Source organism: Bufo bufo, chromosome 4, assembly GCF_905171765.1.
Source record: "Bufo bufo chromosome 4, aBufBuf1.1, whole genome shotgun sequence".
In the NCBI taxonomy this organism is placed as follows: Eukaryota; Metazoa; Chordata; class Amphibia; order Anura; family Bufonidae; genus Bufo; species Bufo bufo.
In genome coordinates, this window is record NC_053392.1 from 44883070 (window position 1) to 45126862 (window position 243793).

General features: G+C 44.1%; 2 protein-coding genes across 2 annotated transcripts; both read right to left on the reverse strand.

Moving 5' to 3' along the window:
* Positions 1-35353: 35353 nt before the first annotated feature.
* Positions 35354-39245, reverse strand: SOX7 (SRY-box transcription factor 7). Its single transcript, XM_040427166.1, has 2 exons — positions 38920-39245; positions 35354-36803 (listed from the first exon to the last, which is right to left on the reverse strand). The coding sequence occupies exons 1-2, from the start codon at positions 39146-39148 to the stop codon at positions 35929-35931; spliced, it is 1104 nt and encodes a 367-aa protein (XP_040283100.1). The 5' UTR covers positions 39149-39245; the 3' UTR covers positions 35354-35928.
* A 65903-nt stretch (positions 39246-105148) lies between these two features.
* PINX1 (PIN2 (TERF1) interacting telomerase inhibitor 1) lies at positions 105149-240784 on the reverse strand. The gene is given in 8 exon segments (XM_040427170.1): positions 105149-105926; positions 187195-187274; positions 223488-223559; positions 223562-223582; positions 226556-226634; positions 236036-236128; positions 238498-238607; positions 240657-240784. Coding segments are annotated over 8 exon segments (1068 nt in total). The 5' UTR covers positions 240676-240784; the 3' UTR covers positions 105149-105332.
* Positions 240785-243793: the final 3009 nt, after the last annotated feature.

A 243793-nucleotide genomic window follows, 5' to 3' on the forward strand; every position in this document is an offset into this window, starting at 1 on the left:
CCACTCTTATTGGGGCTTTGTTTGCTCCACATTCATAGGTCTGTCATAGATTGGAACTTTAAACAGATTTTGCATTGGGGTTCTGTTTGTCACATCTGCTGCCTGGCCTCTGTACAACCTGCCTGGGCTCCACAGGCTCCTCAGAATCTACTGGGTCTGCCTCCCTCCTAAGCGCACTACACAGATGTCTTCAATAAGAAGAATGCTGTTAGGCCTCTTTTCACACGGCGTCACGGGCGCGATTTTTCCACGCGAGTGCAAAACATTGTAATGCGTTTTTCACGCGCGTGAGAAAAATCGGCATGTTTGGTACCCGAACTTCTTCACAGAAGTTCGGGTTTGGGTTAGATGCTGTGTAGATTGTATTATTTTCCCTTATAACATGGTTATAAGGGAAAATAATAGCATTCTTAATATAGAATGCTAAGTAAATTAGCGATGGAGGGGTTAAAAAAATAATAATAATAATTAAACTCACCTTAATCCACTTGTTCGCGCAGCCCGGCTTCTCTTCTGTCTTCTTCTTTAAGGAATAGGACCTTTCTTTGATCACGTCACTGCGCTCATCACATGGTCCATCACATGATCCATCACCATGGTGATGGATCATGTGACGGACCATGTGAGGAGCGTAGTGATGTCACCACTGGTCCTTTTCCTGTGCACAGCAAAGATGAAGACAGAAGAGAAGCCGGGCTGCGCAAACAAGTAGATTAGGGTGCGTTAAATAATTTTTTCTTCTTTTTTTTTAACCCTTCCAGCCCTATTGTACTATGCATTCTGTATCAAGAATGCTATTATTTTTCCTTATAACCATGTTATAAGGGAAAATAATAAAGATCGTCTCCTAGCAACCGTGCGCGAAAATCACACCGCATCCGCACTTGCTTGCTGATGCTTGCGATTTTCATGCAGCCCCATTCACTTCTATGGGGCTGCGTTGCATGAAAAACACACAATATAGAACATGCTGCAATTATCACGCAACGCACAAGTGATGCATGAAAATCACCGCTCATGTGCACAGCCCCATAGAAATGAATGGGTCCGGATTCAGTGCGGTTGCAATGCGTTCACCTTACGCATTGCACCCGCGCGGAAATCTCGCCCGTGTGAAAGGGGCCTTACTCTGCCATCACATTGTCCCTATGACTGCCCCATAGACTTGGTTCCAGGAACAACTCCTCCACGTGGCTGTGTCTACCCACTCACTCTGCCTAAGACTCAGGCCATGTCGGACAATTTCAAAGAGTTTCCTTTGGCCATGCATCGATTACTACTGTCAAGAATAAATATCCCCTGCCATTTATCCCTGAGCTGACCACAGAGTTGAAATTGGTGGCATATAACTTGATCCGTATAAGAGAGGGCCACAATTGGAAAAGAGCTTTTAATACCTGTCATGACCATTAAGAATGCATTATTATGCCTTTTGGACTATGTGATAACTCCGACTGTCTTCTAGGAATTTGTTAATTACATCTTCCATGACCTGCTCAATATCTGTGTCATGGTATACATGGCTGACATCTTGGTCTTCTCTGCTGACCTGCTCACACATCGTAGACATGTTTGGACCATCCATCAGTGGCTTCATGAGAACCGCCTACATGCCATGTTCAAGAGGTGCCTTTTCGAAAAAGCCTCCCTTCCTTTCCTGGGCTACATTATCCCCAATTATGGTATTCAGATGGACCCTTAGAAGCTGTCTGCAGTTCTGGACTGGCCTCTTCCCACCGGCCTGAGAGCCATCAATGGCTCCTGGGTTTTGAAAATTGCTACAGACAAATTATTCCCCACTTCTCCACTCTTACCTCCTTGATCTTAGCTTACTTACTCGCAAAGGAGTAAATACCACTTTCTCAATTTTTCATTGTCCAGATGTCTCGAAGCAGGTCTTTGTAGAGTCCTTCATGGGAGCCAGAGCTGTCCTTCCTTACCCAGAAGGGGTTTTTCCGTTAAGGTTTTTTTTTTCCTCAAAGTCCTTTTCCCCTGCAGACCCCCCACAACTATTCCAATGGGAACAGAAAACTACTTGCCATCAAGTTGACTCTTGAATAATGAAGATTTCTCCTAGAGGGCAACGGTTCTCCAGTGACTGTGCCTATTCGCAGGGTAACCAGGGTTAGATGGCCGCTCTACACGGGAGGCAGCCATCTTTACTAAGGGTCTCCAGCGGTATTTCAACCCCCCCTGCAGCCCTGATCGCTGCGATTGGCAGGTCAGTGTAGACCGGCCCATCGCAGCACCGACAATGCTTTTAACCATTTATGGTCATGCAGAGAGGGTCAGATGGGGGTGACTGATGCTGAATGAGTCAGCACCAGCCTCCTCCGAGGTTAGGCAGGGGGCAGTGTTTAGGGTCCCCTGCGCTGCGATTGGCTGGGAAACAGAAGAATTCCACTGAAGGCAGCCATTATTCTATCTGGTGACTGCTTGCAGAGAGGCTTTGTGCTTCTCTGTGCAGCTGCTTTGCCTGCTGGGACTTGTGGTGCACCACCACAGCAATCAGTGCTTCTCCAGTGAAGAAAAGAAGAACATCTGGGCCTGCTGCAGTGATTTTTTTTTTTTATTTGTAGCAGTTCCAGATCCGTGTCCCTTCCCATCATCCCCGCCCTCTCTCCTGTCCGTTTTTGTCGGACAGCAATTTTTCCTTCAGCTTTGCACCACTTTTTCTGCGCACGAGCTGTGACCGTCAAGCACTGAGCAGTGCATAAGTGCTTGATCAGCACCTGGGGATTTTTTGGTATTTTTTTTTCTTCAAAAAGAAGAAATTGTAGTTGGGGGTTTATGTACATATATATAGATCTCTATATTTCTATATATACAGTATCTTGCAAAAGTGAGTACACCCCTCACATTTTTGTAAATATTTTATTCTATATTTTCATGGGACAACACTGAAGATATGACACTTTGATACAATGTAATGTAGTTAGAGTACAGCTTGTATAACAGTGTAAATTTGGTGTGCCCCAAAATAACCCGACACACAGCCATTAATGTCTAAACAGCTGGCAACAAAAATGAGTACACCCCTAATGAAAATCGCCAAATTGTGCCCAAACTGTCAATATTTTGTGTGGCCACCATTATTTTTTAGCACAGTCTTGACTCTCTTGGGCATGGAGTTCACTAGAGCTTCACAGGTTGACACTGGAATCCTCTTCCACTCCTCTATGACAACATGACAGAGATGGTGGATATTAGAAACCTTGCGCTCTTCCACCTTCCGTTTGAGGATGCCCCACAGATGCTCTAGGGTTTAGGTCTGAAGACATGCTTGGCCAGTCCAGCACCTTTACCCTCAGTTTCTTTAGCAAGGCAGTGGTCGTCTTGGAGGTGTGTTTGGGGTCGTTATCATGTTTCTGAAGGGAGGGGATCATGCTCTGCTTCAGTATGTCACAGTACATGTTGGCATTCAAGGTTCCCTCAATGAACTGTAGCTCCCCACAGCCGGCAGCACTCATGCAGCCCCAAACCAGGACACCCCCACCACCATGCTTGACTGTAGGCAGGACACACTAGTCTTTGTACTGCTCACCTGGTTGCCGCCACACACGCTTGACACCATCTGAACTAAATAAGTTTCTCTTGGTCTCATCAGACCACAGGACATGGTTCTAGTAATCCATGTCCTAAGTCTGCTTGCCTTCAGCAAACTGTTTGCGAGCTTTCTTGTGTATCATCTTTAGAAGAATTTTATCCTTTATGTACCCTGTAGTTTTACCACCTTATATCTTGGATTTAGTCTGCATAGCTCACATATCTACTTTTCACCAACCACTACATATACATTTCTGGTAAAACACATGTTTTGTCAAAGGTGCCCTTTACATTCCTTAAAATGTTCGTACAGGGGTGCAATTTCCAAAATGGGTCACTTCTTGTTTTTTTTTTTACTATTTGAGGACTTTTTACATGTGACCTGAAATCCATATCTGCAAATTATGCCCAGCAAAATACATATTTTGAAGTCTGTCTCCAGAGCCCTGCTGTGCACCCATAAAGCAGCCTACAAGCAAATATGGGGAGTTGCCATATTCAGCGGAAAAATTTGGGTATAAGGCAACATTTTCTAGTAAAAAAATAAAGTTTTCATAGCCAAGTTTTTCAGAATTCTGTGAAATACCTTTTGGGTCAAAGTGCTTATTACACCCCTTGAAGAGTTTCTTGGGGGTGTAGTTTCCAAAATGGGGTCACTTTTTGGGTGTATCCACTGTAGGTTGTCTTCAAATGCATAGTAGCACTCAAAAACCTTTCCAGCAATATCTGCCCTCCAAAAGCCATATGACACACTTTCCCTTCTGCTTGTGCCCATACATCAGTTTTTGACCACATATGGGGTGTTGCGGTATTCAGGGGAAAATGGGTAACAAAATGAGGTGTGCCTTTTACCCTTTTATCCTTTGTAAAAAGTGAAAAATGTTGGCCTAAAGCAACATTTTCTAATAAAAAAGTGTAATTTTTCATTTTCACAGCCAAGTTATTCTGAATTCTGTAAAACACCTTTTGGGTCAAAGTGCCACTACACCCCTTGAAGAGTTGTTTGGGGTGTAGTTTTCAAAATGGGGTCATCTTTTGGGTGTATCCACTTTAGGGGTACCTCAGGTTGTCTAAAAATGCAACATAGAACCTAAAAACCATTCCAGTAAAATCTGCCCTCCAAAAGCCATATGTTGCACCTTCCCTTCTGAACCGTGCCAGTACAGTTTACAACCACATATGGGGTGGGGGTGGTGGATTCTGTAAACTATGGAATCAAGGTGACAAGGTGTTTTGCTTTTAACCCTTGCTATGTTACAGGGAAAAATGGATTGAAATGGAAAATCTGGAAAAAAAAATTGAAATTTCGAAATTTCAACTCCATTTTTCCTTTAATTCTTGTGGAACACCTTAAGAGTTAACACAATAAACACAATTTGTAAAATCTGTTTTTAATAGTTTCAGAAGTGTAGGTTGTAAAATGGGGTCATTTATGAGTGGTTTCAATTATGTAAGACCCTCAAAGTGACTGAATAACTGAATTGGTCCTTAAAAAAGTGGGTTCTTAAAAATTGCTTCTAAAATTCAGTCTTCTAACGTCCAAAAAAATTACATTTACAAAAGGATGCCAACATAAAGTAGACATGTGGGGAATGTTGGTTGATAACTATTGTATGAGCTATTACTATGTGTTTTAAAAGTATAGAAATTTTAAAAAAATTTAAAATTTTCAATAAATGCAAAAAAAAATTATAAATAAAAGAAAATAATATTGCCTCAAATTTATCTCTAACATGAAGTACATTGTGTCTCGAGAAAAAGATATCAGAATCAATTATACAAGTGAAAGCATTCCAAAGTTATTACCATGCAAAATGCAAAAATGGACCTGAGACTCAAGGTGAAGGGGGTTAGGAACATATCACCTGGCAAGATGTATGTTCCCAAGGTCAAAAGGAAGCCGGTCATGGTCTGGGGGCATCACTCCAAATTTGATGGCAATCCAGGTCTCCACAAAACAGCCTCTGTTCTCTTGATCCTATTGGTGGCCATGAGTCCAGGGACATTAAAGACTACGTAGCTTCCTTTTTCCACCTGTGCCCAGAATAAGACCCATTAAAAACTTCAGGTCTCTTACTTCCTCTGAGTACCTGATGTACCATGGCAACACATTGCTGTGGACTTTCCTCATTGCACGGGACGCACAGTAATCTGGGAGGTGGCCGATCGTTTTGCTAAAATGGCTAATTTCATATATCTGTCTGGATTCCCTTCTGCTAGTCTTCTAAAACATAAAACATTTCATAAAACATTTTCCAGCTACACTGGTTGCCTTTACACATAGTATCTTACCAAAGAGGGCAATTCACTTCTAAGTGCTGGATGTCGCATTGGACGTTTCCTCAGCTTACCAGCCACAATCCAGAGAACAAGAGGAACAGATTGACTAGACTTTGTTTAAAGGGGCTATCCTATGACTAATGTAAAAAAATGAAATCAGACATCATACAGTACATGGCAATCTCTTTCTAACAAAGCTAGAACCAGCCCTGTACCTCACATGGATCCAAAGATCTCCCCATTCATTGCTCTGCTAGATTTATATCAAGCTGGCAGCTCAAGGGGAGTGTCTTTTCTGCTGCAGCTCAGGGGGCGTGTCTCAGCTCTCCCTATCACAGCTCAGGAGGCGTGTCTATGATCTCCCTATCACAGCTCAGGAGACAGTTGAAGGATGAAACTGAGCATGTGCGGCCATCTCAGTGAGCAGGACAAAGAAATAAGAAAAACAAAAAGCAGCTGGGGCTATATAAATACATTTTATTGAATAAGTGGCCATGCTAATTTTTGAATTACATGCAATTAAAAAAAGTATTCATAAGGGTATCTGGATGGGGTTGGGAGACGTACCAGTAGGAGACCTCTTGAGAGGAAGAAAGACCCCTACTCTTTCTGAATTACAAAAAGCAAATTTGGAAAAGACTTGGACATCTCTACACTACTCGCACTTCAGCAGGCTGAGTGGGCTATTTCTGCAGAGAATACAGGGAGATCAAACTCCAACATGGCTCGACACAATGGCTATGGCTGATTTACCCCGCAAAATGGCGCACATATACAAGAAAATATAAAAAAAGAAAGCTCCATTGAAACCTATATACTGTATATCTCAAAAAGGGAAAAAGACCTTAATAGGACTTTTTCAGAGTCTGAGGTTTCCCAAATATTAAATCGCTCACATGGTCCCTCTAGGTGTATTCGTATACAGGAAAATTCCTATAAACTTGTTACCAGATGGTACAGAACCCCTGAAGTCCTGCATAAATTGCACCCCACTCGACCTGCGGAATGCTGGAGATGTCACGCAGCACTAGGATCTGCAATACACATGTGGTGGCAATGTCCACTGAAACTTCCTTATTGGAAAGAAATCAATGAGGCCATTAACCAGATTTGCAATTCTGCTATCACCCTCACCCCCACACTGGTTCTTCTTCACCTGCCGGACAATTCCTGTCCTGTTGCTCAGCACGACCTACCTATACTTCTTATTATGGCATCCAAACTACTCATACCACTGCACTGGCTTAGCACGGATATTCCCTCTCTGGGAGAATGGATAAAGAAAGTTCGGGAGATATATAGGATGGAGGAACTTTCCAGTTGGGAATCACATGTGCATGATACATTTCATGAACTGTGGTCCCCCTGGATCTTGTGGCTAGAAAACAGGAACAACCTCTTAGATGTGTATCAGTCTAAATAGTAAGCCTGATACTCTTGTTTCACACCCATCATCCATCCTTTGTTTAAAGAGAACAGAGGAGAGCATACACTAGTTCTTTCATATTGTTTGTTTATATACTCATTGATTTATTTCCTTATAGCAGCCCTTTCGTAGGCATGACAATTTGTACATCTTCGACATGTATTTTGTAACTTGCTGCTCCTAAATGATATATCATTTGCAATTTACACATGTATAGCATTATAATACAACTGTGATCCAGTTGACATTGTAGCCACTTTTCTTTTGTATGTTAAAGGGCTTCTGTCACCCCACTAAACTGTTTTTTTGTTTTTTTTTGTGTACTTATAATCCCTATACTGCGATTTATCCATACATAATGTGATTAATCCCCCCTCCGCATGTTGATTGACAGGGCCAGCGAACGGGATCTTTCTCTGCTGGCCCTGTTTGCATTCAAAATCTGGCGCCTGCGCCGTACCTGTCTTCAGTCGGCGCAGGCGCACTGAGAGGAGGGCGCTCGCTCAGCCGCTCCATCCTCAATGCGCCTGCGCTGGGTGTAGATGTGACGTCATTGGCGCAGGCGCATTGAGGATGGAGCGGCCGAGCGAGCGTCCGCCTCTCAGTGTGCCTGCGCCGATTAAATAACGTTACGGTGCAGGCGCAAGATCTTGATAGCAGCCAGAGAAAGATCCCGTTCGCTGGCCCTGTCAATCAACATGCGGAGGGGGCATCATTATGATAGGAGGATGCGGCTGCTACCAGCAAGTAGCTGCCCTACTTTCTGGTAGACAGGTAATTTACATATTATAAAAGTACGTTTTTAGCAGAATCTACTGAACCAAAATGATTAATCACATTATGTATGGATAAATCGCAGTATAGGGATTATAAGTACACAAAAAAAAAAAACTGTTTAGTGGGGTGACAGAACCCCTTTAAAAACCTTTCTGATTTATGTAAAATTGGAAACTTAAATAAAGATTTTCAAAAAAAATTAAAAATTATTCATATCCAGGTGCTGGTTTGAAAACTGTAAATATTTTTCGTTGGACAACTCTTTTATTTATGACAGTTCATTTCTGCATGCCTAGATGACTTGGTTTTATTGCTTCCTGCTTCCTTGAATGTAGTTCTCTTAGAGTAACCATCCTTGTGAGTCAACTGGAAAAAATCTCCTTCCTTCGTTATGTATGATTGACATGTGTGGTGTCCTCTACCAATACCCGTCTCCTCTGGAGTTCCAGCAGCTAATTCTGCTGTCAGTAGTTACTTGTGGCAAGATACTAAGGGTCCTTCTACATGGACTGATGATCTGCAGATTATCAGTAATGAAGCAGACCTTCCCAATAACTGCCTGATCTTCAGCAGAGGTGTGAGAGCTGCATTTACATTTGGCAATCACCTCCGCTATATGAGAAGTGATCGACACAGTCATCACTTGTCCTGATAGATGTTCCTGTGCAGCATATCATTGTTTAAACAGTACAATTTGCTGTGTAGGAAAAACTACTTTTGGTGCTAGCAGAACGACACAATTACTTGATGAACAAGCGTTTGCTCCTTCATTAGATGATTGTTGGCACCTTTGACACAGGCAAATTATCAAGGGCGAGCGTTTATACAAACACTCATTCCCAATGATCTGCCAGATCATTGGTCTGTTTTACAGGCTTCTGGTGATCACAAGCGCAGGATTGCCATTTTTTTTTTTCAGAAGACAGGGTATTGCTCTTCTCCAAAAACATCAAAGTTGGCACCTCATTTCATTGGTCCTTTTTGATTATTTTTCTTTTATATTCTTAATTTTTCATGCTTTAATTAAAGAGATGAATAATATCCATGCAATACTTTATACTGTAACATTGTACAATCCACATATATAAAATAATTGCTCTAATCCATCAGGAACAAACCAGTGGAACAAATCAATCCAACCAGAAACAGATTAGGGAAAGAGAGGGAGAGAAAAGGGGGGTAGTACCAAGCACAGACTGTATCAAATAATCTCGGAGCTAAGGAAATCTCTAGAACGATGTACCAAGAGACAGTTGACGGAAGATCGAAGAACCTGCTCACTTTATAAGGCCCAGTATGTTGGGGACCTAAACAGGTCTACTTACAGTAAACTAGCAATGGATCTCCAGGGCGTCTAAATGTGGACAAATTTGTTGTGTCCTGTTGATCTAACTAGACATCTCTTCAAACTTACAGATCTGGTTAAGCTTCCTGAAATGAAGGGGATTGGGGGTCGTTTCAAAGTTTTGAGACCATTGAAACCAGTCAGCTACAAGTAAAATCTGCCTTCATCTCTTCGTGATCATCATTCTCTTCTCAAGCTGGTTGTGTTCAATTATTACTTCAGATGTTCAGTTCCTGCTCCTACTCCTGTAAGGTTAAAAGTCTGTGATCAAAGTTGTCGCTGGTCAGAAGAGACTCTGCTGATAAAACTTTACTTTATACTTTATTTATTTTTGAGTAAGAGGACCTCTTCTAGGATTTGCCCGTGTTATAGGAGCTACAATTTAGAAACTTCATATGACAATGTGACAATTTTTTTTATGGTTACTTTGACAAAAAAAAAACATGTATTTACCTTTTGGAGGGAGCTAAAATATACTTTTTCTTAAAAATGTAATATCTCTTTAATGTTGAACCAATTTCTAGGTTTTCCCACATTATCTTATAAATGTTTTATTTAATGGCAAAGCCCCTTTATCTTATCGGTTCCTGTGCGAGTCGAGGCATATAGTTGTCTTTGAACATGCTGGGGGAAAAAAGTTTCCATAACTTTTCTGAAAATTTTATTTCCCCTGTCATACCTAGGTAGTTCAAATCCATCATTCATAAAACGTCAACTCATATTTCATTATCGGCAGAAGATTAACCCATTTCTCCTGACTCCTGTGCGGTATAATTTAGATTTTTTTTTTTCAGTTTTCAAGGTTTCTTAAACCCATTGACCCAATTAAAATGGTACATAACGAAGATGGACAAGTGCAGATTCCCATCACTGGAGCTCTTACAGTTCTTTTACGCACATCATCTTCCAATAATATAGTCAAGTATTTCATCAGTAAACTATAGAGGCAATGTAAGAAACCAAAATTGTTTTTTTTTTTTAGGTACTGGGCAACAAAACAAACCATGCTGGATCTACCGTCTCTCATTTTTTTTACTGGTCAGAATATCCCAACAGAGACTACCCTATTTTACCCATCAAGGGCATTGGGAATGGAACATCAATGCGAACGGAGCCTTAGTCCCCATGTACATCGCTTTACTAATGATCACTTGTTTAAAGATCTGTAGTGTATAGCATGCTACAGGCCTAAAGCTTAATTCACATGTCAGTGTTCCACAGACATATGCTGTACGTGTTCTCCTCAGACAGCACGTGTACCCATTTATTTTAATCTGTGTATTCACACATCAGGTTTTTTTTTACCACGGTCTGTGTTTTTAGCACAGATGCATGCTTTATTTTGTCCATGTTCACGGATCCATCATGCCCATTATAGTCTATGGGTCTGTAAAAACCACAGATGCCATCCGTGTTTCATCCATGTTTCACGGATCATTAGGAGGAGATGCTTTGAATATTATTTTTCAGCTGTGCAGTGTTCATGAAACACAGATGACACACGGACAGATGGACCCAACAAGGATTCATCACAGACATCTTCACCGAGGCATCACTGATCACCTTTTCACGGATTTGAGCACGGATGTGGGAATGAGGCTTAAGGCTCTTATCACATCAGGTTTTATGTTTATGTCCGAAAACCGTCTGGAATATTTCGCCAATTGTCCTCTCATCTCTCCTCCTGCTCCCTCTTTGACCGGCTACAATTTGGCTTCCGACCCCACCACTCAACTGAGACTGCCTTCACCAAAGTCACCAATGACCTACTAACAGCCAAAACCAAAAAACATTACTCTGTACTCTTCTCCTTGACCTGTCCTCTGCCTTTGACACTGTCGACCACATCCTTCTGTTACAAACTCTCTCATCTCTTGGCATCACTGACCTGTCCCTCTCCTGGATCACATCATACCTCACAGAGCAGACATTTAGCGTCTCCCACCAACTCCTCGTCTCATTCCCTCTCTGTTGGTGTCCTACAAGGCTCTATCCTAGGACCTCTGCTCTTCTCTATCTACACTTTCAGCCTGGGGCAGCTCATAGAGTCCCATGCCTTTCAGTATAACTTTTATGCTGACGACACACAAATCTACCTCTCTGGTCCAGACATCACCACCTTACTATCCAGAATCACACAATGCCTATCTTTTATATCCTCCTCCTTCTCCTCTCGCTTTCTAAAACTTAACATGGATAAAACAGAATTCATCATCTTTCCCCCATCCTGCTCAACCCCCTCAACAGACGTATTTATCACGATCCATGGCTGCACACTCTCCCCGGTCAACCAAGTCCGCTGCCTTGGAGTGATCTTGGATTCTACCCTCACCTTCCAACCGCACATCCAAGCCCTTTCCACCCCCTGCCGCCTCCAACTCAAAAACATCTCCCACATCCGCGCTTTCCTGAATTTTGAGTCTGCGAAAATGCTTGTACACGCCCTCATCATCTCCCGCCCCGACTACTGCAACATCCTCCTCTGTGGCCTTCCATCTTGCACTCTCGCACCCCTCCAATCTATCCTCAACTCTGCTTCCCGACTAATCCACCTTTCACCCTGTTACTCCTCTGCCTCTCCCTTCTGCCAATACCTTCACTGGCTCCCCATTGCCCAACCAATTCACTTCAAAGTACTAACAAATACATACAAGGCCGTCCATAACCTGTCACCTCCCTACATCTCTGAGCTACTTTCCCAATACATCCCCACACGTAATCTTATATCCTTACAAGACCTCCTTCTCTCCTCTTATCACCTCTTCCCACAATTGCCTCCAAGATTTCTCCCGTGCATCCCCCACACTCTGGAACTCTCTACCCCAACATATCAGACTCTCACGTACAGTGGAATCCTTCAAAAGAAACCTGAAAACCCACCTCTTCAGACAAGCCTACAACCAGTGACCCTGCTGCCTCTATACCGCCATGACCAACTTTACCCTCTCCTACTATGTCCTTCTCCCATACCATGTAGATTGTAAGCCCTCACGGGCAGGGCCCTCTCTCCTTCTCTACCAGTCTGTAACTCGTCTTGTTCATGCTTAGTGCAATTGTCTGCATTATGTATGTGCACCGCTTATCATATGTACAGCGCTACGGAATGAATGGCGCTTTAATAATAAATAATAATTGTAGCCATGGGCAACCATACACACTAGATTGTGTGTGTCGGCATACGTTTTTTTTTTAACTCTAGTGGAAAACATGGCGGACTGTGTTTTTGCTATACAGTGGCTCACCGCAATAAAAATGTATACATATTGGTACCTCTGGGGCCAATATATGATGTACGTTACTGTGTGCTCCATCCCACGCCCTATTAGGAGAGTTATTCTCCCCAAGTGGGCTGAGATAACAGGTCTGTGTTCACAGTATGAGAATGAGTTTTTATTGTTAAAAGTGTAACTATCATTTTATAAAACTTGTGACGTCAGAAGTTTTGATGACCGATTCCCACCCATTGCTAAAAGTAAGGGGCAGATGATTCCATACACCACATGATGAGATCTCTGAGCTCAGACAATCACTTCTGAAGGGGGACAGCGCTCAGCTAAGCAATATTGACCTTTCTTATTGGCATCCATGGGGTTTCAGTACCCGGACCCAGGGCCGGTACAAGGCAGGGGCCGAAGGAGCGGGTGCCCTGGGCGCTACCATTTGCGGACAGGAGGGGGGCGCAGGTGAAGTGCCAGCAGCAGTGGCGTCGCCAGGGGGGGGGCCAGAGGGGGCCACGGCCCCCCCTACATCATGCTGTGCCCCCCCAACTAAAATGACCCCCCCCCCCCCCCCCCCAAGTGAGCAGCCGCCGCCGGGCACAGGGAGATGAGCGCTTCCATTGCGCTCATCTCCATTGTAAACTGTCTGTGCCAGCGGAGGTGCAGGGGAGGGAGAGGCGTGTCCCTTTCCTCTGATAGGCTGCAGGCAGGCACCGAAGTGGAGGAGAGGCCCCGCCCCCTAATTACTCCTGTTTACCTTTCTAAAGCTAAAGGACCTTTGATGATGTCATCACAGGTCCTGTAAGGGAACTGCACAGTGTAAAGTGTAGTTCCCAGGTTAGAACAGTGCATCTGCCAGGACCTGTGATGACATCATCTTCAACATCACAGGTCCTGCAGAATCTAGCAAAGGAACTGCACCAAAAATGGTGTAGTTCCTAGGTTTCAAAGGTACATCTGCCAGGACCTGTGATGACATCATCACAGGTCCTTCAACCCCTAACAGCAAGTATTAAAAGTTCACAAGCAGCTCTGTATTGATCCATACAGACTGGAATGGAGAGGTAAGAGGAGGTCCTCCACTTTTCATCATTTACCCCCCCCCCCCCCTCCATGCCCTGTTTTTACTCATTGCTCACTCATGTATACTACTTCAGACAGTTACCACTACCTTATGTACCTCACAGTGACTATAATGCATAACTGACCACATATTTCTATAAACACTGCATCTACAGTATTATACCTTCTATGTGTCACATCAATACACTGCTCTGTATATATATATATATATATATATATATATATATATACACACACATACATGCACACACACTGCATATATTACACAGTATTATACATGCAATATGTACAGATATATAGTATATACCGCAGTGCACTGATATGTGAGGTATAATAGATGCTGTGTGTACAGATATCAGTACACTTCTGTATATACTATATATGTGAGGTACGAGGTATAATAGATGCAGTGTGTACAGATATATAGTATATACAGCAGTGTACTGATATGTGAGGTACGAGGTGTCAATACACTGCTGTATTTACTATATACCTGTACACACTGCATCTATTATACCTCGTACCTCACATATTACACTACTGTATATACTGTATACACTGCATATATTATACCCCGTACCTCACATATCAGTACACTGCTGTATATACTATATACCTGTACACACTGCATCTATTATACCCTGTACCTCACATATCAGAACACTAGGGAATATACTATATACCTGTACACACTGCATCTATTATACCGCGTACCTCACATAACTGTACACTGCTGTATATAATATACATCTGCATCTATTATACCTCTTTTGTGTGCCAGGGCTGTTTTGTAATCCCATTCCGGCCCTGATGGCATAAATTATAAAACGCAGCAGCAAGAATAGTTCATGGAACAAAGGGAGGGGCTATAAAAGGGGAATGGGGGCCCAATTTAGATTCCTGCTATGGGGCCCAGTGATTTTTATGTACGCCCCTGGCTGCAGGCACTAGGCCGGCAGCCTATCAGAGGCCGGCGCAATGACGTCATCGTGCCGCCTGAGCCTCTGACATTACAGCGTGGGACACAGGAAGAGGCTGCATCGCATCGCTGACACTTAGGTAAGTATAAGTGGTTTTTTTTGTTTTTTTTTACAATAGTGTTACTGGCACATTGGGGGGGCTTATTACAAAACTGGCACATGATGATGGGGGGGACTTTATACTGGCACATGATGATGGGGGGGAACTTTATAGTGTCTGTGACTTTCAAAGTCCCACAGTCCTTTGTTCTATTGCTTTAAGTATATTCTTGTTTTGAAACAACATTGATTCTTTCTTAAAAACGGGGGGGGGGGGGGGGGGGGGGGCGCAGTTTGCCATCTTCGCCCTGGGCACCAAATGGCCTTGTCCCAGCCCTGCCCGGACCCCACCGATCAAAACTTCTGATATGTCAGAAATTCTATAAAATGATAGTCGCCCTTTAAATTAAACTCATTGCTTCCTATTATACTTAATTTGTAGATGTAGAAGGATAAGCTGATGAGTCAATAGCTTCTCGGTAATGAAAGTCAGTCATCCAATTACCATGAAGATAAATTCACAGAAATCATACACATATAAAGTAATTGTTACATTTAATTATGATTACTAAGAAATAATAAACAAGAGTATCTAAACTATAGAGAAACATTACATAGTAACATATGGAAGGACCGGGTAGATCTTCCAGTATTTCCATTTACTTATTTACCTGTGTGTCTTGTATAGCGTGTCTGTGTCAGGAATGCCACGTTAATCCTGCATGCAATTAGTGCTGGTTTAAAAAAATATTTGTTTTATATGTCATAGATGCAAATGAGAAAAAGATCACGCCTGTGTTATCTCTGACCAACAGTGATTTCCGGAGTGAATGTGCTCCATAGAGAGCAGCGTTGGTCCTACTCTGAGCTTTCTGTAGGCAAGTGTGACAAACCTGCCAGTAATGTCAATGATCCTTTACTTACGTAAAAAGGTATGTCAGATTTCATGAGCAGAAATAAGCAGTGCCAAAGGGGTTTAAACTGTGTGAAGAGAAAACATGGTGATAATGGGTCATAAGTCAGCAGAATTGGCATTTCACCCTGCTGAGAGCTGCAGCCCTTTCTGGCTATATGAATCACTGCCGTGACATTTAGATTTATTATTAGAAGCTGTGTGCAGTAATTCTGGGAGTGTATACTTTTTGAATTCACTATGCATCCATCATACATTATATGACATGTAAAAGACCTCCATTAGTGTTGAGCTTAGCATGCTTTGCCGAATATAGCGTGTGCTCGAGTCAGCGTATTTAAATCTAATTTAGTCTCTATTTCTGAAAAGTTTTGGCAGGATTTAAACTCACAACCTTCTACATTACAGCCAAGAACCTTAACCACTACACTATAGAGCTGCATGGCCAGTTACTTAAAAAAATAAAATAAAATGAGACTTCTGCTGTATAGGAATACTTACTAGTAGTGATTACCTGCCTGTGTGTCCATACCTACGAGGATGAATAAAGTAACACTTGGACTTTTATGGTGAGTGCCGTCTCTTTTCTCTGTACTCAATGCTTACTAGTAGTAAGTATTCCTATACAGCAGAAGTCTCGTATTTTTATCACGTAGTGATGCAACATAGATTAGGTATGTCACCCGGGCATGCGCACTGCTATATTGGACACGCTAAAGCAGGTGCTTGACAACCCAACGCCGCCATTCATCTGGTCAGTGGACTTTGCCATTTCCTGTATCTTTCCTCTCTCCTCCCTCTGGGTGATACATCATTCAACATGCACACGTCACTTTATGATATGAAATCGGTTGCACATGTCACTCCATCATTGCTCACATGGTATTTTATGCATTCTAATTGGCAATTATGTTATATATGATCTACAAATGAAAACTGATGTAAGATTTTTGATATTAAATATTAATTGACATGCCCTGTAATAATCTTTGCACTAGTTCTTTGTAAAACTGTTTTATACATTATATGTCATTTTATATCCTTAATTGGCTTTATTGATTATACTCTGGTTGTAATTTTCTCATTGATTGTGTTTGCTATATGTACTGAGCACTTTGTCCTGACACTTTGCTTGAGGAAGGCTCTATTGCTGAGCCGAAATGTCGCATTTTCCACATGGGTGATTAAAAGTTTTTTTCATTTATTTTTTTGGAGTGCTGTCCGTTTTTCTGGATTGCCCATAATTATTCATACCCCAGGCAAATTTTGACTTAAAGTTACTTTTATTCAACCAGCAAGTAATTTTTTGACGGGAAATGACATAGGTGTCTCCCAAAAGATAATAAGACGATGTACAAGAGGCATTATTGTGGGAAAAAAGCATTTCTCAGCTTTTATTTACATTTGAGCAAAAAGTGTCCTGTCCAAAATTATTCATACCCTTCTCAATAATCAATAGAAAAGCCTTTATTGGCTATTACAGCAATCAAACACTTCCTATAATTGCAGACCAGCTTTTTGCATGTCTCCACAGGTATTTTTGCCCATTCATCTTTAGCAATGAGCTCCAAATCTTTCAGGTTGGAGGGTCTTCTGGCCATCACCCTGATCTTTAGCTCCCTCCACAGATTCTCAATTGGATTCAAGTCTGGACTCTGGCTGAGCCGCTCCAAAACATTAATGTTGTTGTCTGCTAACCATTTCTTCACCACTTTTGCTGTGTGTTTTGGGTCATTGTCGTGCTGAAATGTGCACTGGTGCCCAAGGCCAAGATTCTTTTTCACCTCTCTAACTATCCTCCTGGCCAGCACAAGTGTCACTTTTGGCTTCCGACCACGTCCTCTGAGATTTTTCACAGTGCGGAACATCTTGTATTTTTTGCTCAAATGTAAATAAAAGCTGAGAATTTCTTTTCACACAATAATGCCTCTTGTACATCATCTTATTATCTTTTGGGAGACACCTATGTCATTTCCCGTCAAAAAATTACTTGTTGGTTGAATAAAAGTAACTTTAAGTCAAAATTTGCCAGGGGTATGAATAATTATGGACAGCACTATATATATAATTACATGATTTTCCTAACTTGTGACGTAAAGTCATGATTTTATTAAGGACACGGAGGCGAGTATTGCATTCTCTTTCTTTACTGAAATCTATAGCAGCACAGAGAAAAAACCTTTACCACACAGGGTAACCATGGCAACAAGCCCTCCCCTAACCCAGTATAAGAGTCCTGGAATCCAACAGCTCCTCCTCTTTCTTTGATGAAGACACATCCTCAAATAGTCGTGAACCAAACAGGATCAACTCCAACCGCGAGGAACTCAATCCGAACACATCCAACGGGGATGACTGTAGAGACAAGGCAATGGAACAAAACTTGACATCGAGCTCCAAGAATATCCGGGTGTTTATCCTAAGAAAAAAGAGTAGATAAAGAGAAACATAACTAATGTAAATCCAATGTACTGTAGATCCAAATGAGCGGTTCAATGTAGAATGTAAACAGGACAATATAGTAATAAGGCAAATATGGTTAATATTAATAAATATTAATAAATATGGAGCATAATAACAGTATCTATAGAAACAGTACATCAAATAAATATATATAAATACCATAGCAGAAAAACAAGGGAAGGGAAGAACAATAGGGGAGGGGCAATACTCGCCTCCGTGTCCTTAATAAAATCATGACTTTAAGTCACAAGTTAGGAAAATCATGTAATTTTATAACATGACACGGAGGCTCCTATTGCAAGTTTAAAGCTGTTGGATAACCGATGAAAATGCATGAGTGGATGGTCGGAAATAAAACTCCCGAAATGTGGAAATTCGAGACCAGTTTGCCAACCGAAGAATATCCTCTAAGCGGGCACCAGCTACCGCCATAGACGTAGAAGCAGCGCCTCTTGTGGAGTGAGCCATGAAAACAGAAGTATCCACTCCAGCCAAGGACATAACCCACTTAACCCATCTGGCCAAAGTGACACAAGTAACTGGAGCAAAGGGCCAACGATAGGAAAGAAATAATTCCGGAGACGCCGAAGAACGATGAGAAGATGTGCGGGCCTCATACACCTGGAGGCACGCGACCGGACAAAGGGCAGGAACCTCAGGGAAACTAGGGTAAGAAACCGACCTTATGTTGGTTTTGGTACGCCGAGAAATGTTAAAAACGACACCCTCGGGTGTGAAAGATCTAGCATCATAATCTAAGGCCCTGACATTGGACACTCGTTTGCACGAAATCAAACAAAATAAAGTAACCAATTTGGCAGACAACTGTCGCAAGGACAGCTGGTCATTGGAGGGCCAGGAGGAAAAAAGGGAGAGAACCAATGAGACATCCCAAGTACAAGAAAAACAAGGACGAAGGGGATGAGAAAGACGGGAACCTCTGAGAAGACGACAAACTAACGGATGTTGACCAGCTGGATGACCGTCAAAACCCGAATGAAAGGCAGATATGGAAGAACGGAATAAGTTAATCGTACGGTAGGCTTTACCTGACTCAAAAAGAGACGTGAGAAACTGCAAGATCTCCGTTACAGGGGCTGAAACAGGATCCAAGTCCCTTGTCAGGCACCAGTCAGTCCAAGATCGCCAGGCAGCACGGTAAGATCTTCTGGTCCCAGTGGCCCATGCGTTTTCCAGAAGACGTCTAGTTGCTTCCGGAACACCTGAGACGTCCCGGCAACCCCTGAAACTCTGCACGCGAGCAGGCGTATAGAACCGTCCAGTACGAGCGGATATTGGCGAGTCGAGCAGAAGGTCTGGGAACGACGGCAGAACAAAGGGAGGTTGGATCAGACACTCCAGCAGCTGAGGGAACCACGATTGGGCCGTCCAGAAAGGAACTAGTAGAATCATCTCGGCTCTCTGAAGACGTAGTTGAGCTAGGACTCGTGGGATCATCATGAATTGTGGGAACGCATATGACAGAAGATTGGTCCAATCTTGGAGAAACGCGTCCACCGCCTCCACGTCCGGATCTGGCCTCCAGCTGTAGAATCTCGGAATCTGGGTATTCAGGCGAGAAGCGAACAGGTCGATGCACATAGGACCCCATCGAGAAGAAATGGAGGAAAGCATCATCCCGTCTAATCTCCAATCGCTGGTATCCACCAGAAAACAAGAGGACCAATCCGCGTGAGTATTGTGCAAACCCGGAAGATACTCTGCCACAACACTGATGTCCTTCCCTAGGCAAAACTCCCAGAAGTCCCTCTATAGATGGGAGAGGGCCGAAGAACGTGTTCCTCCCATGGCGTTGACATAATGTACAGCCGAGATGTTGTCCATCTGCAGTCTGACACATGCGCTGGCCATACCATTCGTGAAGCTGCGAATAGCAAAAGATCCGGCCAGTAGTTCCATGGAGTTGATGTGTAGGCTCGCTTCTGCAGGGGACCAACGGCCGCCGGTAGTAACGCCGTTGCAGTAGGCACCCCAGCCCGAGAGGCTGGCGTCCGACTCTATCTTGAAGTCGGGTTGTGGGCCAAGAGATAACGTCCGGCAAAGTTCCTTGCGAATAGAGCGAACCTTGGTCTTTTTTGGCCACAGGGAAGATGCTGCTGATGAATCCGGTGGAATGGGAAGGAGCCCGCTCTATCGCGCCCTTCCGAAAAAGAGAGAGCAGTTCTATGTGTAGAAGACGTTGCTTCTGCAGCGGCAGGCAAACAGGGTGGGGGGTGGGGATCTCTACAGATGGAACAATCAACTCTATATGGAACCCCTGAACTGTGGATAAGACCCAAGGGTCCGCGGTAACAGTCGACCAGACATGGGAAAAACTATGGAGTCTGCCTCCTATCCAAACTGTTGAAGAAAACAGAGGTTGACTTACCGAGGGGACGACGGTAGGAAGAACCTCTGGGGCTTCTGGATCTCCATGCAGGACCGCGGGACGGGAAGAATGACGGAGGTTGTCTTGCGTCCTGGGAAGCACGGAATGAGTAGGAGCCTCGACCCGCAGAGCCGCGGGTCTGAAATGAAGCACGGCCGGACAGGCGGCCCCTGGATCTGCCGGCCCTAGAAGAGACACGCCCCTGAAAGACGCGTCTCATAGACGACTGGGCCTTATGAAGGCCCCTACAAAACGACCAAGGTCTTTGATGAAGGAGTCTCTGAATAGGAGACCTTGTGCATCCTTGCCGGCCTCCGTGAGGGCTAAATTAGAGAGCTTTGGCTCTATTTTAAAAAGTATAGCCTTACTCCTCTCGATGGAAAGAGAGGTATTGACATTACCGGTGATGCACACCGCTCTCTGGACCCATCCACTAAGCTGGTCGGGGTCAATGAGTATATTCTGGGCCCTGGCAGACTCTGCCATTTCGAATATCTTGGTCAGGGGACCTAAAATGTCAAGCAATTTGTCTTGACAGGCCTTCAAGGCCGACTCCAAACCCCTACGCGGATTCCATCCGGACTTCGGGTCATCTTCGGGTCTACCGAAGGGTCTCGCCCACCTTGCTAGGAATTATGGACCTAGGGCACTCTGCCCTTAGTTTATTTCTTGCCTCCTTGGATAGAGGTTGGCGAACCTGAGACTCTAAATATCTTGCCACATGGTCGGATGGCAACCATTCGGAGGATCGAGGGTGGTGTAAAGCGTCTGGGTCGAAAAGAGACTCTCCTGACGGGTCAAGGATCGCAGAAGTAGGAGTTGGAGGTGGGTCAGAAGGGGCGACCACAGGTTCCACCAAAGTGGCAGAGGGGCCCGGGAGGATCTCCTCCGTGTAATCAAGTTCCTCTTCCCCAGAGGATATATTTTGTAAATTTGCCTCCTCATCCGTTATTACTTCCGATTCAGAATCGGGTTCAGGCTGCGCTCTGACGCACTTCCCAGGCCTCGCCTTTTCTGCCCGGCAGGCATGGGCTCTTTTGCGCGACGTATGCGCGCTCTCAGTGGTGGAATCTTGCACACCGGTCATAGGGTTTCTGGAGGCATTGGGCTCAGGCACAGGGTGACTGTGCTGACGGGAAGGGCGGTGATGGCGTTTGGTGGATGCATGACCCTTAAGAGCTTCAGAAATGGAGCTAGTAATGGCGCTGGATACAGAGCCCATGGCGGCTTGAATAGCAGCTGCTACTGAGCGCTGAAAATCAGAGGCATGTAATGCCTCAGGGCTGGAGGGTGAAATATGGGTCAGAGCAGGATTCTCAAACTCCTCAGGTAAGGTAGGGTTAATAAGGTTATTGCCGTCTGCCATGATTAAAACTAACTAGGTAGTAGACAGCAAAACGGGAAAGTGGGACACAAGAGCGTACAGGAACTGAATATACTTGCGATCCGGTGTGGCCGCAACAAGGGAAGCGCGAACTGCAGGGTAAGATGGCGGCCGAAGTCTCGCGAGAATTCGCGAGACTTCCGGTCAGCCGCCGGAAGACTGAGAGTCTTCCCGCCACGGCGAATACAGAGGCGGGAGAGCGCCCAAGGAAAGAAGAAGATGGGCGGATACAAGATGGCGAGGGGGAGTGGCCAAGCGGACTAGCGCTCGGAAACAAGTAGGTGAAGAACAGAAAGTGGGGACACGGGAAGGAGTGAGAAGAACTAACCGAGGGGAAAAAAAACCCAGGCCAAATAAGGGAATATTAACCCGAGAATGAAGCAAATAAAGTAAAAACAAAGTAAATCACACAGAATAAATAAGAGGTCCAGAGGACCAAGGGTGAAGCTGAGGGGAAAAAACCCCAGCGATATCTGTATAAATCTAACAGTATCACAGTGACATTGTAAAAACAGCTACACAACCTAGAATAGTACTTATCTTGATGTGGAGCAGCAAAGAAAGAGGAGGAGCTGTTGGATTCCAGGACTCTTATACTGGGTTAGGGGAGGGCTTGTTGCCATGGTTACCCTGTGTGGTAAAGGTTTTTTCTCTGTGCTGCTAAAGATTTCAGTAAAGAAAGAGAATGCAATAGGAGCCTCCGTGTGATGTTATAAAATCATACTTCTGATATACTGTATATGAATGCATAATATGTGGGAAACTACTACTGATGTTTTAGCCATAATATATTTTTATATATTATAATATATTATATATTCTAAATATATAACAATATATGTAAATATATTATGGCTAAAAACTACTAGTAAGTATTTCTATACAGCAGAAGTCTCATATTTATTTATTTTTTATAACTGGCCATGCAGCTCTATAGTGTAGTGGTTAAGGTTCACAAATCCAGAGATGCGGAACGGAAGCACGGAACGGAAACCCATGTCCTATCTTTTTGCGGAACGGAGGGATGCAGACCCATTCAAGTAGAATGGGTCTGGATACGTCCCGGAGGCTTCACGAACATTCTCCGTGCATTGCGGACCACAAATTGCGGCCCAAATGCACGGAATGGAACCCATATGTTTGTATGAACAAGCCCTTATCAGTAAGATAAGGGTTGAGCTATGTGTTTTTAAGGTCAGAGATAAGGAGTCTGTCTGCTCCCCAGATGACAGAAAAGACAAAAAATCCACAGGCTGCTACTACAGCATCTCAGCTCTATACACAAAAAGATTCCATATTTTTAATAAAGACAAATTTTTAGCTCAAAATAAGTACAATGCAATAATAAAAAAATGCCCTCAAAGGTGTCCATAGCCTTTAAAGGCTATTATACGTGGGCCAATGATTTTCCATACGAAAGCTTTTTCCAGATTCATTGCCCTTTGTAAACATGTCTGCTGATCAACCAGCAAATAAGCACATAGAAATCATCGTTAGTGGGCAACACTTTGCCCCATGTACACAGGCAATTGGCTGCCTAATAATACAAAGGGTCAGGGGGCGAACAAGCATTTGTACGAACATACAGATGAAGATTTCACCGTGTAAAGGGGAATCTACACAGGGCAAAGAGAAGCTGATTGTCGGAAAGGAAGCGTTCCTTCCTGACAGTCGGCAGCTCGTTAAGTGGAGGGGAAGACCTGTATTTTCATGCAGCGATCACCTCCACAGTATGAGAACGAGGGATCGCTGCTGCTATCACCATTAGTGATGAGCGGCAAGGGTCATATTCGAATTCACGATATTTCGCGAAGATTTTGGAGAATATTCGTCGAATATTCGCAAATTTGAATATTCGTTATATTCTATGATTTTTTTACTCGAAAAATCGGCAAGGTAATGATCGTGTAATATGCAAATTTTTCAACTTACAACTATTAGACAAAGAACATTATAGCACTATATTAGCTAAATTGCTCTATATTCGTTTTTTTTCTTTCGAATATTCGCTATATTGCTATAACTTTGTTTATTTGAATATTCGTAATATTCTAAAACAAGAATATATAGCAATATAGCGAATATTCGAAAAAAAAACTAATATAGAGCAATTTAGCTAATATAGTGCTATAATCTTTTTTGTCTAATAGTTGTAAGTTGAAAAATTCACATTACGAAAATTCGCAAACAACACTACTCCTAAAGTCAAATATACTGCAGCCTTCTCATTGGCCCACAAGCTAGAAGCAGGGAGGGATCATGTGTACTGATTAAAAAAAAAATCGAATATTCAAAATTACGAATATATATCACTATATTTGAAATATTAGCGAATTTTCAAAGTACCTATATTCGCGATAAAAATTTGAAATTCGAATTTTCGTGATCAACACTAATCACCATACACAATCACTGCTCCTGAGAAGCAGAGCGCTGTTTAGAGTACACGATCTGCCTGGGAACTATGACTGAGGTGTCCAGCATTTCACTCTTTCATTGGGTGATCTGCAGCACCTTTAGACGGGCAGATTATTGGGAACAAATATTCATAGGAACATTCATTCCTGATAATCGCCTCGAACATTGGGCCGCGTAAATCTACCTTAAACAGAAGTAAACAAGCACCAATCAACTTGCTAGATCATTGATCACGATTGTTACAGGCAGAATATCTGCCCATATAACTTGGTCCTTAATAGTACTTAAAGGGGTTATCCAAGTTATATTTATTGATGACCTATCCTCAGGATAGGTCATCAATATCAGATCGGCGGGGGTCCGACACCCGGCACCCCCTCCGATCAGCTGTTTGAAGAGAAGGCATGTGCGGTGTCAGCGCTGCCTCCTCTTCACTGTTTACCTTCTAGCCGTTGCATCTGCAGTGGTGAGCAGGTGTAATTACACCCAAGCCGTCCCATTCATTTCAATAGGAAGGCTTGGGTGTAATTACACCTGCTCACCACTGCAGATGCAACGGCTAGAAGGTAAACAGTGAAGAGGAGGCAGCGCTGACACCGCACATGCCTTCTCTTCAAACAGCTGATCGGAGGGGGTGCCGGGTGTCGGACCCCCGCCGATCTGATATTGATGACCTATCCTGAGGATAGGTCATCAATAAATATAACTTGGATAACCCCTTTAATGGTACTCATTAGGGATGAACAAATTGACTATTACGGTAAAAAACCTTGGTACTGGACTTGGGTTCGGTTCCGAGTGGTACCTTAGAACCGAAGCTGAGTTCGGTTCCAAGGTTTTTTACAGTGAGAATTAATTCCCAGAATTTATTACATGAAGTCTCGCGAGACTTTGCGAAGTAATAACTTTGGCTCATCGTAGCCAATACATTCTAATACTGTACGCAGTGGGAACTCCCTACAGTATTACAACTAAGTTTTTGGCGAATCGACTTCAGATGTACCATCCGAAGTCGATTCGCTCATCTCTAGTACTCATCTAACATCAATGTAACAGTGTATAGAATATGTATGTTGTACCGTAATTCTAGGTGTCCTCGCTATAAATATGATGCCCTGAGCAAGGTGGGCCCCTAGTCTCCCATCCCCTGGACAAGTGGCACATAACACAGTAGACTTCATTGTACAGCTCCTCAACCAGCCTATGTTCAGATAAAAACTTATAGATTATTAAAGAAACTCCCCAGATTATTATTCTAGACACGATCAGATAGCTGAGATGACTTCTAGGTATAGAGGAAAGCTAGCCAGTGTCTTCTTCTCCCTAGGACCTACCTTCTCAAAGTTGCTGCAGGGACCTCCATATTCAATCATCTGGTAGCATTTTGCTGCTGACTGCCGCTGTGTGAGCAAGTAATATTTGAATATATCTATACATTGGGCCCCTACATTAAATTTTACTGGTGGGCCCTAGGCACTACAGTCCGACACTGCCCAGGAGACTGACCGAACTCTGCTGCCACGATGACAAAGTGTCTACAAGTCCATTTAAATGGGGAGCAAAAGTTAATGATATATATATGGCAGATGTACCACTGTAACATATACCTGAAGCAAGAGGTACACTTCAGGGGATAAGTGACTTGCATTTAGCTCAGGGGAGTGTTCAGACACGTTCATTAATGCAGTTAATGATTTGATGTCATACAATGTAGTTTCAGACACTAAATGAAGATTTTCCTTAGAGCATCAGTGACTTTCTACTTACGATAACTCTCCTCCATTGCTGCAGGCATCATATAAATTGATGAAGCACAAACCCTAATCACAAAGCCTGTGAGGACAGGTCCATTCGCTCATGTTATTTTTTTAGTGTCACACTGAGAAAGAAATCTACTTTCCATTGTATGTTAAATGGTATATTCACCTTTAAGCACAATTTTAGTTCAGTTTAAAAATAGAATTACAATGCATTAAACATGAGTCACTTTGTAACTACATTGCATTACTTATCCTGTACTGATCCCTAGCTACATCCTGTATTATACTCCAGAGCTGCACTCACTATTCTGCTGGTGGAGTCACTGTGTACATACATTACTTATCCTGTACTGATCCTGAGTTACATCCTGTATTATACTCCAGAGCTGCACTCACTATTCTGCTGGTGCAGTCACTGTGTACATATATTACATTACTTATCCTGTACTGATCCTGAGATACATCCTGTATTATACTCCAGAGCTGCACTCACTATTCTGCTGGGGTAGTCACTGTGTACATACATTACATTACTTATCCTGTACTGATCCTGCATTATACTCCAGAGCTGCACTCACTATTCTGCTAGTGCAGTCACTGTGTACATACATTACATGACTTATTCTGTACTGATCCTGAGTTACATCCTGTGTTATACTCCAGAGCTGCACTCACTATTCTGCTAGTGCAGTCACTGTGTACATACATTACATTACTTATCCTGTACTGATCCCTAGCTACATCCTGTATTATACTCCAGAGCTGCACTCACTATTCTGCTGGTGCAGTCACTGTGTACATACATTACTTATTCTGTACTGATCCTGAGTTACATCCTGTATTATACTCCAGAGCTGTACACACTATTCTGCTGGTGCAGTCACTGTGTACATACATTACATTACTTATCCTGTACTGATCCTGAGTTACATCCTGTAATATACTCCAGAGCTGCACTCACTATTCTGCTGGTGCAGTCACTGTGTACATACATCACTTATCCTGTACTGATCCTGAGTTACATCCTGTATTATACTCCAGAGCTGCACTCACTATTCTGCTGGTGGAGTCACTGTGTACATACATTACATTACTTATCCTGTACTGATCCTGAGTTACATCCTGTATTATACTCCAGAGCTGCACTCACTATTCTGCTGGTGCAGTCACTGTGTACATACATTACATTACTTATCCTGTACTGATCCTGAGTTACATCCTGTATTATACTCCAGAGCTGCACTCACTATTCTGCTGGTGCAGTCACTGTGTACATACATCACTTATCCTGTACTGATCCTGAGTTACATCCTGTATTATACTCCAGAGCTGCACTCACTATTCTGCTGGTGGAGTCACTGTGTACATACATTACATTACTTATCCTGTACTGATCCTGAGTTACATCCTGTATTATACTCCAGAGCTGCACTCACTATTCTGCTGGTGCAGTCACTGTGTACATACATTACATTACTTATCCCGTACTGATCCTGAGTTACATCCTGTATTACACTCCAGAGCCGCACTCACTATTCTGCTGGTGCAGTCACTGTGTACATACATTACTTATTCTGTACTGATCCTGAGTTACATCCTGTATTATACTCCAGAGCCGCACTCACTATTCTGCTGGTGGAGTCAGATTGGTTTACACATTATGAGTTTATAATCATCCTTGTGATGAATTGGGAGAAACTGTTAATTCTAAAATTTACCCATTCAGTATGAAGGTCCTATCCCACCCCCTGATGGACAGTTTCAGCCATACTATCTACCTGTGTAATGTAAGTATGGACAAACTGGGAGAAATTTATTAGGCTACTTTCACGCTGGCGTTTTGGTTTCCGTTTGTGAGATCCGTTCAGGGCTCTCACAAGCGCTCCAAAACGGATCAGTTTTGCCCTAATGCATTCTGAATGGAAAAGGATCCGCTCAGAATGCATCAGTTTCCCTCCGATCAGTCTCCATTCCGCTCAGGCTTGCAGCATTTTGGTGTCCGCCTGACGATGCGGAGGCAAACAGATCCGTCCTGGCACACAATGTAAGTCAATGAGGACGGATCCGTTTTCACTGACACAATCTGGCACAATAGAAAACGGATACGTCCCCCGTCGACTTTCAGTGGTGTTCAAGACGGATCCGTTTTGGCTATGTTACAGATAATACAAACGGATCCGTTCCAAACGGATGCATGCGGTTGTATTATCTGAACGGAAGCGTTTGTGCAGATCCATGACGGATCCGCACCAAACGCGAGTGTGAAAGTCGCCTTAAGCAAAATGCAGCAGAATTCTGCCTCACACTGTGCCACCAAACTGAAGTGCATGCCATGTGCCATATTTATTATGTATTTTGTGGGTTTTAGACAGTTTTTAAATTTCTTCCGACATGGGGGCATCGCTTTGATAAAAAGGGGGAAGGGCTTAGCGGGCAGGGGTTGTAGCAGAAACTACAACAATATACACCAAAAAATTTCTGCAAAGTAAGCCATCCAATAGGTGGTGTAAAGTTAGTCACAAGTATCTAACGTGTTAGGATGCACCAAATTTATAATCCAGAGTGAGCCCCGGTAATAAATGTGCCACATCTTTACACTGCCTGCTCTACATTTTCACTTCACTTTCTCATTTCTGTCTGCCACCGTTATCGTACTCTCTGTTCAGCCAATGACTTACGACTAACATCCACCATAATCCGAACCTCTAACTTCCATCTTCAAGACTTCTCCTGAGCTGCACCAGTTCTCTGGGATGCCCTACCCCAAGCAATTAGGTTCACAACATACGCAGTTTTTGGCGCTCCATAGGAACACATCTTTTTAGGATGGCTTATCACATCCCCTAATCTAACTCTTCACCTCCCCCCCCAAATCATCGTTCTTCTGAGCCTAATCCATCAGCTATCCTCCACTCCCCATGCACTCAGCACCACTACAGATATCGGCGGCTGGTGGCGGCTCATGCAGCTTTATATCGGCTCCCCTTTTGTGTTAAGATGGCCGGACTGTTGTACATAACAAGCACTTTTACCTTCTGTGTCACCCCTATCTCCTCATAGATTGTAAGCTTGTTCTAATTGTGTAATATGTGATTCTGCTTGTACATGAACCCCCTGATCGTAAAAGCGCTGCGGAATATGTTGCCGCAATATTAATAAAGATTATCATTGGACAGGATTAGTATATACCATCATGTGAGCAGAATATATTTTCATCCCATGGAAATGACGAAGGTTCCCATTGGATGACTGCTAGCAGAGATTTTGAAAGCTGTGAGGAATTGATACAAAGTATATTGCAATATTGTAACACTAGAATAAATAACCTTTGTTTGCTGAAATCCAATGCTCCCATTGCTTTGGCAAAAACCTCATCTGCAAAGAAAGCTTTTCCTGCCATCTTTGATTTATATCTTGAAGAATTAGGTTCTTACAAAGGGGGAGATTTATCAAAACTGGTGTAAAGGCTTTAGTTGCCCATAGCAACCAATCAGATTTCACCAAAATGAAAAGTGGAATCTGATTGGTTGCTATGAGAAACCGAGCACGTTTTCCTTTACACCAGTGTGTTCTTACTTGGTTAAAAGAAAACTTCCATAATAAAGGCCAAAAAAAAATTTCTGCAGTGTGTCTTACCGCTACGGAGTTTTTTTTTTTATTGCATTATTTCCCAGTATAGGGTGCTTTCCCACATGATAGCATTTTTTATATTGCAATCTTTTTCTTTTGCAATCTTTTTTTTTATTTGCTCCTTGCATATTGGTTCATTAGGTGATTTTTTTTTTTTTTTGTCTTTCTGTCTTCTTTCCAAAAACATAGTATTCTGGAAATCAGTTTACACTGTGGTTTAGAAAAAAAGAAAGACTGTACAAAAAAAAACAACTAAAAACTCCAGCCAGAAAACAGAGGATATATATATATATATATATATATGAAGCTGTGAAAGGGCCCCTAGAGAGGGACATGTCAAAATATCCAAAAAAAAGGGCAAGAGATCCAGAAGCCAAAAAGACAAAAACACCACCAAATAAAAAAAAAAAATAATAAAACTTATTAAAAAAAGATACTAGTGTGTCCTGCATTTCCTAGAAACCTGGCTTTTTCTGCAACAAAATAAAATAAAAAATCTACAAAAGAAAAACCGTGAAAGTGCAAATAAACACCAACACCTCTATGTGAAATGGTTCAGCCTTTTCTTGGAGGGTGCTGGAACTTCTACCCTTCCTTGCTATATGTTGGCCTCCCTGTAGCAGTGACTTCAAAGCCTGTCCCTCGGGGAGCTCTTTCCTGAGTCCAGGGAGCCCGGCTGTTTGGGTTCTGGAAGATGGTCACTTGTGGAGTGAGCTTTCTTAGCACAAACAATAGCTTTCTGCTGCTGCCATTTATCTGCTGCTCAGGCCCAGCCTGTGGCATCCTGCTGCTTATCAGGCAGGAAACACTCACTGGGGACACTTCCCCTGCTCTCCAGAAGTGCAGCTCCTGCAGGAAAATGGACAAAAACAGCTCCGCACACTGCCCGGGAGGGCTAGCAAGGGTTAACCTCTGCAGCCTGACCACCTGTCCTGACCACCTGCAGGTCACCACACACACAGAAACTACTACTACTCCTCATCCTCATCATCCGTCATTAGCATTAAACTATAGCCCTCCTACCTGTACAAGAAGGGCGATGGTTATTACATGGCATAGATGAGATGTAGGGACAGAGGGCTGACAGTAAAGGACAAGGATCTGACGTCATCAGGGAATGGATTAATACTACTGTCAGAAGAAGAGGCTTCACAGTGACATCACCGGATAATAGTCTCTATATTCAGGAAAGGTTCCTGGAAATAAAGTCATTGGGGGAAGAAAATCTGATATCTACTTATTTATGTATATTTTATTTCCTATCCATCTCATATCTATCTATCTCTATCATATATGGATGTCGCAACAATTCATATCTACTTCATGTCTATATATCTGTATTCTGCCTATCTATCGATGCCATATCAATTCATAACTATGTCTTGTCTATGTATATCTATATTCTATTTATCTCTATCATATATCGATTTCATATCATTCCATATCTATATTCTGTCTATATCTATCTATCTATCTATCTCATATCTATATTTTTCATATCTATCTATCTTCTTTCTATCTATCATGTATCGATGTCATATCAGTTCATATTTATGTCATGCCTATATATAAGGGGTACCAGCCACTGCCCTTTATGTAGATAAAATAAAAAACATGTCAGCATTCCCAGTTATATAAAGTGAAGCCGGGGGAGGACGGCTGCCATTTTATCTATAGATCTGTCTGTCCAAATGCTGAAATTTATGGAGAGAGGCAAAAATATATATTTGTAATCTATCTATCTATTTATTATCTATTTACTGTATCTATCTATAATCTATCTATCTATTATCTATCTATCTATCTATCTATTATCTATCTATTATCTATCTATCTATTATCTATCTATCTATTATCTATATATTATCTATTATCTATCTATTATCTATTATCTATCTATCTATCTATTATCTATTATCTATCTATCTATTATCTATCTATTATCTATCTATTATCTATCTATCTATTATCTATTATCTATCTATTATCTATCTATTATCTATCTATCTATTATCTATCTATTATCTATCTATTATCTATCTATCTATTATCTATTATCTATCTATTATCTATCTATTATCTATCTATCTATCTATCTATTATCTATCTATCTATTATCTATCTATTATCTATCTATCTATCTATTATCTATCTATCTATTATCTATCTATCTATTATCTATCTATTATCTATCTATTATCTATCTATTATCTATCTATCTATCTATTATCTATCTATTATCTATCTATCTATTATCTATCTCATTTTTGTCTATCTATCTCATATCTATCTATTTACTGTATCTCTCTCATATTTATCTATCTTTCTATATATCTCATTTCTATTTATCTATCTATCTATCTCATATTTATCTAGTTTATCTATTTTATCTATCTATAATTTCACGCCTATATTTATATCATTTCCATCTATTTCTCCCCATTTATCACACTATCTATACTGGTTACCATTCACACTTGTTATTGTTATTACGGAGATTATCCATTAATAGATATTATTTTTATGGATGTGATATGTAATAACGGGTATTAGAGAACATTTCCTCCCCCTTCTTTTGGATAATCCCTATTTACTTTGGCAGATCTGTGTTTCCAAACCAATTAAAGCAGAAGATGAGACTGATTCTATGACAAGGATTGCCGCATGATGCCACCAGCCTAATGAAAACCTTTCAATTCATTTCAACAGATTAAACATTCTTAATTTTATTGACAGTTACAAATGACCTATAAAACGAAATAATTTCATTAGGTTCGGGATGATGGATATACTGAGTCAGCCAGTAAAAAACGCAGGGTAACTATTCCTATGTCATCTTCTCCATGCCTGCCATAAACCGCAGAGCAAATACTAGATCTAGAACATGGCACACACTGTATACTGTGCAGGGCTGATCCTCCATGTTCTCCTATTCCTCACCTTCCAGTCATCACATTTCCAGATTGATCATGTAGGTAATAAAAATACCAGCGACGAAGAAAGGGTCTGCTGTGTCTGAACAGTCCCCAGATCTATACACCGGGGGCTGCCCCGTCTGTGTATTTACTCTGCGATACCTTTCATCTTCTCTCTGAAATACCAAAGAGACTTTGGCTTAATGGCCCTATTTTGATCTATTCCGGTTTAATTAGAAAATATTTTTTTTTTATAAATATTAAATAAGTATTTAGAATTCTGGAAGGCATTTTTTAAGACTATTTAAATAGGAATTATACTATTGAGGAAATGAAAATGGATGAAAAAAAGAATATACATATATATATATATATATATATGTGTGTGTGTAGTGATACATAAATAGAAATATAGGTGGGTATGAGATAAGAAATAGAGAGAAACAAATAAATACATAAAAAAGAAGATTTCACGGCATTTCCTAAAAATAGGTGTTTATTTCTCCAGATGCAACACATTTCGGTTCTCCCTTTGGAACCTTTCTCAAGCAGTGGCCAAAGGATCCAAAGGGAGAACATAACGTTGCATCTGGTGAAATAAACACCTATCTGTTTTTAGGAAATGCCGTGAAATCTTCTTTTTTATTTATGGTTTGACTGGAGGATCACAGCCTTTTCTTCTGCTTTGTTCTACTATTGTTTGCAGTGATGTCCAACCGCTTTGACAAATAAATACATAGATATGAGACGGATAGATAGAATTAGATAGATAATAGATAGATAGATAATAGATAGATAGATAATAGATAGATAGATAATAGATAGATAGATAGATAATAGATAGATAGATAGATAATAGATAGACAGATAGATAGATATAGATAGAATTAGATAGATAATAGATAGATAATAGATGATAGATAGATAATAGATAGATAGATAATAGATAGATAATAGATAGATAGATAGATAATAGATAGATAATAGATAGATAGATAGATAGATAATAAATAGATGGATAGATAAATGCATAGATATTGGGTGGATGGATAGATAGATAGATAGATAGATAGATATTAGATAGGTACAGTAGATAAATATGAGAAAAATAATTAGATAGATAGCAGATAGATAAAAACTAGATATTAGATAGATCGGTAATAGATGCATAGGTACTGATTACTATTTGTATATATATAGTACTAGTATGCCTGTATATTTCTTTTGGCCTTCATCTATTATTTCCTGCTCCCATCTATTGCTTTTAGGGAAAACCTAGAAGATGAAGGCTGCAGTGACCCTCCGGTCTGGCAGTGTCGCTGATCTGTGGGGCTCTGACCGTGGGGCACTGGCTCTAGTTGGCACTCACTTCCTGCAGGGTGGACGTGGACTGGATCTTCTTCTAGAATCCTCAGTTGTTACAATGTATCCGGGGTCACACAGGTCACGGGCTCTGCGCTGACCTAAATACATCAGATCCATAAAATCCAGTCAGGGTACATCAGATGTGGCCGGGCCCATAGTAACCTGTCATTGTGAGGAGGAGCAGCTGACAATTAGGTGAATCAGGCCGGTAATTACCACATTGACTGATTCCCGGCATATTTCCCCCAGACATTTCATGACACATCTGATGCAACCTGCCCCATATACCAGGATTATAGATGGCAGAGCTGTACCCTGATAAACCCCTGCTCCGGGTACAGCACACACAGCAGGGACATGATAATAATAGTAATATGTCTGGATATTAGCGTAAATTAATAAAAAATGTATAAGGTAAAATATACATATTGGATATTGAAAGAACTATAAGATATGACCGTACTATATACTGATTAAATATCGGAGAAGCTGTTGTCTCATCCAAACTATTAGGGCTCACCAACCTTGAAAATAAATATCTTGTATCAGATTTTACCAAAGTAGAAATAATAATGAGATACCAGATAAATATATATATATAAACATTAAAAAAATAAACGTAAAGAAAACCTATAGGTAAAAATTAAAAGTATAAATTATACAAAATACTATAGTTATATATAACTATGGCATTTTGTATATTTTTACCTATTTTCTTTTTACTTTTATGTGTGTGTGTGTGTATATATATATATATATATATATATATATATACATACATAAAAAAAATAGGTAAAAATGAAAAATATGTAATATACAAAATACTTTTTATATATATATAACTATAGTATTTTTTTATAATTGTTACCTATGTTTTTACTTTTATGTGTGTGTGTGTGTATATATATATACAATTAAACAAATAGGTAAAAATATAAAATGTAAAAAACACTAGATGTAAATCAAATCAATAGGTAAAATATATATCATACTATAGATATATACAAATAAAAGTAAAAATCTTTAGGTAAAAATGAAAAATATACACAATACTATATAGAGAGATGGCTAGAAATGATATATGTACATACAAAAAAATAAAACATATCTAGACAATTATAAAAGTAAACATATGACTATATGAATCATTATATAAACAAGCAATACAAATATAATTAAAAAGAACAAAAAACGATCTATTTTTGTTTCTTTAATATTTTTTTAGTAAGTTATGTGTGTGTGTGTAGATAGAGATCTATAAATACATATATGAGATAGATAGATAGATAGATAGATAATAGATAATAGATAGATAATAGATAATAGATAGATAGATAGGACAGACATATAGGATCCATAGATATTGCATTAGTTAAGTTAATCCTGACCTCAGGAATAATAAAAGAAATACACTCAGCCATCTTGAACGTCCTTTATGTAGTTTATTGTACAAAAAAAAAGCCATTCTGAATTAAATTAAATATTTCTGTAAACGCCTATGTACATCATTCAAAATACAAGACAATGTAAAATATATATAGGTTTAGATGCATTCCCAGGATTGCAAACCATCTCCACTACCTCTAGTTACCCAATGGTGGACAGCGACTACAGGGTTAATTACAAGAAAACAATCAGATCTTTATTGGAGCAAAACAAAAGTAACAAAAAGAGATTACATTGTATCAGGTCATTCTGCTCATGGGCACCTCATCCTCTCCTTCTACACCCATGACATACTGTAAGTGCCCGCACCTTGTAGGATCATACATGACCAGGGACATGTGTGCTACATGTTATCACTCCGTCCTTTATGTACAGGATTTCTGCCCAAACCTGGAAGCCCTGTCTACACTTGAACAGGAGGACAGTCACTTCTGAGACAGTATGGTGTATGGTCCCATCTGTCACAGCCCTGAGGATAGACAGTGAGTGTCCTTAGCTTCCTGATGCCAATAATACTGCATGGTCTTTTCAGGTCCTGGTCACATTAGAACCTAGGAAACGCTGTAGCTATTATAATATGTGGCAGTGGCATCTGCTAGGACAGAGATGAGGCTGGTGGTCTCTTGGGGTTGCAGGTCTACAGACTGTGACACCTGGATATGTCCATTTATCGCCATTTCACAGGACTCCAGTATGGAGGTATTTAGGTACTGGTCGAACTCATTCCTGTCCATGTCTGCAAGGAGTTCTGCTTGACTGATGTGCTCTATGCTGTCATAATGTGGCTGGTCAGGAGGAGGTGACAGTTGACCAAGATGGGCATGATGAGGGTAATTATGGGGCACTGAGTGGTGATAACTAGAGTTGAAGTAGGTTGGTGGACAATTTGGTATCATGGGTGCTCCAGGTTGTGGCATGGGCATTTGGCCTAAATGGTTACAGAGAATATGGTTTCTGGTGTATTCAGGTTGGTAAGTAGGCCCATTGATGTGAGGGTTGTGGTCTTCAGTGCATGAAGATGGATAGAAACTCTGCTCTTGGTCAATGGCATCCAGTGGTGACATCTCAGGTGGGGTTGGGAGCCCATATGGGTAAGACTGGTCATGCTTGCTGCCACCACCACCACTCTGAGACTCCCTGTAGCCTCTCATGTCCTGCAGACTTGCCCCAGAAGGATAACCCTGGTTGTCCTCTTTATCTCCAGCTGACCTGCAGGCCCTGTTATCTGGCCCAGAGTTCTGGTCCCTGGAGAGGCCATTGATCATAAATCCAGTTTCCACCCGTTTACAGATCCGTTTGACCTGCTTCTTCCTCCTGGGTCTGTACTTGTAATTGGGATAATCCTGCATGTGCTGGACCCTCAGCCTCTCGGCCTCTTCCACATAAGGTCTCTTCTGGGAGGGAGACAGAGCTTTCCAGGATTTTCCTACATCAAACAGGACACACAAAACAAAACACAACCATTAAGATACAGGATGTGGCAGGAGGATGTGCCCATCAACAGGCCAGGTGTCAGCTCATAGGAAACCTGCTGCTTCTATCAAGATGGAGGCAATGCAAGCAGTGCTGAGATGTCCTGACCCTGGGTCATAGGCACAGGACATCCCCTGGAGAACATCTCACCATTGGTACCTGATTATTGATACATATCACAGCATTTATACCTTTTGTTTGCAGACGACTAATGGTTTGTGCAGACTGAACATTGAGACATTTCCGGAGAAGTGGAAAACCTCAGAGTCCGGCAGAGGCAGATAAGGAGTCATGAGGCCCTGGTGGCTGCAATCAGAGGCTTCCTCTCAAATCCCTGCTGGCTTCAATGACTCCTAGAAACAAGAATCCCCGGGCAGGAGCAAACCTGACTGCAGCTAATCCTTCCTGGGGAAAGTTCCCAGACTGCCATAGATTATTATCTTTCTAGATTACCAGCACTCAGTATTATTGGTATTTACTCAGAAATCATGAGGAATGGGAGCAATCTCTTCACTGTCTCCATTAATATGAGGGTCGGGCTCGTGGTTTCTGGACAACCTGCCGTTTCCTATCTGCACACTCTACAGAAGGAGCTTCAATGGGTCTTATACAGAATACATAGGGTTAAACTGGAGCATGAAGCGGAAACGCAGTTCGGCAATTCTAGGTTTAATTTGATATTTGTTTGTTATTAGATGAAATCATATTTGCCTTATTTATCAGTCCCTGAGTCACACACCGCAGTGTTTCATGCCGGTTTTGAACCAACTACAAAAGTGGATCCACAAATATCGGCAAAGTAAAGGGAGATAGAGATTTATCCTTTCCAAAAACTGCACTAAAACTGCAGGTGTGATTTCAGCCGTAAAGGATTTTACCCAACTCTGTTTTCTCCTGGGATTGGCACAGCACATCCATTGTAGCTGCTACCTCACTGTATGTTATCACAATAGTAATATATGATCTATAATATACTGTACCTTTATATACTTTAATATACTGTACTATAGCATACTATACTAAAATATACTATAATATACTGAACGTTATATACTTTAATATACTGTACTATAGTATACTATAATATACTGTACTATAGTATACTATACTAAAATATACTATTATATACTGAACGTTATATACTTTAATATACTGTACTATAGTATACTATAATATACTGTACTATAGTATACTATACTAAAATATACTGTACTATAGTATACTATACTAAAATATACTATAATATACTGAACATTATATACTTTAATATACTGTACTATAGTATACTATACTATAATATACTGTACTATAGTATACTATACTAAAATATACTATAATATACTGTACTATAGTATACTATACTAAAATATACTATAATATACTGTACATTATATACTTTAATATACTGTACTATAGTATACTATACTAAAATATACTATAATATACTGAACGTTATATACTTTAATATACTGTACTATAGCATACTATACTAAAATATACTATAATATACTGTACTATAGCATACTATACTAAAATATACTATAATATACTGTACTATAGTATACTATACTAAAATATACTATAATATACCGTACCTTAATATACTTTAATATACTGTACTATAGTATACTATGCTAACATATACTATAATATACTGTACCATAGCAAACAATACTAAAATATACTATAATATACTGTACCCAAATATACTTTAATATACTGTAGATAATATACTATAATATACTGTACTATAGTATACTATACTATACTGTACCATAGCATATTATAATAAAATATACTATAATATACTGTACCCTAATATACTGTACTATAGTATACTATGCTGAAATATACTATAATATACTGTACATTATATACTTTAATATACTGTACTATAGTATGCAATACTAAAATATACTGTAACATACTATATACTATCGTATACTATACTAAAATGTACTTTAATATAATGTACTATAGTATACTATACCAAAATATAATATAGTATACTATACTACACTACACAATACTACAATAGACCATGGTATAATATGTAGCCCAGGTCTCACCTAGCATCTTGCTGAGCTCCGCATTGTGGAGGTCTGGGTTCTGCACTGCCAGTCTCTTCCTCTCGTCCTTTGCCCAGACCATGAAGGCATTCATGGGTCTCCTGATGCGGGTCTCTGAGCCTTTCTCCCGAGGAGACCTGTGAGGGGACAGTCCATCTGAGAGGTCTCCATCCATGGTGGAGCAGTCCAAACTCTCAGACCAGGCGTAAGATCCCATCAGTGCAGTCATGGCACCTCTCTGTTGAGTTTAGGGCACTGGGAGTCAAGTGATTTGCTTGCTTCCTTATACTCCAGATTCTTCACCTCGCCCTCTCTCGCCAGGAGACACTCCTTAAAGAGTGTGCAGACAGTTCCTGGCAGCCCGGTGTATTTATCAGCTCTTAAGAACAACTTCCTCCAATGGCTTAGCTCCACCCAAGAACCGTGCAAATGTGACACAGGCTCACCTCTCCAGCCCCAGGCTGTAACTGCTCTCACACCAAGACAACACACTCAGCCTCTAAGAGACACCACGTACCTCACACCTCCCCCTTTAAACACACATAGGCATACACAGCACCCACTCCACAATAGTAAGTGCTTTCCTTTCTTTCTACAGAGTGGCATCTTAAAAAAAGGCCATATGCATCCCCAACTTTCTCTGCTAGTAGCTTGTGTCACCCATATCGATAAAGGGCACACACCAAAACATCTAGCATCTCCAGACACCCCACACACCAAAACATCTGGCATCTCCAGACACCCCACACACCAAGACACCAGGCATCTCCAGACACCCCACACACCAAGACACCAGGCATCTCCAGACACCCCACACACCAAGACACCAAGCATCTCCAGACACCCCACACACCAGGACACCAGGCATCTCCAGACACCCTACACACCAAGACACCAGGCATCTCCAGACACCCCACATACCAAGACACCAAGCATCTCCAGACACCCCACACACCAAGACACCAAGCATCTCCAGACACCCCACACACCAAGACACCAAACATCTCCAGACACCCCGCACACCAAGACACCAAGAATCTCCAGACACCCCACACACCAGGACACTAAACATCTCCAGACACCAGACACACAAAGACACCAGGCATCTCCAGACACCCCACATAACAAGACACCAAGCATCTCCAGACACCCCACACACCAAGACACCAAACATCTCCAGACACCCCGCACACCAAGACACCAGGGATCTCCAGACACCCCCCACACAAAGACACCAGGCATCTCCAGACACCCCACAAACCAAGACACCAAACATCTCCAAACACCCCACACACCAGGACACCAAACATCTCCAGACACCCCACACACCAAGACACCAGGCATCTCCAGACACCAAGACACCAGGCATCTCCAGACACCCCACACACCAAGACACCAAACATCTCCAGACACCCCACACACCAAGACACCAAACATCTCCAGACACCCCACACACCAAGACACCAGGCATCGCCAGATATCACACACCAGGATTATGAGCATCCAAAATCCCCAGACACAAAGATAACTAAAAACTTCATCGAACATACAATACATTAACAACATGCGTCCTCCGGTATACAGCCAGACAACAAGCTTAGCCTAGTTCCTGCAGATACAACCAGTCAATCATCACCCAGTAGAGGCTCTCACCCGCATCTCAGTCCACTTGTCCATGTCACGTCCACATGTATCACCCAATATTTGCAAACATCAAGTCATAGGCTTCCCGCACACAGGATGGAAATGCCTAGGCTACCAAGAACACATACAGTAGGCCACCATCCTGCACACCTGGATGCCCATTTCTGGGTACACATCAAGATAGCATACCTTACCCGACAGGGTGTACTGAAAGTCATCATATAACTCATCACACACAGGATACACACAGCAAAGCCAAATCATCAACCATCAGTGAAGCCATGCACACCTCAACACAACATGTGGAACTACAAATATCCCAGGTCACATACACACCAGACAAATACAATCAGCTACAGGCATACCCTAGCACGTAGTCCCAGGGGCGCCCTTTTACCTAGAAGTCCTGACCTGGGTGTCATTGAACAGTTACCTTCAGCAGGTAGCAAGTTTGTGGTCAATATGGCTGACAGCAATTTTCCCGACTATTCCCGACGACAGATATTGCGACTCACTTAGTGTTTTTCTTATTTTGTTTTTATTTTATCTAGTAAATATTATTCATAAATAAATAAACAATTTCTCTAGCATTATTTTTTACTTTATTTAGTTTTTTTTGTCTTGTCTTGTTCACATTAATGATGCGGATAACTGCAGAAATTCCTGAAGTATGAGCCCCACACTGGGCTAGGAAACACAGTATCACACATGGTCAGCAATGTACCACCAAAGACAAAGAGCCAGGAGCTGATCCATGGCAGGGGCACATGTGGATGGGGGTGCAGTGATGTAGACCTGTTCTCTTGTGGTCAGGTTAAAGTGATCTGTCAGTCTCTGCAGTATTATGTCCACCCCTGGCAGTATTATACTGTATATAGACGCCCCTAGACAAAGACAATAGGACTGAGAGGCTTCACTTCAGACTCACCTCATCCTGCTCAAGCTGCACATGGAAAGAAGGAACCTAGAGAGTCTGGAGAAGCTGAGGGAACCCAGTGGTATGGGTCTATGACCTGATGGGGGTTATAGTCATGGTGCTGAAGTGGTAACTATGCTCTGTATGTGGTGGAGATATGGCGCAGAGCAGGAAGGGTGTCACACCCGGCGGGTCACCGTCCTCTGCAGTCCTGACCCCTGGCACTATGGAGGCGGAATCCCCTAGATGGATGTGAATGGTTTGTGAATGTTTCCTATTGTTCCTGCCAGGAATCACTGGGATCATGAGCAGAACAACAAGTGTGTAAGACCTGAGCCTGCTCCCTACATGTCACCAGCTGTGCCTAATGTCTGTCTGTCTATCATTTATCTATCTATTATCTATCTATCTATCTATCTATCTATCATTTATCTATCTATCTATCTATCTATCTATCATTTATCTATCTATTATCTATCTATCATTTATCTATCTATTATCTATCTATTATCTATCTATCTATTATCTATCTATCTATCTATCTATCATCTATCTAATTATCTATTATCTATCTATCTATCTCCTATCTATTATCTATCTATTATCTATCTATCAATCAATCATTTATCTATTATCTATCTACTATCTATCTATCATTTATCTATTATCTATCTTTCTATCTATTTATCTATCTATCTATCTCTCTCTCTTTTTTTTCTTTCTTTCTTTCTATCTATCTCATATCAATCTAATATCTATTTAATATTTATATATCAGTTAATCTATCTCATATCACTATCTATCTATCTATCTATCTATCTATCTATCATTTATCTATTATCTATCTATCTATCTATCTATCAATCATTTTATGTTATGAATATCATTGCATGTATTTATATATATATATATATATATATATATATATATATTAATCTGTCGCTATATCTATGAAAATGTGTATATTCTTATCAAGCTATTCTTAACAGAAAAATGACATTTTCAAGCTTTGGGAACCCAGAAGCCCCTTCCTCAGGCCGGTTTAGAAATCCTAAGGCTTGCAGATATGATTTGTCTGGTTCCCCAGTACTGGAATACACTCTTATAAAGCTCCTGTGATAATACTGTGCACAGAAGTATCTGCACTCACATAGATGTCCGCTGTATCACACTGTATTTGCGGTATATATCTGTATCCACCTGCATACAGCCCCACATTGCTGTACATGACATATGAATTGTCGGCATGTATGTATGGACACAAGATACATCGGTGAGGTCCAGGACTACCTTCATATACAAGTTATTTTCATTTTTATACATGTCTGACATTATTTGTGTAACATATTCTAAGTATAATTGAATACCATATATAATATGGTACTGTAAGGTGTGACATATAATGTGTACTATAATGCTACATCATACTGTAATGCGGTATATAATGTGTTCTGTGCTGTATCATAAACCGTGTAATGGGATATTTCATATGTCACAATGTCATATAATCTGTAATGTGTAGCATACCGTGTGCTATACCGTACTATAATAATAATGTATGTAATCCTTAAAATGTAATATATGTGATTGTGTACTATACTGTAGTATATTAATACTGTGCTGTATAATGGGTACTATACTGTAGTATATTAATACTGTGCTGTATAATGGGTACTATACTGTAGTATATTAATACTGTGATGTATAATGTGTACTATACTGTAGTATATTAATGCTGTGGTGTATAATGTGTACTATACTGTAGTATATTAATACTGTGCTATATAATGTGTACTATAATGTAGTATATTAATACTGTGCTGTATAATGTGTACTATACTGTAGTTTATTAATACTGTGCTATATAATGTGTACTATAATGTAGTATATTAATACTGTGCTATATAATGTGTACTATAATATAGTATATTAATACTGTGCTGTAAAATGTGTACTATACTGTAGTATACTAATACTGTGGTGTATAATGTGTACTATACTGTAGTATATTAATACTGTGCTGTATAATGGGTACTATACTGTAGTATATTAATACTGTGCTCTATAATGTGTACTATACTGTAGTATATTAATACTGTGCTATATAATGTGTACTATAATGTAGTATATTAATACTGTGCTCTATAATGTGTACTATACTGTAGTATATTAATACTGTGGTGTATAATGTGTACTATACTGTAGTATATTAATCCTATGATGTATAATGTGTACTATACTGTAGTATATTAATACTGTGCTATATGTGTACTAAACTGTAGTATATTAATACTGTGGTGTATAATGTGTACTATACTGTAGTATGTTAATACTGTGCTATATAATGTGTACTATACTGTAGTATATTAATACTGTGGTGTATAATGTGTACTATACTGTAGTATATTATATACAGAACTGCAGTTTACCTCCATAGGTATGACTGGGGATCTTCTCACCCTGGTTAATACTATGTAAAGCACCAGATATAAAGTCCAGCTGATGCATTGGCTCTTCAGACAGTCAGCAGCGATATCTGCTCCTACACTGTCCAATCAGATTGTGCAGATCTACATGACACATCACAGGGACAACACAGGAAGAACTACAAGTCACTGCAACTCTTCCTCCTGAGCCCCCCCTGTGCAGCCTGTGGGGTCTATGCTGCTTATTTCACAGATATAAAACCAATATAAAATCATGATGTGAATAAAAAGCAATGAAGCAGATGTGTGCAATGTATGTGCAATGTATGTGCGATGTATACTCCCATGATGGGTCACATACAGATCTGGAGCCTTGTGTAACTGCACTGAGGGGTACTCATGTCTTCTGACCCCAGTGCAGAGCTCCCATGGCTCCAGGTAGAGAACTGCAGGATTTCTGGATATTTCCATAAGAAATGTGTGAATGATGAGATTGTATTCCCTGTGCCAGTGTGAACTGGTCTGTAGAGAGGAGGATGAGGAGGGCTGTGGGAGGTTGGGGTCCTGAGGGGCTGCTGTTACTTCACAGGGTGGACACTGTATGGACTGCAACCGTGTAATAAGCAGGATATATACATATAATACAGAGAATAGAGTACAATACAATGTGCTCATACAGAGGTGTATAGGAAGACTCATAACAAGTAATGAGCAGGGTATATACTCACAGTAGGTCTGCAGAGGTATACAGTCATACAGGGTATATACTCACAGTAATACAGGTCTGCAGAGGTAACCAGTCATACAGGGTATATACTCACAGTAATACAGGTCTGCAGAGGTAACCAGTCATACAGGGTATATACTCACAGTAATACAGGTCTGCAGAGGTATACAGTCATACAGGGTATATACTCACAGTAATACAGGTCTGCAGAGGTATACAGTCATACAGGGTATATACTCACAGTAATACAGGTCTGCAGAGGTATACAGTCATACAGGGTATATACCCACAGTAATACAGGTCTGCAGAGGTAACCAGTCATACAGGGTATATACTCACAGTAATACAGGTCTGCAGAGGTATACAGTCATACAAAGTATATACTCACAGTAATACAGGTCTGCAGAGGTATACAGTCATACAGGGTATATACTCACAGTAATACAGGTCTGCAGAGGTATACAGTCATACAGGGTATATACCCACAGTAATACAGGTCTGCAGAGGTATACAGTCATACAGGGTATATACTCACAGTAATACAGGTCTGCAGAGGTATACAGTCATACAAAGTATATACTCACAGTAATACAGGTCTGCAGAGGTATACAGTCATACAGGGTATATACTCACAGTAATACAGGTCTGCAGAGGTATACAGTCATACAGGGTATATACTCACAGCAATACAGGTCTGCAGAGGTATACAGGGTATATCACTCTCTCATCATCTGATTACAATATGTAGAAGGACTCCAGGCATTTACTAAAAAGTTATAATACATTTAGATTGCGGTACAGATGTGGTCGGAATGGGATATACTGGGGTTTATACTGCACTGTAGATATACAGCAAGGACTCCAGTCATACAATAAGCGGGTATATAATACACTGAGATTGTAATACAGATGTGGAGTATGAATAGAGTATATAATAGTGTAATACAGACATGGAGCATGAAGAGTATATAATAGTGTAATACTGACGTGTAGTATGAATAGAGTATATAACAGTGTAATACAGATGTGGAGTATGAATAGAGTATATAATAGTGTAATACAGACATGGAGCATGAAGAGTATATAATAGTGTAATACTGAAGTGTAGTATGAATAGAGTATATAATAGTGTAATACAGATATAGAGAAGGAATAGAGTATATAGTGTAATACTGAAGTGTAGTATGAATAGAGTATATAATAGTGTAATACAGATGTGGAATATGAATAGAGTATATAACAGTATAATACTGACGTGTAGTATGAATAGAGTATATAACAGTGGTATACAGATTTGTAGTAGGAGTGCAGGCACTTAATTAGCGGGGTATGTAATGTGCTCACAGGTTTGTAGAAGAAATGGAGTCGCACCTTGTGTACCCAGTATTTTACCAACAGGAGTGAGGGTATCATAGTATATGATAGTATAGAGATTGTATGTGAGGGTATGATAGTATATGATAGTATAGAGATTGTATGTGAGGGTATGATAGTATATGTGCCTATGGTAAGAGAAGGGCAGAGGTCAGCAGGGATCCAGGGACCATCCAGTGATCAGGGGGCAGTGCCCATATTTATATGTAATTATTCCTGAAATACGTTTGTATAAAAATAAGCTGTAAGATCCATCCATAGATCTGAGATAGATACGATCTTTACGTAGGAGATAGATAGATAGATAGATAAATAGATATGAAATAGATTGATAGATATAACATTGATATAATTGATAGATATGAGATAGAGATAATAGATAAATAATAGATAGATACTTCTGATGAGTCAACAAGACCTATCTATCTATTATCTATCTATCTATCTATCTATTATCTATCTATCTATCTATCTATCTATCTATCTATCTATCTATCTATCTATCTATTATCTATCTATCTATCTATTATCTATCTATTATCTATTATCTATCTATCTATCTATCTATCTATTATCTATCTATCTATTATCTATCTATCTATCTATCTATTATCTATCTATTATCTATTATCTATTATCTATCTATCTATTATCTATCTATTTATTATCTATCTATCAATTATCTATCTATTATCTATCTATTATCTATCTATCTATTATCTATTATCTATCTATCTATTATCTATCTATCTATCTATTATCTATCTATCTATCTATCTATCTATCTATCTATCTATCTATCTATCTATCTATCTATTATCTATATATTATCTATCTATTATCTATCTATCTATCTATCTATCTATCTATCTATCTATCTATCTATCTATCTATCTATCTATCTATCTATCTATCTATCTATCTATCGCAGATCGGTTGTTGCTCCTGTTCACATTCTCCGGCGCTTTCTTCCGGCCATTTACCCCGTGGAGAAGGTGCTTTCTGAGTCTTTTTAATCTTGAAAAGGATTTAATCTTTTACACAAGAAATCCTGCGATGAGAGTAATTATTATTTTGTCTTTTCCTTCATCTGTATTATTAGAAGACAAGCCCCACGGTGGCCACTTACCGCCGACCTCAGCACTCCGACTGCTTTCATTTGCAGGACCCAATATTTTTCTCAATCCTTGGACCTTGCTCATCATTGTCCCATAATGACAACTTAATCTGAACGATAACGTCTGCCTGTCCCCCTGTGAGGTGTCAGAGAGGACCCCCAATACTATATCCCCTGAGATCAACGCATCAAACCAAATATCATCACAATCTATTCACCACCGATTGTCTTTTTAGAACTATAGTTGTAACAATTACATGTTATGATCGATATCAGATAGAAGATAAATATTTACAGTAGAGAGATAGATATGATATAGATAGATATAGATAGATAGATATGAGATAGATAGATAGATATGAGATATATATATAGATAGATAGATATGAGATAGATAGATATGAGATAGATATGAGATAGATAGATAATAGATATATAGATGATAGATATATAGATAGATAGATATATAGATGATAGATATATAGATAGATAATAGATATATAGATGATAGATATATAGATATGAGATAAATAGATCTAAGGAAGATAAGTAGGAGATAAATATAAGATAGAAGGAAATATAGATAACTATGAGATAGATACATGACATATTACATATGTGAGATATATACAAAGCAACAGATATGTGACTATTACAAATGGATATTTTGCCTCTCTGGGGTTTGCTTTTTTTTGTATATTCACTTGGGGCAGTAAGTCTTTTTCCAAACTATTTTTGGCTTGTAAAAAAAATTACAATGAAATCCATGCGTTTTCCCTATAGAGAATTCTGTGAAGAAAGATTCAGCACACCTGGACCATGCTGTGATTAAAAAAATAAAATAAAATAAGTCAGGACATAAAAGGGCCCTACAAAAACAAACAAAAAAACAGCTCTGCTTGTAGAGTGTTTTATATTTTACTACTGCCCAACAACACATTTGGAGGAGCATTTTTCACTGCAACTAAAAACAGCACAAAAATAATTCTTTTTTAGTAATATAAAAGGCAGTGTGACCCCACCCTAAGGGCTCATGCACACAAACATGCAGTTTTTTTGCGGTCGGCAAATTGCAGATCCGCAAAAAACGGATGCTGCCCGTGTGCCTTCCGCAATTTGCGGAACGGAACAGGAGGCCCATTATAAAAATGCCTATTCTTGTCCACAAAACGGACAAGAATAGGACATGCCTCGTAATTTTTACGGGGCTACGGAACCTAGCAACAGATGCGGACAGCACACAGAGTGCTGCCCGCATCTTTTGCGGACCCATTGAAGTGAATGGTTCTGTATACGGAATCAAAATACGGCCCGTATACGGAACGCAAAAAACGTTTGTGTGCATGAGCCCTAATACTTTTGCACCATTACCACTTGGCCTGTCTGTATGATTGTGCCTTCATCTTCATGGTGCACTATACCATGGCCGTCTCTTCTCAGACCTGTGAACATTACGCTTCTCTTCTTATCCTCATGCACACCTGCAGCCTGACACTTCATTGTTGACCATTTTTCGTATTTGTAATTATTTACTTCCTTTACTACTTCATTTCCCTCTGCAAACTATACTCTGTAATGACAGTTGTCACCATAGCACCCAGGGACATTAGAATATTTATTGCAGGAAATAATCCTATCTGCATTCTACATCTCTGACAAAGCTGTGTTCTGTTCTTTCACCTAAAACACCCCAACAATAAATATTACCGCGCTGTATCCTGACAGACCCTCCATTGTCATCATTTCTTATACAGGTGAATAGATCAGACTTGGTTATATAAGTTCTTCGGAGTAAATAGCATCTCCTGTACCTTCCAGGGGCCTGTAGTTCCCTATTCCCCGCACACAGACTCTCTGTCACAGGTCACACATTTCATCAGTCCCCTAAAAAATTCATCAAGCATAGTATAGTGAATAGAAGAGGGAGGAGAGAGATGTAGCTGCAGTATTCTGCTGTGTCTATGAGAGTGCATGCTGTGAGAGGGGAGAGGGAGCAGCAGAGGAGAGACATCTCATTGGCTATTACAGTATCTCACAAAAGTGAGTACACCCCTCACATTTTGTAAATATTTTATTATATCTTTTCATGGGACAACACTGAAGATCTGACACTTTGATACAATGTACAGTAGTCAGTGTACGGCTTGTACAACAGTGTAAATTTGGTGTGCCCTCAAAATAACTCAACACACAGCCATTAATGTCTAAACTGCTGGCAACAAAAGTGAGTACATGTACGGCGCTGGAAAGTGGGTCAGAAATCCCAGGGCCGTACCTAGGGCAGCGGCAGGGGTCCGGCAGTCACCCCTGCTGTATGCGCCGGCATCAGTGAAAACACTGATGCCGGCGCATTAAGACTTACACTGCTAAAGGTCAGCACTGACCGCGGCTTGTGCGGTATCCTGCTGGGTGCGGGGTGACCATCGGGTCCCCGCGCTGCTGTGACGAGGACGCGATGGCAGAGAAGGCAGCCTGATGTGTGAGCCTGTGAGATCCAGGGCCCGGGGGCTGGATCTCACAGGCAGGAAGGCTGTAAGTGTATTACAGTGAGTAATACACTTACAGCCAATGCATCACAATACAGAAGTATTGTCATGGATTGTAAAGGGGATCAGACCCCCAAAAGTTGAAGTCCCAGAGTAGGAGAAAAAAAAATGAAAAAATAAGTTAAAAAAATTAAGTTTTACAAATAAATTAAGTTTCAAGTAAAAAAAATAAAAAAGACTCCTTTTCCTAAAATAAAGTTAAAAAAAATTTGTAAAAAAATTGTTACAAAAAAGAAAAATATACATATTAGGTATCGCCGCGACCGTATCGACCGGCTCTATAAAAATATCATATGACCTAACCCCTCAGGTGAACAGCATAAAAAAAATAAAATAAAAACTGTGCTAAAGAAAAAAAAAATTTTGTCACCTTACATCACTAAAAGTGTAACACCAAACGATAAAAAGGGCGTATGCCCCCCAAAATAATACCAATCTAACCGTCACCTCATCCTGCAAAAAATGATACCCTACTTAACCACCTCAGCCCCTATGGCTTAAACACCCTGAAAGACCAGGCCACTTTTTACACTTCTGACCTACCCTACTTTCACCGTTTATTGCTCGGTCATGCAACTTACCACCCAAATGAATTTTACCTCCTTTTCTTCTCACTAATAGAGCTTTCATTTGGTGGTATTTCATTGCTGCTGACATTTTTACTTTTTTTGTTATTAATCGAAATTTAACGATTTTTTTGCAAAGAAATGACATTTTTCACTTTCAGTTGTAAAATTTTGCAAAAAAAACGACATCCATATATATATTTTGCTCTAAATTTATTGTTCTACATGTCTTTGATAAAAAAAAAAATGTTTGGGTAAAAAAAAATGGTTTGGGTAAAAGTTATAGCGTTTACAAACTATGGTACAAAAATGTCAATTTCCGCTTTTTGAAGCAGCTCTGACTTTCTGAGCACCTGTCATGTTTCCTGAGGTTCTACAATGGCCAGACAGTACAAACACCCCACAAATGACCCCATTTCGGAAAGTAGACACCCTAAGGTATTCGCTGATGGGCATAGTGAGTTCATAGAACTTTTTATTTTTTGTCACAAGTTAGTGGAAAATGATGATTATTTTTTTTTGATTTTTTTTTCTTACAAAGTCTCATATTCCACTAACTTGTGACAAAAAATAAAAACTTCTATGAACTCACTATGCCCATCAGCGAATACCTTGGGGTGTCTTCTTTCCAAAATGGGGTCACTTGTGGGGTAGTTATACTGCCCTGGCATTCTAGGGGCCCAAATGTGTGGTAAGTTGTTTGAAATCAAAATCTGTAAAAATTGACCGGTGAAATCCGAAAGGTGCTCTTTGGAATATGGGCCCCTTTGCCCACCTAGGCTGCAAAAAAGTGCCACACATGTGGTATCGCCGTACTCAGGAGAAGTTGGGGAATGTGTTTTGTGGTGTCATTTTACATATACCCATGCTGGGTGAGATAAATATCTTGGTCAAATGCCAACTTTGTATAAAAAAATGGGAAAAGTTGTCTTTTGCCAAGATATTTCTCTCACCCAGCATGGGTATATGTAAAATGACACCCCAAAACACATTCCCCAACTTCTCTTGAGTACGGAGATACCACATGTGTGACACTTTTTTGCAGCCTAGGTGGGCAAAGGGGCCCATATTCCAAAGAGCACCTTTCGGATTTCACCGGTCATTTTTTACACATTTTGATTTCAAACTTCTTACCACACATTTGGGCCCCTAGAATGCAGGGCAGTATAACTACCCCACAAGTGACCCCATTTTAGAAAGAAGACACCCCCAGGTATTTCGTGATGGGCATAGTGAGTTCATGGAAGTTTTTATTTTTTGTCACAAGTTAGTGAAATATGAGACTTTGTAAGGGAAAAATAAAAATAAAAAATCATCATTTTCCGCTAACTTGTGACAAAAAATATAAAATTCTAGGAACTCGCCATGCCCCTCAAGGAATACCTTGGGGTGTCTTCTTTCCAAAATGGGGTCACTTGTGGGGTAGTTATACTGCCCTGGCATTTTCCAGGGGCCCTAATGTGTGGTAAGTAGGTAAATGACCTGTGAAATCCGAAAGGTGCTCTTTGGAATGTGGGCCCCTTTGCCCACCTAGGCTGCAAAAAAGTGCCACACATGTGGTATCGCCGTATTCAGGAGAAGTTGGGGAATGTGTTTTGGGGTGTCATTTTACATATACCCATGCTGGGTAAGATAAATATCTTGGTCAAATGCCAACTTTGCATAAAAAAATGGGAAAAGTTGTCTTTTGCCAAGATATTTCTCTCACCCAGCATGGGTATATGTAAAATGACACCCCAAAACACATTCTCCAACTTCTCCTGAGTACGGAGATACCACATGTGTGACACTTTTTTGCAGCCTAGGTGGGCAAAGGGGCCCATATTCCAAAGAGCACCTTTCGGATTTCACCGGTCATTTTTTACACATTTTGATTTCAAACTTCTTACCACACATTTGGGCCCCTAGAATGCCAGGGCAGTATAACTACCCCACAAGTGACCCCATTTTGGAAAGAAGACACCCCCAGGTATTTCGTGATGGGCATAGTGAGTTCATGGAAGTTTTTATTTTTTGTCACAAGTTAGTGGAATATGAGACATTGTAAGGGAAAAAAAATAAACAAAAAAAATCATAATTTTCCGCTAACTTGTGACAAAAAATATAAAATTCTAGGAACTCGCCATGCCCCTCACGGAATACCTTGGGGTGTCTTCTTTCCAAAATGGGGTCACTTGTGGGGTAGTTATACTGCCCTGGCATTTTCCAGGGGCCCTAATGTGTGGTAAGTAGGTAAATGACCTGTGAAATCCTTAAGGTGCTCTTTGGAATGTGGGCCCCTTTGCCCACCTAGGCTGCAAAAAAGTGTCACACATGTGGTATCGCCGTATTCAGGAGAAGTTGGGCAATGTGTTTTGGGGTGTCTTTTTACATACACTCATGCTGGGTGAGAGAAATATCTCGGCAAAAGACAACTTTTCCCGTTTTTTTATACAAAGTTGGCATTTGACCAAGATATTTATCTCACCCAGCATGGGTATATGTAAAATGACACCCCAAAACACATTGCCCAACTTCTCCTGAGTACGGCAATACCAGATGTGTGACACTTTTTTGCAGCCTAGATGCGCAAAGGGGCCCACATTCCTTTTATGAGGGCATTTTTAGACATTTGGATCCCAGACTTCTTCTCACGCTTTAGGGCCCCTAAAATGCCATGGCAGTATAAATACCCCACATGTGACCCCATTTTGGAAAGAAGACACCCCAAGGTATTCAATGAGGGGCATGGCGAGTTCATAGAAATTTATTTTTTTGGGCACAAGTTAGCGGAAATTGATTTTATTTATTTTTTTCTCACAAAGTCTCCCTTTCCGCTAACTTGTGACAAAAATTTCAATCTTTCATGGACTCAATATGCCCCTCACGGAATACCTGGGGGTGTCTTCTTTCCGAAATGGGGTCACATGTGGGGTATTTATACTGCCCTGGCATTCTAGGGGCCCTAAAGCGTGAGAAGAAGTCTGGAATATAAATGTCTAAAAATTTTTACGCATTTGGATTCCGTGAGGGGTATGGTGAGCTCATGTGAGATTTTATTTTTTGACACAAGTTAGTGGAATATGAGACTTTGTAAGAAAAAAATAATAATTTCCGCTAACTTGGGCCAAAAAAATGTCTGAATGGAGCCTTACAGAGGGGTGATCAATGACAGGGGGGTGATCAATGACAGGGGGGTGATCAGGGAGTCTATATGGGGTGATCACCCCCCTGTCATTGATCACCCCCCTATAAGGCTCCATTCAGATGTCCGTATGTGTTTTGCGGATCCGATCCATGTATCCGTGGATCCGTAAAAATCATATGCAGCCTGACAGGGGGGGTGATCAATGACAGGGGGGGTGATCAATGAAAGGGGGGTGATCAGGGAGTCTATATGGGGTGATCACCCCCCCAGAAGGCTCCAGGGAGACGCCTGTATGTGTTTTGCGGATCCGATCCATCTATCAGTGGATCCGTAAAAATCATGCGGACATCTGAATGGAGCTTTACAGGGGGGTGATCAATGACAGGGGGGTAATCAATGACAGGGGGGTGATCAGGAAGTCTATATGGGGTGATCACCACAGTCATTGATCACGCCCCTGTAAGGCTCCATTCAGACGTCCGTATGCGTTTTGCGGATCCGATCCATCTATCAGTGGATCCGTAAAAATCATGCGGACATCTGAATGGAGCTTTACAGGGGGGTGATCAATGACAGGGGGGTAATCAATGACAGGGGGGTGATCAGGGAGTCTATATGGGGTGATCACCACAGTCATTGATGACGCCCCTGTAAGGCTCCATTCAGACGTCCGTATGCGTTTTGCGGATCCGATCCATCTATCAGTGGATCCGTAAAAATCATGCGGACATCTGAATGGAGCTTTACAGGGGGGTGATCAATGACAGGGGGGTAATCAATGACATGGGGGTGATCAGGGAGTCTATATGGGGTGATCACCACAGTCATTGATCACGCCCCTGTAAGGCTCCATTCAGACGTCCGTATGCGTTTTGCGGACACGATCCATCTATCAGTGGATCCGTAAAAATCATGCGGACATCTGAATGGAGCTTTACAGGGGGGTAATCAATGACAGGGGGGTGATCAGGGAGTCTATATGGGGTGATCACCACAGTCATTGATCACGCCCCTGTAAGGCTCCATTCAGACGTCCGTATGCGTTTTGCGGATCCGATCCATCTATCAGTGGATCCGTAAAAATCATGCGGACGTCTGAATGGAGCTTTACAGGGGGGTGATCAATGACAGGGGGGTAATCAATGACAGGGGGGTGATCAGGGAGTCTATATGGGGTGATCACCACAGTCATTGATCACGCCCCTGTAAGGCTCCATTCAGACGTCCGTATGCGATCAGGGAGTCTATATGGGGTGATCAGGGGTGATCAAGGGTGAATAAGGGGTTAATAAGTGACAGGGGGGGGTGTAGTGTAGTGGTGCTTGGTGCAACATATTACTGAGCTACCTGTGTCCTCTGGTGGTCGATCCAAACAAAGGGGACCACCAGAGGACCAGGTAGCAGGTATATTAGACGCTCACGAGATGACGCATTTAAGCGTGACTCTGCGCAGGGCTGCCACCTCCTGCGTTAGGCGGTCCGGAGGTGGTTAAGACAATCGCCAAAAAACTGAAAAAAATCTGCCTCTCAGACTATGGGGACACTAAAACATGATTTTTTTTTTGTTTAAAAAATGCTGTTATTGTGTAAAACTTAAATAAATAAAAAAAGTATACATATTAGGTATCACCGCGTCTGTAAGAACCTGCTGTATAAAAATATCACATGACATAACCCCTCAGGTGAACATCGTAAAAAATAAAATAAAAAAAGTGTGTAAAAAAAGCCATTTTTTTGTCACCTTACATCACAAAAAGTGTAATACCAAGCGATCAAAAAGTCATATGCACCCTAAAATAGTACCAATCAAACCATCATCTCATACCAAAAAAAAGAGCCCCTACATAAGACAGTCGCCGAAAAAAATAAAAAATATGGTTTTCAGAATATGGAGACACTAACAAATCATTTAAAAAAAAAATGCTTTATTATGTAAAACTGAAACAAAAAAGTAGTATATTTGGTATTGTCGCGTCCATAACAACCTGCTCTATAAAAATTCCACATGATCTAACCTGTCATGAACATTGTAAATAACAAAAAATAAAAACAGTGCCATAACAGATATTTTTTGTTACCTTGTCTCACAAAAAGTGTAATATAGAGCAACCAAACCATAGAGCAGGGGTGGCCAACCTGTGGCTCTCGAGCCACATGCGGCTCTTTGCTTCTTGAAGTGCGGCTCTAGCTGTGGAGCCGAGAAGCAGTCAGGTGGCTCACTCTCCTCCCCATGCTCAGATCTCTTTTCCTGATCGGGCACTGTTGCTACTTTGCAGCTCCAGCTCGCTCTCCACTACGTCCTGATGCACACAGTGTGAGAACGTAGTATGTGGAGACACGCACTATGACCTGAAGTTGTGCTCATCGGGTCACAGTGGGGAGTGTGTCAGGTGCCCGAGCAGGAGCCCAGTTCCTGATAAGGAGAGGGAAGAGATTTTTTTAAATTATAGAACTGATGGGGCTCTGATCTAAGCATGGGAGGTTCTGATTTGAGCATGGGGGGGGGGGGGGTCCTGATCTGGGCAATGGGGGTCTGAGATTTGAGCATGGGGGGTCTTGTTTGAGCATTGGTTGGTCAGGTCTGAGCATGGGGGGTCAGATCTGAGAAGGGGAGATCTGAGCATGGGGGGGAGATCTGAGCAAGAGGGGGGTAGAGATCTGAGCACTGAGGGTCAGACACTGGGAGTCTGATTTATGTTGTCTTATCTGAGCATTGGGGTCTTATTTTGGGGGTTTGATTTGGAGGTCTGATGAGGTTTGGGGATCTTATTTTAGGTCAGATGAGAATTGGGTATCTGATTTAGGAGTCTGATCTGAGGTCTGATGAAAAATATATTTTTTCTTTTTTTTCTCTGCTAATGAAAAATAAGAGAAAAATATTTTTAGCAGACCTCAGATCAGATGAAAAATCTTTTTTTTATCTTATTTTTCTTTGATAAAAACTAGGTGCGAAAAATACAGTGACTCGTGTGTAAATGTATAGCTTGTGGCTCCTGGTAGTCATAGAAGGTTGGCCACCCCTGCCGTAGAGCAACGATAGAGCAACCAAAAATCATATGTACCATAAAATAGTACCAACAAAACTGCCACCTTATGCCTTAGTTTTCAAAATGGGGTAATTTTTTTTAGAGTTTCTACTCTAGGGGTGCATCAGGGGGTCTTCAAATGTGACATGGCAACTTAAAATTATCCCAGTGAAATCTGCCCTCCAAAAACCATATGGTGTTCCTTTCCTTCTGTGCCCTGACGTGTGCCCGTACAGCAGTTTACGACCACATATGGGGTGTTTCTGTAAACTACAGAATCAGGGTAATAAATAGTGAGTTTTGTTTGGCTGTTAACCCTTGCTTTGTTACTTGAAAAAATGGATTAAAATGGAAAATCTGCCAAAAAAGTGAAATTCTGAAATTTCATCTCCATTTTCCTTTAATTCTTGTGGAACACCTAAAGGGTTAACAAAGTTTGTAAAATCAGTTTCGATTACCTTGAGGGGTGTGGATTCTAAAATGAGGTCATTTATGGGGGGTTTCTATTAAGTAAGCCTCAGAAAGTGACTTCAGACCTGAACTGGTCCTTAAAAAGTGGGTTTTGGACGATTTGCTTCTAACCTTCTAAGCCTTCTAACGTCCCCAAAAAATAAAATGGCATTCACAAAATGATCCAAAAATGAAGTAGACATATGGGGAATGTAAAGTAATAACTATTATATGAGGTATCACTATCTGTTTTAAAAGCAGAGAAATTTAAATTTGAAAAGTTGCAAATTTTTCGAATTGTTTTGTAAATTTTGTATTTTGTTTTTAATAAAAATGAAAAATATTGACTGAAATTTACCACTATCACGAAGTACAATGTGTCACGAGAAAACAGTCTCAGAATGGCTTGGATAAGTAAAAGCGTTCCAAAGTTATTATCACATAAAGTGACATGTCAGATTTGCAAAAATCGGCCTGGGATTTAAGGTGAAAAGTGGCTCAGTACTGAAGGCGTTAACTATCTTTAGAATGGAATCCCCCCATTCCCGTCCAGCCCAGTTAGGTGGACAGGGAGGACTTCCATTCTGAATAGAGGTGGTGCGCTTCCTCAACCATTCTCACAACTTCCATAGATGTGTACATACGTGGCCACCTTTCCATTCATTCTCTGCCTGGTCAGTGGCCACTTTGGAGATTGTTGAACTCCCATTCTGGTGATTAGGGCAGCTCCCAAAAGTGGGACCCACATCTATCAGACATCTAAGACATATCCTTTGGAGGTAGGCAGTAGTCAGTGACCACCTTACCAGGCAGGATGGGGTAAGGTGGAGGTATCCTTTGGAGGTAGGCAGTGATCAGTGACCACCTTACCAGGCAGGACAGGGTAAGGTGGAGGTATCCTTTGGAGGTAGGCAGTTCTCAGTAGCCACCTTGCCAGGGAGTGGTCTGTGACCACCTTTCCAGGCAGAAGGCAGTATGGTGGAGATATCCTTTTGAGGTAGGCAGTGATCAGTGACCAACTATCCAGGTAGGACAGGGTAAGGTGGAGGTACCCTTTGGAGGTAGGCAGCTGTCAGTGACCACCTTACCAGGCAGAAGGCGGTATGGTGGAGTTATCTTGGAGGTAGGCAGTGGCCACCTTACCAGGCAAGGTGGAAGTTGTTGGACTCCTATTCTGGAGATTGGTGCAGCTCCAAAGAGTAGGACTCACATCTATGAGACATTTATGACGTATCCTTTATGACGTATCCTTGGGAGGTAGGAATACCCCTTTAATACCTTTCAGTGGAGCAATGTATACTAGTCCTTAAAACTACAGTGCTGTTTTTATGTAGAGTCCAAACAAAAAAAAAGCAGATTGCACTGATTTCCTCAACCCACAGACACTGATTTCACTGCTCCTAGGGCAAAACCTGATATGGAAACTCACGCTGCATGTGACACAAAAACCATAAAAAATTATACAGAACGGTAAATTTATATTACAATGAGTCTTGCTCCATTGTGATGTAACATACAATATAGTGTCAGAAGGCGTACGATTCTGGTAAATAATTGAGAGCGAGGTCACCTCCAATGTTTTCATGAGGAAAGAGGTGTGAAAGGGGGATCTGATAACCCCGGGCAAATATTTTCAATGGCAATATTTTTAAGGACACGAAGGCACATGGGGCATCGGGTCACACGCGGAAACCAGAGGAAACATGGTGCTGGTGGATGAGTTCATCTTCAGTAGGATGTTGACTGAGGGAAATGTCCCGGAGTATTTTAGTCAGGAGATGTTTGTTCACCAATATATAATAATATATTGAGCCCCTATTTATCCGTATGTTTTTAAAGGAAATTGTATGATCTGCTGGACCAGTCCCAGGAGGCAGGAAGTGCTGGGAAAACCATTAGGACTAATAAGGGAAATACTTCCGACTCTGCTGTCCATGTACAGTACTAAGGAGGGACTGACAGCAGATGCAAAAATACCACCGGGAGTCTGAGAACAACTGCAAATGAAAGATGTTATGCTCTATTATTGTACTTTTTGTATTAGTTTTGAGTTATTTTATGTTGTTTTCTGCATTCATACTATAGCTGTTTCCAAAATGTTAACAGTTGCTCATCAGGTATGTTCACACATGGAAGTTTGTTGCAAACATTTTCCAAATAGCTTTCTGCAAGCCCCATTTATGATTAATGGACTTTTGTGGCAATTTCTGCAAGAAGTCTGCTGCGTGTGACTATTCCCTTAGAATCAGCCAGCCAGATAGTATAGCCCATTAAACTGTTCAGGGGAGACAGTTCCCACTTCCCACTGTTCACACAGGCAGTTTTATTTGGAGCCAAAGGCGGAAGTGGTTCCAAAAGGAATGGGAAATGTCAAGGAAGGACTTAAAGGGGTATTCTGGTCATTTCAAGCTATCCCTTGTCCACAGGGTAGGGGATAACTATTAGATCGTTGGGGATCGCTAGGACCTCCCGAAGTAGCTGAGCCCAGTCCCATTCCCATGGAGGTGAATGAAACAGCAGGGCCCCTGTTCAGGTGATTGTTGGTGGACCTCCACTGGCTTAATAGTAATGACCATGCGACTGCTATGGGGCCCAGAGCAAGAGGGGTCCCAGTTGGGATCATCTCCTCTTCTACTGGGGGTGAAAACTTGGTCAGGACTCTACCCTCTAAAGCAGTGGTCCCCAAGCTTTTTTACACCAAGGACCAGTTTCATGCAAGACAACATTTTCCCAGGGACCGGGTGGAGTAGGGGGTTCTGGGGCAGGGCGGGGCTTAGGGGGTTGCTGGTTGGCGCTGACTGATTCACGCGCATAACAAACCACAAGGTGCATATTAAAATATATAACGACTATATAAACTGACTAGGGTCTCTGCTGCACTGTACCGTATTTTTCGCCCTATAAGATGCACCGGCCCATAAGACACACCTAGGTTTTAGAGGAGAACAATAAGAAAAAAATATTTTCCATTACACCTCAGGTCAGACCAGCAATCAGACCTCCAATGTTAATCAGACCTCAGATCAGACCCCCAATGCCTCAGATCAACCCCTCAACCTTCAGCCATCTATCAGCCCCCATGTCAGCCATCAGCCCCCATGTCAGCCAGCCATCAGCCCCCATGTCAGCCAGCCATCAGCCCCCCATGTCAGCCAGCCATCAGCCCCCCATGTCAGCCAGCCATCAGCCCCCCATGTCAGCCAGCCATCAGCCCCCCATGTCAGCCAGCCATCAGCCCCCCATGTCAGCCAGCCATCAGCCCCCATGTCAGCCAGCCATCAGCCCCCATGACAGCCAGTCATCAGCCCCCCATGTCAGCCAGCCATCAGACCTCCATGTCAGCCAGCCATCAGCCCCCCATGTCAGCCAGCCATCAGCCCCCCCATGTCAGCCAGCCATCAGCCCCCATGTCAGCCAGCCATCAGCCCTCATGTCAGCCAGCTATAAGCCCCCCATGTCAGTCATCAGCCCCCATGTCAGCCAGCCATCAGACCCCATGTCAGCCAGCCATAAGCCCCCCATGTCAGTCATCAGCCCCCATGTCAGCCAGCCATCAGACCCCATGTCAGCCAGCCATCAGCCCCCATGTCAGCCAGCCATCAGCCCCCCCCATGTCAGTCATCAGACCCCCATGTCAGCCAGCCATCAGACCCCATGTCAGCCAGTCATCAGACCCCCATGTCAGCCAGCCATCAGACCCCATGTCAGCCAGCCATCAGACCCACATGTCAGCCAGCCATCAGCGCAAATAAAAGTTAAAAAAACCACTTACCTCTCCTGCTCCTGGACGCCACCGCTCCTCACCATCGCGATCCTCTTCATCCTGCTGTCGGCTGTGTATCGCGGGCGCATCACACAGTGTGAGGTCACAGATCGCCCTCACGCTGTGCGCAGCCCTGCACAGCCGACAGCCGAGCAGAGGACCAGGAGAAGCGGTGAGTACAGATCCTTCACCGCTTCCTGGTTTTCCGGTACTAGTAAAGCTCTTCCATAATGGAAGCGCTTCATTAGTACCGTGTTAAAGACAGCCCTGATTGCCACGGCCCGGCAAACAATCTTTCAGGGCCCAGTCCTGGGCCGCGGCCCGGCGGTTGGGGACTGCTGCTCTAAAGGAACAACTTTTAACAAATGAGGCAGTGGAAAAAATGTCCCAAGGGCCCAATGGCAGGACCCAACCTGTCCTGTGTGGGGTCCTGGTTTGATCCTTGCTTTGGGGCCCTTACTTCTCGATGTACGTCATTGCCTGTGGATAGGCGAAAACTTGAAATTTTACAAGGGCCATTGACCAGGGACAAATGTTTGTAGGAGCATACTGTACATTTGCCGGATCATCTTCCAAACACCCCCCCACCCGATTTATGAAGAAACACAAATTTTTCGGCTGATCAGATCTTTTAAGCAGCCATAAAGTCATCAGCACATGCCTCTGTGAAAACGAGGGATGTGCTGAGGACAATACGCAATCTGTATGGGTGCGAAAGATCGTAATAACGATCATTCATCCCCCATACATCAGACGGCGTAAATGCCCATTAAATAAGAGCTGATTGACTTGTTCTATCATTGATTGGTGCTTGTTATGATCCTTCTTCAGACTTGGTGAAGGGAGAATTATTCCTTTCGATTCCGCTGGACCCACCGTAGGCTATGGTTCAAAAAACTGCATGTGTGATTCCAGCCAAAGAGTGTTTTCAAAAACGTGATGTGAACAGTCACAATTTCTTTGCCTTTTTTTTTACTCCATTCCTGTTTTTTTTTTATAATCACAGCACTTTTTTTCTGATATGATATCCCATAAATTTCTCTATATAAAAAATAAATTGTTTGAAAAGAAAATGCAAGAAAAATGTGTGACTCAGTTCCCCTGCGGCAAGGTGCAGATAACGCACAAAGGGAACAGAAACTAGAACTGATCCCATAGTTTTCTATTCATCCGGCTGGATCTGTGCACTGGACACAACTGATATATGTGAAGAAGGCCTAGGCTTTCCTTCACACAGGTGCTTTTGCTGCTTTTTAATGCATGTGAATAACGCCATGAATTTAATGCTTTTTGTCTTTTTTTTACATTCAATTTTTAACTTTTCTTTTTATAATAATAATAATAATAATAATAATAATAATAATCATTATGTATATAGTGCCAACATATTCCCCAGTGCTTTACTTTTACAAAATTTTTAGGAGTTGTTCATATCCTAGAGAGAAGCGTATGGGTAAACTGTATTTTGCAAAAAGAATGCTGCAAAAACACCACCATTTTTCTTAAAATACATTTTATATTTCACTATTTGATTTCAGCAAACATCTCAACATGGCGTTTTTTTTTTTTTGAATGTAGGAAATATTCCCCTTCACATATGTCCAACCTCCGACATGATTCCCTCTGGCATAGTACAGGGAGGAAAACGGTCCGGTTTTACCATGGTCTGCCACAGTGGAAAAACAACGCAGCCAAATACCGTGCTGCAAAACCTCCGCAAATCACGGTAAAACCGCATGCATTATCTCAGATGCTGTTTTTAACTGTCGCTCAGCTGCAAAGTCTGAATACATGACGAAGCTGCGTGCACAAAGCGATAGGAGATCCATCATAAAGACTTCATCTTCTACATTACAGCAATAAAAATTTTAGGAATGATGATCTTCCAGCGAGGCTGCCCGAAGTAGTCATGTGTGAACTCATCGCAACGATTCACCCTCATATGCCTCACTTTACTGCAGCCAAGACCAGGCTTGGAGTCTTCCTTGTCCCCAGCCCCCATACATGTGTGATCTCAGGGGCTGGACCAGTATGGCTAGGACCATAACATAACACTGGACCAGTATGGCTAGGACCATAACATAACACTGGACCAGTATGACTAGGGCCATAACACAACACTGGACCAGTATGACTAGGGCTATAACATAGCACTGGACCAGTATGACTAGGGACATAACATTATACTGGACAAGCAGTGTCGGACTGGGGTGCCTAGGGCCCACCTGTAAAATTTATTTTGGGGGCCTACCGTATGGATACATTCAAATATTACCTGCTCACACAGCAGAAAATGCTACCAGATGATTGAATATGGGGGTCCCTGACTTTGAGAAGGTAGGTCCTGGGGAGAAGAGGACACTGGTAGCTTTTCTCTGTACCTAGAAGACATCTCAGCTCTGATTGTGTCTATAGTAATAAACTGGGGAGTTTCTTTAACCCCTTCACTACTGAGCCCCTTTTCACCTTAAATCCCAGGCCGATTTTTGCAAATCTGACCAGTGTCACGCTATGTGGTAATAACTTTAAAACACTTTTACTTATCCAGGCCATTCTGAGACTGTTTTTACGTCACATATTGTACTTCATGACACTGGTAAAATTGAATCAAAAAATTTCATTTTTATTTATAAAAAAATACAAAATTTACCAAAAATATGGAAAAAATTGCAAATGTAAATTTCTCTACTTTTATAATAGATAGTAATAACTCCAAAAATAGTTACTACTTTACATTCCCCATATGTCTAATTCATGTTTGGATAATTTTCTAAATCCCATTCTTAATATTTTTCAGAAAATTTCCAAAACCCACTTTTTAAGGACCAGTTCAGGTCTGAAGTCCCTTTGTGAGGCTTACATAATAGAAACCACCCAAACATGACCCCATTTTAGAAACTACACCCCCTTAAGGTATTCCAAACGGATTTTACAAACTTTGTTAACCGTTTAGGTGTTCCACAAGAATTTATGGAAAATGCAGATGAAATCTCAGAATTTCACTTTTTTGGCAGCTTTACCATTTTAATCCATTTTTTCCAGTAATAAAGCAAGGGTTAACAGCCAAACAAAACTCAATATTCATTTTCATTACCCTGATTCTGTAGTTTACATAAACACCCCATATGTGGTCATAAACTGCTGTACGGGCACACGGCATTGCACAGAAGGAAAGGATCGCCATATGGTTTTTGGAAAGCAGATTTCACCCGGATAATTTTAAGTTGCCATGTCAAATTTGAAGACCCCCTGATGCACCCCTAGAGTAGAAACTCCAAAAAAGTTACCCCATTTTAGTAAATACACCCCTCAAGGTATTCAAAACTGATTTTAAAAACTTTGTTAACCCTTTAGGTGTTCCACAAGAATTAATGGAAAATGTAGATAACATTTCAAAATTTCACTTTTTTGGCAGATTTTCATTTTTAATACATTTTTTCCCAGTAACAAAGCAAGAGTTAACAACCAAACAAAACCTAATATTTATTGCAATGATTCTGTAGTTTACAGAAACACTCCCATATGTGGTCGTAAACTGCTGTACGGGCAGGCGGCATTGCGCAGAAGGAAAGGAATGCCATATGGTTTTTGAAAAGCAGATTTCACTGGGATAATTTTAAGCTGCCATGTCACATTTGAAGACCCCCTGATGCACCCCTAGAGTAGAAACTCCCCAAAAATGACCCCATTTTGGAAAGTACGGGATAAGGTGGCAGTTTTGTTGGTACTATTTTAGGGTAGATATTATTTTTGGTTGCTCTATATTACACTGAGGCAAGGTAACAAAAAATAGTTTTGGCACCGTTTTTTATTTTTTGTTATTTACAGTGTTCATCTGACAGGTTAGATCATCTGCTATTTTTATAGAGCAGGTTATTACGGACACGACAATACCAAATATGACAACTTTTTTTGGTTTGGTTTGTTTCAGTTTTACATAATAAAGCATTTTTGAAAAAAATTATTTTTTAGGGTCTCTATATTCTGAAAGCCATATATATATATTTTTTTTGGGCGACTGTCTTATTTAGGGGCTCATTTTTTGCGGGATGAGATGACGGTTTGATTGGTACTATTTTAGGGTGCATATGACTTTTTGATCGCTTGGTATTACACTTTTTGTGATGTAAGGTGACAAAAAATGGCTTTTTTGACACCATTTTTATTTAGGGTGTTCATCTGAGGGGTCAGGTCATGTGATATTTTTATAGAGCAGGTCGTTACGGACGTGGCGATACCTAATATGTCAACTTTTTTTTTTTACATATAACACAATAAAAGTAGTAAGAGCCATAGTTTTTTTTTTTTTTTTGGCCGATTGTCGTAGGTAGGGGCTCATTTTTTGCGGGATGAGGTGACGGTTAGATTGGTACTATTTTGGGGGGCATACGCCTTTTTGATCGCTTGGTGTTGCACTTTTAGTGATGTAAGGTAACAAAAATTATTTTTTTTGGGCTTAGTTTTTATTTTATTTTTTTGATGGTGTTCAACTGAGGGGTTAGGTGATGTGATATTTTTATACAGCCAGTTGATATGGACGCAGCGATACCTAATATGTCTACTTTTCTTTTTTTCCCTATTCTTTACAATTTTTGTTAACTTTATTTTGGGAAAAGGACACTTTTTCTTTTACTTGAAACTTTATATTTTATTTTTTTTTACTTTTTTTTTTCACTTATGTTTTTGTCCTACTCTGGGACTTCAACTTTTGGGGGTCTGATCCCCTTTACAATGCATTACAATACTTCTGTATTGTAATGCATTGGCTGTAAGTGTATTACAGGGGGCTGGATCTCACAGGCTCTCCCGAAAGGCAGCCACGATGCCTAAGGAAGGCATCGGGCTGCCTTCCCTGCAATTGGGTCCCAGTCACAGCAGTGCGGGGATCCCATCGATACCGGCACCCGTGAGGATACCGCACGTGCCGCGGTCAGCGCTGACCGCGGCTGTGCCAGTGTTAATGCGCCGGCATCGGTGTTTTCACTGATGCCGGAGCATACAGCAGGGGTCCGGCTATCAGTGACAGCCGGACCCCTGCCTCTGATCGAGCGGGAGGAGCTCCTGCACCCGCCCGATCAGCGCGCCGTACCTGTACTGCGCTGGGATATCTGTCCCGCATTTCTGCACCGTACATGTACGGCGCTGGTATACTAAGAGTTAATAATCTAGTTTTTTATATTAATATAGGCTGGTGGGGGGCTGTACATTGAATATATGTACATAGTACAGTAAGTCTACTGTGTCATGTGCCACTTGCTCAGGTGCCCACCAGGGGATTCACCTGTACCCTTGTGGGCCAGTCCGAGCCTGTGGACCAGTATGACTAGGGATAAGACGTCATAATAAGTGGATAGCCACGTGTAGTGTCCACGGCCAAAATCTGCAAGAGCGTACGACTTACTGTGAAGTTGCCTGGTCTTGCGTTGCACGTCAGCTCAGTGATTAGCATTGTTGTCTTGGAGCTCTGGAGCCCTGTGTTTGGATCCGACAATATTGGAGCACTTTTTTATATAACACTATGCTGTGCCGTTTATTATTTCAGCTAGAATTTATGAATGAATTGCCAGCAGACTGCAATGAAGATCCAGATGCGTCTTAACAGTTGGGGGTGTGTCCCTGCACAGTCCGGCAGCACTGATAAGATAGCGTCAGACTGTACAGGGACACCGCCCCTAACTGGTAACACCCATCTGGACCTTCATTGCAAACTGCTAGCAATTCATAACCTCTACTAGGAGTAACAGAGGAAAATCACAACATATAGTCATAAGAATAGATGCTCCGAAATTACATGGGAGATGCAAGTAGTTACTAAAACAGACCTGTCAGGAGAGGTGCGTCCACCTCAGCGGGGTGAACAGAGAAATAAGAAGCAAAACACACAGCAGGTGGCGCTATATAGATAGATTTTATTGAATAACTCAGTGGCGTTGATGGAATCTGAAGCAGATTTATCAAACGCTGCAAGTTGTTTAAGAAATTTGACAAAAAAAAATTCTAAACATGTTACTCAATTTTTTATGCCCGCCTCACTGGAATCAGATTGCGCCTTTCTTGCGATTTTTGAAAAAGTGATTTTTGATAAATCTGCTGATTAACATAGGTAACCACGCACATTTTTCTAAACACTGTAAAATCACATAGAATTGCAAATTTTTATAAAGCAAGTGATGAATTCTCCCACAGCGAATGGACTTGCAATATATTTTTTTTAGTCGTAAAAATTTTTTTGCAAATGCCTTTTTTTACTGGCCGTGCGACAATGCTTAGTAGTGCATGCCACGTTTGACAGTTGGGCAGGACGAGTCGTAGCAGGGGGCGTGTCGGGAGCTATGCCGAGGCCGGGGCTCAAGCCCTGGCAAATTTACTAACATTTACGCCTGAAAAAGGACTCCAGACAGGGCCAAGGACTGACGTAGATGCGCCAAATTTATGGCGAGACACACGACTCATGATAAGTTAGTCAACGCAGGGGGGAAATCGAAGACTGATGTAAAAACCTGGGGGCCTTAGTAAATGTAATTTCCAGAAAACTTCTGACAAGTCGTAGTGTCGTGACATATTGATCAGTGGGGGTCCAAATGCCGAGACCCTCACGACCTCTGAGATGAAGGGGCAGAAGTGCTCTGCTTTCCTGTGATCAGAGCAGTCCAGTACCAGTGAATTATAAACCCTCTGCACACCGTAGAGTACAAAAACCTGCAAAATGTGAATGCAATTCTGTGAACATGCCCTAAAACAGGAATCCCCCAACCTGCAGCTTCCGAGCTGTTGGAAAGCAAAATGCTCCGATAGCTTGCAGCCTTCTTGCTGGACAACCAGAGGTTGGAGATCTCTGTCCTAAAATGTCCTCAAATCTGTCGGTCTAAATAACGTACTTTCACCTCAATAAACTGAGTAGCCGTCCTCAGAGTCGAGGAGGGACCTGTTCCAGATACCTGTGCGCCTTCAAATGATTAGTGTCTTTCTCATCACCCTGACGCCACGAAGGACGAGTCGGACCAGTTCACGGAGACATTCCTGAAGACAGGTGATTGAGAAGAAGCTGGGTATTAGCTGAGCAGCTGCGATTAGCTGCCATTTGATATAATTAGCAGGTGATTGGTCACGCTGGCTTAACGCCTTCACTTTAACCCCACACATTTTGTTGGTATCACACAAGTAAAAAAAAAAGGTCTGGGTGTATCCGAGGATTTTCACACGGGGTTTAAGATGCTTCAAAATAAGGATTTCACACTAAACCCCTGTCATAATTATCAGTGCCTGACACTAAGGACTACTTACCAGGTCTACCCACAGGGAAGCCATGCAAACAATATAGCCTTGTTCACACAGGGATGTTTTTGAGGCATCCTGCATACGGCCATATTATGGAGCTGAGGTATGGGATCATACCCTAGCACAGTTGGGTTACATTTGGAACCTGCAGGACTGAATTATGGTCCCGTAAGGTATGTGTGGAGAAAAAAGGGCACAGAATTTCACAAAAAGAACACCTCTCTGTCCATTAAGCATTGCGGGGTGGCTTAGTCGTCCTTTGGAGTTGTGTTGCAGCCAGTGGCACGGGGAACATTTCACAGGTAGAGGGAACAATGGATTCAATGAAATTCTGGAAGCAAACATAACGTTGACTGTAGAAAAAGCTGAAGTTGAAAAGAGGATGTCTTCTACAAATAGATACTGATCCTAAACACACCTCAAAATCCACAATAGATGACCTCAAAAGGCACAAGTTGAAGGTTTTACCATGACCCTCACAGTCCCCTGATCTGCTGAAGGTTTTACCATGGCCCTCACAGTCCCCTGATCTGTTGAAGGTTTTACCATGACCCTCACAGTCCCCTGATCTGCTGAAGGTTTTACCATGACCCTCACAGTCCCCTGATCTGCTAAAGGTTTTACCATGGCCCTCACAGTCCCCTGATCTGCTGAAGGTTATACCATGACCCTCACAGTCCCCTGATCTGCTAAAGGTTTTACCATGGCCCTCACAGTCCCCTGATCTGCTGAAGGCTTTACCATGGCTCTCACAGTCCTCTGTTCTGCTGAAGGTTTTACCATGGCCCTCACAGTCTTCCCTGATCTGCTGAAGGTTTTACCATGGCCCTCACAGTCCCCTGATCTGCTGAAGGTTATACCATGACTCTCACAGTCCCCTGATCTGCTGAAGGCTTTACCATGGCTCTCACAGTCCTCTGTTCTGCTGAAGGTTTTACCATGGCCCTCACAGTCTTCCCTGATCTGCTGAAGGTTTTACCATGGACCTCACAGTCCCCTGATGTGCTGAAGGTTTCACCATGGCCCTCACAGTCCCCTGATCTGCTGAAGGCTTTACCATGACCCTCACAGTCTTCCCTGATCTGCTGAAGGTTTTACCATGGACCTCACAGTCCCCTGATCTGCTGAAGGTTTCACCATGGCCCTCACAGTCCCCTGAAGGTTTCACCATGACCCTCACAGTCCCCTGATCTGCTGAAGGTTTTCCCCTGATCTGAACATTATTGAAAGTCTGTGGATAGACAAAAAAGCAGTGCATGCAAGACGGCCCAGGAATCTCACAGAACTGGAAGACGTCTGTAAGGAAGAATGGATGAAAACCCCTCAAACAAGAACTGAAAGTTTCTTGGCTGCTACAAAAAGTGTTTACAAGCTGTGATACTTGCCAAAGGGGGTGCTGCTAGGTACAAACCAGGCAGAGTGCCCAAAGTCTTGCTTCAGGCCCTTTTCTTTTTTTGTTATTTTAAAAATGTAAAAGATGAAAATAAACAAATAGTTTTTGCTTAAAATACAAAGGGAATGTGTCATCTTTAACTTTACGGCTTTTGGGGATCATTTCATTTTCAACTTGCTTAACTGTTCACAGTGACAGTCATTGTGACCAGGGGTGCCCAAATTTTTGCATGCCAATGTACATAGTGGAGATTAATCAAATCTGGTGTAAAGGAAAACAGGCTTAGTTGCCCATAGCAACCAATCAGAAGGATCCTTTCATTTTCGAAAGGAGCTCTGAAAAAGCTGGAATCTGACAGGTTGCTATGGACAACTGTGTCAGTTCTCCTTTGCACCAGTTTTGATAAATCACCGCACAGTCTGTGTTTTCTCATTTTTTACTATAAACATGTTTTGAAAAATTGTACGCCCAAAGCTTTGGATCCGACCCCACTGCCGGCTCCAAAAATACTGATCAGCCGTAACATTAAAGCCATTCGCATTACTTTGCTGATAGTGGGCACTGCCATTAGGAGGCACCGCTGCCATGAAGGGGAGTAATTCATGGCAGCTGGAGAACTTGTATCCTGGTATCATTTTTAGACAATTGTGCAAATACTTTCCATATAATATACTTAGGGTACTTTCACACTTGCGTTTAAGTTTTCCGGTATTGAGTTCCGTCATAGGGGCTGAATACAGGAATAGGGACAAAACTAAACTGAACGATCCAAAATGCATTCCGTTCCGTTTAGTTGCGTTCCCAGACCGGAGAGCAAACCGCAACTTGTTGTATTTTGCTTTCTGTCCTGGGAAACTGATCAAGACAAAACGCTACAGTGAAAGTACCCTTACCCAAATGTTTATACATAAATACTGCCATGCAGTGCTTCCATATAGTGTCTATTAGGGATCGACCGATATTGATTTTTTAGAGCCGATGCCGATAATCTGTGAACTTTCAGGCCGATAGCCGATAATTTATACCGATATTCTGTGCATTTTCATTTTTGAAAAAATAAAAAATTCCTACACAAATCTGCTGAAAATGAACATGTTTATTGTTAACGTGTGGCTTTTTTTTTTTGTAAATCTTTCTTTTTCATTTATACTTAATATTTTGGTGTTTGTGTTTTTTTTTTACTAACTTTTAGCCCCCTTAGCGGCTAGATACCCTTGTCCAATTCACCCTGATAGAGCTCTATCAGGGTGAATAGGACCTTACACTCTCCCTGCTGCCCTGTGCATAGTACACACAGCAGCAGGGAGCTGACTATGGCAGCCAGGGCTTTAGTAGCGTCCTGGCTGCCATGGTAACCAATCACAGCCCCAGGCTTACACTGCTGGGGCTCCGATTAGAAGCTGCCACTGCCACCAATGAGGAGGGGAGAGGGGACCCTGTGGCCACTGCCACCAATGATTAATACTGAGGGGCTTGGTTAGGGGGGTGCACTGCGCCACTAATGAAGATAACTCAGGAGGCGGGTGTTGGCTGCAGAATCATATAGCCGCACCCGACCTCTATGAGCGGTAGCTGCGATCCGCGGCAGTTAACCCTTCAGGGGTGGCAGGGGTTAACTGCAGCGGATCGCAGCTACTTGTCATAGAGGTCGGGTGCGGCTATATGATTCTGCAGCCAGCTCCTGCCTCCTGTTGAATTTGAATGAATGAGTGAGTTAACATCATTGGTGACGCAGTGGCCACAGCCCCTCCTCTTCTCCTCTCTCCTTTCATTGGTGGCAGTGGCACGGGGGGAGGGAGACACTGCTTCCTTCTCCCCTGTGCTGCTGAGGAAACACGAATCCTTGTTCCCGATTTGTTATCGGCATATCGGCAAAATAGATGCCGATACCGATAACTTTGAAAATCCTGAATATCGGTGAAACCGATAATCGGTCGATCCCTAGTGTCTATATAATACTGCCATACAGTGCTTCCATACAGTGCCTATATAATACGGTCCTACATTTTTTAAGGACAATCCAGAATATTGCACCAAATTCGAACAGATCCTCAATAAATGTTCGATAGATATCATGACGCTGACCCTGATGTATATCCATTCAGCTATGACAGAACTAAAAATCAAGATCCGAGCCATAGAATCTCAACTGCTTGATATCCTATCTAAAGATGAATACAGTACTCTACAAGAAAAGATATCCACTATCCTCCTAGAAAGACGGAAAGAAATTGAGTTCTCTAAGAAAAATAAATTTCTGAGAGACACAGAAGACTATAAGAGCAACAGAATCTACCATTGGCCAGACTCCACCGGATTTCGTCCGAGGAAAAGTGGAAGAGCATCCTCCATGGACTCTCAGAGATCAGCTTCGAGCCAGGATTCCCGCCATCCTGATGAACAACGCAGACCTAGGAATACTCGAAGACCACCCAGAACCGGGACATCGCAACAACAAATGTCATCCATCACTACTAGATCCCAGGTACCGTATAGTTCAATTAATACACATTCTACACATTTGCCACCGTCATCTGAGTCACTGGTGATTAATATCTCCTCGACTCCCCTCAGTCCATCTGAACTGACTTTATTACAAAAAGGACTTTCTTTTTGTCCCTCATACTGTTTAAACAGTTTTGAGTTGGAACTTGACTTACTGCGCTTTTTCAGAAATATTCGCCTTCGAGCACATTTCGAAGACGAAAATAGGGAAATACATCCTACTCCTGATAAGGAAGGTTCACTTATATCATCCCGGGACATAGGCTTGCGTACCAAAAGTACATACATGCCCCCACGTAACCAACCAGCCGTGGAAACTTTTATCAAATTGGTACAGAGAGACACTGACACCTTTATCAAAGGAGTCAGAGAGGGCCAATACAAATACACGAATAACCTGACCAATACAGAAAGAGTATCCCTAGAGGCACTGAAACGGGCAAAAAAGTTGATTTTGAAACCTGCAGATAAGGGGGGAGCACTTGTCGTGATGGACAAAATTCAATATGTGGCAGAAATACACCGCCAACTTAATGATACAGCAGTCTATAGAAAATTAGACCACAACCCCACGGCATCTGTAGCCACCCTAATCAATAATACCCTAAGACATCATCATACTAAGGGCACCATAGATACTCCAACTGTCAACTTTCTAACCAAAGCCTACCCCATTACACCGGTTTTCTATGTACTACCCAAAATCCATAAAGATCTCCATCATCCTCCTGGCCGACCAATAGTTGCATCCACTGAATCCATATTATCTCCTCTGTCTATTTTTCTTGAAAAGGTTCTTACCCCCCATGTTAAACGTACCACATCTTTCCTTCTGGACACTACCTCATTTCTCAAATTAATCAGACAATTGGATCCATTACCATCTAACACACTTCTGGTCACCTGGGACGTTACTAGTTTATATACCTCTATCAAACACGAAAAGGGCATTGATGCAGTAATGACTATGTTGACCAATACCGATTTACACAAAGACATCATCTCCCTATGCCTTGACCTCCTCAAACTAGTACTTCATCACAATTTCTTTATGTTCCAGGACACATTTTACTTACAGGTACAGGGTACCGCTATGGGGTCAAACGTGGCCCCTCCTTATGCAAATTGTTTTATGGCACAGTTTGAGACCACCTACATATACCCATCAGATCTCTTCACAACACACTGCAAACTATGGAAAAGGTACATAGACGACATTTTTTGCATCTGGACTGGAACAGAAGAATCTCTCCTCACATTTCATAATCATTTAAACTCCATTTGGCCCGAGCTCCAGTTCACCATCCACCATAGCAACTCATCAATAGCCTATCTGGACACAGTTGTCACCATAAATTCTCAGGGCAAACTCAAAACTGACCTATACCGTAAACCGACTGACCGTAACAGCTTACTTCATTTCTCCAGTTTCCATCCACCCATGACAAAAAAATCTTTACCATGTTCACAACTTAAAAGAATACAAACCATAGTAGATGATCCCCTCATACTAACAAAAAGGGAGGATGAGATGAAACAGAGGTTTAGGACCAGGGGTTACCCAGAACATACCCTCAAGACTAACATCAGAAATAGGAGTCCAAGAAATAATAACAAAAGAATCCCATTTGTCCATACCTTTCATCCTAGCACCAATAAAGTTTTACATATTATCCGCAATCACTGGCCAATTCTCAAGAAGGCATATCCTAAAATAGAGGAATTTCACAACCCAGTACTTTCATGCAATCGCCGTCCCCGTAATCTACGAGACAACCTGGTAAGGGCAGACCTGGGCTCCGAGGCACGTTTACCTAGACAGATTTTTTTGCAGACGCAGAGGAAAGGCACATTCCCATGCCTTACATGTTCCCAGTGCTCTAACGTACAGAAAGGTTCCCAATTTACACACCCCCAAACCGGCAAAACGTTTACTATAAACGGCTTCTTCACCTGCGACACAGACTTTGTCATCTACCTCATAAAATGCCCTTGCGGAATGGCTTATGTAGGAGAAACTACGCAAAAAGCACGAGACAGGATTTGCCAACACAAATCAACAATTCGGAGGAAAAATCTACTGCTACCAGTGCCGGCGCACTTTGATAAACATAAACACTCTATATCCCAATTAAAATACCAGATAATAGAGCAGGTACCCCCACCCCGCAGAGGGGGTAATAGGATCAAAAATCTCAAATTCAGAGAGGCTTACTGGATCCACACATTGCAGACGCTCCATCCAAAAGGAATGAACAAAGAATATGAGATCCAATGTTTATTATAATGCAGTTATGTATGAATGTCTTATTATCATATTAACTCTTATTTCTCCTTTTTCTGACAGGCCTCCTGATCCCCACCTCTTGGACCACGTGCCGTCTACTGTATCCTTTATCTATATATTCTATTAGTCTACACCAACACAATATCACGTAGATACATATTACATATCAGTGCCGTTCACATATATCATTCATACTATCTTATCTTAACATAACACTGTAATCACATCACTTCAGTTCTGAATATACACTGTACCATATTACCAGTATATACTAACACATTTGGCTATATACACTTATATTATCCTTTTATATTGTCCTTTCACATATAACCACATAAAGTCATGTCCATATCTTCTTTTTCCTTCTATAATACCATTCCATACAATCCCTTATCCTTTGATTTCTTTTTCAAGTCCCCAGTGACGTTTCAGATGACTACATCCAATAGACCGACTCACTTCCGGTCTTTGGAACGCAGTCACGTGACCCGATGCGTTCCATTTGCCGATTCACTTCTGGCCAATGGAACGCACGGCGTCACACGTGCTCCATCTCCCAGGTCCGCCCCCCTCACATGGCGCGCTCTCTGGCACTCATTTAAAGCAGTACATCGCACTGCTATGGGCACACACCTCAAACCACTGGTGCTGACAGCACCTGATCTATATCTGTGTGTCCTCCACATTTCCTTCCATCTCCAGCGGCAATGGTAGGTCCTCCTGAGTGGGGATTAGGCTACTTATTCATCTGACTGATATGTTATTTTATTATCATACTTGGGGTTATTCCTTTGTCCGATATGTTGTTCTCATCATTATACCTGTAGTCTGTTACTTTCTAGGGGGTTATTCATCTGTCTGATATGTCATCCTCAACATCATACCTGTGGCTATTAATTCTAGTCTGTAACCAATTAGAATGGACATCATACTTCAATTAGAGAACTCTGTTTAGATTTGGCTTTTCCTTAATCCGATCCTCCAGGAACCATCGCATCGCCATGCAAATCCTATGTTATATACCAGTATAGTATTATGTAGCTACTGAATTATAACTCTACATCAGGATGATTTCTCATCGATTATCTGCTTGCCATTTTTCCTTTATGTTGCTTGTTTGTTCTTTTTTTTCTTCTTTTTCACCTTTTATGTTTCTTTTTGATTTACTGTCGCCCATGGTGTACCACATAAGTATATGTATATACCTTGTATATGTATGTGTATATATATGACACTATTATGCTCTGTTCCATAGTGTCTGATGAAGGCTAATACAGCCGAAAACGCGTTCACATGAATGTCGCATGTCACTTGCACCAAATAAATCGCAATCAAAGAATACCTCTCAATGCTGTGATTTTATTATATTATATAATACTGCCATACAGTGCCTATATAATACTGCTATACAGTGCTTCCATATAGTACCAATATAATACTGCCATACAGTGCTTCCATACAGTGCCTATATAATACTGCCAGACAATACTTCCATACAGTGCCTATAAAATAATGCCATACAGTGCTTCCATATAGTGCCTATATAATACTGTCATACTGTGCTTCCATATAGTGCCTAAATAATACTGCCATACAGTGCTTCCATATAGTGCCTATATAATACTGCCATACTGTGTTTAAATAATATTTCCATACAGTAGCCAAATAATACTACCATATAGTACCCACATAACACTAGGAGTCAATGACTAAATAAAATTGCCATTCAGTGTCCAAATAATACCACCATACAACCCATAAATACAGAAGGGGTTAATGGTATACTCCCTGCTGTTCTGATGAAGTAAAGGGGTTAACAGTGATTAAAGTGCACCTATTTTCAGCTAATGTCTGTTTTAACCCCTTAGTGACTAGCCTGTTTTAGGCCGTTAGTGACCAAGAATTTTTTAATTTTAATTTTTCCATTTTTTGGAAACTCACGGAGGTGACCTCCGTGAGTTTCCAAAAAATGGAAAAATTAAAATTAAAATTTATGAATGAAGCAGGCGGAGCAGGCACGTGACCTCAGTGAGTTACGGCCGCCCGGCCTGCCTGCTAGTGCTTACTACAGGAGCGTGACATGTGTACCGGTAAGTACGGTACACATGGGGAGCAGGGGGAGCGCAGTTTAGATATGATTATTAACACTACGTATAATACAGTACATACTGAGCGGCGGGGCCAGAGTAGCGGCCCCGCCGCTCTCCCCGCCTACTACAGCCCTTCCTTAGGGATCTGTGGATGGGATAATGATGGGGGGGGGGGGAATCTGTGGATGACACATATAGCAGTGTCATCCACAGATCCACTACCCCATAACAGTGCCATCCACAGATCCCCCCCATCATTATGCCATCCACAGATCCCCCCCACCATCATAATGCTATCCACAGATCCCCCCACCATCATAATGCCATCCACAGATCCCCCCACCATCATAATGCCATCCACAGACCCCCTCATCATAATGCCATCCACAGCTTCCCCCCATAACAGTGCCATCCACAGATCCCCCCATAACAGTGCCATCCACAAATCCCCCACATAACAGTGCATCATCCACAGATCCCCCATAATAGTGTCATGCACAGACCGCCATTAAAGCACACCTTTTGGTTAAAAATATTTTTTTTCTTATTTTCCTCCTCAAAAACCTAGGTGTGTCTTATAGGGCGAAAAATACAGTACCTCCTGAGCTGTGATAGGGAGAGCTGAGACACGCCCTCCTGAGCTGTGATAGGGAGAGCTGAGACACGCCCCCTTAGCTGCAGCAGAGAAGACACGCCCCCTGAGCTGTCAGCTTGATATAAATCTAGCAGAGCAATGAATGTGGAGATCTCTGGATCCATGTGAGGTCCAGGGCTGGTTCTAGCTTGGTTAGAAAGAGATTGTCATGTACTGTATGATGTCTGATTTACATTTTTTTACATGAATCATGGAATAAGCCCTTTAATATCCTTTTTATCTGATGTCAGTGGGACCCAACTGGTACTGCAATATCAAATAGTCTGGATTATTATATGGACAGATGATTTTGGTCACTTCTGTGCCATTAAATAAGTTCTGGTCTATGAAACAATACAGAACAGAGGGCAGATTTATGATTACTGTCTGGGTTGTCCAAAGCAACCAATCACGGCGCAGCTTTCATTTCAAATACTGCTCCTGAAATTTGTAAGCTGCGCTGTGATTGGTTGCTATGGGCAACATAGACAGTCCTTCTTTATGACACTTTTTTTGCCCCAAACTTTTCTCCATCACAAACCAAGACCAAATACCCATGAGAGAGATTTATCAAAACTGGTGTAAAGGAAAATCGGCATAGTTGCCCGAAGCAACCAATCGGATTCTGCCTTTCATATTTCAGAGCTCCTTTGGAAAATGAAAGGTCGAATCTGATTGGTTGCTATGGGCAACTAAGTCAATTCTACTTTACACCTGTTTTGATAAATCTCCCCCCCCCCCTTCCCCATGTGTTTGATGGCCTGCTCAAGGTCTAGAAAAACCTATCAAGTTGGGTAGAACAATTCTGCCTTGACTGACAAGGAAGCCCTGAAACAGGGCGCACGGTCGACAGGCGTCACGGCTCGTCAAAGCTGAACCTACTCGCTTTAATCTGGGCAAGCTGTTTCTTGCCTTGGGGAGAACTGAAGCCTCACCACTAAACGTAGCATAAATCCCGAGGAGAAGCGGAAATACGGCTATTCAGTCAAGTGGCCTCTGAAGGAAAGTAGTTCCTCTTTGATCATTCTGGTGTCACTTTTGACTGTGGCAATCAAAAGGTTAAATAGCAAGGTTCCTCGGATCAGGAAGTCAAGGAGCGCTTATTATTCTACGGCACCGTAAAGCAGAGTCAGTAGAACAAGGCTCCTTAATAACCGCCATAGTAAGGCGTATTTGGCGGTCATTAACCCCTTCCCCATATTTGATGCTGTACACGGTTGTTATGGTGATCACACAGTGACTGAAGGCCAGACACCTGCTGTACCAGTTGGGATGGGAGATAACTCAAATCCTGGCCATTTAACCCCTTAGATGGCACGGTGAATGCTGACCATGGCATCTAAGGCCCAGTTCACACTTCAGTTATTTCCATCAGTTATTGTGGGCCAAAATGGGGACGGGTCAAAAACACAGAACGGGTGCAGATCTTTCCATTATACCTTATTTCTGAGTAGGCTTCACTACTGGTTTTGACTCGAAATAACTGACCAAATAACTGGTGTGAACATGGCCTAAGTGGTTTATAGAGGGAGGGGGCTTCCTTTATCACCCCATCCTTCCCCCATACAACAACATAATTGCAGAGTGCCAAATCTTGCTATGGCGACCTGGGGGCTTGATATTGGCCACCATGTCTGCCATCTTAGTATTCCTATTAGGCTTTGGCCTCTTGTGTGCTGCAGACAGCAAATTGCGGTCCGCAATGTACGGGGCACCGACCGTGGGCCAGCCGCATGCGGATCGCGACCCCATTCACTTGAACGGGGTCCGCGATCCGTCTGTTCCACAAAAAGATAGGGCCAGTTCTATTTTTTTGCAGAACGGAAGCACGGAACCCCCACAAAAGCACTCCGTAGTGCTTCCGTTCCGTGGTTCAGTTTGGCACAGCATCTCTGGATTTGCGGACCCATTCAAGTGAATGGGTCCGCCTCCGTGATGGGGAATGCACACGGCCGGTGTCCCGTGTAATACGGCCACGGGCAACACACGGTCGTACGCAAGAGGCCTTTGACAGAGGTGGGGAGTAATAGGCTGCATCAGCATTTTGCTGTGTCTTATACAAGAGCTCAGGCATTTGCTAAAGAAATATGTTTAAAAAAGTAATAAAATATTAATAGAAATAAAATGTTAAATATATTTAAAAAATGTGAAAAAAAACACCTTTTCTACCTTATAATAAACAAATGCTTGGCTGAAACGACCCTGTTTATGTTGTTTCACTCGCACGATGAACGCTGCAAAAAAGCTAAACGATAACGTCAGAGTTGCTGTTTTTGCTTAATCCCTCACAATAAAAACAGAACATAATCAAAATGTCATATATACCCCAAAATGATACCGGTGAAAACATAAAAATGACATCAATTTGGTATCGTCGGAATTGTATTAACCCTTAGAAGAAAGGTAGTATGTTAATGTAAAAAAGAAGGAAAAGAAAATAATAGAATTTCTGAGTTTTTTTCATTACGTTTCGCTGTAAAGTTGTAGGGGTTTTCCATTCACTTGAAATGAAGCTGGCTGTGGTAGCAAGGGGTTAAAGATGTTTTCTCATCTCACTAAGATCTGCAATCACTTCCTGATCGGTGGGATTCTGAATCCCACAATCCTTAGAATGAAAGGTCCTTCGAAAAGGTCCTGAAAAAGAAGATTCATACTTACCTGCTCCTCACCTCTCCAGTCCTCAGCGCCGTCTCCATCTTATGGTCCCTGCACTGTTTTCTTCTGGCGGTGCATGGGCATGGTTACATGTACCACTGCAGCCAGTGAATGGCTACAGCAGTGAAATGGCCACAAGGAGAAGGCCGCTGCTGAAGCCAGTCATTGGCTGCAGCAGTACATTTAACCGTGCCCATAGCCAGCTGGATGTAAGCAGTGCTGGGACCAGAAGATGTAGAGAGCGGAGACAGCGCGGTGGACCGGAGCGAGAATAGCTAAAATTTTTGCGATTTGCGTGTCGTGGTCGCACCAAACGATGCCTGTCGTGCTGCGACACTATTCATTCCTATGGCAGTCCTCCTACACTGCAAGACTTGGACACGACATGGGCTAGCGACATGTGTCACACCCAAAATCACCGTGCAGCCATACCTTTATGCATTAATGGGCAGTGAATGGAAATTGAGGACTAGACAATAGTTACTCACTGAACATGTGAAATCTTGAAGAGGGCGTAATTTGGTATAATTCTATATCATGTCGTCAAGAGCAATGAACTTTGTAAACTGGTCACCCATTGAAAAAGATTCTTAGGTCAGACACGGACAACTAGGACTAGCCCTACAGGCACATTCACACACAGTCAGAAGGCTAAGGAGAGGCAAGAAAAGTTCATGCTTGATCAGATAAACCAACCATGTTGTGTTGAAGCCACCAGCATCACTGGGGATAGGACCCTCCGTGATAGTCTCTTGACCTCCTCACAAAAACTAAGGCCTGAGGGAAAGTTTGGAGGCAGAAACTATGGTAAAAGCTGGATAAACGGATTCCCTGAGGTTTAGAAAGGAAAAGCAGGTGAGAAGTCGACAAGACAGGTTGGGGCAGTGGCATTACTCAAGAGGATAGATGAGGTCGAGACGTTCATGAAGGATGGTTGAAGGATTCCAGCTGATAGCTGTAGAGTGAAGATGATTTGTGACTTCTGATGGCAAAGGTTGAAGGAAGCAACTTGTGGAAGTGATTAAGTGCAAGAGGTCAACCAGGGAAAGAAGTGAGAAAAGTAGCTTAGGGTGTCTCGTCATTCATATCAATCTGTCAGACCTGTTAAAGGGGTTGTGCAGTGCTAGTATATAGAGGAGCTGTCCTCAGGATACGTCATCAATATCAGACGTCAGTGTCCAACTCTCGCCACAGCTCTCATGTCAGCGCGGTGTTATATTCACCGTTTAACTGCATGCCGTCTAGATCGGAACGGCGGTGCAGTGTAACTATAACTCCTCGGCCCTTCCAGTGAACAAGCTAGACGGCAAACAGTTAAACAAGGATCGTCGGGGGTGCTGGCAATCCGACCCCTACTGTTCTGATATTGATGACATATCTCGAGGGTAGGTCATTAATATACTGGCACTGCACAACCCCTTTAACACTCAGAACTATTTGTGTTGTCCTATTTCTACAGTGTCCTTTCTCAGGAGTGGTGTCCTTTCTGCTGCAGCTCTCTAGCTGTCACAACTCAGGGGGTATGTCTGTTCTAAGGAGGCGTGCCACTTCTGCTGCAGCTCTCTCCCTATCACACCTCAGGGGGTATGTCCTTTCTCAGGTGGTGTGTCCTTTCTGCTGCAGCTCTCTCCCTGTCACACCTCAGGGGGTATGTCCTTTCTCAGGTGGTATGTCCATTCTGCTGAAGCTCTCTCCCTGTTACACCTCAGGGGGTATGTCCTTTCTGCTGAAGCTCTCTCCCTGTCACACCTCAGGGGGTATGTCCTTTCTTAGGTGGTGTGTCCTTTCTGCTGAAGCTCTCTCCCTGTCACACCTCAGGGGGTATGTCCTTTCTGCTGAAGCTCTCTCCCTGTCACACCTCAGGGGGTATGTCCATTCTGCTGAAGCTCTCTCCCTGTCACACCTCAGGGGGTATGTCCTTTCTCAGGTGGTGTGTCCTTTCTGCTGAAGCTCTCTCCCTGTCACACCTCAGGGGGTATGTCCTTTCTCAGGTGGTGTGTCCTTTCTGCTGAAGCTCTCTCCCTGTCTCAGCTCGGAGAGGTGTCCTTTATTAGGAGGCATGTAGTTTCTGCTGCAGCTCTCTCCCTGTCACACCTCAGGGGGTATGTCCTTTCTGCTGAAGCTCTCTCCCTGTCACACCTCAGGGGGTATGTCCATTCTGCTGAAGCTCTCTTCCTGTTACACCTCAGGGGGTATGTCCTTTCTTCCTTTCTTAGGTGGTGTGTCCTTTCTGCTGAAGCTCTCTCCCTGTCACACCTCAGGGGGTATGTCCTTTCTGCTGAAGCTCTCTCCCTGTCACACCTCAGGGGGTATGTCCATTCTGCTGAAGCTCTCTCCCTGTTACACCTCAGGGGGTATGTCCTTTCTTCCTTTCTTAGGTGGTGTGTCACTTCTGCTGCAGCTCTCTCCCTGTCACACCTCAGGGGGTATGTCCTTTCTTAGGTGGTGTGTCCTTTCTGCTGAAGCTCTCTCCCTGTCACTGCTCAGGGGACATACCCTTTTTCAGGAGGCATGTTGTTTCTGCTGCAGCTCTCTCCCTGCAACTGTCACACCTTCTAACAGTAGATACAGCTGTTGGCATTTGAAGGATGGAACTGAGCATGTGCGACCACCTCAGCAATCTTACTGAGGTGGATAGCGAAATAAGGAAAAGAACAAACAGCAGGCGGCGCTATACAGATATATTACATTTGAATAGCTCAGTGGCTATGCAAAATTTTTAATTACGTGCAATTACAAAAATATTTAAATCCAGGTGCTGGTTTGGAAAAGATTGAATATTTTTGAGGGGACAACCTCTTTAAGTGTTCAATCCATACCTTCGTTCTCGTGGTTATGTACAGTTCACCTAACTGCCCCATGATGTCTGGCTGACTCAAACCAGTGAATTCCTGATGAGACCTGCCCGAAGATCTTCCCAGGATAAATTCCTTCAGATGGTGCTATAAAGGCCAATAACCTGCTGGTCCGTTTTACCCATCCGGCAGGTTTTTCTTAGTAACAGGTGTTGGTAAGCTGTTCTTTTCCCCGATAAATGTGAACAAGCCCCTAGTTCTAGAAGACCGTTTCCGGTTTTAGTTGATATCCCCATGTCAAGGCTCTTTAATGGGTTGGACATTGACTTTTAGGGTGGCTACTTGTAGGTGGCACAAGTGAGACAGTTTCCTTCTTTCTTGTGGAGAGGTCATTTGCATACCTTTGCAGAGAGAAAGCAGAGCCTCTAGGTGTAATGGTAACGCCCCCGTTGCTCCTAGAGGCTCATTTGCATATATTAAAACATCAGTTTTCTCAGCAATGCGGGCACATATGAACATGGGACCAACACAGATGCCTTCAGCTGCCAAGTGCACATGTAACAGGTCAGACAGCGTCATAGGGACAAAACTGCTGACAGATGCCCTTTAACTCACTCCTCCTCTGTCCTCTTCTGCTCAGGGTCTGGATTAATGTAGTAGTATGGTCAGGGGTCTGACCAATTTAGTAGCCTGGTCTGGGGTCTGTATTAATTTAAAGAGGACCTGTCACCACAAAGGACAATGCAATCTGCAGGCAGCAGGTTATAGAGCAGGAGAAGCTCAGCAGACTTGTAATTTCCACATTTATATCTCTGCGTTTTCTCACTTAAGGCCACCCCTGTGTACACCTCACAGTACATAGGAAGGTGGTATCAATGAGTGATAGCATTCTCTGTATAAGTGTGCATGCAGAGCTAGCTACTGTGTTTGGGCACTAAGGGGGCATAACTACTGTGTGATGGCACTAAGGAGCCAGCACTACTGTGGAAGGGGGGGGGGGGGGCACTGAGGGGGGCAACACTACTGTAATGGGTGCAATAAAGGGGTAGCATCATTTTAAGGGGAGCACTGATAGGGCCGCACTACTGTAAGGGGGAACTAAGGGGTCAGAACTACTGTGTGTGGGCACTAAGGGGGCATTATACTGTATTTGGGCACTAAAGGGACAATATTACTGTAAGGGGGGCATGGCTACTGTGTTTGGGCACTAAGGGGCAAGCAATACTGTAGGGGGCACTAAGGTGGCAGCACTACTGTAAGGGGGCACTAAGGGGGCATAACTACTGTGTGAGGGCACTAAGGAGCCAGCACTACTGTAGGGGGGGCATTGAGGGGGGTAACACTACTGTAATGGGTGCAATAAAGGGGCAGCATCACTAAGGGGAGCACTGATGGGGCAGCACTACTGTAAGGGGGAACTAAGGGGTCAGAACTACTGTGTGAGGGCACTAAAGGGAGAACATTACTGTAAGGGGGGCATGGCTACTATGTTTGGGCACTAAGGGACAAGCAATACTGTAGGGGGCACTAAGGGGGCAGCACTACTGTAAAGGGGGCATAACTACTGTGTGAGGGCACTAAGGGGAAATAACTACTGTGTCAGGACACTAAAGGGGCATACAAATCCCAAGTGGCATACTATAAACTCTTGACGACTCCTTTACATGACAGTGTGGGCAATCTTGACTAGATGCGGGTGGGGGTTGCAGGGTCCGTTCAAAAATTTACTATGGGACCCATCCTTTTCTAGTTACTCCCCTGACGTGACCGTTCCCTTGACACATTCCTGTCTGCTCCCCTGTGCACATGGCCATGCAGTATAAACTGACCCTAGATGGCCGAGTCCCTAATGGTCCTTATTATGGAACTGACGCGTTATATGCCAATGTATGGTGAGAGGTACCATCTTCTCCCCTAAAATCATTGCTACGGAACCCATAAGGAAACACAAACTACATAAAGCTATACTATAAAAAAAAAGGGGGGGGGGGGGGGGTCCTTAATTTAGACCTTTCATTATAAAAATGAAATGATACGGGCAAGTCCTCCGAAGCAGAAATGGGGTTTCTAGAGAATAATATACAGAGGGCAGAACATTGTAACCACACGGAATGATAATGATACTAATAGTAATAATGAGACATAAGCTGTCAGTAACAATACTGGGAAGCTGCGAGTAACATAAAAGCCTCACTGGTCATTATAATAATAAAGTCATTAACATCATTAAACAAGCGTGCACAGTCCGGGTTATGTAACATGTAGTAATAATCACTCATCCCAGCTATAATACAAACATAATAGTAATCTAGGAGGATGTATTACCGCCACATCTTGTGCCATGCAGCATTGAACACACACTGTGCCCCATACAGAACACGGTAACTGATGACATCATCAGATCCATCTCAATGTTTTTTTTTCCTAAACGTAAAGCCAGTTTTATTACACGTAGATATTATCGCTTTAATCCAACAAAGCATGAAAGATTATAATGATAATCCATCGTCTGCCTTGTCTATAAACATCCTCGATTCGCAAGCCAAGCTCTTTGGCGCCAATGGGAAATCTGTAACTGGCCCCAAGCCTCATGAACATGCGGAGACCAGTTAATCATTAGGACGTCCATCTTATTGGGGTGAAAATGTCCTAATCCTATCACTGTGGGAAAATGAAGTATTACATAGCGTCCATTGTAATCAAGGTCCTGAAAGTGGTGGGCCTCCCAGAAATAATCTGGGTGTAATGGTGGAGGAGGGTAAAAAAAAAAGGGTCAATCTATTAAATGCCTTTTTATATAATGGTGAAATGATTGGGGATAAAATAAATTCTCCTGCTTATCCCAGGAATAAGAGCAGTGCCACCTGAAATAGACAGACCACTGGGTACAGATAGCTTTCACCCCTGAGTTCTCAAGGAATTAGGTATCATTATAGACAGACCCTTCTTTTTTAATATTTAAAGACTCCATACAGAGGCGTATATACAGAAGTAAGGGCCCCATAGTAAGGATTAAACCAGGTCCCCCACACAGGACAGAAGGGTTTCTGCCTTAACCCTTTTCAATGACCCTTGGGCCATTTTTCCACTGCTTCATTTGATTGAAGTATTGTAGAGGTCACAGTTACTAGTGGGGTGCCACAGGTAGTCAGTATTCTAGAGGTCACAGTTACTACTGGGGTGCCACAGGTAGTCAGTATTCTAGAGGTCACAGTTACTAGTGGGGTGCCACAGGGGTCAGTATTGTAGAGGTCACAGTTACTAGTGGGGTGCCACAGTGGTCAGTATTGTAGAGGTCACAGTTACTAGTGGGGTGCCACAGGGGTCAGTATTTTAGAGGTCACAGTTACTAGTAGGGGTGCCACAGGGGTCAGTACTGTAGAGGTCACAGTTACTAGTGGGGTGCCACAGGGGTCAGTATTGTAGAGGTCACAGTTACTAGTGGGGTGCCACAGTGGTCAGTATTGTAGAGGTCACAGTTACTAGTGGGGTGCCACAGGGGTCAGTATTGTAGAGGTCACAGTTACTAGTGGGGTGCCACAGTGGTCAGTATTTTAGAGGTCACAGTTACTAGTGGGGTGCCACAGGGGTCAGTATTGTAGAGGTCACAGTTACTAGTGGGGTGCCACAGGTAGTCAGTATTCTAGAGGTCACAGTTACTAGTGGGGTGCCACAGGTAGTCAGTATTCTAGAGGTCACAGTTACTAGTGGGGTGTCACAGGGGTCAGTATTGTAGAGGTCACAGTTACTAGTGGGGTGCCACAGGGGGTCAGTATTGTAGAGGTCACAGTTACTGTTGGGGTGTCACAGGGGTCAGTATTTTAGAGGTCACAGTTACTAGTGGGGTGCCAAGGGGGTCAGTACTGTAGAGGTCACAGTTACTGTTGGGGTGTCACAGGGGTCAGTATTGTAGAGGTCACAGTTACTAGAGGGGTGCCACAGGGGTCAGTATTGTAGAGGTCACAGTTACTAGTGGGGTGTCACAGGGGTCAGTATTGTAGAGGTCACAGTTACTAGTGGGGTGCCACAGGGGTCAGTATTGTAGAGGTCACAGTTACTAGTGGGGTGCCACAGGGGTCAGTATTGTAGAGGTCACAGTTACTAGTGGGGTGTCACAGGGGGTCAGTATTGTAGAGGTCACAGTTACTAGTGGGGGGCCACAGGGGGTCAGTATTGTAGAGGTCACAGTTACTAGTGTGGTGCCACAGGGGTCAGTATTGTAGAGGTCACAGTTACTAGTGGGGTGCCACAGGGGGTCAGTATTGTAGAGGTCACAGTTACTAGTGGGGTGCCACAGGGGGTCAGTATTGTAGAGGTCACAGTTACTGTTGGGGTGTCACAGGGGTCAGTATTGTAGAGGTCACAGTTACTAGTGGGGTGCCACAGGGGGTCAGTATTGTAGAGGTCACAGTTACTGTTGGGGTGTCACAGGGGTCAGTATTGTAGAGGTCACAGTTACCAGTGGGGTGCCACAGGGGTCAGTGTTGTAGAGGTCACAGTTACTGTTGGGTGCCACAGGGGTCAGTATTTTAGAGGTCACAGTTACTAGTGGGGTGCCACAGGGGTCAGTGTTGTAGAGGTCACAGTTACTGTTGGGGTGCCACAGGGGTCAGTATTGTAGAGGTCACAGTTACCAGTGGGGTGCCACAGGGGTCAGTGTTGTAGAGGTCACAGTTACTGTTGGGTGTCACAGGGGTCAGTATTTTAGAGGTCACAGTTACTAGTGGGGTGCCACAGGGGTCAGTGTTGTAGAGGTCACAGTTACTGTTGGGGTGCCACAGGGGTCAGTATTGTAGAGGTCACAGTTACTAGAGGGGTGCCACAGGGGTCAGTATTGTAGAGGTCACAGTTACTAGTAGGGGTGCCACAGGGGTCAGTACTGTAGAGGTCACAGTTACTAGTGGGGTGCCACAGGGGTCAGTATTGTAGAGGTCACAGTTACTAGTGGGGTGCCACAGTGGTCAGTATTGTAGAGGTCACAGTTACTAGTGGGGTGCCACAGGTAGTCAGTATTCTAGAGGTCACAGTTACTAGTGGGGTGCCACAGGTAGTCAGTATTCTAGAGGTCACAGTTACTAGTGGGGTGTCACAGGGGTCAGTATTGTAGAGGTCACAGTTACTAGTGGGGTGCCACAGGGGGTCAGTATTGTAGAGGTCACAGTTACTGTTGGGGTGTCACAGGGGTCAGTATTTTAGAGGTCACAGTTACTAGTGGGGTGCCAAGGGGGTCAGTACTGTAGAGGTCACAGTTACTGTTGGGGTGTCACAGGGGTCAGTATTGTAGAGGTCACAGTTACTAGAGGGGTGCCACAGGGGTCAGTATTGTAGAGGTCACAGTTACTAGTGGGGTGTCACAGGGGTCAGTATTGTAGAGGTCACAGTTACTAGTGGGGTGCCACAGGGGTCAGTATTGTAGAGGTCACAGTTACTAGTGGGGTGCCACAGGGGTCAGTATTGTAGAGGTCACAGTTACTAGTGGGGTGCCACAGGGGGTCAGTATTGTAGAGGTCACAGTTACTAGTGGGGTGCCACAGGGGTCAGTATTGTAGAGGTCACAGTTACTAGTGGGGTGTCACAGGGGGTCAGTATTGTAGAGGTCACAGTTACTAGTGGGGGGCCACAGGGGGTCAGTATTGTAGAGGTCACAGTTACTAGTGTGGTGCCACAGGGGTCAGTATTGTAGAGGTCACAGTTACTAGTGGGGTGCCACAGGGGGTCAGTATTGTAGAGGTCACAGTTACTAGTGGGGTGCCACAGGGGGTCAGTATTGTAGAGGTCACAGTTACTGTTGGGGTGTCACAGGGGTCAGTATTGTAGAGGTCACAGTTACTAGTGGGGTGCCACAGGGGGTCAGTATTGTAGAGGTCACAGTTACTGTTGGGGTGTCACAGGGGTCAGTATTGTAGAGGTCACAGTTACCAGTGGGGTGCCACAGGGGTCAGTGTTGTAGAGGTCACAGTTACTGTTGGGTGCCACAGGGGTCAGTATTTTAGAGGTCACAGTTACTAGTGGGGTGCCACAGGGGTCAGTGTTGTAGAGGTCACAGTTACTGTTGGGGTGCCACAGGGGTCAGTATTGTAGAGGTCACAGTTACCAGTGGGGTGCCACAGGGGTCAGTGTTGTAGAGGTCACAGTTACTGTTGGGTGTCACAGGGGTCAGTATTTTAGAGGTCACAGTTACTAGTGGGGTGCCACAGGGGTCAGTGTTGTAGAGGTCACAGTTACTGTTGGGGTGCCACAGGGGTCAGTATTGTAGAGGTCACAGTTACTAGAGGGGTGCCACAGGGGTCAGTGTTGTAGAGGTCACAGTTACTAGTGGGGTGCCACAGGGGTCAGTATTGAGCCCTCTTTTTTCATATACTTATTAATAACCTTGTAGAGATCTTGCAGAGTAGAATTTCAATATCTGCAGATGATAATCTCTGTTAGAAGACAACACAGAGGATGCTAATATACTATTACAGAGGGATTTGCGGAAGCTGGAGGCTTGGGCAGCGAGATGGCAGATTATTAAATATTATACAATGAATGCCCTTGGTCTTTGGAAACAAAACATACAATTATGTCATAAACAGAAGACACTGGGTAAACTGTCACTTAAAAAGACTTGATGATACTGGTGGACAGTAAGCCTAACCTTAACAACCAGTGCCAGGCAGCTGCTGCCAAGGCAAATAAAATAATGAGATCAAAACGGGCATAATTGCTTATGAAAAGAACATAGAGGCACATTTATTAAAACCGGCGTTTTTGACCGTTCCTTTCCCCCATAGCACACCCACTTTTGTAGACATGGCGTGAGCGGGGAAAGGTGCAGATTGCGGAGCAAAGGACCTTTGTATCACAATCTGCGCCAGAAATACCTCTGATACCGGCGTAAATTACCCCATAGTTTTATTTCTATACAAATCACTAGGGGAGATCTAATTACAATGTACAAATATATGAATGGACAGTACAGAGATCTTTCTAATGATATTCTAATTAACCTAGGCCTCCAACCATGGCAAGAGGGCATCATCTATGACTATAGGAAAGAAGATTTTACCAGCAGTGAGAAGGTCTGGGTGACTTTTTTGAAAGTAATATTATCACAATAATTTGTTCTGATTATCACATTTGGATTCAGGAAGGAATTTTCTCTTCATATGGGCAATTGGCACCGACCTCAGTGGGGAATTTTCTTCCCTCTGCATTGACAATGTGTCTTTTCAGCTGTAAAAACTATGTGTCGAAATTATGTTTGGAAGAAGAGGAGGTGGCTCCAGCGAGTAAAATCATATCTTCTTTATTGACAACTGTTCACATTACGCACATCATGGTCTGGGCTGGCGCGTTTCAACCGTAACAACGGTTTTACTTATTGTCTATGAGTAAAACCATTGATACAGTTAAAACGCGTCAGCCCAGACCATGATGTGCGTCTTTTATTGAGAACAGTTGTCAGTAAGGAAGATATTATTTTACTCGCTGGATCCACCTCCTCTTCTTCCAAGTTTCTCCAGGGTGTGGACACACCTTAGGACCCGAGCTTTGAGTCTACAAGCTATTCTCTTGGGAGCTGGACATCTACCATATGTGACCATAATGATGTCCATGTAATGTACAGGCAGACGGTTTCACCAGTATCTGTTGGGTTAGTTCAATTGGGACTATAGTAGTATAGACCAATTTAAAAAAATGTTTTCAGGATCTCATGGAACTCAACCATATGTATGTTATTTGTATGTTATTTCTTTCTTGGCAAATTTTTGACTTTACACTATTTTCCAGCAAGCACTGATTTGATGTTCCACATAAGAAACTCATTCTCCGTCCTAGTAAAGTCTTGTCGAAGTACAATAGATTTGCAATGATTCTTTTCTTCTCAATATTTCTTACGAGGAGGTCTTCCACTGTACCAATCAGAGTAGTCTAGGTGTGGATATATCCCTCCACAGTGGCTACACTGGGGCATCATTCACCTTCTCTTTGGCAATGAGAGTGCGTCATACTGACACCATCTTGGTCCTCCTGCCTTCTCGGTTTTGGGCTTTTCCATAGCCAATTACCCTAATGGCCTACTGTCACTCTAGGTGTGGATTTATCCCTCGACAGTGTCTACACTGGTGCATCTTTCTCCTCTTTGTCAATGACAGTGTGTCGTACTGGCACCATCTTGGTCCTCCGGCCTCCAACATTTTGGTCTTTTCCCTGGCCAATTACGCTAATAGCCTACCGTCAGTCTAGGTGTGGATTTATCCCTCGACTGTGGCTACACTGGGGCATCATTCACCTTCTCTTTGGCAATGAGAGTGCGTCATACTGACACCATCTTGGTCCTCCTGCCTTCTCGGTTTTGGGCTTTTCCATGGCCAATTACTCTAATGGCCTACTGTCACTCTAGGTGTGGATTTATCCCTTGACTGTGTCTACACTGGTGCATCTTTCTCCTTCTCTTTGGCAATGACAGTGTGTCGTACTGGCACCATCTTGGTCCTCCGGCCTCCTACATTTTGGGCTTTTCCATGGCCATTTACGCTAATAGCCTACTGTCAGTCTAGGTGTGGATTTATCCCTCGACAGTGGCTACACTGGTGCATCTTTCTCCTTCTCTTTGGCAATGACAGTGTGTCTTACTGGCACCATCTTGGCCTACGGTCTCTTGTTGGATGCCAGTATTGGTCTCCTCGTACTCCTGATCATCCTGGATGTGTGATGAAATTCTTAAAAAAACAAACAGTTAATAGAAATCCTCCCATGAACTCGGTAACATAATATTCACTCATCTGTTGCCTGACATGATAGCTTCGCTTTACCACGTTTCTCATCCGCATCAATTATAGATTATTGTTCCTTATATGTTTTATTGGGATTGTGAAAGGAGCTGAACTTTTAAGCTCCCTTAGGGAAGTAACAGGAGGCACATTATAGACAGACATTGAAAAATAAGCCAATAAATAAAAATAGTTTGTCAGGACCTGGAATATTTCTCACGGGTCACCTGTGGACTCGCTGACTCACATCACATCCCAGCTGTACCATTGTTACCTAACATACAATTGAGTGCTGGCTCTATAAGGTAGCGGGATATGCTCCAGAAATACATTGAATGATGACTTTAGTGAGAAGTGATTAATTACAATGAAAAATGGGACTGTGGCATATGATTGATAAGACCCACCCTCCTAACACTTGGATAATGTAAGGAAATGTCCTGTTGATAGCTTTCCCCTTCCCCATATATCAGTTACACAGAAGCAAACTGAAGAAATTCACTCCCCGACCCTGAATTTATGGGAGACGTCAAGTGTTTAAACTTGTTCAGGGGATAAATTACACAGGGTAACATCTAATTTCACTCCACAGTCATCAATCTCTGCAGATGTTTCAACAGTGACTGGGACAAGACACGGATACAGCAGGTTTAAATCTTCTAATACCATCATTTCAGATATACACTGCGTGCAGAATTATTAGGCAAATTAGTATTTTGACCACATCATCCTCTTTATGCATGTTGTCTTACTCCAAGCTGTATAGCAGGCATCCTCAAACTGCGGCCCTCCAGCTGTTGTAAAACTACAACTCCCACAATGCCCTGCTGTAGGCTGATACCTGTAGGCTGTTCGGGCATGCTGGGAGTTGTAGTTTAGTAACAGCTGGAGGGCCGCAGTTTGAGGATGCCTGCTGTATAGGCTCGAAAGCCTACTACCAATTAAGCATATTAGGTGATGTGCATCTCTGTAATGAGAAGGGGTGTGGTCTAATGACATCAACACCCTATATCAGGTGTGCATAATTATTAGGCAACTTCCTTTCCTTTGGCAAAATGGGTCAAAAGAAGGACTTGACAGGCTCAGAAAAGTCAAAAATAGTGAGATATCTTGCAGAGGGATGCAGCACTCTTAAAATTGCAAAGCTTCTGAAGCGTGATCATCGAACAATCAAGCGTTTCATTCAAAATAGTCAACAGGGTCGCAAGAAGCGTGTGGAAAAACCAAGGCGCAAAATAACTGCCCATGAACTGAGAAAAGTCAAGCGTGCAGCTGCCAAGATGCCACTTGCCACCAGTTTGGCCATATTTCAGAGCTGCAACATCACTGGAGTGCCCAAAAGCACAAGGTGTGCAATACTCAGAGACATGGCCAAGGTAAGAAAGGCTGAAAGACGACCACCACTGAACAAGACACACAAGCTGAAACGTCCAGACTGGGCCAAGAAATATCTCAAGACTGATTTTTCTAAGGTTTTATGGACTGATGAAATGAGACTCATGGGCCAGATGGATGGGCCCGTGGCTGGATTGGTAAAGGGCAGAGAGCTCCAGTCCGACTCAGACACCAGCAAGGTGGAGGTGGAGTACTGGTTTGGGCTGGTATCATCAAAGATGAGCTTGTGGGGCCTTTTCGGGTTGAGGATGGAGTCAAGCTCAACTCCCAGTCCTACTGCCAGTTTCTGGAAGACACCTTCTTCAAGCAGTGGTACAGGAAGAAGTCTGCATCCTTCAAGAAAAACATGCTTTTCATGCAGGACAATGCTCCATCACACGAGTCCAAGTACTCCACAGCGTGGCTGGCAAGAAAGGGTATAAAAGAAGAAAATCTAATGACATGGCCTCCTTGTTCACCTGATCTGAACCCCATTGAGAACCTGTGGTCCATCATCAAATGTGAGATTTACAAGGAGGGAAAACAGTACACCTCTCTGAACAGTGTCTGGGAGGCTGTGGTTGCTGCTGCACGCAATGTTGATGGTGAACAGATCAAAACACTGACAGAATCCATGGATGGCAGGCTTTTGAGTGTCCTTGCAAAGAAAGGTGGCTATATTGGTCACTGATTTGTTTTTGTTTTGTAAAAATCAATAATTGAAATGGGTATATATTTGTTTTTTGTTAAGTTGCCTAATAATTATGCACAGTAATAGTCACCTGCACACACAAATATCCCCCTAAAATAGCTAAAACTAAAAACAAACTAAAAACTACTTCCAAAAATATTCAGCTTTGAGATCTCAGCTCGGAGCGGTCAGACATTCAATGCGCATGCGCCAGCCGCGCATGCGCATTGAATGTCTGACCCCCCCGAGCTGAGATCTCAAATGCGCCGAATACAGCCGCGCACGGCGCATGCGCGAGAACTCGTCCGCTGCGTCACACGGAGGAGGACATGGGCGGGCTGGAGAGACGCGCTGGGCGGCGGCTGTGTATGAAGGTAGACGGAGCCTCTAGGTGCTAATGACGCCCACATAGCACCTAGAGGCTCATTAGCATAATTTATAAAAGTTAGTTTTTTAGCAAAACCGCTGCCCCACAAGTGATTATAGTAGGATGGTTGGCCAGAGCAGACACTAGCGGATCGCTAGTGTCTGACAGCTAATTATGTCATACGAAGTGATAGAAACCTGAGTTTTTTGGGTTCATTGAGAACATGGTTGTTGTTCAATAATAAAATTATCCTCAAAAATACAACTTGCCTAATAATTCTGCACTCCCTGTAATGTGCCAGTTCATGACTGTTTCACCAGTAATGGAAATGTTCTTCTACAGGATTATAGATACAATTATCCACCTAGTTCATGTAACAATGCTGGCCTTCTTTGGGCAACCTAAAAGTGGTCACAAGTGCAAATGTCACTTTTTGGTGTGTGAGGGTGTTTCTTCTTAGTAAACGTAATGACGCTGAAGACAGTGTTCGCGTGTACCCTTTCTAAGCATTGCACTGAGCTAGTCCACCATGACTGCCGTCAGCAGCACAATATGAAAAGCTTATGAGTATGTTGATCTTACCAATACACAGGAATAATAAACACAGTGATGTCACAGTACAGAGATAATAAACACAGTGATGTCACAGTACAGAGATAATAAACACAGTGATGTCACAGTACAGGAATAATAAACACAGTAATGTCACAGTACGGAGATAATAAACACGGTGATGTCACAGTACAGAGATAATAAACGCAGTGATGTCACAATACAGAGATAATAAACACAGTGATGTCACAATACAGAGATAATAATCACAGTGATGTCACAGTACAGGGATAATAAACACAGTGATGTCACAATACAGAGATAATAAACACAGTGATGTCACAGTACAGGGATAGTAAACACAGTGATGTCACAGTACAGAGATAATAAACACAGTGATGTCACAGTACAGGAATAATAAACACAGTAATGTCACAGTACGGAGATAATAAACACAGTGATGTCACAGTACAGGGATAATAAGCACAGTGATGTCACAGTACAGGAATAATAAACACAGTAATGTCACAGTACGGAGATAATAAACACAGTGATGTCACAGTACAGAGATAATAAACACGGTGATGTCACAGTACAGAGATAATAAACACAGTGATGTCACAGTACAGGGATAATAAGCACAGTGATGTCACAGTACAGGAATAATAAACACAGTAATGTCACAGTACGGAGATAATAAACACAGTGATGTCACAGTACAGAGATAATAAACACGGTGATGTCACAGTACAGAGATAATAAACACAGTGATGTCACAATACAGAGATAATAAACACAGTGATGTCACAATACAGAGATAATAATCACAGTGATGTCACAGTACAGGGATAATAAACACAGTGATGTCACAATACAGAGATAATAAACACAGTGATGTCACAGTACAGGGATAGTAAACACAGTGATGTCACAGTACAGAGATAATAAACACGGTGATGTCACAGTACAGAGATAATAAACACGGTGATGTCACAGTACAGAGATAATAAACACGGTGATGTCACAGTACAGAGATAATAAACACAGTGATGTCACAGTACAGGGATAATACACACAGTGATTTCACAGTACAGGCATAATAAAAGTAGTGATGTCACAGTACAGGGATCATAAAAACAGTGATGTCACAGTACAGGGATAATAAAAGCAGTGATGTCCCAGTACAGAGATAATAAACACAGTGATGTCACAGTACAGGGATAATACACACAGTGATTTCACAGTACAGAGATAATAAACACAGTGATGTCACAGTACAGGAATAATACACACAGTGATGTCACAGTACAGAGATAATAAACACAGTGATGTCACAGTACAGGGATAATAAAAGCAGTGATGTCCCAGTACAGAGATAATAAACACAGTGATGTCACAGTACAGAGATAATAAACACAGTGATGTCACAGTACAGGGATAATAAACACAGTGATGTCACAGTACAGAGATAATAAACACAGTGATGTCACAGTACAGAGATAATAAACACAGTGATGTCACAGTACAGGGATAATAAACACAGTGATGTCACAGTACAAAGATAATAAACACAGTGATGTCACAGTACAGGGATAACAAACACAGTGATGTCACAGTACAGGGATAATAAACACAGTGATGTCAGAGTACAGGGATAATAAACACAGTGATGTCACAGTACAGAGATAATAAACACAGTGATGTCACAGTACAGGGATAATAAACACGGTGATGTCACAGTACAGGGATAATAAACACAGTGATGTCACAGTACAGGGATAATAAACACAGTAATGTCACAGTACGGAGATAATAAACACAGTGATGTCACAGTACAGGGATAATAAGCACAGTGATGTCACAGTACAGGAATAATAAACACAGTAATGTCACAGTACGGAGATAATAAACACAGTAATGTCACAGTACGGAGATAATAAACACAGTGATGTCACAGTACAGAGATAATAAACACAGTGATGTCACAATACAGAGATAATAAACACAGTGATGTCACAATACAGAGATAATAATCACAGTGATGTCACAGTACAGGGATAATAAACACAGTGATGTCACAATACAGAGATAATAAACACAGTGATGTCACAGTACAGGGATAGTAAACACAGTGATGTCACAGTACAGAGATAATAAACACGGTGATGTCACAGTACAGAGATAATAAACACGGTGATGTCACAGTACAGAGATAATTAACACGGTGATGTCACAGTACAGAGATAATAAACACGGTGATGTCCCAGTACAGAGATAATAAACACAGTGATGTCACAGTACAGGCATAATAAAAGTAGTGATGTCACAGTACAGGGATCATAAAAACAGTGATGTCACAGTACAGGGATAATAAAAGCAGTGATGTCCCAGTACAGAGATAATAAACACAGTGATGTCACAGTACAGGGATAATACACACAGTGATTTCACAGTACAGAGATAATAAACACAGTGATGTCACAGTACAGGAATAATACACACAGTGATGTCACAGTACAGAGATAATAAACACAGTGATGTCACAGTACAGGGATAATAAAAGCAGTGATGTCCCAGTACAGAGATAATAAACACAGTGATGTCACAGTACAGAGATAATAAACACAGTGATGTCACAGTACAGGGATAATAAACACAGTGATGTCACAGTACAGGGATAATAAACACAGTGATGTCACAGTACAGAGATAATAAACACAGTGATGTCACAGTACAGGGATAATAAACACAGTGATGTCACAGTACAAAGATAATAAACACAGTGATGTCACAGTACAGGGATAACAAACACAGTGATGTCACAGTACAGGGATAATAAACACAGTGATGTCAGAGTACAGGGATAATAAACACAGTGATGTCACAGTACAGAGATAATAAACACAGTGATGTCACAGTACAGGGATAATAAACACGGTGATGTCACAGTACAGGGATAATAAACACAGTGATGTCAGAGTACAGGGATAATAAACACAGTGATGTCACAGTACAAAGATAATAAACACAGTGATGTCACAGTACAGGGATAATAAACACGGTGATGTCACAGTACAGGGATAATAAACACAGTGATGTCACAGTACAGGGATAATAAACACAGTGATGTCACAGTACAGGGATAATAAACACAGTGATGTCACAGTACAGAAATAATAAACACAGTGATGTCACAGTACAGAGATAATAAACACAGTGATGTCACAGTACAGAGATAATAAACACAGTGATGTCACAGTACAGGGATAATAAACACAGTGATGTCACAGTACAGGGATGATAAAAACAATGATGTCACAGGACAGGGATAATAAACACTGGAGTGAATTTTTTGTTGGATCTCTTCCTCCATCCCAAATTTTAAAGGGGCATCCAGCAAAGAGACCCTCAGATTCTATAATTTTCAGTCTCTGGTACAGTAGGCTGTTAGTTCTGGGATTTATCAGCAATAACTGTCAACCAACTAATGGATTTTCCCCCCTTTTCTTAAGAACTGTGATTCAGAATTATTTTTAGGAAGGTCTGGGAAAAAATTCTAAAACTAAACACTCAACCTGCAGAATTCCTTTTTCAAGTTGACGTGATTCATCTAGATCATCCATGGATTAGCTGGTTCTAGCAACAAGTTTTTAGGCTTTAATTAGGGCAGCTCCGTAATGGACACTGAAAATCGGCAAAAATTGTGCAACATGGGGAACATGGCCTTGGGGTGTAATTTTAAGCTTAAAACTAATTGAAACTTACAACAAATAGGCTATGTCCCATGGACGCTCTATACAGAAAGGGCCACAGCAGGCTTTACCTGCTAGGAGGCTGAGAGTTTTTGGAGTGCAGAGGGTACTTCTTAGGGCCTTTTTCAACTCTGTGGTGGCCATCTTCTTGGAGTGGCCTGTTTGGGTAGCAGCATCTCAACCAAACTGATTAGAAAGGCCAGCTCTGTCCTGGGAAGCCCCTAGAACCAATGCAGGTGGTACGTGAGAGAAGGATACTATCCAAGTTGGTCTCCATGCTGGAGAATAACTCCCATCCCATGCATGAGACCTTGATAGCATTGAGCAGTACTGTCAGTAATCGACTGCTTTAGCCCAAGTGTAAGAAGGAGCGCTATTGGAAGTCATTCATCCCTGCTGCTGTTAGGCTGTACAACCAACACAGACCCAAGAGGAGATGGACAGCACTCATCGACTACGGGTTCCTGTGGATATCATTCCATTCAGAGACAGCTGTGATATCTATATCCCTTATTTTTTATCTGTGATCCACTGTCAGGTCTTTATTTTAGCGTTTTTTTTTGTATTCTTTGTGCTACTAAATTTCCCCATGGTGGGACTATTAAAGGCTGATCTTGTCTCTCATTCCCCACAAGATACAGCTTTTTACATAATCGTCGTTGAAGAGGACAGAGAGGGTGCATATTTCATACCAGCACCACACAACCTGGTGAAATACAGGACTGAATTATAGTTTGACGCTCACAGAAATTTACTGCATGCAAAAAGTCAGACCTGTGGCAGGTGAGAAGACAATCAGCTCATTGTTTTACGAGATACAATTTCTGCTGCCATGTCTGGATACAGTCACTAGAAGAATGTTTGAGCTTAAAAAAGGGAACTTTATACTTCAAATTTTTTGTTGTTGTTAGACCTGTTGGGAAATGGCATCTCCTCCCTCCTCGAATTCAGTCCCCAAGATAGAAGCACTGAGGTGTTTAACTGGCAAAAGCTAGCCGCTCTGCAGAGAAACTGTTCTGGATGCCAAGACCATGCACAAACATTGGCACTGCCAACATAACGTAAGGCTTGTGGTGGCTTCTTGTGGACTTATGCTGCGCAGTGCACGTACCTCCCTGGCACGAGGGACACCTGGCTTAGAATCAACCGGAACCTCTTTTTTCAGGCCTTGCACAGACATGTAATCCTTTAATTGCACCTTTATTATTGTTCGACAAAAGAAACAACTTTTAATTTAGAGGCATCATTTCAGGAGGCAGGGCCAGATCCAGTCACAGCGAGGGCATCAACATCATGTGATACAGCATGGAAACTTGACCTGGATGCAAGATGTATGAAAAGACGAGGCCTTCTGAGATGTGTTCAACGTTTTTTTTAAAGGTCAGTCAGGAGATGTGGTGGTCAACACTTATCTTCCAAAGATGGTTAGAGTGTCACCAACTAACCCCAATGTTGGACATGTGTATGCCAACTACATGGACCGAAATGATAATGTACCAAAAGAAAAAAATTGAGCAGTGTGAATTGAAGGGTTTCTGACATGATCCTGCAGAAGATATAACTTTTCCTCCTATTGAGGGAATCCAAGGATGGGGCATATTCTGTTAAACATTTACCGATCTATCCAACTTGCCATACAGTGGGATGCAAAAGTTTGGGCAACCTTGTTAATCGTCATGATTTTCCTGTATAAATCGTTGGTTGTTACAATAAAAAATGTCAGTTAAATATATCATATAGGAGACACACACAGTGATATTTGAGAAGTGAAATGAAGTTTATTGGATGTACAGAAAGTGTGCTATAATTGTTTAAACAAAATTAGGCAGGTGCATAAATTTGGACACTGTTGTCATTTTATTGATTCCAAAACCTTTAGAACTAATTATTGGAACTCAAATTGGCTTGGTAAGCTCAGTGACCTCTGACCTACATACACAGGTGAATCCAATTATGAGAAAGAGTATTTAAGGGGGTCAATTGTAAGTTTCCCTCCTCTTTTAATTTTCTCTGAAGAGTAGCAACATGGGGGTCTCAAAACAACTCTCAAATGACCTGAAGACAAAGATTGTTCACCATCATGGTTTAGAGAAAGGATACAGAAAGCTGTCTCAGAGATTTCAGCTGTCTGTTTCCACAGTTAGGAACATATTGAGGAAATGGAAGACCACAGGCTCAGTTCAAGTTAAGGCTCGAAGTGGCAGACCAAGAAAAATCTCGGATAGACAGAAGCGACGAATGCTGAGAACAGTCAGAGTCAACCCACAGACCAGCACCAAAGACCTACAATATCATCTTGCTGCAGATGGAGTCACTGTGTATTGTTCAACCATTCGGCGCACTTTACACAAGGAGATGCTGTATGCGAGAGTGATGCAGAGGAAGCCTTTTCTCCGCCCACAGCACAAAAAGTGCCGCTTGAGGTGGGCTAAAGCACATTTGGACAAGCCAGCTTCATTTTGGAATAAGGTGCTGTGGACTGATGAAACTAAAATTGAGTTATTTGGCCATAACAAAGGGCGTTATGCATGGAGGAAAAAGAACACAGCATTCCAAGAAAAACACCTGCTACCTACAGTAAAATATGGTGGTGGTTCCATCATGTTGTGGGGCTGTGTGGCCAGTGCAGGGACTGGGAATCTTGTCAAAGTTGAGGGACGCATGGATTCCACTCAGTTTTAGCAGATTCTGGAGACCAATGTCCAGGAATCAGTGACAAAGCTGAAGCTGCGCCGGGGCAGGATCTTTCAACAAGACAACGACGCTAAACACTGCTCAAAATCCACTAAGGCATTTATGCAGACGAACAAGTACAACGTTCTGGAATGGCCATCTCAGTCCCCAGACCTGAATATAATTGAAAATCTGTGGTGTGACTAAAAGAGAGCTGTCCATGCTCGGAAGCCATCAAACCTGAATGAACTAAAGATGTTTTGTAAAGAGGAATGGTCCAAAATACCTTCAACCAGAATCCAGACTCTCATTGGAACCTACAGGAAGCGTTTAGAGGCTGTAATTTCTGCAAAAGGAGGATCTACTAAATATTGATTTCATTTCTTTTTTGTGGTGCCCAAATTTATGCACCTGCCTAATTTTGTTTAAACAATTATAGCACACTTTCTGTAAATCCAATAAACTTAATTTCACTTCTCAAATATCACTGTGTGTTTCTTCTATATGATATATTTAACTGACATTTTTTATCGCAACAACCAACGATTTATACAGGAAAATCATGACGATTAACAAGGTTGCCCAAACTTTCGCATCCCACTGTATATGTGAGAAAAACGTCAGCGTAAATGGTTCTTTCCAGATTGTTAGCCATTAATTTTCATCTGTCCTTTTAGTTTTTGTCTGTACAGGGTTAACATTTTTAATGCTATCAGCCAAAATCTTACAGAGATAACACAAATGTACTCCCACAGGAACAGTTTGGTTCACGTACACAGCAACCATCTTCCCCTAGTAATCACTTTATTACTAAGCATGTGTAACAAGTTATTAATATTTCAGAGATTTCCTCTTTGTCAGGTGAGGCTAAAGATAAACTGAATATTCATATCATTCTGAACGTCTATGAAGTCAACATTTTGGACTCCTCAGAAAATTTGTGAGGCAAAGTAATGTTTTACTCTAGAGAGGATCCGTTTTATTGTGATATGTGCTGGAGGAGAGTCATTCAGAATGAGCTTCATCAGATTCCTTCACTTAAATGTAACCCTCAGATTAAAAGTTGGCTTAAAGGGAACCTGTCATCAACTTTATGCTGCCCAGATTAACGGCAGAATAAAGTAGAGACAGGTGAGTTGATTTCAGCGGTCTGTCATTTAAAAAATAAAAGTAAGTGGTTGCCAAGAACCAATATCACAATCATTGCAGACTGGGCCTGGAAAAGAGTCACGGCCACCTGAGAAGAGTCCTGGTTAATCATGAATTCCTGCTCTCCTGCTGATGACTGACAGTCTTCTACCTAGTTTTCTCTCTAGAAGAGAATTGCCAATCATCAGCAGATGGGCAGGAGATTAGGAATAACCAGGACTCTTCTCAGGTAGATTTGACTCTTTTCAAGGCCTGAGCTGCAATGATTATGATGTTGATTCTCAGCAACCACTTACTTTTAGCTCACGAGTGACACACCGCTGAAAACAGCATTTCGGTCACTATTTTATGCTGCCCTCAGTCAGGCAGGACCTACTCTAAACCTACTTATGCCATTGGCCCTTTTTTCCCCACCTATCCCACAGGCGACTTTGATTAGGTGGTACATATAGCTGTGTGCTCCTCCTCACATCGGCTCCTGGATGCACATAAAGGTAACTAGGAGCAGCACACTACATGTGCAGGGTCTGCTCTCCTGAATGTAGATGCCCAACGACATAGGTAGGTTTAGAGTAGGACCTGCCTGAAACCACCTTGGCGCAGGTAGGCGGGCATAGTGAGGGCTTAGTCCATATATAATGCTTGCATCTGTGCATTATTTATTTTTCATTTATAAATGTTGCCATGTACATCTGCATTCAGTTACCATACCGTGCAGGATGCTTTGTATCTTTTTCTGTGATTTTTACCTTGACTAATGGTATTAGCTTCTAGAAAGGTGGCGACTGTTCTCCAAAACATCCTGTATTCATTTCTTGTAGGAGCTGTCACAGGAGAGATTTTTCAGCAGTATTGAACGATACTTGAATTTACAAGTTGGTGTGAATTGTGCCCCCCCCCACAAAAAAAAAGAAGAAAAAATCTTACGAGCAGCAGGGATTCCCGTCTACTGGTATGGTTTAGGGCAGTTGATATATAACTGACTTGCACGTGATCCATGATTGTGACCACTTTGCAGCTTGGTTAGCCCGTTTGGTTAACCTTCCTTCAAACAGGGGCGGACTGGCCATAGACCCTACAGGGAAAATTCCAGGTGGGCTGAGGCTAAGGGCTCCACCCAAGGCCTCCTCATGGCCAACATCCAGGTAAAGGAAGGTCCGATGTTCTCAGCATTAATTATTATAGGAGCATTAAGCACTTTTGCACCTGGTCAGCCGCCACAGGGGCCCTCCTGAATTCAACTGTGTTGCCATCTTCAGGATGATAATAGTTTCACAGAGTGGCGCGGGTTGCAGTACTTTGTTCTGTTGGGGCGGTATTTGGTTCTGCACTAGAGTATTGCTGGCCCCGCCTACATGTGTTGGCCCTGCCTACTTGTGTTACCTTGCCTTTTGCCATTTTGGAACCACCTAGAAAATGGGGCCAGTTTTAGGTATTTTTCCAGGGCCACTTTAAGTTCCCAGTCCACCCCAGCCTTCAAATAAATTAATACCAGTTTTTTTAACTGAAGGTTTGGTGTGAAATCTGTGCATTTGTATACAGAATCCTGGTTATTCCTTGTTTCTTGCCTAGATTTGGGTCTTATATAGGTAGTTTACTTACTTCTAACCCTGAAGTGTGTTATTTCCTTTGTAATCTGTTGTGTTTGCTTATATAAGCCCTGGGGGGGAATGAGGGCAGACCCCATCCCTGTACAGCCTGTGTGCCAAACGAGCTGCCGCGAGACATTGGGGTCAGGTGCGAGTGCGTCTTCACTGCTGGCCCTGTCAAAGTGGTGGGGGCACATCTGAGAACGGAAAGGAGCAGTACCTCAGTAGAAATGCCCTCATTGCAACCCACAGGTGCTAATTAGCATAAAATAAAAATGCGGATTTCTACACAATGGGGCCACATATTGAAATAGGACCAAGTCCATTACAAAGTACTGACGAGCCCGCATCTCCCATGTAAGTTGGATTCATAATGATGTATCTGGTCACAGCTTCCCTTTAAATACACACTTTTGTGCCCTATTGTAAATATTGTATTGCACAAAAAATCCATTGTTTGCCACATTTTACTAAGAGGGTTTTTTTTCTGGGTCCAGAATATGGATGGCCTATCCTTGGTGGGGGTCCAGCTCTCTGCACCCCATGCTAAAAATCTGTTTGAAGGGGCTGCAGCGTCTTCATTGTTAACATCGGTCCGTCTACGTGCACGCCGTCTACTTCGCAGCGGTAGTGCAGGATACTACAAATTCGTCCTGGTCACCTGAACGGGACAAAGCCGCAATACCCTACACCACCGCTACTAAAGAGACGCAATACATGTACATGGACTGATATAAGCCGTAAACAGGCCCCATCAAACAGCTGATAGGCGGGAGTGCTGGAGAGCTTAACTGATCCAATATTGATATCTGAGGCCATTAATATTCTGTTCCCAGACAACCCCTTAAAGTGAAAGTGTAGACAGGAGTTCAAAAATGATATGTGTAAGTCAGTAGCTTCAGGAGATGCTTACCAATTTTTGCTGCTTGGCTGCTTTTTAGCTTGGCTCCTTCAGAGCGGAGCTGTGGACTACAACTACAGTGCCTATAGGAAGTCTAAGGTAGTCTGAGACACGCCTTCTGCCTCATCATTGGTTCAGGCTGCTGCTCTGCCTCCTCAGATTGGCTGGCTGTGTATAAGCAAAGTCTATCACATGCTTAGCAGGAAGTCAGTGCATGAAGAGCAGATTTCTATTACAGCAAGGGGAGAAGGATTATAAAGTGCAGAATACTAAACAACCAGTGAGAAACAAAAGAATATCAGGTAACTGCTACACGGATGATCGAGAATTAACAACTCTCGTTACGATCATTGCTCCATGTAAACATGCCTCCAGTCACCCAACTAAAGAGCAAACACTTATTTATATGGGCAATGGTCTACCAACAGATCCACAAAGAGCAAACTGGGGCCGAACTATCGAGTTAAGGATAATTTTTTTCCCCTATAAAGGGCAATGACTGCTCTTATCACCGATCATCCCTCATTACCGGGCAGAGTATCTGCTTGTGTGAAAAGACTTTTGGGGCCAATCAAAACTGTGGGATGAACAATCACTATGATCATTCATCCCCCATAAGCACATCCCCTGTTAGGCTGCCAAACTGTGTGCATTTTTATGCATGCATGAAAGATCCATTCAGCAGACTCGCAATTGATAAGGTGGGCCTTATGATCGGCTGAATGAGTGTTCCATCAAACATCTGTTCCCGATCACTGGCCTGTGTAAAAGGCCCTTTAGTATGGGGGAGCCTGGAGGGTTGTGCATTTACACAGGTGCACACAAGTCTGTGTAAATGCATGTGTTCCTCCCAAGATGTCCTCTAAAGCTCTACATGTACCATTGAGTTGCTATGCTTATCCAACACCTTTGTTAGGCACTCTATAACCCATTCATGGTTGGTTCCTTTAAGTAAATTTATGATACGTATCGTATTCTAGGACTGTTTTTTCAGTAACCTATAATTTGAGGATGTTACATGAGACAATGTAATAATAATGTATCAAGTGATCATTCAGGCCAACAATCATTCAGTAGATCTGTAGAAAATATAGTCACCAGGTCGATTAAGGATTGTGATATTTTATACATTTTCATTCAAGGGTTATCTGAAAGTCACAGACAAATGAAAAAGTGGCCACTGGTATATTTCAATTCATAAGAAAATACATGATTTCTAAAATGTTCTCAAGTCCATCGTTAAGACTCGGCACCGCGGGCAGTAAGATGAATTTCATATGTCCTACAGTTCTAAGCTTCTGTGTTATCTCCCTTTCTCTTCTTCTTTTTCTTTGGTTGCTCTGTGTCAATGTCTTCGTTGGGAGTAGACGTGACATCGTCCGCCTGTCTATCTTCACACAACTCTTTTTTCCTTTTGTTTTTCTTTTTCTTCTTCTTCTTTCTTAGCGTCTCGTCATGGTCCTCCACCTCCTCCTCATGGTTCTCCAAGGTTTCTACAGTCAGAACTTTGTCCCCTTTCTTGCTCTTTGGTTTTCTTCTCCTCCCCTGACAATCTGTGGATTCCAGGCTATTGCTGTCTCGAAGATTCTCCACTACCTCCGGCTCTTCTGGGCAGTAGTCATTTTCATTCTTTCTGCGTTTTTTCTTTTTGGATTTCTTCTTGGTATCTTCGGAGTAGTTCTCTAAGGTGTCTTCAGAGCATTGCTCTGCGGTCTCAGGGACAGTCTCTGTAGACTTGGCATAGGACTTTTTAAGCTGTGCCATCCTTTTGGCAAAATATTCATTTACTGATAGAGAACTTATCACTGTGTTCCCCAGCTCAACTTCAGTTGTGGGGCTTGGGCTTTTACTCTCACTTTTCTCTGGTTCAGAATCTGTCTTCTCCTGCAACAGAAAAAGAAAACTTTAATATTTCTGAAAAAAAGGGACACAAATATATTCATGCTTAAGTGCATCTTTACATCTTACAAATAGAACAGCCGTGTATAAAAAGTTTGATTTATCTTATGTCAATCCTGAGTTTATACTGCAGAGCTGCAGTCACATTTTTTAAGCTCCAGATTTGAAACTTCCTATCATTTGCTGCTTGTTCAGTTTCAGCCCAAAACATTCTGGTGGTTTGTAATGAGGGAAATGTAGTCTGTATGTACATCTCTATCGGACGAAAACAGCTAACAGCTGTGTTTGTCAACAAGCTTGTCACGTGGTTTTAAAAATGACAAGCAGAATTATAAATGCAGCTCTGGAGTATAATACAGGATGTAACTCAGGATCAACAGGATAAGTAATGTAAAGTAACTCAGGATCAGTACAGGATAACTAATGTATATACCAGTGACTCCACCAGCAGAATAGTGAGTTCAGCTCTGGAGTATAAAACAGGATGTAACTCAGGATCAGTACAGGATAAGTAATGTTTGTACACAGTGACTGCAGCTCTGGAGTATAATACAGAATGTAACTCAGGATCAGTACAGGATAACTAATGTAATGTATGTACACAGTGACTCCACCAGCAGAATAGTGAGTGCAGCTCTGGAGTATAATACAGGATGTAACTCAGGATCAGTACAGGATAAGTAATGTAATGTATGTACACAGTGACTGCACCAGCAGAATAGTGAGTGCAGCTCTGGAGTATAATACAGGATGTAACTCAGGATCAGTACAGGATAAGTAATGTAATGTATGTACACAGTGGCTGCACCAGCAGAATAGTGAGTGCAGCTCTGGAGTATAATACAGGATGTAACTCAGGATCAGTATAGGATAAGTAATGTATGTACACAGTGACTCCACCAGCAGAATAGTGAGTGCAGCTCTTTAGTATAATACAGGATGTAATTCAGGATCAGTACAGGATAAGTACTGTATGCACACAGTGACTGCACCAGCAGAATAGTGAGTGCAGCTCTGGAGTATAATACAGGATGTACCTCAGGATCAGTAAAGGATAAGTAATGTATGTACACAGTGACTGCACCAGCAGAATAGCGAGTGCAGCTCTGCAGTATAATACAGGATGTAACTCAGGATCAGTACAGGATAAGTAATGTAATGTATGTACACAGTGACTGCACCAGCAGAATAGTGAGCGCAGCTCTGGAGTAGAATATAGGATGTAACTCAGGATCAATACAGGATAAGTAATAATGTACTAACTTACTGACATCTTTCTTTATACTAATCATATGTAAGCTGCAAAATGTGTTTAATGGTGGAATATATATATATATATATATATATATATATTATTTTTTTTTTTTCTAATAGATGACAAATTTGAAAACTATAACAATGTGAGATTTATACCAACAGTCTCATCAACCTGATATATCATTCAGTGACCCAGTTTAATAGGGTTACCGTAATTATAACATTGAAACATTTTCTGCACAAATATGTGAAATCCAGCACAAAATATAGATCGTTTTCTGCTAGAAATCATTCATTTTATGTCACTATAAACTTTGACGATTGGCTGCCAGTGCTTATAGGAAGGAGTAAAGTTTGACATGTTAGTAGCCTTTCATCAAACAGATATATCAAAGTCAAACTCTGTTAGCGCAGTCCCTGGGGCAGATCATTAGGGAGAGATGATGTATAGTTTGATCGATATTCTATTGGCCAAAGGTCCATCGTAGAGGCCGACAACGGATTCATTTCAGCCAAACTCCACAAACAGTGAGGAAAAGCGCTCAACAAGTTTTCTCCCCAAAAAGTTTTTAGGCTGGTCATGGATGGAGAAGAATATGAATCAAAAATTCATCCGACAAATATCTCATGGTTATATTTGCTGTGTACAAGTTTTGAAACCAGTAACTACATAACCCAAAAAAGGAAAAAATAAGAAAAATGAATCAAGTCCTTGTAGATGATGCCTTAAAGCACAGGAAATCTCACAGTTTTCTAAGACCGGCATCTGCACCAAGTTACCTGCTCGGTAAACTTGTTTACATACAACTAGTAACTTTAACTCCTTAACCCCTTCTACCCCGAGCCATTTTTTGCAAATCTGACATGTGTCACTTTATGTGGTAATAGCTTTGGAACGCTTATTTATCCAAGCCATTCTGAGATTGTTTTCTTGTGACACATTGTACTTCATGATAGTCATAAATTTGAGTCAATATATTTCACCTTTATTTATGAAAAAATCCCAAATTTACCCAAAATTTAGAATAATTAGCAATTTTCAACATTTCTATTTCTCTGCTTTTAAAACAGAAAGTGATACCTCATAAAATATTTATTACTTAACATTCCCCATATGTCTACTTTATGTTGGCATCATCTTGTAAATGTCATTTTATTTTTTTTAGGACGTTAGAAAGCTTAGAATTTTAGAAGCAGTTCTTAAAATTTTTAAGAACATTTCCAAAACCCACTTTTTAAGGACCAGTTCAGGTCTGAAGTCACTTTGTCGGGCTTACATAATAGAAACCCCCCATAAATGACCCCATTGTAGAAACTACACCCCTGAAGTTACTCAAAACTGATTTTTTACAAACTTTGCTAACCCTGTAGGTGTTCGACAAGAATTAAAATGGAAATTAAATTTCAAAAATTTCACTTTTTTGGCAGATTTTAAATTTTAATCCATTTTTTTCTTTAAGACATTGAGGGATAACAGCCAAACAACACAATATTTATTACCCTGATTCTGCGGTTTACATAAAACACCCCACATGTGGTTGTAAACTAATGTAAGGGCACACGGCAGGGCGCAGAAGAAAGGGAGCGCCATATGGTTTTTGGAAGGCAGATTTTGCTGGACTGGTTTTTAGATGCCATGTCCCTTTTGAAGCCCCCTGATGCACCCTTACAGTAGAACTATTTTGGGGTACATATGATTTTTAATTGCTCTATATTATTTTTTTTGTGAGCCAAGGTAACAAAAAAATTGCTGGTTTGGCACCGTTAATTTTTTATTTTTTTACAACATTCATCTGACAGGGTAGATCATGTGCTATTTTTATAGAACAGGTTGTTACGGATGCAATGATATCAAATATGTCTAATTTCTTTGTTTGTTTCAGTTTTACATCATAAAGCATTTAAAAAAAATAAAAAATTATGTTTTTGTGTCTCCATTTTCTGAACGCCTTATTTTTTTTTATTTTTCTGCCGATCGTCTTGTGCTGGGACTTGTTTTTGGCAGGAAGAGTTGACGTTTTCATTGGTACCATTTTTGGATACATATGATTTTTTTGATAATTCATTATTACTTTATGGTGCAAGGTGACTAAAAAATTGGTTCTTTTGGCACAGTTTTTATCTATTTATTTTTACAGAGTTTACCTAAGGGGTTAGGTCATGTGATATTTTTATAGAACAGATAGTTACGGACGTGGCAATACCAAATATGTATACTTTTTCCTAGTTTTTAAACAAAAAAAAAAAAGATGTTTTAGTGTCTCCATAGTCTGAGAGCCATAGCTTTTTTATTTTTTGACCGATTGTCTTAGTTAGGATAAAAAAAATTGCGGGATGAGGCGACGGTTTGATTAGTACTATTTTGGGGGGCATACACCTTTTTGATCACTTGGTGTTGCAATTTTTGTGATGTAAGGTGATAAAAATTGCTTTTTTGGCACTGTTTTTATTTAATTTTTCTACGGTGTTCAGCTGAGGGGTTAGGTGATGTGATATTTTTTATAGAGCTGGTTGTTATGGACATGGTGATACCTAATATGTATATTTTTTTATTTATTTCACTTTAACGCAATTTTTCTCTGCGAGTGCAAAACATTGTAATGCGTTTTGCACGCGCGTGAGAAAAATCGGCATGTTTGGTACCCAGACCCGGACTTCACAGAATTTCCGGTTTGGGTTAGGTGTTGTGTAGATTTTATTATTTTCCCTTATAACATGGTTATAAGGGAAAATAATAGCATTCTTAATACAGAATGCATAGTACAATAGGGCTAGAGGGGTTAAAAAAAAAAAAAAAGGTGATGGATCATGTGACGGACCATGTGATGACCGCAGTGACGTCACCACAGGTCCTTTTCCTGTGCACAGTAAAGATGAAGACAGAAGAGAAGCCGGGCTGCGCGAACAAGTGGATTAAGGTGAGTTAAATTATTTATTAATTTTTTTTAACCCCTCCAGCCCTATTGTACTTAGCATTCTGTATTAAGAATGCCATTATTTTCCCTTATAACCATGTTATAAGGGAAACTAATAATGATCGGGTCCCCATCCCGATCGTCTTCTAGCAACCGTGCTTGCTTGCGATTTTCACGCAGCCCCATTCACTTCTATGGGGCCTGCGTTGCATGGAAAACGCACAAAGAGGAGCATGCTGTGCGTTGCGTGAAAATCGCAAGTGATGCGTGAAAATCACCGCTCATGTGCACAGCCCCATAGAAATGAATGGGTCCGGATTCAGTGCGGGTGCAATGCGTTCACCTCACGCATCGCACCCGTGCGGAAAATTTGCCCATGTGAAAGGGGCCTAACAGGTTGCCTAGGAGACCCAACCTGGGGCTGGACCTCCTCAGAAGGCAGGTCCCGATGCCGTGCAAGGCATTGGGCAGCCTCTGCACGGCATCGGGCCGCCTCGTCACCCATCGGGTCCCCGACACAGCAGCGATGGACTCCCTCACCCGCCATATGCACTTTCTATGCCACGGTCAGCGCTGACCACGCCATAGAAGGGGTTAATCTGACAGCATCTGCTTTTACATCGCTGCCGGCGGATACAGCAGGGGCCCGGCTATCAGGGACGCACTATTACGTCAAGATGCAGGAACGCACTAACTTCTATGACGTAATAGTACATCATATGTCGGGAAGGGGTTAAAGCTGAGCAAATTTTAAATTTGGGAATTTTCATTTTTCACTCCCTGCCCTACAGGAGCCAAAACTTTTTCAATTTTCCAGTTTACATAGCTGTATGAGGGCTTGATTTTTGCACCATTTTCAAAGTGTTCCCTGCGCAGTAAAACTGACCTGTCCCCTTCATTCTCTGGGTCAGTATAATTACAGAGATACCACATTTTCCTGTGTTTTAAAATAGGTGTGTACCTGCACAGTCTGAAAATGGCAGTGCTGACTGGATAGAGTGCATCTGTGTAGGTACAGGTAAAATATATGCTATAAGTCTTTTCTGTGTTGCAGACCACCTCAGCCAACGTTCTCCACCTGAGAGAGTCTTGCCAATCAGCAGGCACTCCCCGGTACCAGAAACTAGCAACACCCGTCTTCGCTTACTCTTCTGAATTCCAAATCTGACAGGTTAATGACTGTAACCGACTACTGATATGAAGTAATGCTTCTGTAAGAATTCTTCTCAACACACACACACACACACACACACATCTCCCCCCCCCCCCCTTGTCCTCTCTTCTGGCTGTTGCAGGCGGGTTTTACAGAGGCGTTTTGATCCTACAAACAAGAACCCCGTGGTCAACTAACTTTTATGTTGATAAGAAATTTAATAAGCATGGGCCAGTGCACACAGAGCCAGCAGGGCATGGAGACAGGCTGGATGGTGCCAGCTCTAGGAAACTATTCAGCTGATGGAGAGGCATTAATCACACTGAGGTCCTGGTCTATGCCAGCTCAGTGCCCAACTACCCCTTTTCTGTCTGCAGTAAAAGCTGCCTGCTCACAAATCCATGGCAACTTTATTAGTGACTGGCTCCCAAGTAGTACCACTAAAGCCGTGGCCAACTTAATCATTAAGCCATCTCAAGGGAAAGGTTTCAGGTAAACAGTCGCGATTTGTGCCCCGAGAAAGGATAAAACAGGTAAAAAAAAAAGAAAAGAAGATGAAAACGGCACAGAATGTAAGACCTGTACCAGTTTGCTGCTCTGTAATCTCATGGTTATCGCAGGTTTTTATGGTTATTTAGGTTATCTATTTAAGCCTTCTGGATTTCATTAAGTACACCAAGATTGGGAGGTCATGGAATTAATCTCAAACCTACTTGAAACCTTGTGGTCCAAGAGGTAGGCCGACGACAAGCCAGGCTTCGAGAGAAGCTGCAGCTCACAGCATTAACAGGACTCTAAATCTCAGAAAACCTAGCTATCAAGGATTACATGCCGAACTACACGTAAGAAGACAACCCCCATCTAAATAGGATCACCACAGAGGATAGTCACATCAGAAGAGAGCTACTCTGCAGGAGCAGCTTCCGCTATGGTGCCCTGGTACATCCAACCATAGATGAAATGGGTGGCCATCCACCCTCATGTAAATCCAGATGCAGCTTCCGTCAGCGATAAACAGCCAATCGCCTGGGGTTAAAGAATCCTCATCAGCTAGTCACTAGGCTAACTTTTAACCCCTTAAGGACCAAGCTCATTTTCACCTTAAAGAGGACCTTTCACCGATTCTTACCCTATGAACTAACTATACAGATATGTAGAGAGGCGCCCGGGGATCTCACTGCACTTACTATTATCCCCGGGCGCCGCTCCGTTCTGCCGCTATGCCCTCCGGTATCTCCGCTCACTAAGTTATAGTAGGCGGAGATACCAGTCCCTAAGTTATGGTAGGCGGAGTCTGCCCTAGCGCTGGCCAATCGCAGCGCAGAGCTCACAGCCTGGGAGGTTATTTTCTCCCAGGCTGTGAGATCTGCAATGCGATTGGCCAGCGCTAGGGCAGACTCCGCCTACCATAACTTAGGGAACGGAGATACCGGAGGGCATAGCAGGAGAACGGAGCGGCGCCCGGGGATAATAGTAAGTGCAGAGAGATCCCCGGGCGCCGCTCCACATGTATGTATACTTAGTTCATAGGGTAAGATTCGGTGAAAGGTCCTCTTTAAGGACCAGGCCATTTTTGGCAAATCTGACCAGTGTCACTTTATGTGTGAATAACCTTAAAACGCTTTTACTTATCCAGGCCATTCTGAGATTGTACTTCATGACACTAGTAAAATGGAGTAAAAAAAATATCATTTTTATTTATTAAAAAAAAAATATACAAAAATTTGCAAATTTCCAAGTTGCAATTTCTCTACTCCTATAATACATAGTAATACTGCTATAGTAAATAGTTATTCATTTACATTCCCCATATGTCTACTTCATGTTTGGATCATTTTGGGAATGCCATTTTTTTGGGGGGGGGGAACGTTACAAGGCTTAGAAGTTTAGAAGCAAATCTTGAAATTTTTCAGAAGTTTTCCAAAACCCACTTTTTAAGGACATATTCAGGTCTGAAGTCACTTTGTGAGGCTTACATAATAGAAACAACACAAAAATGACCCCATTTTACAAACTACACCCCTTAAGGTATTCAAAACTGATTTTACAAACCCTTTAGGTGTTCCTCAAGAATTAATGGAAAATAGAGAGAAAATTTCAAAATTTTATTTTTTGGGCAGATTTTCCATTTTAATAATTTTTTTCCAGTTACAAAGCAAGGGTTAACAGCCAAACAAAACTCAATATTTATGGCCCTGACTCTGTAAAAAAATGTAAATGGGGTTGTGCCGCAACTAGGTTGTGTGACCAATGTACCGCAATGTCACATGGTCTAGGAAGAGGCTGTGGCGCTCATGGAGCACCGGGCTTCGTTTGACAGCTGATCCTGAGGATAGGAGGAAATACTGGATAACCCCTTCAACTTCTTAATCACTGCCAACACACTTTTTTAATGGAGACCATTGAAGGTCTTCGTCTACAGGGCAATGTTTTTACGACACTGTATAAAAACCCCTGCATGGGTGTCCTGTCCCGCCTTGGAGCAGGTCTAATGAGCGGAGGAACCTCAGAGGCTGGCCATTTAGCCCTTTGTTCTCCACAAACAAAACTGTGTCCGTGGTGTGACCAAAGGAAACTCCCCTATTGTTCAAGTGACTAGGTTTTCCAATTATACAATCGGGGATTGGGGGTTCCTTTTGCCATTAGCTCTGGGCACCTAGAAAGGTCTGTTCATTTAGCCTTCTATTACGGTAGGTACTGTCCTAACAATAACCTGTGTCATAGTAACGGAAAATGCACTAGCATACAGTGCAGTCACTTTTTTCTATATTTGCACCACATAAAATTATATAAATTGCACAGTAATCTATGTGCATCCCCATCCCTATGTGCCAAAAAATAGAATTCTACCTACATAAAGCAAGGCCTCATAAAGAGTCATGTGAATGAAAAAAAATTTTAAATGGCCTGGCTGCTGAAATGCGGACAGGACAACTTTTTTCAGTTTATTATCTCCACACTTCAAAAGTCCTAACTTTTTTTTTTATCTCTCTAAGAGACGAGCTGTATTTTTTAATGGCACCATTATGGTGCCCATTCGGAATTTATAGCTTTTTGTTTTTCAGAGAGTGGAACAAAAAATAAAAAAATTAAATTGGATTTTTTTTTTCTATTTACCACTAGAGGACTTGATCCCATGATCCTCTGATCGCCCATACAATACACTGCAATACTACTGTATCATGTCGGTTACAGAAAAACTTACATAATGTCTATTCAGCCCCGTCAAAGGCAATAGGAATTTGTATATGGCAGATTTAGGGGCCATTGTTAGGCTCCTGGTTGCCTTGGCAACCCCTCATCACCCCGCGAGAGAGAAGTAGCTATTGCTCTCTCTCTAACTAGTTAGTTGCCCTGGTCGTGGCAACTAAGAAGTTCAATGGGACTGGAGTTACCTTTGATCCTGACCGATAATCCAGAGTGATAGCTGGCAATCAAAAATTATGGCGCGGGCACAGCTCCTGAGCCATCACTGTGACGTACCAGTAAGTTACCTAAAGTGAGCGGGAAGGTGTACTCAGAATCCCTTTAAATTCCTATAGTGGTTGTGAAATGAAATTTTCAGGAGAAGGTTTTTTCCACCATGTCTTCATGATTTCCTTATGCCTGGGAACAGAGAAGCAATTCGTCTAGACATTAATATGAAAGAACGGACGGGTCAAGTAGAGATCATTGTTTTAAAGCTCTATTTACGCACAAGGGATTGCTAATAAATGATGGCAAAGCAGTAATTGTGATTAATTAGCAAAGACTCCCGTATATCGCCTAAGGAGCAGGGCGATAAATTCACATACATGCAAATTTTTCAGTGCACATCAATTTCGTCACCATAGAACAATGAGGTTATTGTCCATCGGTGACTGTTTTGCCTATTTACACTGGGTAGTCATTGTCACAAACCCTTGTCATTTTTTGGACCCGAACAACCAGAGCTTTGTATCAGCAGAACTTCCGAACAAAAATAAAGTTATGTCTACGGTCAGCCTAAACCTGCTCAGTCCTTAGTGCTTGACGATAAAGACGGCATTCATCCCGTGAAAGGACAGATCAGGAGCTTGATGCCGCATCTCAGAAACGAGAGAGCAAAGAGCGTTTTGGAACTTCTCCAAGATTGCAAGAGATCCGTGTCACAAAGATTTATGGGGTATATGATTCAGGTGTTACGAAAGAGAAAATCATCATAATTGAGGACATATTTTCTTCAGCATAAAAACTGTAGCGCATTCAGTCATCACATGCAACACGTTACGTCCTGCTGACCTGTAGGTGCCTTCAGCAGCGGCCCTTCGATACTATACAGTCACATATGAGTAATACAAACAACTTCTGCACCTGAGAGAAGGAAGAGGTCATGCTCCAAGTCGTTGAGCTATGATTGTGCCACCAACGCCTGTGGAGACACTAGGGTCAGTGGGTGCTCTCATCCGCTGGCCTTCCTATCTTTATAAAGACCGCGCAGGGTCAGGGCTCATACCACTGAACGCCCGCGCTGCTTTCCTGTGGGTGGAACACAATTTAGACAACAGAGGGTGAGGGTACAATGCTCCGGGAAGACTTTATTGGATAACCAACAGTCAGCAGCATATAGTACGGTCCCAGCAAGGACACAGGATGGAACATGTGATAGCGATTCACCCTTCCACTGACTTGCCTGGGATTAAACATCCGCAACTTTAGGGGGACCCAGGACCAACTACCCCAGCTAGTAGAATCCTGCTTTGGGCAGCAGGCACCCAACGAGTGGAGGTAGCGGCCGACCCTGGACTCTCCAACCAAACCCGTGGGCTCGAGGTTGGGCAGAAGAGCAGTTCTTAATTCCACCAGCTGGAACCGTAGTCCCTAGGCTGACGTCCTGTAGAATAGCCACCATTTCAGCGCATTGGCCCCCATAGGATTGGTGGGAGATAATTGTGGCTCTTCCATCATTGGTTATCAGTTCAATCCGACTGCATAATGTCATTCTGATGACACGGCTTTCCCACTTCATCCAGACAGACTGAATAGCTCCAAATACACAGCAGGGCTGCTAATGCAATCCACAGGAGATATAACTATCAGGTCCTTTCCCAAACATCTGCTGGCTTGCTAGTCAGCATAGTTCATTCAAGTTCCTGTGGAAGTCAGACAGCTACAGGAAAGACAATAGCTCATGTCCCCAAAATGATGGGCAAAGAAACAGTACACCGGACAAAAATGAAGAACAAGTGGTCAGGTGTTATCATCTGTGAGCATGATGTCGTCACAACGCCCACCACACGAGGGCCGTTGAGGATAGCCACAGAGTATTACTGTATACCATCAGAAACACATCTATAGAGTTCAGACAACAAAGCTCCCTCATTAAAAGATTAGAAACATCACTTACTGTATTGTAATGCTATAGCCCTTAAAGGATTTGTCTCACTTCATTAAGCCACTTACTAATGTATTGCGAGTGTCCATATTGCTTCCTTTGCTGGCTTGATTCATTTTTCCATCACATTAGACAATGCTAGTTTTCATGGTTACGACCACCCTGCAATCCATCAGTGGTTGTCGTGCTTGCAGAGTATATGGAAAAAGCACTGGCCTCTCTGGTGGGCCAGGAGAGTGTGAGCTCACATAGGCTAGTGCTTATCCCTATAGTGTGCAAGCATGAAAACAAACAGTGTATAATGTGATGGAAAAATGAAATAAGTATTAATTGTAATAACTTTCTCTACCTGATAAATGCCACTTGCTGAAGTGAGACAGCCCTTTTAAGTACACAGCAAATTTTCTTGATTTTCCACCTCTGCATTCGGAAAACCACAACTTCTAGTTTTTCACCAAGAAAGCGTATGGGGGTCTTTATTTTAGCAAGTTATATTTGAATTAATGACACCATTTGGGGCTTCAATTAATCTACAGAATTTGTATTTTCTGTGTGTAAGAAGGGGGTTATGTTTTCAGTTTTTAAGGCAGTTTTTGAAGGCGTTAACTTTGTTCTGCCGGGTGTTACAGTACAATAAACTCCGGTCCTGTTAAATGTAGGGAGCTGTGATGTTATCTGTTCGTACGTGAATATCTGTAAAACAACCCAAATATTTCCCTATGTGAAATAATGTCATGGGTGACCTCATGATCACTGCCAACCCTCCTGCCCCCCAAAAAAAACTAAACAACAAAACAACTTGTAGTATTGCAGTGGTGTGACCTTCTTTCCTGTAGAGCACCATGAATGTTGTGAGTAATTACAGGACACAAGACAAGATGACATTTGTTCTTCTTACGCTGCTTTGACCAAGTAAAGGCTGTTTGACTGTGAAAGAATATATTAAAACGGCCAAACTTAAAAGGCATCAAGTACGTCAGGCGCCGCTAAGAAGTAAAAATAATCTCATCTACTGAGAGAAAGCCTTCGTCCCTCAGGCATGCCTTCACTTCGTCTTTCAAACCGAGGGATAAAATATGTATTTAAAAAAAACAAACTAAAAACTAAAATATCTATAACAATAAATTCAATTAATAATCAATGTGTGTCAGAAAGCCCACCCAAGAGACATAAAAACAAACAAAAAAAAACAAAAACATTTGCATCCCTCAATTCATCTTTCAAACTGAGGGATAAAATAGGCATAAAAAAACCAAAACAAACTAAAATACCTATAACAATAAATTCAATCAATAACCAATGTGCCAGAAAGCCCCCCCCCCCCACCAGGAGACACAAAAATCTACAAAATGTTTGTAGCAAATTTCTCCACAAAAAGAAACAAAAAAACCCTGTCTGGATGGATTACTCGTAAAGGACATTTAAGTCAGAGAAATGTTTTGGCGGAGTTGATCCTTTAATTAAACATATAATGTTAAAGGACCACACACAAGATCTGAGAGCTACAGTACTGAGGGACATGACCAGTGACAGGGACCAAGCTGTGACAGTCACCTACTGATTATACTGCCCTCGCTGGAGCTGACACATTCAGCAGTACAACGGATTTAAAAATTATCCTACGTTTAAACCCTCAAAAAATACTCTCGTTTCACTAAGCACCTACATAACGAAAACCACAAACAGTCACGATTAATGGTCAGCGTAGAGCGACGCTTCCAATGCCCTGTCAGTTAGCAAGAAAAGGGAAAGATTATACCATGACCAGACTACAGAGAGTGTTTGTAGTCTGTTACCATAGAGACATACACAAGTCTGCAAATGAGCTGTAGACACCAAGCAGCAGAAGATTTCTAAGCAAGGCTATTCCCCCCCCCCCCCCCCCCAAAAAAAGAAAGATTAAAATTGCTTGCAAAAATGCATATACCCTTTAAATATTTGGGTGTTAGAAAGACAGTCACCTCTAACTATATTTTTCAAAATTTCCTTTAAAACACACTTTAGGCCATACTTTAAGTTCCTATTGATCTCAGCATTTTAAAAATGTCTAATTATAGCATATCTAGAACTACATTGAGTTATATACCGTATACAGTACTTGGCCTCATAGACCAAAATATTCTCAGAAATACTGGCCTCGGTGCCCAAGGGAATCAATTATTATAAATAAATAAAAAAAATTACGCTCCCCTGCGTACAAATATACTAATGCACAAAGAAACCCTCATGCAATGTTCTATGTTCACCTTTGGACACGACTTTAATACAAAAAATGATCCCTAGTTGCAGCCTGCATAATACCTCAGAGCTGAAATCACAAGCATGTTGAATATTATCAGACACTACACTTGGTGTTAAGATAGCACTTCTCGAAATACAATCCATCAGAGCAAGCTGATAGATTTCAGCTCTGAAGCTTGTAAGTAGTAGCTTGTCCAGCAGCTCTGGAGTATAATACAGGCTATTACTCAGGATCAATATAGATTAAGTAATGTAATGTATGTACACAGTGACTGCACCAGCAGAATAGTGAGTGCAGCTCTGGAGTATAATACAGGATGTAACTCAGGATCAGTACAGGATAAGTAATGTAATGTATGTACACAGTGACTGCACCAGCAGAATAGTGAGTGCAGCTCTGGAGTATAATACAGGATGTAACTCAGGATCAGTACAGGATAAGTGATGTATGTACACAGTGACTGCACCAGCAGAATAGTGAGTGCAGCTCTGGAGTATAATACAGGATGTAACTCAGGATCAGTACAGGATAAGTAATGTAATGTATGTACACAGTGACTGCACCAGCAGAATAGTGAGTGCAGCTCTGCAGTAGAATACAGGATGTAACTCAGGATCAGTACAGGATAAGTAATGTATGTACACAGTGACTGCACCAGCAGAATAGTGAGTGCAGCTCTGGAGTAGAATACAGGATGTAACTCGGGATCAGTACAGAATAAGTAATGTATGTACACAGTGACTGCACCAGCAGAATAGTGAGTGCAGCTCTGGAGTATAATACAGGATGTAACTCAGGATCAGTACAGGATAAGTAATGTATGTACACAGTGACTCCACCAGCAGAATAGTAAGTGCAGCTCTGGAGTATAATACAGGAAATAAGTGAGGATTAGTAGAGGATAAGTAATGTAATGTATGTACACAGTGACTCCACAAGCAGAATAGTGAGTGCAGCTCTGGAGTATAATACAGGAAGTAACTGGGGATCAGTATAAGTAATACATGTACAATGTTGAAACTTTTATGCAGATTAATTCTAGATAAAACCAGTAAAATTGTGCTCAAAAGGTGAACAAACGCTTTAAGCGAGATGAGTTGGAGAAATGGGAACCGCCTATTTTGGTGTGCGTGTAGGCGCCTCCAGAAGCTCCAGCGTGAAATCAGGACACACATGGTCACCCGATTGCACAACCTTCATTACCTATACCGATAAATCTTGTGTGAGCAAGTTTATAGGAATCCGCATACAAATAGCTGCACCTCATTGTGCACATCACAACATGTTTTATAACATGCACAAGTGTGTAGCATGAACAATCCATGTGTAATATTGTTACAGGCAAAAAAAGCGAGAGAATGGGGCCCCCCGTTATGTAATTCACTGCATTGTCACTAGATAACCCGCCTTCCAGGCTCGCAACATATTGAATGGTTTTTGTTCAAATTCCTCCGTTCCCCAGTCATCGCACAATGCTGACCGCTCAGAAATGACGGTGCAAGAAGTTATTTTATAGAAAAGGAGGATAATTACCTTTTTAGTCACCATTTACAGGCACTTACGGTTTAGGGAATTCGTTGGCATCATTTTTAATTGCCATTTAGCAGTATAATAGATTTAACCACTGCATATTACACGTTTTATTACTTAATTGTTGACGGCGGTCTATAAATGATGCTGCAGAATTTCTCTCAGGAAGTGCGAGAAAATTCACGACTTCCATAGTCAAACACGTTGAAAATTTTTTTACTGTATCCTTCCATTCCAAAACTTTGGGGCAAATTTTTGTAAGGGTTAGCATTTAGTAAGTTTTTGAAATCTTGGTTACTTCATAATTAGAATTATTTAAGAGGTTTTATATTTTGCATATCTCTTTTTTTTTTTAATTCAAGCATAGCTTAAAAGTATGCTGAACTTATTGGTGCCTGGGGCAAAGTCACAAAATGTAACCTGCCCAAGATCACAAGGAGTCAGTCCTGGACTTTGAACCTGGGTCTCCAGCGAGTCTAGACCATTAGAAATTAACTCGATGTCTCAATTTCAAATTTTCTCCCACGCAAAAGTAGATTTCTTTATCTCTAAGAAGAAGAAAAAATCCAAAAAAGCTACAATACTGTAACACTTTGTAGACTTTCTCCGACAAGCGGTCCTCAGGCTAAACGGTCAAATATATCAAGTACAGTAGCATTTTTTTGGGTTTTTAGATCAATTACAGGTACTTTCATTTTTGTGTAATTCCAAAAAGAGACTTCAGTTGCTGAAGGCCAGAAGAAAAAAAAGCTTACCACTATTAGCTTTGAGTAGTAATCATTGTGTATTACTTGGTCTTGATGTTAGCAGCATCGTGATAAATGTGAAGAATTCGTACAAGTTTGTACAATGCTAAGAGCCCAAATTACAGGTACTTAAAAAGAGAGAAGTGGCGGCTTTCTACGTACGGTCTAATTAGACATAATACAAAGCTAGGGGAAAAAGTGAAAGAAAAAATAAAAAGGATGTTGGATACTTTCTCATTGTTTTATAGATTTTTTTGTTTTATAAGTCAACTGACATGAAATTTCCAGATCGTTAGAGCTTTATCTTTTTATTACTTGTATTCTTTATTTTCTATAAAAATTAAAAAGTTTAAGTGTGTCATCAACCTTTGTAGATCAGCCGGATATCAAATAGCGTCACACCGTTGTCACCGGGAATAAAAAAAGTTAAGAGACGTAAGCCGACTGTTGGCCCTGCGGCATAGCGCTGACCTGATTTTCCTTAGCAAATGGAGGTCACATGATAGAGAGTCGAACAAACTGCCACGTGTGGCCGGTACGGAATGTGCCTCGTTAGAGTTACATCTCCTTGTCCATAATTTTACATGTTTAAAAGGAGAGAGGAAAGCTGAATCTTTTTTTTCTTCTTTGTTCTTACGGCTCGTTAAACCATCAGGTAAACAGATCGGGTGATGTCATCAGGAGGAAATGGGAGAGTGAGACTTGAACATTCCATGTTGGTGCGCAGTCAACATGTAGGAACGTGATGGTTCACTAGCAGGTGAGTAGTAGAAAGACCTAGAGCGCACCTGAGCAGGTGGCAAGCCTCTGGCAATGGGGTGCAGGTCTTAAGATAAAAAAAAACTGTCCAGGACAAGCCACGTCGCTCATGACAAGAGGCCCAAGTGGAAGAAGAACGCTGGAAACTGTCCCAAAGGAATATATGTTTATTGGTGAATGTGGATAAAACTATTGGTTGCATAACTAGTGCTCTCCAATATATTGGTGTCAGCTTGTTTTTATCTTTTAATAAAAAGTTTTTATTGATGACTAAAAAAAAATCCTCAACTGTTAGGTATTGTTCATCTAGTGCAATTTTTGTAGCAAAAACTAGGGATAGAAGAGAAGTATAATGCAAAGTTCCCTCAAAAATGCACAACTTTCTATATCCTTAGGGTTGAATAGAGAACATTTTTATTGAACTTTAGGTGTTATATATATATATAAAATTCTTCTATAACCCAGTTTCCACCAAGTGGAATCTCCACTTTTCCGGCAAACTAAATTTCAATATGGAACTAATGCGAAAATGGTCCTTTAGACTGAAGGAGCAATCTTCTCTCCATGTTTTAGGCTTTCCAAAGATAAATCCTCCTTCTTTTAGCCATCCTATATAGTAATTCTGTGGTCTACCATTGGAGTGGCAACCACGTCAATTCTCCAGACCTTGTTCAATCATTGAGGACAGCATTAGACCGGCCATGCTTATTGCTCTACTTATGTCCATGCTGGCTCATCTGCACCATCTTACCATCTTCTTCGGTCCAAACTCTCCAACGGGCAGACTTGCCTGGCTGATCGTGATCTTGAGAGATCTACCATATCACTGTGAAAATTTCATTCTGGACTCAAGCATCACACAGGCCAGTGGAGACGTTTAGGAGGCAGACCAGAAGCTGCAGCCCTATACCTAGGTTAGGCCTATTGCACACAACCGTATGGCTTTTTCAGTGTTTTGCGGTCCGTTTTTCACGGATCCGTTGTTCTGTTTTTTGTTTCCGTTGGGTTTCCGTTTTGTTTTTCCGTATGGCATATACAGTATACAGTAATTACATAGATAAAATTGGGCTGGGCATAACATTTTCAATAGATGGTTCAGGAAAAAACGGAACGGAAACGGAAGACATACGGATGCATTTCCGTATGTGTTCCGTTTTTTTTGCGGACCCATTGACTTGAATGGAGCCACGGACCGTGATTTGCGGGCAATAATAGGACATGTTATATGTTAAAACGGAACGGAAATACGGAAACGGAATGCATACGGAGTACATTCCGTTTTTTTTTTTTGCGGAACCATTGAAATGAACGGTTCCGTATACGGACCGTATACGGAACGCAAAAAACGGCCAGTAAACGGGGAAAAAAAACTGCCGTGTGCAGGAGGCCTAAGTAGAACAATCCTCTTTATGGCAAGTATGGCTGGTGTGCCGCTGTCCGCATTTACTGGACAGCATTAGATCTTCTCCACATGACCGTATCTGTTTTGTGGTTTGCAAACTGCAGATCTGCAAAATATGGATACAGGCTGTGTGCATCCCGCCCCACACTTTTCTCAGCCACCATTGTAGAAATGCCTATTATTGTCTGCAAAACGGACAAGAGTAGGCAAGTTCTGGCTGCACGGATGCAAACAGCACATGGAAGACATCCGTGTGTGGTCTGCATTTTTTGCGGCCCCATTTTTTGATCCAGTGACCAAAGATACAGTGGTGCGCATGAGGCCTTAAAAGTGAATATGCTGGCTTCACCCTTCCAGAATTGCTGTGGTTGCCTACCCAATGGTAAACCACAGTGAATTACCCTTCGAGGATGGCAAGAAAAACGGGAGAATATTTTGGAAATGGAGGGGGGGTGGGGGATCCACCTGAAATAATAATAATTGAAGACAAGACCTGAAGAAATGTTTTTTCTTTGCTTTCTTAGGTAAATGTAGTTGTACGAGGTCTTGTTTTTAGTGGGACAAGATGCACTTGATTTTTTTTTATGTGCCAATTGATGCTAAACACATTTTCAGGTTTAATTTTTATTTTAGGCAAATTGTAGAAAATAAAAAACTACTCCACCACAGCTTTTATTTCATTTACCCTATGCACTGATTATCGTAATTGTAGGTATACATTTATTGCACAGATTATTTTTGCTGTGGGGACACTAAAATTATGTGTATCGTAGTAGTGATATTTAATAAATTCTTTGCTTAAAATTTTAAATAAAATATATATTGTTTTACTTTTATTCGAAAGGAAGATCTCTATTTTTTATATTCAGAGTAGAGTTCTCTCTGATCTTCGTGACTGTCATCAGAAAATGAAATCACTTTTTTATGTTTAACATTTTTTATGAAAATTTTTGATGACGTTATTTTTAATTTTATTTTTCATTTTACTTTTACATGGTCACTTTTTATATTTAAGCTAAAACCAAAAATCCTGCAGTTTTAGCACTGGCCACTATGTCTAATAATCAGCACCACTTCTTGGTCTGTACAGATCGCTTTACTGCAGTTACCTTCTTATCTAATCCTGCCCGTAATGATATCACCTTCGTGTATAGATAAGACAGGATCCACCATTCACAATAGGCGATTGTCGGAGCTTATCTATCCTTTCTTTGTACAATGACCCCTAAACTCTCCCATAGAAGTCAATGAGATCCCCTCCTGACCACTGTGTCTATGGCCCAGAACAGCTCAGGCAAGAGGCAGCCCCCATAATAATGGTCAGGAAATAGAATTAAAAAAATAATAAAAATAAAAATAAAAAGGAGATGAGAAAAATGGAGATGTGCTACTATCTGATTTTAACTGCCAGATACAATTTTTGGTGACACATTTAAATCAGTACTGTTGTCTGGCTCCTGGGGCCCAACAGCAGTGCACGTGTAATCATGCTCATCATTGTGCGGCCACTATGTACACTGCGTGCAGAATTATTAGGCAAATGAGTATTTTGACCACATCATCCTCTTTATGCATGTTGTCTTACTCCAAGCTGTATAGGCTCGAAAGCCTACTACCAATTAAGCATATTAGGTAATGTGCATCTCTGTAATGAGAAGGGGTGTGGTCTAATGACATCAACACCCTATATTAGGTGTGCATAATTATTAGGCAACTTCCTTTCCTTTGGCAAAATGGGTCAAAAGAAGGACTTGACAGGCTCAGAAAAGTCAAAAATAGTGAGATATCTTGCAGAGGGATGCAGCACTCTTAAAATTGCAAAGCTTCTGAAGCGTGATCATCGAACAATCAAGCGTTTCATTCAAAATAGTCAACAGGGTCGCAAGAAGCGTGTGGAAAAACCAAGGCGCAAAATAACTGCCCATGAACTGAGAAAAGTCAAGCGTGCAGCTGCCAAGATGCCACTTGCCACCAGTTTGGCCATATTTCAGAGCTGCAACATCACTGGAGTGCCCAAAAGCACAAGGTGTGCAATACTCAGAGACATGGCCAAGGTAAGAAAGGCTGAAAGACGACCACCACTGAACAAGACACACAAGCTGAAACGTCAAGACTGGGCCAAGAAATATCTCAAGACTGATTTTTCTAAGGTTTTATGGACTGATGAAATGAGAGTGAGTCTTGATGGGCCAGATGGATGGGCCCGTGGCTGGATTGGTAAAGGGCAGAGAGCTCCAGTCCGACTCAGACGCCAGCAAGGTGGAGGTGGAGTACTGGTTTGGGCTGGTATCATCAAAGATGAGCTTGTGGGGCCTTTTCGGGTTGAGGATGGAGTCAAGCTCAACTCCCAGTCCTACTGTCAGTTTCTGGAAGACACCTTCTTCAAGCAGTGGTACAGGAAGAAGTCTGCATCCTTCAAGAAAAACATGATTTTCATGCAGGACAATGCTCCATCACACGCGTCCAAGTACTCCACAGCGTGGATGGCAAGAAAGGGTATAAAAGAAGAAAATCTAATGACATGGCCTCCTTGTTCACCTGATCTGAACCCCATTGAGAACCTGTGGTCCATCATCAAATGTGAGATTTACAAGGAGGGAAAACAGTACACCTCTCTGAACAGTGTCTGGGAGGCTGTGGTTGCTGCTGCACGCAATGTTGATGGTGAACAGATCAAAACACTGACAGAATCCATGGATGGCAGGCTTTTGAGTGTCCTTGCAAAGAAAGGTGGCTATATTGGTCACTGATTTGTTTTTGTTTTGTTTTTGAATGTCAGAAATGTATATTTGTGAATGTTGAGATGTTATATTGGTTTCACTGGTAAAAATAAATAATTGAAATGGGTATATATTTGTTTTTTGTTAAGTTGCCTAATAATTATGCACAGTAATAGTCACCTGCACACACAGATATCCCCCTAAAATAGCTAAAACTAAAAACAAACTAAAAACTACTTCCAAAAATATTCAGCTTTGATATTAATGAGTTTTTTGGGTTCATTGAGAACATGGTTGTTGTTCAATAATAAAATTAATCCTCAAAAATACAACTTGCCTAATAATTCTGCACTCCCTGTATATACCGGTCATACTGTACGTCAGCACCGGATTAAACTGCTGCAGAATTTGGTGGCGCTATAGAAAATACCTCCACATTTATCTTTGATAAATGAGGATGAGATGATGCAGTGTTTTGTAAAAAAATGCAATTACGTGAAAAATAAATCAATCTATAAAAGTGACAATCTACTCAATATAATCATTCAAATTTTGTCACAAATAGTTAACAGGACATCTAGGGAATATAAAGGCTGACAGATAGGAGGTCAGGCTTTTTGGAATGAGAGGTCCTCCTATACGTTCCCCGTGTTACTCCCCCTCTTGGGATGATGCGTAATCTCAGACACGGACGGTAATTTCATGTGCGGGTCACTCAGTTCTAATCATGTAAAGTGGTAAAGAGCCAACATACGTAGCCTCGGCACTTGTGCAGAACGCAGCGCGGGATAATTCTTCACCCTCTTTAATTGATGACTCCATTGTAATGTCAGCGGTCAGGTCACAAAGTCTTGTGATTTCTAAAACATTTATCTACAATTGGCTTTCACGGCATGTTAAGAACTCCGCGCTGCGCCAAGTGCTTCTCATTCTCTCCCTTCAAGCAAGGAGATCTTTACCTTCAGTGTCTTCTGTGCTGAGGGAGAGGAGTTTAACGACACGTGGAAGATTTAAAAAGTGAATGTCCGCACTCGAAAATATATAGGTTTGCTGTAATTTAAATACTGTAATTTAAAAATTCTTTTAAATTCAGTTGGCCCAAGCGGAGCTTTGAGACGACACAATGGACTTAAAGGAGTTGTCTCATGAAAAATATCCTATACTTCAAACACAGCACCTGGATGTGAATAATTTTATAATAAAAAATTTAGTAAAGACACTGAATAAAATCTATCTGCACAGCGCTACCTGCTATTTGCTCTTTTCCTTACTTCTCTGTCCACCTTGCTGAGGTGGACGCACATGCTCAATTCCATCCTTCAACTGCCACCACCGTTAGAAAACGGGACAGGCTGAGTTCACATCAATATTTAGCTTTCCATTCTGACCCATCAGAAAAAAACTAAACAAAGAAAACAAAACACAGATCCCTTATCTTGAACATCAGTTATGATCAGTTTGTGTCACTTCTGTCAGAGATCAGTTGTTTTTGAAAGGAGAAAAAGTCCTTTGTGTAGTACTTTTACTCCCGTAAAAAAAAAAAAACTGATCTCTGACGGGAGTGACACAAACTAATCATAAATGGTGCTAAAAACAAAAAAGTATCAGTTATTTTTTGTTCAAACTGATGCTAACTGAGCATAAATAATGCTCAAAATAACTTTTTTTTACTTTTCAGTTCTTCTGATGAATTAGCAGAACGGAAAGCTAAACGGTTATGTGTGAACTCAACCTTACAGGGTAAGTTCTGCAGCAGAAAGGACTCACCCCCTGAGCTGCCAGCCTGAAGAAGATCTGGTAGAGCGATGGGGAGATCTCTGGACCCATGTGAGGTACAGGGCTAGTTATAGCTTTCTTAGAAAGAGGTTGTGATGTACTATATGATGTCCGATTTCCATTTATTACAGTAACCAAAGGATAACCCTTTTAAAGGGAGCCTGTCTGAAGATGTTTTGACCCCTCAAAACGTCTGTCAGTGCTCTACAGGTGATAGGGGGAGCAATGTAAACATGCCTGGGGTGCTGGTGATGCAATCTGTATGAATGAAAAATTCAACTCTTATTCCCATTGGTGCTGTAGTCTAAAGTGCCATAGAGGTGGTTCCGATCTGTTAAGTGCCCAGGGGGTTCTCTGTACTGAGGTCTTCCCCAGCCCCCCCCCCCCCCCCTCTGAGTGAAGGCTCTAGCAGTTTCTGATTGAACATTACAGTCGAGACTTAACAGAGAGGTGGAGAAGTAATCAGTACAGACAGCTCAAGGCTTTGAGCACTAAGGGACCACCTCCATATGCTTGTGGTCACTGCCTCGGGGACTCTGAATGTTGAATTTTACAGTCATGCAATCAGCAGGACCCCCAGATAGGTTTACACTGCCCCTCCTTCACCTGTATAGTGCTGTCAGCAGTTTTGAGTGTTCAAAACTACTGACAGACTCCCTTTAACCTCTTAAGGACACGGCCATATTTCACCTTAAGGACCAGGCCATTTTTTGCAAATCTGACCAGTGTCACTTTATGTGGTGATAACTTTAAAACGCTTTGACTTATCCAGGCCATTCTGAGATTGTTTTTTCGTCACATATTGTACTTCATGACACTGGTAAAATGGAGTAAAAAAAAAAATTCTTTTTTATTTATAAAAAATACCAAATTTACCAAAAATGTTGAAAAATTTGCAAATTTTTAAGTTTCAATTTCTCTACTTCTATAATACATAGTAATACCTAAAAAATAGTTATTACTTTACATTCCCCATATGTCTACTTCATGTTTGGATCATTTTGGGAATGACATTTTATTTTTTGGGGATATTACAAGGCTTAGAAGTTTAGAAGCAAATCTTGAAATTTTTCAGAAATTTTCAAAAACCCACTTTTTAAGGACCAGTTCAGGTCTGAAGTCACTTTGTGAGGCGTACATAATAGAAACCACCCAAAAATTACCCCATTCTAGAAACTATACCCCTCAAGGTATTCAAAACTGATTTTACCAACTTTGTTTACCCTTTAGGTGTTCCACAAGAATTAATGGAAAATAGAGATACAATTTCAAAATTTCACTTTTTTGGCAGATTTTCCATTTTAATAATTTTTTTCCAGTTACAAAGCAAGGATTAACAGCCAAACAAAACTCAATATTTATGGCCCTGATTCTGAGGTTTACAAAAACACCCCATATGTGGTCGTAAACTGCTGTACGAGCACATGGCAGGGCACAGAAGGAAAGGAAACGTTTTTTGAAAGGCATATTTTGCTGGACTGTTTTTTTGACACCATGTCCCATTTGAAGCCCCCCTGATGCACCCTAGAGTAGAAACTCCAAAAAAGTGACCCCATTTTAGAAACTATGGGATAGGGTGACAGTTTTGTTGGTACTAGTTTAGGGTACATATGATTTTTGGTTGCTCTATATTACACTTTTTGTAAGGCAAGGTAACAAGAAATAGCTGTTTTGGCACCGTTTTTTTTTTGTTATTTACAACATTCATCTGACAGGTTAGATCATGTGGTATTTTTATAGAGCAGGTTGTCACGGACGCGGCGATACCTAATATGTATAATTTTATTTTTTTAATGTAAGTTTTACACAATGATTTCATTTTTGAAACAAAAAAATAATCATGTTTTAGTGTTTCCATAGTCTGAGAGCCATAGTTTTTTCAGTTTTTGGGCGATTATCTTGGGTAGGGTATGATTTTTGCGGCATGAGATGACGGTTTGATATTTTGGGATGCGTATGACTTTGATCGCTTGCTATTACTCTTTTTGTGATGTAAGGTGACAAAAAATTTTTTTGCTTCCGGTATTCACCTGAGGGGTTAGGTCATGTGATATTTTTATAGCACATGTTATTACGGATGCGGCGATACCTAATATGTATACTTTTTTTTATTTATTTATGTAAGTTTTACACAATAACAGCTTGTGTTTACATGTACTTTTTGTGATGTAAGGTGACAAAAAAATTGTTTATTTAGCACAGTTTTTATTTTTCACGGTGTTCATCTGAGGGGTTAGGTCATGTGATATGTTTATAGAGCCGGTCGATATGGACGTGGCGATACCTAATATGTCAACTTTTTTTTTCCCCCTATTTTTTTTTAACTTGAATTATAATTTATTTATTTTTTACTTGAAACTTGGGGGGGAAACTTTTTTTTTCACTTTTCATTTTTTGTCCCACTTTGGGACTTCAACTTTTGGGGGTCTGATCCACTTTACAATGCATCCCAATACTTCTGTATTGGAATGCATTGGCTGTATGAGTAATACAGTGTGTATTACTCATACAGCTTCCTGCCTGTGAGATCCAGGGGGCTGGATCTCACAGGCTAGTCACCGGAAGGCAGCGCCGATGCCTAATGACTTGAGCAGGCACCCAGTTCCGATCACTGCCCGCCGGTGATCGGAACTACACATGGTACGTCATGTGTCCGTAACAGGTTAATAACACAGTATACAGTAAGCTCCCCCTAGTGGTATATACAGCCAGCTACAATTTTATCACTGAAATATCTATGCAGGGGATTTGGAGCTCTGTTTTACGACAACAAAGCCCCAACATAAGAGAATTATAATGGCAATCTATATAAACCTATAGCTCCTTTATGAAGATATTTTTGCATACGGTTTTACCCTTACGTACAAGTTTATATTTTGTTCAGGCGCTTAGAAAATCCACAACAGCAAGAAAGCTAGATCTTGCCAGTCCGCAAACTGACAACACTCCTATATCCTATATACATGAACATATGTAAGAGGTTGTCACAGCCATGACCATGTTCGGTAAATGCTTACAGTTCCACATTTGGCTGTCGAAGACATTCATTTGCGGTTTCCTATACTACGGGTGCACACTGCTGTATCCCACGGGGCATCGCCTGCGGCAGAATACATGAACATGCAAAATAAAGAAGCCAACAATAATGAATCGGGCAGTGATTAACCCCTTAAAGACCAAATGCTTCATTTAATTTATTTATTCTTCAACCCCATGAAACCAAAGCACCACAGAGAAGCCAAAGCCATTTTGTTTTTATCAGTTTCTGTCTTTTTGACCTCGGTACAGATAGACCCAGATTTACTGATCCCAAAGATGGAGTAAGCTTAGACCAGTGGTCTAGACTTGCACCAGATTTATCACAGGGGCTCAGGCTGGGTGATAAATCTAGTTCAGAGACAGACTTTTCTCTGACTCTCTACCAACCGTTGGTTGGCTTATTTTGAGGCCAGAATTATGGCTCTTCTTAGGCCAGCCTCTTTCCAGTAAGCCCTTATACCCTTGTTGCGAATGTCGAAAAGATGCACAAATCCTAGATGCGCCAAAATCGTGCCACTTTTTAGACAGATTTTTGGTGCAGACACATTAGTAAATTTGTCCAATAGTATTCCCACAAGTGGAAGGGAAAGACTAAGGAGAAATCTGCAATTTCTATCACAGATTTTGATGCAAATTAGTCATTAACCCCTTCCCGACCAGCGCCGTACTAGTACGGTACTGACTGGGTCTTTAAAGATGGCGGAGCTGGCACCATAGCCGCAGGGTCCCTGCTGTTTGATACAGCAGACACACATGGCTCATATCCAGTTCGAATCCGACCAAGGACAACATCTGCATGGAGCTTGTATGTTCTCCCTGTGTTTGCGTGGGTTTCCTCCCACACTCCAAAGACATACTGAGAGGGAACTTAGATTGTGAGCCCCACACTGAATTTTACCCGAGCTACACTGAAAGTGTGGAAATCCACTGTGAAAATCCGCAATGGTGCAATAGAGCATATTTAAAGCCACAGCATGTCCATTTTTCTGCGTGGAGAAGGTCCACTACCTGTGGACGAGATCTGTAAAACCTTATCCACTTGCCTAGTACTAGGCAAGTGGATAAGGTTTTACAGATCTCGTCCACAGGTAGTGGACCTTCTCCACACAGAAAAATGGACATGCTGTGGCTTTAAATATGCTTTAACTAACTCACCATGAATATTACCTGAGAAAATCCACAGCAACTGTGCCATGTCTGAATTCAATCTAAAGGCAGTGGTGGTTCAGTCTTGGTACTAGCAATCAAGTGAGTGCGGAGGTAATGGTCACTTCATCAGGGCAGTTTTCCTCTGTAGCTGGGACTACGCAAATAAAATAAAAAAAGCAAACAAAATAAAAAATATTAGGGTTCCCCCCCCCCCCCGCAGCTTTTTCCAACTAAAAACACAAAATATGTATGTGAAATGGTAAAGTCCCATCTGTCATAAAAAATGGGCACAAAAATAATTTTATAGCCTAAGAAGGTAAAAAAAATAAAAAATTAATGACAACCAGTACGAGCAGAAAAACAGTAAGAGGAAAACTCCATAAGTCTGGCTTCAAAAGTCTCAACATAGGACTTTCTTTTGGTGCTTATTTGCTCAAAAATTTTGCCTTTGCACACCACTCATTCTAGTTTTGAAAAGTGGATGGGAATGTGGACATGGTTAGCCTGTCAAAGTCTCAAAAATTGTGTCAATATTATCCAGTAAAAGGGAGGCATAGAAAGTAACATCTGAAGATGGAAATGTTAGATTTAAAGAATTTTTTTGAAATTTTGCACAAATTATGCCAAAAAATGGACTTCAGAAAATGCCCTCATCATTAACTCCCCTCCATGTGTCTGGCCATGAAATAAAATAAAAAAGACACTAGGTTTTAATATATTTTTTTTATTGCATTAACCCATCCAGGTCTTCATCTATTCACTATAAATTAATTCCCATTAATATTTTTTTTAGGGATTTCTAATACTGCCGAGTACCCCGAAAACATAAAACCTTCTGCAGCTGGCAGATCCCAATGGTCTTTCATTCTCTGTATAAAAGAGAAGGATCTTATACAATAGATCCCCCCTACAACTCAATTCTCTATTACTCTGCCCAGAATGAGTGGTACCAGAGCTGTATGGAAGAAAGACCTCTTCCTACTCAAAAAGACATAAGAAAACTTAGTTAAAAAAAGCAATAACATAATCCATAAAATTTAGAAGCACTTACATGTTATAAAAGCCTTAACCCTGACGTTGCAAGCCTTGTATATTGCACTAAATTCTGTGACCCTACAAGTCATAGATCCTATTTTGGTAACCATTTTTTGTCCTCGGAGTAAAAAAAAAATCTGCAATTATCTCTGCGGAAGAGGACCATAAATCTCTAAAAATCTTGATATACGTGAATAAAGACAACATTTAATTATGCATTTCACATAAACCCGTTCTATCGAACATTCACAGAATGATTTGTAGTCGAGCGAGTTAGTAAATTACGATCTTAAATGCTGGAGAATGAAAAACAGGGTCACGATTGAAAATTTGATCATAATGTAATACATTTACTCTATTTTTACTTAGGTTCGATTTTTTATTTTTTTTTAACCTTTTTGTTTTAAAAAAAACCTACATTTTAAATTACAAATTAAATTTAGCTGCTTCTGCTTGGCTAATGACCAGTCACCAATTTTTTTTTTTGGAATCTGGAATCGTACCATAAATAGTAATTTAGACTCAAAAGATTTAAAAAAGCTAACATACAACACAAATAAGGAAAAAGTTAAAAGATGTAGCTGGGCATACTTAACCTTTTTGTGGACGGCACTACACATTGATGAGCACATTTTTAGGAGTATTAAGAGGGTGATTAAGCAGTATGGCCAGATGTTCTGGACAGGTATCAGCCTACAGTACTCCACACCATAATAACATGTAATTGGTGTCACTCAAAAAAAAGAAAAAAGAAAAAAGAAATTTAGACATGACTTATAATGAATGGAATGCTTTGTAACCTGTGGCTATAAAGTATGAAAAAAGGTATATTATTGTCTGCATTATTACAGCAAATCCAAAAGGGTCAAGAGGCCAAAGTGGTTATCATACAACCAACCTTTTATCAGATCTGAAGCTTATAGTCGGTCATCCCGGCAGACAAGAGAGTTAAAGCGCTCACGTTGAAGCTACACGTGACATTAGCATTCACGTGTACTAGGACAATAATCGTGCTGGCAACGCGCGTCAGGTTATGACAGCGTTTTCTGATATCATCTTTGGACGCTATATACAGGGTTAGCATATAATGCTGGCCCTCCTTGCTAATGACCTGTTTACTGGGAATAATTGGAGAACTGGTATATTCTGGGAAGCCTAAGGGAGGTTCCCGCCACATTACTCGACAACAATTTTCGAATGACCAAAATTCCAGCCGAAGAGTAAAGGTTAATCAAACAAATTTCAACACCATTATTACATACTTGACATTATATGTACATTTTTTAGGACGGTACACAGACACATGTAGAACGTTCCAGAAGTATTTGTTCTGAGGTCTGCACTAGAGATGAGCGAATTTGGCTTTGTTTACTGGTAAAAGGTGAATTGTGTTATGGATTCCGAAGTCTATGGGCTGCAAAACTAAATCCTAAAGGCATTCCGCTATGCATTCCATCAAAGAATTGCGTTTTGGTCCGTGGTAATGGAATCCATAACGCAATTCACCTTTTACCATTAAACTAAGCGTGAACAAATTTCATAACCAGAAATTCTCTCATCTCTAGTCTGCACCATAATCTGTTCTTCTGTGGCCCATTTTACACATTATATTGCACAACAGGCTCAAGAATCCTTCGACTAGCCACTAAGGCAAGCTTAGGAATTTTAGAAGCTCCCAAAAAAAATATAAAAAAACCTAGAGGTCACCAGGATAAGAAGGGAATAATGGTGCTGTCAATATAAATTTGGCAGCCATGACTACCAAAACCCAGAGGCCACCATGATCTCCTAAGGGAACAATGACAATATCAATACAATTTGGCCAGACATGACTACCAAAACGTAGAGGCCACCAGGATCTTCTAAGAAGAGAACAATGACAATAGCAATACAATTTGGCCAGATGTGACTACCAAAACCCAGAGGCCACCAGGGTCTCCTAAGGGAACAATTACAATATCAATACAATTTGGCCAGACGTGACTACCAAAACCTAGAGGCCACCAGGATCCCCTAAGAAGAGAACAAGGACAATAGCAATACAATTTGGCCAGACGTGACTACCAAAACCTAGAGGCCACCAGGATCTCCTAAGAAGGAGGCAATGACCATATTAATGGCTAGACATAACTACCAATTGGAGTAATAAGTAGTATCAAGTACGATATCGGTGTGACAGATCACACATGACCATTTGCAGACCCATCTGCTGAAGTATTAAAATGTTAAAATCATTGAGGAGATAGAGAAGGAACATAGAATAAGACGGGCGCAGAAAAGTGTGGGGGTGTCTACCTTAGATATAAAAGGACAAAAACTTACCTTTTATAAAGTTAGACAACGATATCAAAAACTTGCTTGGCCCACCATGCTACAGAGACATAGGATAATGCTGTCTGGATGACCAGAAAACAAACAGAATTCCCAGCTACAACACCAAACACCGATGTATATATCTTGAACAAGTTCTAATAGAATGGGGCTATGAAAAAGTGCTTCTCACTACACAACAGATAAATTTTACTTGCCGAGGCAGTCATACATTGTTTCTCCACTCGCTCCATTGTTCTAAACCCCCCCCCTCCAACAGTTGTACATATACAGTACACAGTTATTTAAAGAAATATGATCTGGATACTTTCCAGCTCTAAACCTCTGTTCACACCTGTGTGCAATTACGTTTTCTGGTGTTTTTTTGATAGCAACAGTATCTCAGACTGCAGTGTTATTGTTGTCATATTCCCAAATCCAGACAGAAACTCATGAAAGGAAGCCATGATGTTAGTGTGAAATGGGCCTAAATTTGGGAATTTGAGTCTTTATTTTGGAAAAAAATAATGGATGAAACAATTGTGCCCTATTCTTTTAGATAAAGTTTGCAGATGGCGGAATAAAAAAAAAAAAAAAAATGAAAAAAAGCTACCAAAATGCACAGGCTCTGAGGTGGCAGCAAGTCTGAAGTCTTTTCATATCTATCTGTTCATCACTGGGCAATATACTGCAAAGAGCTATTTTTACTTGCCTTGATGACCACAGAAATGCATAAAATTTCCACACAAAGCACATTTCGGATCACACCGTCTCTGCAGTATCTATCCATTTTGGAAAACGCACTACATGGACAATAGTATTGGCACACATACTGGAATGTTTATGACATCCTATTCTAAATCCATAGTCAATAGTATGGCGTTGGTCCCCCTTTGTCCTTGTGGGAATGCTTTCTACAAGATTTTAGAGTGTGTCTGGGGGAAGAAGAGCATTTGTGAGGTCAGACACTGATGTTGGAGGAGAGGGTCTGGCTTGCAATCTCCGTTCTATTTTATCCCAAAGGTGCTGGATGGGTTTGAGGTCAGGGCTCAAATTCCTTCATACCAAACTCACCCAACCATGCCAATTTGGAGCTTGCTTTGTGCACTACAGTCATGCTGGGACAGAAAAGTACCTTACCCAAACCCCCCCTCACCCCCAAAGTTGGACACATAAATTGTCCAAAATGTCTTGGTCTGCTAAAGCATTAGGATTTCCCTTCACGGGAACTAATGTACCTAGACCAACCTCTGAAGAACACCTATATGGCATTATCCCTCCTTCACCAAACTTTTACAGCTGGCACAAAGCAGTCAGACAGGTAACGTTCTCCTGGCATTCACAATATCCAAACTTGTCCAACAGACTGCCAGATAGAGAAGAGTCATCCGTCACTCCACATAGGATGTTTTTCACAGCTGAAGAGTCCAGTGGCAGTGTGCTTCACACCATTCCATCCGACACTTGGCATTTCGCATGGAGATGTAAGGCTTGCATGCAGCTGCTCGGCCATGGAAACCCATGCCATGAAGCTCCTTGAACAGCCCATTGGTGATGTTAATGACGGAGGAGGTTAGGATGTTGCAGTTATGGAGTCAGCAGAGTGTTTTTGACTTTTATGCATTACGCTCCTCAGCACTCGGTGACTCTGCTTTGCAAATTTACGTGGTCTCCACTTCATGGCTGAGTTGCTGTGGTTCCTTCTAATTCACAGTAAGACCACTCACAGGTGATGGTGGAATATCAAGGAGGGAAGAAATTTCATGAGTGACATCCTATTACAAGACCATGCTGGAATTCAGGGATCCCTTAAGAAAGAGCCAATCTTTCACAAATGCCTGTGAAGCCAGACTGGACGGCTAGGGGCTAGATTTTATACAACTGAGGCAATGGGGCCGAATAACACATTGGAATTCAATGGTTAAGACGTGTGTCCCAATACTTTTCCAAATATGTGTGGTGAGCAGATATAAAGCTGCATGAGCCGTCACCAGCTGATATCTGTAGTGCTTCTGAAGGTAGGGGGGTGGTGGATAGTGATGGATCAGGTTCAGAAGAATGATGCTGAAGGGGAGGTGAATGGGATAGGCTCACCTAAGGATTAAATAGGGAGGAGTGTGAATATTTTGGTCAGTCTCACTACTCCGTGTGGTGGAAATTTTCAGTAGCAGATCTACTAAAATGCATAGCACAATTGACATGTAACATGTATTTTCTTTTCTCCAGGGTAACAGTAGATTGAAAGGGAGCTTACAACTGCTCACACTGTAGGTCGCATACACAGTTCACAAATGGTGCCTTTTATTGCCTTGTCTGCTGCTCTGGTGGCATAAAAATGAACTTTGAAGTCATGTGCAAACGAGCTCACAAGTGCCCAGGGGCGCTGTCTATTGCTGCAAGTGTCTGGGCCCCCAGGTGTTACTCCTATCCTGCCTGGCTGTGAGCCAGCCAAGGATCCTCCGGGCTTCACTGTCCTCTGCTGCTAAAATCACGGTGCAAATCCGTCCAGTATGGATTCACCCTAAAATGGAGAACATCACCGCTGCAGACAGCGATACTTGTTGCGCATTTGATATAGAAGTTCAAAAATTATCCGCCCAAAATCGCAGGGACTAGCATCGTATTTAGGGTCTTCCTCACACACGGCCATATTAGGGCAATTTTAGATCAAGCAGAAATGCTGCAGATTTTCCATGCAGAATCAGCCGTGGATTACAGAACCGGGCACCATGAAAATGACTGCCGGATCGGATTTTGAAATCTTCAGGACGTCAATTTATGCTGTGGATTGTTTAGAGATTTGTTGTAGATTTCCCCCACTGACTATAATGGGAAAGTCAAAATCTGCAATGAAATCTACAAGCAACTCTACCGCTGAGAAGATGGCAAAATTTGTAACCGTGGATTTTTAATTCCACTGCCTTTTCATTTCATTTTTTTTAAAATCTTTTTCGTCTAGGAAAATCTGCAAATGTCAAATCCATGTGATCTGATGTGGATGTATCTTGTAGACTGTTTGCAAAATTTGCTGCAGAAAATATCTCCAGCTATTCCACCTTACCGATCAGTGCTATACACTAGCTTTCTAAGGGGCCCATCATATCCGCTGGTGGCAGAACTTCTTTATGGATTCCTTAGAATTCCCAAAAGGTATCCTTTGAGCTGCCGTAAAACGATTGACAATATTTCACGCTCTACGCAACACCAGACATAAAATAGCGTGAAATATTGTCAATCGTTTTTATGTCAACTGGAAATCTGCTTTAATAGTGGAAATCACTTATAGGACAATGGAGGCATCGATGAAGCAGCAGCAGTAGAACGTGCACTGACTTGGTCCAGTATGTACCCAATGAGCAGGAAGATAGGCATGATGGGGGGGAAGAGGTTCATTTTTAAACACTGAAAATTATGTAGCTCACAAAATTTATCAAAGCTCAACAGACTCAATCTGGGACATTATCTGTAAGATGACAACCATAACTGTATTTGGTTATCTGCAATCTTTAGAGCCTGCCTTTAATCTAAAGGGTCACAAGACTAATTTGTGGCTTTTCACACAAAATTTTCACACTCTAAACAGAGTCTCAAGTCCTGATTACATACAACAGTGGAGACTGTAACAGACTCACTATAGAAACAGCAAGGTGTAACCATACATTATCAGCAACAGACAAGGTAAGTGTTGGCACTAGAGGTGACCGATGTCGGACATGCCCTGAGGCAGCCAGGAGACCATTAATCTTCTCCAACCGTCAAAACAGACGTCATTCTCACAGCCCCGTGCTCCATATCAAGCATAAGTTACCACGTAACCACAGAAGCATGAAAAATATTCTATATTGTAATTTCTGGTTTTGAATTTAGACTTCATGGTCCATTAGGGCATAGTCAATGGCGGTATAAATGACCAACCATAATAGGGAATTGTAAAAAAATAAATCCCCAGATACAATCTTCAACTTCCTGCAGTCGTGTGTTGTCCTCAACATCTGAAGAACCATATAGAAAATTTACAAAAATACCCAACCCTATAAAGTGTTTTTTTTCCTGATTTTTTTTTTTTAAATGTCAAAAACATGGAGGACACTATTAATAAATAGTGGGAGTCTATCCAGGCTACCACAGACTGATGAAATTAAGGAAAGACAATGGTTCCAGTCGAGGACACAGCACTAAATGGCAGTATATACAGTCAGGTCCATAAATATTGGGACATCAACACAATTCACATTCACATTTTTGGCTCTATACACCACCACAATGGATTTGAAATGAAACAAACAAGATGTGCTTTAACTGCAGACTGTCAGCTTTAATTTGAGGGTATTTACATCCAAATCAGGTGAACGGTGTAGGAATTACAACAGTTTGCATATGTGCCTCCCACTTGTTAAGGTCCCAAAAGTAATGGGACAGAATAATAATAATAATAATAAATCAAACTTTCACTTTTTAATACTTGGTTGCAAATCCTTTGCAGTCAATTACAGCCTGAAGTCTGGAACGCATAGACATCACCAGACGCTGGGTTTCATCCCTGGTGATGCTCTGCCAGGCCTCTACTGCAACGGTCTTCAGTTCCTGCTTGTTCTTGGGGCATTTTCCCTTCAGTTTTGTCTTCAGCAAGTGAAATGCATGCTCAATCGGATTCAGGTCAGGGGATTGACTTGGGGGAGAATGCTCAGTCAATGGATGCTGGGACAACAGGCTCTAGTACATCAAGGCTCTGGAGGGAAGAGCCAGGAAACCGAGAGGGAGAAGAACATTTGCCATCTTTGGAGTTTTCTGGCAGCACAAAGAAATTGGTGAGGCACGTTGGACCACTTTGCTCGCTTTCTATTCATCATAGTCAGACACTAGAGTGGCTCAGGATTATACAGTATTAAAAGAGTCATCCCTGCAAAGATTTTCGCTGGTATGGCCACTGGAGAAGAGTAGAGGATCATGAACTATAGCAAATTGTCTGGACATGCCCACGGTGACACTGAATTTAAACGCCTGGACATTTTGTTCTTCAGGGAGAAAAGCCACCTCTTGCAGCTGCTTTCTCTGCTTTGTCCACGGAAAACACAGAGAAGATTGGCTGAACTGAGCGCGTATGGGGGATTGGGGGCACCTTTATAAAGGGGTTTAGGACAGCACCAAATCACTAGAGAGCATGTGGATGAATGTGCATCAAAGTGGGATGGTGCTTATTTTCACTAGGCAATACAAAAAGCATAAGAGGTGACAGTATCCATCATCTTTAAGACTTCTTTACTGATCCAACAACACAAAGAAGATGCAACGTTTCAACCCCTTCCAATAGCTGGGTCTTTCTTAAGCAGCTGTCAGATACAGTAAAATTGTGGGGACAGCTTTGTAGGGATAAGCACAAATCTGCATGTAGAAGTCTTGTCACCTACAGTTCTTTTGACATTGGCAAATAAATTGGGCGAAACAAGTGCTGATCCACGATATAGCATTTCCAATGGTGCTTGTTTAAGGGTTTTTTACCCTGGGTGATTAGTTCCTTCATATGAATGTTCATTCTCAATACTCATAACTTTCTTCAATTTCATTATTAAGTGTTAGAAAATATCCAGAGGGAATGTGCTGCCAACAAATTAAGATTTTTAGGTCTTCATAAAAGATACAACCGACGAAAACTAAATTATTACACTCAGCATTTGATCATCTAATAAGTTTACACTGGGCAATTATTGGGAACAAACATTCAATTATTCAGGTAACGAATGTGGTGTTTACCAGGCCATTAAGAAAGAGACGAAGATATGAAAGAGAAGAAAAACATGGGAAGAAAAAGAGAAGGGAGAAGTGGGGCACATACCCAAGATAAGAATGGGTGACAAGACCTATCCAGAGAGGACTGTGCCATCTAGAGAACCATATCTTAAGAAATTCTCACCATCTTTATAAGTCATATAGAAAAACCTGGTGTACTTAAATTTTTCAGGTGCCTCATGAAGATTTCCTGATTTTAAGTTCAAATGATTTTTCTTGCATTGGAACTGACTATTCTTAAATTCTAGAAGAAGCTACCTTGACCACTACAAGTGCAACTCCAGGGACAAGAGCACGGGAAAGGGTTAACCAACACCCTCTGCTTTCAGTCACACAGTTCATATGTCTAATGGTGCAGAGTGAGGGGCTCCCCTTCCTAGGAACCATCTCCCAATTTACACTCCCACGATGCACAAGGTTGCTGAAAGTTGAGGCACCTTTTGAAGTTCTGCTTGGTTTATGTCTCGTGTCCCCTTTCTCAGGAAAAGGATGCACTTTCAGAACTCATGTGTGAGAGGCTGATAAGCTGGAGGATTCCTGCACACTGGGGTCTTATCAGTCCTTCCTGCTCCTCAACAGCTTGCACATTGCCTAAGGCTGCTCTATAGACAGGACCTGAAAAGGGACCCTACTAAGACTGATTTCAAGGAAATAGTTGTGAAAAAATAAACAGGCTTGTCACTAGTAAGACACAAAGCGTGTATGTTATGAGAACGGTGCGCGTTTTAAGAGGAAAGGTCTAGAACCAGGTAGCTCGGTACAAATGGAAAGGTGCCGACTAAACCCAACTGCTATTAAAGTAAAAAAAATTAAAAACACAAAAAGCACAAAATCCCAAAAAATAATTAGTTTTATTAGAACATATTTGCAAACCATTCAGGAGGCCAAGAACGACATAAGATTAGATGAATAAGAAAATTACCTTCATTTATTCTTGTACGTGACTTATGACCAGGGCTCGTTTGCATTTGGTCATGCATGGTCACTACTCCACTGAAAACAGGAACCCATTAGACCTCGAAAACATGTCTGATTGACAAGTCATAATGATCAGTTGTAGAAAAATGTCACGAACTGTGACCTCCACAATTCTTTTTAGGTTCAAGTTGTCTCAAAGTTAGGCTACCTGCAGATGATTCGGAAGCAACGCACAGAAATCCACAAGGAAACTCAAGCATAATTTCTGCACGACAGCCCGCACCCATGTGCACGTAGCCTTAAATAGCCTTTTTGGGTTCAGGATGTCCTAAGCAATCAATATCAGATCCAGGGGCGGAATGGGAACTTAAAGTGGCCCTGGAAAAAAAAAAAAAAAAAAAAAATTGGCCCTATGTTGTAGGTGTGCCCAAAATGACAGAAATCAGGGCAACACAAGTAGGCAGGGCCAACACAAACCACAAGTAGGCAGAGACAACAGCAGTAGATGGGGCCAACAATATCACAGTGCAGTACAAAATACCGCCCCAGCAAAACCAAATGCCACAGTGCAGCATAAAATACTGCCCTGTCACCATACTGAGGCCAGTGATACAACTGAATTCAGGGGGGCATCTGGCTGCTGATCAGGTGCACAAACATCAGGTGCATTAAAGAATGCTAAGAGCATTAGAACATTATGTACCTGGACAGTGGCCAGGTGGGCTTGGGTGGCCCCCTGGGAAATTACCCTGTAGGGTCTATGGCCCGTCCGCACCTGATAAGATCTGTGGGGCAGTCTGACTTTAGGCAACCCCGTTAATGAGCTTTTTGAAGGATAAAATCTGTGGTGGAAATCTGCGGCACAAATTGACATGGATTTAAAGGGGTTATCCAACATTTTTTCATGCCTTAGAGAGCGGCCAGACCTGCAGATGTGATCATACTTACCTGGTTGTCGCCGCTGGGTCACAAGACGCACAGGTGACAGGTCAATACTGCGGCCAGCGATTGGCTGCAGCAGTCACGTGCCCCCTGTCGACTGGATGTTGATGTGATAGAGTGGAGCTGTAGAGCTGGAACCCAGCTGGGGGGACCAAGTAAGTGTGATCACCACCGCTGGTCCGGCCACTCCGTGGGGTATAAAAAAAAATATGGGATAACCCCTTTAAGATATCTACCAAAGATCAATTTCCATTGCAGTTTTCTCCCAAAGTGTGTGGATAAGAGTTGGGAAATTCTCATCTACTTTGCTGGTACTGTATTACATTGTGAACAATCTCTAGCATGTATGAACATATCCTAAAGACTACTATTACGACTACTATGTACAACTACAATACCAAAAAGGTTGGGGCACTGTGTAAAATGTAAATAAAAACAGAATGCAACGATTTGCAAATCTCATGCTTATTTTATTCACAATAGATAATAGAGCACATATCAGATGCTGAAAGTGAGAACTTTTACCATTTCATAAAAAAAATTTACTCATTTAGAACTTGATGGCAGCAACGCATTTCAAAAAAGTTGGGACAGGGCCCTGTCTACCATTGTGCAGCCTCTCTTCTTTTAACAACAATCTGTAAACGTCTTGGAAGTGAAGAGACCAATGGCTGGAGTTTTGGGTGAGGAGTGTTGCCTCATTCTTGAATTCTAGCTGCTCAACAATCCTGGGTCTTCTTTTCCGGATTTCCGGTTTCACAATGCACCAAATGTTTTCTATTGGTGAGGGGTTTGTGAAGACAAGCTGATGCAGTGATGGATGCAGTATGTGATTTAGCACTAACCCACACTACCGTAGAGGCAGCCTTCTGAACTGTGCGCTGATAACAAGCTGGATGGACCCTCTCCTCATGAGTCCACAAGACCTGGCATCAATTTCAAATGTTGATTCATCTGACCACTTAACAGTTTTCCATTTTCACTCTGTCCATTTTGAACGAACTTTGGTCAAGAGAAGATTGCGGCACTTCTGGGTCGTGTTGACATATGCAATAGCACTCTGCAACCAGCACTCTGCCCTGCCTCTATGCTGGATGTTGAATGAGGCATTAGTGTACATTTTGGCCAAAGCGTAATAAGCCACTCACCACGTCAAGGTCGCCTCTATGAGTGGTCCCTAACACTAGTTCCTACCTGTTTATGGGCCATGATAGCCACACAAAGTCCAGGGAGCGCAGGTACAGCATGCACGCCAGGCACATGTTAGGGACCACTCATAGAGGCGACCTTGACGTGGTGAGTGGCTTATTGCGCTTTGGCCAAAATGTACACCAATGCCTCATTCAACATCCAGCATAGAGGCAGGGCAGAGTGCTGGTTGCAGAGTGCTATTGCATTTGTGTTTTTGCGTTTGTATGTGTATTTCGCCATAGCGATGTGCACCTGCATACAGGGTTGTGCTGACTGAATCCCCCACATTTTTTCTTCGTGTTGACATATGCCTTCTTTGCATGATGCATCTTTAACTTGCATTTGTCGTTTGCATGGAGAACTGTGTTCACAGACAGTGAGTTCTGGAAGTGTTCCTGAACCTATGCAGTGATTTCTAGTACAAAATCATGCCCGTTTTTAAAGGGGTTGTCTCATCACAGACAATGGGGGCATATCGCTAGGATATGCCCCCATTGTCCTATAGGTGCAGGTATCCACACCTACTGATCCCCGCAAAGTGGTGGCTGGAGGACTCCGGTCCGACCACCACCAAATATACTCCCCAAAGAAGTGCATAGAAGCGCACCGCGCATGACCCGCCACTGCTCCCATTCACTTTGATGGGCTTGACGGAAATAGCCGAGCCAGCACTCTGCTATTTTCAGCAGCCCCATACAAAATGAATGAAGGGCGGCAGCGCATACACAGTGCGCCCTCCACCACTTTCGGGGGTCCGTTTTCGATATAGGTGCGGGTCCCAGAGGTGGGACCCACACCTATAAGACAATGGGGGCATATCCTAGCGATATGGCCCCACTGTCTGTGATGAAACAATCTCTTTAATGCAGTCCTGTCTGGGAGCCCATAGATAATGAGCATCCAATATTGACCATCAGCCTTGTCCCTTGCGCACATGGCTATCTCTAGATTCTCTGATTCTTTTGATAATATTATGTAATGTAGTTGGTGGGATATATAAAGTCTTCACAATTTTCAGAAATTGTTCCACATTTTTTAGATGCCATTTTTCGCAGATTGGTGAACCTCTGCCCATCTTTGCTTCCGAGAGACTCTCTAACATGCTCTTTTTATACCCAGGTGTGTGGCTTAGTAGCAAATTGCTCCGCCAGCTGTGTTTTTTTCCCCAGTTTTTTTTTATTAGAAACATTTACTTTCCAGACTTTTGTCACCCCTGTCCCAACTTTTTTGAGATGCGTTGCTGCCATCAAGGTCTACGTTTTTCATAAAATGGCAAAACATCTCACTTTCAACATCTGACATGTGTTCTCTGATCTACTGTGAAAGGAGTCTATGAGATTTCCTAATCCTTGTATTCTGTTTTTATTTACATTTTCCAGTGTCCCAATTTTTTTTTAGAATTGGGGTTGTGTATTTAAGCTGACTGCTTGCACGGACCATTAGGCCTTGTTGCATTTTTATCTGTTCAACCTAACATGAGTTAAGTCCCAAACACCTAATAAATATTTATTCTCAAACTCAGATTTGAGAGGGGAATTCATGTGAAGAGGAAATGCCCATCCAAATTTGAGGTCTCATGGCGTCGTTGGCTAAGGGTCCATTCCCACGTCCGTATGTGTTTTGCGCAAAAAGACGGACATCGGCAATTGCGGACAAGAATAGGACATGTTCTATTTTTTTGCGGATCCGGACAGCACATTCCGGCCCCACTGAAAATGAATGGGTCTGCACCTGTTCCGCAAAATTGTGGAACGAACGCGGACCCATTTTACGGACGTGTGAATGGACCCTATTGGCCACACAACTTGCTTCTCAACAGTTGTTTAATGCTTGATTGAGAGCTTAACGTTAGGAAGGCTCTTCTGTGGAGAGACTAGACACGAAAGGGGGGGGGGCCCTTGTTCTCTTTCTAAAATGGGAAGGAAGGGGGGGTTTGATTGCTACATGGCACTGAGCAAACTTTGCCATATTAGGGATCTGAAGTGTCTACAATACACCCCACATAACTACTTCTATTCCAAAATTTAAAAAACAAACCAAAAAAAATTGTTTACTGGATTGTCACCAATACATCTCATGGTCTTCTACGTTGAATCAATGTATGGACTTACCTACGCTGGTCTCTCTGTGGGTTCTTACAGGGTTGGAATTTCTATCTGTGGTTTTGTGTATGTTCTTTCTTTTATGTAAAAATGTAATTAAAAAAATATCCGATTTGAAAAAAAATAAATGCTTTTTTTTTTTTATCGGCCAAGTGCTGTTTCAGAATAGGATTTCCAGTGTTAAATGACTAAGATAATATATCTCCTCTAATAAATCTCCGAGGATCACTCTGCATCCTCTTCCTCTCTGAGGGTCAGTGGGTTACACTTTCATCTAACTTTGCCCACAGGAAATGACTGCTACCCACAACAAGGAAGCCGCAGACCTCAAGAAAAGAAACTCATTACGTGTTCCTTGCCTGAGCTCTAAGCCAAGTAGTCACATTCCTTATCAGCCTAGAGAAGTCTCCGCTATGTTGTATGTTCAAGGCGAGATAGGATGCCGAGGTTAAAGGGCTTCCCTGATGGATGGAGATTGTAGCTCCGCATGCATTTGTAGGTCACACAGAAGTGTATTTTGAGGTCTGCACTGCTTCATTTTAGTAGGAGTCATTCCCCATACACTTATAATATAATATGCTAGCACTGTATACAACTGCACTAGTGCTCAGCGTTAATAGGTGGCTGCGAAAGGCTGGAAAGCTTCAAGGCGTTTTACCATAGAATAATAGTAAAAAAAAAAATTATAATAAAGTATTAAAAGGGTTGTCCTGGAAAATGAAAAAAAAAATATACAAATCTTGGACAAGCTCTCTTATTGCCTAAAGTAATAATTGATGTTATACTCACCGGTCTCTCCAGCGCCGCTCTCCTCCTGTCCCTGCTTGTTTACAAAGAGCCTACCGCTGAGGACAATGATCGGCTACATCGGTCACGTGCCGAACACATGTCACAGTGTCGTGCCGAGTTATACGAAGGACAGGTGTACCACCCCCGAGACCACTGAGGTCATTGACTGGCTGCAGCAGTCAAGTGCCATATACATGCCCGCTACCACTACAATTTCTAAACAACCAGCATCAGAAGGATTGAACCAGAGCGTCGAAGGAGGAGGGGTGAGTATTTGAGGAGGTTCACTTTCGACTGGAAATATGGCGCGGACTGTGTGCAAAAAGATGCCAGCGTCAGCCAATTTTTGCAATGGGATGCAATTTATGGCCATGACCAGGCCTTGGTGTGCTTGTACCAATGGCATTGCAGAATTAAAAGGGATACTGGTGGACCTCATCTCCTACCCCAACAGTAACAAAGGTGGAGAACTAAATGATGTGCATTTTCATATTTCAAGGAGAAGCCATCTGTGTTAGAGTAACAGTAAGAGAACACCCATTGAGGTCGTAATGAAAGGTTCTCCCAGACAAAGCGCATGTGGGTATTTGCTTCAAGTTTGATGGCTCATTGGTATGACTTTCAGGAGGTAGGAATGGCAGGTGGCTGGACCTTTGTGATCTTTTTTGCTACTGCGGAAAGGACAGAGATGGAGGCTCCTGCTTCAACCAGTTGTCTTACAGCCAGATAGGAGGTGGAGGGGGGGACATCACTGAACTCCTCAGACACATAGAGAAGATCTTTTTCCAAACTTCTCAGAAAGGAGGAGATTAATGGAAGCAGAGATGGGATTTTTTGGTGCATTTTCAATGTTCCTTTAATTTTTACACACATCTAGACATCTTTGTGAAATGTGAGAACCGAGCCAACCAACTATTTCTTGGGTGACCTATACCTGGCCTTACACTTCATTCTTCACATTTGTGTCATCGGAGGGAAATGAGAGGAAAGGAAGACCTATCTTGTTATTGTAGCTGACCCAGTGCTACCTTCTGCTCAGATGATTAGATTCACAAGGTGACACACCCGTGACGTGTCCGCCTGAAGAAGCCTTCAAGCACACGCATGGGAGATGGGGTGATGCCGCTAAAGTGGTGGAACATGGAGAAAACATCATGCCTCATTTCCCCCGGTGAGGTAATGACATGGAAAGGGACATATAAGTGTGCACAGATATTGGCTGGTTGGCTTTCCTGCATCAGTCACTATTCCTATCAGCACTGCGCATAAACAGGAAACTCTCATAATGTAACAGCTACTGCACATGTGCTATTTCACTCTGATGCACAGCGGCAACATTTAACCCTTCCTGGAGTCTTTTGCGCTTTCTTCCACGCGGATGTTTTTCTATCAGATATAAGATTAATTAGAATTCTATTCCTAAGGGAGATTGTATCGAGGAAATTCAGTATTAATACGTGGTAGAGTTGAGCGAACCTGCCTTTTTGCAGGTTCGAGTTCGGGGTTTAAGTAAATTACGTAATTGATTCCGTGTTCTCACGGAATCCATCAGGTAATTCAATGCCGGCATGATGAATAATACAAGTATAAGGCCAGCTCCAAGGGTTCTGTTCTGCTGGCCATAGGCTTGCATTATGACAGCATGCCGGTATTGAATTACCTTATGGATTCCGTGAGAACAGAATCCATTAAATCATTCACTTATACCCTGAATCCGAATCTGCCAAAAGGCAGGTTCGCTCAACTCTAATATTCTTGAGTTGAGCTGGTCATATGGCTAGATGGTGAACGACAACACCATACATACAAGGGAAAGACGGGCAAAAACGCATATGTGAAGCTCAGTCTTGCTTTGTGACGGGGATGGAGCGGTCTCATAGAGGTTCATGGGTCACAACAGTTGGTGCATGGCCACAAGTACTAGTGTCATTTGTCCTGACTTTCCAATTAAAGGAATACTAAACAGAAAATGAACAAAAAACGTAATGCCCCAATTTTTTATCTCCTCTTTTACGTCACTCCGATTTTGTGTCATATTTCAAGTAAGACTCAGATAGAGATTATATATATATATATATATATATATATACATACATACACACACACACACACACACACACACACACACTGAACAAAAATATAAACGCAATACTTTTGGTTTTGCTCCCATTTTGCATGAGCTGAACTCAAAGATCTGAAACATTTTCTAAATACACAAAAGACCCATTACTCTCAAATATTGTTCACAAATCTGTCAAAATCTGTGTTAGTGAGCACTTCTTTGCTGAGATAATCCTTCCCACCTCACAGGTGTGGCATATCAAGGTGCTGATTAGACAGCATGAATATTGCACAGGTGTGCCTTAGACTGCCCACAATAAAAGGCCACTCTGAAATGTGCACAGTTTGATCACACAGCACAATGCCACAGATGTCGCAACGTTTGAGGGAGCGTGCAATTGGCATGCTGACTGCAGGAATGTCTACCAGAGCTGTTGCCCGTGCAATGAATGCTCATTCCTCTACCATAAGCCGTCTCCAAAGGCGTTTCAGAGAATTCGGCAGTACATCCAACCGGCCTTACAAACGCAGACCACGTGTAAGCACACCAGCCCAGGACCTCCACATCCAGCATGTTCACCTCCATGATCTTCTGAGACCAGCCACCCGGACAGCTGCAGCAACAATTGGTTTGCATAACCAAAGAATGTCTGCACAAACTGTCAGAAACCGTCTCAGGGAAGCTCATCTGCATGCTCGTCGTCCTCATCGGGGTCTGGACCTGACTGCAGTTTGTCATCGTAACCGACTTGAGTGTGCAAATGCTCACATTCGATGGCGTCTGGCACGTTGGAGAGGTGTTCTGTTCACGGATGAGTCCTGGTTTTCACTGTTTAGGGCAGATGGCAGACAGTGTGTGTGGCATCGTGTGGGTGAGCGGTTTGCCGACGTCAACGTTGTGGATCGAGTGGCCCATGGTGGCGGTGGGGTTATGGTATGGGCAGGCGTATGTTATGGACAACGAACACAGGTGCATTTTATTGATGGCCTTTTGAATGAGATCCTGAGGCCCATTGTTGTGCCATTCATCCACGACCATCACCTCATGTTGCAGCATGATAATGCACGGCCCCATATTGCAAGGATCTGTACATAATTCCTGGAAGCTGAAAACATCCCAGTTCTTGCATGGCCAGCATACTCACCAGACATGTCACCAATTGAGCATGTTTGGGATGCTCTGGATCGGCGTATACGACAGCGTGTTCAAGGTTCTGCCAATATTCTGCAACTTCGTGCAGCTATTGAAGAGGAGTAGACCAACCTTCCACAGGCCACAATCAACAACCTGATCAACTCTATGCGATGGAGATGTGTTGCACTGCGTGAGGCAAATGGTGGCCACACCAGATACTGACTGGTTTTCGGATTCCCCCCCAGTAGAGCAAAACTGTGCATATTTCAGAGTGGCCTTTTATTGTGGGCAGTCTAAGACACACCTGTGCAATATTCATGCTGTCTAATCAGCACCTTGATATGCCACACCTGTGAGGTGGGATGGATTATCTCGGCAAAGGAGAAGTGCTCACTAACACAGATTCAGACAGATTTGTGAACAATATTGGAGAGTAATGTGTCTTTTGTGAATGTAGAAAATGTTTCAGATCTTTGAGTTCAGCTCATGCAAAATGGGAGCAAAACCGAAAGTGTTGCGTTTATATTTTTGTTCAGTGTGTGTATATATATATATATAAAATCCTCTGTGTCTCAGTCAGCCATGACCCTCCTGATCCTCCTTACACTGCCCTATGGCTGCCTGTAAGACAGCAGGAGCTTCCCCCTCTGCTCTGTCTGAAGTTAGACAAAAATATGTTTCAGCCACAGCCCTAACTTAACATCCACTCCCCAAACAAGTGGCAAGAAATTAACCCCTGTGTCTCACGGTTTGTGTCAAGAACTATCAGAAAATCCTACAGACTGGGTTTAGGCTTCCTTTAGGCCAATAACTACACCCGACAACAACGGAAAATGAAAACATCAGGCACAAGTGCACTTTAGAAAGACCCCTTTAAGGGTCAATATGTGGAAGTTCCAATAAAATGTTGTCAACTTTGTTTTGGGTTTGACTGGAGTCAGAGGTGAACTTGAAGATCCTGGGCCCCAGGACAAAATCTGCAAAAGGAAACCTCCTCCCCACCATATGATTTCTGTACTTCTTGTTTCTTCTGATGCAGCAGAGGGGTCTATGGGCCTCCCTCAGGCTCCTCGGCCAGGTAACGACTGCTACCTCTGCACCACCAATAGCTATGCACCTGACTGGAGCCTGGGCTACTTGCCCGTTGCATCTGGGAGAAGATTCTCCAAAATGGGTCTGTTCAAGTCAAAGCCACATTTCATCCGTCATGTCTGGACGGTCAATCCTATCACAGGCATGGTATAACGCCTCAAAATGGACAACTCAAAACATGTTGTTTTTTCTGTCTGGACAACTCATAAACACCTTCTCAATTCAGATCCTTGTCTTCTTACCAGCTGAAGACTAGCTCTGTAGAACATAAGAGCCCATCTTCAGCTGAGCAGAGACGGTGCTCGGCTGAGAGCTTCTGCCTCCCCATTCTGGCTGAATGGGATGGGGTGTAAAAGAGCATATGGAAAGGGGCTATCGAAAATTGGCCCACACATTTGCTCATACAGCTAGCGGCTCTCTCTTCTGACCCCTATCTGACCATGCATGTGTCCTGAACAGGGAGAAAACCGCGGCCAGACAGCTTATCTTTCCGAGAACAAAAGGATTGGGTAGTTATATTCTGATATGCGTGATCCTTTTCTGCTCAGACATCTGCCTTTAGGGGAAAACTAGGAAGCATCATACAAATTAGATGGGCGGCTAGTCCCGCTAAAATCGGCGGATTCAGTAGACATTTATGAAATATGTATGGCCAGCTTAAGAATCTTGGTCCTAATATGAAGCGGATCCAACAATGAAGAGTAAGGTTTACATTTTTGTACATGAAATCTCATGCCTGTGGCCTTCATGAGAACATTGACGCATGCGCAGTACAATACTATGCCCAGGTCTGGCTGCAAAGATCTCTACTGAACATGTGCTGATGTTCTACTGGACAGTGCAGGTGGGAGATTTAAGAACGGGTCAAGATGACAATGCAGGAGCGGAAAAGAGAGGGAAGGGCTGTCAGAGGAAAATGGTGGATCTCGGGCGCATAGACGGGCTCGGACCTGCCCTTGGTGCACACAGCGGCTCATTAGCATATCAATAAAAAAAAGACTATTCTTCAGGAATGCAGCATTGGATCAGGAAAAAAGAGGCATTATTAAAGATTCTGCTGAGCCAGCTCTAGCAGGCATTGTGCCGGGTTTACAAGCGATGTTCCTGATGATAGATTTCCTTTAACAAGAAAAAGCATATAAAGCTAGCAGATATCATGATAAAAGGGACGGTCTGTAAATTTGCATTGCATCTCCAAGGTGAAAGATTGCCGACTTCAGAAATAACAACAGAGCAGGGAGGAGGGCTTCCTGGCTCCAGGTGAACTCTGCCCCGATGGAGGACAAAGCTTCAAACCGTCTCTCCGAGAAGCTGCAGGATCCGTAACAGTTCTCCAAAATAGAAGCAGCAGAAAGAAAAAACAGCTTTTCCGTAAAGGTTAAGGGTCGGTAGCCAGAAATGGAACATATAAAACATGAAAGAGGAGCCCGAAGAGCTTGTATTGGAAAACATTTCCCTGCTTCTATTAAGTCATACGGCTAAATTTGGATACAGGCTGGACCCCAACAGAGTAACGCTACAGCACGGAGCCACGTATGATACCTAACTCAGACCGCGGCGCGATGGAGGTTATAGAGGATTGTGTCAACGTGTTTTATCAATAAGACCATTACAAAATGGAGACTGTTGGTCATTAGGTCCCTACAACATGCAACCAGTCAGCGAGTGAAATGGCTTTAAAAGGTGACAATTCAGTTTCAATTCAGTACAGCAAACCAGAAAGGGTGTTCAGAGCAGTTGTCGCTTCCCTTCCCCCACTAACTCAGCAACTGTGAACATGAGTACAGCAGACAAAGCTCCTCTTGCATGAAAGAGGATGAAACACGTGATCTACAGTTGCAAGAAAAAGTATGTGAACCCTTTGGAATTATATGGATTTCTGCACAAATTGGTCATAAAATGTGATCTGATCTTCATCTAAGTCACAACAATAGACAATCACAGTCTGCTTAAACTAATAACACACAAAGAATTAAATGTTACCATGTTTTTATTGAACACACCATGTAAACATTCACAGTGCAGGTGGAAAAAGTATGTGAACCCTTGGATTTAATAACTGGTTGAACCTCCTTTGGCAGCAATAACTTCAACCAAACGTTTCCTGTAGTTGCAGATCAGACGTGCACAACGGTCAGGAGTAATTCTTGACCATTCCTCTTTACAGAACTGTTTCAGTTCAGCAATATCCTTGGGATGTCTGGTGTGAATCGCTTTCTTGAGGTCATGCCACAGCATCTCAATCGAGTTGAGGTCAGGACTCTGACTGGGCCACTACAGAAGGCGTATTTTCTTCTATTTAAGCCATTCTGTTGTTGATATACTTCTATGCTTTGGGTCGTTGTCCTGTTGCAACACCCATCTTCTGTTGAGCTTCAGCTGGTGGACAGATGGCCTTAAGTTCTCCTGCAAAATGTCTTGATAAACTTGGGATTTCATTTTTCCTTCGATGATAGCAATCCGTCCAGGCCCTGACGCAGAAAAGCAGCCCCAAACCATGATGCCCCCACCACCATACTTCACAGTTGGGGTGAGGTTTTGATGTTGGTGTGCTGTGCCTCTTTTTCTCCACACATAGTGTTGTGTGTTTCTTCCAAACAACTCAACTTTGGTTTCATCTGTCCACAGAATATTTTGCCAGTACTGCTGTGGAACATCCAGGTGCTCTTGTGCAAACTGTAAACGTGCAGCAATGTTTTTTTTGACAGCAGTGGCTTCCTCTGTGGTATCCTCCCATAAAATCCATTCTTGTTTAGTGTTTTACGTATCGTAGATTCGATAACAGGGATGTTAGCATATGCCAGAGACTTTCGTAAGTCTTTAGCTGACACTCTGGGATTCTTCTTCACCTCATTGAGCAGTCTGCGCTGTGCTCTTGCAGTCATCTTTACAGGGCGGCCACTCCTAGGGAGAGTAGCAGCAGTGCTGAACTTTCTCCATTTATAGACAATTTGTCTTACCGTGGACTGATGAACAGCAAGACTTTTGGAGATACTTTTATAACCCTTTCCAGCTTTATGCAAGTCAACATTTCTTAATCGTAGGTCTTCTGAGAGCTCTTTTGTGCAAGGCATCATTCATATAAGGCAATGCTTCTTGTGAAAAGCAAACCCAGAACTGGTGTGTGTTTTTTATAGAGCAGGGCAGCTGTAACCAACACCTCCATGTATGTATATCCAGTCATGAAGGGGGGGGGGGGGGGAGGGAAGAGACCGAACCGAAGAAACAGACAGAAAGTTCACAAATTAACAGAAAGAGGGGTTGTGCCACAGGTTTAAATTTATTTTTAAAAAATGCTCAGAATGGCTTAAAGGGGTTGCCCAATCAGGGATATTTATGAGACCCACTTCTACCTACAGAATGGGGCCCCAGAAGTGAATGGAGATCAAACCACACATGTACTGTGAACTCTCCATTTACAGCTATAAAAGAGCTCAGAAAATGTCCAAGTGAGTGCGCTCGGCTATTTTTGGAAGCCGCATATCAGAGAACGGTGCAGAAGACCCCAACAAACATGGCGACCAAACATTCATCACCATGGGACTTCTGAAATAGCCGAGCCATACTTCTATTTTGTGTGTCATCCGGTTATCATTAAAGGGGTATTCCCATCTGATACAATGGGGGCATATCACTAGAATAGGTGCGGGTCCCAGCGGTGGATGGAGGGGGGAAAAGTGGTGGCTGGAGGACCCCGGGTTTCCCCAGGTCCGGCCACCTCATAGAAGTGAATAGGAGCAGCCACCAATCCTATTCATTTTTATGGTGCCGTTGGATTTTCGGCGGCACCATAGAAATGAATGGAGGGCAGCCACGCATGCGCAGTGCGCCCTTCAGGACTTTGCCGGCTGCCTTTACGAGATAGGTGCGGATTCCCACCTCTGGGACCCGCACCTATCAAACAATAGGGGCATATCCTAGTAATATGCCCCCATTGTCTGAGATGGGAATCTGTCACCAACGACCTCCCTATCCAACTGTTTGCATAGACACGTAACTGTGGTTCACCTTATTATTATTTTTTTTGGTTGAACTGAAGCTTCGTTCCCAAGTTATAATACTTTTTATTAATATGCAAATCAGGCCTTTGCTCTTGTTGTACCCAATCTCCCCTCATTTCTGAGGCTTAGACCTCCCTGCTTTGATTGACAGGGCGAGGCAGTGGCAAAGCAGCCAGAGAGGAGTTGCCCACAGAAATTAGCAGAGCATGGGTGCAACAAGAGCAAAGGTGACGCCCTCATTGCACATTAAGAAAAAGTATCATAACATGGGAACGCCGCCTCGGATCTACAAAACAAAAACAGCTTTTCAATCAGGCGAACCACAGCAACGTGTCTGTGCAAACAGTCGGATAGGGAGTTTGCCGGTGACAGATTTCCTTTTACTTCTGTCCTCTATTCCCTGCCGGGTCCCTATTAATAAGTATTTGCACCCAGGCCTTCATCTTAGCTCTGCACGGAGTTTAAGTTCTAAGGGAAGGGGAGGGGGGGGGGCTTGAATTGGCCATTTCTCAGTGATCATTTATCTAAAGCTACTCTTCAGCCAGTGCAGTGACAGGCAGTGATAAAATTGTGAAAGTCAGTGCCCCAGAATATTTATGCCATACGGATACAGAGAGCTGGGAATCCTCCACCATCAGTCATCCGTTCTGCTCCGTGACACCGAAGGGCTAGCCACGTCTTCCTGTATAAATACAGGATAAAAGAAGAAATAACCTGGAGGCAACTCTCCCCTGTGTGTAAAACAGCTCAAACAAGAATGCAAACAACATCAGATCTTAAAGAGGAACTTTCATGGTTTGGTATTAATTGCGATAAATACCTTTACTTGGGGGTACCCCCCGCTGATGCTGCCACCCTGCCTGATTTTTTTTAAATATCACTCCTGCGCCCCGCTGTGCACCCTGTAGTTTTCGCGCTCAGTATACTAATACTGCGCATCGGTACAGGGAGGAGGAGACGCCAGGGTTTCTCAATGGGCGTCTCCTTCTCCCTGGCTGTGCCGCGATCCAATCACAGCGGAGAGAGCGTCACAGCCAAGCGCCTTCAGGAGGAAGAGGGCGTGTTTACCTGTGGGAAAAGCCGATTGGTTGGGGTGAGGCTGCGCGTTCCCGAGATGATCCTAAGTAATTCTGGGTAGTTAGGGAGGGCGGTCTTAGCCTCAGGGTAAGGGCATCGGCAGCCATCTTTAGAAGATTAATCAGGAAGAAGTCTTGTGAGGAGCGGTTGCTATGGACAGAACCATATTAACCAAGTGGTAGGTGAACACAATAATTAGTGATTATGGAATATCACCATAGCAGCAACAACATAAGAAAATTGAATTTGGAGTGAAAATATAAACGTTACCCTTTAAGATGAAGGAGGCATTATTATTAGGTAGCTATAAATATATATACACTCACTGACACAAAAAATACCGCATCCAGATAGAAATGTCAGGTTGCGGCAGAACTTAGCATGCAGTTATGGCTCAGGCAGATATGGTCCGACTGGACACTGGGTTTTGCCACAAGAGGGCGTGAAAGCACTTCCTCCAATGCCCTATAAAAAGGCTCTCAGAGGCTACTTTTGGGAAGTGTACCTCTTGGTGAGAGATTGTTGACAGAGATATTCCTCTCCGACACACTAGAAAACATTAAGCCCAGTTGACTTTAACAGGGAGGCATCATTCGATTGAGAGACGCAGGATGGTCATTACGATGATTTGCCTGCCATCTAGGCCTTTATGACCTAGCAGTTAGGAGCAGTGGTTACGTGAGGGCGCACACACATGGTAAACAGGGTCTGAGTGGTCCAGTAAACAGACGCCAGTGAAGAAGATCGTTTGATCCCACGACAAGCGCAAGCAGCTCCAACAGTTTTGTTGTCCACCATCCAGACACAGGTGACACCCTTATTACGCCCCCCTATCTATGTACGGACAATTTCCAGGTGCTTAGCATAAAATTTGTTGTCACAGCCCCCATTATGTGTCCTGCCACTGACAGCCAGCCAGGCATTGTGCTTTCATTTGCAGTGGTGGGGTGAAAGAGAATCCTGGACTGCTATGAACTGGAACCATATTATGTTCAGCGATGAATCCAGGTTGTGTTTGATATTCCAACATGGTCGGGTTAGAGTATGGAGACCTCGTGGCAAGCGCATCAATCCTGCCTTTCCTGTGGAGCGACACACTGCCCCAGTGGCTGGTATCACACCTGGGGATCTGGGGAGCCATCACATACTGTACGACAGTCGGTCACCCCTAGTAGTGATACGAGGGACACTAACAGCTCAGCGATATGGGCAAGACATCCTGCCACCACATGTGTTCCTCTCATGGCAGGGCTTCCAGCTGGGATTTCTCAGCAGGACAATGCTCACCTACACACAGCAAGGGTTTCCCAGGAACGTTTCCTTCAGATTACGGCACTTCCTAAACTTCCCGGTCACCAGATTTATCACCAATCGATAACTAATGGGACCGTTTAGGGACCATCTCCTGCCTTTGTCCCTCTGATTCTTTCTCCTATTGGACACTGTTTTAGCATTGATATTTGACTGCTCTGTTTCTGACCCTGGCTAGTACGACTACTCGACCTGTCCACTCCACATGCTACCAGTTATGGCAGTGAACGCCAGATATATTCCATACCACCCTCACGGACCGCTCAGGATTAACTAGTTAGAGTTCAGATAGTTGGATCGCCCTTACTGGGGAGGCTACTCATGCAGTAATAGGGATGTTGCAGGGCTATCAGTAGCTATTGTGAAGTCTGGCAGCGGATGCGCGGTTTGCAGTACAGGTTACCTGTACCCCATCGGTTTCATCACAACATGATACAGATTTGAGGTCTACACGGTGGGTCACGGGGATGATATTTGTTAGAAATACAAATCTCGATAGAAAATCCACAGCATATCCATGATATGTGACCATAACCTACGAGTCCTACCCCAAAAAGATCAACAGGACTAAAGGTTGCCATACACTGACTAATGCTGGGCCCAACTGACCACCTATTGTGCGTTAGATTTAAGTTCAACGTACGTTTTGCATGCATCGGGGCAAAAAGAAAGGGCACGTTGAATTCAATATGTCCGACCTTTTGGTTTCAAGGCAAATAAGCTGCTGCCAGAGGTGTCTAGCAGCAGTGCGTTCTATCAACTCACTGAGAACCCACATGGACGGACTAAGTGTGCACACGTCTGAGGGGGTCTGAAGGACAGGCACTGAAGGTATATGGCCGCCTTAACACAGCACTGCGTCCGGTACTACAGCGCATCCTCAATCAATCGGTTGGAGTTGAGCTGCAGTACCATAGACAGTCACTTACACATAGAGGGCAATGTCTTAGTCTTTCGGATCTAAGTGGATCTTGGTGACCGACTCTTACTGATCACGTGTTGATGGCCTACTCCTAACATTTGCCTCTCCAAAAATTCTGTCAACTACCACTATCACACCAGTACATAATCTGTATGTCTACGGTGAATAATGCTTTCCAACTGATGGAGGTCTTTGCCTTTGGTTCGAGGCAAAACTTTCGCACCATTAACGCTTGTGGTTCCCCATGTAGAGCAACGTGAATTATTATAGTTTTTGTTGCCATGACAACCATTTCCCCCTAATTGCAATTACCTACCTTGTTGCTCATTATTCAGCTCCAATCCAATTCAAAAAGGTGCGTCTATTTTTAAGAACCTCCATCTCGTATCCCAATGACTTGCAGAAAACCAATGCGTAACTCATAGATGACGCCTGCTCTTAATAATGTATCGGGGTGGCAGCCTTTTTTTTCCAGTGTATGACCACAGTCTCCCTGAATTCCTCTATATTTTACACAATTAAAAAATGCTCCGAATTTTATAAACAAGAATAAAAAATAAAAAAAATTTGCAACAATTCCCACGAAACTTCAAAACAAAAAACCTTCAAACATAACATATAAAAAAGGCTTTTCAAGTGGGTCCAATAAAAAAAAAAAAAAAGCGAGCTCCACAATGCATTCAATATCATAAAAGAAGATGTGAAATGTATGGGGGGGGGGGGGTCACTCAAAGGCTACATTTCCTCTCCCTGCCTGTAGGGTAAATTTCCTGCCATTTTTTTCCCAGTCTGACAGGCTGAGAGTAAAATTTATTGTAGATATTACTATACGTTGCGGCATTGTTGGCCTTTCAGTCACAATAATAATATGGAATGCGACTGATAAATGGGCGGCTTTATATTTATTTGTGTAGGACAGAAAACACAGGCACCATATACTAGGGGAAAGGCTCTACACGGAGGGGCTGAAGACGACCCCCATACATTACAGGTAGGAAACTACACATGGAGCACTACAAGGTTCGGAAAACTTTATCTCAGGGTTTTCTTTTCCTCCGGAAAATATTATCATAGAGCTACAATGTTCATCAGGGGTTTATGGGGCTGAAGAATCGGGATCGTCAGGTCAATTTACTTTGTCTGAACATTGCAGAGAAAAACCATGATAATTGGGGCAAATCATTTGTATTGCGTGATGTTATATTTTGTATCGTATGATTCCAGCTTTTAGTGTACAAGGAGGATCCTGAAGAAAATGTGGAGAATATTAATAATTGTAAATCTAGATGTCCCACGAAGATATTCCCAATCCATATGCCCCATTAGGTCATATGGACATTATATCCGAGGCTCTCCTCTATGAGCAAAAAAACTGAAAGAGTGGATCTTGGTCTTTGGGATCTGGCCTTTCTACTGAAAGACCCAATTGTCATGCTATATTTTCCCTGTTGCAGATGTTAAAGTGTAACCCTCATGTTTTCATAAAAAAATATATATATATATTTTAGCATATGTTAGTGCTGCAGCAGCATTATGCATAAAGCAATCTTTAGTTTCTTCACATACCAGTTTTCCTTGAGTTTTTCCCCTTAGTTACAGCTGTTTAAACATTTACAATGAGGACCTTCTCAAGATGGCTCCTCTGCCAGTTCTCTGAGGCCAAAACTGCTTTCCCACACTTGATGTAACCAGCAGCTCCCTGCCAGCCAATCAGATTGGATTACTGAGAGACACGCCTTCTCATTCTGAAGCCTAATGTAGGCATGCAGTGTGAAGGACCGCCCCTCTGTCTTCTGTTTACAGAAAAGGGAAGACAGACAAGCCATAGCAACAGTCTTTTAAGGGAGCAGTGGAAAGGGACAGAGGACATTAATGAAAGTTGTTATTATAAGGTAATTACAGATCTTTTGACAATCATTGACAGACTAACTCAGGTATACATGCCTAGCTATAATAAACTAGCAAATAAAAAATATGACAGTTACCCTTTAAAGGGTTGTCCACCTAATACTAAGGCTACCTTCAAATTTCCGGCAGCAATTCCCGCAGGCTGTTCTGGCAGATTACGGCCTGCTGGGATTCTTCGGATCTGGCACTGCCGGATGCAACTGGAATGTCTGCCAACCCCATTAACTATAATGGGGTCTGGTAGAGATCCGGCAAACATCAGCCGGACAGAAACCGCTGCATGCTGTGGTATGTTTCAGGCCGATTCCCGTCATTTTCTGCCGGAAACTGGCTGCTGGATCACAATACTAGAGATGAGAAACTAGCCTAACCGCTAAGTTCTCTGCAGCTGCTGTGTAGATGCTCTGGCGGTCCATGCCAGTCTTTGTTTACTTCACTCCAGTGATGACGTCATACATTCTTGTGACCGCTGCAGTCAGTTTAGTTGGGGTTTGACAACCTACACCCCCAAAATCAGCTGCTTTGGGCAGCTACAGATGCAGGAAATTCCAAAGTAGATGGAAGGCTCTGTCCACACAGTAGTTTCTACCGCTGGCGTACTGTAGCTGAGCTGCAATACCTTGGCAAGGCCACCAAACAGTGGACAGAACCTTCTGCTTTTGGCTCTGCCCCCTGTGCAGTTTCTGTAGCCTGCTCCAACCAGCAGATACTAATGACCTACCCTAAGAATAGATCATCAATATCTAAGTATTGAAAACATTAAAGGGGTTGTGCGGGATGCTAAAAAATGCCATTTAAATTGTATAAGCCTCGTCTAGTCTTCCACAGAGCATAATAGTGCACCTGTCAACTTTTCCTGAGTCTTCACTTCATCCTACCGCTGCCCTCAATTGCTTACAACTCGAACTTCTGTGTTGTGGATGTAGATGAGCTGCAGCCACAACACTTCCCGTAGTGCTGCAAGATCAGCCAGAAATTTAAAGGCCTACTACACCTTTCCCTCGGACAAAAACTCCCCCCCACTACACCCTCCTTCTATTTTGTCCTCCCGCACAGCCTCAATAGGACAAGCAGTTGGACTCCGCCTGCCCCACTTGTCGATTGAGAGCATTAACAGGCCCATTTCAAGATCACATTGGTCTGCCGTTGCGACCATTCGACCGGGGATTCAGATGGAGGGCATCATGGAAGGTCTGGTCGTGACATCAGAGCAAATCCAGTCTTCACAGAGGGCGCACTCATGTGACCACTCTCCCGATCTCCGGAGTGAGAGAGAAAAAGTACAGGGAAAGAGAAAAACATATACCCGGATAATCCCTTTAATGAATTACGATTACGTTACATCTATGGCCGGACTTTTCTCACTTCGGAGTCTGACAATTCCGGTGCTCAACCACAAATTACAATGCCGTGAGGGCTACAAAACACCGGTCCCCATGGTCTGCCACTTTTATATTGTGGCTTTTTCCAGGGGAATAAGTCGAGGCAATAAACATAAAGAGTGCACTCAACCAAGACAACATGGATCCAATGACATGGGATAAAACCGCCACATGATGGTAAAGCTAAACGCCCGTACATTGAAAAATCCAGCACTTGCAGGGTATGATAAGGCAAAAAAAAAAAAAAGGTAAAATATAATCTAAACATCAAAATGAATATAAAACATCCTCAGATTTGTACTGCAAGTTCCAGATATTGTCAGATATTTTGTAGACAGATAAAGTGGGGCTATTCTAGCTCTTCGTTCACTTTGTATAGTGCGGAGACCCTGAAAGGGTTAAAGTCGCTGAAGGATTTAGGACATGACATTCGGGAAGGCTTAGACCTGCCAGGTATGACCTACAAAATCCACCTGTGGTTTGCGGCTGCCGTCTCTGGGAAAGCGGAGGGGGTGTGGGGAGTTTTTGGCACATCACTTTTTGTTCTACATGGCTGTGCTCATTCTCGACGCTCCACATTCCTATCAAGTTTGGTAACCGAGAAACCCAACACACAAGGGAAAAAAAGTCACCGTGGCCTTTGCTATATAAAAAAATAAATAAAAAAATAATCAGTTCTGGGGGGTTGTCTGCTGTAATGAATGGCTGTCAGGAAAGCAACTGACCAAAGGGAACAGCGAGTACAAAAAATGTACAGGAGCCGAGCAAGCGGCCAGCTCAATGGAGAGAAGAGGATTCGTAGGATGAAAAATAACGTCAAAAGCCCAAAAAGAGAGAAGAGAAAAAAAAAAAAAAAAAAAAAAAAAGGGACTCATGGTAAGAGGCTTAAAGGAAACTGTCACCTCAAAAATGCATCTACACCCGCCAGCAGTACCTCATAGTAGCCCGCAGCCTGTTAATAACTTAATCGCGGCCCCACTGCAGGCGGACGGTTAGGGGGTGTGGATACCTTGACTTGAAGCAAGGAGGCCGCTGCTCCCTTGACTTCAAGCTGGCCGGCACTATAGCGCTAATGGAGAATAAAAATGCGTTTTTTGAACTTACGCAGCATCGGACAACAGGGTGAAACATATGATTATTAACAGGCTGCGGGCTACTACAAGGTACTGCTGGCGGGTGAAAATGCAATTTTGAGGTGACAGGTTCCCTTTAAAAGAAACAAACTATACAATATTTAAAATCGAATGAAATTCCTCCCTGTCCGTAAACTGACAGTCCGGGAATTCTGACAGTCCAGTACTTGATTAATCTGCGAAGCTAATAACCCAGCGTGGTGCTATGGGATCTCAGAGTATCTGGAGACTCTTCTCATTAGTTTAGTTTTAAAATTATTTTTATTGTTTTTACAACAAATAAACTGTACATTCTTTATAAGCCCTGCAAGGGCGTCCATAGAAGAATACATCTGATATAGTACAATCAAAAGTGAACAGACACTTCACATAGTGGCAAAAACAAATGAAAGAATGAAAAAAATAGAGAGGGGGGAGGGGGGGAGGAAAGTTTAAGGGAAAGAGGGTGGGAGAGGAGGTAAGAAGCAACCGTGATGTTGCTGTATGGTAGGATTTGTTACGTATGAATAATGCCATAAAGCGATTATGCAATAATAAATTTTTGATATTTACTAGTCGGATTGTTATATAATCAGTTTGAGAAACCTCTAAAATTTTTCCAGGGCTTCCAAATTGATTCAAATCTATGAGGTGTTCGAGAGTCCCAGTGAGCTATCTGTTCAAGGCGGTACAATGAGACTCTTCTCATTAAAGGGGTTGTCCATTTCAAGAGGAAACCAGACAACTTGGGGGACCGACTTGTAATAACGAATAGATGATTACTTACCTGCCAGGTAAGGAGTCATCTATTGTTTCTTACAGATCAACCCCGAGTTGTGCAGTTTAATTTTAACAACTCGGGGTCGATCTTTTAAGTCTGGTTTAACATACACAGCAATTTTTGTTCTTTTTTTTTAATCTGCATTTTTCTTTTACATTTCTTATTTTCAAAATGCACCACGTTCTGGATGTGCCATTTGTTCCGCCATTCCCCCCCCCCCCCCCCCCCCCCCACCCAAGACACTCCTTCATAGAACTTGAGAAGTGGCAGGGAAAAAAACTCATAAAATAAAAAACTCTGAAAACTTTGTAAAAAATGTGATGAAAAATATATGAATTTCCAGGGATAAAAAAAAAGGAGAAAAACGGCCATCAAGAACTCTGCTTTCAGTCATTGTTTTCTTCCAGAGGTTGAACATCTCTCCAGCATGTGATGATCACACACAAATGAATGGTTCGTTACAAGACGCAAGCGGAATACCTGGGTGACCATTAAATGACCAGGACAGCAGACTCCAAAAACAAGGTATCTCCCAGAGAAAGAAGACCGTCTTGCTAGTGCCACCTTCTGGAAGGGGCTCTTTATAAGTCAATGTTCGACTTTTTAACAAAACTTGAAAAATAGCCAAGCCAAATATCCATCCATAGACAGCTGTTTCGGGGTGCTTGCCCCTCATCAGGATTCTGGTTTGCTGAATGAGATGTTTTGGATGAAGCTGAGAGAAGGTACTGGCTCTCCTAAAAGGGAACCTGTCATTAACTTTGTGCTGACCTCACTGAGGGCAGCATAAAATGGTGACAGAAATACTGATGTCAGCGGTGTGTCACTCATGAGCTAAAAGTAAGAGGTTGCTGAGAACCAGCATCATATTCATTGCAGCCCAGGCCTTGAAAAGAGTCACATCTACCTGAGAAGAGTCCTGGTTATTCCTAATCTCCTGCTCTCCTCGCCCATCTGCTGATGATTGGCAGTTCTCTCCTAGAGAGAAAGGGAGAAAACTAGGTAGAACTAGGTCAATCATCAGCAGGTGGGCAGGAGAGCAGGAATTCATGAATAACCAGGACTCTTCTCAGGTGGCCGGGACTCTTTTCCAGGCCCAGTCTGCAATGACTGTGATGTTGGTTCTTGGCAACTACTTACTTTTAACTTTTAAATGACAGACCACTGACATCAACTCACCTGTCTCTACGTTATGCTGCCGTTAGAATGGGCAGCATAAAGTTGATGACGGGATCCCTTTAAGGAGACTTAGTGGCAATGCTGCATGGGAAAAGAATATGCAAAGAGGCATCTCCTGAAGGTGGTGAACCATCTCGCTATAGCCACCTAAATCTCTATACAGCTGGTCTCCAAAAAGGCATGAAACCATTATTAAATGTGAAAAAAATTAAAATCAGACATCATATAGTACATGACAATCTCTTTCGAACAAAGCTAGAACCAGCCCTGTACCTCACATGGATCCAGAGATCTCCCAAATCATTGCGCCAATTGATCTGGTAAAGGTATGTCAGGCTGGCAGCTTAGGGGGCATGTGCTTTCTGGGGCAGCTGAAGGATGGAACTGAGCATGTGTGTCCACCGCAGTGAGGTGGACAGAGAAATTAGAAAAAGAGCAAACAGTGGGTGGCGCTATATAAATAGTTTTCACTGAACAACTCAGTGGCTTATACAACATTTTTAATCACATATCCAGGAGTTGGTTGGAAAACTGTATTTTTTGTGGGACCCTTTAAGGAGAGACAATATCTCCCCTGAGAAACTGATGCACAAATTATTTCATTAATGCACTTTATCTACAGTAAGAAAAATCCCCCATCGGAACCTACTGCAGATGTGATCTCTGGCAGAGCCGGCTATGCCCATTCACATTGGCACTTCCTACAGCAAAGGAAACACACAAAGCACTGAATGGTGATATAAAACTGGCGCGAAAACCTGTATACCAGTCCAATCATTACACAGTGCAGGAGATGAGTGACGGGGAGGCTAGACGACAATGGACATACCTCCCGTGATCAGACTGGTCCTGTGTCACTGACCCAGCAGAGCACGCTGGCTGAAATGACTGGTTTATCTGCTAGGTAGAAGGTCATGTTTCCCTCTGGTCTCTCATCACTACGGACCAGTCTGTCCAGCTCAGATGGGGGTGAGCGTTTTTTAAAAGGGGAAGGAGGTGCAAGCATGAGAGACAAATCCAAAAGAAACTAGGTTACGAGCATATGTGCAGGTGGTATCAGGTGATCCAGAATCCTAACATCCACTGGACCTAAATCTTGAGGGTCTAAATTTAGCAAGTATAACTATAAAGAAATGTAGAGAGATTAAAAAAAAGGATCTGCTTTTATATTTGCTGAAACCATGTAATTTATTGGGACTGGCACATTTCTGCCACTGTGAATTAGCTTTCATACATAAATTAGGGCCAATTTTCCTAGAAAGCCATTTTTGTTTGGAGTGTTGGGGGGAAGAACCCAGAGGAGAACAATCCCAAGGAGAACATACAAACTATATGCAGATGCTGTCCTTGGTCATATTTGAGCCCAGGACCTCAGCACCTCAAGTAAACGACATTGCCCACATTGACTTGAATAGCTCCATCACATGGACTGAGCTTTACCCCATAGGGATCAGAAGGACTGGGGGAAGCTACTGGTCAGCAGAAGAAGAAATCACATCTAAGCAAACCAGGATGACTGGTGGACCTAACCCGGGAGGGGACAGAAGGTGAAGAAGGCATAAATCAGGAGAAGTAATTGCACCTGTCACTCTAAATAGAAGCCTTCGAGCCCAGATTTGATGGATGAGCTGTGGTCAGTGGACACGTGCAGTCCCTGTACACAACAAACATGTGGCCAAATACCAACAGTCTGGGGCCACACAGTCCTCTCGGGGCGCAACGTAGGGATTCCAATGGGAAAACCGACACTCTCACGGCTCATTTCATCAAAGACAATTTAGTGGGAACTGAGGATCTCCGAAGTAGTTATGGCTCTTGCTGACGGGCTACCAGACCCAGTTTGCAAACATAAGCTCTGCTGCCATTTTGCACCAGTCCACGATATCTTTGTGGTCCCGAAAGGTGCGCCTGATTTATGACGAGGCGCACGCCTCATCATAAATTAGGCACATCTTCCTTCTAGTGCATGCGCCTAAAGTGAAATTTGCTGCCGTACATTTCGGTCTTCTTTTACGCCAGAAAACGGGTATAAAAGAAGATAAATAGGCCCAACTGGCCCTGACCACACCTCCTTGGGAAAGCGGTGACAACGGTATGGAAACACCATTTGCACCTGAATTTAGGCGCAATGGCGTTAAAAAAAAAAAAATCTGTCAAATACCCCCAACTTTCCCTGCTCACAGTTGTTGTCCCCTATCCTGTGCATAGGAGATAACGTCCAACAACCGGACTACCCCTTTAAATTAACCCGTCACCCTCCTACTTGTTTTCCCCATGTAATAACAATCTATTCTTATGACTGTGTTGTGCCATTCCTCTGTTATTCCTACTAGATGTTAATAAATGAATTGTCAGCAGTCTAGGGTGTATAGGGTGACCAGAAGAAGCTGCTGGAGACGTCTTACGGGACCTGAGGACACGTGAGCACATGCAGACACAAAGTGAAAGTGTGTAACACGCACAAAACACAACACAAAAATGCAACCAAGTCTTCACCGGACCAGTTAAAAACACGAGGTTTGCAACTTTATAACAGAAAACTGGCATGGCGGAAATGATAAAGCCCCCCACGTCTTCTACACTCTTTTCTGCTGACAGTAGTGAGATTGCTCCAGACCCCCATGATGACGCTTTACCTCGAGTGTCGGGCAACTCTGAGAACATTTTCATCTACATGTGTGCATATACTGTACAGTGGGGGGCATACCATAGAGGGAGCCTGAGAGAAGGAGACTATAGGAGCCTATGGCTTGTAGTAAAGGGGAATAATATATTCATCATCTTGTACAAGCTGCACTATTATAATATTTCTTCTACAGCTCCTTAATCCAAATATTGATGACCTAGCTTCAGTAACGGTCATCCATATCGGATCAATGGTGGTCCGTGGCCTGGCATCTCTGCTGGGCTCTATGGCCTCCTCACAGGGCAAGAAGCACAGCGCCATACACTGGCTAGTGGCTGCTCTTGGTATTGCAACCCAGGCTTATTCCCTTGAATGGGACTGAGCGTCACATAGGCCACATGACCGATGAACGTGACATCACTGGTATAGGATGAGGCCGTGGGGTGTGTCAGGAGTCAGACCCCCACGATTAGATAATGATGACCCATCCTGAGAATAGGCCATCAGTATTGAACTCAAGGAAAATCCCTTTAATTCTGAAGACATATCCTTAGTATAGCACATGGGAGTCCGGCTTCTGGCACCTTTGCCCATCAGTTTTAGGAGCTGCTGTTGAATGGGGCCGAGCTGCAGTAACCAGTAATGACCACTACGCAGCGTATGGACCAGTGTCGTTCCAAAGATAGTAGTCAGGGGTGCGGGTAGTCGGACCTACTGCTGATCTGATATTGACTTCCTGTCCTTAGGATAGGCCATCAATATTGAACTCTCGGAAGAAGCCTTTTTAAATTGGTGACATCATTTGCATCAACTTTTCCCTCCATTAAAGGGTTAATTTCCACCTCCATACACAGGATCCTCACAGACGTACACGTTGTACCTGTACAATCAGTTCCTCTGTGAAAAAATACCACGCGTTACGTGACCCGCGGCTCACCAGCTATAGATCATCAACTACGCAGACAAACTTAACTAAAAATATTCACCAGATTCGTGTCCCAAACATTGTGTAATATGGAACTGCCTTATAAACCGTATACATTTTACCTGGGAATCCAAGGGTTCATTGAGGTAACGGGGGCCGTTTCTGGCCCACTGAGATGGGTGGAAAAGATGGGGACGGTGGTACGTTATGCCGAAGAAAATAAGGTTCAAAGACATTGCATCAGATAACCGGACCCGGAAAAGGCGATGACCTGGAGCAACCAGTGCCAGGCAGCTGCTGCTAAGGCAGAGAATATCACAGTATGCCCCAAAAGGGAGAACACAGATGAGCCTTTTTTTTGGTACTAACCGTCAGTCAAAAAATTGTCTAAAACCAATGGCTGCACCATAGCAAACACTTCCTGGTGGTGGCCTCATATCAGGGACAAGGCCTGGACTATCCCAGTGAGGTGGAAAACCTGAGCGAGTGCGGGGGTGATGTCAGGGTGATGTGGGGGTCAGGAGTGGATAAACTGGTTTCCACCCTCACACAGGTATGTCAACAACCCAATTGCTTAATCAGCTGTAGATTCAGCCCAACCCGGCAGTGATGTCAGCAGCAGGAGCCGTGAGCTGGAGATGAGGGGGGACGCCCACCTACCAGGGCTCTATGCCCGCAGAGACGCAGGACGAGCAAGCTGCGGCTGTGATTTTAAAAAGGGGTGCACCAGGAAATAAGAAAATGAAAATATTTAAATATTACTTCATTATAAATATATTCCCAAATACCTTACATTAGTTATAATGGCTCGTTTTGTCTGGGGAGCAATCATTAGGAGAAACAAAATGGCCGCTGTCCACACAAAAGCTGTCCTAATCACACAGCAGGACAAGTTACTTCAGAACACTGAGCTAAAGAGCTGCCTCATCCTCCTCTCTGCTTTACCCGTCAGGGATTATGATCCTGAATACAGCGGATAAGATCTTTAGCTGAATCTCCGTAGGAATAGAGTTCATGAGGAGATGTGGCTAATGAGCAGCAGCACTTGTATGCAGTCTCCATTACCACAGTCTGTCCTCTCTGTACTTCATGTCTCCTCATGAACTCCATTCCTACATAGATTCAGCTGAAGATCATATTAAACTGTATTCAGGATCATAATCCCTGATAAGCAGAGCAGAGAGGAGGATGAGGCAGCTCTTCAGCTCAGTGTTGCGAAGTAACTTGTCCTGCTGCGCGATTAGGACAGGTTTTGTGTGTACTAACAGGATGGCGGCCACTTTGTTTCTCCTAATCATTGCTCCCCAGACAAAACGAGCAATTATAACTAATGAAGGGTATTTTGGAATATATTTATAATAAAGTAATAGTTAGGTATTTTCATTTTCTTAATTCCCGGAGAACCCCTTTAAGTTCAGCGTTGATCGTGTGTCTAGCCGGGATCTATCATGCGTGTGCCTCCTAAAGTTTACTTTTCCAACCTGCAGATTGTGGAGCGCCAGGTCTCTACGCCAGAAGCAGGCCAGGCAGCCTCATCACCCAAGTGACATGGAAATGTGGGCACCCATTACATGCCCTAATAAAAAACTGAGCTAGTGGGTGCAATTACATTCACTGAACAGCCCCCAAACTTCAGATCTGGGGCCACAAGTGAGGCTGCGCCCCATCCTGATCAGCACTTTCGGGATCACGTGGCACAGTCTATGGCACCTTTACAAGAGCTGGGTGACTGCCTGCATGCATCCTCCTGGCAGCTACTAAGGGCGGCTTTTTAGGCTACCCCCCTTCACTGCCGTAAGATTCAGCTAATTTATAACGAGCCGCGCACCTTTTCATAAATTAGGGGCATCTACAGGAGTCTGTTTCCAAGGGTAAATGCCCCCGACGCGGCCAACTATCAAACATGGCATAAAACCGGCCGTGCGATTAAACATTGTCGCAAGGGACTTAAGATTACTATTTTTTTTTTTTAACGACTAAAGTCGCATCTCTCTTGATAAATGACCCCCACTCGCTTACGCCTCCCCGCTACAGAGGACAAACGCAATTACCAGAAGTTGCTAGAACGAATACCCCCAACTTTCCCTGCTCATAGTAGTTGTCCCCTATCCTGTGCCTAGGAGATAACGTCCAACAACCGGACTACCCCTTTAAATTGACCCGTCACCCTCCTACTTGTTTTCCCCTGTGTTGTGCCATTCCTCTGTTATTCCTACTAGATGTTAATAAATGAACTGTCAGCAGTCTGCCATAAAAGGTCCAGATGGGTGTTGCCAGCTGGGGTTGTGTCCCTGACACTGGCAGCACTGCAGGGACACACCCCCTAACTGGTAATACCCAGCTGGACCTTAATTGCAGACTGCTGGCAATTTATACGATATACTAGTAGGAATCACAGAGGCATAGGAATAGAGGCTCCAGAATGGTTATTACATGGGGAATGCAAGTAGTCGCTGTAACAGACATGTCAGGAGAGGTGACGGATCTTCTTTAAAGACACTGATCCAGCAGGGGGAGTCAGAGAGGTCACATACCGATAACAATAGCAGAACAGCGCGGCGTATACCTAAAAAGCAGTACAAGACTATTAACTCCAAACATCTGCAAATCTACTCGACACTATGTATAGGGTGACCAGAAGAAGCAGTGACGTAACGGCAGACCCTCCCGGGAGCGTGGACGCTGCTGGAGACGTCTTACGGGACCTGAGGACACGTGAGCACATGCAGACACAAAGTGAAAGTGTGTAACACGCACACAACACAACACAAAAATGCAACCAAGTCTTCACCGGACCAGTTAAAAATGACTAAGGTTTCTTGATAGATGATTTCCAAAGGAAACCATTCATCAGCGGCGGTCCACCTCCACAGCCGGGACCCTCCAGCCCACAGCACTGTCATTCCTCTTTTGACTGATTAATTAGTAAATCAAGGGCCATTTTTCACAGCGCTGCCGTGTGGGTGAGTCCAGGCAACGCTCGCTCTCCGATCGAGACACATTAACGCCAGCTCTGCTCTTTTAGTACAGGGAAGGGACAAAAGCCATGGAAGGGGAGATAAATCATGGAAGCTGCCCCGAGGGCCAAGTTCAGAGCCTACGATATAGCACAAGCACTGAGCATATAATCTACAGGCAAAGTGCAGTCACTGTGTACATGCATTATAGAAGTAATCCTTAATTACATCCTGTATTAAACTCCAGAGCTGCACTCACTATTCTGCTGGTGCAGTCACTGTGTACATACATTACATTACTTATCCTGTACTGATCCTGAGTTGCATCCTGTATTATACTCCAGAGCTGCACTCACTATTCTGCTGGTGCAGTCACTGTGTACATACATTACATTACTTATCCTGTACTGATCCTGAGTTGCATCCTGTATTATACTCCAGAGCTGCACTCACTGTTCTGCTGGTGGAGTCACTGTGTACATACATTACATTACTTATCCTGTACTGATCCTGAGTTGCATCCTGTATTATACTCCAGAGCTGTACTCACTGTTCTGCTGGTGGAGTCACTGTGTACATACATTACATTACTTATCCTGTACTGATCCTGAGTTACATCCTGTATTATACTCCAGAGCTGCACTCACTATTCTGCTGGTGCAGTCACTGTGTACATACATTACATTACTTATCCTGTACTGATCCTGAGTTACATCCTGTATTATACTGCAGAGCTGTACTCACTATTCTGCTGGTGGAGTCATTGTGTACATACATTACATTACTTATCCTGTGTTACATCCTCTATTATACTCCAGAGCTGCACTCACTATTCACAATATTTCTCCTGGAGTATAATACAGGATTTAACTCCGGATCAGTACAGGATAAGTAATGTACTGTATGTACACAGTGACTCCACCAGCAGAATAGTGAGTGCAGCTCTGGAGTATAATACAGGATGTAACTGAGGATCAGTACAGGATAAGTAATGTAATGTATGTACACAGTGACTCCACCAGCAGAATAGTGAGTGCAGCTCTGGAGTATAATACAGGATGTAACTCAGGATCAGTACAGAAAAAGTAATGTATGTACACAGTGACTGCACCAGCAGAATAGTGAGTGCAGCTCTGGAGTATAATACAGGATGTAACTCAGGATCAGTACAGGATAAGTAATCTAATGTATGTACACAGTGACTGCACCAGCAGAATAGTGAGTGCAGCTCTGGAGTATAATACAGGATGTAACTCAGCATCAGTACAGGATAAGTAATGTAATTGCTCAAGGTCTTCTAATGATGCACATGGAGTTACAGTGCAGACCTCATTGCTACGTGTCTTATAGAAAGTGATGGATGTCAAATCTGGGACTTTTTGCTGCGTCAGTGAATGGCCGGTCTGCTGTCTGACTCGCACAGACACTGACACAGGGGAAACCTTCCTGTCCCAGCCTTCTGCATGGCACACAAGGGGAAGGGCTCTAAACAGTTAAGGATGTCTGCGGTGGGGTCAGCGGTGAACAGGACCCCGTTACTATTTCTGGCACCTCACAGAGGACCAGACTGCTGCTCTCCAGGGGAGGCCCCGGAGTGGCCGGTCAGCCTTTCCCTTTTGATAAGGCTTCAGCAGGAAGCACAGCTGGACAGAGGAAGGAAATGTCCAGCTGAAAAAAATCTACGAGACTGAGCAGAGGCGGCCGGCGGTCACCAGTGAGTATCCAGCTCCAGTCTGCACATCAAGGTGAAGCCCTCCGGTCAGTCCGGCATCATCGGGTGCACAGGATGGTCGAGCCTTGGCATAGCATTGCCACCATAACACCTCCTCAGTGGCTCCCCCTGGTGACTAAGATAGATATGGGTAGGTGGTGAGACAGATAGATATGCGATAAATATATAATAGATACATGTATAGATATAGGATATAGTGAGTGATACAGTCAGACAGATAAAAATGAGTTGGATAGGATATAAAGAATGATATACACATTAACAACAACAAAAAAAAAAAAAAAAAAAAGAAATGCACCCAGATAGAAATGTGAGATTGCTGCAAAACTCTCCCTGCAGTTATGTCTCAGGCAGATATGTAAATGGTTACAGGTGGAGTCTGAATAGACACTGGGTTTTGCCATAGAAGGTCGTAAAAATCTGTCTCCCACTGACCAAAAAAAAAAAAAAAAAAAAAAAAAGCTCTCAGAGACTACTTTTGGGTAGTGTACCTCTTGGTGAGAGATTGTTGATCGCTAGGCATGCCTCTACAAAACACTTCAAGCTCATGAACACGACCATAGCCTGTATTGCGGTCCGCAAAAAATAGATACCGGCCGTGTGCGTACCGCTTTTTGCGGAACGGAATATCCATCCCATAATAGAACAGCTGAAATGTTATCCGTAAAGCGGACAAGAATAGGACATGTTCTATATTTTTGCGGGCGCCACAAAATGGAAATGCGGACACGAAACGGACAACTCCCAGCATGCTCCATTCGGCTTCTATGGGAGATCTGAAAACAGACAAGAAATTGCGCATGCTGGGAGTCGTAGTTTCCCCACAGCTGGAGTCGCCAGAGGTTGCTGATCCCTAGACACATTTTTTCTATGGTCACTTGCTCTCCATGGTGCTACACAGAAGTCATCGCAATCAGTTTTCCTGCCGCTTCTACATAATTATACCCCCAGTATAGATAGATATGAGATCAATGGATAGAAGTAGAGTGGGGAAAATAAGTAATTGATACACTGGTGATTTTGCAAGGTCTGTCATTTTTATCGTAGGTACACTGCAACTGTGGGAGACAGAATCTAAAAAAAATAAATCCAGAAAATCACTTTGTATGATTTTTAAATAATTACTTTTAATTTTATTGCACGAAATAAGTATTCCATCACCTACCAACCAGCAAGAATTCTGGCTCTCACAGAGCGGTTAGTTTTTCTTTAACCCCTTAGTTACCATCCATACGTGTTTTTACGGCGGTCATTAAGGAGCCTTAGTCTGGGCCACCGCTTTTTTTTTTTTACAGCAGCCCAGTCTAAGTGCTGAACGGGTCCCCCATGCAGTGCAGATCCGGGTTGTTTGACACTTTACATGGCGTGGGCAATGGCGCCCGCCGCATGTAAAGTGCTGACAGAGAGAGCGGACTCCCTCCGTCTCACCACGGCACCCCGCAAATGCTATCGCGGGGTGCCGATGTTTGTGAAGGCTGCCTGGGGTCTGATGTAGGTCTCAGACCAGCCATCAGTAATTTCCAGCAGGCTGAGCCTCTCTGGCACAGCCTGCTGGTCAATGTTAGAATAGCATTGCCATTAAAATGCAATGCACTATAGGGATAGTGCATTGCATTTAAAAAAAAATCAAAAAGCTGTCTGTTATAGTCCCCTTGTGGGACTATTAAGTGGTAAAAAAAGTAAAGAAAAACAACAACTCATTTATTCAATAAAAAAAAATACCATAAAAAAAAATTACGCTTTTTCCCCCCATAAAAAAATACGCTTTTCAAATAAAAAAATTGCAAAAAATAAATAATCTTCCGCATATGTTTGGTATTGCCACGACCGTAACAACCCGGACTACATAAATATCATGTAAATTATCCCCTGCTGTGAACACCGTAAAAAATTTTTTTTTTTTAAATTGCCAATTTATTCTTAGTTGCCACCGAAAAAACTTAATAACAAGTGATCAAAAAGCGCCATTTACTCCAAAATGATATCAGTGAAAAATACAAGTCGTCCCGCAAAAATCAAGCCCTCACACAACTCCATAGAAAGAAAAAATAAAAAAAAGTTAAGGGTCTTAGGAAGCTGTAATGCAAAAATGTTTTTTCTTTTTTTAAAAAAAAAAGGGGGCTTTACTGCAAAAAAAGTAGTAAAATGTAAAAGAAAAATATATGTATTTGATATCACTGTAATCGTTCTGACCCAGAGAATAAAGATATTATGTTATTTATACCTAAAAATGAGCGCCGTAAAATTTATAGCGTAAAAACGCAGTGGTAGTATTGCTGTTTTTCCCATCTCCCTCCCAGAGAGAGTTAATATAATTTAAGAAGCCCTCCTACTCTGCACTCATTAACTGTATTAATTGCACCTGTTTGAACTCGTTACCTTTATAAAAGACACCTGACCACACGCTCAATCACACTCCAACCTCTCCACCATGGCCAAGACCGAAGAGATGTCTAAGGACTCCAGGGACAAAATTGTAGACCTGCAGAAGGCTGGGGTGGGATACAGGAGAATAGGCAAGCAGCTCGGTGAGAAGGCAACAACTGTTGGCGCAATTATTACAAAATGCAAGAAACACAAGACGACTGTCAATCTTCCTCGGTCTGGGGCTCCATGCAAGATCTCGCCTCGTGGGGTAAGGATGATTCTGCGAAAGGTCAGGAATCAGCCCAGAACTACACGGGAGGACCAAGAGACCTGGGACCGCAGTCACAAAGATTACCGTTAGTAATACACCACACCATCATGGATTAAAATCCTGCAGGGCAGGCAAGGTCCCGTTGCTCACTCCAGCACATGTCCAGACCTGTTTAAAGTTCGCCAATGACCATCTGGACGATCCAGAGGACGCATGGGAGAAGGTCATGTGGTCAGATGAGACAAAAATAGAACTTTTTGGTATCAACTCCACTTGCAGTTTTTGGAGGAAAAGAAGGATGAGTACAACCCCAAGAACACCGCCCCAACCGTGAAGCATGGGGGTGGAAACATCATACTATGGGGGTGCTTTTCTGCAAAGGGGACAGGACGACTGCACCATATTGAAGGGAGGATGGATGGGCCATGTATCGGATGATTTTGGCCAACAACCCCCTTCCCTCAGTAAGAGCATTGAAGATGGGTCGTGGCTGGGTCACAACTAAGGAGTTGCTCCGTAAGAAGCATTTTAAGGTCCTAGAGTGGTCTAGTTAGTCTCCAGACCTGAACCCAATCGAAAATCTTTGGAAAGAGCTGAAACTCAATGTAGCCCAGCGACAGCCCCGAAATCTGAAAGATCTGGAGAAGATCTGTATGGAGGAGTGGTCCAAAATCCCTGCTGCAATGTGTGCAAACCTGGTCAAGAACTACAGGAAACGTCTGACCTCTGTAATTGCAAACAAAGGTTTCTGTACCAAATATTAAGTTCTGTTTTTTATTTCATACAATTACGGTAAATGCTAATTAATTATTTAAAAATCATACAATGTGATTTTATGGATTTTTTTTAGATTCTGTCTCTCACAGTTGAAGTGTACCTACTGTAAAAATTACAGACTTCTCCATTCTTTGTGGGTGGCAAAACTTGCAAATTCGCCAGTGTATCAGATACTTATTTTCCCCAATCTATAGATAGAAGTCTAGATAGAAGTCTAGATAGAAGTCTAGATAGAAGTCTAGATAGAAGTCTAGATAGAAGTCTAGATAGAAGTCTAGATAGAAGTCTAGATAGAAGTCTAGATAGAAGTCTAGATAGAAGTCTAGATAGAAGTCTAGATAGAAGTCTAGATAGAAGTCTAGATAGAAGTCTAGATAGAAGTCTAGATAGAAGTCTAGATAGAAGTCTAGATAGAAGTCTAGATAGAAGTCTAGATAGAAGTCTAGATAGAAGTCTAGATAGAAGTCTAGATAGAAGTCTAGATACATATGAGATAGACAAAGAGATGAAGATAGACAGATATTAGACAGATTCTCTCTATGGTCACACGCTCTCCATGGTATTACGCACAGGTCATCTCCATCAGTTTTCCTGCCGCTTCTACATAATTATACCCCCGCTTCTGGTAATATTTCACACATATCTCTGTATATATTCCTAGTCTTGTTGGAAAACCAATAAATGTCTGCAGCTCGAGGATAATAGGAACATTATATATTTCAACACTTTGTGTGTCTGCAATGCGTGCCGTGATTTAGAGGCCTACAAGCCCCGGCACGCATCTCCCACTCCCCGCACAGACACCCTCGATGTCCAGGAACGGGGAAGCTCAGTAACATGCATACATGTCTGTTCAGGTCAAGTGCAGCACCTCAATCAGCGGGAGAACATTCACGAGGCAGTAACTGGTGCCGCGCACATCCTGAACTTTTACAAGTTTATTTATCCCGCTCACAACGGAAATGGAGCTCATCTATAAAAAATACAGTGTCGGCTCCTCCAGAAATGACGCCGATTGAAGTCGACCTGCACCGAGGGGTAGGGACACGCTTCTGAGCGGCCCAGATGACAGACTGGCACCAGTGCCATCATCGGACAATGCTGAATGTGACCATATACAGAGAAGATAGAGCTGACTTCAGCAGGATCGGCCGACCTATATGGAAGCCTCCGACTCTCCCCGACAACAGATTTAGGGGAACGCAGGATCCTATGCTCCCAAGGGAAATAAGCTGCCACCAGAAGTGTCTTACAGGGTCTGCGTATTCCTCTGTCCCCATTGATAAGCAACAGGCTGAGCATGCATGTTTACGGGGGGAATCGGGAGGAAAGACTGTTGATGAAGTAAGCATTAGGCCGACAGTTCATGTGTATGGCTGCCTTAAAGGGGTTTGCCCATCTCATACATTGGTGGCATATCGCTAGGATATGCCACCAATGTCTGACAGGTGCGGGTCCCAGAGGTGGTATCTCTAGAACGTAGCCCGCAAAGCCGCACTCGACTATTTCTGGAAGGCCCATAGAAATGAATGAGAAACGCACAGCACGAGTCCGCTCACCGCTCCATTCACTTCAATAGAGCTGACGGAAGTACCCGAGTCAGCGCTCAACTATTTTCGCCAGTCCCATACAGATGAACTGAGGGCGGCCTCGCGAGCGCAGTCCGCTCTCCCTCACTTTGCGGAGTCCGTTCTAGAGATAGGTGCGAGTCTATCCTAGCGAAAGATCACCAAAGTATGAGAGGGGCTAACACCTTTAAGTAAGAGGAAACTTAAGGTGTGACTGGCCTTTAACATCTTCCCGTCACAGTCATTTAATTTTGGAATTTTTTGGGCACATTTCCATGTTGCTATGTGCGAAACAAGTCAAGGTGGTTCTGCTGTACTATGGCCCAATAGACCGCATTGACTCTTCAAAGGGTCCGTTGGAGCTGTCTTGAAGCTTCTGCATCTGCTGAAGGCTTTGCTATTCTTGCAGTCAAATGTGACCTAACCCCCAAGACAGTTTTTTTTTTTGTACGTAAAAGACGCCTTCAGCATTTTTTAAAATCATGTTAGCATTTCAGGTGCTTTTGCAGCGCTATTGAGACTCCAATGGAGAAAGACACCTACAAAAATGCCAACGACCCTATAAAAGCTACTAAACACCACAAACAAAAACACTGCATGCAATAAACATCTGGAGGGTACAACTCTTCTGCTTCTACCAGGTCAAACTCCAGTGTTACCTATGGTTGGTTAAGAGTTAAACCAGTGAGACAAGACAGGGCTCACCACAATATGGATCTCGCTTTCTCTGCGGCAACAATTGAATTGATCTCAAATATTGAACAGAAATGGTATGTTTTCCCACAGATACGTAGAGGTGCCCAATTTAAGGTCCAGCACTGCCGCTCTGTCTATTGTTTGCAAATGAGCAGTGAGAGGGAGGTTGTGGAGGCCGAAGAGCCACCATGAATCATGAGATCAAACATGGTCACGAAGAAATAAATTAGCCGGGGAACGAGTGGGCATGGACGAGAGCAACTTCATCAGCTGCCGTGCACACCCGGGAAGAGACTGGCAGATCCCATGGCGGACCATGCCCAAGCAGATGATCTCCTAACGGGATATCATCCAAAAAACCTAAAGGTGACATAAAATACTATACAAAGCTCGGATGTGTAGATGAAAGGGTTATTAGTTAAATTCAGTGGGGTTGCGTAAATAATCACACCCCTTTGCAACTATATCAGACTGGAACCTGAAACCTATCCATATGTACAGTCTCTGTATCCACAGTCAAGAAAGAGGAGCTGTTTCAGTACCTACCTGCATTCCCCATATAACAATAATTCTGGAGCATCTATTCTTAAATCTCTATGTTGTGCCATTCCTCTGTTATCCCTACTAGAAGCACTGCAAGCCATTTGCAGTGAAGGTCCAGCTGGGTGTTACCAGTTGGGGAGGGAGCTTCCCTGCACAGTCTGACACTATCCAGTGTTAGCAGTGTCAGACTGTGCAGGGACTCACCCCCTTTATCACAAAGTGCCAGCAATTCACTCTTAAATACTAGTAGTGATAATAGAGGGATGGCGCAATAGAGGGTTTTATGTAGAGATACTACAGAATGGGGAATGCAAGTAGTTCCTAAAACAGACATGTCAGGAGAGGCGAGGGGTCCTCGGTACGATTATTCGCTGTGAGCTGACTGCCTAAAAAGAGTATTGGTGGCCTACACTTAGGTTAGGCTATCAATATTTAATTGTGGGGTCCGAATGAATGGGACTGTGGTGCAGTACCAGGAAAAGCCATAGCCGAATATGTGGCGCTGTAGCTGGTAAATAACGGAGACATGGCACCCCTTTGATTCTAGAATCACCACCAACTCCTTGGTTGCGCCAAGTATGAAAGTTATCCCCTATCCTAGGGGTCTGAACACCCGGACCTCCACAGCTCTCGTCCTAATGGAGCGGCAGGCCATGCATGCGCCCTTCTGCTCCACTCATTCTCTACGAGAAAGCAGGAGATAGTCGAGTACAGAGCTCCGATCCGAGATAACTCAGAGCCCAGTCATTTAACCCCTCAGATGCCACAATCGGTAGTGACCGCTGCATCTAAGGGGGATAGATGGCGGGGACTCCCTCCGTTCTCCAACCATAGGGTTCTGATTGGATGCAACGGGGGAGGCCTTGTGAAAGCTACCAGGCCTGACATAGCGAACTACTGTGCGGGCAGGTCTTAAAGGGCCACTACACTGAAAAACAAGAAGAAAAAAAAAGAATAACCAACCACCTGCTAAGGAGAGTTTGTCTTTGGCTCTTTCTTCAGCAGCTCGCAGGATCGCTCCTGAGCAGCCGAGACCTACGTATCCCAGAGCTCAGGAAGGCTCTCCTACGCAGCCTCCAAAACCTCATTTATCATAAGTAATGAAGTGACCCCCAGAGAGGACGGTCTCCTCGCACAACGTCCGCAGTCGCATTACGAGAGGTAGGATTAATCGCCCGGGCACAGCTGGATGCAGCGTCTCTGGGCCAGGTGTGCACATGGTGTAACGCGGGGATTGCACAACTGCCCCCGCAGTCACAGGCCGATGTGCAGCGTGTCTGTCACATTAAGCACTTCGAAAACTATGTGAGGATTTCCAGTGCAGAAGAAAAACAAACCCCATCTCAGAACGGGTTACCACACCCTGCCCCACCTCTCCGAGCATCTCAGGAGATTACACAGCAGATCCACTGACATAAAGCCTGAAACTATAAACCTGACCTCCGGCGCATGGACAACCCATGTCACACACCGCGCCACAGTCCTCAGGGCAGGTCACCGGTGGGGATCCGACTCCTGGCACTGCTGACAATCAGCTGCTCGAAAGACCCACACGCTCAGGTGACTGCTGCCGCCTCGCATGTCCATCGGTCACATCTGTTAGAGTGAAAGGGATTCAGCTGCAATACCAGGCACGGCCTCTATACCACTGCACAACGCTATACTATGGAGAGGGGTACCGGGAGACCACCCCCCCTCCAGCCCCAAATACTGATTGCTTAGCTGGCCTATCCAACAGAGTGTCTGTCATGGATTACATTAAACATGTCCGTCTGTGGGGGCCCCACCCCTTGACTAAGCCCCACCCACTTTAAATGGTGAGAAGAAGTGCATACAATTGGAAACAATTTAAAGGTCAGAGAAATTATAAATTCTGTCCTCCATTTTCAAGATCTCTGCTTGCTGTCAGTGAATGTAAGCGCCCTATATCCAAGGGCCAGTAACCTGTACTGATCATGTCCATCGGACACGGGTGCAGGACTGGTTTCTCTCTGGCTTGCTCTTGTAAGCAGCACATGATCAGGACCTCAATCTGATGGGTCTAAGGACAACAGTCCGATAACTAAACACTTAACTTCTTCTAAATCGATAAAATACCCATCACCCGGGTGTTGACTCCTATACATATAAATGCTATGCCCTGTGTGATATGTGGCTCCCACTAGCCGCTAATGCACTTGGTCCATTGATGGTAACCAGCTGACCCCGCCGTGGACACTTCTACAAAATGACGTGGCCTTGGATTATTGAATTGACCAGGCTTATCACCAATTTTTGCAGATGGTGCTAAACTGTAAAATCACTACAGAGGACTATATATATATACAGTCTTGTGAAAAAATTAGGACACCCTTTGAAAGCATGTGGTTTTTTGTAACATTTTTAATAAATGGTTATTTCATCTCCGTTTCAACAATACAGAGAGATTAAAGTAATCCGACTAAACAAAGAAAACTGAAGAAAAGTCTTTTCAAGATCTTCTGTAAATGTCATTCTACAAAAATGCCTATTCTAACTGAGGAAAAAGATAGGACACCCTTGCCCCTAATAGCGAGTGTTACCTCCTTTGGCTGAAATAACTGCAGTGAGACGGTTCTTGTAGCCATCTACCAGTCTTCGACATCGGTCTGAGGAAATTTTACCCCACTCCTCAATGCAGAACTTTTTCAGCTGTGAGATGTTTGAGGGGTTTCTTGCACGTACAGCCCTTTTCAAGTCACCCCACAGCATCTCAATGGGATTCAAATCTGGACTTTGACTTGGCCATTCCAGGACTCTCCATTTCGTCTTTTTCAGCCAATCTTTGGTTGATTTACTAGTATGTTTTGGGTCATTGTCATGTTGCATGGTCCAGTTCCGCTTCAGCTTTAATTTTCTAACTGATGGTCTCACATGTTCTTCAAGCACCTTCTGATACACAGTAGAATTCATCGTGGATTCTATGATGGTGATCTGACCAGGTCCTGCTGCAGCAAAGCAGCCCCAAACCATGACACTTCCACCTCCATGCTTCACAGTTGGTATGAGGTTCTTTTCTTGGAATGCTGTGTTTGGTTTACGCAAAACATGTCCTCTGCTGTTGTGTCCAAATAATTCAATTTTGGACTCATCTGTCCAAAGAACATTATTCCAGAAGTCCTGGTCTTTGTCAACTTTATCGCTGGCAAATGTCAGTCTGGCCTCGATGTTTCTCTTGGAAAGCAAAGGTTTCCTCCTTGCACACCTCCCATGCAAGTTAAACTTGTACAGTCTCTTTCTGATTGTAGAGGCATGTACTTCTACATCAACAGTAGCCAGAGCCTGCTGTAGTTCTCGAGATGACACTTTAGGGTTTTTGGATACCTCTTTTAGCATCTTGCGGTCTGCTCTTGGGGAGAACTTGCTGGGGCGACCAGTCCTGGGCATGTTGGCAGTTGTTTTGAAAGCCCTCCACTTGTAGACTATCTTCCGGACAGTGGAATGGCTGATTTCAAAATCTTTTGAGATCTTTTTAAATCCCTTCCCAGACTCATAGGCTGCTACAATCTTTTTTCTGAAGTCCTCTGACAGCTCTTTTGCTCTCACCATGGTGCTCACTCTCACTTCAACAGTCAGGAGCACACCAAACTAAATGTCTGAGGTTTAAATAGGGCAAGCCTCATTCAACATGCAGAGTAACGATCTACTAATTATGTGCACCTGGTGTGATATACCTGTGTGAGATCTGAGCCAATTTAAGAGGGAATACATGTGAGGGTGTCCTATCTTTTTCCTCAGTTAGAATAGGCATTTTTGTAGAATGACATTTACAGAAGATCTTGAAAAGACTTTTCTTCAGTTTTCTTTGTTTAGTTGGATTACTTTAATCTCTCTGTATTGTTGAAACGGAGATGAAATAACCATTTATTAAAAATGTTACAAAAAACCACATGCTTTCAAAGGGTGTCCTAATTTTTTCACATGACTGTATATATATATATATATATATATATATATATATATATATATATATATACACACACACACACACACATATACACACTCTACAGAGGACAATATATATATATATATATATATATATATATACACACACTCTACAGAGGACAGTATACTAATTATATATATATATATATACATACTTGGAAAATCTAGAAAAAACTGGGCACTCTCAGGATGCTGGAACCATCTTGTAATTTAATAGATACTTAAAATGAATAATAAATAGACAACAAGTGCATAAATAATCGACCCTTCGTTATAATGTCGGGTCATGTGTTGTAATTTTCCACTCTCCACTCACGCGGCGGACGGTCCTGCAATGGGGATTTGGCACAGGATTTTCGTATGGCTTCTTGAGTGATCACAAGTATGGGGTCCTCTCTCACCAGACGCGTTTCGGGGTATCAATGACCCCTTCCTCGCGCGGTTTTTATTTATTTTGCTGTTACGGCATTAACCACATAGGAGATTTTTTTATATATTTTAATAGTTTGGACTTCTCAGACGTGGGAAAGGGGGCGATTTACACTTAATATTTACTTTTTTACTTTTTATTTACGGTAATAACTATTTCCCCCCTTAGGGACTAGAACCTGGGATCTTTCATCCCTTGTCCAATTCACCCTGATAGATCTCTATCAGGGTGAATAGGATATCACACTCTCCCTGCTGCCCTGGGCTCTGTACACACAGCAGTAGGGAGCAGACTATGGCAGCCAGGGCTTCATTAGCTTCCTGGCTGCCATGGTAACCGATCGGAGGCCCAGGATTACACTGCTGGGACTCTGATCACAACTGCCACTGCACCACCCATAAAGAGGGTACCCTGTGGCCACTGATTTTAATACAGGGGGTTCTATGTTTTTAGTACAGGGGGTGTGAGGGGGGGTGCACTGCGCCACTAATGATAATTAACCTTTAATACAGATACAGGAGGCGGGTGCTGGCCTCTATGACAGGGCGCGGCAATCAGCGGCAGTTAACCCCTCAGGTGCCAGCTATGTGATTCTGCCCGCCTCCTGGTTAATTATCATTGGTGGCACAGTGCCCAGGCCGGGTACATGCTATGCTGGCTGCTTGACTCTGGGGCTCGGGCTGATACTGGGGAGGAGGAGGCTGCCGTTCACCGAGCTCACTAGCTCAGACGGCGCAGCAGTTTATTACCTCCCCTGTCCCGGCTCCTGCTTTAATTAGCCACACATTCATTGGTGGCAGTGGTGCGGGCAGCTTCAGAGCTCGCTCACTTCATTGGCAGCGGCAGCCGCGTCATAGGAGGGATTCCCTGCCTCCTGAGAGAACATAGCGCGCACCGAGCGCCATGTTCTCTCATTAGAGAAGATACTAGACTGCGCAGTAGCGCAGCCTAGCATCGAAAAAATTAACATCCCGGTACTGAATCGATATTGGCATAAAAGTATTGATTAGGTATTGAAATTTCGATACCTTAAACAACCCTAGTACTGTGTATATACTACTGAGGGCAGCTCTCTCTCATATACAGTACAGACTAAAAGTTTGGACACACCTTCTCATTCAAAGAGTTTTCTTTATTTTCATGACTATGAAGGCATCAAAACTATGAATTAACACATGTGGAATTATATACATAACAAACAAGTGTGAAACAACTGAAAATATGTCATATTCTAGGTTCTTCAAAGTAGCCACCTTTTGCTTTGATTACTGCTTTGCACACTCTTGGCATTCTCTTGATGAGCTTCAAGAGGTAGTCCCCTGAAATGGTCTTCCAACAGTCTTGAAGGAGTTCCCAGAGATGCTTAGCACTTGTTGGCCTTTTTGCCTTCACTCTGCTGTCCAGCTCACCCCAAACCATCTCGATTGGGTTCAGGTCCGGTGACTGTGGAGGCCAGGTCCTCTGGCGCAGCACCCCATCACTCTCCTTTATTTTTCGGCTGACTGACTGACCTTAATTTCTTAAAGTAATGATGGCCACTCGTTTTTCTTTACTTAGCTGCTTTTTTTTTGCCATAATACAAATTCTAACAGTCTATTCAGTAGGACTATCAGCTGTGTATCCACCTGACTTCTCCTCAACGCCACTGATGGTCCCAACCCCATTTATAAAGGCAAGAAATCCCACTTATTAAACCTGACAGGGCACACCTGGGAAGTGAAAACCATTTCAGGGGACTACCTCTTGAAGCTCATCAAGAAAATGCCAAGAGTGTGCAAAGCAGTAATCAAAGCAAAAGGTGGCTACTTTGAAGAACCTAGAATATGACATATTTTCAGTTGTTTCACACTTGTTTGTTATGTATATAATTCCACATGTGATAATTCATAGTTTTGATGCCTTCATAGTCATGAAAATAAAGAAAACTCTTTGAATGAGAAGGTGTGTCCAAACTTTTGGTCTATATATATATATATATATATATATATATATATATATATATATATACATACATATACACACACACATATACACAGACTCCGTGTGACGCAACGGACGAATTCTCGCGCATGCGCCGTGCGCGGCTGTATTCGGCGCATGCGCAGAGAATGTCTGACCGCTTCCCTGCTCAGACATCTCCACTGCGCCTGCGCCGATGACGTCATAGTGCTCCAAGGAACAGGCGCAGTGGAGATGTCTGAGCAGGGAAGCGGTCAGACATTCTCTGCGCATGCGCCGAATACAGCCGCGCACGGCGCATGCGCGAGAATTCGTCCGTTGCGTCACACGGAGGATCGCATTCATCAGGAGATGGGCGGGCTGGAGGGACGCGCTGGGCGGTGGCTGTGTATGAAGGTAGACGGAGCCTCTAGGTGCTAATGACGCCCACATAGCACCTAGAGGCTCATTAGCATATTTATAAAAGTTATTTTTTTAGCAAAACGGCTGCCCAAAAAGCTCTTATATTAGGATGGTTGGCCAGAGCAGACACTAGCAGATCGCTAGTGTCTGAGAGCTAATTATGGCATACGAAGTGATAGAAACCCTTTAACACTGACAAAAGTAAAGTTATGCACATGGGAAGGAATAATGCAAGTCACCCGTACATACTAAATGGTAAAAGACTGGGTAACACTGACATGGAAAAGGACTTAGGAATTTTAGTGGACAGCAAACTAAGCTGTAGAAACCAGTGTCAGGCAGCTGCTGCCAAGGCCAATAAGATTAGGAGGGGCATAGATGCATGTGACCATAGACTATGGAGGTCACCGATTATATTTCTGCTGGAGAGTACAGCCACATTTACATGCACGAGCAAGCAATTATCGAGCAGGAAGTGTTCCTTCCTGATAATTGTCTGCTCATCTGTGGAGGTGAAACGATCACCTCCACTGCATGAAGACGAGTGGTGGCTATTGCCATCATCTTCATACAAACTCGTTGTTTCTGGGCAGCAGAGCACTGTTCACACAGCACCATCTGCTGCCCAGAAACGATGACCAAAGCGTCCACATGAAAGATCATGTCACCAGATGGACGAGTAGTTTGATTATTCATGGGGTGATCCACGACACCTTTACAAGGGCCGAATATCAGAAACAAGCGTCTGTAGAAACGTTCGTTCCTCATAATTGGCCCTAGAATCGGGCCGTATAAATCCAGCAGTATTCCGTTTGCCAGATTTGGAGTCGGGTGGAATTTTCTTTACTCAAAGATGAGGAAAATGAGCTTCTCCATCACAGGAGAACAGCAACGATGTGAACAGGTCAGAGAACAAAACGTACTGGACGCCAGGCCTCAGAAATAGAAAATGATACAGCACCTGGGGTAACTTCGTAACCTTCTCTCGCTTTCCAAAAATGCAGGCGAGGTCGGTGTCACTGCGACAAGAGAGGTCTTTTCCTGGAGAGAAAAAAAAAAAAAAAAAACACATCATCAGTTCTTAGTATTTCTTGCACATAGAGTAGACATTGCAAAATAAGGGGGTTGTGCCACCATTGCATGTTATTTTAATAAAATTCTGAATGAAAAATTACTTTTGTAATTTACTTTCTGCTACAAAAGTGTTCCAGTTGTGAGACATTCTCTTTTTTTCTTTATATATGCATATGGTTGCATATGCTCAGTTCCATCCTTTGACTGCCACCATCCCCATTTGATGTGTTACAGGGAGAGAGTTGCAGCAAAAAGAACACGCCCCCCTAAGCTGTGATAGGGAGAGCTGCAGCAAAAAGAACACGCCCCCTGAGCTGTGATAGGGAGAGAGCTGTAGCAAAAAGAACACGCCCCCCTGAGCTGTGATAGGGAGAGAGCTGAAGCAAAAAGAACACGCCCCCCTGAGCTGTGATAGGGAAAGAGCTGCAGCAGAAAGAACACGCCCCCTGAGCGGTAATAGGGAGAGAGCTGCAGCAGAAAGCACCCTCCCTGAGCAATGAATGGGGGGATCTCAGGATCCTTGTGAGGTACAGCACTGGTTGTAGACTTGTTAGACAGAGATGGTCATGTGCTGTCATATGATGTCCGATTTACATTTTTTACATTAATCAAGAGATAACACCTTTAAGTGAACAAATTGCACAGGCAACAATCTAATGTAGATCGACTTCTTCAAGAGGACCACCCCTTTAGAAGACCATAACAAATACTCACCCATTTTCTCCACCGTTTCTTCGAGCGCTGTGCTCTTTTCCTCACGCTGCTGACGTCAGCTGCAACTATGATGTCCAGTGCACAAGTCACCGCTGCAGCCAATCGCTGGCCTCAGCCATGCATGGAAAGTCTCTGGTCCTCACCGCTGCCATTTGTTTTTCTGGCTGCAGCGGGAGGTTCTGTGCACACAGATCACAGCTGCAGCCAATCACTGGCCTTAGCAGAGACGTTCCATACACGGGATGTCACTGTTGCAGCCATGAACATGATGTCATCGGTGGGAGGACCAGAGCGCAGTGATTGAAGAAACAGCGGAACAAGCAGGCGGGTACCCATTCATTTGTTATTTTAGGCCACAGTACAATCTATTCTACTACACTGTAAGGCACGGCTAGGATCAGTGACTTCAGTTCAGCTGCATTGTCTACAGGAGTCTATGGTAGTCTGGAATTCATTTCCTGTCTCTTCCCTTTTTTCCCCCCATGCAGCAGGAGGTACTTTTCACACCTAACTTCGGGTCTCGTGGTAACAGAAGATTGGGCAGGCTGCATGTCAACATGCCTGATCCCTCTAAGGAGAGTTGGGACACTCCCATCCATACACATTTGTTTGTTGGCCGCTCTTGCCAAATTTGCTGACTTCAGTTGACGTTACTTAAACGTGTATAAGCACCTTAAAGGGGCTACCCCCATGAAAGGACAAACATGGGACCACTGGGACCTCCAGCGATAGCAGAGCCATAGGGTCCCCAAGTCCCCTCTCTGAATGGAGCAGAAGTATGCAAGTCTGTCCACCACTTCATTCAGTTCAGTAGGACTGACGGAGCACTATCTACTGGTGGACCCATCAAGCCAATTTACAGTTGCCTCAATTTGGGGGTTTCTGGAAGGTGACCCTGGAAACCACGCAGGGAGAGAGAAGACTTGGACTAGAAAGGTAAACCTGCCCTGTAACCATCTCCTGCCTAATCCCAGCTCATCAAAACAGTAATTGGAAATGAAGTTTATGGGTCGGAGTCACACAACCTCTCGTCTTACTCATTTCTAAATCTCATCAATTACTATGGATTAATCCAAACTTTCTCCACCTCGTGAGATGGATGATGGGAGTTTTTCCTCTGGATAGAAAACTGCCCTAAACGGCTTCACTTCAAGTCAATTTTCAAACCTGTTAAGCAATGAGGAAAGTAATTAAAGGGAAAACATAGCAGAACTGTGAGGTCACCGCTCTCAAAATGGGTGAGACAGACAAATCCTTCTGTCATCTAAATGATCTTGAGCAAAACGTAGAGCTAAAAAAAACTGTGAGCAATAGAGTGTCAGCTCTGTGGCACTGCAGCCAGATTCTCTAAAAGCTCTACTTACAGGATAGAAAAACTCTATTATACAGCGTCCGATCATGGTACAGCAGGGCAGGACTAAATCGACCATATTAAAGCTGGTGCTTAAGTATCAGCAATCCGCCAGCCCGGGACCATAAAGGCACATTTACTCTATGCAAGGAGCAGGGTGCTACTATCAGTAGGCATTTATGGTTTAACAACAGAGAGGGGCCTAGATCACCCCATGGCGCCCATTGAAGTCAACAAGAAAGTGTAGTCGAAACAAGTTCTCCATAGGGCCTCTCTCTGTTTAAAGTTGCCCCTACACCTTGGATAGCTGATGCCCAAACATGCACAGCATGCACGTGTTCTCAACGGCAGAAACCTCTAGCGGCAACTTATCTCCAGTGAGAACAAAAGGTTCAGGCATGTTAAAATCTAAAATACTCGACCCTCCTTCCCTTGGCATCTGCTGTTGGGGGAAAGCAGAGCCCCCCCCCCCCCCCCCCCCCCCCCACACACGTCATTGACATTTAACCTTCCGTTTTTTTTTTTTCGTTTTCTACTCCCAGTCCTCCCAAAGAAATGACTTTTTTTTATTATTTCATTTACATAGCCGTATGAGGGCTTATTTTTTGCAGGACAAGATGCACTTTCTTATTGCACCATTTAAGGTTGCATACAACCATTCCACTATAGTTTAATGTTTTTTTTTTATTGTTTTTGTTTTACACTATATGGTAAAACTGACCTGTTACTTTATTCTCCGGGTCAGTACGATTACAACGATATTACATCGGTATAGTTTTTCTTGCGTTTTAATACTTAAAAAAATGTACAGTACAGACCAAAAATTTGGACACACCTTCTCATTCAAAGAGTTTTCTTTATTTTCATGACTATGAAGGCATCAAAACTATGAATTAACACATGTGGAATTATATACATAACAAACAAGTGTGAAACAACTGAAAATATGTCATATTCTAGGTTCTTCAAAGTAGCCACCTTTTGCTTTGATTACTGCTTTGCACACTCTTGGCATTCTCTTGATGAGCTTCAAGAGGTAGTCCCCTGAAATGGTCTTCCAACAGTCTTGAAGGAGTTCCCAGAGATGCTTAGCACTTGTTGGCCCTTTTGCCTTCACTCTGTGGTCCAGCTCACCCCAAACCATCTCGACTGGGTTCAAGTCCGGTGACTGTGGAGGCCAGGTCATCTGGCGCAGCACCCCATCACTCTCCTTCATGGTCAAATAGCCCTTACTTTCAAAGTTTTCCAAATTTTTCGGCTGACTGACTGACCTTAATTTCTTAAAGTAATGATGGCCACTCATTTTTCTTTACTTAGCTGCTTTTTTCTTGCCATAATACAAATTCTAACAGTCTATTCAGTAGGACTATCAGCTGTGTATCCACCTGACTTCTCCTCAACGCCACTGATGGTCCCAACCCCATTTATAAGGCAAGAAATCCCACTTATTAAACCTGACAGGGCACACCTGTGAAGTGAAAACCATTTCAGGGGACTACCTCTTGAAGCTCATCAAGAGAATGCCAAGAGTGTGCAAAGCAGTAATCAAAGCAAAAGGTGGCTACTTTGAAGAACCTAGAATATGACATATTTTCAGTTGTTTCACACTTGTTTGTTATGTATATAATTCCACATGTGTTAATTCATAGTTTTGATGCCTTCAGTGTGAATCTACAATTTTCATAGTCATGAAAATAAAGAAAACTCTTTGAATGAGAAGGTGTGTCCAAACTTTTGGTCTGTACTATATGTACTTTTATGTTCGTTTTGGGGAAAGGAAGGCGATTAGAATTTTTAGATATATAAAAATAAAATACAGGTTCTCCGTAGGAACTACTGTGCAGCAGCCCTGTACCACTCCTGAGTACAGAGGCTGTCGCACACTGCATCTCCCCCGATCCTCACCGGCCAGCTTTAGGTAGACGAATCCTTGAAGTGTTTGTAATTGGTTGCTAGCATATAAGCATAGACAAGGTCCACACACAACTATCTCAGGGAAGTCGTGTTCTGATTGATGCAGTCACACCTCTTACTTGGCTCAGATTACGAGAATAACTTCCTCAAACTACGAGGAGATTCAGACCAGGGAGAAAGTTAAGCATTTCCAAGATACAGGCTGGTTACATTCAGCAGCACATGCCACGGAGGCATCCGCGGTGCCTAGTGACAGGCGAGGTTCTCGGGGTCCTTGTGGTATGTGGTGGGGTGTGTGACCCTGAGAAGACAAGTATTTATATAATTATGTCATTACAACAGCTGCTCACCTCACCTTCTGCTTAATCCAAGGGTTTGTCATGTTAGAGATCCACCCATTACAACACCTGCTCATCGACATGACGCAATGGGACAAGCACCCAAAGATCTCAGGCCAAGGACTCAGGAAAAAGTCTCATGTGCATGAGAAGGATGAGTGCGCACATTAAAGGGAGGCTTGTCCCCGTCTGCCATTGGCAGCTTCCCCCCGACACCAGATGTTTTCATCGGTGTGCAGGAAGAAGCAGTAGCGGCGGTGCGGGGACCAGGAGAAGCGCCGGGAGCAGGGTAAGTATATTACCAGCGAGGGGCCCGGCAGATGTGGCGGGGTTTTGAGAAATTGGATAACCCCTTTAAAGGAGGTTTTTCAGGGGAATATTTTTATATAAAAAAGAAAGAGAAAAAAGAATCATAACTCACGTCATCAAGTCCCCACTGCTATCCCCTTCCTGCTCCCACGCTGACACACAGGTAATAGCTTGGACTGCCAACTCGGTGACCCACCGATGACCGTGATTAGCTGATTGGGAAGTCCATGCCACTTCTTGTGTCAGGAGCACCGAAGTGGATTGCAGTGGGGACTGGGCCAATGGGGGACCAGCAGTGGCGAAAGATTGGTGAGGAGAGTAATGATTCTTTTCTTTTTTTTTAACTCACTCCACCCTCTGCCCTTTTTTTAAATAAAATTATTTAATTTTGAATATTTATCCCTTTTATTTAGGGCTCATGCACCCGACCACATGTATTTTGTGGTCCGCAAAAGAAACGGATGACATCACAAGGCAGGAATGGTACTTGGCTGACACCAGAGAAGATGACAAACACAACATGTCACCCCCACGGGGCATTTTCAGGTCCTGTATTTTAATCACTCTGGAAAACCCTTTTGGGGCAAATTAACCTACCCTCAACTCCTCTTCTGAAATCCAGTTGGCCATACAGAAAACCGGGACTGTGGTCAACTGTGCGTCCTATGGGTTGTGTCTGGTTTTGCAGCTCATCTTCACTGAACACAATGGGGTCCGAGGTTCAATAATGCTCATAACTTGAGGACAGGTTTGGCACTGTTTCTAGAAGAAAGCAGCCAGGTTCTTCTAATCCTGGATAAAGCCCTTCATCTGGGATTCGGAATGAGCCACATTTTATAGGATCGATGAATACCAAGTCTACAGAATTATGTAAACTTACCATGACAAGTTTGTACACCAGCTGTCTCAACCCATTTTAAACTTGTGGTGTGACCATCTATACCAGTGGTGAACAACCTGTGGTCTACTATTCCATGCAGCCCCCAGCCATCTGGACAACGTCATGCCTCACTCTGTCTGGTGGCTGCTCACATGCATTTTTCATGGCAGGGAGGAGTGGCGAGTAGTGGGTAATGAAATACTGTGAGGCCTTCTCTGAGACTACCTATATTATGGAGAATGGGAGATGTTTGACCCCCGTTTGGCATGCCAGAAAGGAACAGATGAGGTAGAGAGGTGACCGTGCGTGTGTGCAAATCTCTCCGTTATAGTCTCCCATTAAACTACAATTAAAGCCCCCAAACCTCCTGATAAAGTCCTGCAATTGGAACTCATGCCCACCAGACATTTATGACAAACTATTAATATGCCACCAATGGTAAAACATCTTTAGACATTGTTGTGGCTCTCGGCACTGGTTTAATATGACAATTTAGTGGTGAACTCCTGATCTATGCCATGTTATTCCTCCATTGATTTCATGGGGTCAAATGGGTTATATTTAATATTAATGGCAAATCGTCAGGATATGATTAGTGGGGATCCGACACCTGGCACTCCCATCAATCAGCTGTGTGAAGGGGCTACGGTGCTCAGGTGAGTGCTTTGGCCTCTTCAGTACCAGTGCCATACTTTTTGCAGTAGAAATGCGTGGCACTAAAAGCAGCTCTCATGCTGACTTGAATGGGACGCAACTGCAGCTAGTGAGGCCCAGCTAATGCAAAATTGCTGGTACTGCACCTGGCACACAGTGAAGAGGCCCACAGCACTCAAAGCCTCTTTAAATAGCTAATCGGTGGGGATACCAAGGTTACACGTGATACTGCCATTCAGTTCCTCCTGACTGCTGCTCAGCTGTTATTAGACGTCATCACATAACCATAGTGAATTTGGGCGCCGATTTGCTGCTGTTTTATGTCAAATGAAAGGGTCTGTCCAAAGGCCAAAAAATAAAAATAAAAATGCCCAAAACACTTAAATCCATTCCCTCATCATCGTACCTAATGAAACCCCTAGATTCCCCATATCATGGCTTCCTCCTATGAGGCAGGACAGATTGCGCTAAAAGACTACAAATCTTAGCAGACCCTTCTTCCCCTTGGGCCCGTGATTCTCTGGCCGCCATAGTCTTTGCTAGGATGCTCTCTGGTGGGGAGAGTTGGGATGAAGAAGGGGATTGGACTTAGGTTCTGTACAGTCAGTTTCCAACACGTATCAAGAAACGTAGCCTTCAGTCACATAGGGCTGTGTCGGAGGAATCTAGCTTCCGGGAACGGGTTAACCCATGCAGAACTGAAACAACATAGCTTCCTTATTATATAAAGGAAATAAATACGAAGGATTTTTTTGCCCAATTACATCTTTAAATGGAATCTGTCACCTACTTCTACTGTATGTCACGATGGCAGTGCCATGTAGTGCTGTCTAATGTGATTAAAACTATACCGTTGTCTGGGTTATCGATCTTTCAGAAAGCCAGAAAATGAACTTTGTTTGGTATATGAATGAGGTACAAAGTGCCCAGTGGGTAGTCACCAACGGTTCAAGGAGCCCAAACACACCCCTTCACTTGGCCCCAGCATCCCCCCACTCTTGCGCCTTTCAGTCCACCCCCTCTGTGACATCACATACTTCTTTTGAACTCTGCCCACGTTGTCAGCGTTTTTCTTCTCTGTGAAATCTTGCGCGCTGCCTGCTGTGGGCATGGACTCACTGTAAGCAGCGCGTGTGTGGCGAGATCTCTGATGACTACAGCAGGGAAGTCTGGCGAGATTTTGCCGAGGCAAATGCTAACAACATGCGAAGAGTCCAAAAGAAGTATTTGACATCGCAAAGGAAGGGGTGGACTGGAAGGCACAAGGAGAGGTAATGGGTAGAGTTGAGCGAACACCTGGATGTTCGGGTTCGAGAAGTTCGGCCGAACTTCCCGGAAATGTTCGGGTTCGGGATCCGAACCCGACCCGAACTTCGTCCCGAACCCGAACCCCATTGAAGTCAATGGGGACCCGAACTTTTCGGCACTAAAAAGGCTGTAAAACAGCCCAGGAAAGAGCTAGAGGGCTGCAAAAGGCAGCAACATGTAGGTAAATCAGCTGCAAACAAATGAGGATAGGGAAATGAATTAAAATAAAAATTAAAAAAATAAAAATTAACCAATATCAATTGGACAGAGGTCCCATAGCAGAATCTGGCTTCACGTCAGCAGAGAATCAGTCTCTTCATGCCATAGCAAAGAATCTGGCTTCATGTCAGCAGAGAATCAGTCTCTTCATGCCATAGCAGAGAATCTGGCTTCATGTCAGCACAGAATCAGTCTTCATGTCATAGCAGAGAATCAGGCTTCACGTCACCCACCACTGGAACAGGCCACTGTCACACATTTAGGCCCAGGCACCCAGGCAGAGGAGAGAGGTCCCGTAACAGAGAATCTGGCCTTATGTCAGCGCAGAATCTGTATTCATGTCATAGCAGAGAATCAGGCTTCACGTCACCCACCACTGGAACAGGCCACTGTCACACATTAGGCCCGGCACCCAGACAGAGGAGAGCGGGTCCGTAACAGAGAATCTGGCCTTATGTCAGCGCAGAAATCTGTCTTCATGTCATAGCAGAGAATCAGGCTTCACGTCAAGCCACCACTGGAACAGGCCACTGTCACACATTTAGGCCCAGGCACCCAGGCAGAGGAGAGAGGTCCCGTAACAGAGAATCTGGCCTTATGTCAGCGCAGAATCTGTATTCATGTCATAGCAGAGATTCAGGCTTCACGTCACCCACCACTGGAACAGGGCCACTGTCACACATTTAGGCCCCGGCACCCAGACAGAGGAGAGCGGTCCCGTAACAGAGAATCTGGCCTTATGTCAGCGCAGAATCTGTCTTCATGTCATAGCAGAGAATCAGGCTTCTCGTCAGCCACCACTGGAACAGGCCACTGTCACACATTTAGGCCCCGGCACCCAGACAGAGGAGAGGTTCATTCAACTTTGGGTTGCCCCGCAATATAATGGTAAATGAAATTAAAATAGTATTGAATAAGGAAGTGCCCTGGAGTAGAATAATATATTGTTAAGGGGAGGTAGTTAATATCCAATCTGCACAAAGGGAATGGACAGGTTCCTGTGGGATCCCATGCCTGGTTCATTTTTATGAACAGTCAGCTTGTCCACATTGGCTGTAGACAGGCGGCTCTGCGTTTGTCTGTAACGACGCCCCCCTGCCGTGCTGAATAACGTTCAGACAAAACGCTGGCCGCCAGGCAGGCCAGCACCTCCAAGGCATAAAAGGCTAGCTCTGGCCACGTGGACACTTTGGAGACCCAGAGTTGAATGGGGACGAACCATCAGTCAGTACGTGGAGGGGTGTGCACAGGTACTGTTCCACCATGTTAGTGAAATGTTGCTCTGCCTAACACGTTCCGTATCAGGTGGTGGTGCACTTAGCTGTGGCGTGGTGACAAAACTTTTCCACATCTCTGCCATGCTAACCCTGCCCTCAGAGGAGCTGGGCGTGACACAGCTGCGTTGGCGACCTCTTGCTCCTCCTCTGCCTTCGCCTTGGGCTTCCACTGGTTCCCCTGTGACATTTGGGAATGCTCTCAGTAGCGCGTCTACCAACGTGCGCTTGTACTCGCGCATCTTCCTATCACGCTCCAGTGTAGGAAGTAAGGTGGGCACATTGTCTTGTACCGGGGATCCAGCAGGGTGGCAACCCAGTAGTCTGCACACGTTAAAATGTGGGCAACTCTGCTGTCGTTGCGCAGGCACTGCAGCATGTAGTCGCTCATGTGTGCCAGGCTGCCCAGAGGTAAGGACAAGCTGTCCTCTGTGGGAGGCGTATCGTCATCGTCCTGTGTTTCCCCCCAGCCACGCACCAGTGATGGGCCCGAGCTGCTTTGGGTGCCACCCCGCTGTGAACATGCTTCATCCTCATCCTCCTCCACCTCATCCTCGTCCTCCAGTAGTGGGCCCTGTCTGGCCACATTTGTACCTGGCCTCTGGTGTTGCAAAAAACCTCCCTCTGAGTCACTTTGAAGAGACTGGCCTGAAAGTGCTAAAATGACCCCTCTTCCTCCTGGGCCACCTCCTCTTCCATCATCGCCCTAAGTGTTTTCTCAAGGAGACATAGAAGTGGTATTGTAACGCTGATAACGGCGTCATCGCCACTGGCCATGTTGGTGGAGTACTCGAAACAGCGCAACAGGGCACACAGGTCTCGCATGGAGGCCCAGTCATTGGTGGTGAAGTGGGTCTGATCCGCAGTGCGACTGACCCGTGCGTGCTGCAGCTGAAACTCCACTATGGCCTGCTGCTGCTCGCACAGTCTGTCCAGCATATGCAAGGTGGAGTTCCACCTGGTGGGCACGTCGCATATGAGGCGGTGAGCGGGAAGGCCGAAGTTACGCTGTAGCGCAGACAGGCGAGCAGCGGCAGGGTGTGAACGCCGGAAGCGCGAACAGACGGCCCGCACTTTATGCAGCAGCTCTGACATGTCGGGGTAGTTGTGAATGAACTTCTGCACCACCAAATTCAGCACATGCGCCAGGCAAGGGATGTGCGTCAAACCGGCTAGTCCCAGAGCTGCAACGAGATTTCGCCCATTATCGCACACCACCAGGCCGGGCTTGAGGCTCACCGGCAGCAACCACTCGTCGGTCTGTTGTTCTATACCCCGCCACAACTCCTGTGCGGTGTGGGGCCTGTCCCCCAAACATATGAGTTTCAGAATGGCCTGCTGACGTTTACCCCGTGCTGTGCTGAAGTTGGTGGTGAAGGTGTGTGGCTGACTTAATGATCAGGTGGAAGAAGAGGAGGAGGAGACAGGAGGCAAAGAATGTTGCCCTGCGATCCTTGGCGGCGGAAGGACGTGCGCCAAATAGCTCTCCGCCTGGAACCCAGCCGCCACTACATTTACCCAGTGTGCAGTTAGGGAGATATAGCGTCCCTGGCCGTGCTTACTGGTCCACGTATCTGTGGTTAGGTGGACCTTGCCACAGATGGCGTTGCGCAGTGCACACTTGATTTTATCGGACACTTGTTTGTGCAGGGAAGGCACGGCTCTCAGAGAAGTAGTGGCGGCTGGGAACAACATACTGTGGGACAGCAAGTGACATGAGCTGTTTGAAGCTGTGTGTGTCCACCAGCCTAAATGACAGCATTTCATAGGCCAGTAGTTTAGAAATGCTGGCATTCAGGGCCAGGGATCGAGGGTGGCTAGGTGAGAATTTACGCTTTCTCTCAAATGTTTGTGAGATGGAGAGCTGAACGCTGCCGTGTTACATGGTTGAGATGCTTGGTGATGCAGGTGGTGGTGTTGGTGGTACATCCCATGTTTGCTGGGCGGCAGGTGCCAACGTTCCTGCAGAGGCGGAGGAAGAGGCCGAGGCGGCGGCGGCAGCAGCAGCAGCAGAAGAGGCCGAGGCGGCAGCAGCAGAAGATGTAGCAGGGGGAGCCTGAGTGACTTCCTTGTTTTTAAGGTGTTTACTCCACTGCAGTTCATGCTTTGCATGCAGGTGCCTGGTCATGCAGGTTGTGCTAAGGTTCAGAACGTTAATGCCTCGCTTCAGGCTCTGATGGCACAGCGTGCAAACCACTCGGGTCTTGTCGTCAGCACATTGTTTGAAGAAGTGCCATGCCAGGGAACTCCTTGAAGCTGCCTTTGGGGTGCTCGGTCCCAGATGGCGGCGGTCAGTAGCAGGCGGAGTCTCTTGGCGGCGGGTGTTCTGATTTTTCCCACTGCTCCCTCTTTTGCTACGCTGTTGGCTCGGTCTCACCACTGCCTCTTCCTCCGAAATGTGAAAGTCAGTGGCACGACCTTCATTCCATGTGGGGTCTAGGACCTCATCGTCCCCTGCATCGTCTTCCACCCAGTCTTGATCCCTGACCTCCTGTTCAGTCTGCACACTGCAGAAAGACGCAGCAGTTGGCACCTGTGTTTCGTCATCATCAGAGACGTGCTGAGGTGGTATTCCCATGTCCTCATCATCAGGAAAAATAAGTGGTTGTGCGTTAGTGCATTCTATCTCTTCCACCCCTGGGGAAGGGCTAGGTGGATGCCCTTGGGAAACCCTGGCAGCAGAGTCTTCAAACAGCATAAGAGACTGCTGCATAACTTGAGGCTCAGACAGTTTCCCTGATATGCATGGGGGTGATGTGACAGACCGATGGGCTTGGTTTTCATGCGCCAACTGTGCGCTTTCTGCAGAAGACTGGGTGGGAGATAATGTGAACGTGCTGGATCCACTGTCGGCCGCCCAATTGACTAATGCCTGTACCTGCTCAGGCCTTACCATCCTTAGAACGGCATTGGGCCCCACCAAATATCGCTGTAAATTCTGCTGGCTACTGGGACCTGAGGTAGTTGGTTCACTAGGACGTGTGGCTGTGGCAGAACGGCCACGTCCTCTCCCAGCACCAGAGGGTCCACTAACACCACCACGACCATGTCCACGTCCGCGTCCCTTATTAGATGTTTTCCTCATTGTTCCCGTTCACCACAATTTTGAGAATGGCAAATTTGGGAATGCTTTTTCAACCCAGAACAAAAAGTCTGCTTTTACGGTCACTACAAATAACTCTTGACAGCTAAAACTGTGCAGATTTTGGTTGAATAGAGATGTGAGACTGTTTTTTTTTGCGCTGTGTGACAGTTATAGGTTTAATCACAGAATGACACTTCTATCAGCACGCTAGCGTGTGTCTTAGGTTTTTCTGAATGAAACTATCAATACCTTCAATGTAAGATTTTCTTTTTGGGCTAGATTTCAAGTAGGCCTCAAATACACAAACTAGTTATTTTCAGAATGGCAAATTTGGAATGCTTTTTCAACCAGAACAAAAAGTCTGCTTTTACGGTCACTACAAATAACTTGACCAGCTAAAACAGTGCAGATTTGGTTGAATAGAAATGTCAGGTCTATTTTTTAGGCGCTGGGGTGACAGGCTCAAACTTGCCCCTGATGTAATATATGGCCAAAAAATAACCCACACTGTTGATGGTTAAAATGCACTTGGGTGACACAGGCTCAGCCTGCACCAGATGTCAGTATACGGCCAAAAAAATAACCAGACTGTTGATGGTTAAATTGCACTTCGGTGACACAGGCTCAGCCTGCAGCTGATGTAGGATATAGCACAAAAATAACCACACTATCGATGGTTAAATACACTTGGTGATAGCTCGTGCTGGCGCACCACAAGTCACAAATGGCCGCCGATCACCCCAGAAAAAAAGTGATCTAAAAACGCTCTGGGCAGCCTCAAAAAAGTGAGCAAGTCAATAATAGCACTTCAATGATCCAACAGAGCAGATCGATCACAGAATGAAGTCTTTTGGAGGAGTTAATCTGCCTAATCTCGCCCCTAACGTCGCAAGCTGCAACCTCTCCCTATACTGATCATAGCAGAGTGACGTGCGGCGCTACGTGACTCCAGCTTAAATAGAGGCCTGGGTCCACATGGTGCACTGGCCAATCACAGCCATGCCAATAGTAGGCATGGCTGTGATGGCCTCTTGGGCCAAGTAAGTATGACGCTTGTTGATTGGCTGCTTTGCAGCCTTTCAAAAAGCGCCCCAAGAAAGCGACCGAACACCGAACCCGAACTTTTACGAAAATGTTCGGGTTCGGGTCCGTGTCACGGACACCCAAAATTCGGTACGACCCGAACTATACAGTTCGGGTTCGCTCATCCCTAGTAATGGAACAAGTTAAAGGGCATTCTTGAAAAAGGTGGGCTTGGGATCTGGGGAGAAGCAGGTGTGGGCTCTTTGAACCGTTGGAGATATCCCTCTGGGCACAAGTGAAGGGGCAGTCTTGAGGTCTGGGGAAAGGTGGTCTTGGGCTCCTTGAACCTTTGGCAACATCCCTCTGGGCATTTTAGACCTCATTTGCATACCATACAAAGTTTAGATTCTGGTGTTCTGAAAGATCGATTACACAAAAGGTATAACTTTTAATCATGTTAGACAACACTACATAGCACTGCCATCTGTTACTTACAGTAGAAGTAGGGGACAGATTCTCTATAAATGGCAAGTCGACCCAAGAACATTACAGATAATGAAGTCTCATGTACCATCTCCTTGGAATGGAAGTAGTGCTAATACACAAGCTGCCAACCTTGCAATCAGGTTCCTGACGAACAGTTCGCTCCTGAGCTGGAGCTCTGTGCAGGTGTTTTGGTGGAGACAGCCCGCCCTAAATCCGTATTACGTCTTGTTTGCTGAAGCAGACTGTAGTGCACTTTTTGCTTTTCTCATTACACCTAAGTAAACATGGACTGTTCTTACTGTCATTTTATTTAAGCTTTCTCTTAGAACTAGGAGTGGCTCAAAATGAGGATTTTCTGGTCACTTGTTTCCATCTGCGAATGTTTGTAGATCTTCAATCCTCAGTTTGCCTCTGAAGCTGGACTTTTTGGCAGTGGATGTGACCAATTTCGGTGGGATTCAACGATAACCACTGGTCTTCAGTGACTGGAAGACCAACCCCTAATACTTCTGGAAAATGGTTTGATTTCAAACCAAGTCCAATACAATAGTTTCCTCCAAGATAACCTGAGCCTCAGGTTTCACTCCCGTCATGAAAAAGTTGTTGTCTATTTGTCAACCGGAATAGGTACGTTTATGACGGAGTTAGGGGAGCGGTCGGCTAAATTATTCTCAATTCTCTCATGTCTATGGTCAGTTTTAGGATGTTTGGACCTGATGACTGTCCACTTTGTTACCCAGAATCTCTAACTATTGACCAATGATTATGATGGTCCCTTATGATCTCCTTCCACCTGACTGTATTTTTTAGCAACAGTATGTAATTTACAGCCTAAAATCTTACACAACTGGCAATGCCGTGCGCACTATCCTTGTACAGAGCACAATGAGTGCCAATGGGTTAGTACTACAGGGCAACGTATACTCTTCTGGTACCAATGCTTCTACGGGAGCCTACGCAATCAAGGAACGAGTGGAAGAGAGGTCTGAATATGGGAGTCTCACCACAATGGACGTCTCCTAATGTATATATAACAACAGGTCTGGTTCCAGCAATGTCCAAGGCATATTCCACATATTCTGCACATGACTCCAGCTGGTTACTGATGATGTAATCTGAGGCAGTGACGTCACTCAGATTCCAGTGCGCCCAAGTCAGTGGTGACCATATCAGAGAGAGTGCATACACCTTTCCTCTGGAAGCAGCCAGGGTGGAGACAGAGGAAGTGAGTCAGGTCACCACTTGGCAGGAATCCTGGAGCCTTCCAGAAACTCTGAAGCTAAAATGCGCTTCTGTCACCATTTTTTTATTTTTTTCCTCCGCTGGAGAAATTTTGCTCAGTAGTGTAATTACAGTAAAAGAAATCCTACAATGTCTTCATTAAACCTGCAATTATTCAATGCACCGAGTCAGCACATCAAGGCACGGAGACTTACGCACATACTCATGGATATCCCGTTTCGTAGCGGCGTGATGCCAGATCCCTTATGTTAATCTGGGAACTGCCCTGAGGTGATCACTTTTTGGAACTACTGTAAGGTCTTGTGTATGTAACTGACTGTACTCCACAGTTCTATGGGCTCATGATGTACCGCCACATGAGAGGCATACCAAACTATGCTCATAACCAATGCATGACAGAAAATAAAACATCCAGTGCATTTCATCCCACGTCGGCCTCACGATTTGAACAGCTTTGCCATGTGGCCCAAGAAGTAAATAGTATCTGTTGACTTAGAATTCCAGACTAATTCTGCTTTGGTCAATTGAATTGTTTTCCAGTCATGCCTTCAAGGAACCCCTCACATACAGAGGTCGAATATTGCATAGGATACTTAATCAGTTTCCCTTAAAGGGATTGTGCAGCGGTTTAATATTCATGTACTATCTTTTATATCAGAGGTCTAACTCCCTGCACCCCAGGCATCAGTCATTTGAGAAGGTAGTGACGGTAGTGATTACTTGTGTATCATCTCACTTGTAGAGCACCGCGATTAGAACAGGTCATCGCATTCACTTGTAAGAAGTCGTACCCACACCGATTTGATATTGATTACCTATCCTGAGGATAGGTCATTAATATTAAACTACTGAACCACCCCTTTAAATCAATAATTAGCACAATTTTTACTATTGGAAATCCTCAATGCATGGGCAGCGGGCATTCCTTGAGGACAGGTTTGGAAAATAATGCTCCAATGGAATTGCATCTAAAGAAGTTGTCACGGCAAGAGCCAAGCCCTTTCAAAATATGGTGATCTGAGGTTTGTTGCAGTTCCTGCACAGATTTGAGTCTGCCAGAAGGGAAAACCACCCTCAGAAACTCTCCGTTCTGGATGGGGACCCCCAAGACAGAGAACTTTCCCCTACAATGTCCATGTCCCCTTTAAACTTGACAGCCATGTTAAAGGGTATGTGTGAGGAATATGGATTCATATTTACTGTCAGCCATGTCCTCACACACACACCATTTGCTGACCGATAGCAGAGGTAGTGAACTCCACAGGAGGGCCCTGCTTCAAAGCCCCAGCCATCTGATTGTCAGCTAACAAGGAAGAAAGCCCCCAGGGGTGCAGGCTCAAGGAGGCCCCAGGTGGAGAATGTCACACTTCCATCAGCCCCAGCAGGCGGTATCAGCCCTGCCAGGATCAATGCTACCTCCCAGACATGTTGGCACCTACATTTCATAAGGAATTATGAATCGCCCGGCCATCGCAGGAGCAAACCGGATACATATTTGTGTCCCGGTGGCCACGATGTACGTACCCATGGTCTTTGTTTGATGGGGTGATGTCAGGGAAGGGAGATATCCATATCTCCCCACAGAAACCAAATAACGGTACCATGTTTGGACTCTAGTTGTAGCCGGAACCCAGGCGGATCAATTGGGCCTGGAACAGTCTTCCTGCAACATTCTGGTCTGGGGCTATGAGCCCTAAGGGGTTTTATGGGTCATTTGCTCCCAGCACCAGAGAAGGAGGGGTGGACCCTACCCATAGGCGGGGAGGGGCACGGCCGGCTACAGGCAATAAGCCCATGCAAGCCAGTGGGCGGTGTCTTTTTCTGAAAGGGGGTCACATCGTGCAAATGTGTTTGGAGAGACCTGGAAACCGCTGACATCCCCCCCCCCCCCCCCCCCCAACCCCCCCCCCCCCCCCCCCCATGTGACTGAAGCTAAGTACTATTCCACCATCATAGAACTTTCAACTACCCGGTAACTGACTTTTGCTCTGCTTAACCCTGTTGTACCCATATAACCTGTATCTGTAACCTCAGACCACTGTATATATTCTCTGTGTATATTGTGTTATATCTAGTGTGCCCTTACGGCGATTAAATATATAATTTAAACTTGTGCCATCTTGTATCTCGATCACGAATCCCCACGTCCGTGTTTTGGCCTAGTTATAAGCTACCGCGGGTTGGTTTCTCACCCTATATAATCCTGTTAGCGGACCAGGCTTATATCAAACGAGAAGCTGGTGGCAGATTTCCCGGGCTGAGACAGCGCTGTTTTCACTGCGGCAGTGAAAAGGCTCTCTCAGCTTGTTGCCTCTCTGTGCCCGCGTGGACAGGAGGTGTGTTTGTAAACTGTACCAAGCTGATCTTACATGCTCCTCCGGGAGGGCGCAACGTCACGTCTTGGTAACCAGCAACCATACCGCATCTCGAGAGCTTGACGTAGTTGACGTCAAGCGGGCACGAGGGGTGGTATTCGTCACAGTATGACTACTGGATGAGTTGGACTCATAAATGAATAGCTATTGGATGGTACCATGACCCTAGACTGCAGTCAGCTTCAATCTTTGAATCCATGGGATCTTCTATAGTCTTAAAAAACTTGGGTGTAGCTGACTAAAGATAGAGGGACAGTGCGATGATTGATGGCGTTTCAGGTTATGGACTTTCACCAATAACATATTTGTCTCAAAGATGTCTGACCGGGCACATACCCTTTTACAAAAACAATGAGACAAAAATAGAGGTCTTTATTTTGTCTAGAGCTACCAATAGACATGGCTGATCTGAAGCCCCAATTGAAGCACTGTTGCAGCCTTGGTAGGACCTCTTTGTTTTTGGTTATGGCTGCTCTTTGGGAGACATCTTATGGCATTGCATGCCTAAGTTAGAGGTCCCCCTCTAAATGTCACAAACCTCATAAGCAATTCTAAAGCAGGACAAATGTATTTAATTTCAAATCAGCTAATGGAGAGACACTTAAACCTTGGTGTTCGGCAATGCAATACCTTCATATAAACATGGAGGAGTTCGCATAGAGCTTGGATAGCTTGTTATCCACTTTTCGAAAGAAGAACCTCAAATCGATAAACAAGACCGCAGAGGCTGAATGTCAGTGGAGAAAACAAGATATTCAACAACCAATATGCACAAATACTAAAGCTGACCATACAGTTATTGGGCCAACAGCTATTCTTCCGAACCCCTCCATCCCTAACAATTGCCCACTTTCAGATGTTGTACTCAGGAGGTAAGATTCCTCTACAGTTGGTAGCGGCTTATCTCCGTTGAGAGAAAGAATCATGCATGTTGAGATCCAACAGCCCCAATCCTTCATTCTCTGACATCTGCCACTGGGGGGAAGAACCCAACACACATTCAGCCGCTCCCACTGAAAACAACAGGCTGACCGATGTTCGTCTATATGTTGATGTATGGGCACCTTAATAAGTAGAATTATCACCCCCAAAAGGGAAACCATTCAACACTCAAGTTTACTAGTCTAGGGGGTGCCACAGCAGAGGAGAAAGCCAATGGAGCAGGAGAATTATGGCATCTTTTTAACAGAAATATTACATGGACCAATGATAAATACTTGGACCACAAAGGAGTATTATATACTGATCAGCCATAACATTAAAAGCAATGACAGGTGAAAGAATAAGATCGATCATCTTGTTACAACAACACAGGTCAAGGGGCAGAAGTGCAAAACTGAGATGGCTAGAAGACTGGATTAGAGCATCTCCAGTTACAGAAAGTCAAGGAAGGACAACGGCAAACCAGCAATTCATTCATTTGCCGCTCAAACCTTTCTCATGTGTCTCTGACCCATGGAGGCCACACCTCGCAACTTACAGGATCTGCTGCTAACATCCTGGGTGCCAGATAACACAGAACACCTTCAGAGGTCTTGTGGTGTCCATGCCCCCAACAGCCAGAGCCGTTTTGGTGGGACACGGTGACCTACCCAATACTAGGCTGGTGGGGTTATGATCGGTGCATAAGACTTGTTGGCGTGGGCAAGATCATTCCCTGCTGGGATACAGAGCAGCTTGTGCTCCTAGGGAAGAATTTATTCCGCTAACTAGGTGAAGGTTTTTTATTTCGACGACAGGTTTGCATTTAAGGGAAAACCAGTTCCAGAATGCACAACATCTGTTCTCGTAAATGACCCACATAAATATCACTGTAATCGCAGCTCAGATGCTAAGGGTGGAATAACGAGTGAACAGGCGGTGTCTGCTCTAATGAAGGAGGACAACCGATCAATGACATTCTCGAGTCCGCCAATACAAAAACGGGAAGGGGGGGAGGTTGTCAATTTCCATGCAGCGTTACATGATGTCAAATTTGCCGCATCTTTATGGTGTCCAAGTTTAGACAGTCTACATATTAGACCGGATTAATAAATCTTTGTGTAGCCCCTCAACTCTGAAATTGCGGCCCCAAGAAGGACAAGCTGTAATGTAATGCAAATTGAGAAAATAGCAGGTGTCACTAATATACAGATGATGAGATTTTCAAGCACCTAGCTCCAAGCTGTGACATTTCGGAGGGGCAGAAAAATGAGATTAAAAGCAAAGTTTTTTTAGCCACATGAAACCACAAAACTCAGTAGATCCGGATTGTGTGATGCTTCCTGTTCATCGATGTGCCAGTAATCGCCCCTTGGGTCAGAGGGACAGAATCCTTGTACTGAAAGATCTTGGTTTATCACTCCGGCAGATCGTACGCGCCTAGGCTGAGATGACAAACTGAATGACAGCAAGAGGTGCCACAGAGAGAGAACCTCTGCATGGCGGATCATCTGATTGAAGAATGATCCATTCTGTACTGCAAGTGAAATTGTCACATGCCAAGACTAGGGCGGCCAACAGTGTCAACCATCAAAAGGCATTTGTACAAATTGGGGTAGGAGCTAGACATCCAGCTACAGGTGTTCCACCGACCTCACACCTCCGCTCTCAAAGGCTATCACACTACACAGCAAGACGGCAATGAAGCTCTATCCTCTTTAGGGAGGACTCTCGCTTTTGTATCGGATGAAATTATAGCTTTAGATTAGTCTGGAGACCACGTTGGCAAGGCCATGAAGAGGCCTTCACAAGGAAACATCACACTAGTCCAACTTCCAGGATTATGGTGTGGGTTGGCCTGTATGGAAGCCAGACCCCTGTAGTCTTCATTTCAGGTACACTAAAAGCTTGGTGTTACATTGATTTGGTCGTGGAACCAGTGGTATGGGTGTTTTTCAACAGGACAATACCAGGCCGCATGTTGCTCGTGTTACTGTGAGCAGTCTGTGTGGCTCAAGTGTATACCATGGCCTGCAGTATCTTTGGACTAGTCTCCCATCGAGCACATCTGGGACGTCATTGGTCGGCAATTGCAAAGGGAGTTGCCAGCAGCAGATCTTTATGATTTGCGTGCCCAAGAGCATTCAGTTTGGCAGATCATTCCTCAGACAACTTTTAAATAACCTCACTGATAGCTGCCAAGGTGTGTGTGTACATTTCTGGATACAGATTAAATCGAGATGTTCTAACTATTTTGTTTCCATTTTTTATCATTTGCAAATCATTAACATGTCTATCAGTTCTATGATTTTCCATAATTTCAAAAAAATTTCTTCTTGGTGTTGCAATCTCAATGTTCAGTCTATATTAATTAAAAGGGATAATCTCTAATTGTTAGAAGGGTCCCCTGACAACAAGCTGATCACAAAGTGTCCCTCTGCTGGGACCTCCAGTGATCATCTAATCTGTAGGTAAACCTAGCAGTAAGTGTTCAGTTTCTGTGCAGCGCCACCACAGGGGAAACAAAGCATTACAGTCTTCCTTCAAACTAGTGGGTTGTCTGTATAATGCAGAACAGGACAGGTCCTCCAGAGAGATAGACACCCTTTATAACTGATCTTTACTGTGGCCAAGAAATGAGTACACGGAACAGAGGCGGGGGGCCCCAATATTAAAGGGGTTGTCCGATTTCAGTAAGAAACCACATAACACTGGGGAATAGACTGCAATAAAGAAGTGAGCAGTAATTGTCTAGCGGATCTAGTGTTGCCACTCTGGTTCTTACAGCTGGGCTCCGTTTACCACAACACGTGACCGCTGCAGCCAATCACTTGTCCCTTAGGAGCCCTGCTGAGGCCAGCGATTGGCTGCAGTAGTGACATGTTGTCTACAGTCAGGTCGATAAATATTGGGACATCGACACAATTCCAACATTTTTGGCTCTATACACCACCACAATGGATTTGAAATGAAACGAACAAGATGTGCTTTAACTGCAGACTGTCAGCTTAAGGCCCCCTGCACACGAACGTGTGCTTTCCGTTGCCCTATTGCGGACCTCATTTGCGGATCCGCAATACACGGGCGCCGTTCCGTGGGCATTCCTCATCACGGATGCGGACCCATTCACTTGAATGGGTCTGAAAATCCGGAGATGCGGAATGGTGCGGAACGGAACCCTACGGAAGCACTACGGAGTGCTTCTGTGGGGTTTCGTCCCGTACTTCCGTTCCGCAAAAAGATAGAACATGTCCTATCTTTTTTGCGGAACGGCTGGATCGCGGACCCATTGAAGTGAATGGGTCTGCGATCCGCTGCGGCTGCCCCACGGACTGTGTTTGTGAATTGTGGCCTGCATTTTGCGGGCTTCGTGTGCAGGGGGCCTTAATTTGAGGGTATTTACATCCAAATCAGGTGAATGGTGTAGGAATTACAACAGTTTGCATATGTGCCTCCCACTTGTTAAAGGGGTTCTGCACTTTCATTTAACTGATGATCTATCCTCTGGATAGATCATCAGCTTCTGATCGGCGGGGGTCCGACACCCAGGACCCCTGCCGATAAGCTGTTTGAGAAGGCAGCGGCGCTCGAGCAGCGCCGCGGCCTTCTCACTGTTTACCGCCGGACCAGTGATGTCACGACTAGTATCAACTAGCGTGGGCGGTGCTAAGCTCAATTCAAGTGAACAGAGCTTAGCCCCGCCCACGCTAGTTGATACTAGTCGTGACGTCAGTGGGCCGGCGGTAAACAGTGAGAAGGCCGCGGCGCTGCTGGAGCGCCGCTGCCTTCTCAAACAGCTGATCGGCGGGGGTCCCGGGTGACGGACCCCCGCCGATCAGAAGCTGATGATCTATCCAGAGGATAGATCAGTTAAATGAAAGTGCAGAACCCCTTTAAGGAACCAAAAGTAATGGGACAATTGTCTTCTCAGCTGTTCCATGGCCAGGTGTGTGTTATTCCCTCATTATCCCAATTACAATGAGCAGATAAAAGGTCCAGAGGTCATTTCCAGTCTGCTATATGCATTTGGAATCTGTTGCTGTCAACTCTCAAGATGAGATCCAAAGAGCTGTCACTATCAGTGAAGCAAGCCATCATTAGGCTGAAAATACAAAACAAACCCATCAGAGAGATAGCAAAAACATTAGGCGTGGCCAAAAGTACTGTTTGGAACAGTCTTAAAAAGAAGGAACGCATCGGTGAGCTGAGCAACACCAAAAGACCCGGAAGACCACGGAAAACAACTGTGGTGGATGACCGAAGAATTCTTTCCCTGGTGAAGAAAACACCCTTCACAACAGTTGGCCAGATCAAGAACACTCTCCAGGAGGTAGGTGTATGTGTGTCAAAGTCAACAATCAAGAGAAGACTTCACCAGAGTGAATACAGAGGGTTCACCACAAGATGTAAACCATTGGTGAGCCTCAAAAACAGGAAGGCCAGATTAGAGTTTGCCAAACAACATCTAAAAAAGCCTTCACAGTTCTGGAACAACATCCTATGGACAGATGAGACCAAGATCAACTTGTACCAGAGTGATGGGAAGAGAAGAGTATGGAGAAGGAAAGGAACTGCTCATGATCCTAAGCATACCACCTCATCAGTGAAGCATGGTGGTGGTAGTGACATGGCGTGGGCATGTATGGCTGCAGTGGAACTGCTTCTCTTGTATTTATTGATGATGTGACTGCTGACAAAAGGAGCAGGATGAATTCTGAAGTGTTTCGGGCAATATTATCTGCTCATATTCAGCCAAATGCTTCAGAACTCATTGGACGGCGCTTCACAGTGCAGATGGACAATGACCCAAAGCATACTGCAAAAGCAACCAAAGAGTTTTAAGGGAAAGAAGTGAAATGTTATGCAATGGCCAAGTCAATCACCGGACCTGAATCCGATTGAGCATGCATTTCACTTGCTGAAGACAAAACTGAAGGGAAAATGCCCCAAGAACAAGCAGGAACTGAAGACAGTTGCAGTAGAGGCCTGGCAGAGCATCTCCAGGGATGAAACCCAGCGTCTGGTGATGTCTATGCGTTCCAGACTTCAGGCTGTAATTGACTGCAAAGGATTTGCAACCAAGTATTAAAAAGTGAAAGTTTGATTTATGATTATTATTCTGTCCCATTACTTTTGGTTCCTTAACAAGTGGGAGGCACATATGCAAACTGTTGTAATTCCTACACCGTTAACCTGATTTGGATGTAAATACCCTCAAATTACAGCTGACAGTCTGCAGTTAAAGAACATCTTGTTCATTTCATTTCAAATCCATTGTGGTGGTGTATAGAGCCAAAAATGTTAGACTTGTGTCCATGTCCCAATATTTATGGACCTGACTGTATATGAGGCCATATAGCTGCAGCTGCACTAGATCTACTAGGTCAAGTACTGACCCGTTCTTTATTGCAGCCTATTCCCCAGCATTGTCTGGTCTCTTACTGAACACAGACAACCCCTTTAACTCCGAATTCTCAGGTTTTCTAAACAGGACAGCGCCAACCTCTGGGACCTGCACCTATCTCCAGAATGGGGGTCCCCTAACCCTCATTCCACTTGGTGAGAGTGTAGCTGGTAGGAGGAGAATGAAAGGTCATGTGGTCTCTCTATTTACTATTTTACAAGGGAAAAAAAAAAGTAAAATAAAATAGAAAAATTAAAGTTTTTGGTATTATTATAGTCAATGGCTCATGCACACAGGAGTGCCTATGGGTCTCTATTATACACTGCGTGCAGAATTATTAGGCAAATGAGTATTTTGACCACATCATCCTCTTTATGCATGTTGTCTTACTCCAAGCTGTATAGGCTCGAAAGCCTACTACCAATTAAGCATATTAGGTGATGTGCATCTCTGTAATGAGAAGGGGTGTGGTCTAATGACATCAACACCCTATATTAGGTGTGCATAATTATTAGGCAACTTCCTTTCCTTTGGCAAAATGGGTCAAAAGAAGGACTTGACAGGCTCAGAAAAGTCAAAAATAGTGAGAGATCTTGCAGAGGGATGCAGCACTCTTAAAATTGCAACGCTTCTGAAGCGTGATCATCGAACAATCAAGCGTTTCATTCAAAATAGTCAACAGGGTCGCAAGAAGCGTGTGGAAAAACCAAGGCGCAAAATAACTGCCCATGAACTGAGAAAAGTCAAGCGTGCAGCTGCCAAGATGCCACTTGCCACCAGTTTGGCCATATTTCAGAGCTACAACATCACTGGAGTGCCCAAAAGCACAAGGTGTGCAATACTCAGAGACATGGCCAAGGTAAGAAAGGCTGAAAGACGACCACCACTGAACAAGACACACAAGCTGAAACGTCAAGACTGGGCCAAGAAATATCTCAAGACTGATTTTTCTAAGGTTTTATGGACTGATGAAATGAGAGTGAGTCTTGATGGGCCAGATGGATGGGCCCGTGGCTGGATTGGTAAAGGGCAGAGAGCTCCAGTCCGACTCAGACGCCAGCAAGGTGGAGGTGGAGTACTGGTTTGGGCTGGTATCATCAAAGATGAGCTTGTGGGGCCTTTTCGGGTTGAGGATGGAGTCAAGCTCAACTCCCAGTCCTACTGCCAGTTTCTGGAAGACACCTTCTTCAAGCAGTGGTACAGGAAGAAGTCTGCATCCTTCAAGAAAAACATGATTTTCATGCAGGACAATGCTCCATCACACGCGTACAAGTACTCCACAGCCTGGCTGGCAAGAAAGGGTATAAAAGAAGAAAATCTAATGACATGGCCTCCTTGTTCACCTGATCTGAACCCCATTGAGAACCTGTGGTCCATCATCAAATGTGAGATTTACAAGGAGGGAAAACAGTACACCTCTCTAAACACTGTGTCTGGGAGGCTGTGGTTGCTGCTGCACGCAATGTTGATGGTGAACAGATCAAAACACTGACAGAATCCATGGATGGCAGGCTTTTGAGTGTCCTTGCAAAGAAAGGTGGCTATATTGGTCACTGATTTGTTTTTGTTTTGTTTTTGAATGTCAGAAATGTATATTTGTGAATGTTGAGATGTTATATTGGTTTCACTGGTAAAAATAAATAATTGAAATGGGTATATATTTGTTTTTTGTTAAGTTGCCTAATAATTATGCACAGTAATAGTCACCTGCACACACAGATATCCCCCTAAAATAGCTAAAACTAAAAACAAACTAAAAACTACTTCCAAAAATATTCAGCTTTGATATTAATGAGTTTTTTGGGTTCATTGAGAACATGGTTGTTGTTCAATAATAAAATTAATCCTCAAAAATACAACTTGCCTAATAATTCTGCACTCCCTGTATAGCTGTGCCAAGTTACACCTTTACAATACACTGTACCATGGGGCACATCATTTGGTACATGCAGGTGCAGTATGGACCATAGCGGATCATAGGTGTCGCATCACAGATTCCTACCAAATGGATTCGTAATACATAGGGGACGTCTTTCCCGATCATTGGATCAGTCGTCCCCATGACATTCAAGCAAACATCCACATAAATATCAAAGGAAACCTACCCTTACCTCCCGAGACCCATTTACACATACCCATTTGGTAAATTGGGCGTCCTCCGTTCAGGATCCTCAGCTCTTAGGCCTCTTTCACACGAGCGAGTATACCGCACGGATGCGATGCGGGAGGTGAACGCATTGCACCCGCACTGAATACCGACCCATTCATTTCTATGGGGCTGTTCAGATGAGCGGTGATTTTCACGCATCACTTATGCGTTGCGTGAAAATCGCAGCATGTTCTATATTCTGCGTTTTTCACGCAACGCAGGCCCCATAGAAGTGAATGGGGTTGCGTGAAAATCGCAAGCATCCGCAAGCAAGTGTGGATGTGGTGCGATTTTCACGCAGGGTTTCTAGGAGACGATCGGGATGGAGACCCGATCATTATTATTTTCCCTTATACCATGGTTATAAAGGGAAAATAATAGCATTCTGAATACAGAATGCAAAGTAAAATGGCACTGGAGGGGTTAAAAAAATAATAATAATAATTTAACTCACCTTAATCCACTTGCTCGCGTAGCCCGGCATCTCCTTGTGTCTCCTTTGTTGAAGGACCTGTGGTGAGCATTAATTATAGTTCAAGGACCTGTGATGACGTCACTTCGGTCATCACATGGTACATCACATGATCATTCACCATGTTAAAAGATCATGTGACGTACCATGTGATGACCGGAGTGACGTCATCACAGGTCCTTGAACTATAATTAATGCTCACCACAGGTCCTTCAACAAAGGAGACACAAGGAGATGCCGGCTACGCGAGCAAGTGGATTAAGGTGAGTTAAATTATTATTTTTTTAACCCCTCCAGCGCTATTTTACTTTGCATTCTGTATTCAGAATGCTATTATTTTCCCTTATAACCATGTTATAAGGGAAAATAATACAATCCACAGAACACCGATCCCAAGTCTGTGAAGAAGTTCGGGTTTGGGTACCAAACATGCGTGATTTTTCTCACGCGAGTGCAAAACGCATTACAATGTTTTGCACTCGTGCGGAAAAATCGCGGGTGTTCCCGCAACGCACCCGCACATTTTTCCGCAACGCCCGTGTGAAAGAGGCCTTAGACAGATTGGAGACCTGGAGGACTTCTACTGTCCAGCATTACACAGACAACCCATTGAAATGAATGGCCACGGTGTAATACTTCATTTCCTCTGTGGTGGTGCTGTGGGGAAACTGAACACTTACTGCTAGGTTTCCCCACAGATTTCGGCTAATTGCAGGGATCCATCTAACAAGTAGGGATCGTTTAAAGCGAGAGCGGAGAGGGGTATGTTAAAAATACAGAGGTAATTGTCATCCTGGAGCGCACATGCCCCATGAGGCCCGGGAGGGAGGAAGTGTAAGATAAATGGCTTTTCTAGAGATGAAATTCCAATTTTGTTTTAAATTTTCTCAAGCAGACATCAAAAGAATGCTTTCTTCCACCCTATATGGACTTCCTCATCAAAATCCTGATTCGGGGTCGGGAAGGAACTGCAGACTCTTAACACAAACAAGCGTCCTTCCCAAGACTCACGTACCAGGCAGAAAAACACATTCCATCTACTCTCGGGGCTGAAACGTGAAATTATTGTAGAGAAGGTAAAAAAAATCAAATAAAACGAATAAAAAGATAAAAACAATGCAAAATAATGTAATAAAACTTTGCATATCGCAGCAGTGTGATGTCATTTTTGGAAGCCATATTAGAGGAATGCTTCTGGACATAAGAACGTGAATTAAAGGGGTTTTCTTGGCTCCCAATATTGATGGCCTACCTAAGGACAGGTCATCAATATCCAATGGGTGGGGAGCAGACATGTGGCCCCCCCCATCAGCCGTTCCCTGCAGCCGCTGATGCTGGAACTACCACTGACAACGAAGCTGGAAGCAGACAGCGCCATTCAAAGTCTAGTGGCCACACTGTGTTACTGCAGCTCAGGTTCCATTTAGGTGAATGGTAACCTGGCGCAACCACTACTAGGCCAGGCATCTTCAAACTGAGGCCCTCCAGCTGTTGTAAAACTACAACTCCCACAATGCCCTGCTGTAGGCGGATACCTGAAGGCAGTTCGGCAATGCTGGGAGTTGTAGTTTTGCAACAGCTGGAGGGCCGCAGTTTGAGGGTCGCCTGCACTAGGCTATGAATGGAGCTGTGCTTCTGGCTAGGTTCACAGTGGCAGTTCCGGTGGGGGGTGCTAGGTGTTTGGTCCCCACCGATTGGATATTGATGACCTATCCTGAGGTAGGTTGTCAGTATTGGAAGCCCAGAAAACCCTTTTATCCCTATATCTCTATGTGGGAAAAGTTTACAAAACATAGAAAAACCATAGGGACTATCTCTGCTAACTGTCAGTGAGTGGGAAACCTCATTCTCCTGCACCGGAGGTGGAATGTCATCATCGGATTTGACGCGGATTTCAACGTCAAAGACAGCCTGGAACTTCTCACAGCAGAGTATCTGTTACACTTGTCTCCCGTCTAGGACAAACACAGCACAAACCTCTCTTCTGTCCTGACAGTTTGTTACAATGTATCAGTGCAGGTAACACGTATCAGCCTGCAGTCCAGAGGACTGCCTAAACTGGATGCAACTGCGGTGAATCCCCAGCTGTGAGAAGTCTTATATCTGTATGGGGGTTCCAGCCTCGAGATACAAGTAAGAATGTACCTATTCACTGATGGCAAGCAGAGATCTTGGAAGCGGCAAGCAACAGAAACACAAAGCATAGTACAAAGTTGTTACATCTTTACAAAACTCTCTGGGCAACTTGTTGATAGAGTCAATGTCCTTAATGTAGGGCAGGGATCAGCGACCTCCGGCACTCCAGATGTTGGGAAACTACATCTCCCAGCATGCACACTTGCTTGGCTGTTCTCCCACAGAATCGAAAGGAGCAGCCCGGGAGTTGTAGTTTCACAACAGCTGGAGTGCCGAAGGCTGCTGATCCCCCTGATGTAGGGCAACCCCTCTCCATATGTCCCGGGGCAGGGATCTGATGAAGACCATCCCAATTCCGGAAGAAGCGGAACTTACTCTGAGGGCACCGAATTCAATAAATGCCCCCCAAAAGTATCGGTACGGTTAGCCGCAGACGCCACACAAATAAGAACTGTTCCTTTAAGAAGAAACCATCACAGTATAGCACGGGTTATTCTTTCTGACTATCCCCCCCCCCCTCCCCCTAATCCCCAAACCCTGACATTGCCAATCGACAGCCCGCGTATCCACCACCTATTAGCGAGGACAGATTTGTACGACTCTGGGTCTAAAACTATATAATTATTTCCTGCTCCCGAATTCAAATCCCAACACCCGCAGGCAGACGTTTCACACAAACCCCGAAGGTGAATATTAGGAGGTGAGGATGTGTAAACACACGGAACGGGATCGACGCGGCGCGCCAGCCCCCGGGAACAAGCTATAAATACATATCTGTGCTCGGTACACTGGAGGCGTAGCCTGGGGTGCCATGCACGGGAACATCCCTTTAAATTTACAAGCTTGAACTCGTGACCCTAGGAAGGCACCCAGCTCAACCACCAGGGCGACAGACCGGTTTTCTTCTTCCTCAAATGCTGTTAAGCAATCGTTCTGTGGAAAAGGGTGGAGGGCCAGGCTGGGAACACTGATTACGGAGGCAAAAGCATGCGGCGACATATGTACCAGCACCCCGCCCCGGCGTGTCACTTCTCACCCGAGACAGCCCGCACGCAGACACCTCCGCCAGCCCGGACACTACAAGGTAAATCCATTTCCAGGAATATGAATCGTGATGGGAACAGCTCTACGACTTTCTCATCAATATGCAGATATATGCTTGCTGTCAGTGAATGAGACCGCTCTGTTTACATTCTAGGGACTGCTCTCAGCTGCCGCCATCTCTACTGGTCCCAGGACTGATCGCTGGGACGGCGTTGCCTGGTGTAACTAAATCGGCACTGAAACAGCGCCTTAGTAATAAAAGAAAAGCACGGTGCAAGAATAAATGTAAAAAAGTATAATATAAAGAACAATTAACCCAATTTCTGCAGTAACGGATATAAAAAAATAAATAAAAATAAACCCTCCCAAAAGGAGAAAAAAAAAAACCCTTCACCACAGTGTCACACTAGCCAAGGTCCAATTATCTTACATTGGACATGTAAATTAAATTTAGAGTAAAAGGGGGCGTGGCCTGACCATGGCGTCTAGCGGACGCATGGAGTTAGAGCTCTTGCCTCCCCCCCCCCCCCTAGCTGCGAACATTCAGAGTAATCATTCAGCGACCCTTCTGACTCTCCTGCGCCCAGCAATGGAGCCATGTGCACAGGAATGGCGGGACTGGGGTATAGGCCAGAGCTACTGCGCAGAGCGGAACGAGAAGAGTCTGCTTAACCCACGTCTGAATTTTCTCATCCCTAGATCTCTCACAACTCTTGGAGGTGAGCTCTGAAGTGAACAGTATATGGAGGGCTATATCATCTGCTTGGAAGCGGTCTGTAAATGGAGATCAGAGGGGGCTTAGCCTCTTGCAATCCAAGGTCCAGTCGGTAGAGGCCCGCGTCCCATGCATTACCGCAACAAGGTTCTCAGCAGACTGCTATAACTCGAAACGCGTCCATATACAGCAGTTCTTCGATATGTTTGACGATGCAGAGAACCGTAAACAGGAGAAATAATGGTGCGAGGGATTCCAGAAGATACTGGTCCTCCAGATTCATCACCTTTGCATGACAGTTATTCCATAACTCTGTGATACTCTGCTCGAGATGGACAGAGCACATCGGACCTTGGGGACCCCCGCAGCACCAACCAGACCACGCAACGTGATTAAGGAAAGAAATTAATGAGGCACCTATACAGCTTCTGGCACTTAGAAAAAGACGTGTTTTGCGCCCATTCATAGCCGCTCGAGAGAAAAAGAACGGCCCTATAACTCCTGGGGATACCCGTTCCAATTGCAGGTATGGCGTGGTGCTTCTACTCTATTGCCTTACACTCTCCGGATGATCTCCGGTCCACCTCTGTCTCTGACCGCCTCTATGCTCACCACTGCCACACAGACTCACTGAGGAAGTACAAACAACAATATTTAGAGGGGGAAAAAAAAAGTGACGGTCCGGGCCCTGCTCCGAACGCTTGACTCCTTGGCAACGCCTCGGGGCGTTGAGTCTTTCTCCTGTGATGTCATGATCATAAGTGGACACTGGTTGGACAACGTGTCTGCTTAGCCTGGGGACTTCATCTCTCAACCACTGATTACATGTTTCATGATTGTTTGCACTAATCCGCCTGCTTCCATGAGTCGCCCGTATCCGCACGGTCCTCAAATCACCATCATTTGGGCCCTTTGCATGGCGCCCCACTGGTAGAATCAGAAGTGCTCGGGCAGCAGGAACCATGTGGCACAGGAGCCGGTCCACATCACACTATACATTCTGTACAGCGCTTCGATGTGGGTGCTGTATACAACAACAACAAAAAGCTAAGAAAAAAATATATATCATATCACTCGAGAAACAAAGAAAAAAAAAAAAAAAGTTATAGCCGGTAATTGGTCCTCAAAGCCTAAGAGACCTCTGACCTGAACTGGTTTAAGGGGTATTCCAGTCTTATAAAGTGATGATGTGTCACTAGGATGATTGGTGCGACCACTGGGACCGCAAAGCAATAAAGCGCCAACAATCCCAGACAGATCCATCAATGGTAAGGTATGGTACGGAGTGTCCCTGCTGCATGACTAGGGGTGAATACCCAGCATGCGCCAAGTTTTTTGCAGATTTTTCCACCACAGGAGGGGCGGGTTCTCAATATATTAGCAGAACAGTAAACAAGTTGAGGGGTGACTCTGACATGGCCCAAGTTGTGGTGTGTAGACGACGGGGGTCACAGTGTCCAGTCTTGAGGGTTGTTCCCGGTATGAAGTGCTTGGCACCTCCCAAAAGTGCTTCAAGGAAGGATAACTGAACTGTAGACAGGATTCATGGGCGCCGTCCGCTCACTGATGGCACCTCTGGCACATGGGGAACCCAACCTCAAATCCTTACAAGACTTAAAGGGGTTTTCCGAGACTTATATACTGATGAGATAGTGATGACCTATCCTCTGGACAGGTCATCAGTATCTGATCGGTGGGGGGGGTCTGACACAGAGGACCTCTGCCGATCAGCTGTTTGAGAAGGCGCAGACACTCGCAGTAGCGCTGCAGCCTTCTCCAGCTTTTCCTAGGCCATGTGACATCACGTTCATCGGTCACGTGGCCTAGACGCAGCTCAGCCCCATAGACGTGAATGTACAATACCAAGCACGGCCACTATACAATATACGGCGCTGTGCTTGGTGAGCACCGAGAAGGCAGCGGCGCTCACAGGATGACCGGTGCCTTCACAAACAGCTGATCGGCGGAGGTCCTGGGTGTCGGACACTCACCGATCAGATACTGATGACCTATGCCGAGAATCGCTATACAAGTCATGGAAAACCCTTTTAACCCCTTCAAGACCAGGCCAATTTTCGTATTTGCCTTTTTCGGTTTCTCCCCCCAAGAACCATAACTTTTAGATTTTTTTCGTTCACACCGTTTAATTTACCAAGACTTGTACTGAACTGAAACAGTTTTCAATTTATGCATAAATTGAAAATGACACGACCTAACCCTTCTGGTGGTCAGTATGATTAGGGAGATACCACATTTATTGTTTTACTATTAAAAAAAAAAAAAAAGAAAAGAAATAAAAATGTTTAAAAGAATGTTTTTCTTCGTTTGCCTCCCCATATTCTGACACCCATAACTCTTTATATTTCCATCTGCAGAGCTTTGTGAGGGTTTGTTTTTTGGTACCATGATGAGGAATATAAGACCTTTTGCTCAAAATGTTTTTGGGGAGGGCAAGGTGACAAACAAGATGGCAAATTGGCCATTTTTTATTATTTATTTATCTATTACGCCATTCACCACACACATAAAATGTTTTTATAACTTAATAATTGGGACAATTTCGGGGGCGGAGATACCAATCATGATTATTTTTTACTGGTCTGCTATAGCAGGCCTGGGAGCCTTTATAAGGCCTCAGTCTGTCTAAGCAATCGATCGGAGGAGGGCGCAGGGTGCGGGGGAGGAGGGCGCAGGGTGCGGGGGAGGAGGGCGCAGGGTGCGGGGGAGGAGGGCGCAGGGTGCGGGGGAGGAGGGCGCAGGGTGCGGGGGAGGAGGGCGCAGGGTGCGGGGGAGGAGGGCGCAGGGTGCGGGGGAGGAGGGCGCAGGGTGCGGGGGAGGAGGCGCAGGGTGCGGGGGAGGAGGGAGCAGGGTGCGGGGGAGGAGGGCGCAGGGTGCGGGGGAGGAGGGCGCAGGGTGCGGGGGCGGAGGGCGCGGGGTGCGGGGGAGGAGGGCGCAGGGTGCGGGGAGGAGGGCGCAGGGTGCGGGGGAGGAGGGCGCAGGGTGCGGGGGAGGGGGGCGCAGGGTGCGGGGGAGGAGGGCGCAGGGTGCGGGGGAGGGCGCAGGTTGCGGGGGAGGAGGGCGCAGGGTGCGGGGGAGGAGGGCGCAGGGTGCGGGGGAGGAGGGCGCAGGGTGCGGGGGAGGAGGGCGCAGGGTGCGGGGGAGGAGGGCGCAGGGTGCGGGGGAGGAGGGCGCAGGGTGCGGGGGAGGAGGGCGCAGGGTGCGGGGGAGGAGGGCGCAGGGTGCGGGGGAGGAGGGCGCAGGGTGCGGGGGAGGAGGGCGCAGGGTGCGGGGGAGGAGGGCGCAGGGTGCGGGGGAGGAGGGCGCAGGGTGCGGGGGAGGAGGGCGCAGGGTGCGGGGGAGGAGGGCGCAGGGTGCGGGGGAGGAGGGCGCAGGGTGCGGGGGAGGAGGGCGCAGGGTGCGGGGGAGGAGGGCGCAGGGTGCGGGGGAGGAGGGCGCAGGGTGCGGGGGAGGAGGGCGCATGGTGCGGGGGAGGAGGGCGCATGGTGCGGGGGAGGAGGGCGCATGGTGCGGGGGAGGAGGGCGCATGGTGCGGGGGGAGGAGGGCATGGTGCGGGGGGCATGGTGCGGGGGAGGAGGGCTTGCAGCGTTTTGGTGTCCGTCTGACGACACTGAGCCAAACGGATCCGTTCTGACACAATCTAAGTCAATGGGGACGGATCCGTTTTCTATGACACAATCTGGCACAATAGAAAACGGACTTTCGATGGTGTTCAAGACGGATCCGTTTTGGCTATGTTACAGATAATACAAACAAATCCGTTCTGAACGGATGCAGACGGTTGTATTATCTGAACGGATCTGTCTGTGCGGATCCATCATGGATCCGCACCAAACGCGAGTGTGAAGTAGCCTCAGTTATCTTCATTGGTGGCGCAGTGCCTGCCCCCCCTGGGGCTCTGATCGGTTATCATGGCAGCCAGGACGCTACTGAAGCCCTGGCTGCCATGGTAATCTCCCTGCTGCTGTGTGCACTATGCACAGAGCAGCAGGGAGAGTGTGAGGTCCTATTCACCCTAATAGAGCTCAAAAGATCCCAGGTTATAAGCCCCTAAGGGGGGAAATCGTTATTTAAAAAAAAACATTAAAAAAAAAAAAAAAACACAAAATATGAAGTATAAAATCGCCCCCTTCCCAATTTTACATATAAAAAAAATAAACAAACATACTACATATTGCCACGTCCGAAAGTCCAAACTATTAAAATTATATTTTAAAAAATCTCCTATGCAGTGAACGTGGGGAACAGGAAAAAAAATAAATGCACGATTCGCCATTTTTTTGTCACCTTATCCCCCCAAAAATAGGATAGGACTGTTAGATTATGGGCTGGACGTTCCATAAAATGCGGAATGCACGCGGCTTTTTTTGGCGTTTTCTTTTTTTTTTAATGTGGTATTGAATGGTATTCAGTATCGCAATACTTTTTTATGTTATCGAAATCGAATCAAAATTTTGGTATCGCGACAACACCCTACTTGAGAGAGCCCTTCCACATGGATGAGTGGCCCAGAGAATGCCAAAGTATGTCCTGGTATATACAGTGCAGACACATACGGTATATTACTGCACGGTATGTCCTGGTATATACAGTACAGACATATGCGGTATATTACTGCACGGTATGTCCTGGTATATACAGTGCAGACATATACGGTATATTACTGCACAGTATTTCCTAGTATATACAGTGCTGACATATACGTTATATTACTGCACGGTATATCCTGGTATATACAGTGCAGACATATACGGTATATTACTGCACGGTATTTCCTAGTATATACAGTGCAGACACATATGGTATATTACTGCACGGTATGTCCTGGTATATACAGTGCAGACATATACGGTATATTACTGCAACGGTATGTCCTGGTATATACAGTGCAGACACATACGGTATATTTACTGCACGGTATGTCCTGGTATATACAGTGCAGGACATATACGGTATATTACTGCACGGTATTTCCTAGTATATACAGTGCAGACATATACGGTATATTACTGCACAGTATGTCCTGGTATATACAGTGCAGACATATACGTTATATTAACTGCACGGTATGTCCTGGTATATACAGTGCAGACATATACGGTATATTACTGCACGGTATTTCCCTAGTATATACAGTGCTGACATATACGTTATATTACTGCACGGTATGTCCTGGTATATACAGTGCAGACATATACGGTATATTACTGCACGGTATTTCCTAGTATATACAGTGCAGACACATATGGTATATTACTGCACGGTATGTCCTGGTATATACAGTGCAGACATATACGGTATATTACTGCACGGTATGTCCTGGTATATACAGTACAGACACATACGGTATATTACTGCACGGTATGTCCTGGTATATACAGTACAGACATATACGGTATATTACTGCACGGTATGTCCTGGTATATACAGTACAGACATATACGGTATATTACTGCACGGTATGTCCTGGTATATACAGTGCAGACATATACGGTATATTACTGCACGGTATATCCTGGTATATACAGTGCAGACATATACAGTATATTACTGCACGGTATGTCCTGGTATATACAGTACAGACATATACGGTATATTACTGTACGGTATATCCTGGTATATACAGATCTATATGGTATATTACCACGCTGGTCCTGTATATGACCTGTCAGTCAGTCATCATAGCATACAGCGGCCTCTTCGGTGCGAGCTATAATTATCGGGGGATAATTGCATCATTGCTTGTGTGTTTAAGAGCACTTGTCAGTAGGACCTGGGGCCAAACACACTGGAGCTGCATAATTATCCCGCCCCCTCCCTAATTACACCCGCCATGTCTCCTAGTACACATCTTAATGGAATGATATTAGAAAGGAAGGGGTGGGGGGCGTCACTGTGCTCAACCAACGCATCCCGAACCCTTCCGACCTCTAAATCCTCAATTTGCCAGAGGGGGTAACACACTGACAGTGAGTTACAGTCACTACACAGCACCTGACACTGGGAGAGTGCCCCCTCTGCTTCTACAGGAGGTGTAAAGATCTGACACACTGACTCTCCGGTCCGCCTAAGGGAATTGCATTATGAGCGATTTCTTAAAGGGGACCGTGCATAGGTCGTGGTGTTGATGGCCACGATCTGCACTCACCTTTGGCAAACTTCATGTAGTGCACCCGCTTCTTGGACGATTTTGACTTTTCTTCCAAACTAAAGGATTTTCTTGTTTCTCACCATCAGAAGAAGCTAAAAGAAACGAAAAGGCAGAACGTGGTCAAGTAGCAGGATACGGTACGCCCTAAAACCGGCAGTATTGTGCTTGCTCTGGGGTTTCCATGGCAGCAGTAAAAGACTAACGTCTCTGTGCATGGACTTCCTGTCATGTGTCCTCCACAAAGCCCCAATAAACTGGCAAGTCCGTAGGTCACTCCCTAACATGATGCCTTCCCCGTTTAGAGTGCACCCAGTGGCAATCACAACAGTAGAAAGGGGTTAATGCGGTGATATAGCTATAGGGGCGTCACATTTGCGACCAGGGCGCTCAGACCCATGGTTAAGGACACCAGGACAAGTGTGGACATTGCAGTGCCAGTGAAGGGGGTGAAGAAATGTCACAGTATTAGGTTTCTAAGCATAGAAATCCACCTTTCTCAATGTGGCAAGACTACAGTAAGTAGTGTTTATGATATGTACGCTCTAGGACACCGTTTAATCAGCATGATAAGTATGGTTTAATAGAGTAATAAAGTTGATCATGGTGGTAATGTGACTCATGTGAAGATGCCGAACAAGCAGCAGCTTATGGAGGCATTATTTGTAGAACAGTATATAGCAGGATTATTTGTGTACATGATATAGCGCAATTATTTATATGTTTAGTATATGGCGGAACTATTTATGTTCAATACACCCATGTGCACTGATTTCTGACTTGTGTGATGCATGCAGGAAGAGATTTTGGTTTTGCCATGGGCGGCGAGGAGGCCCAAGCTGAACTTCTGCACCAGGGCACAAGAGCCCCTCAGGGTTAACGGCCGCTTCTACACCTCCGGTAGCCGTCCTTTAATCCCATCTTGTGTCAGCTGCAGCCAATAAAACAGGCAGGAACATCCACACATCAAATATGTACACAGGACTTGGCGAAGCTTCATAGGGAGAGAGTCATAAATAACCAAATGAAGACCTCGAAGCCCGAGACAATGTGTACCAAGCTGGAGTCAGGAGGAAGGTGCACTGGTTCAGTAAGTAGGATCCACAGAAAACAACCTGATCTCATTAAAGGGGTTGTCCTGATTAGAGCACTTCCTATAGTAGGGCATATGGAGGGAGCAAAAAGGGGGACCCAACTGGGCATCGGAGACTTGAGGACTTGGCAAACGGTCATCCTGGATTAGCAGGAGTCCCGACAGTAGACCACACTGTCAGAAATCAAGTGTATATCTGACATGGAGAAATTAGATTGCAAGCTCCAGGGAATAGGAACGTTAAAGAGGTTGTCTCATGTTGAAAATTATGGGGGCATACCTCTAGGATGTGCCCTGGAAGTCCGATAGGTGTGGGTCCCACCTCTGAGACCCAACCTGTACTTTGAACATAGCCCGCAAAGTCCCGGACGGCGAACTGCGCCCTCCATTCATTCCTATGGGAGCGTCAGCCCCATAGAAGAGAATGGAACGGCGGCCGCGCATGCACAGTGCGCTTTCCCCATTCATTTCAATGGGACTTTCGAAAATAGCCGAATGTCCTCCTCGGCTATTATTGACGTGCCCATAGAAATGAATGGAGGGCAGCTGCACATGCGCAGTTCGCCGTCCGGGACTTTGCGGGCTCCGTTCCAGAGGTGAGACTCGCACACATATATATATATATTTATACGCAGTAAAAGAAGGAACAGCAGCCAACAGTGCTGCTAAAAGAAACCTTCAAAGTGTAACAATGCTGCCCACCATGTGGCCAAAATTAAATATTACATGCACTGAAAACATTTTACATACACATAAAAGCTGGGTTACAACTTAACAAAATGTGTGCATGCATAATTCTGCTGATTTATATGGGAAACAGACAAAATATGTTGATGCCTCTCTTAGGCTTAGCTGATCTGCTATAATGTGAGGGGACAGTAAGTGCACAGTGCACAGGGAACCAGCAGGGAATTACAGCTCTAAAGACTGCAGCTCTAAAGCTCAGGATCAGTACAGGATAAGTAATGTAATGTATATACACAGTGACTGCACCAGCAGAATAGTGAGTGCAGCTCTGGAGTATAATACAGGATGTAACTCAGGATCAGTACAGGATAAGTAATGTATGTACACAGTGACTCCTCCAGCAGAATAGTGGGTGCAGCTCTGGAGTATAATACAGGATGTAACTCAGGATCAGTACAGGATAAGTAATGTAATGTATGTACACAGTGACTCCTCCAGCAGAATAGTGGGTGCAGCTCTGGAGTATAATACAGGATGTAACTCAGGATCAGTACAGGATAAGTAATGTAATGTATGTACACAGTGACTGCACCAGCAGAATAGTGAGTGCAGCTCTGGGGTATAATACAGGATGTAACTCAGGATCAGTACAGGATAATGTAATGTATGTACACAGTGACTGCACCAGCAGAATAGTGAGTGCAGCTCTGGAAGTATAATACAGGATCAGTAATGTATGTACACAGTGACTCCACCAGCAGAATAGTGAGTGCAGCTCTGGAGTATAATACAGGATGTAACTCTATATGCAAGCTACATAATAACGTTCACAGACAAAGATACTTTAAATAAGTGTTCTGCATGAAGATGTTACATAACCCATATCAGGTGAGATCAGGAATTATGAGGATATAAAATATTAAACCCTCACGTCTCTTAACCTCTTATGGGTGGAAACATGAAGGGGAAGATATATATCAGTAGCCAATAAAAAATAAATAAAAAAGTGCCCATTTCTTCAGGTGTAAAAACCTGTCACGGCAGCAGATGATCGGGAAATTTATGTCTTTAATAACACTTAAGATGGTGCAGAGGAATCCAGCTGCCTGCGACAAGAAGGTGCACGTCCTGCAGTGACTCACTCCTCACAGGTGAGCCGGGAATAACCCCGAGATGCAGGATTTACATATATACGGCTACTCATCTCCATCGTGCTCGGCTCCGGTAGAAAACAAATGACCGTACCCGGCTGATATGTGCGCTCAGCCTAACCTGTGCCAGACTTTACCTGCGCTCGCTGTACCATGGCAGTCGTTCAGCTCAGCCAGCAACTGGTTAAAATCATCCTGATGGGCAATCCAATTATCCTGCAATGATGAAGAAAACCAGATAAATTAAATATTCGGCAGAGAGGACCTTCCATTTACCCCATAGATGTACACACAGCGTGCCATATACTTCTGTATACATGGGCAGCCTAATAGGTCCTTCATCCGGCAGGACCTAATGGGCAAACTGTTGTAATTCCTACACCGTTCACCTGATTTGGATGTAAATACCCTCAAATTAAAGCTGACAGTCTGCAGTTAAATCACATCTTGTTCGTTTCTTTTCAAATCCATTGCGGTGGTGTATAGAGCCAAAGATTTTAGAATTGTGTTGATGTCCCAATATTTATGGAGCTGCGCGCGTGTGTGTGTGTGTATGTGTGTTCTCTGGCAAATGCCAAACGTCCTGCACGGTGTTGGGCTGTAAGCACAACCCCCACCTGTGGACGTCGGGCCCTCATATCACCCTCATGGAGTCTGTTTCTGACCGTTTGAGCAGACACATGCACATTTGTGGCCTGCTGGAGGTCACTTTGCAGGGCTCTGGCAGTGCTCCTCCTGTTCCTCCTTGCACAAAGGCGGAGGTAGCGGTCCTGCTGCTGGGTTGTTGCCCTCCTACGGCCTCCTCCACGTCTCCTGATGTACTGGCCTGTCTCCTGGTAGCGCCTCCATGCTCTGGACACTACGCTGACAGACACAGCAAACCTTCCTGCCACAGCTCACATTGATGTGCCATCCTGGATAAGCTGCACTACCTGAGCCACTTGTGTGGGTTGTAGACTCCGTCTCATGCTACCACTAGAGTGAAAGCACCGCCAGCATTCAAAAGTGACCAAAACATCAGCCAGGAAGCATAGGAACTGAGAAGTGGTCTGTGGTCACCACCTGCAGAACCACTCCTTTATTGGGGGTGTCTTGCTAATTGCCTATAATTTCCACCTGTTGTCTATCCCATTTGCACAACAGCATGTGAAATTGATTGTCACTCAGTGTTGCTTCCTAAGTGGACAGTTTGATTTCACAGAAGTGTGATTGACTTGGAGTTACATTGTGTTGTTTAAGTGTTCCCTTTATTTTTTTGAGCAATATATATATATGCGCATGGTCACAATCCTAATGATTCCATTTTAGGCTGCAGTAAATGATTATTTCAGTAATCGAGCATTCTATCGATTATTTTTTACGATTAATCGAGTACTCCAATAAGAAAAAATGAATTAATAGACTGTTTTCCTTTCTCATCAGACCCCCTGCCATCAGTCCCCAACACCCTTCGTTCCTCCCTGTGTGATCAGCCCAGGTGAATCAGTTCCCCTAGTGCCATCAACTCCACTCCCTGAGTGCCTTCAGATCATCCCCTCCATGTCCCCCGCTCCCCCAGTGCCATCAGATCAGCCCCTCCATGTCCCCCAGTACCATCAGATCAGCCCCTCCATGTCCCCCAGTGCCATCAGATCAGCCCCTCCATGTCCCCGCTCCCCAGTGCCATCAGATCAGCCCCTCCATGTCCCCCAGTGCCATCAGATCAGCCCCTCCATGTCCCCCAGTGCCATCAGATCAGCCCCTCCATGTCCCCCAGTGCCATCAGGTCAGCCCCTCCATGTCCCCCGCTCCCCCAGTGCCATCAGGTCAGCCCCTCCATGTCCCCCAGTGCCATCAGGTCAGCCCCTCCATGTCCCCCGCTCCCCCAGTGCCATCAGGTCAGCCCCTCCATGTCCCCCAGTGCCATCAGGTCAGCCCCTCCATGTCCCCCAGTGCCATCAGGTCAGCCCCTCCATGTCCCCCAGTGCCATCAGGTCAGCCCCTCCATGTCCCCCAGTGCCATCAGGTCAGCCCCCTCCATGTCCCCAGTGCCATCAGATCAGCCCCTCCATGTCCCCCACTCCCCCAGTGCCATCAGATCAGCCCCTCCATGTCCCCCACTCCCCCAGTGCCATCAGATCAGCCCCTCCATGTCCCCCACTCCCCCAGTGCCATCAGATCAGCCCCTCCATGTCCCCACTCCCCCAGTGCCATCAGATCAGCCCCTCCATGTCCCCCACTCCCCCAGTGCCATCAGATCAGCCCCTCCATGTCCCCCACTCCCCCAGTGCCATCAGATCAGCCCCTCCATGTCCCCACTCCCCCAGTGCCATCAGATCAGCCCCTCCATGTCCCCCACTCCCCCAGTGCCATCAGATCAGCCCCTCCATGTCCCCCACTCCCCCAGTGCCATCAGATCAGCCCCTCCATGTCCCCCACTCCCCCAGTGCCATCAGATCAGCCCCTCCATGTCCCCCACTCCCCCAGTGCCATCAGATCAGCCCCCTCCATGTCCCCCACTCCCCCAGTGCCATCAGATCAGCCCCTCCATGTCCCCCACTCCCCCAGTGCCATCAGATCAGCCCCTCCATGTCCCCCACTCCCCCAGTGCCATCAGATCAGCCCCTCCATGTCCCCCACTCCCCCAGTGCCATCAGATCAGCCCCTCCATGTCCCCCACTCCCCCAGTGCCATCAGATCAGCCCCTCCATGTCCCCCACTCCCCCAGTGCCATCAGATCACCCCCTCCATGTCCCCCACTCCCCCAGTGCCATCAGATCAGCCCCTCCATGTCCCCCACTCCCCCAGTGCCATCAGATCAGCCCCTCCATGTCCCCCACTCCCCCAGTGCCATCAGATCAGCCCCTCCATGTCCCCCACTCCCCCCAGTGCCATCAGATCAGCCCCTCCATGTCCCCCACTCCCCCAGTGCCATCAGATCAGCCCCTCCATGTCCCCCACTCCCCCAGTGCCATCAGATCAGCCCCTCCATGTCCCCCACTCCCCCAGTGCCATCAGATCAGCCCCTCCATGTCCCCCACTCCCCCAGTGCCATCAGATCAGCCCCTCCATGTCCCCCACCCCCCCAGTGCCATCAGATCAGCCCCTCCATGTCCCCCACTCCCCCAGTGCCATCAGATCAGCCCCTCCATGTCCCCCACTCCCCCAGTGCCATCAGATCAGCCCCTCCATGTCCCCCACTCCCCCAGTGCCATCAGATCAGCCCCTCCATGTCCCCCACTCCCCCAGTGCCATCAGATCAGCCCCTCCATGTCCCCACTCCCCCAGTGCCATCAGATCAGCCCCTCCATGTCCCCCACTCCCCCAGTGCCATCAGATCAGCCCCTCCATGTCCCCCACTCCCCCAGTGCCATCAGATCAGCCCCTCCATGTCCCCCACTCCCCCAGTGCCATCAGATCAGCCCCCCTCCATGTCCCCACTCCCCCAGTGCCATCAGATCAGCCCCTCCATGTCCCCCACTCCCCCAGTGCCATCAGATCAGCCCCTCCATGTCCCCCACTCCCCCAGTGCCATCAGATCAGCCCCTCCATGTCCCCCACTCCCCCAGTGCCATCAGATCAGCCCCTCCATGTCCCCCACTCCCCCAGTGCCCTCAGATCAGCCCCTCCATGTCCCCCACTCCCCCAGTGCCATCAGATCAGCCCCTCCATGTCCCCCCCCCCCCCAGTGCCATCAGATCAGCCCCTCCATGTCCCCCACTCCCCCAGTGCCATCAGATCAGCCCCTCCATGTCCCCCACTCCCCCAGTGCCATCAGATCAGCCCCTCCATGTCCCCCACTCCCCCAGTGCCATCAGATCAGCCCCTCCATGTCCCCCACTCCCCCAGTGCCATCAGATCAGCCCCTCCATGTCCCCCACCTCCCCCAGTGCCATCAGATCAGCCCCTCCATGTCCCCCACTCCCCCAGTGCCATCAGATCAGCCCCTCCATGTCCCCCACTCCCCCAGTGCCATCAGATCAGCCCCTCCATGTCCCCCACTCCCCCAGTGCCATCAGATCAGCCCCTCCATGTCCCCCACTCCCCCAGTGCCATCAGATCAGCCCCTCCATGTCCCCCACTCCCCCAGTGCCAATCAGATCAGCCCCTCCATGTCCCCCACTCCCCCAGTGCCATCAGATCAGCCCCTCCATGTCCCCCACTCCCCCCAGTGCCATCAGATCAGCCCCTCCATGTCCCCCCACTCCCCCAGTGCCATCAGATCAGCCCCTCCATGTCCCCCACTCCCCCAGTGCCATCAGATCAGCCCCTCCATGTCCCCCACTCCCCCAGTGCCATCAGATCAGCCCCTCATGTCCCCCACTCCCCCAGTGCCATCAGATCAGCCCCTCCATGTCCCCCACTCCCCCAGTGCCATCAGATCAGCCCCTCCATGTCCCCCACTCCCCCAGTGCCATCAGATCAGCCCCTCCATGTCCCCCACTCCCCCAGTGCCATCAGATCAGCCCCTCCATGTCCCCCACTCCCCCAGTGCCATCAGATCAGCCCCTCCATGTCCCCCACTCCCCCAGTGCCATCAGATCAGCCCCTCCATGTCCCCCACTCCCCCAGTGCCATCAGATCAGCCCCTCCATGTCCCCCACTCCCCCAGTGCCATCAGATCAGCCCCTCCATGTCCCCCACTCCCCCAGTGCCATCAGATCAGCCCCTCCATGTCCCCCACTCCCCCAGTGCCATCAGATCAGCCCCTCCATGTCCCCCACTCCCCCAGTGCCATCAGATCAGCCCCTCCATGTCCCCCACTCCCCCAGTGCCATCAGATCAGCCCCTCCATGTCCCCCACTCCCCCAGTGCCATCAGATCAGCCCCTCCATGTCCCCCACTCCCCCAGTGCCATCAGATCAGCCCCTCCATGTCCCCACTCCCCCAGTGCCATCAGATCAGCCCCTCCATGTCCCCCACTCCCCCAGTGCCATCAGATCAGCCCCTCCATGTCCCCCACTCCCCCAGTGCCATCAGATCAGCCCCTCCATGTCCCCCACTCCCCCAGTGCCATCAGATCAGCCCCTCCATGTCCCCCACTCCCCCAGTGCCATCAGATCAGCCCCTCCATGTCCCCCACTCCCCCAGTGCCATCAGATCAGCCCCTCCATGTCCCCCACTCCCCCAGTGCCATCAGATCAGCCCCTCCATGTCCCCCACTCCCCCAGTGCCATCAGATCAGCCCCTCCATGTCCCCCACTCCCCCAGTGCCATCAGATCAGCCCCTCCATGTCCCCCACTCCCCCAGTGCCATCAGATCAGCCCCTCCATGTCCCCCACTCCCCCCAGTGCCATCAGATCAGCCCCTCCATGTCCCCCACTCCCCCAGTGCCATCAGATCAGCCCCTCCATGTCCCCCACTCCCCCAGTGCCATCAGATCAGCCCCTCCATGTCCCCCACTCCCCCAGTGCCATCAGATCAGCCCCTCCATGTCCCCCACTCCCCCAGTGCCATCAGATCAGCCCCTCATGTCCCCCACTCCCCCAGTGCCATCAGATCAGCCCCTCCATGTCCCCCACTCCCCCAGTGCCATCAGATCAGCCCCTCCATGTCCCCCACTCCCCCAGTGCCATCAGATCAGCCCCTCCATGTCCCCCACTCCCCCAGTGCCATCAGATCAGCCCCTCCATGTCCCCCACTCCCCCAGTGCCATCAGATCAGCCCCTCCATGTCCCCCACTCCCCCAGTGCCATCAGATCAGCCCCTCCATGTCCCCCACTCCCCCAGTGCCATCAGATCAGCCCCTCCATGTCCCCCACTCCCCCCAGTGCCATCAGATCAGCCCCTCCATGCCCCCCACTCCCCCAGTGCCATCAGATCAGCCCCTCCATGTCCCCCAATCCCCCAGTACCATCAGATCAGCCCCTCCATGTCCCCCACTCCCCAGTGCCATCAGATCAGCCCCTCCATGTCCCCCACTCCCCCAGTACCATCAGATCAGCCCCTCCATGTCCCCCACTCCCCCAGTACCATCAGATCAGCCCCTCCATGTCCCCCACTCCCCAGTACCATCAGATCAGCCCCTCCATGTCCCCCACTCCCCCAGTACCATCAGATCAGCCCCTCCATGTCCCCCACTCCCCCAGTACCATCAGATCAGCCCCTCCATGTCCCCCACTCCCCCAGTACCATCAGATCAGCCCCTCCATGTCCCCCACTCCCCCAGTACCATCAGATCAGCCCCTCCATGTCCCCCACTCCCCCAGTACCATCAGATCAGCCCCTCCATGTCCCCCGCTCCCCCAGTACCATCAGATCAGCCCCTCCATGTCCCCCGCTCCCCCAGTACCATCAGATCAGCCCCTCCATGTCCCCCGCTCCCCCAGTACCATCAGATCAGCCCCTCCATGTCCCCCGCTCCCCCAGTACCATCAGATCAGCCCCTCCATGTCCCCCGCTCCCCCCAGTGCCATCAGATCAGCCCCTCCATGTCCCCCAGTACCATCAGATCAGCCCCTCCATGTCCCCACTCCCCCAGTGCCATCAGATCAGCCCCTCAATGTCCCCACTCCCCAGTGCATCAGATCAGCCCCTCCATGTCCCCACTCCCCCAGTGCCATCAGATCAGCCCCTCCATGTCCCCCAGTACCATCAGATCAGCCCCTCCATGTCCCCCAGTACCATCAGATCAGCCCCTCCATGTCCCCCAGTACCATCAGATCAGCCCCTCCATGTCCCCCAGTACCATCAGACCAGCCCCTCCATGTCCCCCAGTACCATCAGATCAGCCCCCCCATGTCCCCACTCCCCCCAGTGCCATCAGATCAGCCCCTCCATGTCTCCCACTCCCCCAGTACCATAGGATCAGCCCCTCCATGTCCCCCAGTACCATCAGATCAGCCCCTCCATGTCCCCAGTACCATCAGATCAGCCCCTCCATGTCCCCCACTCCCCCAGTACCATAGGATCAGCCCCTCCATGTCCCCCAGTACCATCAGATCAGCCCCTCCATGTCCCCCAGTACCATCAGATTAGCCCCTCCATGTCCCCCACTCCCCCAGTGCCATCAGATCAGCCCCTCCATGTCCCCCACTCCCCCAGTACCATCAGATCAGCCCCTCCATGTCCCCCAGTACCATCAGATCAGCCCCTCCATGTCCCCCAGTACCATCAGATCAGCCCCTCCATGTCCCCCAGTACCATCAGATCAGCCCCTCTATGTCCCCCACTCCCCCAGTACCATAGGATCAGCCCCTCCATGTCCCCCAGTACCATCAGATCAGCCCCTCCATGTCCCCACTCCCCCAGTACCATAGGATCAGCCCCTCCATGTCCCCCACACCCCCAGTGCCATCAGATCAGCCCCTCCATGTCCCCCACACCCCCAATGCCATCAGATCAGCCCCTCCATGTCCCCACTCCCCCAGTGCCATCAGATCAGCCCCTCCATGTCCCCCACTCCCCCAGTACCATCAGATCAGCCCCTCCATGTCCCCCACTCCCCCAGTACCATCAGATCAGCCCCTCCATGTCCCCCACTCCCCCAGTACCATCAGATCAGCTCCTCCATGTCCCCACTCCCCCAGTGCCATCAGATCAGCCCCTCCATGTCCCCCACTCCCCCAGTACCATCAGATCAGCCCCTCCATGTCCCCCACTCCCTCAGTACCATCAGATCAGCCCCTCCATGTCCCCCACTCCCCCAGTACCATCAGATCAGCCCCTCCATGTCCCCACTCCCCCAGTGCCATCAGATCAGCCCCTCCATGTCCCCCACTCCCCCAGTACCATCAGATCAGCCCCTCCATGTCCCCCACTCCCTCAGTACCATCAGATCAGCCCCTCCATGTCCCCCAGTACCATCAGATCAGCCCCTCCATGTCCCCCACTCCCCCAGTACCATAGGATCAGCCCCTCCATGTCCCCCAGTACCATCAGATCAGCCCCTCCATGTCCCCACTCCCCCAGTACCATCAGATCAGCCCCTCCATGTCCCCACTCCCCCAGTGCCATCAGATCAGCCCCTCCATGTCCCCCACTCCCCCAGTACCATCAGATCAGCCCCTCCATGTCCCCCAGTACCATCAGATCAGCCCCTCCATGTCCCCACTCCCCCAGTGCCATCAGATCAGCCCCTCCATGTCCCCCACTGCCCCAGTGCCATCAGATCAGCCCCTCCATGTCCCCCACTCCCCCAGTGCCATCAGATCAGCCCCTCCATGTCCCCCACTCCCCCAGTGCCATCAGATCAGCCCCTCCATGTCCCCCACTCCCCCAGTGCCATCAGATCAGCCCCTCCATGTCCCCCGCTCCCCCAGTGTCATCAGATAAGCCCCTCCATGTCCCCACTCCCCCAATGCCATCAGATCAGCCCCTCCATGTCCCCACTCCCCCAGTGCCATCAGATCAGCCCCTCCATGTCCCCACTCCCCCAATGCCATCAGATCAGCCCCTCCATGTCCCCACTCCCCCAATGCCATCAGATCAGCCCCTCCATGTCCCCACTCCCCCAATGCCATATGATCAGCCCCTCCATGTCCCCCAGTGTCATCAGATCAGCCCCTCCATGTCCCCCACTCCCCCAATGCCATCAGATCAGCCCCTCCATGTCCCCACTCCCCCAGTGCCATCAGATCAGCCCCTCCATGTCTCCTACTCCCCCAGTGCCATCAGAGCAGCCCCTCCATGTCCCCCAGTGTCATCAGAGCAGCCCCTCCATGTCCCCCAGTGTCATCAGAGCAGCCCCTCCATGTCCCCCAGTGTCATCAGAGCAGCCCCTCCATGTCCCCCAGTGTCATCAGAGCAGCCCCTCCATGTCCCCCAGTGTCATCAGAGCAGCCCCTCCATGTCCCCCAGTGTCATCAGAGCAGCCCCTCCATGTCCCCCAGTGTCATCAGAGCAGCCCCTCCATGTCCCCACTCCCCCAGCGCCAGTGAAATAAAATACTTACCTTCCCTTCCTCAGCTCCTTACTCTTCTTTCCCGCACGCTGCACTGAATCCTGACGTCACACAGCGTCGGGTCATAGTGCGTGCTTACGTTTTTAACAGCCGTTAAGAGTAACTTAAGACGGGTGCACTCCTGTCTGAGCGGCCGTTAAAAATGCTTCCATTGCTTTCATTCGTGCCCGTCTGTCCGTGGAAACAGCCAAAAACAGGTCGTGGCCTATTTTTGGACGGACGCTATTCACTGGCCGTTAAAAGAACAGTCATGTCAATAGCCCCATAGACTTTCACCGGTGCTAAAAATGACCGTGTGATGGCCGTTCATTAAAGGGAACCCGTCACCGGGATTTTGGGTATAGAGCTGAGGACATGGGTTGCTAGATGGCTGGATATTGCGGATGTGCTAGTGGCCATCTAGCAACCCATGTCCTCAGCTCTATACCCAAAATCCCGGTGACAGGTTCCCTTTAAATGGTTGTCACACGGCCATTTTTCACTGTCATGTGCATGAGGCCTAATGCTTCTCAAAGCTGAGGGTTTGCTACCATTGTATTGAGTCTAGCCACCTGTGAGCTAAACACATCAGCATAAATCGCTCTCCTGCCCTGATAGTTTGTTACAATGTACCAGTGCAGCTTGGCGTGGAGACGGTTTAGCCCGGAGATGACTGAAACCTGGAGCCCTCTAACTACAGACATACTGATCCGGTCATACATGCTCCCCCCATACAGGCTCCTCCAGGGTCAGTACCTCGTGGTTGGTGGACACTCCGAGCCCCAGGGTGTTGTTCTTCAACTGGACTTTGACGTGTTCGGTGGATCCCTGTTCCTGAGCACCGAGTCCCTACAAAACAAGAGAAGGAGACGTCATCACCTTCAGCAGTAGAGGGGCAGCGGCTTCGAGGGAAAGTTCTTCTACTGCAGGTGTCATGTACAGATGAGAACATAAAGATCAGATATGTCAGCTGCGTCGAATACAATAGGTTCATCTATAGCAGGCAATGTATTTCTGTCCAGCTGACGTCACAACTGATGCATCAGGTGGCCCAATTACTCCCACAGGAAATCATGGGATCACAATATTGATGACCTACCCTCAGAAGGGGGTCTGACTCCTGGGACCACCACCGGTCAGCTGGTTTGTTTACCTGCACAGCGTTTAGATTACAGCGGCGGCGCAGTGTAATTACCGTTTTCGGTCCATTGATGGCAAGAACAGGGGTCCTGTCTGCACCCCCATATGAATGTGGCGGCGGTCGCACACGCACGCTGCCACTACATTCATCTCTGTGGGACTGCCGTGTACAGCGCTAAATTATCTCCAGCAGTCCCAGAGAATAATGGAGCGGCACCAGGGGCGTAACCGGGCCAGGCGGGGGGAGGGGGCCCGCTGTACTCACATGTAATGGGAGCGCTCTGACGGGGCCCGGCATGAAGTACAGTGAGAATGCCGGGCCCCGTCAGAGCGCTCTTCCAACATGAGGGGGCGCAGAGGCAAGGAGTGGAGGAGGCGCACTCACCCGGCCCGGCAGTTCTGGTCACTGCCGGGCTGTTCGTTTTCAGAGTGAAGCAGGGAGCCCTCTCCGCTCCCTGCTTCACTGTTCTTCAGAGCTCCGGCGCTCCCTCTGCAGGCCGCACATGGCGCTGCTGGCTGTGGGAGGAGCTATGAAAGTCCGGGAATCGGCCTCCAGCACAGCCAGCAGCGCGATGTGAGTGTGGGAGCGCGTCATATGGGGTTTTTTTTTGCCATAAAGCTGCAAAAAGGGGGCAACAACTAGAGTGAGGGGGCGCAAAAGAGCATAACTACTGTGAGGGGGGCACATATCTCGGACTGGGAGAAAATGTCTGTATGTGAGTAACTGGCTCAGTGATAGAAAACAGAGGGTGGTTATTAACGGTACACACTCAGATTGGGTCACTGTCACTAGTGGGGTACCTCAGGGGTCAGTATTGGGCCCTATTCTCTTCAATATATTTATTAATGATCTTGTAGAAGGCTTGCATAGTAAAGTATACATTTTCGCAGATTACACTAAACTGTGTAAAGTAATTAACACTGAAGAGGACAGTATACTGTATATATATACTACAGAGGACAGTATACTACTACAGAGGGATCTGGATAGACTGGAGGCTTGGGCAGATAAGTGGCAGATGAGGGTTAACACTGATAAATGTAAGGTTATGCACATTGGAAGGAATAATGCAAGTCACCCGTACATACTAAATGGTAAAACACTCGGTAACACTGACATGGAAAAGGACCTAGGAATTTTAATAAACAGCAAACTAAGCTGCAAAAACCAGTCTTGTCGCAATCCTCATGTCAGGTGGGTTAAAGGGAACTAGAAAAATACAGCTAAAAAACAAAAAATGTGAATCCTAGAGGTGGGAGCCACATCTTTCTCCAGGACAGGGGTCCTCCAACCCCTGACCACCCAGGAAGCAGCCACCAGGAAAAGAATGAATGAAGAGGTGGCAGGGCGGCTCCTGCATTCACTTCTATGGAATTGGTGGCCACCGGAGCCGCATCTATCATATCCCGAGAACGTATCATAAAGGTCTATGGTGGGAATACCCCTTTAAGGGGCCATTCACACGTCCATGAATGTATCCACACCCATTCCGCAATTCTGCGGAACGGGTACGGACCCATTCATTCTATATGGGGCAGGAATGGATGCGGACAGCACACAGTGCGCTGTCCGCATTTGCATTTCCGGAGCGCGCCCCTGTTCTTCCGGTCCATGGCTCCGGAAAGAAAAATAGAACATGTCCTATTCTTGTCTGCATTTGCGGACAATAGGCAGCTCAATGGGGGTGGCGGCCGGGTGTATTGCGGATCCGCAATACACTACGGACATGTGAATGGACCCCAAGGCCTCATGCACACGAATGTATTTTCTTTCTGTGTCCGTTCCGTTTTTTTTCCGTATACGGAACTATTCTTTTTAATGGGTCCGCAAATAAAAAGGAGATGTCCGTTCCGCAAAAAAAAAATATAACATGTTCTATTATTGTCCGCATTACGGAAAAGGATAGGACTGTTCTATCAGGAGCCGGCTGTTCCGTTCTGCAAAATACGGAAAATACGGAATGCACACAGACGGATGTATTTTTTGCGGATCCGTTTTTTTTGCGGACTGCCAAATACATACGGTCGTGTGCATGAGGCCTAAGGCAAACCACTCCAGGAGACATCTAGAGCCTCACCTTGCCTTTGGACCAGCCCATCTTCTCCAACATCTTCTGACCAAACTTGGATTCGTCTTTGCTCCACGCGCTGTTTCTCGGATCCACCGACCACTTCTGCTTCCTACGAGCTGCGGGAAAGAGCAACCGATGGACATGTCAGTCAAGGAGGGCAACGACACGCGCAGGGTTAATCAACAGCCAAGAGGCTATGACCAACCACAGATGAATGGAGATACTCCTGATACCTTCACACAAATTCAGCGGGGACAAAAAAAAAAATCTGACAAAACGCGCACGAGTCCCCGGCTGATTTGGCACTGATTCGGCTGCAGATCCGCACTGCAAAGGGTTAAACCCGCGGCCCAGGTCTTCCCTCCGCGTGTGAAGGAGATCTGCGAAAATGTCCTCCACTTTGCTGCGCCTGTGATTCACCGCAGATTTCTCCACCAGCATGAAAAAAACATTAAAAATACAAAAACTCATCCACAGCTTACGTGATCTCACCTGAGCATCTGCCAGCATGATCAACCCTATTCAAGCAGGCACACTGCATGGAAGGGTTGATCATGCTGATTAAAAAAAGGTCATCTTCTTTATGTCAGCTCGATGCACCGTTCCAGAAAAACTGCATTTTTAATAATATGCCAATTAGCTGGTTGGAGCACCGAGGGGCCGGCTGTAGAGCTTGGAGCACCAGTTTGTGAACACCCCTGACACTTCTACAAAATAAAACCACTTTTTAAATTAGAAAACACATTTTTATATATATATTTTTTTAAATAAATAAACTTCATTAACCTTTAACTATAGTTTATTTATTTTTTTACTTTCACTGGGGGACATGGCTTTTATAACGCAGTGGTATACAGGGCACTGTACAACTGACAGGCCAACTATTACACAGACAGTCCTGGGGGACTTTTGTTAGGTCCCCGGCTGCCGTGGCCGGTGGTGGCTGAAGGGGCACCTCTCCCTCTAGCTGCCTAGATGTCACCGTCGCTACTGACCACAGCATCTAGGTAGTTAAGCGGCCAACAAGAGTTAACTTCAAAGCCAACCGTTACAGCAGGAACCCGGCTTCAGTCAGCGCCCCCAATAGTGACAGCCAAAGGGCCCCCCGCAACAGTGATGACCAGTGTCCCCCATCAATAGAACCAGAGTGCCCCCCACTAGTGACAGCCAATGTCCCCCTAACAGTGAGTGCCCCCCAAACAGTGACAACCAGTGTCCCTCAACAAGTAACATCAGGGTGCCCCCCTCCCATCAGACTGGCTGTTCCTGGGGCCCCGCGCTGTGCCACTCACAGCCAGGGACTACGCATGAGACTTTTTAGAGAGTAATTTGCCTGTGCAGGCGCCTGACGCTTGTACTGGTGTTACTGCAACCTCTGGCCCTGACCCATTCACATCAATGGGCCACCTCATCAGTCAAGAGAAAACCCCAGCATGCGCCATCCTGGTCCGTTTTTTTTTTTTTAATGCTGGACTGGCCTGTTTAAGTCAACGGGTCAGTGAAAAAAAAAACTGTCGCCATCCGCGTCCGGCCCTTCTTTCACTGACCGTTGCTAGGAGACACTGGGCGGGCATTCTGGTGTTTTCACAGATGATGTAGTGATGCCACGTGGGGGTAAAAAAAACAAAAAACGGACAAACCAAACACACAAAGAACCGGTTAAAAACGGTGTTCCATACGGAAAAAGAACGGACCCTATAACAGCCAATGGGGTCTGTTTTGGCGCTGTCCAGGTCAGTTACGTGCTCGACTTACTGGTGTGGATACCGATTCTGTCCACGGATTTCACGCCTCTCACCGTTTTCAATGGGAGTCTGCGCCGCCCTCGACGTGGCCGGGGATTATCTACACGTGGTTTTCCCAAATGTGCCAGGAGCAGACACGAATAGAAACCGCGGCAGGACTGCTGGCGGAATAGTCCTACTGAAGGGATCCGCCGCAATTAAAAACCGCAGCCGTAGAACGCACCATGTGAACCCGGCCTTTGAGGCAGTAAACCTGTACATAGCTGTAGACTGTCACATCAGCAGCAGCTGACACACTGTAACAAACCCCTGCAGAGAGGGTTTGTTACAATGTATCAGTCTGGAGTCCTTATACACATAGGACACAACACTCTTCGGCAGGGAGCAGTACAATGCACGGGGTATAACCAGCAGACTTACGTTCGGCCAGCATCGCCATGATCCACCAGACCGGTATTCAACAATTGGGAAACTCGGTGCTCCTGACAGTCAATGTGGAGCTCAGCTCGGTCGCAGCAGAGTGAGGTCACACACACAAAAAAAAGGAGCTACAGGCGAGTGCTATAGTTAAAAATCCTGTCCGCAATGCAGGAGCCATTTTGTTGTAGTCCGCCCCCCCTCAAAGCCTACAGGCTAGTAATGCGGAGAATCTTCCACATGATGGCGCCGGGGAGGTGGGGGAGATGCAGTCAGGGGGGGAGGGCGGGCCGATGACGCCACGCCGGGCGTGGCTGCATGTCTGCGGCGAGCACATGCTCTTGTGGCGAGGCAGAGGGAAGTGTTATCCTTCATGACCAATCAGAGTTCAGCTTTCATCTTCTGGCTTGCTGTGGGAAAATGAAAGCCGCGCTCTGATTGGTTGCTATGGGCAATGTAGTGTCAGACTGTTGCTATGAGGCCCTTGAGGCGGTGTGCTGCCATTTCTAACACTGTTTCTATGGAAACAAAGCAATTCCTGACAGAAGTGAAGGTTTCTGCTACAGATGCCCCTTTATGGCCCACTTTAATTAATGTGTATATGTTCATCTTTGGACAGAAAATGAGCCTTTTTATAAAAGTCTAACGGGAACGCGCAAACTTTATGCAATTTTTGCCACTTTTCATATTTGAAAATCAGGCCTGGTCTGCGAGGTGTAGTTTGGTCAAAATTTGTGAACTGAAGAGAAATGGAGCCAATCCTTTAACCCCTTAGTGGCCAGCTTGTTTTGGGCCTTTATGACCAAGCGATTTTTTTTCATTTGTCATCTTGCAAGAGCTATAATTTATTTTATTTTTCCATCTATGTAGCTGTATGAGGGCTTGTTATTTTGTGGAACAAGTTGTAGTTTTTAATGCTGCCAATTTGGGGTACACATCACTTACTGATTAACTTTTATTAACAGTTTTTTATTAACTGCCACTGAGTTTTTACATTATAAATTTTGTGGCGTTCATTTTTAGGCATAAATAACATGATCATTTTATTCTCCGGATCAGTACAATTACAGTGATACCAAATATGTGTTGTGTTTTTTCATATTTTTCTATTTTTGCAAGACAAAAACCTTTTTTTATAAAAAGATGAAAATCTTTTCGCATCGCCGCATCCCAAGACCCATAACTTTTTAATTTTTCTTTCTACAGAGCTGTGTGAGGGCTTGATTTTTGCAGGATGCCTTGTAGTTTTCGTTGGTATCATTTTTTGGATATATAACACTTTTTGATCACTTTATATTCCATTTTTTTTGTGGTGAATAAGAAAAAAGCAGCAATTCTGGCTTTTTTTAATAGCATTCACCGTACAAGGTACATTACATGATATTTGCATAGCGCGGGTCGTTACAGATGTGGCAATACTAAATATGTGGAGATTTCATTTTTGCAATTTTTTCCAATTAAAAAGCGTGGTTTTTTTTCCAATGGAAAAATTTATTTTTATTTACTTTTTTACTTAATAAAACTTAAGAAAACTTTTTTTTTTTTTCATTTTTCATTAGTCCCACAAGCAGTCTTTTCTTTGCTTCTAAAATACATTTTACTGTCAGTGCTATACTGACAGTCACTAATAGGGACAGTCACTCTAGCTGTTACACGCTAGAGGCATGCCTGGGGCCTTCACTAGGCCCCGGCCTGAATGCTCAGACATCAGCACCCCGCGATCTTATTCATGGACTGTTGATGGGGTACAGAGGAAGTCTGCTCCCTCTGTAACAGTTTACATGCTGTGGACGCTATTGCCTGCGACATGTAAGGGTTTAAACAGCCTGTATCAGCAATTATGTGAGAGCCAAGCCCCTGCTCACCGCTGCACAGGAGACAAAGTAGACTGGTGGGACCGCCACAAAAAGGCGTATTGGTGGTCACTAAGGGGTTAAGTGAATTTGGCATGAATGTTACCAACGACACTTTCCACACTGCGTTTAGAATCTGAATGGGGTTGTTTAGGCGGCATCCACATGGATTTCTGCAGCTTCCCCGCCCCAAATGAATGGAACTCATTTTCATTCGCAGAAATTTCTGCAACAAAACCTACTCTTTTTGAAAGCGGCCTAAAGGGGTTGTCCGAGTTATTAATCCCTTTATTACATCAACCGTATCTGTATGGTGGATGTCAGGTCTTTAAAAATTGGCGTCCACTCAGCTTTACACAGCAGATACCCACTGTGACGAATACCACCCCTCGGGCCCGCTTGACGTCACCTACGTCAAGCTCACGAGACGCGGTATGTTCACTTGTTACCCAAAGCGTGACGTTACGCCCTCCAGAGGAGCAGGTATGGTCAGCTTGGTACAGTTTGCACAGACACCTCCTGTCCACGTGGGCACAGAGAGGCAACAAGCTGAGAGAACCTTTTCACTGCCGCAGTGAAAACAGCGCTGCCTCAGCCCGGGAAATCTGCCACCAGCTTCTCGTTTCATATAAGCCCGGTCCGCTAACGGGATTATATAGGGTGAGAAACCAACCCGCGGTAGCTTATAACTAGGCTGAAACTCGGGCGTGGGGATTCGTGATCGAGATACAAGATAGCACAAGATTAAATTATATATTTAATCGCCTTAAGGGCTCACTAGATACAACACAATATACACAGAGAATATATACAGTGGTCTGAGGTTACAGATACAGGTGATATAGGTACAACAGGGTTAAGCAGAGCAAAAGTCAGTTACCGGGTAGATGAAAGTTCCTTAGGGTGATAAGGGTGGAATAGTCCTTGGCTGCAGTCACGTGGGGGCAGTGATGCCAGCTGGTTCCCAGTCTTTCCAAACACATTGGCACGATGTGACCCCCTTCACAAAAGACACCGCCCGCTGGCTTGCATGGGCTTATGACCTATAGCTGGCCGCTCCCCTCCCCGCCTTTGGGTAGGGTCCACCCCTTTTTCTCTGGTGCTGGCAGAAAATGACCTATAAGACCCCTTAAGGCTCATAGCCCCAGACCAGAATGTCGCAGTAAGATGGTTCCAGGCCCAATTGATCCGCCTGGGTTCTGGCTACAACTAGAGTCCAAACATGGTACCGTTATTTGGTTTCTGTGGGGAGATATGTATATCTCCCCTCCCGGGCATCCTAGCATC

Excerpts from the sequence above, each read along its gene's own strand:
- SOX7 (XM_040427166.1), bottom strand. The coding sequence starts at position 39,148 with ATGACTGCACTGATGGGATCTTACGCCTGGTCTGAGAGTTTGGACTGC. Across the intron at positions 36,804-38,919 it reads GGAGCTCAGCAAGATGCTAG|GAAAATCCTGGAAAGCTCTG; the intron begins GTGAGACCTGGG and ends TGTTTGATGTAG.